Raw genomic sequence first — 283,332 nt, forward strand, 5'->3', positions numbered from 1 at the left:
AATACATAGATAAATAAATAAACTTTAATGGTCTATATGATTAAATCTTCTCCAAAGTTCAGCTTTAACAGCTGTGTACTATCCCACCAAAGAGAGACATTGTTATTTATTCAACCACTATCCTATTGTCATATATTTAGATTGTTTCCATTTTTATTATTATAATGCATCACAGTTAACTAAACATCTTGTCATAAATCTTTATTTATAATTCTGATTATTTCCTAAGGGTGAATTCCTATGAGGAGGCACTTTGGATCAACAGAAATAACGTTTTAAACACTTTTGGTTGGTATTGCAAAATTGTCCTCTAGTGGCTCCAATGTACATTTTCATCTCTCAGATCTCAACAACAATGAGATCATCAGACACAAGGCCCCAAGTGGAGACCTGATTGAATTATCCAGTTTGGGTGACTGCACTAACCAGATAAAGAAAACAGCTGCCAAATATTCACTACACTGGAGACAGCACTCAAGTGGGAAAAGTTGAACAATAATTGCTTACTGTATGAGCTCAGTTATATTTATGATCTTATTTAATCTTTCCAACAACCCCTTGAGAAATAAGTTAACATTTACTACCTCTCACAGCCTCTGTGCTTGATTCTGTGTGTACATATGACCTTGAATCTCCACAACAGCCCATTTTACAGATATGAACAATTAAGTAACTTGCCTAAGATCCCCAATAACTAATTGGTGGTACTAATTCCTAACCCTGAAGTTTTTCCAGTATGACATTTCCTATAACTGTTTCATGAGGTATAGGCTACTTAGTGGGGTAAGAAAAGTATATTTAGAAGATGCTTGAATTTTGTTAAGCTATTAAAGAATCTCTTCTGGGCTTCTGAATGACTGATTTTTTTAAGGGCATCCAAGTTCATTCAAAAAGCTAAGGTAATTCACAAACTGTAATTGATAGAAAAGTCCAAGGAGTGTATACCATAAGAGCATGCAGCTCTGAGGTAGGAGTTAAGATTAAAGGCTAGATACTAAAATTCATAGTATTAATAGTAATTCGTAAACTGGCTTTTGTATACATTCCTATTCTCAAAGCTAATGTTTGGATTAACACTTTTTATCTTGATCAGAGGTGTCAGAAATGAAATATTGGATCCAACTTCCTACTTTCAAATTCTAGCTGTTGAATGTATAAAGTCTTTATTTATTAAGGGAATGTCCCCAAACATTTTGAAAATAAATACAAAAACTCATTAGTTTATTACTAGGAAAATTAGCCCTCATTTGCTCGTTAGTGGGCCATTTACCTTCCTCTCCATGCTGAATATCACAAGGGCTGCCAAAGAAGAAGTGTGCACAGTTGCTCCAAAATATTTGATGACTGAATGATGAATGCAAGTATAAGATTGACCTCTGCAACAATTAGTAAACAATGCAAGACAGCATGTAATTAAACTCTAAATTGCATGGTTCAGGCAGAATTACAGGTGAGCCTGGTACAGTGCCATCTACTCCCCATACAAGTTGAGCTGGCTGGGACTGACTTCTCTAGTCCAGTGCTGCCAAACTTAGGCATTCCTACTCACCAGTGTTCTCCTGACTTTAAGGAATCAGTCTTCAGATTCCCTTGAGGCTGCCTATGGATGAGGGTACCCTAGAGGGAGGATGACATTTAACAAACTGAAATTCTGCAATCAAGACAAATGTAGGTTTGGATCTGGTCTTTAAACAAGCTTGTGAGCTTAGACACTCTGAATCCCAGTTCTTTCATCTGTGAAGATTAGAAATACATATGAAGTATCTCTCCCGGTATATGATTGTTAGTGGGTTATCTGACACAACTATACTGGTTGCTTATGGCTAGCATTTGTTCTGATTGGTCATGCAATGTCCAATATTGCATATATATATATATATATATATATATATATATATATACACACACACATATATATATACATATACAAACACACACACACACACATATATAACATATGTTGTATATATACATACGTAACCTTTAGTGGGCACTCCATAAACGGCAGTTATATTAGTAAAAGTTTGAGTCAGAGGTGAAACTAGGACAGAGAAATGGAAAACAGGATAATCCAAGGCCATTTTTGTGACCCGTGCTGCATGCTTGATTTTGCACACTCCTTAAGTCTCAGAAAAATATAATCTGTTGACACTGAGCTCTAAGAGATTCCATTTTTCTAAGCTATCAGATTCTCTGAAGCAAGCACAGGACCCATTTAGTCCCACATGATACCTCTACCTTCTACAACTCTGTCTGTTCTCCTACCCTCCCCCCCTCCCCCACACATAACGTGTTAGGCTGAGAAACTTGGATCCTGGAGCTACCCAGACTCCAGCTGTTTGATATTGTGCGGGCTGATGGCAGCCGAGGGCAGGGGGCTAGAGACTCCAGATGAAAGCAAAAACTCAAAGAGAACTGGACCTCAGAGCTTTGATACCAAACTCAGTGGGTAACAGCCTCCGTTAAATTTGTTCAGTCAGCCATTTAAGAGGGAAGGAGTTTCTCACACATCCTGTAAGGGTGTTTAGTGATGGGATGCTTCCACGGAGAGGAATCAATGTTCCGGGGATTGAGCAGGGCAGAATCAAATGCCAAAGCTGCTGTTGCAAGCTTAGAGATAGGTAGTGTTCTGCCTTGTTTTGCTCCCACTATATTTTCTTTCTCCTTCATGAGGTACCAGGGATTCACTAAGACTTTTGGCCATAGCAACAGAAAACCAGCTATGACCCAGCCTGCTTCACCCCATGCCACTTCTTTAGGTTTTGGGGAGCAGCCCTTACGGTGGAGGCCACAGTGTAGGAAGAGGAGTTGAAAGACAGAGATACTGAGGCTCCCTACTCCCTACTACCTGTTCCACTCAGATTCAGGAACCAATTTCATCATCGTTGCCTTCTGTTGGTTCATTGATGAGGAAATGGAATCATTTGAGGCTTGGTGGACCCAATTTGACAAGTGCCTTACCTATGGACCTCGCCTAGGATAAGGAAGGACTAATTCCACTGATTTCCTCATTCCTTTAAAAGAAAAAATAAGAACAAAACACCAAATCAAACAAAAAACCCATGAACCTTGTTTTTATTTATCCAGGACAGATGAAGATCAGATCACATCATATCACATCACATCACTCACTACCTTAAAGTTCCTAGTGGCTCCCAGTTCCTTTAATATAAGGGAAATGAGCTCCCTGCTCTGGTCTAGACCACCTCTCCAGCCTGGCCCCCCAATGGCCTACCTACCTGTGTCTTGTGTTCCAGCATCTCTTTTCTCTTCCTCAAAAGATCATACTTTCTCATGCTTCCCAACCTGCCCCATTTCTGTCCCTCTGACTCAAATGCTTCCTTTTGCAGTCATCTACTTCCTATTTACTCTTTAAGACTTCCTCCTAGCATCACCTCCTCTAGGAACACTTGCCTGAACCTTCCCTCCCCAACTCCAGTTGTCTGCCCATGGAACCCTCTTCTCTCCTTTATGACAGCATCCATCATGAACATTGTAGTTGGGACCGTGGGTCCATCTGACTTCCCTCAGCCAGAATATCTCCAACTGAAAAGGCAATTCCCAATTCATCTTTCCACCCCCAGTGCTTAGCATGATACCTAGCACATACTTGGTGACCAACATATAAAATATATCAAATGGATGAATGAAGAGTTAATGAAATCAAGTATCTGTCATAGTAGTTGGAGCTTAATTGGATCCATGTGGGCTGGAATGCTGAAAGGATACCATAACCAATACTGAACCTGGGGTAGAATCATAGTTTTAAAACCAAAACCAGATCTGTGCCTGAAGCAAGTGATGACTGATATGTCTTAGATACAAAGTTGGATGGCTATCATACAGTATTCTGCATGTAGATGCTAATGGTATATTTGAAATGACAGCATATGACTGACTTTCAGCTCTATTTCTTTTTTACTTTTTATTTTGAGATAATTATAGATTCACATGAGTTATAGGAAATAATACTGACAGTTCCCATATACCTAGTTTCTCCCTAAATACAACACAATACCTAGCCTAATTATAGCATAGTATCTTAATCAAAGATGTCTTAATATCTTAATCGAGTTTGATACAGTTATCAACCTTATTCAGATTTTGCCTGTTTTACTTGCACATTCATTTGTGTTCCATACGACATAGTTGTACGTTTTGGAAATGATTTGTAGCTTATTGTATCTGTGCAGCCTAGCCCCTGAATGTCTGGACACAATCAGTAAGAGTCAGGATCATGCCCAGCTGGCCCCATAAAGAAAGGGCTTGAGTGTCTCCCAAAAAGCTTATAGTAACAGGATTCATCCCTGATCAAGTCTCTGCTTTGCACTCTCTGAAACCCCACTGTAGAATGTCTTATTCCTCCTCTGACAGGACAAGAAAGGAGCCAGTTTTCCTGGAGGATCCATGAAGAGTTGGAACAATTCCATCCACCCTTCTCTGCCATCAGCCAACATACCCAGGGTAGGCTACATATTTTGCAGAGTCCAGTGCAAAATAAAAATGCAGAGTCCCAGTCAGGAGTGGGAAAGTCAATATCCCTTTTTTATACCCACAGCAGATGGCTAAACCCCAAGGGATTGTAATGTCCATACTAAGATACTCTAGGAGACGGGCTAGAGGCCCCTGCCCAGATGCCTACCAAAAGCACTGTGAAACTGCCAGCCATGGTGGGGGGAGAGCCACTGCCTCACCCTTCCCTGAGATGCAATGGGGTACATGCCCTAGTTCAACCCTCTCCACACTTATGCCCCCATCATCATGGGCAGAGGGTGACTGAAGCCAAGGAGCAAGCATATGGTGGGAAAGGCTGGGGAAGGTCAGGGTACCAGGGGTCAAGGGAGTGGATAGCTGAGCGCCTATCCCAAAGAGGCAGTGGGAGGTAGGACCACATGCAAGCTGAGACTCCAAAACTCCAGTGCATGCTCCACCATTCAGTTGAACTTCCCTTACAAAATACAAATTCAAAGAGAAAAATATCAAGATAGCAGCAGAGATTTAAAACCAAGTGTGAGACCTTTCTGAGTGCAAGGCTCTGTGCAGCTGCACTGGCCATACACCCATGAAGTTGCCTGAATACACCAAACCCAAACCTACCTGAAAGTGAAAACTTCTAGTCTCTCTGGGACTAGGTCCTCTCTTTTATTCTCCAGTAAAATCTAGCAATGATGTCTCGGAGCAGCGAGACTCTCTTATATCTGATCCCTCCTCAGTGAAAATGAGTAAATTAGCAAAGCCCCATTTATTTATCAGAAAAACACAGTCTACTTACTTCTTTCTTTACATCTGATGTAAAATTTAAAAAGTCTTAAATCAAACTGCCTCAGTGAGTAACACCACGATCTACCTAGCTGTCTGAGAAAGAAACTTGGAAAACATCCTTGATGCCTTTTTTCTTCACTCTTTTTATTCAGTGGTCACTAACTCCTATAGTGTCATATCCAAAGTCTCTCCAAAATTCACTAATGCATTCATTACTCTTCAATTGCCCTAGTCTAGACCTTCATCATGTTTTTGTGTGTGGAATATTGCAAAACCCTCTTTATTAATCGCCCTACCTCCCATCTGGTCCATTTTCCACATTCCTGATGGAGACATCTTTAGAAATGTCAAGTTTGATGAGGCCATATCTCTCCCTCCAGCTGAAATTGTTCAATGACCTCATCACTTTTGGATGAAATCAAACTCTTAAGCAAAGAACGTGAAACTTTTCACACCAGTCCCAAACAAGTATCTCCTGAATGTGGTCTCCCATCATTCCCCAACCCTGACCCTGTCCCCTCCATTACTTTACAGAACTTCTTCAGAAAGTCCCAGGATCATTCATGTCTCTGGACCTTTGTGTATATGGTAACCTTGCTGGAGCAAGGTTAACCTTGTTTAATCTTTACTGCCTGCCGCACCAAGCTCCTACTTGTCCTGCAAAAAATGAGCTCACTTGTTAGCTTCTCTGACCTTCCTTGCCCACCATACATTCCCAACATGATACGGGCTTATTATCCAAGGGCTCACATATCACGTGGTGTTTACCCTTATTATAGCACCTACTGCATTGTTTTGCAATAAAGTATTTTAAGCGGTCATGTTTCCGACCGCAGGGGATGCCATTCACACTGTAGTGTATTTTCAAATTTCCCCTACTGTGATCCCCTTGAAACCCCTGATCACCACTGTAGTCCTAATGCCTTGCACAACTTCTGGAATAAGGTAGGCAGCAGGCAGTTGTTTGCCAAAGAAAGGAAAGAAAGGAGAGAGAAAAACAGGAAGAAACGTAGCTGCCAAAGTATAGTATTTCTTTCTCTCCCAGCCCTGGTCCCACTTAGTCTCCCCCTCCTTCAGCTGTTTGATGTCTTAGGAGTTAATATAGATCGACAGCACAGCCAATCTGATTGTGCAGGCACAGGTGGCTCAGGTGATAGAAAATAATGATTTGACCAAATTTGAAGCAGTGGCTGTGTACAGGCAGTTAACTCGCCCCTCAATTTGGGGTCTTTTGATATCAAACATGGAGATACTGATACTTATCTTCCTCAAGAATGACTAATTCATAAAGTTGTCATGCAGCATTTTGAAAAATAGAAATTGTTGAAATATCCAAGGCGAGAAAGAAATGTTTTATGGACAAAGAAAAATAACTTAAAAATGCATAACACGCAATTGTCAAAAGTTATAAAACTATACTCCACAAAGAGAATGTTACTATATTCAATTTTTTTTACAAATTCACCAGGATGAGGGGGATCCAAAATATAACACAAACTGTAACAACTGAACATAACTATATAATACAAATTAATAACCCAGTGATAATGTAGAGGGGGGAAGAAAAGAACTAACCCAAGTTTCTTTGGAAACAGTGTTTGATTAGATATCATAAGGCTAAAAGCAAAAAAGATAAAAACAAAAAACAAAAACAACCCTCCAAAAAACAAAAAAAGCTACAACCCACAAAAACCACTGTACACAAAAATGGTATTCTAGTTAGAAATTTATTTCTCACACTGATATGGATTAGGAATTCTGAAACTATTGTGTGCATATGCTAGGGTTGAACAAATAAATACAGTGGATAAATGTAAAATTTCATTGTAGAAATGAAAGCCAAGCGTTTCACTGTCAGAGAAAGACATTACAAATAAGGAAAAGGGGAAGATTAGAATGAATGCTGTGATGTTAAGTAAGAGTCAGAGGTATCAGTATGAACTTGTGATTTATGAAGTGTATATATAGGGAGACATGTACAGAAATAATCATAGATGTGTGCATGCACCTAGTATGCTCCTAGTATTCATATATACATTTCCTAGCTTTATCTGCTTAGAGGGCCTAGCAGCAATGACATCCCAGTAACTGAAAACACCCAGCACTCAAATCTTGGTTTCTATATACCATTCTCCAATAAAAGGAATTAGAGGGGCGCCTGGGTGGCGCAGTCGGTTAAGCGTCCGACTTCAGCCAGGTCACGATCTCGCGGTCCGTGAGTTCGAGCCCCGCATCAGGCTCTGGGCTGATGGCTCAGAGCCTGGAGCCTGCTTCCGATTCTGTGTCTCCCTCTCTCTCTGACCCTCCCCCGTTCATGCTCTGTCTCTCTCTGTCCCAAAAATAAATAAACGTTGAAAAAAAAAATTAAAAAAAAAAAAGGAATTAGAGATTCTTGGAAAAAAAGTGTTTGATTCTAGGGCTAGGACAGGAAAAATACAAGATGATCCAGTAACATCTCATGTTGCCAAAAAGAAAGGAAATACTAGAAAAAGGGTGAGAGGATTGGCAAGGGCAAAGGAGCCAACCTGCAGCTAAAGCTGGATACAGTTTCAGTAACAAAATAACTAGCACTTGTATTGGATTATAACCCATAGAACAAAACAAGTATCCCTGAATCCAAACTAATATATATAATTGAATGAGTGAATGAACAGAATAGAGTACAAGGGGAATCTCTTTATTACAGAATAATTCCAAATAATAAATGAGGAGTTAGGAAAATAGAAAATATTTATTAGAACACCACATCAACAGTATTGTGATGCTTAACTTTAGTGGGCAAAAGATATTTGCATAGTCTCAAAATATCACCTCAAGATATTTATGAATCACAAAGGTTTTTTAACTGCCTTTACTGTGAAGAAACAGAGTAGACACCTCCTCAACCAAATGACTCATGTTGACATCACTAATAATAAGATATATTGATGTTACGTACCCCCAGTATGATACATTGAGAAAGACATCTCGCTTCTGTGGTATTCTTGCCCTAAATTGGAAAACATCAGACAAATTGAAATTAAGGGGCATTCCACAAAATAACTAATACTCTTCAAATGCATCAAGGTCAAGAAAAGACTAAGGAACTATTAAGACCAATAAGCCAATGAGATATGACAACTGAATGCAACCTGAAATACTGGATTGAATTCTACAACAGAAAAAAGGCAGCAGTGGAAAAACTGGTGAAATCTAAATAAGTTCATAGTTTAGTTAATAGAACTGTAATGACATTAGTTTCTTAGTTTTGATTATTGGCCCGGGTTATTAATGATGATAACAATAGGAGAAACTAGGGGAAGGGTATATGAGAATTCATTGTACTATCTTTGCAACTTTTCTGTAAAGTTACTTAAAATATAAAATTAAAAAAAAACAAGTGGAGATCATGCAGGTAAAATGGGAGAGGGGGACAAGAGAGGAAAAGGGGGGGAAGGCATGTTTGAAATCCTCTGAGAGAGGACAACATGCACTTTGGGAATGAAGGAGAATTCAGAATGGCTCAGTGGAGCAGGGAGACAGAAATACTTTTATTTTTGTTTCTTGTTTTTCTTTTTTTCAAAAAATGTTTGGGGTGCCTGAGTGGCTCAGTAGGTTAAGCGTCTGACTTAGGCTCAGGTCATGAACTTGTAGTTTGGGAGTTCAAGTGTTGTGTCGGGCTCTGTGCTGACAACTCAGAGCCTGGAGCCTGCTTCAGATTCTGTGTCTTCCCCTCTCTCTCTCTCTCTCTCTCTCTCTCTCTCTCTCTCTCTGACCCTTCCCCACTCGTGCACTCTCTCTCTCTCTCAAAAATAAATAAGCATTAAAAAAATTTTTTTTAAGTGTTATTCGTTTTTGAGGGAACGCAAATGGGGGGACAATGAACATGGAAATAACACAACAGGGTTAAGGTCCAACGTTGACTGGAGTCTATTACTATAGTGAATACGTCCACGCCACTAGGCCTACATGGGTCAAATCATTAGGCCATAATATCTCCTCAGCTAACAAGAGCTCAAGTGGGTCCTGAAACATTTGTTTCTGGGATGTCCAATTCCCCCTTCTGTCTGCCATATTATTTTTTAGACACATTAAGATATCCATTCAGATAATCACATTTCACAGGTCTGGAAGCTAGTCTACCTCTCAAGTGACCTGGAATACCTTTTGTTAATGTTAATCTTTTGTTAACTATTAGAGTTAACGTTATAGTTTCATTCTCCTAGTTAATCTTGTTTCCAATCTAGTCAACCACCAACATAGACATGGTGCACATGATCTTATCCACCTCTCTCACTGTCGAGGACACCTGGAATGAACAAAATGTTGAGGCATCTGCTATGAAGCTGAGCTGTGGCCCAGTGTTGAGGTGTGAAGGGGATAACTGATGTATCTGCATTCCCACTGATTGCCAGGGTTCCCTCAGCCACCTTAAAATCACGGATGTTGGGGTCAGAAGACCTCAGGTTGGCCCCTTGGAACCACGTGTTTTCGAGCTGTATGGCTTTTTACAAATCACTAACATTTACAGCTTGTCTTCTGATCTGCAAAATGGGATAGTGACAATTACCTATCTCACATGATTATTTTGAGAATCAATGGAGATATTACACGAGAAAGTACTTTTCAAAGGGTAAAACACTTTACAAATGTTAATTTTAATTTCACTGTCCCAACACAATGACACATATGGCATTTCTTAAATGTAAAAAAAAAAAAAAATACCCACAAGGCACAAATTTTTAGAAACAAATAATTTCAGTAAAACAATCCATTTTTTTAACCTAAAACATATTTTTCAGCACTTAGCTATGTAGCAAGATGTGAGACGTAACAATTCTTTTCTGTAGCTTCTTTAGCAGTGAGCCAGTCTGGCTGCCAGGACCATAAAAACAGAAGGCTGTTGATCATTAGTCTGTGTAAAACAGAGCACTTGGGCATCTCGCTTGGAACTCGCTTTTTAACTTGTTTCAAGAGGTGGCGCTTAGAACTGAAAAGAGTATTGTATGGCTGAATGAGTGCACCAAAACACCAGGCCAGACTGGGGTGTGGGCACCCACTTATGTGTGCAACTGCCTTTTTACCTAATTAATCCTCTCCTTGCAAGCCTGAACGGGGCCTGTGAACTTCACATTCCACTGGTAACTGGAACTCTGGGTGCTACAAAACCTGGAGGCTTTAATGGAACATTATTTGTTCAGGGCCCTTGAAGCAATGATATCTAATGGAGCAGAAGCAAAGAGAAAATGCCCTGAGCGTTAGTAAGAACAGTTGATTTCCATCACAGACCTGGCCCTGTCACTCCCCTGCTTAGAAACCCTGGAGGGCTCCCCTTCTGGATAGAGTCCAAACTCTTCTCAACCAACCCTGGTCTCATCTTTCCACACAGTCATGCCACTCCCACTTTCTCCCCACCCCTCCCAAATCTCTGGGCCTGTGCTTCTCAAAGTGCACCTTGCAGACTACTAAGAAAATAAACTGACGGTATCTGTTCAAGGTGCAGCTATCCTTGCTGGACCTCGGGGCTACTGAAACAGAAATTCTGGGTGTAGAGACCTCAGGACTCTGCATGTCAAAACTAGCTCCTCCAGCAATTATTATAAACACAAAAGGTTTGGAGACACTGATCGAGCCATACTCAGCAAACTGTTCCTTGAATTCAACATGCATTTTACTTCTCAGTCCCCCTGCCTTACTCTTCTTTTCATCTGCATGAACTTACTGAGTTTCCTTTATTGAGTACCTTCTGTATGCTAAATGCAGCCTGTACATTAAGGTTTCAAGGCCCAGCTCATATTTATGGATTCTCTGATGCTTTCCCTGAATCCTTTGAAACAATCAACAAAATTAAGTGAGTACCTACTAAGTATCAGGTTCAATGGGCAAAGAGGAAATAGAAACGAACTAGGTTCAGTCTGTCTTCAAGACACTCACTCAGAGTGACAGAGATCTCATGTCTTTGTGTCTCAGAACCATAGCACCGGAAGAGATTGAAGTGTCAGTGGGTCCAGATGGGAAGGCTCTTTGTGACATTAAGATGCACAGGCACTGTAAAAACTGGAGTTCATTGTGTGCCAAGCCAGCCGTCCTTTTCCTTCTAGAATGACTATTACAAAGGGGATGCTGAGGTGCTTTTCTGACAGGTTTGATTTAGGTATAAGCTTTACACAGGGAAAACTGAGGCTCTGATGTATTAAACTTCCTTCTCTACATTACAGAGTAAGCTTATGGCAGAACTGAGTACATGAGAACTCCCAAGTATGTGCTAGCATGGGGCCCACACATAATAGACTCTCACTAAATGTGCACTAAGGGAAAGAATGAATCTGTGAATGATCGATCTGCTTTATAACCTTCTAAAAATAATAAACCACTTATGACAGCACTAGCCTTGCAGCTTGAGTCTCTCTGCTCCAATACTGAATGTCGCTCACATTCTGGGACTTAGAGTTTACCCCCCCCCCCTTTTTTTCATTCCTTTGTTCTCTTTTCAGACCTTTGCCTTTAATTTGTCAAAACTGTATTTCCCTCTGTTTTTGTAAATTAATTTTGCTTTTCTTCCTAGGTCTGTCACTTGGTACTTACAAAGTTTCTTTTTCACCTTTCACTTTATTTCCCTCCCCTCCCCACCCCCTGCTTCTCTGTCCCACATCCTGAGTATGAAGGCAGGCGGGATTAATCCAGCGAGGAACATGATGTTTGCGAGCCATGACAGACGCAATAAAGCGTGCAGTGGTGAGAAAAGGCAGCTCTGATGGGCTCTTCCAGGAATCCCTCAGGAACACGGAGGGCAGTATTTGCTAACTAACCCCTCTCCTGGCTCCAGCCCCCAGGCCCCACAACAGAATCATACCTAGTAAAGCCAAGGGAGAAAAGTGGTGAGACAAGAAAGTCTCCTTCCCCTCCTGGCACCCCACTCAAGAGACTTTTCCCAGAGCCCAGATTCTCCTGCTCTTCATCTGGAAGGGCCTGGCTTAAAAACTATGAGTGGCCACAAATGCTGGTTTAAACGCTGGGTTGTTCAAAGAATACAGTAAGGCATTGGGACAGAAGACTGTATGACCTACTTCTGGCTTGCAAGGAGAAAGATGAGTGATGTGAAAAAGATCCCTTTAGTGCTGTGTCTAATCCAATATCCCTGATTGTGTGGGTGTGTCGCAGGCACAAACGTGTATAAACATACAAGCATAGCTATGCATTTAGCTTCTATTTCTCCCTCAAGTCCACCCAAGTAATAATTTCTGAATTATTATTATATGCCAACCACTCTGTTTGGTCACAGAAAAATGGGATCAGTAAGGCAGGTCTTTGACCTCAGGAAGCACATACATGTCTTTGGTAACAGATGCTCAGAAAGAGCCTTAGCCAGTGTTCTGGGAGAGCCCAGAGTTTGGGGGAATGAGGAAGAGCCATGGGGAGGAAGTAAAAAAATTAATGAAGTCTTCCAGAAGGCAGTAGCATCTTGGGTAGGTAACCTAGGGAAGTGAGCTACGGTGTGAATAAAGGGGACAGAAAAAAACAAACAAACAAAGACTTCCAGCTACAGAGATGGGAAGTAGGAACATTCTAGGAGGAAAAAGCAATCTGATAAATGAGATAGAGACAGGTTTACTCAGGGAACAGATTGTTAGGAACTTTCAATGCTTAGCAAATTTTAGGTTTCCTTTTGCAGTCAATAGAGAGCATTAAAGATTTTTGAGCAGGAAAGTGACATGATTTATGTTTTATGGAAAATCAAGTTAGAGTGACTAGTTAAGTAGCTATTGTAACAGCCTCGGTGGGATACAGTGAGTCAGAACTGGATAGCAGAAATGGGAATTAAAAGAATAGGCAAATATGAGAGATATTAATTTCTAACTGATGTGTACTATAGACAGTAGTAAAATCATAATTGAGGTTTAGAGAGTAATGATATTAAGACAGAAAACTTTGGTTCAAGATGGTTGATTGGTCATGCACATTTATGTATTTTCTTCCAACAATATATTAAATGATACTGAGGAATAATAAAAAATTATCAATCCTCTTTCACTGAGATGGAAAGTAGGGGCAATAAGGCACAAAAGATTTCAATATATTTATGCAAGACTAAAAGTAGATGAAAGAGTAGTGATTGGTGAAGCAGTGTGGAGGAAGCAGACCTGAGAACATACACATAGACACGGCTGCAACCAAGGAGGAAGTTGGTCTGTCCTGCAGAACCCTGGAGAAGCTCAAGAGCTCAAGAGGCCAGGGCCAAAGTAAAGGAAGAAAAAGCAAGAGTCTATAGATACGACAGTCAACTTTCAACACATCCCCACCGTGTGCAAACATGCCAGGCAGTCAGGTGCCAACAAATAGAAGAAAGGATAAATTTACTCTAAAGAAACAGAATAAACTATTTGGGAAAAGTTAAGGGAACTATTATGGAAATTGGCACCTCTGCTATTTAGGGATCTCAAAGCATGAGGTCCTATTTACTGTCCCCTCACTACTAGAGTGAACACCCTCTTTTGATCTGCTCTACCTGCATATAAAGAGCTCACAACCTGCTTACCTGTTGCCTTATATTTAAATGTAAACGAAGAACCCAAGATCTTAAAATATGAAGAAGAAACATAGAGATAAGCTAAAAGGAAAAGACTAAAAGTAGAAAAAAATTCAGAGAATGAAAACAGAATTGTAAAAAGAATGTATGAGTCTTGCATTCTGAATGCCATAGTTTTCAAATTACTCTGAGGATATAATAATTTATAATAGCTTGAGGTAAGACAAGAATAGTGTGCTATTTAACATCACTTAAAACTATGGATGACTGAAAAATCAACAATGATAATAAATTTCTCTTCTGGGTTGGAAAGTAAAATATAGAGGAAATTTCATAGAAAGTAGAATTTAAAAAACAAAAATATCTAAAAATGAGAAAAAATTTTCTTATAAACGATTAATAGAAATACCAAAATCAAAACCAGAAAAATGGGAAAAATTATAAAAGAAATAAAGGAAAAAATTTCAAAGAGCAGTAGGACACAAGTCCTCGTATTTAAAAGTCCCATTAAGGACCAAGCACAGTGAACGAAAAAGGTGCTCACCTAGACATCCAGAAGCTTCCAAGAAATGGAAATTGAACACTTACCAAAAACTAGGATCATACATGGGGCAGAAAACTTACTTGAAGAAATAAAAGCTGAGAACCTCCCTAACCTAGGAAGGACAGAGATATTCAGGTTCAGGAAGCACAGAGTTCCAAACAAGGTAAACCCAATGAGGTCTACACAGTAACACATAATAATTAAAATGTCGAAGTTTAAAGATAAAGAGAGCATTTTAAAAGCAGCAAGAGACTAGGAAAGGCTACATATAAGGGAAACCACATAAGGCTATCAGCTGACTTTTCAGCAGAAACTGTAGGCCAAAGGGAGTGGCATGATATATTCAAAATGCTGAAAGGTAAAAACTTACAAACAAGAATCCTCCACCTGGCAAGATTATCATTCAGAATAGAAAGAGAGATAAAGAGTTTCCCAGACAAAACAAAATTAAAGGAATTTACCACCACTAAGCTGACCTTATAAGAAATATGAAAGTAACTTCTTTTTCTTTATTTTTTTATTAAAATTTTTTTTAATGTTTATTTATTTTTGAGAGACAGACAGAGAAAGAATGTGAGTGAGGGAGGGGCAGAGAGAGAGGAAGACACAGAATCTGAGGCAGGCTCCAGGCTCTGAGCTGTCAGCACAGAGCCCGATGTGGGGCTCGAACTCACAAACTGCGAGATCATGACCTGGGCTGAAGTCAGAAGCTTAACCAACTGAGCCACCCAGGAGCCCCTTAAAGTGACTTCTTTAAGTGAAAAAAAAAAAGGCCATAATTACATGTAAAAAAATTATGAAAAAAATAATGTAAAATATGGCAACATATACCTAAAATGTGGAAATGGAGAGTAAAAATTAAAGTTCTTTTGGAATGTGTTTGAATTTAAGTGACCATCAACTTAATATAGACTGCTATATACTTAAGATGTTATATATAAAGTTCATGGTAACCACAAACCCAAAACCTATAATAGTTTCACAAAAATAAAGAGAAAGAAAGACAAACATAACACCACAGAAACTTTATCAGTTAAAAGACAGCAAGAAGAAGAAGCAAGGAACAGAGAAGAACTACAAAAACAACCAGAAAACAAAGTGGCAATAAGTACACACTTATCAATAATTAATTTAAATGTAAATGGTCTTAATGTGTCAATCAGAAGACATAGTGTGAAGGAATGGATTAAAAAACAAGACTGATTTTTATGCTGCCTACCAGGGTCTCACTTCAGACCTAAAGACACATACAGACTGAAAGTGAAGGGATGGAAAAAGATAGTTCATGTAAATGGAAGTGAAAAAAAAAAAAAGGTGGGGAGGCAATACTTATATCAGAAAAAATAGACTCTAAAACAAAGACTGCAACAAGAAACCAAAAAAAAAGGCATTACATAATGATAAAGGGACTAATCCAACAACAGGATGTAACAATTATAAATATCTAGGTACCCAACATTGAAGCACCAAAATGCATAAAGGAAATATTAACAGGCAGAAAGGGGGAAATTGACAATAATACAATAATACTTCAACACCTCACTTACAACAATGGAGAAAGATCATCCAGGTAGAAAATCAGTAAGGAAACAGTGATTTTGAATGACACATAAGACCAGATGTAGTTGACAGATATATACAAAACATTCCATCCAAAAACAACAGAAAACATTTCTTTTCAAGTGTACATGGAACATTCTCCAGGATAGATCACATGTTAGTCCACAAAATAAGTCTTAATAAATTTAAGAAGACTAAAAGCACATCACGTGTAGTTCTTGACCACAACAGTATGAAACTAAAAACCTGTCACAAGAAAAAAATTGGAAAAAAACATAAACATGTGGAGGCTAAATAACATGTTACTGAACAACCAATAGGTAAATAAAGAAATCAAAGAAGAAAGTTTTTAAAAAAAATATTTTTAATGTTTATTCATTTTTGAAAGAGAGAGACAGACCATGAGTGGGGGAGGGGCAGAGAGCAGGAGACACAGAATCCAAAGCAGGGTCCAGGCTCTGAGCTGTCATTAGAGAGTCCCATGCAGGGCTCAAACTCACCAACCTGCGAGATCACGACCTGAGCCAAAGTCAGATGCTTAACCGACTTAGCCACTCAGGCCCCCCACAAAGAAGAAATTAAAAAAAAAAAACATGGAGACAAATGAAAATGAAAACACAATACAGGGTGCCTGGGTGGCTCAGTTGGTTAAACATCTGACTTCAGCTCAGGCCATGATCTCACGGTTCATATGTTTGAGCCCCACATCAGGCTCTGCGCTGACAGCTCAGAGACTGGAGCTGTTTTGGATTCTGTGTCTCCCTCTCTCTCTCTCTGAAAAATGAATATATATTACCAAAAAAATTTTAATAAAAAAGAGAGACAGAGAGAGAGAGAGAGAGAAAGAAAGAAAGAAAGAAAGAAAGAAAGAAAGAAAGAAAGAAAACACAATGGTCCAAAATCTTTTGGATGCAGTAAGTGAAGAGAGAGAAATATACAGTGATACAGGCTTACCTCAAGAAACAAGAGAAAGCTTGAATAAAAAATTTAACCTTACACTTAAAGAACTAGAAAAATAAGGACAAACAAAGGCCAAGGTGAGTAGAAGGAAAAAACAATAATATAGATCAGAACAGAAATAAGTGACATGGAGACAAAAAAAAAGAAAAACATATCAATGAAACCAAGAGCTGGTTCTTTGAAAAGATAAACAAAACTGATAAATCTTTGTCCAATTCATCAAGAAAAAAAAGAGTAAGGACCCAAATAAATAATGTCAGAAATGAAAGAAAAGTAGCAACTGACACATCAGAAATACAAAGGCTTATAAGAGAATACTATGAAAAATACCAACAAACTGGACAAGCTAGAAAAATGTCTACATTCCTAGAAACATACAATCTTCCAAAACTGAATCAGGAAGAAATAGGAACTATGAACAGACCAATTACTAGTAACAAAATTGAATCAGTAATAATAATAAAAAAAATTATCAAAAAATGAAAGTCCAGGACTGGATGGTTTCATGGGTGAATACTATCAAACATTTAAAAAAGAGTTAATACAAAATAAAATAAAATAAAATAAAAAAAAAAAAGGGGGGCGCCTGGGTGGCGCAGTCGGTTAAGCGTCCGACTTCAGCCAGGTCACAATCTCGAGGCCCGTGGGTTCGAGCCCCGCATCAGGCTCTGGGCTGATGGCTCAGAGCCTGGAGCCTGTTTCCGATTCTGTGTCTCCCTCTCTCTCTGCCCCTCCCCCGTTCATGCTCTGTCTCTCTCTGTCCCAAAAATAAATAAACGTTGAAAAAAAAAAATTTAAAAAAGAGTTAATACATATTATCCTCAAATTATTCCAAAAAATAGAAGGAGAGGAAAACTTCCAAATACCTTCTATGAGACCAGCACTATCCTGATATGAAAACCATACAAAAATACCAAGGAACTACAGGGCAATAATACTACAGGCCAACATCCCTGATGAAAACAGATGCAAAAATCCTCAACAAAAAATTAGCAAACCACATTCAACAATATGTTAAAAGGATTATTTGTGGGGCACCTGGGTGGCGCAGTCGGTTAAGCATCCGACTTCAGCCAGGTCACGATCTCGCGGTCCGTGAGTTCGAGCCCCGCGTCAGGCTCTGGGCTGATGGCTCAGAGCCTGGAGCCTGTTTCCGATTCTGTGTCTCCCTCTCTCTCTGCCCCTCGCCCATTCATGCTCTGTCTCTCTCTGTCCCAAAAATAAATAAACGTTGAAAAAAAAAAATTTAAAAAAAGGATTATTTGTGATCCAGTGAAATTTATTCTAGGTATGCAAGGATGGTTCAATATTTGCAAATCAACCAATGTGATATACCACGTCAATAAAACAAAGGATACAAATCATATGATAATCTCAAAAGATGAAGAAAATGTATTTGACAAAATTCAACATCTATTCATGATAAAAAATCTCAACAAAGTAGGTTTAGAGGGAATATACCCCCAACATAATAAAAACCATATATGAAAAACCAATAGCTAATGTCATCCTCAATGTTGAAAAACTGAGAGCTTTTCCTCTAAGGTCAGGAAAAAGACAGGGATATCCACTCACCATTTTTATTCAACATAGTACTGGAAGTCCAACCACAGCTATCAGGGAGGAAAAAGAAATAAAAGGAGTAAGTTTAACTGTCTCTCTTTGCAGATGACATGATATTATACATAGAAAACCCTAAAGACTCCATCAAAAAACTATTAGTAGTAATAAACAAATTCAGTTAAGTTGCAGGATACAAACTTAATATCCAGAAATAGTTTGAAGTAGCATAAAGAGAAATTAAGAAAACAATATTATGAACAATTGCACCAACAATAATAAAATACCAAGGAATAAACTTAACCAAGGATGCCAGAGACCTGTATTCTGAAAACTATAAACCACTGACAAAAGAAAAAAAAAAAAAAAAACACTGATGAAAGAAACCAAAGACAACACAAATAAAAAGGTATTCAATGCTTATGGACTGGAAGAATTAATATTGTTAAAATGTCCATATTACCCAAAACAATGTACAGATTTAATGCAATTCCTATCAAAATACCAACAGCATTTTACACAGAATTAGAAAAAAACAATACTAAAATTTGCATGGAACCACAAAAGACTCTGAATAGCCAAAGCAACCTTGAGGAAGAAGAATAAAGCTGTAAGTATCACAGTCTCAGATTTCAAAATATACTACAAAGCTGTAGTAATCAAAACAGTGTGGTACTGGCACAAAAATAGACATAAAGATCAATAGAATAGAGGCCCCCCAAATAAACCCACACTTATATGGTTAAGTAATATATGGCAAAGAGGCAAGGATATACAATGGGGATAAAATAGTCTGTTCAACAAATGGTGCTGGGAAAAAGGGAAGCTACATGCCAAAGAATGAAATTGGCCACATCATCCACAAAAATAAACTGAAAATGGATTAAAGACCCAAATGTGATATCTGAAGCCATAAAACTCCTAGAAAAAAACATTGGAGGTAATTTCTTTGACATTGACCTTTTTTCTAGATATGTCTGCTAAGGCAAGAGAAACAAAAGCAAAAATAAACTATTGGGACTATACTAAAATAAAAGGCTTTTGCATGGTGAAGGAAACTATCAATAAAACAGAAAGGGCACCTTCTGGATGGAAGAAGATATTTGCAAATGATATATCAGATAATGGGTTAATATCCAATATATATAAAGAACTTATGCAACTCAACACCAAAACAACAAACACTATGATTAAAATGGCCAGAGGACCTGACAAAGAAGACATACAAATGGCCAACAGACATGGGAAAAGATGTTCAACATCACTCATCATCAAAACTGCAAATTAGATATCACCTTACATTTGTCAGAATGGCTAGAATCAAAAAGACAAAAATTAAAAGTGTTGGTGAGGATGTGGAGAGAAAGTAACCCTCTTGCATTGTTGGTGCAGCCACTGTGGAAAACAGTATGGGCATTCCTAAAAAATTAAAAATAGAACTATCATATGATCCAGTAATTCCACTACAGGGTATTTACCCAAAGAAAACAAAAACAATAATTTGAAAAGATATTTATACCTCCATGTTTATTGTAGCGTTATTTATAATAGCCAATATATGGAAGCAACCCAAGTGTCCATCAATAGATGAATAAAGATGTGGTATATTTACACAATGGAATATTAGCCATAAAAAAGAATGAGATTTTGGCATTTCCAACAATATGGATGGACCTAGAGAATATTATTATGTTAAGTGAAATAAGACAGAAAAGGGCAAATACCATTTGATTTCATGTACATGTGGAATCTAAAAAACAAAACAAACAAACAAAAAGCAGAATCAGATCTATAACTACAAAGAACAAAATGGTGGCTTCCCAAGAGGAAAGGCGTGAGGGGATGGGCAAAATGGATGAAGGGGAGTGAGAGATACAGGCTTCCAGTTATGGAATGAGTAAGCCATGGGAATAAAAGGTACAGCATAGGGAATACAGCCAATGGTGTTGTATTAGTGTTGTATGGTGATAGATGGTGGTTACACTTTTGGTGAGCATAACATATAAAATTGTTGAATCACTATGTTGTATACATGAAACTAATATAACATTGTATGTCAACTATGCAAAAAAAATGAGAATCAGACTAGAATCGGCATCAGATCTCTTAAAAGAAATCACTGAATATATAGAATACAGCAATGCCTTCAGATTATGAATAGAAAAATGGTTTTTAACTTGTTGTATACCCTGCCAAACTATCAACTAAGTATGAAGGTTGAAAAGACATTTTCCGATATAAGAAACCAAAAAGTTTAACTCCTGTAACTCCCATCTTTTCCATAAGATGTTATTTGATGAGAGAGAAAGGAATATAAAGTGCCCCGAAAACAATGGATCCAAACCAGATCAGTGGAGTGCCGTACAACAGCTATGTAAGCAGCCTGCCTAAATCAGAGCAGGAGGGCATATCTAGATGAAATATCTTCCAGAAAAACAAAGTAAGTGGTATCAAAGAAGTAATGCTATAATGAAGAGGTTTTGTTAAATGCAACTCTAACAAAGGCAAATAAAAAAAAGAGGGGAACCCCCATGCCAGCAATTAGAAAGTCCAGAAAAAAAATCAAACAACTAAAAAAGTAAGGATTGTAATTACTGCGAGGCACTTAGTACTGCAGTAAATAATTATTACATAGCCATAATACAGTTAATATAGTTTACTCATTTTAAACTTTCAGGGTCAGTCTACATATAAAGGAAGACAATTTTGGCTGAAGACAGAATATAAATGTTACCAATTTTGACAATGTAAAAGTAAAAGGACAGATGACAAAAGCTGAGAGATGGAAAATGGAAAAAGGTAAGCATGCTAATATCCTTATTTTCAAAGCAAGAAGTCAGAAAGGCAGTCTGCAGGTGACAGAACTATACTTACAGGTGTTATTTATAATGGAAACAAGGGCATCTGGGTGGTTCAGTCTGTTGAGCTCCCGACTTCGGCTCAGGTCATGATCTTCTGGTTTATGAGTTCGAGTCCCGTGTCAGGCTCTGTGCGGACAGCTCAAAGCCTGGAGCCTGTTTCGGATTCTGTGTCTCCGTCTCTCTCTCTCTCTTTTTGTCCCCTCCCACCCCCGTTTGTGCTCTGTCTCTCTAGCTCTCTCTCAGAAATTAAATAAACATTAAAAAAAATTTTTTTATAATGGAAATAAGCAGGAGAACTAAAAATAGAAGTGGTGGATGACATAAGTGATCTAACTTCTTATTTGCCATAACAGGAAGTTTTCCCACCACCAACACTGTAAAGTCTTCTGGATCATATGGCAAAGAGGCTGCTTGCCCTACAGCATGGACCTGCTGCAAAGCCCTTTTTCTGCTCTGAGTTTTACGCAGACCCCAGAGAGGCCCATTAGGCATTTGGCAAGATTTTCCAATGAGGGGGGCCCTTTATGCTAGGGGATGTAGGTGCAGCAATTAGTCTTTTACTCTGGAAGGCTTTTCCCAACACATACTTCATCACTGCAATCCTAAAAACTTTCCAGAAATAGTAGGTCCCTGAATCTTTATAAGATTGATCTTCCATTTTCTAGAGCACAATTTACCAAGACTTCCTGTGAACTAACTACATTGTTCTTTCTGCTCAGTCAGCATGGTCATCCATGGAAGGGATGATATTCTTTGAGATGGTCTAGTAGCATAGACCTCTTTGACTATGTTATGATAGAAGCAGGAGAGTTAACATAGCCCTAAGGCAAACTGTAAATGAATATTGCTGTTTATTTCACATGAATGCAAATAGTTCCTGATTGTCTTTTCTCGTTGGGATTGGAAAGAATGCATTTGCCAGGTCAATGGCCACATGCCATGTACTTATGTTGTGCCCATGTTAATCTATTCTAGGAAAGATACCAGGCCTAGCAAAACAGTTGCAGTTGGGGCTACAACTTGGTTGCCCTTTCAGTAGTCCATAGTCATTCTTCAGGATCCACCAGTTTCTGCAGGGGTCAGAATGGTGAATTAAATGGAGATACAATGAGGGCTACCACTTCTGTGTCCTTTGATCTTTAAAACTGGCAGTAATCTCTGCCACTCTCCTTGGGATGCAATATTGGTATTGATTTACTATCTTGGCTTGGCATTGGAGGTGGTTGGGGGAAGTTTCAGAGGTTTGCATTTGGCTTTCTCTACTATAATAACTCTAACTCAACAGGCTAAGGACTCCATGAGGGGGTGACTCCAAATGCAAGCATATCATTTACAACTGTACATTTGGACATGAGGAAATGACTCCATGGTGTATCCAGAGACCCACTGGGTATACCCTGAGCCAGACTTTAGCCAAGACTCCTTTATTACTTGTTTTCCATAGTCCACCATTCTAATGGGGGTAGGAGGCATGATAACGCTTTGGGTCTCCAGGTATCAATGTCTACTCAGATGCTGTATCCATTAGTCCTCAAAATATCTGGGTATCCTCCTTTCCACAGTATACAATCACCAGAGTAAATGGCCACAGATCCCTTTGGAGAAGGATAAAGGAAATGTTCACAGTACATACTTTCAATATCACATCTTATGACTCAGTGGGTTCTAGATCTTAAAACTTGCTCAGTTCAGGAACTGAGCAAGAGATCATGACTTTTTATTAGGGCGAATGCCCCAGCCTCCTTTTCCTCCATTCTTGACTTTTTTTTTTTTTAATTTTAATTATAGGCATTAAGCAACATCCTTACTGGCTGCTGATATACTTTGTCACTATGTTAATTTAGGTCTTCTGAGGAAAGATAGGGTTAGATGTGCAAGAGATTTATTAGGGGACATCTGTGAGCTATGTGGGGGGAGACACAGGAGGCTGGCAGATATGATGCAGGTCTGTGAAGGAAGGAAGGTTGAGCAGGAAAAGTCTTAGATAAGGAAGTTTCAGCAAAGCTGATGGGCAGTTCTTGGATGAGAGCTGCCTTTTGGAGAATTCCCACTCCTCCCAAGAGCAGGCCTGTCTTCGTATCCCTCCTATGCTTAAGTTGTGGCCTCTTCCATGCTTATGGGTTTCAGAGCATGGCACCTAGGACCCTTGGTCAATAAATCAGACATCTGAAAAATATGTTTTCATGAAAGCCACAGATGGTTATTTTTTCACTTTGGGATTTTTTTTTTTTACCATGTGCACATTTTATTTAAAAAAAGAAGATAAAGGTGATATAAGCATATTATCATTGATATGGGAATAACCACCAGAAGAAAACATTCAATAGTTACTTCTGTAGAGCAAGGTTAGGTTTGGGAAGGGTGGAAGGAGTGATTGGTGCTTTTTATGATCTCTCTTTAGCACCATTTGTTTTTTCAACCATGTGCATTTACTACTTTGGTAATTTTCTTTTATTATTAAGAAACAGAAAGAGGGACATAAAGAGAAGTCAGGAAAAATAGGATTGGGGAGATAAGCTTAATTCTGAAAATAATAAGACTTATACATTTTATTATCACTAATCCTTGAAACATCTCCAAGAGGTAGAAAATATCCCCATTTTATAGATAATGACACTGAGATTTAGAATCAAGTTTTAGGCACAGATTTTGCTAAAGACCACACAGCTAGGAAGTGGCATCAGGATTTGAACCCAGGTCTGGGGTCATGCTCTTTCCACAAGTAAATGAGGATGAGCCGGCTGATGGATGGAGGCCACCTGGGGGTGAGCCATCTGATCACTGGCCCATAGACCAGCCTAAACAATGCCTTGGCCCAACAGAGTTCCCAGGGAGCAGAGGGGCCAGTGTTAGTCATTGTTTAACTATACTATACATATTTAGCCTTTTAAATCTTTTCTGAGAAATCATTTCATTCTATCCCCTTAATCATCCTTGAATATCATCTTATAATAAAACAATGTGGAAGAACATGCCTGTGGCTGAGAGTCTGACCCTCTCTGGAGCAGGACTGGAAGCTGGATGAAGTCAGCAGCCTGTTTTCTCCAGAGGTGGACAGAGCACACACTACCAGCTCCGTGCAGACGCCCTGTGCAGGGACCAGCCCAGAGGGCAGCCAGCGACTCCCTCTGTTTATCCTACAGTCTGAAAGAGACTCTTTGCAGACAAGTGTAATCTTTCTTGATAAACATATTAGTTTTCTGTCTCAGCTCAGTGGAGACAATCCCTAGGTCTGGGATACAAACTCTAATAATATTTTCTTTTTCTATGGTGACTTCTCCTGGATTGGCTTAGACCATAGAGGAGAAAGTCAGAGGGGACCAGTGACCAAAAAACAGCAGCCTTTGGCCTCGGGGCAAGTGAGATCACAATGTGCTATTCCACTGCTACTGCTGGGCAGGTGACTGCCAAGCCGGCCAGGCTTATGTACAAAGAAGCTTTGCAAAGATAGAGTGAGGGGCAGAGGAGCGGAGTCTGGGGGTCTGTAAATGTCCTAGCTAAGCTGACTGGTATTTGACTGACCCACCACCTCATTCAGCTCAACTGACTGCTAGTGACTCCAGTACCTCTGAGCCAGTGTGGACAGTAAGAATATCCGCCTTGCAGCACTAAATGATAAAAGGCAAATTAAGTACTTAGCCAGTGCCTGGCAAACACTTACTGTATGTGAACTGTTTCTGTTAAGAAACCTCCTAGTGCACCTATTTTATGCTCAGAGGATGAACTTAATGTTGATGGAACTTTTAAAATAGAAGAGTTTTGAATCTGTATGCAGTTCGATCCACTAATTTTTTCCTTTCTGTTTTCTTTCTTGGTTTTTTTGCTTTTCCTCTTCTATTATATAAATATGTACTGTATTTTCTTAGAGTCTTTTTATGGTTTATCTTTTTTATGTGTGCCTCTTTAATCCACCTGGAATGTATTTCACTATATGGGATGAGGTAAGGAGATCATTTTGTTTCCTAATAAACAATTTCCCCAACGCCATGTATTGATTTAACACTTCTATACTGAATTTACATATTTTGAAGCCACTTCTATCCTAACATTTCTCAATAATTTAAAGTTAAAAACAGAGGATTTCTATTTAATAATTAACATTTTGGGGCACCTGGGTGGCTCAGCTTGTTGGGCATCCAGCTCTTGGTTGTGGCTCAGGTCATGATCTCACAGTGCATGGGTTCGACCCCTGCATCAGACTCTGCACTAACAGTGCAGGGCCTGCTTGGGATTGATTTCTCTCTCTCTCTCTCTCTCTCTCTCTCTCTCACAAAATAAATAAATAAACAAAAAATTGTAATAGTTAACATTTTGAAATCCCGCTCAAATAATTACTGCCTCTGGAACGGACTCCATATGATGAAAGAGTAATATAGGCCAACTTTCTAGAGAGAAATTTCGTTTGGAAATGTTCATCCACCAAATGCTTTTTCCACTCCTGGCAATTTCTCCTAAAGACAAGTAAAAAGTTCAGGCAAATATTTATGTATGTATGTATATTTATGTATCTATGTATAAAGCTGCCTAGTCTACCATTATTTATAAAAGCAAAAACATGGAGACATTATTTTTTGAAGGGTATAGTCATGCATATTATAGTTATAGAATGGAATATTATAAGCCATTAAAACTATGTTTTTGACAAAAAACACAGGAAATGTGTTTTTATATTAAGTGAAAATACAGTAAACAAAATCTTTTATGTAATATTATCTCATTGTTTTGGAAAACAAGCTTTTAGTCACAGGGTCTTCCACTTCCTTGAACAAACTCTTTCAGGCCTCGGGAACTTTTCACATTCTGATTTCTCTTCTGGAAAGAATTTCTACCTGGTCTCTCTAAGGCTGGCTCTTTTTTATTCTTTACATCTTTGCTTACATGTATCATTTCAGAGAAGCTTTCTCTACTAGCATGCCAAAAGATCATATCCCCTCCCCAACTAGTCCCCATGTTGAAGTATCTAATTATCCTTTCCATATGGGTGAATTCTGTCTTTTCATTTGGAAGGTCTGCACCCCAACATCCAAGATTATATTTTTCTGTTCTGTCTCTAAGTTGCCCATTCCTGTGATCTGAACACAATGATTACTCACTGAATATTGTCCATCCACTTTTCCATTTCCTAAGGATTTTAAATCACTTTTATACCCTTAAAATAACCCACATAAAAAAGAATGAAACTGGACCCTTATTTTACACCACTCACAAAAATTAACTTGAAATGGATTAAAGACTTAAATGTAAGACCTGAAACCAAAAAACTCCTAGAACACAGGGAAAAAGTTCCTTGACATTGATCTTGGCAATGAGTTTTTGGATATGACACTAAAAGCACAAGTACCAAAAACAAAAATAAGTAGGACCACATCAGTCAAAAGAGCTTCTGCACAGGAAAGAAAACTGTCAACAAAAGGAAGAAAATATTTACGAATCACATATCTGATAATGGGTTAACGTACAAAATACATAAGTCATACAATTCAATAACTGAAAAACCAAAAATCAAAAACCACACAAATAATCTGATTGTTAAAATGGGCAAAGAACCTGAACATTTTTCTAAAGAAGACATACAAATGACCAATAGGTCCATGAAAAGATACTCAACATCACTGATCATCAGGGAAATACAAACCAAAACCACAATGAGAAATCACCTCACATCTGTCAGAATGGCTAAAGTGAAAAACACAAGAGAAAACGTGTTGGTGAGGATGTGGAGAAAAAGGAACCTTTTTGGTGGGAATATAAATTGGTGCAGCTACTCTGGAAACGAGTATGGAAGTTCCTTAAAAAATTAAAAATAAAGCTACCAAATGATCCAGCAATTCTATTTCTGGGTATATATCTGAAGGAAGTGAAATCATTATCTGGAAGAGATATTTGCACCCCTGTTTTGTGCACAACAGCCAAGACACGAAACAACCTAAGTGTCTGTCGAAAGATGAATGGAGAAAAGGTGATACACACACATGCACGCTGGAATATTATCCAGCCATAAAAAGAAGGAAATCCTGCCACGTAAGACAACATGGATGTTGAAACTTGAAGGCATTATGCTTAATGAAATGTCAGAGAAAGACAAATAGTGTATAATTTCACTGACATGGAAATCTAAAGAAACTGAACTCACAGAAACAGAGTAGATTGATGGTTGTCTGGGCGTGAGGGTGAGGGTCACGGAGGGGGAATGTGGGAATATGGTCAAAGGGTCCACACTTCCATTATAGGATGATTTAGTCCTGGGGATCTAATGTACAGCATGGTGACTACAGTTAATGATGTTCTAACAAAAACAAAACAAAAACAAAAACAAAAAACAATGTTGTAACATATACTTGAAAATTGCTAAGAGAGTAAGTCTTACAAGTTCTCACAATACACACAAACACACGCAAATGTAACTATGTGAGGTGATGAACGCCTTAACTAACCTCACCATGGTAACTATTTCACAATATATACATATATCAAACTACTACATTGTATACTTTAAACTTACGCAACGTTATATGTCAATTATATCTCAGTAAAGTTGGGGGAAAATTAGCAGCTTGTGTGGACATTGTTACCAGGATGAACTGTACAGAGAAGTAAGTTGCTGGTGATCAAACTTAAGGCAGATGTAAAATACAAAACAGTGATAGGTTTCTAGAAGGGGTAGATCAATAGCCAGGGCCTCCTCTGCCACCTGTATTCCTTTAAATTCATGTCAGAAAGAGGATGAGTGTCTGGAAAGAGTGAAGTCAGGCTGGGAATCGGAGCCAGATGCGGTTCCTCTTCTAGGTAGATGGGCCCATAGATAATTGGATGCAGGTGCCTGGGAGAGGGGCCCCAGAGCTTTCAAGGTGTAATCAAGTCTACTTAACGAGCGATTATAAACAGCATGTGTCCTTCACTTGTCAGAGTTCTCTGGGCCTCAAATCTGACAAGAGTCTCCAGTCCCTCCAGTCAAACTAATTCCTCCTATCCCCCTGCTGCTTGCCACAACCCAGTTCCCATGGCTTTTGTCTTCCTGCTGCTGACAGGGTACTGCTTCAACTCCTTTTCCCAGCCCCAGAATCAACCAGGTCAATCTCCAGCCCATGAAACCTAGTAGCAAGGATTCCTGAAGTACGGCTCCAAATAGACATAGAGGCAGGACCCAGGCCTGCTACACAGATGGGGTTTCCCCATGGCAGTCAGTCCCAGTACAACACAAAATCATGGTGACTTCCCCCCGCCCCCCGGCAGACTTCACAGTGACTGCTAAGCTCCTAGCACAACTCCAGGCCTACTGTAGTTCATCAAAATCGTACCAAGGACTTATCACAGCCAACGCTGGATGTTCACAAGTTAAACACTTGCAGTTTTTACAGTTCTGGTATTGGAACCTTTGGAACCTATGGAACCTATGAAATGTGTCTCATTTTCCTGAGGCCCAAATTTGAATTTCTTATGTGTGTGGCTAATCCATGGGATCTAACGATGGAGCTAAGTCAACGGCTCAGCATTCAGATTTCAAAGCAACTTTGTGTATTTTCTTGTATCACATTTGCAGTGATAGAAATTCTCTGTAGGGGACAGAGGGACTCTACCATTTTCAGTTATACTCTTATAATGTGTGGGGCAAGTTGTGCTTTAGAGGTATGTACAAAAGTACCGATCCATGAGGTGATCCTTCTGATTTTCACAAGGCTGTTATGGGCCTTGTTTTCTAACTCTTCCCTAGGTTCTAAGGTAAAGCAAGATAAACTCCATGTCCTTACACAGAGAAGGTTAATTAGTGTCTTCAGGCTGTCAGAAGACCAGTGAAGGGGCTTGGAAGAGTGTCCATTTCACAGACTTTGGCCCCAGAGGTGGGCAAACCAGTGACATGCCCTCAAACTGTGTCCGCGGGGTCACCATTCCTACCCCAAAGCAAAGGAAGCTCCTGTTGTAGCCTGCTCAAGGGTCAGCTGCAGGCAACACAGGGCTGGCCTCGAAGGCCCCTGCCCCCCTCATGTGGGGGTGATTAATGCAGGGCCTCCCCTGTGGGGAGTTAATTAGAAATGTTACACTTCAAGAGGAAAAACAAGAGTAATGGAAAAGGCATCTGTGTGTGACCAAAGCTTAACTGAAAACAGGCTTTCTCTTCTCTCAGTCTGGGAAACCAGGGAGCTTCAGCCAGGAAGAGATGGGGATGGAATGACACGGGCGGCTGTGTGTGTGTGTGTGTGTGTGTGTGTGTGTGTGCCCGCGTGTGAAGAGGGGGAGGCATGTGAGGGGAGGAGCTGGGGGGGTGGTGAGAGGAAAGGCTGGTGTGAAGAATATGGAATGAAACAAGGCTGTGGTGGGTGGCTGAATAGAGGAGGGGGTTTCAAGAAGGGGGAATACCCTTTCTACTTTCTTTTGGAGTTGGGTCATGAGGGGAGTGATGGAGGTCAGATAAACTAGAGTTGCACCTGGTGGCACTGGGGCTTTTGGGACACCTGTGTGGCTCAGTTGGTTGAGTGCTCAACTCTTGGTTTCAGCTCAGGTCATGATCCCAGGGTCATGGGATTGAGCCTTGCATCAGGCTCTGTGCAGAGCATGGAGCCTGCTTAAGATATTCTCTCTCTCTCATTCTCTCCCCCCCTTCTCTCTCTCTCCCTCTGCCCTTGTCCCCTATGCTCTCTCTCTCTCTCAAATTAAAAAAAAAGAAAGACAACTGGGACCTTTGGTTAATTAACTACTTAAGTAATTCAACAGATAGATACTTGGTATTGCTCTACTTTTATCTCCTACTGTCTTTTCAATGCTTTCCTATCCAGATAAGCCCACCCCTTCCCAGGCCCCCTCCCCATTGCTTCTCTTGGCTGCCCTTCTGTTAGCCTCTGCCACACTGATCTTATATTATAGTCATTTTTTTCTCAAACCAAGCTTATGGGGGCTTTAAGTCCAAATGTTGGAAATGGAGACTCCTGGCTTGGTATGGCTCTGGGCCCAGTCTATTGTTTTCAAACACATTAGTTTCATAAACTTTTACTGAGCCCATTCTGGACCACAAATGGTGCCAGGCATAGGAAATAGGAAAGACATAGTCATCTTCCTATATACTAATGAGAGACAGGTAAATGAGCAATTGGAATACAAGGTAGTAGAAAGATTCATGAAATCTCAGAAGGGCCCATGGCTCAGTCTTAACAGATGACATCTGAACTGAGCCTTGAATGGTGCGTGGGAGTTGCAGGCACAGAAGACTCACTTCAAATCCCAGCATTTCATGGTGCGCCTGGATGGCTCAGTGGGTTAAGCACCTAACTTCAGCTCAGATCATGATCTCACAGCATGTGAGTTTGAGCCTTGTGTTGGGCTCTGTGCTGACAGCTCAGAGCCTGAAGCCTGCTTTGGATTCTGTGTCTCTGTCTCTCTCTGCACTGCCCCCCCCCCCCCATCCCTGCTTGTTCTCTGTCTCTCTATTGAAAATAAATAAACATTAGAAAAGAATTTTTAAAAATAAAAATAAAAAAATCCCAGCATTTCTTCCCAGTTAGAGGAGCCTCAGGTTGGTCATCAGTGTTATGTCTCTAGTAACATCTACTCCATTGGTGGTTATGAAGATTATAAAATAACATAAGCTAATCAGTGCTATGTAGAGCCCAACCTTCTGGTTTCTCAGTCCCAGTGGCCTTCATCTACATTCTCTTCTCTGTCAGCACCCATCTACATTCTCTTCTCTGGCTACACTACAAACTTCTTAGCACTCAGCTCCCCAATCTCTAAGATCCCAAACCAGGAAAGTCCCTGTGCCCAAAGCTCTCACCTTCCAATCTCGCCCCATCATGCCAATGCTGAACTGGCTCTGTCTCCCTTTGTGAACTTCAGTCCCTTGATTTCCCCACCACCCCCGCTTTTTCAGTTTAATCTGCCCCCATGACCTTATTGGTTTTTTTCCCCACAAGGTCCTCACATTAGCCAAGAAGTGATTCTCTTTGGCTTCATCCACCCTATTGCCTTTTGGCTTCCACCCTGTATATCTGCAACCCTTGCTCAACTGCACTGTCTTCAGATTCTTGCTCCTGGCATTTCAGCATACTGGAGAAAATCCAGACTGTGTAGTTCCATTACATTTGGAAGCTTTCTAATCTCCACTGAGTCCTTGCTACTTCTTAGCTATCTTTTTATTTCTTTTTTTTAATTAGAAAAAGAAATTATGTTTATTTTTGAGAGAGAGAAAGAGAGAGACATACAAAAAGCAGGGCAGGGGCAGAGAGAGAGGGAGACACAGAATCCAAAGCAAGCTCCAGGCTCTGAGCTGTCAGCACAGAGCCCGATGTGGGGCTTGAACTCACAAACCATGAAATTATGACCTGAGCCTAAGTCAGAAGCTTAACTGACTAAGGCACCCAGGCACCCTTTTTAATTTTTTTTAATGTTTATTTATTTTTGAGAGAGACAGAGACAGAGACAGAGCATGAGGAGGGGAAGGGCAGAGAGCGAGGGAGACACAGAATCTGAAGCAGGCTCCAGGCTCTGAGCTATCAGCACAGAGCCCGACACAGGGCTCAAACACACAAACCATGCAATTATGACCTGAGCTGATGTTGGATGCTTAATCGACTGAGCCACTCAGGTGCCCCTTTATTTATTTCTCTGAAGTCAATGCATGTAGAGGGTCTAGCACTTAGGCTGAAACACAGGAGTCCCATATGTTCACTTCTCTTTCCTCTTCCCATTACCACTGGTGCCGAGTCCAAGCTTCTTCCACTCTTCTTACACCTCCGATTTCCTTCAGCCCTAAGCGTTTGCCATCTCACATAAGCTTGTCCCACTTTCCTAATTCTCAGCTTGTGTATAATAATTCAGAGCACAGTATTTCTCTCTACCACCCACCCACACTCACCCATAAATCTCTTAAAATCTGGCATCCACCCTCAGCAGTCAATGAAGCCACAAATAGCTTTCTTAAAGATCACTGACCTTTTCTTTACCTTTAGCCTTCTCATCTCTGCAGCATCCTTTGATGCTGGCTACCCAGTCTTTAAGGAACTCTTCTCTTTTGGAGTGCTTGACTCTCTTCTTTCCCAGTTGTGATCTGCTCCCTCCCCTCTGACCACCCATTTCTGTTTCCTTGTCTGGCTCCTCTTCCTCCTGTACATACTTGAACGTATATGCTTCTAAGAATAGGGCATCAATCCTCCTTTTTTTTTTTCTTGCTTTACATTATCTCCCTGGACAAACTCATTTGCTTCTATGACTAACAGTTGCCCTGATGATACCTCTCAAATCTTCATCTCATTAATACAACAACTTTGAAAATCGCTTAGGCATTATCTTGAAGAGTTGAACATTTGTATGCTGTATGACGCAGCAATTCTACTCCTAGTTTAGGCCCAAGAGTAACTCTTACATATATGCACCAGGAGACACAAGGAAAAGGAAATGTTCATAGTTCACTGTTCAGAAGAGCAAAAACACTGGAAACCACTCATATGCCCAATGACAATAGATACATAAACTGAATTTTCACACAACAGAATGTTATATAGTAATGAAACCCAATGATATTCAGCTATACATATATAAATCTTAGTGACATGAGGTTGAGAGACAAAAGCAAGTTCCAACAGACCTTATAGTATTGCCTCTTTATAAAGTACAAAAACAAGCAAAACCAACTTATTTTGTAGACAAGAATGTATATGTAATAATACAGAAAACAATGCAAGGGAATTATAGACAAGGATTCAGGATCACGGTTTCCTGTGAGATGGAAGAATGGGACGTGGATTCGCGCCTCAGCAGCTGTGGGTTATTGGTGACGGTTAGTTGGGTTAAAGGCCCCTAGCGTTCATCATGTCGTTAAAGGCAAAATATAATAAGGTAGGGTCATGCATGGATCAATGATGAAAAAATCTAGTTCTAACCTCTCTCCTAAACTGCATTTCATTTTTTCATCCTGCCTATTTGGCATTTTCATTTGATTATTTCATTGGCTCTTGGAACTCAAAATGTGAAAAACTGACTTGATATTCATCTTTAAATTTGCTGCCTCCTTAATCTCAATTTTTTAAAAAAAAATTTTAATCTTTATTTTTGAGGAGAGAGAAAGAGAGAGAGAGAGCATGAGCAGGGGAGGGGCAGAGAGAGAGGGAGACACAGAATCCAAAGCAGGCTCTGGGCTCTGTGCAGCACAGAGCCCGATGTGGAGCTCAAACCTGCCGACCACGAGATAGTGACCCGAGCCAAAGTCGGACACTTAACCGACTGAAACACCCAGGCACCCCAATCTCAAATTTTTATAAACGACCATCACCTCCTCCAAGGCAGTTTGGCCTATGCCTAGACTTCTAAAAGGCTCTTTGTGTCCCCTTATTCAGCTACTTGCCAAGTCTTACTTTAATCCCCAGTAACACGCATCTAAGAAGAGGCAGAGCCAGAATTTTGACCCATATTATCTGTTGTCACAGCCTGCACTTTTAACTACCTCTGTATAGGTGATACTGGATCAAAGTGCCCTGGGGCAATGACCTCTGGCATTGAGGCCTGACGATTCATGTGCCCTTTCCAGCAAGGAAGCTGAGGCACCAATCTGCTCTTTTCATAGCCGCTACCTTCTGTTGAGCTCTTGCCTCTCCAGATTCAGGCTGCTGAGCACCCAGACCCACCCCCTGAAGTCCTGCCCAGTGTTCTGGCTTTGACAAAATTTGCCAGGCCTGCTGGACAGCTCTTAAGGCCACCCTGTAGGGAGGAGGGCTACACTAGGCTCAGTGTTGGTCGGAATAAACAGCTCTTGTGAGCAGCTGGGATCAAGGTGGACCCAGCCAGATGGAATCTCTGGCTTTTTCTTTTCTCAGGCCCTGCCATGCAGCAATCTCCAAGAGCAACCATAGAGGACAGCCTCAATGGGTTCTTACAGGAGTGATAGTGAGGCTATGCTGGGGCCTGGAGAGAGGAAGGAGGTCACGAGGACAGCGTCAACAGCCACTTCTCTGCCTGGAGAAGTGATTATTCCTAATAAGGACATAGCGGTTCCTGTTTACAGCTGTTCCAAACATCCCTCACACCACAACCCATTGCAAAATACATGCCAAGGCCCAACAACCTTTTCTGTTTAAAGGCTCCTCTGACTTTACAGCTGGTTAGGTCTGTGACATTGCTGGATTCTGGCTCTGCTCCCTTATAGAATAGAATAGGCACATTTTCTCCATGCCATGCCTCTTAGCCCAAATTCTCTGCCTTCTATTCCTTCTTTTGTGTCTACCAGCATGACTCCCATTGTGGGCTTAAGCTCATGAGCAATGAACACCTACAGATGTCTGGAGAGCTCATTAGCATTTCTTCAGATGTCTGGTCATCAAACACAAGAATTTTTCAAAATGCAAAGTAGACGATTCCTAAGAGATTACCTATAGAAAGAAATTATGTAATTCAAATCCTACGGCTTCATGTTCTGTGAGAGAGGTTTTCTGGCTGCCTCTGCTGTGCGTGAGGGGGTAGATTCAGCATAAAAGATGAGGGGTTGCAGGATATAGAAAGAAGAAACCTTCTCTGAGAAAGTTTTCCTTCTATAGGCAGTTTGGAGAAACCCTGTTTCTTAGTGAAACACTCAACACACACTTATTAAGAGTCTACAGTATAAAATAGTGCTGTTTCCAGTACTGTTGTCTTCTTGAGGTTTTTAAAGAACTAGATTCTTGGTTGCTAACTTATTCCCTTCTTCTTACCTCCCCTTTACTTTCTTCATCAAAGGGACCCAGATTACACTCTAAGGACTGGACCATTTAAAAGTACTTTTGATGGCAGGAGTGCCTGGCTTGCTCAGTCGGAAGAGTATGCGACTCGGGGTTATGAGTTCAAGCCCCACACTGGGTGTACAGATTGCTTAAGAATAATCTTTTTAAAAAATGTACTCTCAATGGCAATGAAGGAATAGAAAGCTGCTACAGTATCCTCTGTGATAGGAGCTTGGGCTCTGGAGTCAGCCAGGTCTTGTGACCAGGTCTTGTGTCAGCTCTGCAGATAAATTAGTTCTGGCACCTTGGACAAGGGGTGAAATTCTCAATGTCCAGTGTAGTGACCAAAATAGTTACCTCATAGAGTAGTGGTGAGAATTAAACGAGATAATGTATGTAAAATGCTTAGCATAGTTACCATTCTAATGATTAATAAGTGATGGCTATTATTATTAATATCATGACCTCATTCATCTGGAACTCAGCCCCAAACCAGAAAGTCAAAAGAAAAAGGTTTCTGAACAGCTAAAATTAATGTCTTTGGGCTGAAACAAAAATATGTTATTCACAGATGAGATTCTCATGTTGAGCCTGTTTAATACTGTATATAGAACTATATCGAGGTCACAACATATAAGGAGCAGCAAACTAAAGAGGGAAGCATGCGGAGAGCGGTGAAGTGTGAGAGCTGAATTCTGATGATTAGTAACCAGAGCTACAGAAACAAGACAGAAGAATTAGAATCACACATTTTTGTTAATGTCATTTATTTATTTCTGAGAAAGAGTGCAAACACACATACAAGTGGGGGAGAGGCAAAGAGGGTGAGAGAGAATCCCAAGCAGGTTCCACACTGTGCGAGGAGCCCAATGCAGGGCTTGATCTCACAACCATGAGATCATGACCTGAGCCGAAATCAAGTCAGATGCTTAACCGACTGACCCACCCAGGTGCCCCAACCACTCGTTATTAAGGGGTATTTAGAATAGGGTAATTTATTGAGAACCCACTGGGTGATGAATAATCTATTGGGTGTATTGGAAATACTTTTTAATTTAATCCTCACAGCAATCTTCTGCAGCATGTATTTTTATCCCTAATATTACAAAGGTAAACATGGAGGTTCCCAGTTTAAGAAATCTGTCACAAAGTTAGGAAGGAGGTATGACCTCAGAGCCTGCCTGCCTTTAAAGCTTCCACATTTCTTATACTCCCCACTCTCTCCCATACAGCTGTTTAGATCTCTAAAGGTCCTGAATCCCTCTGTCTTTCTTTCCTTCCTTCTTCTTTCCCTTCTGCCTTCCTTTTTTCCTTCTTCTATCCATCCACTTGATAACTGAAACAGAATCCCTCATCTCAGGGTACTTAAAAAAAAAACCCAAAAACTTATTTTGAATGATTTTAGACTCACAAAAAGCTGCCAAAATAGTTCCCAGGTATCCTTCTCCAAGCTTCCCCAACAGTATCATCTCACATAAGTAGAATCCATTATCAAAGTGAGGAAATTAACATCAGTAACAATATCATTAAATAGACTACAGACCTTTGGATGTCACCAGTTTTTGCATGCACTTCTCAAGAAATGTGTAGTCTAGCACATCTCTTATTATAGCCTAGTTTGTGAATGGCCTTCTTTAAGTGAAATTAAGTTCCCATGTAAGAAGAAAATGTCTATGCCTTAGGGAAAGATTTCACTCAAGATCACTGAAATAAAGTTTCGGCACTTAAAGTTTTGGCACTTTGCTCTCTGGAACATTAAGCTCTTCAAAACGATGAATTTGCCAAAGCATTCTAGATAGCCAGAGGTGATAGTCCATGATTACTCTTCAGAAAATGATGGAATCGGTCAAGTCCTTAGTGATGTAAAAATCTTGTAAAGAATGTAGTCCTTGTTCAGGGCATCCATATTTAACTGTGAAGAGGTTTTCCCACCATGTCATGTTGCAATTCGGTTTCCAAAATGCATCAGGACGCCATATTGCACAGTGTGGGTGGAATATTTGTGAATTTGGCTATCTCCTCAATTCCTTCCATGTGTGCCATGGAATTTAAGTGCTGGAGTCAGGCATTTCTGAATATAATTTTCCACATGTAGATTCACCACTACCCACTGAAAGCACACACATCTGATCCATTTAATGGGGTGTGAGATTACTCTTCTTTCATCCTGAGAACACTTAGAACACTTTCATGCTGAGACAGACTGGTGTGTTAATTCTGATCTAGGCATGCCCAGGCCAAGAGAACCAACTGTTTCTACTGGTCTTTAGGTGGCAGAACAGTCAAGAATGGAGTCCCTTCGACAACGGCTTTCATGTTCATTCTCCTCTCCTTTTTGGTGCTGGTGTATGAACCTTCTAGGCAGCCATTTTTTTTCTTCCAAAATGAAGAAAGAAAGGCCTCCCTAGTGTCATTTTAGAGAGATGTCTCACTAGACTTAGCCAGTAGGTTTCAAACTGACCCTGGTCTCTTCACTCTCAACTGCTTTTCCCCTCTACAGTCTCCGTTTTTGCTAGAATCACCACTACCCTCTGAGAGACTGAGACCTGAAACTCTAGTGATGTCCTTAACGCGGCCTTTTCCTTTGCCCCTTACATCTGTTCAGGCTATAGCGCTGTCAGTTCCATCTCTTGCTCATCTCTCCCTCTGACCTGCTGTTTCCATTCACACTCACTTGAATTTTGGGCAGGCAGGAAGAAGCTGGCAGCTCGCCTTTGCTAGACTGTGCACTCTGAGTGGGGGGATTGCATCTTAGCCACCATTGTGGCTCTGAGATGGCTATGCCACGCCTGACAGATGGCAGGCCCTTCCGTGATATCTGCTGAGGGGTTAACTCAGATACTGAGTATCATTCCTGGGAGACTCATTCTCCAGGCAGGGCTCTGCTTCTTTTAGGCTGAGCTCCAAGGCTTCAGAGGAGGGAGGATAATGAGGAGGTAGGCCACGTGGCCTGGGGAACATGGGCCTCCCTCTGCCTTTGCCACTTGCATAGGCGACTGCTACCTGCCTAGCAGTGGTTTCCTGTTCTCCTGTCACCCCAAACTTCCATGACCCTGCACTGGAACAGATGAGAAGATTATTTGAGTTGGCAGCCGTGAACACAGATTTCCCCTTATGTGTTCTCAGCAATATGCAGTCACTCCTCATTCAGTAACTATTCATTGAGTTTCTTCTTGGTGTTACACACACTGCAATTTTTCTTCCACCAGAATCTCTTCTATTTTCTATTCCTCACTCATTATGTTTCTACATTACATACAAACACTGTGTGTGTGTGTGTGTGTGTGTGTGTGTGTGTGTGTGTGTTTGTACTTCAGCATCACTTTGAAACTAACCCACCCCATCCATTTCACCTATAAGCGAACCAGAACTCAGAAACCAAAGTTGTAGCTCTCAGTTTTTAGGGCTGATTTTGGACAGGGCCTTAACAGACCACATGGAGCATCCTACATTTCCTGCCTCATGTCCCACCCAGAGATCAGTCAGATCATTGAAAATCCACCCCACAGAATCACATCTTTGAGCTGCATTCTGGTGGATTTCCTTGCCAAATACTTTCAAACTTCAAAAGTTGTCTCTAACACCCTGAGATTTATGCCTTATCTGCTTAAGAAGATAATCAAGCCACAGCCAGGAGTTTTGCAGGAATACACATTGAACATGCATCTAGGGTACTGATTGTAAAAAAATGCTTGGAAGTCTCCAGACAGATTAAGCTTTGTCACCGTTGGGTATTGGAAGGGTCACAAACTCCAGTCAAGTGTGGCAGCCTGTCTCTGCCAAGCCTGGGACTTCCAGCTATGCTTTGATTCACTGAAGAGACAGGGATGTGAGCTAGGGCTCTACTGGCTCTAAACCCCTCAAGCCCTGCAAAATTAGGATTCTGGAAAAGCCTTCAAGCCTTTTTGTGTTAAAGGCAATGTGTTTTCGGAAAAACACAACTTCCTGTTTTTTACCCTAGAAGCAAGCTTTTTAAACTTCCAAATAATGCTCATAAAGCTTCTTAGACATCAAACAGGTCTTTCATAACAATATTTTGATGATCGGAGTGTAAATAAATAAAAAACACATGCATTAAATGTCCCTTAAAATACACACATTTTAAGATTATGAGGGGAAAGTACTTGACAAAGACATACTGGGTGTCATGAAGCCCTGAATGTTTGAAAAATAGTTAGGACATTCGATGAATTCTGAACAAAATCAGATTTTCCTATCTATGGCAGAATGCTACATTTTCTACATTTCCCAGATAAATGGTCTGCCTAATCCTAGAAAAGAACAGCCCTCACCCCTGTAAGTAAAGCCTTGCAATGTGAGCCATCGTTTTCAGTGGAGAAAAGAGGAGTGAGGTAATGGCCACAGCTGTGCAGTCAACCCTCTGGAGTGGCTTGATTTATAACTGCTTTGGGAGCCTTACAATATTACATCTCTTGATTTTGTGTACACATAATGTCTCAGCCTTCCCACCCCATGAATGTGTTGGGTAGTATTAAAGGTTTTTCCACTGGGGCATGTAAAACCTTGGCTTCGGGCCCAGCCAAAATTCAGCCACCCCTTGGGCATTATAATTGAGGTCTAAATAGAACTTGGCATCATCCTAGGGTCTCTCAATCAACTAACATTAAATGCCTACTAGAGAAAGCCAGTACTAAGATGGGGTGGGAGTGGGGGGATGGAGGAGGAAGGGCATTAAAAAAGTTCAGAAACTGAGAAGGCAAAGTTTCAGCTTCAAGCAGCTGAGGGGCTAAAACACATGGGAAATTGCCAAATGCCACCGGGCAGATACAGATAAGGAATGCTGATCTAGGAAGGCCCTTTGAAAGAAGAGAGCCCTTGGTGGACCTTGAGGACTGAGCTGGTTCGTTCACTTGTGAAATGTTTACTGAACACCTACTATATGCAACACGCTGAGCTAGTACAGGGGATGCAGAGGTGAGCCAGACCGGCCTGGTCCCTTCCCCTGCGCAGCTAGCATTTGAATTGGGAAGATGGGCATCCAACGGCTAATTACATCACTTATCGTTAATTATCATTGTGAATCCTAAAAAGGAGCAGCACAATACTGGGAGGGGCCTCTAGCAAAGGCTTTTGACCAAAGCTACAAGAGCTGAACTGTCCTAGACCCTTCGTTAAAGTGTGGTTTACCCACCCGTTTGTTGTAAAGGGAGAGTCTCAGGGCCCTCCCCAGTCCTAGCGCATCAGAATCTGCATTTTTAACTCAATGCCAGGTGATTCTTATAGCACATTAGATCTCCAGCAGGACCAAGATACCAGTGTGAAGATGGTATCTTCAGAAAACTCCTGGTTTAAACATCTGGATTAAATGGAATAGGTACCCCTTTTACCCAGGTGACAGATGTATACCTGAGTCGAGGTGGAGCAGTCTGTATCTCTTGCATAGATGCTGAAGGATCCCCAAGGTCAGTTAACGGGCCACTCATCTTTGTTTCTCATGAGGGCCTCTTTGTCTCTCTGTAGCTTATTTCCAGTTATACTTCTACTGGGTCAGGATGCTTTCCTGCTCCCAAATAGGAGATCTATTCTGTTTGGCATCAATAGTTCCCTCCTTCCACTCTCAGTGCTGGCTAATGCTTTCCAGATGAGGTGTGAGCAGCTGCTAATTGTACCCGGATCAGTCTTGATTTGCGTTTCAGTCAGCAAGGCACCTCACTAATGGGTCTGAAACTTGGCAGTGGGCCTGGGACCAGTGTCAAAGGAAACAGATCCGAAAGACACACCGAGAAAGGCAAAGAGACAGGGAGTGGATAGAAAAAGTTTGGAGGATGAAAGGAGGGGAGGAAATCAAAGGGGCAGGAGAGAACTAGAGAGCCTTTGGGGGAAGTCGGCAGAAAAACAGACCTGGGAAAGCAGGGGAATGTGGAAGAGGGGAGAGAGGCAACCCCAGGGAAAAAGTGGGGAGGCAGAGGGGAAAGGGACAGTGGCATCTGTATCTCTGAGAGGTGGCAAGATAATCACACTGCTTTTTGTGATGAGATCCCAAACACTGATGATGCCTGTGGTTGCTCACACTGACACTGTACATGGGGAGTGTCACATGGGGTAGCCCCCGCATTTCTGTAGGCAGTAATCCGATGCCTGGCTCTTCTCTGCAGCCCCCAGCTTTCCGAGGGCTTGGCAGGGAGCACTGAACTCTGACAGCAGCCAGCAAGTGAAGGCTCAAGTTCCAAGTCTGACAGAGTCGAGGGGCCCAGACACACCTTGGCTTTATGAGCTGAGGCCTGAGGAAAGGGCCTCTCCTGGCTTGAGTTCTTGGAGCCTGCTTTCCTGGAATTGAGTTGGAAAGGGGCCTTGTTAGGGGAAGCTGAGAACTGAGGCTGAAGGCCTTTCTGAATTAGACATATTCATTGTACTTATTTAAACAAAAATCGCCTCTATAAGAGGGAGGGAATCCACTTGCCAATAGGAATGCCAAATTGTTTGAGTGGGGTATCACCCAGATACAAATGCAAATTCGTGCAGGGAAGAGAGAGGATGGGAGACAGGGAAACAGATTATCAAGAGGCACAAGAACAGGGAACAGCCAGTGGATAGGCTGAGCTTTGCTTAGGGCATCAGAAAAAGAGTGGCACACCCATCCCTGCCCACAGCAAGAAACAAATAAACAAGCCAGTGTTTGGAGAAAATAATTAATACTTCAAAAAAAAAAAAAAAAAAAAAAAAAGAAAGAAAAAAAGGAACATTTGTATTCAAATGTTCAAGTTCAAAAACCTGTAGTACACAAATGTTCACAGCAGCACTATTCACAATTGCTAAAAGATGGAAACAACCCAAATATCCATCAACTGATGAACGGATAAACAAAATGTGATATATTCATATAGCAGGATATTAAACAGTCACGTACAGAAATGCATGCATGCCGAATGAATGCATCAAAAGTGCTGATGCATGCTACAACTTTAACAAAACATGCTTGAAAACATGCAGAATTAAAGAAGCTAGACACAAAAGGCCACATATTATACTTTATTTACATGAAATATCCGGAAATGGCAAACCCATAGTGACAGGACGCAATTCAGTTATTGCCAGAGGCTGGGAGAGGGGAGAACTGGTGTGACTTCTTAATGGGCATAGGGTTTCCATCTGGGGTGATGCAAAAGTTCTAGTTCTGGAACTAGAGAATGGTGACAATTGCACAATATTGTGAATATACTTAATGTCACGGAATTATGCACTTTAAAATGGTAAATTTAATGTTGTATGTGCTTTACAATAAAAATGCAAAAAAAAAAAAAAAAAAGAAGCACTAAAATAATCATCACTGTGCAAATCTGAAACAAAACAAAACAAAACAAAACAATTTGTTTTTCCACAAACTTGTTTTATAGTTAGGAACTGCTTTTGAGTCCCATTTGGAGGGGCATTACTATAATGTCTATTTTACTACGACTATGAAAGAGAAAGAGAATAAGAAGTTGGTTTTAAAAAATGCTTATTTCTTTATTTTGAGAGAGACAGAGAGAGAGAGAGCAGGGGAGGGGCAGAGAGAGAGAGAGCGGGAGGGAGAGCAGGGGAGGGGCAGAGAGAGAGAGAGCGGGAGGGAGGGAGGGAGGGAGGGAGGGAGGGAGGGAGGGAAGGAGGGAGAGAGGGAGGGAGAGAGAGAATCCCAAGTGGGTCTTGATCTCAAGAACTGCGAGATCATGACCTGAGCTGAAATGAAGACTCTGATGCTTAACCAACTGAGCCACTCAGGTAGCCAGAGAGAATAAGAAATTTTAATGAAGAAAGGAAAAAGGGTGATGAAAATAGAATAGGGTGTGTCAAAGAAAGCCAGTTACATACAGGGTAGGAAATAAAAGCACAGGGATGGCTGAAGAAAAGTGGCCAGGATGAAGTGGGGAGAAATAGGCTGATGATGTTTCACCTAAGAGAGAAAGAAACCACAGACATGAAAAGGGAGAAACAGAGAAGCAGGCAAATCTTTGAGTGGTGCCAGACAGCATGGAAGAGAAACTAAGATGAACAAAAAGAGATTCTTAAAACAACAGAAAAAGTGACATGAACTTCTATTCTTTATCTCACATCCCCTTTTATTTCCCATGAGCACTTAAAGCTGTGGAGTACCATAGATCTGGGGGCTAGAATCTGAAGGTAGGAGTTTTGGGGGTTAGATCCTTCCTGTCTATAGGGTGGACCTCCTTTAATGAAGGCCATTGTCCACCATTCCTGCCCCGTGGCCCCCATCCCAGACGTGACCAAGCGGAGACTGGATGAATCCCAGTCAGGGACGCAACAGAGAGAGTCATGCACTGAGAGGGCAATCAGGCAAGATCATTTCTAAAATCTTTCCTGGTTCTGTGCTCTTGTGTATGCATGATTCTAAGCCACATGCAGGTGCCTAACAAAAGGAGGTTGGTCAGTGGGTCAGAGGATCAGTCCATGAATGTTTGCTACACACATGTGCTCTATTTAAAAAGGATTTGCTGGCAGGCCTCAGAAGGCCCTGCCTTCTGGAGAGCTGTTAGATGAAAAAAGGTTGAGACTGTGACTTTCTGACATTATTTCCAGGTAGTTGGCACGTACAAATTTTTAAAAAAATATTTATTTTAATTTGAAAATGGACATGAAAAAGATAGAAATAAAAATCAGTCACAATGCCACCAACCACTTTGGTGGACATATTTATGCATGTTTAGCTCTACTTAGAACACACACACGACTACACTGAACATACTGTTTTGTGTATGTATCTCTCTTAGGTCATTAAATAACCTTTGACAATATTTTAATGACGTGTGTGTGTTCAAGAACTTTCTGATAAAAACAAAACAGGGGGATGGGAGCAAGATGGTGATTTGAGGCAGGCAGTATGGGTTTATTCTGCAAAAGAAAGCACAGGGTTCCATCCTGTTTTGCAAAAACCATCAGTGGGAAGTAATTCTGATGAGGAGGAGAAGTATGTTGCACACAGGGATTATGCCTTCCAGCCTCAGTCCTGGAATGAATACAGCATGGACCTACAACCATCCGCAATGGACATGTAGCATGAGCAAGAAATAAATCTTTATTTTGTAAGACACACACACACACACACACACACACACACACACACACACACGGAAACATACAAATGGCAAGACTGCCTACATTTCCTAAGGCTACAAGGAAGGGCACCTGTGAAAGAAATAAGCTTCTGGAATCTGGGCTCCTTTGTTGTGTATATCTGCTAATATATTTGAATCATATGTGGGGTGCAGAGTTTTCCCAAATGAGCCTATAAACTCTGCAGACAAAGCTTATTCTTTAAGTGTGTGGGGAATTAAGGGGATGCCTCACTTCCTACATAAGGAAGAAGCCTGGGAAGGCCTACTGTACCTTGCTTCGGGCAGAAGAAAATGGACATAGCAGGTGTCCAAGGCTCTGTTAAGCAGAGGGCTGGTCTATGGAGAAGTTAGGAGGAAGAATTCAGGGATGAGGAAGCAGAAACTGTGTTCTGAACACTGGAGTGCCGGCCACTTCCTTGTGCAAGATGCAACTCAAGTAGGAGGTCAAGGCAACCCCCATCCACAAGGCCGCACCTGTAGCTACCACCATCCAGATAGGAAGGCTTTGCCCAAGCAGCCTGAGATTTGCAGCCTTTATGTCTTTCCCCCTCTTTAGGCCCTACTGAGGCCCAGAAGTACACAATTGGTGGCTAAAGGGCACAACCATTTTCCCCAAAATTGGGGTTTGGGAGACACAATCTTTCACAGGTAAGTACAGCACTGGGCAATCATGATGGCAGAGTGCCATTCAGGCCGTCCGGAACTTGAGGAATATATGCTCTTTCAGTGGCATCTCACTGCACTCAAAATAAATTCCTAAATCTTTATCATGCTCTTCAAGGCCCTATGTAGCCTGCACCACGACGCTTCTTCCAGCCTGTGATCTACTCCTTGATGATGCCACACTCACTCCCTTGTTTCCAGCCCCCCCGCATATTCCTGCCTGTCCCTGGGCTCACTATGCCCTTTACCTTGGACACCTTTCCCTCTGTGTTTACCTGGCCCCCTCCCTCACTTCATTCTAGTTCTGCTCAAATGTCACACCAGAACCACTGATGCATTCTGTGGCCACCCTACCCAGAATAGCATCCTCCCTCCGTTACTCATCTATTGGCAGTAGGGGTAAGTACTAACAGAGCCAGCAACAGAGACAGATAGGGATGGAGGGAGGGAACATAGAAATATAGAAATATGTATTTAAAAAATACATATAGATCTTATTTATCATCTGTCACCATCACTAGAATATGGGACAGGTACCATGAGAGCAGGGACTTTGTTATTTTCACTACTATATATCCCTGTCACCTAAATAGTATCGGGCACCCAGGGTGCAGGGAACAATGGTTGAATGAACGAATGGCCACTCTTTTCCTTTCATATTGATTACCTTTACCCTTGAGTCTACAACTTAGAGCCACTTCTTTTCAGACGCTTGATCTCTTCTGCATTTAAGTCTCAAGTCACTGCCATAATTTCAGATAAAAAATATCCTCAAACCACTTAAATCCCAATTCATGGAACAATGGAAGGAACTGTCTTTGGAATTCCTTTGGATATAGCTGCTTGCTTCTCCATTTGGGCTCAGCATTGTCCTCATCAATCCTGAGTCCCTGACTCAAATGAATCCTCTCTTGTCCCTACCCAAATTTAAGAGAGGTGGGACTCTCTTAAAACCAGTAAGGCTAGCCATGTCTCATCTGTGTGGTAACTTTTGCCCCAAATGTTTGGGTTTTTTTGGGGGGGTTACATATTTTATTTTATTTATTTTTTATTTATTTTGAGAGAGAGACAGAGAGAGAGGGAAGGAGAGGGGCAGAGAGAGAGAGAGGGAGAGAGAGAATCCCAAGCAGGCTCCATGCTGTCAGTACTGAGCCCAAAGGTAGGGCTTGGTCTCACAAATCATGAGATTGTGACCTGAGCCGAAACCAAGAGTCAGACGCTTAACTGACTGAGCCACCCAGGTGTCCCTACATATTTTATTTGTAAGTAATTTCTCCATCCAGCGTGGATGTAGAATTCACAACCCAACATCAAGGGTTGCATGCTCCACCAACTGAGCCAGCCAGATGCCCCACCCCAAGTACTAAAGGACTTTATCACATATCCAACTGGTGACAGTTCAGAGCAGCAGATGGGCACCTCTAGGCCTGTACCCATCTTGGCTCTTACACAGAATTGTCACTAAGAGTATAATAAACCTACTCTACCCCTCAGCCCTCACTTCTAACTCTGCCCCAAGATTCTATGTCTATGACACAGATACAGTCTGTGACACTGACTTGAATTGATGTGGCCTCCTGGCACCCAAATCTCCTAGTTCTGATTTCTGTGGCTTCCCATCACTCTGCTCTTTTGGACCCAGGTAGCGCCATCATTCATGTTCCTCCAGCCCAAGTCCCAGGAGCACCTGATGGCCGAGGCTAATATCCTTAGAGTGGCCTACTGTGTATGACCCAATGGCAGCAGAGCTTCTGGCCACTACTCTCAGTTTAGAACCTTGTGCAGCAAGGGCATTGTTTCAGAATGCACTTAAAACAAGATCAAAGATAAATCTTAAAAGCCTGAGTGGTGCTCCCTGCAAGTAAGTCAAGATACTTTGGCTCATATGTGAAGTTTAGGTTCATATGTGGCCAGCCTCTCTGCTCTTCTGGTGCTGTAAAGACACTGAGAAAGGGGCTGTTGCTTCTAAAAATTTGGATGCTGCCATCTAGAGAACTGCCCTGCCTGGCTGGTGGAGGTTTTCCAATCCTGCAGGAGGGTGGCTTTTCCTACTTCAGGTGCCTGTCTGGGACTGTGGCCTCATCTGAAGGAAGGAGCTGGGGCCCTTAAGGCTGGGAGGCTGTGCCTGGGGAAGATGGGGGATGGAAGAGGCAGGATGGCCCAACTTGTTAATAGAGGCCTCATTACACACATGCCTGAGTTTGGCTCTCTCTCAGGCGCCGCTCAATCAAGAAGTGCACATACTGACTGACTCTGTTCCTTCTGCACTTTCAATGATACATTTTTTAAAGCTGTAATGAGGTTTGCTGTACTTCCCATGCCAGAATCTTCTTCTCTGAGGACAAAGAATAACATTAACATATGCAGACACCCAGCATATAGATGTCCGGCAAGATATGACACTGTGATATGCTGAGATGAAGAAATTCACATGTTTATGCACACATGTCACGAAAACATTTTAACACCCTCCTTTCACATACACTTAGCCTGCAGAGCTGTGGGCACGTTCACTCGCCCACAGCAGATTAAGTAGGTGGGGTGGATGTCAGAGTCAGTCCAAGCCCTCATGCCTAGCAATACAACCAGAAGTAGAGAAAATATGAATTCCGGTTCTCACTCACTTCCTCCCACCAATGCTTTGATTCCTGATCACTAACTTGTACCAGTGACATAAGAAACAACTCACTGACATTCAATATAATGTATGATTAAGAAGGTAATAAAAAAAAACCTCCCCTGTTATCAGAAGGCCTTTCTAAATACGAAACAAAACCTAAAACCCAGAAATGAAAAGATTAACATGTTTGACTACATATAAACTAAACAACCTCCCAAGGTAAAAATACTTGATAAGCAGAATCAAAAGACACAAGACAATACTGGGGGAAAATGTGCATCTTTTATCACAGATGAATGTTTAATTTCTCTAACAAATAAATAACTTAGAAAATATCAATTAAAAAAACTACCAACCTAACAGAAGAAACAATAAAGGACTGGGGCACCTGGGTAGTTCAGTTGGTTAAGCGTCTGACTCTTGATCTCAGCTCAGGTCTTGATCTCAGGGTCATGAGTTCAAAGCCCCATATGGGATCCATGCTGGGTGTGAAGCGTACATAAAAAATAAAAAAATAAAAAAAAGTATATCAATAGATATTTAACAGAAAGGAATCGACAAATAGCTCTGAAATGTGTAAAAGATGAAAAATCTTATTCATAAGAGGAACTAATTAAAAATATACTGATAGGCCATTTTTCACTGATCAAATTGACGAAGTCCAAAAAGTTTGATAAACTGAGTTGGTGAGGGTTTAGAGAAATAGGCATGGCCATACGCTGTAGGTGGGAGGGGAAACAGTATCTTTTATGAAGAGGAATTCGGCAATACTCATCATAATCACAAATGGTTCCACCATTTGGCTCCCTTCTATGAATTTATCTTAAAATACACTCTTCTTCTGTGAATGATTCATATACAATGCTATTTATCACACTACTATTTAAAATAATAAAGGTCAGACACAAATTGTCCATTAATAGAGGGTTAAATATGATACATTTTTGCAAAGGAACATTTTTCAGCTTTAAAAAGAATGAGAATGCTTTTTCATGTGCTGATATGAAAGATTTTTAAAACATATTAAGTGAAAAAAATAGAGGTACAAAAAAGTATGACCATCATTTAGCGGAGTGAAGCGGGGAAACAGGTGTGGGTATTTACTTGTGTATAAAATAGCTCTGCAAGGATACAGAAAAAGCTGGTAATGTTGGTTGCCCTGAGCAAAGGAGCTAGGTGGCAGATGTGAGGGAGATACTTCATGTATGTTCTTTCAATCCTCCCAATTTTTTTTTTTTTACCGGGTTCATGTATTCTCTCTTCAACAAAAAATTTAAAGCAAGTTATTTTGTTTTTTGTAAGATATCAATTAATTCAATCATCACCTTCAAGAATTAAAATCCTTGATAAAAATCCTCTCGATAATTGCAGCAAATAACCTTTTAAAAATTCATTACTCTTAATGTATGATTGGATAAAGGAGAGAGAGATGGCATGTGAGGCAGTGGGAGAATAGATGCCATCCAGGAGACTCGCGAGGTGTGATGGGGAGTAGGGCAGGACGAGCGAACAAGGAGGCTGCAGAGGGAGAGAGAATCACAAAGCAAGGAGACAGAGACAGCATTTGCTGAAGCGGGGGCAGGGGTGTGGTGGTAAAATTTAGCTACTGTACTTTGGCCATTCACCTCGCAATGTGCTTCAGACCAGACTGCCCTTTGTTACTACTGCTCTTTGAGACGGAGTTTATTTTTCCATGGACTTCTTGGGGTTTCTCCTGTGTATAAGGAATTGACAAAGGTTTGAAAAATTTACTTAGGAAACATGGAGGTCCTCTGACCCCACCAGAGAAAATAAACAAGTGTAAAGTGGTACTTAAGGGAGGGTAAAATAGCTGTGACTTCATGATTTGGCAGATTCTATCAATAATATGAATGGTGGATATTCAGTGGGTATCAGATTTACCTATAACTGCACATGTATATATAGTATGAGAATAATTTAGAATTCCACACAATTTATCCCAGTACATTTTGCTTGTTAGTGTCGATGACGTTGTTCCCATAATACTGTAAACAAACCTCCATTTTCGAAAACATTGACTACGCTCTAATGGTTTGCCTATGTATCATCACTCATGCACTAGTTTGTGAACTTTTTGAAGGAAGGGGGTTTCTCATCTTTGTACTCCCACACCTAGCACGTAATAAGTAATCACTGCTGAATTGAACTGAATTCATATTGCCATCAGTTAGGGGTTATGTTTGGCTGCAAGTAACAAAGACCCAACACACAGGAGCTTAAACAAGATATGACTCACATAATACAAAGCACACAGGTAGCAGGCCAGGGTTGCCGCAGTGTTTGCTGGGAATCACCAAGGATCTGGGAAGCTTGGGTACCTCTGCTTGCACGCCTGACGTTCAGTGATGCTTCTCATGGAGAAGGTTGGTGGACGAACGTGTGCTCTAGTGTCTGGAAGGGAAGGGGAAGAGCAAAAGGCAAGAGGCCAGAGCGGTGCAATTGCCCCAAGCCCGACCCAACTGGTTCCTCTCCCATCTCATTGGCCAGAAGTGGAAGCTGAGTGGTTTAACCTGAGAGCACCGCTGCATCCCGTAATAAAATTAAGGTTCTCTTAGTAAGGAAGCAAGGGAAAGGAGTAGCAGTATCGGTCACAAGTGTGTAAAAGCCAAAGACGCAAACACATTTCCAACTCTGAAACTTCTCTCTCATTCCTGTATTTGTCCCGTCTGTAGAGTGGCCGTGGTGAACGTCCATTCTCTTGCAAATCCCACCTGGTTCAATTAGATGATAGACCACCAGAGACCACGCATTACCTTCCTCCTACCACCCTGCTCCTTCCGGGGTGATGTTCTTGGCATATTCTAAGACTCTAACTAAAATAACATAATTACCCGAGGCGCGGTACAGTCCCTAGATTCCACAGGCGGTCTTCAGGGTTGGGATATTCCCCAGGGGCAGAATTGGATGCAAATTCCTTCTCCCTCTTGCTCTGCTGCATTTCTAGCCTCTCCCTACAACCCAGAAGTCCTCTGTGGATTGTATCATAGGATTGTCTGTATCAGTGGATTTCTTACAAACATCTGGCGGCAGAGCCTCGCCTGTTCCAATCCTCTGAGTCCTCTCAGACCACAGGCGTTCTGCTGGATAGTCAAATGATCTTTCCCCTGAGTCTGAGGAGGAAATTTGTGCTGGTCTCCTGTACTTCTCTCCAAGCAGGGAAAGGTTGTTTGTTCCTCATAATTAATGGACAGAGAAACTGGGCCTAATTTATTTTCCTCATAGGAATGCAAGTGCGTTCTTTCTAGAGAAGAATGTGTGTCTTTGCCTCACCCAATCTGACTCACAATTTCCCGTAAGGAGTAGACACACTTAAGCCAAAGGTGAGGGCAAGGAACAGTTATCAAAAACTCTGAAAGAGAGACTAAACACATTTTTAAAAGAAATCATGTTTCTGCTTTGGTCATATAATCTTAAGTATTTTGTATGATCATGTAAAATTATTAAGAGGCATTTAAGAAAGGCATTTAATGGGAGCTATGCATTATTACAGACTGGATTTCTGTGGTATTTAAGAATTTTCTAGCTCTTCAGAGTCACTGGCCTTTAATTTATCTTGAACCAAGATTATTGAATTTTGCTTGCACATCCGAAGCTAAATAGAGAACGGCACATTTCAAATGCCTGCCTGCTGTATACAGCACGCTAGGGACAGTGATAAATTGCAAAGGCTGCGGCTCTGAGACCCCATCAAACTGCATTTGCAAAATTCTTTGCAGATGAGTTTTATGAATTCTTTAGAATAGATCCGCAGAACCGACATTTTTCTCATTAATTCCCCACCAGTGATAGTCACGTGTCTATGTAGAGGTAAAGGGAGAAAATGGAATGGAAAAAGCATGGCTTTCAGATTTGGGCCTGTGTTTGGATTCCGGCTCTGCTGTTCATACTGGGGAAGTGATCCCTAGCAAGTCACATCAGCCCTCTTTGCCCAGTTTCTTCGTCTGTAATCTTGCCTTGCAAGATTGTTGTTACCGAATGCAAAGCTCTTGACTCATGACGGATGGTAGTTATAATCAATATACAAAGCATTTTGCAGTGTTTAACCTCCCTGAAACCAAGGTGGACATTGGCCTTAGCACTATCTCCCATGACATGAATTGTGTTGTCATTGACTTGGTGCGTACCTGACCTACCCCACATCCTCCCATTTACTCTTGCTAGAAAAATTTCTCCCAGCCAGACATCATCTCAGTGCAACTTCCATTGAGTGTCAGGATGGGGTTAGGCACCTGACTGCTCGCACAGCCCCCTGGGCTCACCTCTACTGACAGTGTTCTCAATGTTTGCCTGTTCCGGGAACCAGGTTTTGCTTTGTTTTGACAGTGCAAGGGTCATGGTAGCCACTCTTTTTTAAAACACTCAATTGAGGTATAATTTAAAAACTGTAAAATTAACTCATAATCAGTATACAATTCAATGGGTTTTCAGTAATTTTACAGAGTTGTGCGATTATCACCACAATCTAGTATTAGAACAATTCCATCACCCCAAAGAGATCCCTTGTGCCCATTTGTAGTCGCCCATTCCCCAACCCCAGGCAACCACTGTCTGTGTGGTTAGATTTGTCTTTGCTGGACATTTCATATAAATGGAATCATACAACATGTATTTTTTTGCACCTCCCTTTCACTTAGCATGAAGCCTTTGAGGCATGTGTGCATTGCAGTTTGTTGCTTTTTCTTGAGGTATAGTATTCTAACACGTAGATACACAGAGACGGTGTTCTGTGCACTAGTTCAGTGCCTGCACATTACAGTGAAAGTTGAGAAAATGTTGCTTGAATTAAGTTCACACTGTGATAATATTACAGTCTGACGGGGTGCCTGGGTGGCGCAGTCGGTTAAGCGTCCGACTTCAGCCAGGTCACGATCTCGCGGTCCGTGAGTTCGAGCCCCGCGTCAGGCTCTGGGCTGATGGCTCAGACCCTGGAGCCTGTTTCTGATTCTGTGTCTCCCTCTCTCTCTGCCCCTCCCCCGTTCATGCTCTGTCTCTCTCTGTCCCAAAAAAAATAAATAAACTTTAAAAAAAAAAATATTACAGTCTGACAATATTACTGCACGCAGTAACAACAGACAAGAACATGCAAATACCCGTGACGTGTTTTGGCAATGTCAAGTCCTTACCTGAGGAGACTCCTCAGTAGCTTCTTACCTTGCCACTTTATGTGGCTGTTTAAAATTCTGAAGTGAGAAACACCCCTCCCTTCTACCCCCAGCTGTTTTGACCTTACTTTCATCTCCTTCATGTCAAAACTGAATGCTCATATTTGTCCCAACACAAGGAGGCACCTCATACATATTAAGTGATGATTTATTCACTCATTCAGTTCACTCAACAGTATTGAGCACCTACTGTTTGCCTGGCATCATTTTAGGTGCTTAAAATACTTGAGTGAACAAAAAAGACAAAAATCTCCACCTTCCTTCCTGATGACGAATGTATTCACATTTGGGAATCCACTATATCAGTGGTGTGTTAAGAATTTGGTCCACAAAAGCCTTAATATGTTTTTCAAAAATCATTAGACTTGAGGTCAAAAGACATGAATAAACTATCCACAAAGGAGGAAATATGGAATACACAGCACATAAACAGATCAGTCTCAATAAAAAATGGAAGAAATGAAAATATAAACAACTTCACTGAAGTTACTAGAAACATTATACAGTTTTTAAGTCATCAAAAAGGAAAAAAATTATTATATGCAAGGTAGATGGGTTAAGGAAAACAGAAATGCCCATCAACTGCTGGTGCCATTATGAACTTATTGGGTCTTTTAGAATCTGATTTAGAATCACTTTCAGAATTACTGATTTAGTGGGGCTCAGTCAATTAAGCATCTGACCCTTGATTTTGGCTCAGGTCATGATCTCACAGTTCGTCAGCTCAATCCCCTTGTTGGGCTTTGCACTATCAGCATGAAGCCTGCTTGGAATTCTCTCTCTCTCTCTCTCTCTGCTCCTACCCCATTCATGCTCTCTCTCTCTCTCTCTCTCTCTCTCTCTCTCAAAATAAACAAATCAATTTTAAAAAATTATTAAAAAATCACTGATCTAGAAATTACTTATTTTATGAATGTCCAAAGGAATTCATTAGGGAAAATATTATACCAGAGCTATTAATAAAAGGAAAAAGAGTGGACATACTCCAATATTCCACTATTTGAAAGTAAATGAGTAGATAAAAAAATAAATTTAGCATAATAAGATGGAGTGCTCTTACCCACTAAAAGAATTAGAAGACTATACACTTTGTGATATACAGAATGTATACATCAAACAGCATTAGTTAAAGAACGAAAAATATTATGGATGAACTGATTATAGCTATGTAAACTATCAGAAAAGAGCATAAAGTGATACATATATTTGTATTTGACCATTTTTTTGTGACATGTATAATGATTCTTTAAAATCAGTAGCCACTCCTCCACCCACACTACCCATCCACCAAAAAGTCTTGTTTCCTTGCAAAACACAGTCTTCACCCCTGCCTCTGCCTTTTCCAGTTCTTTGTGTCAGTAAAATGAAAGGGATACTATTCTTAGGTGCTGCACCCATGACTAGTCCATCAGTACAGATTCCCATGAGCTGTAGAGCAGCAGGGTTAGAAAGGATCTAGGGGCATCTGGGTGGCTGTCAGTTAAGCGTCTGACTTCAGCTCAGGTCATGATCTCACAGCTAATGGGTTTGAGCCCTGCTTGGGGCTCTGTGCTGACAGCTCAGAGCCTGGAGCCTGCTTCGAATTCTGTGTGTGTGTCTCTCTCTGCCCCTCCCTGGCTCACACTCTGTGTCTCTTTCTCTCTCAAAAGTAAATAAACATAGAAAGAAAGAAAGAAAGAAAGAAAGAAAGAAAGAAAGAAAGAAAGAAAGAAAGAAGAAAAAGGAAGGAAGGAAGGAAGGAAGGAAGGAAGGAAGGAAGGAAGGAAGGACGGACCTGGAAGTTAATTATCCATCCTCTCACTTTAGAGAGGCAAGAATTGACAGCCATAAAGGGGGAATGTTTTGCTCAAGTTCCCCCAGCTGTTTAGTGCAAGGATGGCATAAAATGTAAGTCTCAATCACTTTCACCAACTGACATAGTCTCCATTATATAGTAGGAATTTAAGAATATTTGTTGAATGAAATAAGAGTTTCTTCTTCTTCTTCTTCTTCTTCTTCTTCTTCTTCTTCTTCTTCTTCTTCTTCTTCTTCTTCCTCCTCCTCCTCCTCCTCCTCTTCCTCCTTCTTTTTCTTTTCTTCTTCTTCTTCTTCTTCTTCTTCTTCTTCTTCTTCTTCTTCTTCTTCTTCTCCTCCTCCTCCTCCTCCTCCCCCTCCTCCTCCTCTTCCTCCTTCTTCTTCTCCTTCTTCCTCCTCCTTCTTCTTTTTCTTCTTCTTCTTTTTCCTCCTCCTCCTCCTCCTCCTCTTCTTCTTCTTCTTCTTCTTCTTCTTCTTCTTCTTCTTCTTCTTCTTCTTCTTCTTCAGTAGGCTCCACACACAATGTGGGGCTTGAACTCACAAACCTGAGATCTAGAGTTGCATGCTCTACCAACTGAGCCCACCAGGCTCCCCTTACTAGTTTCTTTTATAATAGAAAACTGACATGCCCACATCCCGGGGTGTTTCTTCTGGGTTCCCAGCTGAGAGTCAACATCTGAGTACGAAAAATTTGGACTCATAGAGCAGGACCAAAAAACAAAACAAAATGAAACAAAACAAGAAAACAAAACCAAAAACCAAACAAAAAAAAGAAAAAAGAAAAAGAAAGGAAACCTAAAGCAGTGTTCTGCGTTGGTGGAAGGCTGCTGTTCAACCTAAAATACTTGGAACAGCCCTAATTTTCATGGGTGTGCCTGCTGTTTTGCAGATCTAGGTCCTGGACCAATTTAAAGCTCTGAGTTTATTTTGGTTTATTTTAGGCAGCCCGCTGTGGCATCTTCCTGTTGTGGTTGATGACATTGTGTGGTTGGGTAAATGCTTGGACTCCAATTTTTTTTAAAACGTTTATTTATTTTTGAGACAGAGAGAGACAGAGCATGAACGGGGGAGGGGCAGAGAGAGAGGGAGACACAGAATCAGAAACAGGGTCCAGGCTCTGAGCCATCAGCACAGAGCCCAACGTGGCGCTCGAACTCACGGACCGTGAGATGGTGACCTGAGCTGAAGTCGGACGCTTAACCGACTGAGCCACCCAGGTGCCTCTACTTGGACTCCAATTTGAACTAGAGCACAATGCTCATTATTTTATTTCAAAAGGAAGCAGAGCTAGTATAGGAAGTCTATAGAGAGTTCTGGAGAAAGGTGGTATCTCTCACTGCAGAACTGGGGCAATACAGAAAAAACTAAGATGGCAAAGAGTATCTGGCCGCTTGTGTTTACTTTGGAGGCAGTCCAGGCAAGGGGGAAAGATCTCTGTTCTAAGAGGTGATCATGGGCAAGCCACTCTGGCCTCAGTTTCTCCAAGGGTAAATGACAATTCTGATTAAGAGGTTCAGAGAGGGTAACAAAGAAAGGATTTTGAAACATAAAGTGTATACAAACTAGCAGTCATGATGATGGTGGTTGAGATTGAATTCAGCATGAGCAAGAATTTAAAAACAAAAGCAGTTGGCGTGATGTAATTTCTTTTGAAATGACAGCAAGTAGGAGTGAGTGATCAGAGGAGGCCATGCTCCTAGGGAATGATGGAGGTGACTACATGGCAGGTTTTATATGACAGAGAGAGTGAGAAACATTTGGGACCAATTTCCTCTTGTCCCCTCATCTCCCTTCCAGCCACCACTAAACACCAAACAGTTGTGGACACTGACCAAGGTTTATCCGCCCTCTTTCAGCACCCTTTCCTTGTCAGCACACTTCTTATCTGGGACCCCGGCAAACAGCTGAGGCTGAACAGAAAGGATAACAGATTCCAGAACTTGAGTGTGGACCTGAGTTATCCCACATGTTAGCTGTGTGACCTGGAGAAGGTTTTCTCGTGCTCTCGTTCCCACTCTCATCTGTAATATAGGAAGGACACCTGTTCAACCTACATATAGGGTGTGCCCAGATGAAATAACATTCTCGAAAACTGCAAATTTGCACAAACTGCAAATTCCTTAGTCTCTTTTTGCCTCAGTTTCCACATTTGTAAAATAGTTGCCATGTCTCACCAGGCTACTGTGGCTCTCTGTGAGGGCCCTCTGCATGTAAATCTTATATTACAGCTTACCCCAGATTTATAGACTCCTGTTTCTCTACCACATACTGGAATATCTATTTCCAACCTGACATTCTTTCTATGTCTGTGTCCAAGTTCACCCTCAGAGAGCCTGCAGTTTACTTGGGAAGCTAAGACCCTCCCATGGTTGACCTGACCACCCTCTCTTTTTACAGGAGCCTGCCACTATGGGAAGCTGGGACCCACATTTGACACAAGAGGACACTCCGGCCACGCTGAGGAGAGGGAGACCCGGGATGAAATAGCTGGAAGAAACCGTGCCACTCAAAGTCCCATGGACACCATGTGACAGGAGGGGCTGTGTCCATCGGGCCACTGCCTTGTCTCACAAACAGCCCCTTCCATTCACGTCCACATGTGTCTGTTTTCTGCCTCTTGAGTGGGTCCGAAACTGGAAAACATCTGCACTAGTTTCATCTGGGTGTGATTTATAAGGACTCCCCATGGTCCCCTCTCTCCCTTCTCCTCCTCCTCACCTCTGGTGCTTGGGGGTTTCGTGGTTTTTTGTTTTGTTTTGTTTTGTTTTAAACAGGCTAGTGTTTCTTGAGACTGGGTCACCTTGATTTATTATGCCCTGGACTCATTAACAAAAGACTCTGGGACAGGTCATTTATTTTCTGAGTGGTGATTTCCTGTCCTACCCCAGCCCTGCTCAGCAGGGGCCTGGTGGAGCACAGACTTATATTAGCTGCACTGTCACCATGGGAGAACGGAATCAAGCAAGGAAGGTACAGAGGGCAGAAAACGTCTCTTTCCTTAAGAGCTTTCTCCTTACTTTAATGATTTTCTTCAGAGTCCCTTTTGGTAGTTCCTTCTCTCCTCCCTCAGCAAATGAGACAAGTTTAACAAATAAGTTGTGGGGTTGCTTCTTAAAGGAACAGACACGGATCTGTTTTCTCTATTTCACATTTGAATAGCCTAACATTTATATGTGTATTTATGAAGGGTTATTAGTGGACACCCAAGCTGAGCATGAAGTAGGCAAACTCAACGTTATGTGCACTACGGTCAACTATTTTGTCAGGTCCTTATTAAAATAATACACTCGTGTTTGGGCACTAAAACCTGAGATGCTAATAATTTAGAGGGAGGTCACAAGGCAAAAGTGAAATTATTCAAGATTTTCAGATAGGCTCTCTGGAGTTAGATTAAAGAAATTGGCATGGTTTAGCCTGAGGTTCAAAGGCTGAAGAATGATTTATTAACTGTTTTCAGGTCTCTGGGAGGTAGTTTTATGTAGGAATGATGGTGACTAACTGTTTTCTGACTGCACTAAAGATAGAATCAGAGGAAGTAGAATTAAATTGTAGCAAAATTACAGAATAGTCATAAGGTGAGTAGCTATGGCTAAAGTCTATTGAGAAAAAGATGAGATATATCTGTAAAGTTGTAACGCTGTTACCCCATTTTAAAGAATAACAAACAGAGGCTCAGAGAGGTTAAGTAATTGCTGAAGGTCACAAAGTGAGGCAGTGACAGAACTGCGTCTAACTAATTCCACAGTGTATAGAGTGTATAAAAAAGTCAAAGAAATAGCAAATATATGTATATTTTTTTAAATAAAAATAAATAAAAAAATAAAATCATATTATAAAGTTCCCAATAGTCTAGATTGATTTATGTTCAGAGAACAGGGGATTCAATTCTGTGGACTTAAGACCTTGGGATTCTGTGCTCCACTTGGTTCTGAGCTGGGAAGGCAGTCTTCTTCCCTCACCTTCAGCCTAAGAGACAGGCAGAGTGGGCAGACCCAGCACCAGCACCCTCTGAAGCAGTCTGAAGACTGGGCTCTGGGCTGGTCATTTTTGTCACTTGTCATGGGCCATACTCCCAGGCAAAGGCTTTGGTCTCAGGAAGGCTATGGAGTTGGTGGGTGTGGATGGTTGAGGCTCAAGAAAGGCACCCCTCCTGCCCACTGTGCATGTCTCCTCAAAGTCCCTCCCACCATGGAAAGGCCAGTTAAGGAGTGTCTGGAGTGTGTTTCACTGTGAGGATTGGGATTGATCCAGAACCACCAAAGTGGCTGGACTCCTGAGAAGCATGCAGAAGTGGGAGAAGCAAAGCCCGGCTGGATTATTGCCCTGCACATGGGTCAGTTTGGAAATGGCCACGAAGGAGGAGCAAGGCTGTAAGAAAGATTTCGTGGGTGGGAAGGAGAGCGAACATCTACTGCACACTTACTCTGCCAGCCACTGGTGAAGGGTGACGGACTACGTGAGGTCGTTTGATCTCTGCAACAACACTGTGACGTCAGTACTCTTACTATCGTCATTTACAGAAGGGGAACCAGCACAGAGAAGTAAAACACTGGTCAACGCTCCACAGCGAGGAGGAGTTAGAACTCGAATCCAGACCTAAAAGACCGTCTGACCCCGGAGGCTGCATTCTTAACTGCCATGACTCGGATGAGGTACTTGCAGGAACTTCTGCTCTTGGGTCACTGACTCAACAATGACATAGCTTCGTGCTGCCTGGTTTATCAAAAGTACTAACAATTGTAAACATTGTTCTAATTGAGGGATTTTACATTCATTCTTTCTCTGCTTCTTTATCTTAAGGAGAAAACATTCATCGAGAAGCAAACATTTTACACTCCCCAACTCAGACCTCAGATATTTAAGGGTTAATTCTTCTCTAATTGCTCAGTTAATTACTTGGAAGGTGTAGGAGGCAGTAGAGGAGGAGGGCAGGATTTTCCACAGGGGAACATACTGGAAGGGGCAAGAGGAGAGAACCAGTACCTGCTGAGTGCAGACTTGAGCTAAATGTTTTCCCATTAGTTACTTACTTCATTTCACCCTCCTAGCAGTCCTTTGAAGTAGGTGTTATCAGCACGACTTTACAAATGAGAAAGGTTATGTAACTTGCCTGAAGTCACGTTGCCTGTGCACAAAGAGGCTGGCATCTTAACCCCAGAATGCTGCTCTCCAGGGCTGTACCCAAGACACCATATAGCAGCCAGTGATAAGCACAAGGTAACCTTGACAGAGGGCTCAAGGGGCTCAGCCAGGAGCGCAATTGAGAGCACAGAGATGGGGTGACCCTGGCAGCATCCTCTAGTTCAGGCTAAGCCCAACCTTTCTGCTCTTCTGGGAGGATTCCCACCTTCGGTGTGTGGAGCAGCAAACTAGACAAACAAGAAGCCATCATTTCTAGGTTCTGCTCTGCCAGAGGCCTGGGGCATGACAAGATGGTTAATGCAAAGCTTGGCATGCCTTCCCTACTTAATTTAGGCCTCCTCCCAGGAGGGAGCCCAGAAGTGGGGAATATGAGAAAGGGAAAGGAAAAATTATTAGAGATAAGTGAAAAAAAGAGAATATTTATAGGGCTTGGAACATCTAATGGAAACCAGCTGCTAGATTGAGGGTGGGGGTCTCTAATCTTGCCTGCAAGGGATTATTAGGCCTTTTCTTACACATACCTGTGTGTGGAGAGATGTCTGGGCAGAGAGAAGGGAGGGTAGGTTGGGAGGGAGATTGGGAGCATGAGGGCCAGCCTGGAGGCTTGGGGGAGGACTGTGCACTCAGTACATTGGACAGGAGCGAGCTGATATCCTCTCCTGGCCTTGCTCCACCCCCACCCCTTTCCTTCAATTTAAACTGGAACTGATTCAAACCTGCTGCTCTTGGAAAGAGGCCATCAGTACAGGCTCCAACAGAAAGATGATACACCAGGGGATATGAGTGTGAGAGAGTGGGGCAATCAGAAAGAATGAGAAAATGAGACAAGGGAATGGAAAAGGTGAATAAACAGGCGACGATGAAGGAGGGAGAGAGATGGAAAGATTAAAATGCTGGCCCACATGGGGAGCCCAGAGAGAAGGGTGTGACTGTAAGTTTGGAGCTGGAGCAAATTCAGAGCTGATCCTTGTGGGCCCCGTTTTCTTTCCCACAGATCTGGAGGGTTCCAATAAAGATGTATGTGTCTGTTTGAAATTTTCCAGGTCCCTCTCCCATAAATCTGTGTTTCTTCTTAACCAAGGTCTTCTGGACCAAAAGTGCCATCCAAGAATTGTGTGAAGCACACTTAAAGATAGGAGGATGTATCATCAATGCGAAAAAGTATGATAATCAAGGCCCAGACTCTGGGGCACACATTGTGAGAGACAGCAGTCAACAACAAGGCACTTTCCAGAAGGCAATTTGTCCTGAAGCTAAAGCCTTAAGCCTCGGACTCTACCTTTTATTTCTAGCTCTCACTTAGGTTCTTACGTGAGAATATGTCCAGGAGTCGAGCCCTAGTATATATTTTTTAAGTTTATTTTGAAAGAAAGAGTAAGAGAGAGCACGAGTGAGGGAGGGGGGCAGAGGATCTGAAGTGGGCTCTGTGCTGACAGCAGAGAGCCTGATGCAGGACTTGAATTCATGAACCATGAGATCATGATCTGAGCCAAAGTCAGAGGCTTAACCGGCTGAGCCACCCAGGTACCCTGAGCCCCAGTATATTTAGTTGACATGAATTCAATGATATGTGTCAGGAAAAGGGGAAAAGGGAAAGAAAGAAAGAAAGAAAGAAAGAAAGAAAGAAAGAAAGAAAGAAAGAAAGAAAGAAAGAAAGAACGAACAGGGAGCCATTTAACTAGTGAGGATAATCTGTCTATCTTTCAACTAAATGAGCAGTATTAGATAAGCTGAGGTGAGAGATGTGAATCTATTCTTCCATTGGTCCCTTTTGGTCTTGGTCCCAGACAGATCTCATGATATAAGCTGAATTGCATGTAAAGAAACAGGAGTTTATATGAAATGATCCTTTAAATAAAAGTCTAGTACTTTATCTATTAACCAACTGAAGGAAAATACCCAATACACTATGTTGTTTGTTGAAAGATGGTGTAAGAGTGAAAGATGGTGAAACAGGCAATTTAAGGGCTTTCAAAAGTCATTTTAATTGGACTATTTTTAATTTTAAAATGCAGCCTTGAGACTTCATTGTCCGTTGAGGTTGGTGTGTGTGTGAAAATGTTGAGTATTTGGACTTATGATTCATGAATTGACTGCTCTCTCCTGAGTATCCAGGAAGTCCACAGGCATATAATAAGTTCAGAAAGGTTCATAGACCCTTAAACTCCAGCAGAGCCACAAGAGGGTGCGAGTATGACTGATGTGGTAGAAATTCCCTCCTTCAACTGTGTCCTTTCCTCTTGTTTTATTGTATTCACTCATTCCTCTCAATTTAAAACAAGTGGTTGCCTCACTATTCTCCGGAACCATCTTATATGTTATAGTGGGTCCTGTGCACCATAAGCAACATCTCACTGACAAAGACAAGTCTCTCATCCCCTAATTATCTCAAGGCCGTTTACTCTTAAGCTTTTCTATCTCATTCAAATATTGACCTTCTTCATTAACTCAGAAACAAGTCTCTGTGTCAGAAGGATTAGAGAGAAAGTCAGTTCAAAGATCATGCTAACAAAAATGTCAACTGTCTTTTAGGAAATCATTATTACTACTGCTTCAAGAACTTCAGGGGAAAAAAACAGACCCTCTGCCACCCCCCCCCCCCAAAAAAAAAGGCAAGGATGTTGTCCCCTTTGGGAAGAAACTCTTGATCAAATTGTCAGATGGGTTCTGTCACAGATAATCTCATCAGACTGACAGGTTACAGCTCTGTGGCAGCCTCATCTTGCCCCTGGAAACATCCCTCTTTTAAGGGAATGAAGACTTTTCCTTGTGCATCAGCAGTCCACATGCTCCTGTGACTTGTGAAAACTTCTATCCCATTAACTCAACCAGAAATCCCAAGACACTGGGCAGAGAAGGGATTTCAAGACATTTAAATTTCCCTACTTTGGCTTCTAGGTCAGACTACTGCTGGGTCCTTAGTCCTCAAGACCCATCAGGAAAGCAACTATTAAACTTTCAAAGTAATGCCAGAGAAAAGATGCTTCAGCACATTACAGTTTCATGCCCTGGACTCTGCTGCTGGTTTGGTACTTTTTTGATCCATGAGGTTCCACATTTCCAGGTCATTCTTTAGATTATGTATTCTTGTTTGTTTGTTTGTTTGTTTGTTTTAGATTATATATTCTTTTCAATTTTTATTTATTTCTCTATGGATCCACTGCCTTAAAACAAAACCAAAAACAATGAGCCATCTCTATTTTGTTCTGATGAATTATAAAAGACAGTCTCCCAGCACTCCTACCATCCTACAACCAGTACTCTGCTCTCTTTCTACTGTTGTCTTCTCATTTGCATGTATTTTACAAAGAATGCTAGATGTGGGTCAATCACTATGATTGTGTTGATCAGTGAGTGTTAGTAGGAAAGTATAATACATATTTTTCAATGGCAAGAACATTATGTGGGGCACTGGCATTTGAACTTCTTATTCTTATCACATGAATTGGTCTCCATGGAAAAATGAATCTATTTAAATGGTCTAGCACACTCAAATGTCATTTTGAATAATACGTGTCACTACTCCATAACTAGAAAACATAAGTGTCTCACATCTATGTGAAATGTATAGGACCATGGTTTTTCATGGCCTACATTTAGGTCCTGTAGAAAATGGATTGCCTTTAAGGCCAACAAGTACCTCTAACTGTGACAACTCATACCATGGGAAACTCCAGGGGTACTTTGATTTTCGTATGTGACAATAAAAAAAAATTAAGTTTAGTTATTTATTTTAAGAGTGACTGGGGGAGGGAGTGGAGACTGAGACACACACACACACACACACACAGAGAGAGAGAGAGAGAGAGAGAGAGAGAGAGAGAGAGAGAGAGAGAGAATGAATCCCAGGTGATTCTCAATGCAGGGCTCATATCATGAACCATGAGATCATGACCAGAGCCAAAACCAAGAGTTCTATGTTTAATTGACTGAGCCATCCAGGCACCCTGGAATGAGGTGACTTTAAAAAAAAAGAATTCACTGCCACTTCTACTGGGTAAGTGACCAGCCATAGCAATGGGAGAAAACATTAGCAGTGGCAGATTTGGGGGTAAGAAATGAATATAGTTTTGGTCCAGTAATTGAACAGCTCTAAGTTTATTTAACTATACTTTTATCTAGACAAATTTTCTCCATTGAGTTTAACAATTTCATAGAGGTTTTTCCAGATTCTTTGCAGATTAATCTTTTACAAGCATCCCCTAGTCTACCAGCCTCAAACATGGAATGCTCACTCCTGTCTAGAGACTCCCAAACAATCATGAGTGGAGCTGAGATGGTGCATGAAAGCCAGAGGTTTGTGGGAACTGTTGCACTGAACGTTCAGTTTCCTTACGTTCAGATTCATCCAGTCTGACTCTTCCTCACTTCGGTTCCTAACATGCTCTCACATTCTCTTCTCCCTGGGTAGTCTCTTCATCTTGAAATTCTCTCACCTTCTCTTTGTGTAACTGAGATCTGTTCATTCTTTAAGACTCAAGTTCATTTCCTCTTCCTCTGTGAAGGCTTCCTTGACTATGAAGTTCACCATAATTTCCCCTCCAATAGCTTGTAGTACCTATCCTGTCTTCCTCCTTAGGTTTCCATACATAACTTTTGTTAGGTTTCTCTACTGTCCAGTACTTAAAAAACATTTTTTTTAATGTTTATGTTTGAGAGAAAGAGACAGAGAGACAAAGTGTGAGTAGAGGAGGGGTAAGTGAGAGCTAGGGTGACACAGAATCTGAAGCAGGCTCCAGGCTCTGAGCTGTCAGCACAGAGCCCGAGGTGGGGCTCAAACACATGAACTGCGAGATCATGACCTGAGCCAAAGTTGGACACTCAACTGACTGAGCCGCCCAGGTGCCCTTGTCCAGTACTTTTTTTTATTAGGTTTCTGGGTGTTTGAGAGCCACTGAGCTAGGATTCCTCGTGGATGGGTTCCAGAACTACCCTGACAGGGTAAAACTGTGGAGTAATGGTGTTAGACATGGAAGAGATAAATTGTAGGGCAGGGAAGGAGAGGACTAACAATGCAAATGGACAGCTGATATGCTCTTCTTTGGGGCAAGATATTTAGCACAGATAGCATCCTTCTTTCCCTTCTTCCTTCTTTCTCCCAGAGGGAGGAATAAGGATACCCAGACTTGAATTCAAGGAGACAAGACTGGCCTAGATAAGGAAGACTGGACTGATCTACAGTAAGGTGTTTGCCGTTTATAAACAAGTCCTGACATCCCAACTTGGGTGTTGGCAAACAATGTCATCAGCCTAGAGAAAATTCTCAGAGATACACCAAGGCCCCAGGCTAAACTGCAAAGTAGGCAAAACTCTTCCCTACCCCTCCTTCACACCCACAGTTCCCCGACACCCTGGCTACCCTCCGCCCTCATACTGCTTTCTTTGGGCCTTCCATTTCTGGTCTCTAATGGCCCTGATCATCATAAGGAACCTATATGATAAAGTTAGCCTTTCCTCCTTCTCAACAGGTACTGATCTCTTAAAACCAGATGTGGCTAATCAATTAGCTTTATCTTTCCCAGGGGTATTCTGGACTAAACTGGTGTAATTTGGTAAGGTAGATATTGAGGGGCTAATGGCTTTGTCTATCTCTATCAGCTGCCCTCCCCTTCCCCAAACTAGACTTTGAATAAACTACCTTGATCATGGATTCTCTGACTTAACATGTGGCTTCCTTTCTCCTGGACCTCCTCTGTCCCTTTCTCTTGCAATGGGCCAAAGAATCACTCTTGTGGGGAAGACTAAGAGTTGGCACAGAGACTACTGGGAAACACAGGTCATCCCAAAACAAAGTATCTCCTGAATGTCTTATTAATGCAAATTTCTTAAGGATTATCTTTCAGAGGTTCCTGGAATCTTTGAAAGGGACCTTCACTCTCTAATCTTATACCCAGCACAGGATAGCCTTCTACAATGTCTACAGTTGGCAGCAGCCAGCTTTAGATTAAATACTTCGTCTGACAGGAAGTTTAGTTTTTTCTAAGGCACTGTCCCATTGCCCAATTATACTTGTTGGAAAGCTCTTTTTATATAAAGCATAAATTTCCAGTTTCACCTTTTAAGGGATGTGGAATACAGCTCCTCTTCCCCATGCCAACTCTTCAAATTACTGAAAGGAATTTGTGGTTCTTACTACCCCCTTCCCTCCTTCTCTATTCACCCCCCCACACACACACACACATGCACACACACGCACCTCTTACTCTAGACTGGACATTTACATTCCCTAATGCTCCCCATATGATATGGTTTCAAGCCCCTACTATGCTTGATTCCCTTTTCTTCTCTGGACATTTGACTTTGTTGATATCTCTTTTAAAGTTGCTCCTCAGAATTGGGTATGTTCCACTTCACAAATGGTTTGGAGTTGAGATTCTTACTTCCTATGATCTTCATTTGACTGAAGTATTTATTAAGCACTAATATGTGTCAGGCCCATATATTAACAAGGAGCCTGTCCTCAAGGAATTTTTCACACACTGGGTAACAGTAGTTCAAACTTAGACTGTTAGCCATTAACAACCCAGATCTTCATCTTTCTCTGAATGACTTATTTCACTTAGTATAATAGTCTCTGGCTCCATCCACATCATTGCAAATGGCAAGATTTCATTCTCGCACCCTCTTCATTCTCATTGTGTTCTCACATGGTGAAGAGAGAAAGAGAAAAAGAGAGAGTGAGAGAGAGAACACAAGAGTTCTCTGGTATTTTTTTTTTTTCTTATGTTTTTTTTAAAGTTTATTTATTAATTTTTGAGAGAGAGAGAGAGAGAGAGAGAGAATGAGCATGGGAAGGGCAGATAGAGAAGGAGAGAGAGAGAAGGATCCATGCTCTCAGAGCAGAGCCTGATGTGGGGCTCAAACTCACAAACTGTGAGATCATCTGGTATTTCTTCTTACAAGGATATTAATCCTGTTGAATCAGGGCTCCCAACACTTCTGACTTCAGTTAACCTGAATTACTTTGTTAGAGGCCCCATGTCCCAATACAGCCACATTGGGGGTTAGGGATTCGGATTCAACACATGAATTTTTAGAGGATAAAAATATTCAGTCCACAACAGGCATGCAAAATGGAAAGAAGGAGATAAAATTATCATTATTGAGTCATGATATTATTGTGTATCCCCCAAACCTAAGTGACTCTATCACAAATAATATGAGAATTCAGTAAGGTGGTGAGATACAAACTGGGCACAGAAATCCAAGCATTCATATGTATGTATATATAAGAGCAACCACTTAGAAGAGATAGAAGGAAAGATCTGCTGACAAAAGCAGCAATGATTATACAGATGTTAAGGTATAAACTTAAGAAGAGATGTGTGAACTCTGTATGAAGAAAATATCCAATTGCTCTTAAGAAATGAACCCTTTATCAACTGAAAAGCATCTGTAAAGAGATCCAACATCATAAAGATAGATATCTATTCTCCCTAAATTAATCTATTTATTTAATGCAATTCCAATAAAAATTCCTAAAGATTTTTTGGGGGGGGGAAAACTGACTCTAAAGCTCATAAGGAACAGAAAACAAGAATTGTCAGAAGACTTCTGAAAAATAGAACAATGAAAAGGGCTGCCTGGTGAGGGTGCAGAGAGACAGACACTCTCATACCTCTGGGGTATGACTTCTAAAGACAGTTTTACAACATTTATTAAACTTACAAATGGGGTGCCTAAGTGGCTCAGTCCATTCAGCATCCGACTTCAGCTCAGGTCATGATCTCACAGGCTGCATCAGGCTCTGTGCTGACAGCTCGGAGCCTGGACTCTGCTTCGGATTCTGTGATTTGCTCTCTCTCTGCCTCTTCCCTGCCTGTGCTCTTTCTTTCTCAAATATTAATAAACATTTAAAAAAAAACTTACAAAGGCACCTGGGTGGCTCAGTTGGTTAAGCATCCAACTTCGGCTCAGATCATGATCTCATGGTTCATGGGTTCAAGCACCGCATCAGGCTCTGTGCTGACAACTCAGAGCCTGGAGCCTGCTTCAGATTCTGTGTCTCCCTCTCTGTCTCCCTCCCCTGCTCACGCTCTGTCTCTCTCTCAAAAATAAATAAATATTCAAAAAACTTACAAATGCACATGCCTTTTAATCCAGAAATTCTTGAAATTTATCCTTCAGACATACACCCATATGTACAAAATAACATACGAACAAAATAATTTGTGGCAGAATTTTTTGTAAATAGCATGCAACTGGAAACATCCTCACTATAATGGTTTGGATAAATAAATGATGGACCCTCCATACAACATAATACTCTAAGTCTGTGAAAAAGAAAGACAAAGTTCTTTCCGGATTTATATAGAATGATCATCAAGATATATAGCTAACTTAAAAAAAAGAAAGCAGGGTGCTTTTGTATAAAGTATGCTATGATTTGTGTAAGAATAAGGAAAAATAAAGAAAGTATACATATATATATACACACACACACATATATACACACATATATATGTACATTCATATACCTCTGCATACACACACATATAAATATATATGTTTACGTATATATGCATATAATATCTCTGGAAGTATTTATCAGAAAATAGTAGCATCAGTTGTTTCCAGGGAGAGCTGTGTAGGAGAAAGGGTAAGAAGAACATTTTTACTCTTTTGCATCTTTGGAATTTTGATTCACATGAATGTATTTATCTTAAAAAGTAAGTTAAATAATTAAAAAAGCAATTTATTTCTGATTTTTAGCAATATCATGGAATTGAATAAGCTTTTTTTTTTTTAAGTTTATTTATTTGAGAGAGAGAGAGCATGAGCAGGGGAGGGACAGAGAGAGAGAGGAAAGATAATCCCAAGCAGGCTCCATGCTGTCAGCAGAGAGCCTAAAGCAAGGCTTGATCTCACAAACCTCGAGATCATGACTGGAGCGGAATCCGAGAGTGGGAAGCTTAACCGATTGAGTCACCTAGGCACCCCTTGAATGAACCTTTAAATTGAAGACCATGAAAGAGCAATAGTAATTTGAATTGTTCTAAATTAATGTATTCCAAATTCCCTTTCATTTAGGAGAGATTGTGGGAAACAGAAGGGAGAACAGGGAGCCCATGGGGATGAGACTGAGAGTCAGGAGTCTGGGAGCCATCAGAGGGGGAGAGAGCCAGAGAATCAGGGAAAGTGGCGAAGCAGGGAGGTGAATGGGCAATCTGTAAGTTTTAGGATGAGGACAAAGACTTTGAGGACAAAGTCAAGTGAGACTTTCTTGCAATACTTTGTGACCCACTGAGGACATGAGTTTGGGAGCAAATTTCCCTGTTCCACTGGCCTTTGAAATTATTGTGTGTAAACAAAAAGTTTATTTTCCCATTGATATCTATGGGTTTTCTCCCCTGTGGATGGAATTAACAAAGGAGTGTCCCTTTGACATTCAAAAGCAGTCTAATTGCTTTATCTTTGTTGTTTGACAGTTAGGGTAAGACTCATTTAATACTGCCAGGAGGTTATATTTGAATGTAGCATTTACTTCACTGTTTTGTGCCTCCCATCACCACAAATAAATCTAATTTATGGGACTATAAATGATTTTGCCACTATATCCATTTTTTTTTTTTCAACTAAAACCATCAGACTCTTAGAGGACCCTCCCTTGGAAATCTGAACACAACAGCAGCTCAGTCAGGAAAAGGTTATGTGTCTCCCTAAAGCATCTAAGGCTTGAACAATTCCATCTCATAAAATGCTAGTGTAATGCAGTGGGAGCTGAAGCTGGGGCTCAATCAAGTTCTGATGGTTCCCAGCTCTGGTTTATAAAATAATACAAATTTAATCTTTTGGGATACACAATTACCTCTATTGCCACCTGCTGGTAAACTTATGTGTCATTTACTTCAGTGAATGGCTTTGCGACTGCTGATAAAACACATTTTGGAACACAGAGATAGATTTGTATCAAAAGAACTTCTGCTGCTTCAGGATTGGTCACTAGTTTACAGATGCAGCAGCTGATGCAAGGGGAGGGTGAATCACACTGAGTCATGTCCCCTCAGCATGCAGGACAGTGAATGACAAGGCTGAACCAATAGAGGAGATGGATGGTTTCCTCTGGCTGTGCCACGCACCCTACCAAGTTTTTAAGTTTGTCTACTTTTTTGTTTTTTTTTAATATTTGTTTTCATTTTTGAGAGAGAGAGAGAGAGACAGAGACAGAGCACAAGTAGGGGAGGGGCAGAGAGAGAGGGAGACACAGAATCTGAAACTGGCTCCAGGCTCTGAGCTGTCAGCACAGAGCCTGATGTGGGGCTTGAACTCATGAACCACGAGATCATGACGTAAGCTGAAGTTGGACGCTGAACCGACTGAGCTACCCAGGCGCCCCAAGTTTGTCTACTCTCTTGAGCTAATGAAAATATAGGGTTCTCTACCTCTCACACAAAAAAGATCATTTTTTTTAAAACTCAGTGATTTTGAGTATTAATTTTTTAAAAGTTTAATCAAACATGTACACATACACGCAGGCAGTTGCCTCTCTTGGTTCTGGAGTTGAAGCCAACACTGACAGAGACTTTCGTTTATTCTTTTTTTTTTTTTAATTTTTTTTTAACATTTATTTATTTTTGAGACAGGGAGAGACAGCATGAATGGGGGAGGGTCAGAGAGAGAGGGAGACACAGAATTTGAAACAGGCTCCAGGCTCTGAGCTGCCAGCACAGAGCCTGATGCGGGGCTTGAACTCACGGACCGCGAGATCATGACCTGAGCCGAAGTCAGATGCTTAACCAACTGAGACACCCAGGTGCCCCAACTTTCATTTATTCTACATGCAGACTGTCTCTTACTTCTCTCGCGCACATACTTGACCCCCTGCTCCGTCAAAACCTAGACTTCATACTCAGAGCTTACACACTTAGATCTAACATACTCATACACACACTGTATAGCTAATACAAGCATCAATGAACAATCGACACATTTTCTTCATGTTTGTAGTAGCATCAAATCCTTACACTATCTGGAATCTTAATAAGTAGAAGAAAACATATGGCAATTTTCCTTCTTTGATCCCACCTCATGATACTAATTGATTGGAAAGTTCCCCCAAAGTATTGTCAGATTCTGAAGTAGCTTCTGTGCACCCATTTACCTGGTGAAGGATGTTTCTGGTGTTTCAAGTTTTTGGTAATTATAACTAGAGTCACTATAAACATGCATGTACAGGTTTTTATGTGAATATATGTTTTCATTTCTCTATGATAAATATCCAGGGTTAGGATTTCTGGGTCACATGGCTTGTACATGTTTAAAAGAAACTGGCAAACCCTTGTCCACAGTAGCTTGGCCATTTTGCATTCACACCTGTGATGCATGAGAGTTCCAGTTCCTCTGCATCCTTGTCAGCACTTGACACTGTCAGTACTTTTACTTTTAGCCATTCTAAGTGCACGACAGGGGAGTGGGTGCCTGGGTGGCTCACGCCATTAAGGGTCCAACTCTTGATCTCAGCTCAGGTCTTAATCTCAGGGTCGTGACTTCAAGCCTTGCATTGGGCTCCATGCTGGACATGAAGCCTATGTTAAAAAAAAACTGTGTACAATGGTTATCTGTCTGGTTTTAATTGTCATTCCTCAATAACTAATGTTGTTGAACAACTTTTTATGTGCTCACTTGTCAGCCAGATACCTTCTTGGATGAAGTGCCTGTTCAATTATTTTACCCACCCCTTATTTTGTTTTGCATTAGGTTGTTTGTTTTCTGTGATGTTTTGAGAGTTCTAATATATTCTAGATGTGTCTTTTGGTGAAATAATTTTTTGAATCATCAAGTGTAAACATTTAGGGTCTTTCAGTGCAAATTTATTCTATTTACTTTTTAGTGATTCACATATGCAATAGAGTTGAGTCTATAAACTACAAACATTTTTATAATTACAACTGTGGGTATTTTGAATGATGAGCTCTCTAAGGAGGCCCAGAGAGAAAGCTGGTGAGCTGCCCTGATCAGATTCTAGACAGGTTCATTCTCCTTGGTGGATTCACCAAAATCGAGAGTGTAGCCTTAGGCTTTGAAGGTTTAGAAATGTGATTTGGCCAGTGTCCCACCGGAGAACACTTATTCATGCCAGTAAGCTCTAAAGAGACCAATGTGCAAGGCCAAGGGGGCAGCCAGTGCAGCAATGTAGCCTCAGGTGCCTTCTTCTCCTATAGATTCATATGATAGGAGCTTCCTTAGTGAGTTTGGACTTGGACTAAGGGACTTGGGCACATCAATGGTGGTGATTAACTTTTCACTGGGCCACGATGAAAAAAATGAGCATAATTTAATTAATTTTTCTTATTTGGCACAATTTAAAGGACTATCTTTTATTCAGAAGTTATCTTCTTTCTACGACTTTGACAAATTCTGCATTAATGTTTTTCTCTAGGGAATAGCTATGGCTTGTTGGCCTAGCAGATGTTCTGAAAGTGTTCTCTGCTCTAATGTTACCCTCATCTCCTACATTTCTGAGACCCTAGGAGGTACCTCCCTGCCCCTGCCCCATCTGTATGTGCCTAAGTCAACTGAATCTGACATTAAAGATTCTGTACAATCTGACCCCTAGCTTTCAGCTTCATTTCAATACGCCTTCCTATGTGATTCTTCTCCAGGGTAAACCAGTCTCCTGGTTTGTCATGCCTCTTTTTGCCCTCTGGATACTCGCTGTTCCATTCCTAGCCCATGTCTTCCCTTACACCTATCTTCCTCAGTGTCTTCTGGGCCAGAAGTGAACATTGACTTTTCTGAATTCCTACACTACCTATCTTCAGTATCACTCCTAAAGCATATTTCCTACAGTATCTTTCAGTGTGGGTGACTTGTGTATGCTTTAATGGACGATCAGAGGGACTTCCATCAGACAGGAAGCTTTCGAAGGGGAGGAGTAATGGCCTGTTTTAAAAGAAATCTCAGGGTCTCACAGCAAAGAGCACAGTACTTTTTACGCTAGGTGCTCAATTAAGGTTTGCCAAATGAAAGAAGAAAGAATTGAATGTATGAGAAATAGTATATTTAAATTCTTGCAACAGGAGTCCTCTTCTTACCCACAGTTATCTGTGCATTTTGGTACTTGAGGGCCCTCATGTACACACCTCCTACATAAATACACAGTTCGAGGGCTCCCTTGGGCGATATCCTCAGATGCATGAGTCTGTGAGTGTGGCCTGCACATCAGCATGCCCAGGCAGAAGGAAAAACAAGCAGACACTCCCCACTGGGGAAGTCATTTGCAGCTCCTCCCATTATTACTGGCTGAATCTTCTTATTTAAAACAAACAAAGAGCTAGAAGCAGCAATTCAAGTGGCTGGCTATTAGCAAGTTCAGTTATCAAAACACAGACCTAGTATTTAAACATATAAAATAATCAAGCCCCAAAGTCCAGTTCTGACCTTTAGCATCTCTGCAGCCAGAGCCTCCCCTAGCATCTCCCTTTTGGACCGTTAGGGGTCGTGTATTCTTACCACATGGAGGCTATTTTTAGATTTCACTTGACTGAGAGGACTTGCATTAATCTCAAAGAGACGTTTGTCTCCTTCCCTTTTCTTCTTATCCCACAGGACATGGACCGTCCGCATAGCAAACCAGCTACCATTTTGCACTCGGTCTGTGGCTGGTCTTGGGGCTGCAGAGAGGGCAGTCCTGAAGTCCAGATCCCAGGGACAAGAGGGCTACTGCAGAGCTGGCGAAAATGACCAAAGGAGGAAATCAGAACACGGTCCAGGTCACAGTGGGGAGATGTGGCTCATTTCTTGTCTCTGTCGTCTGCTAAGTGGTCCCATAATCCGGGCTACTCACACACTGGCCTATGCAGACACAAGCCAAGGGATGGAAGTGTAGTTAACTCCCTTCATCTGTGATGCTTGTGAATCATCACTGTGGTCATCATCATGGACACCAGTCCTCACTGTCCAAGCACATGGAAAGGGTGGAAAACAGAAGAGAATTCATGGTGACCACAGGCTACAGCCTGGCAGTGTTTTGTTTGGGTTTTTAAAATAGATCAGATCTATCAGCATATTTGTTGTCTTTTATTTCTTTCTCTTAAAAAAATGGAGTGCATTAAAATACTGGTTGCATAAATATTCTCATTATTTGATTAGGAAATGCCTACTTTAGATAGATAAAGAAAGAGACAGTTTAATTAAAACCATTTGGGGGGTGCCTGGGTGGCTCAGTCAGTTAAACATCCGACTGTGGCTCAGGTCATGATCTCATGGTTCATGGGTTCAAGCCCTGTGTCAGGGTCTGTGCTAACAGCTCGGAGGCTGAAGCCTACTTCGGATTCTGTGTCTCCTTCTCTCTCTGCCCTTCCCCCACTCATTCTCTCTCTCTCTCTCTCTCTCTCTCTCTCTCTCTCTCTCTTTAAGTAAATAAACATTAAAAATTTTTTTAAAGTATTTTGCACTGTGCCAAGCATATAGAAATAGTAAATAGATGGCAGCTATTATTATCAACTCCTGAATTCTTATAACCAAAGACTTTTGTTATATTAGAAATGCCCACTGAATTCATTCTTGGTCTTCTAAAATGTAGCATTAGATACTGTTTAGTATGATATTAACTCCATAATGAAAAAGAAAGAAAAAAGACCTGAAGGAAATATACTAAAGGACTTAATATGATTGACTCTGGGTGGCAGAATTATGGATGATTTTTCCTGCTTTTTTATACTTTGCATTACTTTCCAACCTTTCCACAATGAACATTTACTATTTCGAAGACCTGGGGCTGTACTACATTTTAGAAATAAGATTACTAGATGTTCAGTATGTAAAGGTTGTTTTCAACCGAATTTATTTCTCAGAGGCTTTGCCACTTTCCACCTGCATGACCCTGGGTACATTACTTCACTAACCCTTTGGATCTTAGTCTCCTCCTAAACAGTTGGTGAAAAGAAGCACTTCCTTCAAAAGTCTGTCTAAAGATCAGGCAAGAAAACATAGGGCAGTCACCTCACACACAGCCTGATGACCTACAGGTCCCTAATAGTAGGGCATCAAGACCTGTGAAGCAGTACCTCCCCTCCATAGAGTCAAACAACATTAGGGTCCTATTTGGATCAGTATTGAAAATGGAATGAGTCCACTTACTTACTGCCACCGTCACAGTCTGCCCTCTGCATGATTTCTGGCTATTCTCCAGCTATGCCTGAGAACGGCCTAACCCAAATTTCAGAAGAGTAATGCAGTCCTAAGGGTAATTGCATGAGTGTAAATAATGGAACGATGTGGTAACACACAGGCACATGTGCTTTGGATTTGAAAAGACCAGAGTTTAAATTTTACTAATTACTAACTGTGTGATCTCGGGCGAGGGACTTAAGTTTTTGGAGTCTTGATTCTAAATAACATCCATTGAACCCTTATTACATACCAAACAGTGGGCTAAGCATTTTACATATATCATCTCATCTAATTAACCCACCAACCGTGTGACATGTAACTATCATTCCCATTTTACAGATGAACAAGTGGTAAAGTAAGTTGCCTGAGGTCAGATAGCTGATTATTGCTAGAGTTCAAACATTTTAATTTTATTTATTTATTTGGGGGGAGGGGGAAGGGGACAGAGAGAGGAGAGAGAGAACCTGAAGCAGGCTCCATGCTGTCAGCACAGAGCCTGATATGGGGTTCAAACCCACGAACTGTGAGACCATGACTTGAGCTGAAATGAAGACTCAGATGCTTAACCAACTGAGCCACCCAGGTGCTACACGAGAGTTAAAATTTTAATCCAGGCAGTCTGACACCAGAGCCTATGCTCTTACCCACTCTGCTGTAAAGTCTCCCATGCATTAAATGGGCATGCAAATATGAGCTGATGGGCTCATCACAACGATTAAATGGAATATTACATGTGAGGTGTCTGGGCATAGTAGGCATTCAATCAAGGTCTGGGATTAGAGAAGGCATTCTAATCCTAAAAGGTATTTAGGAGTGCATGTAGAGGAATTTCATACATAGCATGTATCATACCACTGGCTTCTCTTGTGTGCATCATTGTTGCTACTCACGCATATCTCTCTCCTACATTCTTTTTCTTGACAGGTAGTAGAGCATCTCAAGGAAAGGTAACTTTAAAGTATCCTTCGGATTTGCTACATGATTTCTCTCAGACATTGCAGTGATAATTTACTTATTATTCCAATCCTAACACCAAAAATAATGGTGACTACTTATTGAATACTAAGGGATTTACATGATTTACCTCAGTGTATCCCAACAATAAAATTCTGAGTCTCTTTTACAGGTGAGGAAACTGTGAATTAGAAAAGTTAAGAAACTTGCCTGAGTTGACATGGATAGTAAATGGCGAACCCAGGACTCAAATCCCAATTTGTCTGGTTTTGAAGCCTCTTTATCTAATGGTCTCATGACTGGAGCCCCACCGCCACCTTTATCTCCATGTTTTTGGGATGTCTATCTATATGGCTGGAGAATGGCATGAAGTGTAACCCTGGGATCAGACCATTCTGGAAACTTAGCAGTAGTTGCGATTTTCCTATTTTTCTTTGAGGCTGAGGAAACAGAATTCGCTATAGTGAGGCTGAAATTGCCCAGTGGCCTAGCATCTTAGGGCTTGGATAAGCATCGATCAAATCCACTACTCACTATTCTGGTGGTCACTAGTGCTATTTGACAAATATTCCATTTTCCTCAGGGTTGAATCTCCTGGCTCCTTTGGAATTGGATGGAGCTTTGTAACTAGGTGCAGCCTTTAAATTTTGTGTGGGAGTGACATGTGACACTTCCAGGCTAGAGCATGGGGCCTGTTTTTGAGATTTTCCAGAGCCTTCTTTCCCTTTTGGTATAATAACCAGCAACATTCAAGATGGTAGCTACTCCATCAGTTGTGTCTCTAAGTAAATACAAAAAAGCAAAGGACCCTGCCAATTTATGATGACTATATTTCTTGAGTGGAAAATAAATCTTTCTTGTTTTAAGCCACTAAGCCACTAAGATTTCAGAGTTGTTTGTTACTACAGCAGAACCTAGTTTATCCTGACTGATACAGCCATGTAGCAAATTATGGATCATACAAAGCAGTGCCTGGCTGTCAGTGTCATAGCTGCTAACACACTCTGCCATGACTAACACCAGTGTGAGGAGAGAAAGAAAGTGGGGGTGAGGGGCGCCTGGGTGGCTCAGTCGATTGAGAGTCCAACTCTTAGTTTTGGCTCAGGTCATGATCTCATGGGGTGTGAGTTTGAGCCCCGCATTGGGTTCCATCCTGACAGCTGGAGCCTGCTTGGGATTCTCTCTCTCCCTCTCTCTCTGCCCCTCCCGCACTCACTCTCTCTGTCTCTCTCTCAAAAATAAATAAATAAAACTTAAAAAAAGAAAGGGGGGGTAAAGGTTAGAAAAACAGGAGGGGGGAACACACACACACACACACACACACACACACACACACACACACATGCACACAGAATGAGAGAGAGAGGGAGAGAAAGAGCATTTTAATTCTGGCGGAACCTCCAGGAAGCTATATTTTTTACTTTGAAGAAACATCCTCAAGGAACCATGAGGGTTGAGACTGTGTCTTGTGCACTATTTCCAGGGCTCAGTAAGATGGCTAACACCAAATATTTGTCAAATGCATAATATGTTGGATTATCATTTTATAAACAATAGAGTAGGTAGGGATGACTGCTCATGGAGCACTTCACTTGGTTTTGGAATTTTCTTTAACTAAAACGAATGCAACTCTCCTGGCTAGCATTTTAAACCAGGCTAGTTTACTTGCTTTTTCTCACTCACTAGTCCAAGGTCTCTAACCAAAGTCCTGTAGGATGGGGGTAGATGTATTTTTAAAAATTAGCAATATCCTTGTGCTTTAAAAAAGAGTGTCGAAGCTCATTCATATTCAAATAAAAGTTTTCATTCCTTAACCTCTTTAAAATAAAGAAATCAATCAGTCCAAACTTCAACTTGATCTAAAGATCCCCGTTCCTTTCACGGAGGGGGCCCTGCTGTGTGTGGGGTGGTGGGTGGGAATGACTCAGCCTGTAAAGCAGTGGCCACAGCCCTCAGACGGGCCAACAGCCAGACTCCACAGGCCAAGAGGAAAGAGTGGGAGGGCAAGGAGGAGGACGAAGAAGGGGAGCAGTGCTGCTGGCACTGAAAAACAGCCTTGTGCTGGCTGGAAGAACTGCAAGGTTGAATGCGTCTCCAGGTAATTCCAAAGGTTCCTTCTCCTTCTTGCCAGTCATTATCCCATAACTTATTCCAGGAGCCACTTGCCAGTAAGCCAGTGTTCTGCCATCACTAGACTGTGAGTTCCTGAGTGCATGCACTGTGTCTCACGCATCCTTTACTCATCCTATGCCCATACTGCCTGCCTGGCACTTTGAAGGCTACCAGCAGGTGTTTGCTGAGCAAGTGATTCTTCAGGACCTGGGACTGTTCTGAAAGCTACAACTAATAGCTTGACTCAGAGAGAGGAGACATGCTGCCTCGGCCCTATTCTGGGGCATGGGTTGCTAACTTTTCAGTTTGTATGAGCATTCATTGGCAGCTGCTGCTTTTATCTCTTGCTTGCTTCCTCTGCTGTTCACGAAGTTGCTGTTAGGGGACTCAGCCAAATATCATTCCAGCTCTCTATGTGCAGTGTGGGAAGGATGTCTAGAGCTGGCTTCACTGAAGAGCTGGAGGCTGCTCCTGAATTCAGAGGAGGGATAATAAACAGGATACACCAATTCATTGTCTATCTCTGCCACCTATAAGCTATGATTTGGGGACAGTTTGCTCCTACCAACCAATCACAGGCTTAGGAGACACAGTAGGGCCTAGAGGCCACAATGAGATGTATTCTAAGACTTTGGAAATACAGTTCACTATAAGAGTTAAATTACCAAAATCCATACACAGTGGATGTGATTAGCCACCTGTGGAAGTATGCCAGGAAATCATTTTAAATGTGTGAGTCAAAGGCTTGGGAATGAATACATAATGTCCAGTGAAGATGAACTAGGAGAAATCTCAGGGAAGCAGGAGGGACAGTGCAGAGAACCCAACCAGTGGAAGCACACTGTTTGAAGAATGCAAACACTGGTACACCCACTCAGGTACTCTCCCGGACAGAAGTTATCTGGGACCCTGAATGATGAGAGAGCACCAAAGCTTTTTCACCAGAGAGGAATTTCTGAAACTCCACTCCCGCCCTCCATTCTGAGACAGTGTCCTGAGCAGGCCAAAGTGAACCACCAGCACTCTTATCTTACTTCCTGGCAAGACTATACTTTTCTCCAGTGCTCTGAAAGTTTTTTAATTGGCCAAAGGCACTATGGCTCATTTACTCCATCTTCTATTGTAAGAAGATCCCTCCTCCACACAGACATTTTAATCCTTTCAAGGATTCACAAGGCAGGTCCTCATAGCCCACTGTGAGCCTTAGACCACCCTCTGAAGAATGCCATCCCAGATGCAGGCCAAGCTCTAGAGGAATTTTTCAGCAGAAGGATGCCATCCCTTTCTTGGCAATCTGTTCAACTCTGCCCCCATGTATACTGTGCCCACTGTGTGCCAGTGGTGCAAAACACCTCCAGCCCCTTCTCATGAAAGATGCCACCAAGGCAGGAAGTAACTTTGGAAACGGGGGGGAATCAGCTTGAGGGACTGGCCGGTCTGCAGAGGCTGCGTTTTCACTTGGGAAAAGCATTGAGCAGGAAGGCCAGACGTGTGTTGAAGAAGGGGCCTGGAGGTTTCTGGATAATTGCATGCACACCACTGAGAGTGGAAGGGGAACTATTAGGAAACAACAGGGCTGCCAGAAGGTCTTTCTCCACAAAAAAACCTTCAGAATACTTTACAACTGCAGCAGCTTCCTCTGCTTTGCTCACAACCAAGAGCTCTGGTCCCCTCTGTGATGTGGAGAATGGAGGTCTTAAGATGCCAGACTCAATTCATGATCAGACCCTTCATGAGGAGTTTGAGAGGACTGCTGTGTGAAGGCTCTTTGACCCCCAAAGTTCTCTGTTCTGGAGACAATACCTGAAATTATCCAATTATCAGGAAGTCATATCTGGACTAGAAAATCAGGACCTTGAGCTGGAAAATAATGATGAAGGCAGGGAAATGGGTTTGGTCCTAAGTCAGGGACACTGCTTAGGGGAAATATCAAAGGGTAGAGCTATACAAGAACATCCTGATGTAATGACAAGGGTCCCCTAATTCATAGGTAAGAACAAATCACTAGCAGGGAGAGACGCACAGAGCAGAAAAGTAGCTGAACCCAAGAGAAAGATACACCTTTTCCATAGTTTTTCCTACCCTGTTGTGGCCACAGCTATCATATTTTAAAGAAGAAACCATGCCCATCATCCACTGGTCGTGGCCACTCAAGAGTGATTTTTAACCCCACGTCTCTTACCCTTTCCTTATGGAGAATAACTGAACATAATAAACTGTATTCTTTGCTTGCAAACTTCTTCTGTTCATTTGAATGTTAGACTTTTCAGCCAAAAATATTTGCCCTAAAGCTATTTAGTAAACATCTTTGTTGAAGACCCACAAAACACTGCTGACAGTGTCAGCAAGCTTTCAAAGACAATGCCCATTCACTACTAATACATACTCATGTATGCAAACTTCCTCAGACTTGCCTTCAGAAAGATGCAATTTATGATAGTACAGGGCAGCAGAAGGTCCAAAAACAAACAAGCATGTGCATACAAAACAAAACAAAAACAAGTAATTAATTAATTCTGTGAGTCATCCTAATCAGATGATCTCCCAGATACTTTCAGCGTCTGACAATGCTGAGCGTGGCATTGAGACGAGTGTGGAGGGGAGTAGCATCACGCCTCTATTTCCAGGGGAGTTACTGGTTGCTGCGTGTGTGGTATCCTGACTGCCCGTCCTCATTCTGGCACTGGCACTTACCTTCCGAAGGGCAAGGACAGTCTGCTCATTTGTACCGCCGTCAGCTCAGGGACAATGATCACGCCTGTTGATGAAGGTGGCCCAGGTGATTACAGCAGCATACCATAGACATAATAGCAGCCATAAGAAACACAACCTCAGTTTTCCCACTTATAAAATGGGGCTGTGCATAATCTCAACCTACTTTACTAGAAGGATGACAGAATATTAAAAAAAAAAAAAAAAAAAAAAAGCCTAGCTAGATAGTCTATGGAAAGGTATGGTACAAAGCATCACAACTGCTATAATATGGTAGAAGCTTAACTCCAGAACCCTAAAAGGTTTCACACGGAAGTCCATGCAAGAGTTTCATTTAAACCTCATTGAAGTGTTCCTTGATTATTATGTGTAAAAAGAATCTTAATTTTTTTTTTAATTTAAACTCTTAGCATTCCTAGAGCACGGTCTAAAACGTAGTATTAAAATGAGGCTCTTGTTCAATCATAGCAGCTATCACCTAATTCCTCAGGTGTTTTGCTTCTTTGTTCTCCCCTTCCTTCTGGAGCCCTGTAACCCCTCAGTTTATTTGGTGTGTGTGTGTGTGTGTGTGTGTGTGTGTGTGTGTGTAGGCCTGCGTGCCTTGCTGGAGCCAGGGGGCTCAGGTATCAGGAAGATTGCAGAAGCTATGTCTCGATTGCCAAGTAAAGCTTTGATTTCTTTTGTTCCTACTGCTGGAGCCTCCTTGGCTGATTAAGTCGGAGGCTTCTCCCAGGTTTTGTTGGCCCATGAATGGAGCCTCTTCAGTGCTCACTGGAGTGCAATATCATTGATACTTCCTCTCCCAGCCTGGCTAGGCTGATGGATTAATCCTGCTGTGTACTTGGAGGGCTCACTGGCAGAAATGCAAGGTAAGGTGGAAAAAGAGGGCTGGGATTGGAAGGGACCACAGAGACCTTCTTCCTAGCATCAAACCCCCTAATTTTGCTTAACTGAGGCCCAGTGTGGAGCAGTTAGGGCCTGGCCCAAGCCTAGCAGCAGCAGGTCAGGTGAGCCTTAACTTCCGGGGCCATCTACTCTTCCCACCACAGACACTTCTGAGAGGGCTCTGCGGCTCTCGCTGTGGAACAGTAACCCCACATCTAGACACATCTTTCCCCAGCCAACAGCCAGGTGAAGGAACTGGTTACTAAGATCATGAATCTTTATTAGGAGAAAGAAAGGGGTTCAGAGTACTTCCTAGTAAGAGTCAGAAAGCTGCCTTGTTTGCTAGTGATTTACCTGTGATTTTTATTTTCCTGCCATCTCCCTCAGTCTCACACACATGCCCCAAACCCTTGGGACTATACATCAACTATTCCCAGCCCAAAAAAAGACTCTGGCTCCTGACAAATCTCCTCATTAGAGACAACACTTCATAGCATTTATTACTTTCTGATATCATGTTACACATTTATTTGTTTGACTGTCTCCTGTGACTGTTTTGTTCAGTGATGTACCCCTCTCCAGCGCCAATAATGTTGTCTACATCATAGTAAGCGCTCGAAAAAATCATTTTGTAGTATGAATGAATGAATCAATGAAAATTACATCCCCAGGCACCAGCACTGAAGAAGAAAAACGGATGGGGAGGGAAAGGACATGCATCTTCTTTCTTCTTGGCTTGTAGTCCCTCCCCACCCTTCCCATCCCCAACTCCAATCACTGTCTCCTGCCTCCCTCTCCTTCTCCTCCTCAAAATAATGTGGTTCCTCATCTTCACAACAGAATAAAAATAGCTGATAGCCATTTAAAAGTAACACCTTTCAAGGTCATTTAGAAAAACTCTAAGACTTAAGCCAAAAGGATGCATCCTTAGTGGTAGAATTATAGATATTGGCCAATAGGTGGGAAAGGGGTAAGACGTAATGGACCTTCGTGAGGCTCCTTATAACCCAGCACACTCACAGCCTGCCATGCTTCTAGCCAGTGAAATGAAATTCCAGAAAATCTTTAACACTGAACATGGAATAGTAGCCAGAGTGCAACCAAATCTCATCAGCAAATTCACTCTGTTGGAAAGAATCTGAGAAAAGTAGGGCATTTGTATGGTGACGTCTCTGCGTAAATTAGCAAAACTTTTAAAAATGTAATTTGGTAATACAGAGTGAGAGTGAGAACAAAAAATATTTAAACCATTTGATGCAGACATCTTACTTGTGAATTTATTTTAGGAACATAATCAAAAATAAGAGATAGGTGTCTGGGTAGCTCAGTCGGTTGAGCGTCCCACTTTGGCTTCGGTCATGATCTCACCGTCAGTGAGTTCGACCCCGCGCTGGGCTCTATGCTGACAGCTCAGAGCTTGGAGCCTGCTTCGGATTCTACGTTTCCCTCTCTCTGCCCTTCACCTGCTCACACTCTGTCTGCCTGTCTCTCTTTCTCTAAAATAAATAAAACATTAAAATTTTTTTAAAAAAGAGAAAAGCTTTATGCACAAAACGTACATTGTCAAATTATTTCCAGTAGTTAAAATTTGGAAGCAAAACAAAAACAAAAACAAAAACCCTAAGTGATGAATAACAATGAGGAAGAAACCATAATGTAAATTACACCACAGTAACAGATCTGACTTAACACTGCATCTGAGCAATGTACTACTCATAAGAACTTGGGTATATTATGTAACATCTCTAAGGTCCAGTCTCCTTGTCTGTAAAATTCCTTCTTTGTATTAACAATACCTAGTTCATTGAGCCCTGAGGATTAAAGGAGATCATTGTTGTCAATTACTTCTATTATTATTATTTCAATAGGTGGCATTATATCTTCATGGAAAGAATCAGTGGACCTGAATCTCCCAACACTGTAGTTAAATAAATATTACAGGAAAACACACTGAGGCCCCAGGTCCCCTTACGAGTACACATCTTCTTATTAGTATGGGTTTGGGATTTGATTCCAAACAGGCAGGACTTGAAGGTATCTTTGCCCAGGGGTTGCCTCACATTTTTACCCCCAATTAACCAAAAATAACTTGGCTTTGGAGAATAGGGCAGATAATCCCTTTTCTTTCAACTGTTCTGCCTGGGTACATTCTGTGGAGGGATAACTGGGCAGAATGGAAAGGACAGAGGTGAAAGGGTCTAATTAATGAGATAGCTTCTTCTAAGGCTTTTCAGCTGAACTTGCATTTAACCATGGAGCCACTCACAAAGCTTTGACCTGCTCCCCTCCTCTCAACCCCCGACTTCGTTCTCAAATCTGATGTTATTGCTGGGTTGTGTAGATCTGGAACCCCTCAAAGAGCAGGGGATGCTTAATTGAGGAAGCCCTGAGAGCCATCATTAATGAGCACTCTGGTCTTGGACCTTGAAAAAAAAAAAAAAAACCAATGCATTGACTCAATTTGCACAGCTTTATCCTTCTTCCCACCCCTTCTTGCCCCTTTATTTACCTACCGCAGATTGGCTCCAAATCTGGGATTTTCCTCTTTTTAGCTGTTCATGGGATGGTAATTAGATCTTCTTGGCTCTTTGTCTATTTGTCTTATTGTTGAAGTGTGTGTGTGTGTGTGTGTGTGTGTGTGTGTGCGTGCACATGTGTGTGTGTGTGTGTGTGTGTGTGTGTGTGTGTGTGTGTTGGTGAATATGTGTACTGTGAAGTTCCTAGGGCTGCCCTGGTGGTTGTGAATTTACACCCAGGGACAAGTAGGGGTACACAGTTCTTGGATATAGCTTGTGTATCTGGAGTTTAAGTATCTGTTCACATTTGTATATCAGAGTATTAGGACATATTTGTATCAACTTTTATGTCAGCCAAAGAGAACAGCCTGCCAAGAGAAGCATATGTTTCCTACTTAAGGATTTCTAGAATGATATAACTCTCCAAATGAATGAGACAGGAGGCGATGCTATGCAAGGATCGCAATTATACACCCTAAGCTTTCCAGATTATTTAAGAAAGCCGGCAGGGCCACATGTAATTTTCATGGGCCCCAGGTACTTTTGCCTACATGTGCCCCTTCTTCCATATGAAATTATCACAAGTTACCCTTTATAACCCCATTAGTATACATTATGTTCATTTTTTTCTTGTGGTTTTAAAATACATTAAAACATTTTCACAGATTTCACATTTCACAGGGTTGCGGGTTCCTGGCTCTGGGCCTGCCCTACCTAGGGGGTGTTGGCATGAGTCTGGGACATGGCTAAAGGAGGGACTGCAGCAAAGGGGACCCAAGGTCCTTCCCACAAAAGCTCCATTGCTGTCGCCTCCCATAAAAATATCTGAGGGGTGGGGCTCCTGGTGGCTCAGTCAGTTAAGCTTCTGACTCTTGGTTTCTCCTCAGGTCATGATCTCATGGTTTATAAGTTTGAGCCCTGCATAGGGCTCTGTGCTGATGACATAGAGCCTGCTTGGAAGTCTCTCTCTCTCACTCTCTCTGCCCCTCCCCTGCTGGTACTCACACTGTGTCTCTCAAAATAAATAAATAAACTTAAAAAATATATCCAAGGGATTAAGGATTTCTCATACAAAAGATATGACTGACAATTTTCGTTACCAGCAGGAAGTAAGATATTGTAGTGGCTCTTGCATTCAGTCAGACTTGGAAGTGAATTCCAGTTCCACCACTTACTAGCTCTGTGAACTTGGGCAATCATTTATCCCCTCTGGGCCTCAGTGTCCCCATTTTAGTATATGGAAAATAATACTGCCCTCACAGCATTGTGAGCATTTAAGGAAGTGACGGAGGTAAGATGCCCCAGCCCGGAGCCTGGCACTCTGAGTAAGCAGGCACCACGTAACGGCTGTTGTAATTTCTCAGTTCTCTTGGGGGGAATTTAGTTACTTGGCTTCAAGTGAAATTAAATCATGGGATGGACACGTATGCAGGTGAGTGATAGTCTGGTGTTCTTAGTGGGAAAACTCACTTGATGCTTGAGACATCCTGATACCCAATAAACAGTATCCCCAGGCTGGTTCGCAACTTTTCTGGCTGAACCTTGTACCATCCTTTAGCTCCAGAGAGCAAGCTTCTTGCTATAGCTCAAGACAACTGCTTTAGACGCTCCAGCCTTCCCTGGGACCTTGAAAAATCACAGCCTACCATCAAGAGTCCATCTTTCACACTCTTCTTTTTCTCACTACTTCCCGCTCCCAGGGTAAGGCTTTCCACTCTAGCTCTATGCCCTCCCCAAATCTAAGTTTCTTGTTTCTCCCAATATTTCATGTTTCCACTTCATCCCTACATGTCTCCACATATCCTTTTCTTGCCTTTCTACTTCTCCTGTGCCAGCCAGGTGCTACACATGCCATGTCTCATTTAATCTTCCAGATAAAGCTGCAAGGTAGTCATGGTAATCTTCATTTTTACAGATGAGGAGACTGAACCTTAGAGCAGTTAGGCAACTCCCCCAAATCAGCCTGATGGGATTTGAATCTATAGCCTTCTGGTGCCAAAGGCCTAGTATGTTTTGTTTTGTTTTTTTCATGAATTAAGTCCACAATCTCTCATATGCCATTTTTTGCATCTAAAAAAAAGAGCTCTAAACATCATAAATTGTTTTTTTCTTAAAACTCTTCTGGTTAAGAAAAAAAAAAAAACCTGGGATGGACTGCTGTGAGGCTGGTTATAATATTCATTTATGTCAGTTGGTGTGATCAACAATAGCACTGCTTTTTCTGCTAACCATGTTATCACTTACCGTTTAAAGGAGAAGCAGTAAGCCCCAGACCAGAGTATTCCCCTACCAGCCTGAGTGGCGCAGGGCCCCTTGTGTCCCAGCAGTGACCCTGTGGAGTAAGTGAAGACAAGAGTGTTGGAACTCTGAACCATAATCCTGCAGCTAAGCCAAAGCAATATTCCATGTGGGCTGATACTAGATTTCCCATCCAGGTCCCAGCAGAGCTGAGGCAAATGGCTAAGCAGCTCTTCCCAATAAGCAAACTTGGGCCATAGCATAGCAAAATAAATCTCCCAACTTGGCTATCCAGGGGAGAAGATTGAATCCTGCTGCTTGCAAAGGGGCCCACGGGACAGCTCATGCAAAAGGCAAGGGCAAAACAGCCAGTTGAGCGTCCTTTGTTTAGGAGAACAAGATGTTCAAATTACATGAGACGGCACATGCGTGAATGCCTAGTTGAGCAGCCCTCAGTAAACAATTCCTACCTTGCCCTTTAAAGCACAGGGATACATGGGTATACTGGGTGTTCAAAGTGGAGCTGTTTGGGCAAAAGAGGACACACAGAAGAGATACCAGCTCTGAGGACTTGAGCCTAGGACCTGAGATACTTGGTCCCCGGAACTTCCCTCTGCAGTAAGTGGTGTCCTTCATCTCTTGATAAGAGGGAGCTGGAACTCAACCAAAAATATAGTCTCTCCAAGGTCTCTAAGATTGGGAAACCTGACACGGATGTGACATGGGAAGAAGCGGATAGGTGTCAATGTGGAGACTGCTGGTGGAAACCTACTGCCAAACTGTCATCTGTGAGGCCCAAGAAGGGCTGGTCTTCCTTAGGGAGCTGTCAGAAGTGAATCCCTGTGAGGCTGCTATAGATGGACATGCACTAATGACCCTTTCAGACAGTGGCTGTAAGCCAGCACGTCTGCAGAAGCTCATCCAGTGGAGAGAAAAATAAGTGGGGAGTGAGCATTTAGCCATAAAAGCTCTCAGAGCAACTCCCAACTTCATCTCACACTTCTCCAGCCTTATTCAAGAAATGGCTGAGGAGAGACCTTTGGCTTCTCCCTGTTGGAGTGATGTCATTTCTGTGAATTGACTTCACCTTGATGAAGATGAAGATATATCCCTCATCAGAACAGGGAAGATAACAGTTTTCAGGCTGGAACAGAACTTAACCTATCACACTCTTGGGCTTTGCAAAAGTATACTGAGTACCCTATCTCTTATTTCTGGGCATTGTCTCATGTGAGGGTGGGAGGAGACTGGGAGAGGTGGTTCGTATGAAAGAAGACAACATTGAGTGTGGTTCCTTGGTTATTCATTAGGTTCTCTGGTCACTGAGATGAAAAGGTACAAAGAATAGCCCATTTCCAGCATCTTGGCATTTAGATGCCATCAGGGGCAATTGCTAATGATAAGTATTCACAGTTGGAGAATTATAGCTTTGGAAAGAGCCCTGGACATCATCAAATACTACTCACATTAAGGAACGAGAACACAGATGCCAAGAGAGGCTAAGGAACATTCTTAAATGATGGAAGAAATACAGATTAAGAATTCACATGGTTCACCTATGGTGTCTCGGCATGGTCCAGGCATTGGTGCCACTAACTACATCTATGCCCTGCTGATAAAAGGGAAGAGAATCCACACATACAAACTTCTCTTTTCTCATATGTAAAATGAGGAAGCTGGATAATGCCAAGTGTTGGCAGAGACGTGGGCACGGAATACCTTCATACGCTGCTGGGGGAATGTGGACAATGCAGCCATTTTGGAGAGCAATCTAGAACTACTGAGTCAAATTAACATTTAGAAACTTAGGAGCCAGCGATTTTACTCCTAGAGGTATTGTTCCATGTGAAACACTTACAATATTCCATAGGGGACATACACAGGAAGTTTATTCCAGTGCTGTCTGTGGTGTCAGGGAGTTGGGGCCAACCTGGCAGTCTTTGGGGGAGCATTGATAAAGTATGACAGAGGCCCACACTGGAGTGCCAGGCTGCAACTAGAAGTGTCGGTTGACAGGAGTACATGACAAAATGCATGCTCTTAAACTGACACCCTGGCAGGGGGAGGGGAGGGAGGAAATAGGATGCGATATATACCACGTCTCTCTCAAATCTAACTACCATTTATTGTACTTTGCACCAATATTTTATGCTTTGACTAAGAGAGTACAATCTCTGCCAATTAAGCTGTGAGAGACCATTGATTGCAAGGTGCATCCTGGTGTCAGAGATTAAAATGTGGAAAAACATGTTGTTTTAGAATCCATTTATGTAAATAAAAACACGTGCACAGGTTAATCTCTTTTGCGAAAATATCTTGTTTTAAGTTTTATTTATTTTGAGAGAGGAGACAGAGGCAGAGAGAGAGCAAGTGGGGGAAGAACAGAAAGAGAGAGAGAGACAGAGAGACAGGATCCTGAGCAGGCTCCCCACTGTCAACGCAGAACAAGATATGAGGCTTGAACCCATGAACCGTGAGATCATGACCTCAGCCTAAACTAAGAGTTGGACCCAAGCACCCCTGCAAAAATATCTTCAAAAACATATTGAACATGTTGCCTACGGGCTGTGGCAGTGACATGCGAGCAGCTCTGGGGATAGAGGGAATCAACAAATGAACGGGGGAGCTTGGCACAGACTACAGATGATAAAGTGGTTAACTCAGAGCAGCTGTGGATAACAAAGTGTGAATGTGTGTACTAACATCAGCTTCAGGGGGTTGTGGTGAGAATCCCTGATAGGCACAGGCACAGGCACAGGGCACAGCCTGTCACAGGAGCACAGGGCTCACGAGTCACTTCCACTCGCCCTTCATCTTTGTGTTTACAGATGCTGCCCAGGATAGGAGTTGAAGGGAAAGGTTCAATGTCCTGAGTGTCATTTACTTCCTTAAAGTCCAAGTACGGTAAGCTTGGGTTTGCTCCAGGACACTGTCAATAAACGTGGAAAACAGCAAGCCGTCTTGCTGCTGTAATACTGGAAGTCTATTTGATTATTTGTTTATAAAGAGATATAAATGATAAGGGCAATGATGATAATGAATAAAAACCAGTGTTTCAGCAATGCTTAATTTCCAGAAATTCTTTGGATGGTTTCCCAATTTCTCTGGAAGAACAGTACAGAATCAAAGCAATAAGCAAATAATATACAAAGCCTCTGCTGGGGGCTGCTGGGAAACAGGTTAACTTCCCAGAAAGTCTCACACACTCGTGTATTAGGAACATGCTCAACCTGAAACATGAAGCATTTTCTAGAAGGAGCATTAAGGAAAGGAAGTACAATGCTTAAGATGCCCTGGGAAGTAAGAGAGAGGCCTAGGGAGGCTCAATGAAAACGATACAAACTGTGGCTGCCAGAAATGTCTTCCCCTGAGATTCCGAAGAGGAGAATAAATTCTCTGAGTGAATCCATTAGATCACTTATGAATATGCTGAAGAACTATCTACCCCCTCCCCACAAATGAGGAAACGCTCCTAGATTTGAGGTAAAAAAAAAAATGTATCTTGGTCTTTAAAAATTAGACAGTGGCAAAGTAAACATTTTAGTAAAACTGGACAAGGGGAGCCACTCAGCAAGCTTGCTGAGAGACTGGAGACGGTCTCTGCGACCCTGCTGGCCACAGTGAGAAGGGCCATTTTCTCACAGCAAAGGGCACTGCTCCAGATTTTGCGCTAATGGAGGTTGAACAATAAAGGTTTGCCACTCGCAGTGGTAAACATTAAGAGATAGGAGGGGAGGGTGGCTGGGAGCTGGGTGTCTGCCCCCTTACAAGAGGACAGGGACTGGAGAAAGAAGCTATAGAATCTCCAGGTTTCTGGGTGTCTTCTTTCTTCCCCTTCCTTTCCCTATCTCTTCAATTTTAGCTCTTCCTACCCTTTGTTGAAGAGGCTCCACTGCACAGAGTGTCCATCTTTACCTTAGGGAGCAAAGCCTTCAGGGTTACAGCCTGCAGGGTTACTGTGTAAGGAGACTCTAGAGTCCCTCTGAGTTCATGTGTGTGTGTGTGTGTGTGTGTGTGTTTTAATGCTTACTAATTTTTGAAGGAGAGTGTGTGAGCAGGAGAGGGCAGAGAGGGAGACAGAATCTGAAGCAGGCTCCAGACTCTGAGCTGTCAGCACAGAGCCCGACGCAGGGTTCAAACTCACAACTGTCAGATCACGACCTGAGCCAAGATCATGACCTGTGTCAAAATCCGACACTTAACTGACTGAGCTACCCAGGCGTCCCGGTTCATGTGTTTTTTGATTTAATATCTTGTGCACAGTAGATAACAATCTTTCTCTCCATCTCCTATATTCACAAAGTCTTGTTGGAAAAGTCAGGAAAAACTGTTTCCCTTAAATTTCTAGACCAAAAACATTGGGTGCAAGTTAACAACCAGGATTTAAATCCAAATAATGACCATTTCTTCGGTTTTGCGTTGTTTCCCCCAACTCTGAGGCCAGGAATAGCTGGTCCTAAGTGGGCAGTCCAGCCAGCGACAACTCTGCTTTTCAGGGAGAATATTCGGGGGGGGGGGGGGCTGAAAGGAGGGGCAAATCCAAGTAATTCAGGACTTACTCATTCACCCTCAATTTTCTAGACTTGGAGAATTTTGACGCTGGGAAGGGTCTCATGCATCATCTGGTCTCCAGCTCCCAAATTGTGGAGATGGGGATACTCAAAGGTAAAAATGTGACTCAAAAAGCTTTTCTCCAATGACTTTAAAAGCTTAAAAGGAATCATACATAACTTCCAACAAACTCTCCAACTGATTATGCACCAAGCAATTCAGTTGTTAGCACTGATAGCACAAGAAGATTTCGGGCTCTGGTTGGCTGATGATGACATCATTGCAAGAATATAGGAATGGGCACCTTAGTGGTGACAAAACTGGGAACCAAGGGTCAAGATTAAATTTTGTTTGGTAGGTTTGGTAACGGAGATTCTCAGTGAGTATGACAAGTTATTACAGAAGGACTGGGTTGGGGGAGCTTTTCAGAAACTGCAAAGGGCAATGAACTTTCTGCCTCTCAATTCAAGGAAAGCCTCTGAATGAATGAAGCTTTTAATGCTTGTTTAGTTCAAGATTAGGGTTGAATAAGTAACATTTTACTTTTTCACATTTTTATTCTGCTCAGGATAGGATGCTGGAGAAGGAACTTGAAACAATATAACCTGCTTTCCCAGTTTTTCTTGGAGACCCGCATTTGACCCAAACCTTAGGGCAGAATGCAGAAATGGATCGACTGCATTCTCTCTTGTTTTTTTAGGAACAGAGTAGACACCAGCCCCCACACCTGAAATCCTATTTGTTTAAGCAGTCTGTTACTGAGGTATTAAATGGTAGCTTAAGATTTAGCAGTTTCCTTCACCAATACTAAACAAGCTACTAAACTAAGAGCCACATGAAATCCTTAACCACGCAATCTCACGAGACGGAAGTGTCCACAGAAAACAATACTGTCGAACACTAAGAAGTTTTCTATGTGCATCTAGGAATGTGTGGGGAATGTGTGGGGAAGTAGGTTCTCAGTGGACACAGAAGTTGGAAAAGAAGGAGAATCTACTGCTAGATTTTGTCTTTCTCCTTTGTCCCATCTGAAAAACTATTTCTGCTCATTTGAATGCCCTTGACTGTCAGGGAAAAGAAGGTGTGCCATAAGAGCACTTCAAGACTAGCAGAACTCAAAATCAGGTAATACTGCCATCAGTTTCCTAGAATTTCTCTGATGCTTGATAATCTGGTGGCTGGGATCATGTGAGGAGGTTCACTAGGGAAGTGATTCTCTTCCTCAGGACATTCAAGCATGAAAAGTTTTCACAGCTCCTAGAGAAATGTTCAAGAGGAATCTGAGCCCTTCCTACTTGGCTGCCTCATTTCTGAGATCTGACCATTGTTGGTCTGACTTAGACTTCAAGAGAATGTGAAAATCCAAGAAAGACTTGATAAAGGCTTTTTAAGGTAATTGTTTTGTCCTTATGTTCTGAGAAGGAGCAAAGAGATGGGAAGAGGACCTGCCATTAAGTACATTGGAAGGGAAGTGCTCGTCATAACGGTTTGCTTCTCCAAGGCGAGAGCTTATGTTTTCTATTTATTTGATGGAGATATGACAAAATTCACCATTTTAATGTGTACAATTCAGCAGGTTTCAGTATGTACACAAGGTTGTACAACTCTCACCACTATTCCAATTCCAGAACATGCCATTGCCGCTAGAAAGAAACCCTGTAGACTTTGGCATCTTACAGGCTTGCTTGTATGTAGGTCTGCCTTAACTACACAACATTACTCCTTCACTCAACAAACACTTGTTGACCCCTTACCTAGCTCTGGGCACGGGATAACGTAAGCCCACCTTTTGTCACAGAGGCTCCACAGCACAAAGTGTCAAACTTTACCTTAGGGAGCAAAAGTCTTCAGGGTTACAATAGAGTGCACAGGCGTGAGAGCATGGCAGGTAGGGGTGGGTCATCCGCCAGCGACTTGTCAATCACAGTCAGGAACTGTGGTTGACAGCTAGGATGCAGAGGAGTTCTATGTTCTGCAGAAAGCTCTACTCTGCTGCTTAGGTCCTTCAAATACCCACAGGCTCATGGCTTTTGGGAGTCATCACCTCCCAAAAGGAGGTCTGGTCGCCAAACCAACCCCACACATTTCCAGACTCCTACCCCTCACATCCACATTTCCCATTCAGTCTATGTCCAGCAGCAAAACCTGTTTCCATCTTTAGCAATTTCCATTTTCTTTTCTTTCACTTAGTTTTCTTTTGCATGTCTTTTGTCGGTTTTTGCCCCCAGAAACCTCTTTTGATTGTATCATCTTTTTTCTTTCACGTTTCCTTTTTCCTAGCCTTTCCCCTCACACTCCACATACCCAGCAGGCTTGGGCCGGTGAGTTACCATGGAGGGGACTGTTCAGAGCTAAGAAAGAAAGTAGGTCTCTTCTCCATACACACTGACATTTAAGAACATAAGAACTCGACTCGGTGGCCTCTCCCTTCCTGCAATGCTGTTATTTGTAATTATAGTAATATAAAATAACAGCACTTACTGTGAACTGGACACTGTACTAAACTCTTTACAGGCGTTACCTTATTTAATCCACACAGCAATCCAATAAGGTAGGTGCTGCTATTATCCCCAGTTTACGGAGGGGAACCCCCAGCCTTAGAGTAGTTAAATCACTTGTTTAATATCATAAGCTAGTAAATAACGGAAAGTCACCCACAGCCAGCTCTGTTTGACTGCAGAGCCTGGGTTGTGACTTTACAATGCCTGACTTACTTTCTGGGCTTCTATCTTTCCTCCGACCCACCTCCCACTGGAGCTGGCTCCCTCTCTTTCTGAAGTGAACTTTGCAGGAGACTTGGCCTCTCTCCAGCTTCAGCAGGCTGGAGGATCCTTGGCCTGAGCTTAGCTCTGAGCTCCATGGAGCATTATAACTGCTGGTACTGGGGTAATAAAATCTTAACGGTCTCCAGAAAAGACGGCCGTAAATTCTTCTGAAGTCCCACTTTGGGTGTAAAGGTTCACGCCTCCCTTCCCCCTCCTCCTCTTCTTCCTCCACCCCCACCTCCATGAACTCTCCCGGGTTTCATGAAAGGGGCCATGCATTAAAACAAGGCACAGAAATCCCAGCAGTCTCCAGCTGCAGCCAGGGTTGTGTTTTGTCTAAAGAATGTTCTTTTAAAAAAAAAAGTTTGGAATTAACTTTGTTCAGGATCATAGACACATAGTTTATGCTTTGGGGAGCAGTACAGAGAGAAAAGAAGAGGCAGAGGAAAATGGCCAAGAAGGATAAGAGAAAGGAAACAAGAATAACCCTGAGCATGTAAGGATGCCCAGAAAAAAATCTTTGTGAAAACAACACTCGAGGGCTTCTGGGATTGTTCCTCTCTTGATTATTTTTAATATTGTTACCTGGGCCCTGACAAGCCAGCTGTGGTCTTTCTGAAAAATTCATTAGGCTGTTTGGAGCTCAGCTGGGAAATAAGTATCAGAGGAAGCCTGAGAGGGACTCAGAGCTCATTTCTTCCTTCAGGGGGCAAAGTGAGCAGATTCAGAGCACCTGGGGGGACGAAGGAGCTGATGTAGGAAGAGTAACAAAAGGGCCCCTTTTAGAGTTCCCTTGCCTTCACCTAATAACTGACACACTCACATTTAGAGAAAGTTTGAAAGTTGGACAATGACCTGAGAAAGTCACCACTGGGACAGATATCTTGGGAGCCATGTGACCTAAGTCCCAGCCGTCAAACATCACAACAAGGTTGCTTTGACTTCTCTCCCCCAGGGAAGAGGCAGTCCCAAGTGGGGGCATGGAGGGCCGAGCTCAGACTGAGAATGTATGTGCATGTCAAGGATGGGTGAACCCAGGGGGCCCTGGCTCTTGATAAACACCACAAAAAGGTTTTATGTGTCCTGTGTGATAAAACCCAAATGTACTTGTCCAAATCCTGCTTCCCTCTTACTTTCTAAACCCTAGTGCATTTCACAGGAAATGAAATCTGTGTTTGTCAGATTCCTATACCCCTACCTCATTGAAAGGAGGGTAGGTTGAAGTTGGCTTCTGTACCAGACACTCTCAGATTTGTTTCTTTAATTAACTTCTAATTCTTTTCTGATCAAGATCAGAATACAGAGGCAAGGCCAGCAGCAGCTAGGTCTGTCCTTTGTTAGCCAGCTGGCCAAGGACATGATTGCTGCTGAAGAGTGTGTGTGTGTGTGTGTGTGTGTCGGTGGGTATGCACATGCACATGTGCGTGTGCATGTAAAGGAGGGGGTTGAGAGTGGATAATTTGCATTACCACTGTTTGCTGAACCCCACATCTCAAATTTGAGTCAAGTATTTAAAGAAACTTTGGGAGTTGTTTTCTTCTTTTTGTTTCTTCAGATGTCACTTTAGGAGGAATGCGCAAAATTCTTCCATTTCTCCTGTATTTCTTTCAAGTCTCCTTGAGGGCAGGGATTTCCTCTTCTGCATTTCTCTCTAACAGAGTAGCTGGCACCTGGTATTTGCTCAATTCTTGTTTGTGGAAAGGAGTAGAAATCTTTAAGGGAGCATTTCAGCCACTCTCTTGAGCTCCTCCTTGTGTGTCCTTTTCCTTCTGTGGCCCTCTTGTAGATCTGAATATGTTGTTTCTCTCCGAAGCCCCCAGACTTTGCTTTCTCTCTGCTTGTATTTTTAATACTTAAAAAAGTGCCTTTATATAGATGACTTCCAAATCCCTCTGCTCTCACCGCTCCAAACCACCATCCCCATTGCCTATTTCTGGCTCTCTGGGAACCTTATTTTGGGAGAAGGAGAGCACTAGGGAGAAGACACCCTTCTGGCATCTCAAAGCAGCTGAGTGCTCTTCTGTGAACCTTTTCCTGGCAGCGCCTCCCTCTTTGCACAAGCCTAGAGTCTTAGACATCTCTGCTGCTCTCACCTGGCGCCCCAGTGGGGTGGTGCAATCTGCTGGCATCCCAGAGTGAGATGGGGCTGGAGGTCCTGGGCCCTGGAGCCTGGGGAGGGGTGGGGGTGTGGGGGAGAGAAGGCAGTCTGTGCTTGTGAGGTCTGAGATGCTGTCCCTGCTCCAGGCCTCAGGGCTCCTGGTGAGATTCTCATCCTTTGGTTAGACACTCTGACTGCAGTCCCTCTAAATTGCCTTTCCTCCCAAACTCACAATAGTGTGAAATATCTTTGTCTCAGTTTCCTCTATAGACAAGGAAGTCCTATTTCTTCCTTTACCACAAAAGTAAGACCCTAAAAAGCTTGACCCTAAAAAAACTTCTGTTTGCTAGGCCTCCAGCCTGCCTACCCACCCTGTGGTTCTCCAATTTAAGCATGGTTCAGAATCACCTGGAAGGCTTATTAAGACACGGGGTGCTGAGTCCTACACTCCGAGTTTCTGTTCAGTAGTTCTTCAGTGGGTCCTGCGATTTTGACTTTCTAACAAGTTCCCAGGAGATGCTGATGCCACTGGGGAGACCCCATCATTCCACCAGGCCCACTGACACTCTTCAGAAGCCACTCAGCCAGTTTCCCTCAGTCACAGTAAGTGCTACCAATTACTGAGCTTGCTTTCTGCTTAGCTTTTTAGATGCTTTTATGTCCTTTAGCCCTCACAACAACCCTCTGAGGTAGCTACTGTTGATATTCCCATTTTAAAGAAGTAACTGAAGCACAGAGAGGTTACACATCTTGCCTAATGTAAGTGGTGAAGCCGAGTTTCAGAGCTGAGCAGTATTGACTGAAGCTTGTGTATTTAATCACTCTGCCATACTGCTTTAATGGTCTTAGGATATTTTTTCCTAATGGATGTCTTCTACCTTAGAAACATGGGGCTTTGCAAACAAGGTGCTCTTTCATTCTGAATCTCCCCTCCCCAAATTTCTCTTTACTGCTGGCTAAGTACAGCAGGAGAAAGCACACATTTAATCTCCATTAAGACCTTCAGACTTTTGGGAGAGGAAGTCTGACTTGGGAAAGAAGGCTGAAATTTTTAAAGAAAGGCAGTTTTATTGCCTTCAATAACACATGGTAATACAAATGAATGACTAAAGGAGGATTTCCAAGAATTCCTCTTAGCCTTTTAAAATAAATAAATATGGCTCATTTGCATACAAACAACTGTGTTAAAGACCAGGGGCTTATTATTTGAGTTCTGTTTAAAATGGCTTAAGAATTTTGCCACTGATTTTTTTAGAGGTTCAACCTGAATTAACAATCCATGTTTTGGAACATGCAACCTTTAAGATCATGTCCTCAAATAATTCCTTTCCTTTTGCTTCTAGATTTGGGTTTTGGTGTCTCAGGAAATCTCTCTGGCAAAATCCACAAACAGGCAACTATTAGGTCAAGGCAAAATATGATGCATAACAGGCAGGCTAGGCTTTGATTTTAAATCAAGACAGTTCAAACATCTTGGTGCTTTGCCTCAGTTGGGGTTCCTACACTTACTGAGAGTTTGTGTAAGTTATATATATATTTTTTCAGTGATTCTATTGTACAATATGTCTAGAGGAGAGCAGAGAATCTGCAACATGTATAATTTCAAATACTACTTTGTTCTTTTTTCTTATCAGTGTTTCTTTCTCCTGCCTATGCAATTCTAATGCACCAGACTTTGAGAAACACTGTCAGGGTGTGGCCGGAAGCCAGGACTGGGGAGTTCTAGACACTTTGGTGGTTCCAATGCTAACTTCACATTGGACTCACCTGCAGCTCTGCTAAAAAACACCAATTCCTGGAGCTCTCCTCGAGCCAAAGGAAGCGGAAGTTTTAGAAGTGGACCCGGACAGTGGCATTAACAAAAAGCAAAATAAAAAAGTCCCTGGGTGAATCTAACGTGGGGGCTGGCATTGAAATCCACTAAATCTGATTTGGAGCAACACAACTAGTGGTATATTCAGCTGAGGGTAAAAAGTGGAAAAGTAGAAGACAGGATATGCTGAATGTATGGGTGTGTGTCTTTTCCAAACTAGAATGAATTCCTGTGATCGACGACCCCAACTTAGGAAACAAGGTGTTGCCCAGTTAAGAAGCTTCTGTCAATCCTTCCTCCACCATGATTCATCCCATCCCTACCCTGAGCATGGTGCAGGGCCATCAAGGGAGCTCATTGGCCTAAGGTGCCTTGGGCAGGGACCTCATGCTCACTCCTGCTGGGCCCTGCAGACACTCCCCTGTGTCCTGGGCTGCTCTCTGCTGCTCAGATCTGGCGGCCACACAAACCACTCGGTGGTTTCTGAATGATATCCCTTCAGCTGCAGCCCAGGGACTCTGGCTGGCTTTTCTGTTTGTTTTCTTTTTTCTTTCTTATTTAAGAAGCTCAAGAGAACTTAAAAGCAGACCCTTGAAAGCTAAGCATTTCTAATCACATAAAGGTGTCTCTGCAGGGCCTGGGCTGAAGAGGGTTTGTTTGGGGGCTTTCATCTTTCTGTGTATCCCCTTCCTTCTTCAAACACTCTGCGCTCTTATCCACCCAGCTTCTTTGCTGGACGCCCACCCCCATCATCTCCGTGTTTGGGGCCCAGAGGGTAAAGGAGGGGAGGGGGTGGTCGAGGGCCTGAGGGGGAAGGGAGGAAGCAGTCGGCCCCCATGCTGGGTCCAAGGAGACTCTGTGAGAAAGGCCCTCTCCATCTGCAGCCCAGCCCGGTGGGAGTCAATTAATTCTGAATAACCTAAACCGACAGAGGTATTTGCATTCACAACCTGACTGATGACCGTATAAAATTGATTTATGAATTAAAGTGCTTCCCCTCCCTTTATCCCAATTCAGGCTGTAATTGATTATACGTGCTGCAGCGAAATTAAAGAAAAGAAAATTAAAAAGAAAAGAAAAAGGAAAGTGCAAAAAAGAGAGGCCCTTGCTTGGCAGTCTGGCCTTCTCAGGGCTCCTCAGGATTAGCCATTCTATTCATCACTTATCATTTTTTATTTAAAAAAGTTACTTCCCCCTTTGTCTCCACCCTACCGCATCCCCCCACCCCCATCTCTGCTATTGCCACATTCTCTCTGGCCTCCTCTCACTCCCTGATCCTTTGGGGGATAAGGAGCCAGTTACCCTCCCTGTTTCCTGGACAGGGAGAAGAGGGGAAGGGCTTCTCCCAGGTCACACCCTGCCCACAAAAAATGAGGAGCAAGCAAGGGTGTCTTCTATCTTCCTTTGTGTTAATCTCTCACCTTGTCCCTTTTCTGACTGCCCCATGCTCCTCATGCACATAGTGAAAATTTCCTTGTTGGGAATTTTCTCCTAAATATGTTTTCAGTAAGGAATGCATTAATGACAACCCTTATAATGGCTCATTCCTCTCAGTTGCCAAAGAATAAAGTGTTGGATAAAGAAATACATCTCTAATTGAACATTTTCAAGCTCCTTCTGCCTGGGGGAGGACCATTTCTTGGTGGGAGGAAGGTCTGGAGTAGGGGACTAGGAGAGCTGGACTTTAAACCTCCCATGCAGCATGAGAACAGGCTTCGGAAACAGTTGGATGAAGACTGAAAATTATGAATCATGTGTCCTTATGCAAGTCACTTAACCTTTCTTGCTTTCATGGACTCTGCTTTAACATAGAGATAACAGCCTAAACTGAGGTAATGTATGTAAATCCCCTTGAAGGGGGTTCAGAAAACATGGCGGGTACTGCACAAATATTAGAGCCTACTTCCTTGCTCAGGCCCCTTATGAAACAGGGAAGCGCTGACTCAAAGAGTTCTCTGGTAGTAGGATAATCAATGGCTTTCTCTCACCTCATACCCAGTGTTGCTATTTGAACGACAAATAGAGAATTGTTTTTCATTGCCAAGCCAGTCTTGGGAGCAGACTGCTTTATTTCTGTATCCTCAGAGATCCCAGTGCACAAAATACGTCATAATTAAACCCTCCCACTCAATCCACCTCACTGCTTCTTCACCCTTTCTCTTCCTCCTTCCACCTCAGGACTGCCAACATTGGATCCCCAGTTCCTGCTCCCTTTCCTGCCATAATTGCTGTCTCAAAAACCCACATCGTACTGTCCTCCCCTTCTTGTCAAAAGGCACGGTGTCGTCCCCTCTCCTCTAACGGGTTAATGTGCGGTGTTGTGGGTGCTCTCCTGTGAAGTGCAGCTGGCCACATTTCACATACAGTTAAACAAAGTGGGGAGAGGTTGCATGGGCCCGGTCAGAAGCAGCCCACTTTGCTGACAACCAGCATGATGATTGGGTTCTCCAACTAGAAGCTCTTCCACAAACAGATCTCTGAAGATGAGTGTGGAGTGTGAACTCCCCCAAAGAGTCACCAAGAGAAAACTGAAAAGTGGATCCTCTTCGGCGAATGTTCAAAAGGTGAGCCATGCGATGAGAACGTTTCTGAGAAATATTCAGGCAGCTCAAAGTGAGGTGCTAACCTGAGAGGAGGTTTTCAGTGGCCGGGAAGCCCCTTCTCAACATCTCAGGAGAGCCCAACCGCTGCGCCTTGAGGTGGGATTAGGTGTCTTGAAACTTCACGTGACCACTCGGCTGCTGGCGGACCTGCAAATTCCCTTCTTGAAATGCAATAAGGGAGGCAAGGTGCTTCTGCTATTTTCAGCCTTTCACCATTGAGCATGAAAAGAGGAGAGGGCAGTCTGCAGAGACAGACCACCTCTGTGACTTTTTGCCACTTCCACAGAAAATCCCAATGCGTTTTAATGTATGTGGGAGTCAAGAGGACAGGAACTTAACACAAAGAAGAACCCAATGGAAGAAATCTAAAGTGGAGAGTTCTAATTAATCAGAACCTCTCTTTTTAAGGGAACAGAGAACTTTCCCTGAGGCTAAAGCAGGGAACAGGTGGAAAAGCGTTAGGGTGGGGTATGAGGAGAGTATCCAGCCAGCTGGGGATTGGCTTCAGAAGATGAAAGCTTTCTGTCTGTGACATGTGACCAGAAATGGCATCTCCTAGTGACTTCTAGGACACAAGTCTAAGTGTCACGGGCCAGAAGCCCTGGTGGTAACGGGCTCCTCCGGCTCAGTCGAGATTGTCTCTTCTCCACAATGGTGACAACTTAGGGCTCATTTCTCCCTGGTCTGGGATCAGACGTTAGGCAATTTGGACGTAACTATGCCCTTAACTCTGCCATGGTAGGCTTGGAGGAGGACCGGGAGCAGTTGTGAGGAATCAGGAAGTCACGAGGGACCAGTCAGTCGACGAGGCAGATAGGGAAAGTGTGGAGATACAGAATTCTGGGAGGCTTGCCTCTGTCCCTCAGCTTCCAAATGAGAAGAAGCTACACACGGATGTTGACAGCAGCTTTACTGACAACTGCTAAAACTTGGAAGCAACCAAGATGTCCTTCAGAAGGTGAATGGATAACCAAACTGGTATTTCATGTGGTAGAATATTATTCAGTGATAAGAAGAAATGAGCTATCAAGCTACAAAAAGATACAGAGGCACCTTGAATGCTTATTACTAAGTGAAAGAAGTCAATATCAGGCAGTGTGGATGGTTCCAAGTACATATATGAAATTTTGGAGAAGGCAAAAACATGGAGACACTAAAAATATCAGTGAATGGCAGGGGGGAGAGGGGAGAAAAGAAGGGATGGATAGGTGGAGCACAGGAGGTTTTAGGGCAGTGAAACTACTCTGTTTTGACACTGTAGTTGTGGATATGTTTCATTAGACATTTGTCAAAACCCATAGAATGTACAACACAAAGAGAGACCTCTAATGTAAACTATGGAGTTTAGTTAATAATAATGTATCAACATTGGCTTATAGGTTGTAAGAAATATACCAATACCAATGCAGGATGTTAGTAATAGGGAAACTATGGAGGAAGGAGGTAAGGGAATGGAAAGGAAGAGAGGCTATATGAGAACTCTCTGTACTTTCTGTTCAATTTTTCTGGAAACTTAAAACTGCTTTAAAAATAAAATCTATTATTTAAAAATAGAGAGAGAGCACAACCCTTTTTTCAGTATTGACTTTTAGCAGCTTGTTGGGAAGGTCCTACATAAATGCTAATTTATACTATCATTCTTAATGAAAGGCAGAAATGACTTCTGAAGACATAAAATCAGCTTGCTAATAATATGTAGAAAAAGATACAGGTTGAAAGAGTAAGACTGAGGCGCATCACTGCCATGGTGCCATGTCCCAAGCTCAGCCTCCTCCACATGGTGATTTCCCAAGCAGAATCTGATTGCCTTTAAACAATGCTCCCCTCTGACCTTCCAAAGACAAAGCGAATGAAAGGTCAAAATTCCCACTCATGAAAAGAAGGGCAATCTGCAGAGAACGGATGAACAGTTGTTGAAATCACAAAAGTGAGATCCTGGAATCAGTTTTGTCATAATGGCCCAGTTGAAGACTCCTGCCAAATCACGCAGCCACATCGATGCTTTTCTCTGAACATCTTCACCTCTGGTGTCACCTCTGATTTGCTTGCCATTCGCAGGGCAGATGCTTCTCATGAACTCTTGCCCACAAATGGTACAGTGGATGTCCTTTCTTTTGTTTAGAGAAAATCCAATCTTACTTCTAAAACCGCTCCATCTTCCAAAAATCCAATCTTCTAAAATCACTGCATCTTCCAAAATTCTGGACAGTCTTCCTGGACTCCTGTCCTAAACTAGGATTATCTTCCGACATGCCAGACTCTAGCCCATGCCACACCAACTTTTCTCCTATTCTTGCTGTAAGATTTTGTCTACTTGGCCTAGTTTCCCAATCAATTCAGTACTCTTATCCTCAGCAATCAGACTTCAGGGAAATATGTCATTTATATATAGCACTCTCTTGAATTCAGCTCAACAAATCTGTCTGACCTACAAAATAAGACAGCAGAATCTGCAAAGAAAAAGAATAGTTCTTTTCCTGGGAACCTGGTTCTGAGGCTAAGATATATGTAAATTAAATGACTAGAGATGGGTTCCAAGCCAAGATAATAAACAAAGGCTTGGCGGTGAGGCACTATCTGTATATGAAAGTGCCAAGAGGATTCAAAGACAGGAATAGATACCTGTGGGAAAGCTTTGTCAGTGAAAACTTTTGGGGAAAACTGCTATGTAAGATCTAAAAGGAATCTTGTTTGTTCTAATGTACACATTTTTGTTGGCCCAGCAAAGTGATTAAAAACAATTGTGGTTTGGGTATTTGGGAAAAGATATAATAAAATAGTAAAACCAACCTGGGAGAACAGAGGAAACAAGGAAAAAGTAAAAAATTTCACCGACCATCTATTTTTTCAGTTGACTTATTCAGTATACTTTCTCTACTTTATATGATTACGAAGCCTTAAACCCAGGTGATTTCAGAACACTTCTATATTATATCCTTTTTCTTCTCCTTTTATCTTGATTTAACTTCTGGTGGTGTTGGAATAGGAAATTCATAGGATAAAAATGAAAACTTTACCAAAAGTTAAGTTGCCAAACATAACTCAGGGAGTCTCAAATAAGAAGTTGTAAGTAGTGTCAAGTTTGGGGCAGACCTGGAGAAGCTGAGGGGAGGGAAAAGGAAGAGGAAGAGCCATATTGACTGTGTTGTAAAAGACAAGTCACTTGCAACTCTGCAAATGAACAGGCCGTCAGAAAACCTGATGTGTGGCCATCACCTCTGAAGGCTGAAAACAACCATGTACTTGGAACACTGTTTATGTCATTAATATTCTCCCTTTGGAAAAGAAAGATAATAGTACCTCAGAGTATTGTAATAATTAAAACACAGATGCATATAAAGCATTTAGAACAGTGCCTGGCACATAGTAAGTACTATAGTATTAAATTTTATTATTCATATGTGATAAATAAACACAAAGGGTAAAAAAAAAAAAAAAGCAAACAAAAACCCAGTCACTCTTAACATTTGGTTGGTATATTATTTTTAAGTAACCACATATTTGCTCTTTCCAAAATAAATGATATCTAGGACGGAAGTGAGACAGTTTAAATGAATGTTGGTCTGGGTTTAATAACAGATTCATGTTATTGTTCGGATGAGGAAATAAACCTTAATCATTACATTAAAATGACCTTTGAATGCCTGATGTTAAGACGTCCAAGACAGGCAAATGTTCAGACTATTTAAAAAAATATATATATTTTTTTCTGATTAAAAACTGGTGTAAGAGGATAAGCCAATATCGCTAGAAATAGAGAGGTCTGTTACATCAAAAGAATCTTCTTTTGACCTTGGAGCCAATGCTCCAAGCCTGCTGGGAGAGTGAGTTGTCCAGTTCCTTGGGTTTCTCTGGTGGCCCCCACGAGTCCTGGTGCCACACCTAAACTCTGCTCCATCTGGATGGATGTCCTCACCATATAATGACCCCTACTGATCTAGCTACGTGCTGGAAGATAGGCCCCTGACGTGTTCCTGCAAAGCTGTGCATTTGGTGGAGGAAAAGACCAGCTGGCTGGAGAATTCAGACATCCTGGCTATCTGGAAAGGAACATCTCTAAAACTGCCTCATTGAATTCTTCCTTTCTTCCATGAAACTGAAAAGTGGGAGTACACAATATCTTAGCTCTCTGGATGATGTCTCTTCCATTTCTTCCAGCTGTCAACATCTATGAGTCTAATAGATTGTCCTAGTCCTCACCTCCTCATGGTCACTTTGGTGAGGGAGACCCTTCACATCACATGTCAACCCCCAATCTTCTTTTAAAAAGACACATTTCGGTGCCCCCAAATTACTTTTTCTCAAAGAACAAGAATTTTGCTTATCTAATCCCTAGAGATATTCCACAGGAATATTCCGGAGGCAAATCTTCCATCAAAAGATGCGGGACAACACAGCAGCAAGCTGGGTAGGAAAGAATCCACACTACTGCATGGACATAACTCATCTCTGTAGAAGGTCATGGACGATTTGAGGTGAAGTGCAATTTCAGAGAAAAGCAGTCTGCTAAGAAAAATGTGCAGAAAATTTATCCCTAATGTAAAAGGCCAACATTAGTCTTAAAAGTTTCTTTGCATGTAAAAATATTATTTTTGAAATGAACAAGTGCAGGAAGGCAAGGCCAATAATAAAGGAAAAGAACTCAAGGTCAAAATCATCAGTTCATAGATACCTGATAAACAATTCTGGTTTGGAAAACAACGTGGAATTCTTAAAGGTTAGTTCAATGTATACAACTTCTTCTGATGTTTATAGCAGAGGTAACTGATTTCGTTTTTATCTTGAATATCCTTACTATTGAAGACTATGTTCTTTATGGTATGAATTTTTAGATTATAAAAGTCCTTGGGAGATAATTTACTGTGGGTCTGTAAGTCATTCTACAAGGTGTGATAATGGTGTATCTTTCCAATTTTCTATTTGGGCTAAGCAATTTCCGCATGTAAACATCATTGTTCATGGAAAAAAAAAAATAAACGTCCCCTCTAAAAACATGAGACTGCTCAATAAATGAAATCTGTTGTAAGATTAGAAATTTGATTTCAACTCTGAGGATGGAGTTGTAAAAAGTTGGCCACTTTTGATTCTGAAGTGGGCCTTTGTAGCTGTTTTCTGAACCCCTGGAATAAAGAGGGTTGATTTGCGATGGAATCTCCAAAGCCTGCAGTCATATATTACAATATGTTGTAAATCCAGAGGGTACAATATAGATTTCACAGGGGGCCCTGGGGTTAATTGAAATTCCATCTGTTTCTTCTCTGTGGCAAACTTAGGATCCTGGGATATTAACTCAGGATAAGATATGACATTTACAACTTTTTAATTTTTAGGCTAAAGTAGAAGTCTGTCTAAATCTGCTCCTCTCTACTTTCTACCTCCTACCTTCAATTAAAAAAACAAGTTTACAAGACAGCCTTTATTTTCCCCACAGCTGCCCCCGAGGGAGCCCCCCTTCTTTCCAGTGCATGCCGGGCAATGCCATGTATTCTTAGACTCCCAATGGCCCCCATTACTGTCAATTAGTTACGGAATGCTACAGGGATTCATGCCTGACAGCTCGAGTAAAGGCAGGAGAAATGGGCCCAGTAGGGAGCAAGGGGCCTGATTCTTTTTTGTGCACAAGAAATACCTTTCTCAGCAAAGCTTTTAATGGCCTTCCCTTCATTCTTTCCCTATGCTCTAGCGCCGCGCCCCCCATGATCCCAACACATCATATACACATGCGCTCCTATATTCACACACTGATGTGTTTGTGTGAATATCACCCAGGACTGTGAGAACTCTCTGAGCAGGAGGCTCTGAAATGTCCTTATAGCCTCTGAAAATCACGGAGGTTTGAAATTCCAATATATATCTTTGCTACAGTTTTATTCCTAACTTCTTCAGAAGGCTTCTTGTTACCAAGTGCCTCTTTCGCCTCTGGCTTTTTAGTGTATTTTTCTTCTGCAGCTATCCTCCTCCCAAACAAGAAATGCACTCCCTCTGGCCACCGACTCTGGGTCTGGAGCCCACTGCACCATTCATGCGGTCACTGAGTTGGGCGGCGGATTGTGCTTGGCATCTCCTGCCACTCCCGGGTCTTTCTGACTTCTTTCTCCACCTCGTGCCTTCCTCTCCTCTACTTTCCCACAATATCCCCCTTTCCCCCCTCCTATCTGTGCCTAGATCATTCTGTTTACCCTGGAGACTTGAGGCCAGGGGTTTTGTTTTACTCATTTTTGTTCTCTCTCTTCCCTACCTTACCCACCCCAAATATTTATCACAGCAAGATAAAAGACTTTGTTTTGTTCACCAATAGAGCTGTACTCCATAGAATAGCACCTACCACAAGCAGGAGCTTGGTATCATGGGCTTAAAACGAAAGATGCATAAAAAGGCATTTATTTAATGCCATTGGTGTTACTCAGGGTTAAGGAGACCCCAGCATCACATCAAAACTGGTCTGCCTGTTGCTGATCTGCTGGCTTTGCTCTTTTGTAGGAGTACCAGGTTTTTCTTACCATTCAAAACAAAGATAGATATGATTAGGAAAAGCCTACGAGGAGAAAAACAGGTCCCCATTGGAAATAAATACAATGCCTAAGGTCACACTTCTCTGATGGGTTTGAAAAGATGACAGAGTTAAGGTAGGAGACAACAACACACTAGAGAAAAACATTCTCTGGGGCATTTCCTGCATGGGTTGTACATTGTTCCAGGCCCTTCCTCTCCTGAAGACTGGCCTAGTGCAGGGTGTCAAGGAGTCACCCAAGGGCAGTGGCAGGAAGACACTTCCAGCCTGTTGAATCCAGACATCTATAGAAGGGCAGAGGAAAAATCCAGAAGAGGGCAATGTGATGGAGATAAGTGAGGAAAGCAAACATTGGAGGGATTTCCTAAGCCCAAGAGTAAGGCTGCAGGCATCTCTTTCAGGGCTCCTACAGTCTCGGGCATTACTGGGTAGGCACTGCCCAGAGCAGGACTCTAGTTTGCAAAATGCAGCTATTTTATAAGGCCAACCCATCACGACCCACATATTGCTTTAAGATTCCTGCAGATTCTTCAAGCTTCATATTTATGCCATCTGAGATGTATTTCCAATGCTGTTTATCAAGTCTGCTTTCCTTCAGTGCTTTTCAAATGTGAATGTGAATGTGAATCACCTGGCAATCACATGAAAATGCCCATTCTGAGGAGTGTCCTGGGATTCTGCATTGCTAATAAGCCTCCAGGTGAGGCTTTATTGCTGGTTCACTCATGCACTGAATAGCAAGACTTGACTCCATCATCTTGGCAAGAACTAGAGAGGGCTTTGTAAAGATAGAGTGACTCTAGCCTGAATTAAAGAAGCCAAAGTCTCATTAATAAAGATTTTGATTCCTCAGATAAGAGAGAGAGAGAGAAAAAAAAGATGTGTTTGTGATTCTCATATCTTTCCTTTTTGGTAAATGAGTGTATGGGGTGCTTGGAAATAGTCAATGAACTCATGAGCTAGATATGCTAACGCTGTTTTTCCAGTGTAAATTTCATTTTTTTTTCTATGCACTTGAATAAGATTCTATTACAAAGTCTCGATTTTGTTTGTTTTTGTTTTAAACAGTGGAGTTACTTCATCATGAAGGAAAAGATGAGTCATTGTATGATACTTGGAAGAGAGTACGATTAGCTGTCTACCTTGCTTCTTTCCTACATGCTAAAGAAGAGGCAAAAAGAAAAGACAAGGTAACTGTACATACATACAGTTCCATGGGTAGCCAATAAATACGATTTTGATTGGAAAGAAGTACAAGAGAATATCCACGCCTGCATATAGTTAATCCTGCCCAAAGTATCTGCTCTCATAAACACACAGGCTTGAGACTCAATATACAAGGTCAACTTGTATTTATAAATCTACAGTAATTCAGGAGAAAACAGCTATGTGTACTAAATCTGGGCTAGGTGCAGTTAGGGGTCCAGATCCAAAAGGAGCGGACAGTCTAATTAGGACTATAACATAATGAAAATGAAGCAATAATTTAAAACGTAAACTGTAATTTTACATTATTCCATAATGTAAATAAATTTACATAAATTTACATTATTCCATAAACTTCCAGGCATATATGGGAGTTAAAGGGAGTATATGGGAAGAAGAGATTTACTGAGATTGAGATGGTCAGGGAAGGTCTTCTGAAAGGTAAGATATGAATTGGAATTTGAAGGAAGGTTAGGCCAGGACAGATGGCAACAGAGTGAAGAATGCATCGGGAAAGACAGACAACTTTGTGGAGACAAGAGAATATAAAGTGTGTGGAAGCTTATGGGCAGAGCAGTCTGCTGGAGTGATTGATCTATTTAAAGGAAATATGGTAGAGAGAGAAATGTGGGAACAACAAAGTTGTGATCAAATTAAGAAAGGTCTTGATGGGAATGCAAGCTGGTGCAGCCACTCTGGAAAACAGTATGGAGGCTCCTTAAAAAAACTAAAAATAGAACTACCCTATGACCCAGCAATTGTACTACTAGGCATTTATCCACGGGATACAGGTGTGCTGTTTCGAAGGGACACATGCACCCCAATGTTTATAGCAGCATTATAAACAATAGCCAAAGTATGGAAGGAGCCCAAATGTCCATGTATGGATGAATGGATAAAGAAGATGTGGTATATATATACAATGGACTACTACTCAGCAATCAAAAAGAATGAAATCTTGCCATTTGCAACTATGTGGATGGAACTGGAGGGTATTATGCTAAGTGAAATTAGTCAGAGAAAGACAATTATCACATGACTTCACTCATATGAGGACTTTAAGAGACAAAACAGATGAACATAAGGGAAGGGAAACAAAAATAACATAAAAACAGGGAGGGGGACAAAGCATAAGAGACTCATAAATATGGAGAACAAACAGAGGGTTACTGGAGGGAGTGTGGGAGGGGGGATGGGCTGAATAGGTAAGGGGAACTAAGGAATCTACTCCTGAAATCATTGTTGCACTATACGCTAATTTGGATGTAAATTTAAAAAAAAAAATTAAAAAAAAAAGAAAGGTTTTGAATGTTAGCCTAAGAAGGTTGGACTTGATTCTGTTAATAATAATAACAATAATAGTAGTAGTAAACCATTGGATGTTTTGAGTAGAAGAGTACATTTTAACCAAAGCATATTAATAAACTGATTTCAATAGCCCAAGTGTAAAGCATAAGGGACAGAATTAGGATTGTGACAAAGGAAATTGAATATGTGAGGTAGAAGGGTTGATCTGAAGGAATCGTAGACTTTAATGACTGATTATAGTTAATGGACGGTCAGTGACCTTGAGGCTTGAAGTTAGTAGAATAGAAAATAAACAGTGTGGGGTCGAGGGCATTCAATTTGAGATATTTTAAGTTTTAAGTAGTAGGACAGATGAGTGGGAAAATCCAATAGATAACTGGAAGTATGTCAGTGTGACCCTGCTGAGACATGGTGATAACTGAAGCCTTGGTAGTGAAAGGCATCCCCAAGGAAAAACATGCAGAGACTGAATCTTGGGAAATGCCCACATGTGTGGCCTGGATGGAGAAATGGCAGTGGGAGGAGAAGCAGAGGCACACAGAGGGTGAAAGAAGAGAGGGAAAAAGACAGGCTGTCAGGCCAGAAGCAGGGGCCACAGCATCGAATGTTGCAGAGGAGCCCAGCATGACCAGATCAAGGGAAGGTCGTTCGAGGCTGCTGGTACCTTTCCCAGTGAACGAAGTGTAGGGTGGAAACCAGATGACAGGAGATTAAGGGTGAGTAAGTCATAACAAAGTTAGAATTTACGGACTTCCCTTTAGATAAAAGGGAAAATAGAATGGGAACTGAGGGGGAAATTAAGACAAGTGCTTTTGTTGCTTTTTCATTTATTATCATGGTGACACAGGTTTCTCTGCTTATTGATTAAGAAAAAAGGAAACAATGGGAGGGGGTTAAATCGTATCTTAAAAATTGCAGAGGGACAGGAATTTGAGGTGGTAAAATCCTGAAGGAGATAGGCCTCCTGGTAAAAGGGTGAACCCTATAAATGGCAACAAGACAAAACAACACAAAACCAACCCCAACCCAAAAACTTTCCCAAACAACCGTGCCTCAGTATATTTGAAAGGAAAGCAGTGCAGGCTCCTGGGGGTCCTATCACCTCAATAATGTGAGACTGTTTTCAAGTTCCAGGTATGGAGGTAAAGTGGAAGAATGGGAGAATGTTTGGAAGGGCCATTGTATTAGGAAATACGCAAAAGGTGAATAGAATGCATTGTTTTTTGTTTTGTTTTGTTTTGTTTTTTAACATTTATTCATTTTTTGAGAGACAGAGACAGAGAGTGAGCAGAGGAGGGGCAGAGAGAGAGGGAGACACAAAATCCAAAGCAAGCTCCAGGCTCTGAACCGATAGCACAGAGCCCGACGTGGGGCTCAAACTCACAAACTGGGATCATGACCTGAGCTGAAGTTGGACGCTTAACCGACTGAGCCACCCAGGTGCCCCTAAAAAGCAGTGTTAAACAACAGTTGAAGTGAACATTGATTTGCCAAATAAGCACAAATATGCACCCAAAGACAGTAAACAGTGGGCATGACTCAGGGATGTGGGAACAACACAACAGACTGGGGACAACGAAGCACCAGAACACAAGATGTTGTTGTAGACAACATCAAAGTGGCTGGTCTTTGAGTCTCCATGGGGTTAATAACCCAAGCTGACATGATCCAGAATCTATAGCATATCAACAAGAGGTAGATGATGAAGAGTCCTGGACAAGAGCAACTATTTAAAAAAAGGCTATTTCAAAAGCACTTGTTGGGAATCAAACAAAAGACAGTAAGTTACTGAGCAACGTACACTCAGCCCTGGGCTTGGGCACATTGAGGATACAGAAGAATCACCAGTGTTCCTGCCCTCAGGAGCTTCAGCATAGGTGGACAGCGGGGATGAGCATAATTGACCCCCATGAGCACATCCACGTTGTGCAGTGGAGATAGGCCTTTAATACCAGGAAGAAGAGTTGGTTGGAGCAGAGCCGGTTGAGAAATAGCTAGGGTGGCAGAATGGGAGTCGTCCCCTATCCTACGTTCTTCACATCCTCACCAATAGTTACAGCCAAGCCATGCAGCTGTACCTTCAAGAGATTGGAAATGGAGCCAAGGAAAGGGTAACTGTGATTTTCTTATCATGTGAAGGAGACCTGAAAGCTATATTCTCCCTGCTCAGAGAAAGATCTCAAAGCAATGCTCATCTCCATTCTGTGCCTAGTGTGGGGCACTCTGCTCAGCAGAGCAAGCTGTGTGAAGAGGAAAAAATGAGATTTGGGAGTGGTGAGAAGTCTGGAGTCCTTTTTTACAAAGTTTTTAAATTAATCACCCCCCAGTTTTATTGAGATATAGTTGACACAGAACATTATTTATGCTTAAGTGTACAACACAATGATTTGATATATGTATATGTTGCAAAATCATGACCACAATAAGATTAGTTGACACCCATTACCTCGTATAGTTACATTTTTCCCCCTTGTGATGAGCAATTTCAAGATGTATTCTGTTTGCAACTTTCAAACACACAATGCAATATTGTTCAGTATAGTCATCATGGAGTCTTTGATGAGAAGGCAGCTGCCAGAAGCCATTCCACAGCTCAAAGCTGCCAAGTGCATGCACAGCCCTTAGGAACATTCCTATGGGCTGTGGTGGACACTGCTTCCCAATGCTCCCCATTCCCCCACTTCGCTCCCTCCACTTCACAGAATGCTCTTCAGATCCTGCAAGCCTAGGGGGGAATTCTGGCCCTGCCACTTAGCCGCTGTGTGGCCTGGGGCAAGTGGCTTGAGACAACTGAATCCCTCCAATGGGGTAATAATTCTTGTAGGAAAAGTGTGTGGCACTATGCAATTGCTTGATTGTCCCTTTCAATTACTCTCTCCTTCCCTTATCTTTATTGTTTGGTAATGAAAATGGTAGTTTCTTCCTTCCTATTCCTTTCATTCAGCCACACTGCTTGGTAGCTGAGAGTCTTTCCCTGGTTGGATGGATCCAGCTCGAGCAGCAGACCATTTGCCTGGCACCAGACCAGTGCCTGTTATTTGACTAATACCCCTCTGACCTGACACACACACACACACACACACACACACACACACACACACTCACGAGGTGAGGCCAGGAATTCATATTTTTAAAAGCTTCTACTCCTGATTAAGAATGATATACCTATTGGGGCACCTGGGTGGCTCAGTCGGTTAAGCGTCCAACTGCGGCTCAAGTCATGATCTCACGGTCCGTGAGTTCGAGCCCTGTGTCAGGCTCTGTGCTCACAGCTCAGAGCCTGGAGCCTGCTTCAGATTCTGTGTCTCCCTCTCTCTCTGCCCCATCCCCCGCTCATGCTCTGTCTCTCTGTGTCTTAAAAGTAAATAAAACATTTAAAAAAAAAGAATGATATACCTATTCAGACTTGGGTACCTCATGAGAATACATAACAATATTGTTGGAAAAATAGATGAATTATTTTCTATCAAGCTGAGTAAGTTCAGAGGCAGCATCTGCCTCAATCACAGACTTAGGAATAAATTGAAAAGGACTTGTCTAATTGGGGACTTAACATTTCAGAGGAGTCTACCATCAAAAACAACTTTTTGTTGTTTGCTGCTTTCTAAAACAGTCTGCTGTTCAAGCTTAGGTTTGCTCCAATATTTTATTTTTACATTTTTGGGTTGAAAATTACCATCACTCCACCGTGGATGTTTGCTTTACTTGTGATCATGTGACTCACGTCTTTATAAGGAGTCAAAGACAGAGGCATCCGCCTGAGGAGGAGAGAAGTGCACAACAGAGGATGGAGGGAGCAGAGGCTGAGTGTGGGGTGGTGGGAGAAGACAGGCAGAGTAGTGGAGGGCACTGGCTGTGAACTGAACAGCCCATGTGTACTGTTCTGGCAGGTGGATGTAAAGTTCAGCAAAACTGACCCAAGGAAAAAACATTTTCAGATGTTTCTAAAGTCTTGCCCAGCGTCCCACACTTTTAGGTGTGTGTGTGTGTGTGTGTGTGTGTGTGTGTGTGTGTGTGTGTGTGATGGGGGTGGGGTGGTTGTATACTGAGAGTTGAAAATAAAAAAGCTCTCTCTATTGACTCCTGAATGGCTGAGATAAAGAGAACCACATGGGACTCATTGTCAGAAATGAGAGCTCAGAAGCTGGCCTCCTTTTTCCCATTATGGTGCCATTCTCCTCCTTCCCCCAACCCTCCCACCTCAAAATGTTTCCCCAGCCCCCACCCAAACCCCCCACTCCCCCCTCCCCAATAGCCCAAAGACCCTCTTTTCAAGCTCCCACTGTCGAGGCCCCTCCACGGAGCCCAAGACCTCCATTCAGAGTCACTGGTTTGGGTAAAATCCCTTATTCACCCCCTACCCACCCCCTGCCCCATCAGCTGAGCCTCAGTTCAGACCTCACAAAACAAAACAAAACCAGCCCAGAGAATTGATGGTTGCTGCTGGAGGACCCCCCTCCACTCGGTCCCCCAGGGGCTCCTGCCCAGGCAGCTTCTATTCTCCATGGTTCCCTCCCTCCCTGCCCCCAGTCCTGCTGGATTTTTGTAGTTAACAAGCACACACTGTTATTATTGTGCCCCCTATCATATTTATTCCCTTTCAGAGCGGATCTGCACTTTTGTCAGAGGCAACTGAGGCATCTTTTGACATTTTAGCCTTTCTGTCTGCCGGGGAGTGATGGCAGTGGTGGCAGCAGGGGTGACCCATGCTTCTAAGATGGAGCAAGCAACGCAGAAATGAGGAAGAAGAGAACAAAACCCCAAAACAACAGGGACTGGAGAGGAAAAAGAAAAACATTGTAACTTGTTAGTGACCCAATGCGAAAGAGGTAAGGGGAGGAGGATGTTAATGAGTTTGATGACAGTTGTATTTTAAAGAGTTTTATTTCCCAGCAAGGCTGTGAGGTGGCTAACTTTGTGATAACTCTCAACTGAACTTTCGTGTTCACAAGTTACCCAAACTTGAGCGAAATAAGACAAGGAAAAGGAAAGAGTGAGAAAGAGTGAAACCCAGAGAGATTCAGAGAGAGGTATCATCATCAACAACAAAGACAACAAAAAGAAGAAGGAACGGGAGAAAGAAATAAAAATTTCTTTTTGGTGTTCTTAAATACACAATTGAAAGTGGCTAATAGATTTGGCAAAAGTCCCTTGTGCCTTTTGTAAATGGAAAGTTAGGAAATGTCACCAGAATCTCAAAACTTTGATGATTAGTTAAATTCCCAGATTCATTCGTATTCATTTTCAGTAAGAATTTTGTGGCCAGGGAGCCTGGGTGGCTCAGTTGGTTAAGTGCCTGACTTCTGCTTAGGTCATGATCTCGTGGTTTGTGAGTTCGAGCCCTGCATCGGGCTCTCTGCTGTCAGCACAGAGCCTGCTTCGGACCCTCTGTCCCCTTCTCTCTGCCCCTCTCCCTCCTCTCAAACACAAATAAACATTAAAAAAAAAAAAAAGAATTTTGTGGCCATGGGATAGAAGTAATGTCTAAAAGTGTTGTTCCAATTAATGACTGCAGAGAGTACTGAAATGTCAGTGGAGAGAAACTTCAAGAAAACACAGCTAATTAGTTTTCACTTGACCTCACAGAGAGGGGCATTTTTATTCCAATGGTACATATGTGGAAAGGAAGTGGAACAGCACTGTGATTTGCACAAGCCCAAGGTAAAGCAAGGGATAGAGAACATCTGACTGCCGGGTCGCAGCCAGCTCCTTGCAAAACCACAGTCTTCATTTTTCACTATTATATTTCTAGGAAAGAATGCATTTGTACTGATGAGGAAATCTGAATGACAAAATTCCAACATACTCCTATAGGAGAAGAGTGCGTGTCCAGAGAACATTAATGGGGAAGAGATTAGTTTGTGATGTTAGTCATCTCCCAACTAGATTTTCTTTCCTTATAAGACAAGGAAGGAGGAATCTCATGAAAAGACTACATAGAGGGAGATGTTCCGAGTGCTCTCTGATCATGTTCTTTCACTTTTCTAAATAATCCATTGTATTCTTAAAGACCTTGTCCTTCCAAATTGCTCAAAGCATTTAAAACATTAATCAGTCTCAGGACAGTTGTAGGTGAAACTCTGCTTTCAGACAGAGAAACAGGTTTAGAGAAATGAAACTTCTAGTGCAAGATCACTCAGAAAACTCCACAGTAGAACGAGATCTAGAATTCATCATTCCTAGGCTGAAATCCACCCATCTTGCTGTGAGATGAATGTCATCCAACGTGTCCCCCAGCAAAATCTCCAATACCATTTTCTTATTTTTATGCCCAAGATTTCCCCTTCTCTCCTCCTTCTGCAAACTTTAAATGGTACCCATAACAGTTTTATAATCTCTCCTGAGATAGGAAATCAAAAATTCTCACATGTTTTGCTTCAGAACAAACCGTTCAACTTTTATTTTATTCTCCCATTGTACAATTTCTACTCACCCTAGGCTTGACTCACTTGTATTTGGAGGAAGAGGCAGGATACCTACCCCAGTTTCGCTTTCTCAGGAGTACAGGTAACCCAACTGGTATTAGCACTAAAATAACTGCTCCATGATATTTGTACAGTGCTTCACAGTTCATAAGAAGGTTTCATTTAACCTTTCAGTTGAACTTTGCTACAGTCCTAAGAGTTTTACAGACAAGGAAACTGAGTCAGGCTTAAAGAGGTTATATGTCCAAAGTCACACAGCTAGGAATTTTGTGTGGGCGGTTGGCAGGCTGTGGGAAGACAAGAACCCAGGTCTTCTAGGACTCAGGTACAGAATATTTTATGTTAATATTGGAGAGAGTGACTGGATAATGAATTTTCTGTTTATACTGAAGAAGTCAACAAGGACAATATAGTCTCTGAAAAATAATTCAGCCCAAAGACAATTTGCAGGTTTAACTGAGTAGAGTATTCCTCAAGTGTTACTGAGGAACCTAGAACCACTACTTGAAAACCTGAAACACTACAACGAACGTAAGGTAAACTGTAATCTATTTGGATGCAGGGACCTGAGATTTGGTTGACATTGAAACGTTCTACATTGTGGGGATAATGCATTCAGGTAACCTCTCAAGTTTTGGGGTCAGAGTTATCAGCCATTTTAGGAAAGAATATATGTTCTGTAGATGCATGAAATGTTTTAAAATATTAATTAGGTCAAGGTGGTCAATAGTGTTGTTCAAGTCACTTATGTCTTCACTAATTCTTGTCTAGTTCTATCCATTGTTGAGAAAGTGTGTTAAAATCCATCACCATGACTATGGACTGTCTATTTCTACCTTTAATTCTGTACATTTTTGCTTTGTATATTTTGAAGCTCTGTTATAAGGTACATGCTCATTTATTATTTTATGCCTTCCTGATGAATGGACTCCTTTATCATTATGAAATGTCCCTTTTTATCTCTGGAAATACTCTGTCTTGAAGTCCATTTTATCTGATATTAATAGAACATTCCACCCTTCTTATGCTTATTGCTTGCATGGTTTATGTTTTCTACCCAGTTGCTTTCAACCTGTATCATCTACTCAAGATCAAACACATCTAAATTCCTGTTTATATAAGAGCTTTTGTGAATTTTATTAGTTTGATTAAGGTACTGAGACTATGATCATCTCTGGATAAATCAATAAGAAGAAATTTATGAACTTAGCTAAAAGTTTATAATCAGGTGCATGTGGCCCAGTGGACAGAAGTGGCCAGCTCCCATGACCCATGTTCAAAAATCATCATTTGAACTCTCCATGTATTTTCCTCTCTCTTTTCAATCAGACTTCCCCCAAGTCTTCTCCCACTTCAGACTGGCATCTTTTCCCCTTTCTCTCCAGAAGGTAAATTCTCATCCATAACCTTGTCAATTCGTCCATGGTCATTCAGGTTTCCTTAACTTGGACATCCCTGCCTCTCATCTCTTCAACCAAAAGATGCAAGCAGGTTGTCTCATTGAACATCTTCCTCTCCTGAGACTCTCTCCTCAGTGCTCCTTCTGTTTCCTTTTTAACCCCATTGGTTTGGTAACCTTTCTTGCGTGCCCCTTGAAATAGTTCACCTTTTTTTTATGCTCCTTTATCGCTTTTCACATCCCTCCATAAAACTTACTCCTTTTTTTCCATCTCAGTTTTTTCCTCCTTCCCAGCCACATCAACTCAACCAGTTGTCTCCCTGTTTATTCAGTGTTTTGTTTAAGCCTAAATCAGACAGTCAACGCCTTAAGGCTGAGGTTTCATTCTCAGAATTCTGTGCTTTGCAAAATGCCATCTGCACTTACCACACTCCACAAATAATAAATAATCAGACCAAAGAATCAGAAAACTGCTGCCAGATCACTGATTAGCATAAGTACTCAATACATAGAAAGAGCTGCTGCTGCTGCCACAGAAACTTTTCCTCCAAGACAAAGAGAGCAGTGAACAAGAACCTTGGAAGAGATACTTGGTCACAATTCAATTTGGATGAGGTAGACAACAAACTGACTGTGGAGGGGAAGGCTCCCGGGGCTCCTTCTCACCCTCTCTGTGTCTTAAGGAACTATGGCCTGAGAACTCTCTCTAGGTCTTATTCTTCTTCTGTACCCAGCCTCTGGCACAGTGCCCATCATGAAGGAGCCACAGAATAAACATATTCTTGAATTGTTGACTTGAACTTAAAGAATTAGGGGGACATTTAGCTCATTCCAATGCCTGGCTATAGAGTTATTCTTTCCGACAGAGCCTCACTCTTGATTAATTTGTAGACATCCAGTTGCTATAGGAACTGGATTACTACATTAAACCATATTTTATATTCATAATTTGATGTTCAGGCAGAAAATTATGTGCAATAGGCTCTGGTTAAGAAGGCAGATCTCACATATATAACATTTTTATTTGCTATATACAAGTATATATAGTAAATGAAAAATATATAAAGTGTACATAAAAATGAATATATCTATATTCATAATTTCAAAATAGTTCAATGAAAATATTTGATCCTTAAAGGGATGCATCCTCAGCTATATAGAAAACTCACATTAGAAAAGACTTGTAATGAAACTGATATTTCAGTTTATTGTCATTATATATCCTAGCTGTATACCAAGGCATATACCTTTCTATCTTGCTCTAGAAACATATGTACTATATGTTCTCATATGAGGAACAGAGTTGGGGTTCTCTAACTACTATGTTGTAGCGTTCAGGTGCTCTGGGAACTGATAACCTCAACACTCACATGCAACAGGGTTGAGAATGAACATTTATCCATTCATTCAGGACACGTTTCCTGAGCTCCTTCAATGAACCAACTCCTTCATGAGTAAGATGAAGTGCCAGCCCTTTAGGAAGACTATGGCAAGGCCTTCAAGTCCTGCAAAAGTTGGAAGGTTCTTATGATGTAGCTTTACTTTGGGATGGGAAGTGAAGTTGAGGCTGATAAAGATTTAACACTGATGCTCTAGGTACCTTGCCTGTATCTTCTCAATTCCAAATATAAAAGACTCCTCTTTCATCTGGGACAAACTTGCCACTGACTGGGCTAACAGACAAAAACTTAAGGGAAAAGACAAGGCAGAAGCAAAAGAGAGACTGAGAAAACTGACAGATGTGGAGGAGAGGAGGCAGAGACAAAGTAAGATACGCTGTTTCTTGAGACATGCAGCAGAAGTGTTTCATAACTACTTCTCATTTCATTACACAGAATGTTAAAAAGATGTGCATTCAAAGAATAAAACCTAGTACAATTAATATTATTACTGCTTCATCCAAGGATATCCTTTAGTGCAATTAATATGTTCCTTTATATTATGAGTGTGTGGCAGTGAAGATTATAATGATGACTGGTATAGTTTGGTGATCCTGCTGGATTCTTGCTGACACACTAGCAGCTTTACCCATATTTGGTTTTGCACCATCATTGGAACTATCAACATAGTGAGAAATGGAAATAACATCTTAGTATCATGAAAATAGTTTTGGTCTTACAGACTCTGTGAAAGGGTGCTGGAGACCCCCAGGGCTCAGTGGACTACCCTGTAAGAACTGCTTTACAGGGTATCAAGGAAGTTCTGGCATTTTCTTTCTTTTAAAAAAATTTTTTTAAATGTTTATTTATTTCTGAGAGAGACAGAGACAGAATGTGAGTGGGTTAGGGGCAGAGAGAGAGGGAGACACGGAATCTGAAGCAGGCTCCAGGCTCCGAGCTGTCAGCACTGAGCCCAACACGGGGTTCAAATTCACGAGCTGTGAGATCATGACCTGAGCCGAAGTCGGACGCTCAACTGACTGAACCACCCAGGCGCCCCAGTTCTGGCATTTTCTTTAGGATAGGCCTCCTTTGCATCCAGAATTCAATCAACCAACCCATGTTGGAGCCACTCCTAGCTGCTTTTGGCTCTAGAGCTAGTACTTTGAATCCAGAATCTCTGGTTAGTGCACCCAATATCAATGAATTTGGCTATGTCCAACATTATATTCCTTCCAACCTGACCTATCACCTTTAGGATCTATGTAGGATTCCCATACATTTCCCCCATGGTTCTGTCAGTGAAAATGGACAAGACTGTGCAATTTTTTGTGTGTGTATGTTGCACCTTCTCATGGATCATCAGTTCTGTACATTACCCTTTGGGCCTGCTGGGAGTTGAGTCTGGCTGTAGGTCTAGAAGCAATGAGAATGCATGAGGGAAGGTCTAGAAAAAGATCATCAGTCTCCTGCAAGGCCACTACCTCAGGATTCACCATTTCAGGTTTTTCAGGTGAGGGGAGACTAACCCCCACAGACAGGAGAGGAAGGAATGCTACTTTCTGCAAAGAAGGATCGGCTGAATTTAGGGGGTTAAGGCCAGTATTTGCCCATTTGTCTTCATTAAAATATGAGTTGGGAATTTGAAGACCTGAACTCAACATTTTCTTTCTCTCAAGTTCTCCATCATACTAAGGAGCATCTAACTAGCTCCTTTATACTCCTTATCTTTACAAAAATATTTTATGACAATATCTGCTTTGTCACAAAAAGCCTTGACTTCTGTTGACAGTTGATTATGTATGTTTGCAGGTAATAGGTGATAATGTAAGTTTTGCATCGGCATGACATAGACTACCAGTATTCCATTTATCACTGGCAGTAAGGTAATTAATACCTATAAATCTAATCAGATCAAAGGAACAATTCCAGAAAACCCAAAACTAATTCAGAGAACCCAACCTTAAGGCTCTGTTTCTATAAAATCACTTACAGTACTAATTTCTGTTATCAGTAAGGATTTGCAGAGAAGCAAAGCCATGAGTGACATAGAGTAAGGGGCATTTAATAGGGATTAGGCCTTGCACAGCAATGGTTAATCAGTCTACTTAAGGCCCATGCATGCACCACATCTCATGTGGTATCCAAAGTCACCAGGACCAATAGTCAGGAAAGGAAATTAGACATAAATTGGGGAGAGAAGATATTCATTAAGTGCTTACTATTATGTGCCCTCTGCTCTTCTGGGCCCCACAGTGGTGTCCTTTGTTCACCTCATCACTACTGACCTTGCTGGCACTCATGGCTAATGTCAGCAGCTGGTGTAATACTTACTTAGGTCCCTTTTGGTTCAGCTGGGAATAGTAATCATCACTGGCAGTCTTGCCTCATATGAAGACCCCTCTGGAATTGAGCTAAGACTTACATTTGGCCTTGGTCCAAGTGGTCTCCTCTGCTGAGTATAACCCCATGCTGGGTTGGCAGGCCATCTTTGGCAAGTTCTACAGATAGATACTCAGACTAATTTGAGTTCTGCATGCCTTGGGTAACTGAAGGTGGCTTGGACAAGCTAAATTTATATGTCTTTCTCTGCTCCACTGCACTATAGCCCTAGGTTTGCATTAAAGGAACACACCCCATGTTGATCAATGGCAGCAAAGGAAGTAATCTTCCCGAGCCCCAAGTGATGAGTCAGAATAAGGATTCTTCTCAGAATTCACTTGATTTATTTAATTGGGTGCTTCTAAAACACCCTGCCATTTCAGCTCATGGTCTGTGTACATTCGTGTATGAATGGGGGTGGGAGGAGACAGAGAGAGAATGAATTCTATGGATCTAATAGTGTGTTGGTCATCTGGATCTTTGAGGGGGAAAAACCCTGGTTTGTAGTGTTTGCTGATTTCTGTGGTATAAATATTCCCATCATGGGAATATTTCAAGGTACCAATGATTTCAAGGTACCAATGATTTAGCAACCTGCTCAGAAAATTTTTGAATATTTAAAAAGTGACCTTACTAGCCAGTATAAATTGACTCTAGCATTCGGCTGCCTGGAACCTTCCCTTATCTGCCTTTGTTTCCTTCTTATTTATCTATTGTCTCTTCTTACAACTCCACAGACAGAAAAAGTGGGCTTTGTTTTATTCCCATTATCCTTCTATTATGGGGTGGTATGCCTCTTGGCTGGGAGAATCATATAATTTATCATTCGAATCAGGACTTTTTTGAGTGAAAGGGAGCACTCTTAATTATTCATAAGAATAACAGGAATAAACCAAGACTGTCCCAGAAAACTGGTATATATGGTCTCCTCACTCATGACCTAGTCCTCGTAATCAGAAATTATATCTTTCATAAAATATGGGGATCCTCTATGATCTGAGTTCCCTATGCTTCCTTCCCAAAGAAATTTAAGAAATCTTTTATATCCAAAGCCTGGTTTTTAAGCCTGTTGTCTTGTTAAATAGGCCTCCAATGTGAAGGGCTACAGGGTAACATCCATCATTTTAATATTTTCACCCTTTCTCTGTCAATAAATATAAATCTCCTTACAGATCATTGAAAGGGAAGTCCTGTCTTTGACATCAGACTGGGATACAAATTCAGGTTCTGCCATCATACAGTTTATGATCTTCAGCAAATTTCTCAATTACTTATAGCATCAGTTTTGTAGAGAGTTTTGGGAGATGGTAGAACTGGAGTTTGATGGTTACAAGCTCTTCCTGGTTCCCCTGAGACTATCCTGATTTTAAAACTAAAATTCTGTATCTCAGGAACCCTCCCAGTCCTGGGCAGACTGGGATGGCTGGTCACCCTGCAACCCAGAACAATTGTTATGAAGCTCACATATCATGTAATAGTGCATCTGATCTGGATGGAGCTGTTATCCTCAGGGGAGGGTAAGTGAGTAGTCAGAGGACAACTACCTAGCAAATGTTTTCAGTTTTCCTTTATTCTGTGTCCTACAGTTCTACTTTATTGCCAACTATTGGGGGGGGGGTGTTATTGTCCATTTGGTGGACATATCTATGGATGATGGGTTTGTCTTTTAAATTTTTTTTAATGTTTATTTTTGAGAAAGAGTATGAGCAGGGGAGGGAGAGAGAGAGGGAGGGAGACACAGAATCTGAAACAGGCTCCAGGCTCTAAGCTGTCACACAGAGCCCAACGTAGGGCTCGAACCCACGAACTGTGAGATCATGACCTGAGCCGAAGTCAGAAGCTTAACTGACTGAGCCACCCAGACACCCCTGATGGATTTGTCTTTTAAGTCATCTCAGTAATACAAGTAATTATTAGGCACAAAATAAGCATTTTGAAGACTGATCTGAATAATCCTTTCCCCAGACTAGCCCCTAAGTAACTCTTTAAAGAAAACCTCTGTATTCCTCTTGCCAAGGCAAGTCTATGTTGCCAATGGTGGACTTTATTCTCCTGTTACTTCTTTTGGAATGATCACTGCAATCAGAGAGGCAGAGGATCAATCAAGCCATACATTCCATCCACCCCTCTGGGGACCAGCATGGAACTGTTCTCTCACAGAAACTATTTAGACTGGCTTAATAAGAGCCTTTCTTTTAAAAAATATAATGTTAGTTTAATACTGATGACAGGGGCTGGACGGCAAGTGCAGAACCAAGTCTTCTATTCCCTGAGAAGGTTCAGCTGGTGTAGCTACAGCACAAGTTTCTCTCCCCAAGTCGGAGAGCTACAACACTCTCAGGTAGGAAGTAGCTCTAGAGGGGCCTGTTTGGTCTCAGGGACTCATTCCAACTGTAACACCTTGGCCTCAACTGCCCCATTATGCCGAGCAGAATAAATGACTCTCGCAGATGCAAGGCTTGGGATGACATCAACCTTTTTCCATCTGGAAAGAACTGAAATCATCAGTTCACTTTTGGTAGTTTCCTATGGAGCAAGGGTTGTGATTTAAGGAATTATGACTAGGAACTCAATTTGGGACAAAAGATGCTTTTTTCCACTTACACTAGATGGTATATGCACAGCATCTTCATTATCATCTCTTCAAACACACCCCTTTTCTAATTTGGTAGGGCCTTCACGGTTGGTGTTAATAAACCCAATTCTTCTTGAAATAATACATATTGCATGAGCTGGCTGGGAGGGAAGGATTAGCAAGGTTCTGTTCCTTTAATTCCAGTCTTACTCCCCTTCCTGTGAGGAAGTCATACTGGAGGCAGCAGTAGGAAGAGCAAGAATTAGGAAACATCACAGTGGTTGGCACAGAGTAGGGATAATGGATGAGACCTGGTTGCTGGCCCTGCCTATGGCATCAACTAGTTGTATGACTTACGAGTTATTCCATCACTTTGGCTCTATTTCCACAACTTTAAGGGAGGGGTTGGGTTAGGTCATCCTCAAGCCCCCTCTCATCTCTAAAACCCAATGAATTGTATGCTTCAGCAGCTTTTCTAATTTCTCCTTCTTTTACTAGTTTGTTTCCCTCCCCACCTCTCCTTAGAAACTGAGTAGACTGATGAGATGGCCCTTGTCAGGGATGAGGAGGGGGTGGTGGTTTCCTAGATTGGCTAGGAAAAAAAAAGGATATTTCTTTTATATACCATACTAAAGTCATGCTTTCAACAGGAGTCTCCCCAAGGAACCAGATGGCTCTGCCCTCCTCTGGACACTGGCTTCATAGAAGGCATATTGTCCCATATTGTCCTCTCTCATGTCAGTCTTCATATTCCTGCTAACTCTACAATCTCCAACTTTGGGGAGTGTCCCTGTATGATACTGGCAGTATGTGCTGGTAAGCTGACTCTCTGAAAACAAAGTCCGAATTTATAGTATTTGTCCATTTTCATGGTGTAAGTGGCTTATTTCAAGCTAACAATGGTTTAACAAACTGCTTGAGAATTTCCTGAATATTTAACACTGTTCTCACGAGCTTATATGAGCCAATTCCAGTACACCACTTGGCCTGGTGTAGACTGTAAAGAGAAACCAGACCTTCTACTTTTTTCATTAGTCTATGGTGTCAACACAATCCAGTGCACATAGTAGGAACACAAGTGAAGCCATTGGTTGACAGAGCCTCTTCATGTCTTGATAAGTACAATCATCCTTACCTTCTGCTGTAGACTAAAGGTTTATATCCTCCCAAAATTCATATGTTGAAACCTAATCCTCAGTGTGATGGTATTAGGAGGTGGAGATTTTGGGATGTGGTTAGGTTATAAGGGTGGAGCCCTCATGAATAGGGATTAGTACCCTTTGAAAGAGACCTCAGAGAGCTCTCTCATCCCTTTCCACCATATGAGGACACAGTGAGAAGATGGCTGTCTATGAACCAGGAAGAAGACCCTCACCAGAGACCAAATCAACTGGTGCCCTGATCTTGGACTTCTTGGCCTCCAGAATTATAAGAAATGAATTCCTGTTGTGTATAAACCACCCAGTCTATGGTGTTCTGTTATAGCAGCCCAAACAGACTAAGGTACCTTCATAATCTTTCTTATGGAAAGTACCTGTAATAATTTTCCAAGCTAGTTTTGGCCCCAGACCCTAATTCATTTTATTTATCATGGTTATCTTTTCAGGTCACAAATTAGTCTGGCTTGCTTTTATTTCTTTTTCTTTCCTCTTCTGGTACTTTGATATTTAATGCACACATACACATTCGTGAAAACAAAATCACCTTTAAGCTTCCCTGTTTGTATCTTGGGAAAAGAACGTGCTCCTAGAGCTACATGTTAAGCCAAGTTGACTTTATCTCACACTGGAGTTTTCTTGGGGTCCATGGAAGTCTGTGAGTTACTCAAGGATTCCTTCTTGAAATCATGGTGATCTCTGGAATGGATCATCAGGTCAGAGGAAAATTTTAGAGACTAACCTATTATTAGCAAATCAGATACTGACTACACAAAAGCTTTAATAAATTAAAGAACTGCCTCTGTTAGGTTCTTTCTCCTTTTAGTTCTTTCCTTGTTTAACTTTTGCCCTAACTTTGTTGTGAAAGCTTACTTTGTAGGACTGTGCCAGTTGTGGCTCTGGGACAAAGTGTTCCTTTTTTCAGGCAGTGATGTTTCATCTGGAGCCAGCCTTGACTTTTCTTTCAGCCATAATGTAAGCATGAAAATATGAAAATGAACAGCACAAATAAGGTTTTATGGCTTTCTCCAACAATGTAGGAAGCCAGGAAAGGCAATAACAGAATTCAATCCTTCCTCCTCCTTTCCTATTAATTTGATTTCAATTTCTCTTCCAGAATAAATATTCAACAAATTTCTTCATTAGTGTGGAGCTGGAGGAAGTGCAGTAATTTTGGCTCAGGCATGTCAATACTGTTCTTCTCTGGCAGTTCTGCTTTGTGGAGTTTAGTATTGGGTTTATGATTTCTACCAGGCTACATGGAAAAGACTAAATAAAGAAGGTGATGAGGTTGTTGAGGAGGGGTCCAAGGCTGGATCAGCCAAGAGCAGATATCATAGGTCAAGGGTGAGGTGTGTTGGCAGAGATGTGCTCAAGACTAAATTGTGCATGCACTAACTATACTCATGCCCAGGAGTGCAATCCATTCTCCAAAGTGGAAAAATACAAGAAAAGTACCAGAAATAGAGTAAAGCCTTCAGCAAATTAAAAGCAATTATGTTCTTCACAGACTTCAGGAATCAAAGCATTAGGAGGTCAATTGCAAATTAGATTAGGGAGCAGTAACACATCTGTACATTCCAAAAGGGGTACATGAGATAATTTTGAGAAGGCATATTCAGGGCCAGCCTATAGCAAAATTATGATTTCTCTTGGCATCCCCTACTTCTGCTGTCCTATCATCTTATCTTGCTTCTAAAGTCTCAAGACTCCCCACCCTTTCCAGGGGCTTTCCAACTCCTACCCATTCAGTGAGACAGTGAATTCTAGCTAAAAAAAAAAAAAAAAAAAAGGATGCTTCCAGGAGAATGCCATATGGGGGGGGGGGGTTGATAATTTGGGACTCAGGTTTAGATGTAAATATCATCTTCCTATCCCAATGATGTGCATATCTGCATGCAAACTTAGAATAGTTTGGGAAGCCTTTCAAAATATCAATCCGTTCTGTTCCCTTCTCATTTTCATCCAAAGAAGAAGGGCAGTAAGGGAATAGTGGTATTATGATGATGTGGTGGGAAGCAGCCTGATGGTTGAGGAACAAAGTAAGATGTAGAGGTGACAAATGGAGAAGGAAGCTGGAAGGCTGGGTATTGGTTACCTTTAGCAAATAAGTTAAAATAAGTTAATTGCCTGAGCAAATAGGTAAATATATTGAGGATAGTCAATCCATATTCCTCACCATCTGACACAAGATTTTAAAACATAGAAATAGAGGAGGCTAGAAAGATCTTGAGGTATTGGATTGAAGTTTGAAGTATTGGTATGAATTCATGAATTTGTAGATAGATAGATAGATAGATAGATAGATAGATAGATAGATAGATAGGAAAATAATTTGAATATACCATGTCCCCAGGTCTTGGGTTTTATATACTTTTTCCACTAAAAGGAGCCAGGGATCCTTGGAGGAATTACTGATTGTAAGGCTAGGGCAAGGAAAGAACAAGAAGAACCTGAATCATCCTGTTGTAACAGAAAGTAAAGAAATGCTCTAAGAATGATGGGGACATATCAATAAGACATATAAGTCAGCTTGAAGAGCTCCCACTGGCCAAATCTAGGACAACAAAAGCATCAAGATAAATAAAAACATTGGGAAGCCAAGATGACGGAACAGCATGGAAGTTTTTTTGTGTCTCATGTCCATGAAATACAGCCAGATCAACACTAAACCATCCTGCACACCTAGAAAACTGATTTGAAGATTAACACAACAATCTGCACAACCTGAACCAAGAACTCAGCAGGTACATGGTGTGGAGAGGTGAACTGGGGGAGAGGGAAGCCGTGGAGGGCAGGGAGTTGTTTTTGCTTATGGAGAGAAGACAGAGATGGGGGGGAGAGTACAGGAAAAGCACTCCCCCCCACAAAGCAGCTGGAGAGAAAGTGTTAAAGTGGAAACAGTTGCAAGGACTGAACAAAAAAGGAAGAAAGGAGAAAGGAGAAGGTTTAAATTCCATTAAGACTTTATTAACAGGGGGGGCACAGAGTCTGCAACTCCACAGCTCGCTACCTGGTGGTGCTCTGGTGAGAAAGGTGAATCCCCAGGAGGAGAGTGAAGTCCAGGAATCTTAGGGCCACATGGGGAGAAGTGGTTCCCCTGCTGAGAGGACATTTTGTAGGGGCTGTGAGACCTCCCCAAAGGCAAAGGCCCCAGTGAACACTGGAGAACAACCACATTTGCTGGTGCTGGAACAAGGTCGTTAAGGGTGAAGCCTGGTGCCAAACGTGTATTGTGATTTTCCATAATCCCTGAAATGCTGCTGCTACACGATCACGTGAACTTTTCCTAGGGTGGGCTGGCACCCAGCCACAGTCTCTGGGCATCAGCAGCAGCACAGTCCCGTGAACATTCATAGGTGCAGCTGGCACCCAGCCATTGCTCAGTGAGACCCTCCCTCAGAGGGGCAGAATGGGTCAAAGCCACAGTCCCTCACAGGTAAGGGGTCTGGAGAAACGGCCTCATCTGAGATAAAACTCAGGAGGGAGGTGCTGCCTGAGGCTTGGTCACAGACAGTGTAAAAGTGGGAGTGTACAGAAGCCAGAGACAAAGGATGGGTGTGCAACTGCTGGTTGGGGAAAACAGAGTTCCAATACTAGAGACTGAGTAGCTGGGTAACACCATTTTCACCCCTCCCACGCATGTGCATACACACCTACAAGCACCACAATACACCACCGTAAGCAAAGCAATGCCATCTAGTGGAGAACGGAGCTGTTACACTAAGCCCTGCCCAATTGGGCCAATCTCGCTCTTCAGGAACACCACAAGGCTCTCTGCCTGCTAAGTTTACAGACTATAAAGTGCTTTATAGTTTGACTTCTAGGGGGAAAATGATGTAATTTCAATTGTACTGCAGTCTGTTTGCTGGTCCATCTATTCAATTTTCTTTGTTTTTTCTTTTTCGTTTCTTTTCTTTTTCTTGAATACAGAAAGGGAAAAAATTATTTTTATTTTCAATTTTTATTAAAAATATTTTTCTTTAATTTTTTTCTACCATATTTTTTTTTTAATTTTTTTTTTCAACGTTTATTTATTTTTGGGACAGAGAGAGACAGAGCATGAATGGGGGAGGGGCAGAGAGAGAGGGAGACACAGAATCGGAAACAGGCTCCAGGCTCTGAGCCATCAGCCCAGAGCCTGACGCGGGGCTCGAACTCATGGACCGCGAGATCGTGACCTGGCTGAAGTCGGACGCTTAACCGACTGCGCCACCCAGGCACCCCTCTACCATATTTTTTACTTTTGTGTAAACTTCAAATTCTATTTTACTTCCATCATTCATTTTATTCTATTTCATTGTACTTATTTTTTCAAATTTTCAAATGTTTTCCTTTTTTCTTCTTTTCTTTTTCACCCTTTATCCCTAATCAATCAAAACCTTTCAACACCCAGACCAAAACACACCTAGGATCTAGCATCATTTATTTGATTTTGTGTGTGTGTGTGTGTGTGTGTGTGTGTGTTGTTTTTAATTTTTTAATTTCAATTTTTTTAATTTTAATGTTTTTTACCTCATTAATTCCTTTTCTTCCTTCAAAATGATGAAATGAAGGAATTCACCCCAAAAGAAACAGCAGGAAAAAACAACAGCCAGGGACTTAACCAACACAGATACAAGCAAGATGTCTAAACTGAAATTTAGAATCACGATAATAAGAATACTAGCTGGAGTTGAAAATAGATTAGAATCCTTTTGTGTGGAGATAAAAGAAGTAAAAGCTAGTTAGGATGAAATAAAAAATGTTATAACTGAGCTGCAATCTTGAATGGATGCCATGGCCGCAAGGATGGATGAGGCAGAACAGCAAATCAGCAATATAGAGGACAAATTTATGGAGAATAATGAAGCAGATAAAAAGAGGGAGACTAAGGCAAAAGAGCACGATTTAAGAATTAGAGAAATCAGTGACTCATTAAAAAGGAACAACATCAGAATCATAGGAGTCCCAGAAGATGAAAAGAGAGAAAAAGGGTAGAAGTGTTATGTAAGCAAATCATAGCGGAAAACTTTTCTAACCTGGGGAAAGACACAGACATCAAAATCCAGGACCTCTATTAGATTCAATAAAAACTGACCATCAACAAGGCATATCATAGTCAAATTTACAAAATACTCAGGCAAGGAAAGAATGATGAAAGCAGCAAGGAAAAAAAAGTCCTTAACCTACAAGGGAAGACAGATCAGGTTTGCAGCAGACCTATCCACAGAAACTTGGCAGACCAGAAAGGAGTGGCAGGATATATTCAATGTGCTGAATCAGAAAAATATTCAGCCAAGAATTCTTTATCTAGGAAGGCTGTCTTTCAATATAGAAGGAGAGATTAAAAGTTTCCCAGACAAACAAAAATTACAGGAATTCCTGCCCACTAAACCAGCCCTGCATGAAATTTTAAGAGGGATTCTCTGAGGGAAGAAAAGACAATACATACATACATACATACATACATACATAGCAACAAAGACAAGAAAGGACCAGAGAATACCACCAGACCCCCCAACTCTAGAAGAAACATAATGGCAATAAATTCATATCTTTCAGTACTCTACACATCAATGGACTAAATGCTCCAATCAAAAGACATACAGTAACAGAATGGATAATAAAATAAGATCCATTTATATGATGTTTACATGAGACCCACTTTAGACTTAAAGACACCTTCAGATTGAGAGCAAGGGGATGGAGAACCATCTATCATGTTAATTGTCGACAAAAGAAAGCTGGAGTAGCCATACTTACATCAAACAATCTAGACTTTAAAATAAAGACTGTAACAACACATGAAGAAGGGCATTATATCATAATTAAGGGGACTATCCATGAAGAAGACCTAGCAATTGTAAACATTTATGCTCCAAATGTGAGAGCACCCAAATACGTAAACCAATTAATCACAAACATAGAGAAACTCATTGATAATAATACAATAATAGTAGGGGACTTCGACATCCCACTTACAGCAAAGGACAGATCATCTAATAAGAAAATCAACAAGAAAACAATGGCTTTGAATGACACACTGGACCAGATGGAATTAACAGATATATTCAGAACCTTTCATCCTAAAGCAGCAAAATATACATTCTTCTCTAGTGCACATGGAATGTTCTCCAGAATAGATCACATACTGGGACACAAATCAGCCCTCAACAAGTACTAAAAGATCGAATACCATGCATATTTTCAGGCCACATGTTATGAAACTCGAAATCAACCACAAGAAAAAATTTGGAAAGGTAACAAATACTTGGAGACTAAAGAACATCCTACTAAAGAATGAATGGGCTAAACAAGAAATTAAAGAGGAAATTAAAAAGTACATGGAAGCCAATGAAAATGATAACACCACAGCCCAAAACCTCTGGGACGCAGCAAAGGAGGTCATAAGGGGAAAGTATATAGCAATCCAGTTCTTCCAAAAGAAGGAAGAAAGGTCTCAGATACACAACCTAACCTTACACTTTAAAGAGCTGGAAACAGAATAGCAAATAAAACTGCAAACCAGCAGAAGGCAGGAAATGATAAAGATTAGAGCAGAAATCAATACTATCAAAACCAAACCAAACCAAACCAAACCAAACAAGAACAAAAAACACCAAAAGCAAAAACAAAACAAAACAACAACAAAAAAACAGTAGAACAGATCAATGAAACCAGAAGCTGGTTCTTTGAAAGAATTAAGAAAACTGATAAACCACTAGCCAGTTCAATCAAAAAGAAAAAGGAAAGGACCCAAATAAATAAAATCAAGAATGAAAGAGAAGAGATCACAACCAACACAGCAGAAATAAAAACAATAATAAGAGAATATTATGAGCAATTATATGTCAATAAAATGGGCAATCTGGAAGATATGGACAAATTCCTAGAAACACACAAACTACCAAAACTGAAACAGGAAGAAATAGAACATTTGAACAGACCCATAACCAGTAAAGAAATCGAATTAGTAATCAAAAATCTCCCAAAAAACAAGAGTCCAGGGCCAGATGGCTTTCCAGGGGAATTCTTCCAAACATTTAAGGAACACTTGAAGTTGTTCCAAAAAATAGAAATTGAAGGAAAACTTCCAAACTCTTTCTATGAAGCCAGAATTACCTTGATTCCAAAACCAGAGACCCCACTAAAAAGGAGAACTATAGACCAATTTCTCTGATGAACATGGATGCAAAAATCCTCAACAAGATATTAGCCAACCGGACCCAACAATACATTAAAAAAATTATTCACCACGACCAAGTGGGATTTATACCTGGGATGAAGGGCTGGTTCAATATCCGCAGAACAATCAATGTGATTCATCACATCACGAAAAGAAAGGACAAGAACCACATGATCCTCTCAATAGATGCAGAGAAAGCATTTGACAAAATACAGCATCCTTTCTTGATAAAAACTCTCAAGAAAGTAGGGATAGTAGGATCATACCTCGAGATCATAAAAGCCATATATGTAAGACCCAAAGCTAATATCATCCTCAATGGGGAAAAACTGAGAGTTTTCCCCCTAAGGTCAGGAACAAGACAGGGATGTCCACTCTCACCACTGTTATTCAACATAGTATTGGAAGTCTTAGCCTCAGCAATCAGACAACACAAAGAAATAAAAGGCATCCAAATCAGCCAGGAGGAGGTCAAACTTTCACTCTTCGCAGATGACATGATACTCTATACGGAAAACCCAAAAGAATTGGGTTCTAGAACTGATCCATGAATTCAGCAAAGTAGCAGGATATAAAATCAATGCACAGAAATTGGTTGCATTCCTATATACCAACAATGAAGCAAGAGAAAGAGAAATCAAGGACTTGATCCCATTTATATTTGCATCAAAAACCGTGAAATACCTGGGAATAAATCTAACCAAAGAGGTGAAAAATCTATACATTGAAAACTATAGAAAGCTTATGAAAGAAATTGAAGAAGACACCAAAAAATGGAAAAATATCCCATGCTCCTGGATGGAAAGAATATTGTTAAAATGTCAATACTACCCAAAGCAATTTACATGTTCAATGCAATACCTATAAAAATAACACCAGCATTCTTCACAGAGCTAGAACAAACAAATTTGTATGGAACCAGAAAAGACCCTAAATAGCCAAAGCAATCTTGAAAAAGAAAACCAAAGCAGGAGGCATCACAATCCTGGACTTCAAGCTGTATTACAAAGCTGTAATCATCTAGACAGTATGGTACTGGCACAAAACCGACACTCAGATCAATGGAACAGAATAGAACCCAGAAATGGACCCATAAACATATGGCCAACTAATCTTTGACAAAGCAGGAAAGAATATCCAATGAAATAAAGACAGTCTTTTTAGCAAGTGGTGCTGGGAAACCTGGACAGCAACATGCAGGAAAATAAACCTGGACCACTTTCTTACACCATACATAAAAATAAACTCAAAATGGATGAGAGACCTAAATATAAGACTGGAAACCATTAAAATCCTTGAGAAGAGAGCAGGCAAAAACGTCTCTGACCTTGGCCACAGCAACTTCTTACTCAACACGTCTCTGGAGGCAAGGGAAACAAAAGCAAAAAATGAACTATTGGGACCTCATCAAAATAAAAAGCTTCTGCACAGCAAAGGAAACAATCAGCAAAACTAAAAGGCAACTGATGGAAAGGGAGAAGATATTTGCAAATGACCTATCAGATAAAGGGTTAGTATCCAAAATCTATAAAGAACTTATCAAACTCAACACCCAAAAAATAAAGAATCCAGTGAAGAAATGGGCAAAAGACATGAATAGACACTTCTCCAAAGAAGACATCCGGATGGCCAGATGACACTTGAAAAAATGCTCAACATCACTTATCAGCAGGGAAATACAAATCAAAACCACAATGAGATACCACCTCACACCTGTCAGAATGGCTAACATTAAGAACTCAGGCAACAACAGATATTGGCTCAGATGCGAAGAAAGAGGATCTCTTTGGCAGTGCTGGTGGGAATGCAAACTGGTGCAGCCACACTGGAAAACAGTATGGAGCTTCCTTGAAAAATTAAAAATAGAATTATCCTACAACCCAGCAATTGCACTACTAGATATTTATCCAAGGGATACAGGTAAGCTGTTTCGAAGGGGCACATGCACCCCAGTGTTTATAGCAGCATTATAAACAATAGCCAAAGTATGGAAGGAGCCCAAATGTCCATGTATGGATGAATGGATAAAGAAGATGTGGTGTATATATATATATATATATATATATATATATATATATATATACATATACACACAATGGAGTATAACTTGGCAATCAAAAAGAATGAAATCTTGCCATTTGCAACTATGGATGGAACTACAGGGTATTATGCTAAGCAAAATTAGTCAGTCAGACAAAGACAAATATCATATGACTTCACTCATATGAGGACTTTAAGACACAGAACAGATGAACACAAGGAAAGGGAAGCAAAAATAATATTAAAACAGGGAGGGGGACAAAACAGAAGAAACTCTTAAATATGGAGAACAAACAGAGGGTTACTGGAGGGTTTGTGGGAGGGGGGGTGTGCTAAATGGGTAAGCAGTACTAAGGAATCTATTCCTGAAATCATTGCTGCACTGTATGTTAACTAACTTGGATGTAAATTAAAAAAATAAAAATTTAAAAAAAGATAAAAACACTGGACTGAAATTCAATGAATAAAATAAGAATCCATAAGTTCATGCTGATATAAATAAATATATAAATAAGCAAATGAAGGAAAAGAACTAGCTCTTCCTCACAGTACAGTGCCAACTATTATAAGTGCAAGTTTGATGAACAGCATATTGGTGTAATATTGGACTATCTCTCCACAAAATACTAATCGAATACAATGAATAGTGGTGATTTTGCAGTGGAGAACTTGACAGACATAAATTTGGCCAGATGATCAAGGTTAACATCACCAATGTGGGACAGGCTACAGTGTAGCTTCCTAATATATGCATTGAGAAGAGCATAGCATCTCTTCTCCAATTTTTCTGCCAAGAATGCATGGCTTGAGTGTAAGGAAACATCTGACTGATCGAAGTTGAGGGTCATCCTAGTGAATGAGAAGTCTGTCTCTTTAAGACTATCGAGGACACAGAATCCGTTCCAGAATGAAGGAGAACAATAAGCCAATGGGTGTTCTTGGAGAGGAATGTGAAAAAAAGAGACATTCAGACAGCTGGAGAAGTTTGAATGCGGTCAGTGGATTGAAGGTTGGTGTTGTGTTAATGTTGATTTTCAGATTGGGACAGTGGTCTGATGGTTCCAAAAAAAAGTGTTCTTGTTTTGTGGAAGTAGACATGGAGTCTTTAGGAGTCATGAGTCATAATATTGGAAAAAAGACAGACTTATTCTCCCCCTCTGTGTACACACACACACACACACACATCTATATAAACAGATAAGCAAATAAAAAGGATGCATCTCTTATTAATAAATTTATAAATATACCTTACATATATATGTGTATGTGTGTGTGTTAGAGTTACTAAAATTAGCAGAAATACATAGAGCCCTAGGAGAATAATGGAGAAAAAAAATGGTAACCTCTAATATTTTCCCTACCTTTACTTGTCATCATTTGGATCAAATGCACACAAGACATCATGGGCCCATCTGACCTCCTCAGAGTTCATGAAATACCCCTTTGTAGTCATCATGTTAGAATAAAGGTCTATGATACTACACTAGTCATTAATTTATGCCAATTTTTAAAAAAAACTTTTTAAGTTTAGGGGCACCTGGGTGGCTCAGTAGGTTAAGCATCCAACTTCAGCTCAAGTCATGATCTTGCGGTTTGTGACTTCGAGCTCCACGTCAGGCTGTGCTGACAGCTCAGAGCCTGGAGCCTGCTTCAGATTCTGTGTCTCCCTCTCTCTCTGCCCCTCCCCTGCTCATGCTCTATCTCCCTCTCTCTCAAAAATAAACATTAAAAAATTTAAAAATATTTCTAAGTTTATTGTGAGAGACAGAGACAGCATGAGTGAGTGGGGGAGGGGCAGCAAGAGAGGGAGAGAGGGAATCCCAAGCAGGCTCTGCGCTGCTAGCACAGAGCCCAATGTGGGGCTTGAACACATGAAGCTGTGAGATCATGACCTGAGCCAAAACCAAGAGTCAGATCCTTAATCATCTGAGTCATCCAAGCACCCCTATGCCAATATTTTACTAATCCTTCAAAGCCACAAGTAGCATTCATTCACACAGCAAGTATTTAATGAGCACTTACTATGCCCCAGGCCCTGTTCAGGTGCTTGAACTCATCGTGAACAAGAAGGAAGAACCCCCTGCCTTTGTGGCGCTTCTACATTACATGGTGATTCGTGTGTGTCGTCCATAACCCAAGGACAGGGGTCATCTGGTGGGTACCATCTCACCAAGTTGTGACCACATCATAGCAGTATTAGGACATGCCGTTTATTCTGACTGAAAATGGAAACCGTTCAGACTGCCTACTGGCAAAACCTTTCCACAATACCGGGAAACTGAGAAAAGCTCTTTTAGGACATAACCAGGTTTCCTTGGTGATCTGTGTGCACCGTACCTCTTCTCCCCTGGGGCTGGGGGGCACACATGTGACCTTCAATACAGTCAAATGCTTCTCAGCACCAGCTCTCTCATGTGTCTGAGGAAAATATATGTTTTCTGGAAATCAGAGAGCTACGTCTTCATTACTTTAAATTCCAAATGTGTGGGCATGGAAGAGGTGAATACAAACCTTCTGTCTTAACCCGAGCGCAGCTCTGACAGGCTCTGCTGACTGGGGTTAATGTGTCACCAACTTAGGAGAAGCAGATATCTATGCCTCGGACCCCAGAGGGAGACTGGCAATGCCAAAATGCTTTCTCTTCTCTGGGTCAGCTTTGGTGGAAGCCCCAGCCTTGGCCTTGAGCCTGGCTTCCCCCTGGCTGCCCTGGCAATGACCCCAGCCTGACCTGGCTGAGCTAGCCTCCCTCTGCTAAGAAAAGCATGTCAGGGAGGCTGGGGCAGGGCAGAGGGGCGTTAGGAGAGAGACTCTGCTAAAGGTTTCTTTTACCACAGTGTAGACATTGTGGTTTTGTCAAAATCACATTTAGGTTTATGTGCATTTGGTTTCATGAAATGCCCAGGGCCATTTGCCCAGGAGTGAAATGAGTTGACCCAGCTCAGCCACAAATGACATTTTGGCTGGAGATAAGCTCCCATAGGGAAGGGGGAAACCTTCCTTCTCTAATGTTAAAGGTTCTCCAGGGGACAGTGTGGTGAGGGCAAAAGAATAGGGGGATGTGGGTTCTGCTGCTGCTCTCCAGCAATCAGCTGTGCGACTGAAGGCAGGCCATTTCTCCTCTCTGTGCCTCAGTTTCCTCATCTTTAAAATGCATGGAGGTGGAACTCATGACCTCTCAAATCCCTTCCAGCCCAAACATTCTATGATTCTGTTCAGGGCTGCCTACATCATTTGCAGGGTCCAGAACAAAAGTGAAAATGCAGGCCCCCTTGTTAAAAAAAAAAAGTATTAGGAATTTCACGGCAGCAACAGCAGACCATGAAGGGAAGCACGGGGCCGTCCGAGGGCAGGGCCCTGTGCACTTTGCTGAACACTGTGCCCGTGAAGCTTTGATTCTCCGCATGTCCCCATCACTACCCTTTACTGACTACATCTGATGGAGCATGTGCTTAACACAGTGGAAAGAATAGGAGCTTTGTGGTCAGAAGGACTTGGTCTTCCATGTTGGTCCTGTGCGCTAGCGCCTGATCTTGGGTTACCACCTAACTGCTCCTTGCGAGAGAAACAGACGGAGCACCCCGCCTAGCAGGAACATTGTGAGGGATCAAGACAACCACGCTGAGCACGCGGTAAGGGTTCAGGAAGCAGCGGCGCCAGTGCACCACGTATTCACCTTGAATGGAATCCCAGCTGAAAGATGGTTTCAGGGAGAGACTGCTTTTTAAAGCAAGGTGATGTGCTGCTAGAAAGATAGATTCAAAACAGACTTTATTTTTGACCAAAAAAAAAAAAAAAAAAAGAGTCACGAGTGGTTTTTTACAGTAAGTGCATCCGCGCTGCCCTGCTTTCAGGACCACACACTCTATTATTTAGGAAGTCATACCATTCCCGATTGTAAATTATCTCCTGGGCCTGTTACTTTTTCCACTCAGTTTGCCATCCTCCCACTCTTTCCCCTGCTCTTCAGGACTGCATATGGCTTTTGAGAAAACCATTTGAGTTTCACATTTATTTCATGGCTATTATTCTTGTTTGCTTTACTTCATGTGCATCCACATGTGCCCTTTTCCACTGTTCTTGTGTAGCCAGAGACAACTAGCCTCTCCCCAGGTCTTTCTCTGCTCTGCTTAGTACACCGAGCACAGGTCAGCTTCCATCAGTGAGGGAATTTCATTCATTCATTCCTATGTTCCTTCCTTCCTTCCGTCCTTTCCTCCTTCCTTCCTCCCGTCCTTCCTTCCTTCCTTCTTTCCTTCCTTCCTTCCCCCTTTCCTTCTTTTCTTCCCTCCTCATTTTTTGAGCACTTAATATGTGCTGGCCATGGTGCCAGGTGCTGGGAATATAGAGATGAATTATGACCTTTAAGAAGCTCCAGAACTAACTGGAGAGACAAATGACTAAACATAAAACCTGAGCTACAACAAGGCAAATACCTTCATAAGGATTGTGGGTGGGGTTGGGGAGGGAATGACTCCGTGAGTTCAGCTTCCACCTGGCTGAGTCAGAGAAGGGGCCATTTTGAGCTGGGTCTTGAGGTAGAGGTAGGAGTTTTCCAGGAAAAGATGTATCCATCTGAAAGGAACCCTGAAACCTCACTACTGCTTTGCCATCCTTTAAATCATCTCTTGTCATTTCCCTGAAACCTCTGTCTGAGGATTATCCTTGTGGAACCGCAGGTCTGCACACTGGGCAGGCCTTGGCACACGCTCTACCATCTTGCCCTAGCAGAGGAGAATGTCTGGAGGTGAGGTCCCTCCACTCTCCTCTCTACCTCAGTGATGTAAGTGCTTCACTCCTCCCCGTTTCTTTCCTTCGCTCTCAGAGGAAGAGGTCCTTTCTCCTCCCAGAGACAGCTGTTCCTAAAGGACTCGAAGCCAATTTTGACAGAGAGAAATGAGAATAGAGCTTTCCAGGTGAGGGAAAACAATCTCAACAACTGTGTAAAGATGGGAAAGTACCATGCATGTTTGGAAAATAGTGAATAATCCAGATTTGCTAAAGCTATCTAGTCTAATTTAATCTACTTGGTGAGTATGAAAATCTACATATTCCTTTAGGAAGTAGAGAGTAAACGGCATAACTTAGGACTTTGGCTGGTGCTTCAACAAAAACATTTCTTTGAGTGCTTTATATTTTTGTTAGTGCACGCATGTGTGTACACACACAAACACACACATGTAAGACCATGCTGGGTAGTGTAGATACGCAGACCTTGCTCTTGAGGAACTCACAGTCTCTTAGGGAGGAGGGAATAACATCTTCATATGGTAAATACTGTAAGTACTGGCAAAGATGTGTGCAGTGTCTCTGGCAGCCAGAGGAGGGAAAGGAAATTAAGTTGGCATGGATTGTAAAGGAAAACAATATACATATTTACATTTTGATTTAGGCCTTCAAGAATAAGTTTGTCAATGAAAAAGGGAAAAGTAGGGTGTTTCAGGCGAAAGGAATAGGAAGAAAGGTATGTGTGAGTGTATATATGGTGGGGGACAGTGTGTGAAAACATGTTCATAAAAGGGCATGTTGTCTCATGGGCTAGAGCTGTGGGTTCTCAATGGAGGCGAGGTGGTGATCCCTGGTGGTTCTCAACGGTAGTGATTTTATGCCCCAGGAAACATTTGGCAATGTCTTTGGATATTTTTTGATCATCATGACCTTGTGGTGGACTGCTACTGGCATCTAGTACGTAAAAGCCAGGATTGATGCTAAATGTTCTATAATGCACAAGACAGCCCTTTATAACCAAGAATTATCCCATTCAAAATGTCAACAGTGCTGTCTCAGAAACCCTGGGGTAGAGTATGGCAGTCACAGAAAGAAGTGGCAAGAGATGAGGTTGGGAAGATAGAATAGTGTTAATTTGTGAAAGTTCTTAAATGCCATATAATATAATATAATGGAGGTTTCTAGAAAAGCAAGAGTTTTATTTTTATTCATTTGGTTGGTTTCATTTTACTCAATTTATAGTAGAGTTCAATTAAAGGTGGTAATGTTTACAACTGATAAAAGAGCATTTTCTGGATAAAATTCTAAAAGCTTTGAGATCATTTGAACAAAGATTTTCTTATGGAAAAGTGTTCATTTGTGTCCCCTCCCTCACTACTAGCTAGATTCCTTTGCCCCATGCCACTTCCTGCCACTATCTCCCCACCCCCACCTAAGGTGTCCAGGGTTATCTTCTGAACCTTCCTGTTAAGCTGACCCATTAAGTACAAGGGCTGAGCTCAGGGTAAAGGTGGACCTGGTCCCTTTGAGACTGTGAGTGAACTACTCACTTGTTTAGAATTACAGTTAGGTATGGGTTTTCAAGAATGATGGGCTCTGAACCAGGACTAATACTGGATGTTTGTGAACAGAAGTCTGAGGGTCACTTTTTCTAAGCCTTATTTATATCAGAAAAGCTGAGTTCATGTTATCCTCACTTAATTCAATACTTTCCCCCACATTCTTGCATTATGAATTCCTGCCCCACCCCCAGAATTGGGTGTTAGATCCACTCCATTATTAGGAAGTTGACAATTAGCTGGAAATCCCTTAGGAAACAGAACTTCCTAGGCCTAGTTTCAACCTTCTAAAATAAGGTATCTACCCAGAAAGTATTTCCCAAAGTATGGGAGATCAAGAAGGTTACGGGGTAGACCCTTCATTCAGATCAAAGAAGAATGATTAAGGCTGTGTACAAGTGGTTCTCCAAACTCTGAGGCCAGAGGAAATTTTTAAGCACTGCAATTTTCGATGACACACTTAAGGGGATTAAATGGAATCTACTGTTAGCACCATACGATGATAGCATTCATACATTGAAGTTAAAACGATGCAACCTATGTGCCCAGAAAGGAAGAAAGATCACAAATTTTAAAAGTCAGACAATTCCCTCACCCTTCTGCTCCAAAAGTATATGCTCCAGAGTAGGAGTGCCAGGTAAAATATAGGATGCCCAGTTAATTTTGAATTTCAGATAAATAATGACTATTATTATAGTATAAATATGTCTCATGATAAATTCATTTATCTGAAATTCAAATTTAGCTGAGCACTCTGTGTTTTTATTTGCTAAATCTGGCAATCCTACCCCAGAGAGAGAATGAGATGGGAATCTTCTATTTACTCAGTCCACATGTGTGCCCACATGCTTCTCTGGGGTGAGCAGCTTGCCTCTCTGAATATTAATGAGAGACACCACATGGGCCCTTGACCCAAGACAACTACTTCTACCTAGTGTTCAAGTGAAGAAATCATAGTCTGCTTTAATGCTCGAGGTGGAGAAAAGGCTGTCTGGAGAGGGCTTACTCAGAGATATTGGTCTCTGATGTGGTACATTTCTTAAGTATTTTCTTCATTTGACAAATATTAATTGAGCATACTTAAGAAAGTATGTTCTTGTGATACCTATCTGCTTATGGGGGAAGAGTTTTAATACTAATCTTAATATCCTTAATTTATATCCTACAATTGACCTGAATTAGACAAGACTCCATGTACTGGCTTTATCACACTTTGGTTCCTTGTCACTATTTGAGTACATCTGTTTATGGCCCTGTTCATGTTTTCTTATATACTTCTGGGACAAAATTCCTGCTCAGTGACATCTGTCACAGTAGATTTTATGAGAATAAACAGTGATATATACTGATGTGAAAAAGAAAGCTTTTAGGGAATGACTATCCTGAGAACTTCTTGTTTCTTGAAGGTGTATATGTGTGTATGTGTGTTTGTGAGTATATCTGGGTGAACAGATTGGGGGCAGGTCTCTTGAAAATGCTGGGTGTATAAAGACTATCTCCTTTCTGAGTGAACCTTAGTTTTTAAAAAACATTTTCTTGACTAGTTTAGTTGCAAAAGCAAACACTTGGAAGATTCCAGTAACAACTTCTTGGGCAGGAAAGATGGCCTCTGCTCAGAGCTTGGTTGAGTAGCAGACACTGAAATGTGGCTTGGCTCTGTCCCCTGGCATAGAAGGAGGGTGTTATGTTCCACTAGAGGCCCTGCTACCTTCTCAGAAACCTGCCAAATCAGGCACAGACTTGCTAGCCGCCACAACGGAGGGATCCTACTAATCTATGCCCAGCTCTCAGGAGGTAACTGGCAAGAGAGAAGAAAGCAAAACAAGCAATCAAATCCCTACACACCTTATAAATTTGCCTTGGAAATTTTGCCCCAAGGCTGTCAAAAAGTAGAAATAATGATTCCCAGGCCAGATCTTGGGCATTTAGTCTTTAATGTAGAAATAAACCCCAAAATATCCAATTATCTGATTATCAACTTGTTTTTTAGCCATTCCCAGGATCAGATGACTCTGGTCCTTGGAAATAAACCTAGGTTATGCTACCCCTGGCCAAAGCAAGGGGCTAAGCCTTGAAATCATGTGCATCTACTTTGCCTGTGAGATGTTTCCTTGATTATCTGAATCTCTCTGCCAGGGAGGGATAAGATGATTTGTCTCCATTCTGTCTGAGGTTGCAGAGCTAGGATTCCCTTGGAGGAATGGAATGTAGATTAAATTCCCCTGCTTGGCTTTTGACCCAAAGCCAGAATGAACAATTTAGAGACAGCAATCTGGGTACAGCCTTTTGCTGCCCTCTGATGGAAAACATGGGTATTGAACTAGCCATAAAGCCTCAATGCCTGAGCAAACGCTATTAAGGTTGTCCATGCCAAGGTCCAAAGGGATGGATTATACCTAAAGCTATTAAGTAACACTAGAATGTGAATCTACATGTCACAATAGAAAGATACATTAAATAAATGGAGTTTGAAAGGCTTCTCTATAAGAATCTGATTTCTCAATAATGGGAGCTTTAGTACCATCCCCTTTTCCTGTTTGCTAGGAACTTGTTTCTCATTTTTCTCTCTAAATTCTTTTTTTTTCTTCAACCATTATTTCATGTATCTTGAGATAGTTACAACAAGTTACAAGTTATATATATGTATAATATAATTTATTATAATATATATTATATATGTATATATATAATATAAGTTATAATAACTCCTTACTCTTGTAAGGAGTTACCTTTAAACATTTTTAGAAAGTGAAAACCAGCATTTGATTGAGAAAAATTGTAATTCTTACACACTCCAAATCTTAAACTGGGGTTTATACCTGTATACTCAGATCAAAATCCAAATGAAAATTCACCTTGAGAATTCAAGTGAATCATGTTAGTCTTACACCGAGAATCCCTCAATGCAAGTGTCAGACTATCTCTTTAAAGACTTTTGCATGCAAATTACATTTTAAAGGAAAACATACTTTCTTTTTAAGCCCTAAAAATGCCAAAATTCTCAAAAACTATAGACAGGTAGAAGCATGCAATTTAAATTGAAATCTATGACAGAATACATTTTGAATCAGGAAATTTTTTGGAGACTAGTGTATGGGATATTAACACATTATGCATAATAGTGAGTATATGGCTGACTTTTCAAATATGTTCTAGTGACTTCCAGAGCTATTATGTTTTTTGTTTTTTGAATTAAGAAATGCTTCATGGAGTGCCTGGGTGGCTCAGTCAGTTAGCATCGGACCCTTGATGTCGGCTCAAGTCATGATCTCATGGTTGGTTGTGAGATTGAGCCCCATGTTGGGCTCTGTGCTGAGTGTGGTGCTTGCTTGGGATTCTTGCCCTCCCTGTCTCTGCTCCCCCACACACACATACACTCGGACACATGCAGTCTCCCTCCCTCTCTCTCAAATAAACTTAAAAAAAAAAAGACTCAACACCCCCAAAAACCAAATAATCCAGTGAAGAAATGGACAAAAGATATGAACAGACAATTTTCCAAAGAAGACATCCAGATGGCTAACAGACACATGAAAAGATGCTAACAGGGATGCCTGGGTGGCTCAGTCAGCTGGGCGTCTGACTTCAGCTCAGGTCATGATCTCATTGCTTGTGAGTTCAAGCCTTGCATTGGACTCTGCTGTCAGTGCAGAGCCTGCTTAGGTTCCTATCTCCCTCTCTCTCTACCCCTCCACAGCTCATGCTTTCTCTCTGTCTTAAAAATAAATAAAAACATCAACAAAATAAAAAAGAAAAGAAAAGAAAAATGCTAACATCACCCATCATCAGGGAAATACAAATCAAAGCCATAATGAGATAATACCTCACACCTGCTGGAATGACTAACATTAACAACTCAGGAAACAACAGATGTTAGTGAGGATGTGGAGAAAGGGGAACCCTTTTGCACTACTGGGGGAATGCAAACTGGTGCAGCCACTCTGGAAAACCATATGGAGGTTCCTCAAAAAATTAAAAGTAGAGGTACCCTACAACCCAGCAATTGCACTACTAGGTATTTATCCAAAGGATACAAAAAATGCTTATTTGAAGTGGCACATGAACCCCAATGTTTATAGCAGCATTATCAACAATAGCCAAATTATGGAAAGAGCCCAAATGTCCATCGACTGATGAATGGATAAAGAAGATGCGGTATATAAATACAATGGAATATTACTTGGCAATCAAAAAGAATGAAATCTTGCCATTTGCAACAACGTGGTTGGAACTACAGTGTATTATGCTACGCAAAATGTCAGCCAGAGAAAGACAAATATCATATGATTTCACTCATATGTGGAATTTAAGAAACAAAACTGATGAATATAGGGGAAGGGAAGGAAAACTAAGATAAAAACAGAGAGGGAGGCAAACCATAAGAGACTCTTAACTATAGAGAACAAACTGAGGGTTGCTGGAGGGAAGATGGGTGGGAGATGGGCTAAATTGGTGATGGGCTTTAAGGAGGGCACTTGTTGGGATGAGCCTGGGTGTCATATGTCTACTGATGAATCACTAATATTAGCACTAAATTCTACTCCTGAAACTATTATTACACTATATGTTAACTACCTTGGGCTTAAATAAAATTAAACAGTAAATAAGTAAATAAATAAATAAATAAATTAATTAATTAATTAATTAAATGCTTCATGCCAGGCTAGCACTTGGTTCTTATGGGAAGGCTTATTTATGTAAGAATTAATTCAGTGTTGGTTCAGCAGGCATTTACTGAGCATCTACATGCCAGGAGGTTGGAGGATAGACACCCTCTACCTGGAGGTGCTTACAGAACTGAGCACAAGTGTCTCAAGAACAAGGCCAACTGTGGTCAGTACCATAAGAGAGGTAGAGATGAAGTGAGATGGAAGACCAGAGTCAGAAGAGATGAGTGCCAGCCTGTGGGGTAGGTGAAACAAGGTTCATCTGGACTAGGAATTAAGGAATGAATAGGATTTGGAATAAAATTATTCTACATGGCAGAAATTTGGAAATTTCTTCTAAAGGAATAATTTTCCTTAGGAAAATAAATTATTGGCAATGAGTTCCATAGCAATAAACTTTCACCCATTCAGGTGACTTTTGAAATGTCAGAATTAATAAGAAGTCATATACTGTCAGTTCTTGATAGACTTCCATCCCCTACATTTGAGATTTCTGCTTTCCTCCTCAAAATATTCCTCTCTCTCCTGACTAAAAGCAGTAAAACAAGAGAGGAGGAATCACCGTTTTATTCCTTCTCTCTGTACCTATCTTTTCCTTAAGTCACCCATGCTACTCATTTGATATTTGGTGTGCACTTACATGTCAGATATTCTGCTAACTACTGGAAGGCAAAAATTAACAAGCACACATGATCCTTTTTCTGAAAAAATTTTTGCCGGATGGAGACAGCCAAATAAGCCATAGAATAAGAACTCTTAATGTACAATAAGAAAAGCAGTACATACCAGAATTCAATAACCTGTCTTCTGGTATAAGGCAGTCTGGATTCCAACGTGGGCTCGATTGAAATACTCAATCATGTGACCTTGGGCTATTTACTCAACTTTTTTTTTCACTTCAATTTTTAATAGAAATATATCCCTAGCACCTAAAAAGTCCAAGCAGGTGTTCCTGGTGTAAAATGACTTTCCACCAGGCTATGATTCCACTTTGTGACTCTGCCATCCTCTAGGGCTTCGCTGTAACTAGTGAACAGGAAAGAGAGAGTGTGGAAGAGGCATAGTTACTTCTTAAATGCACTGGTCTGGGATGGCATCCAATGGCTAGAACTCTGTGACGTGGTCACCCTGAATTCAAGAGATGCTTGGAAGAGTAGCCCAACTGTGCATCCAGGAATAAGAAGAGAACATTGATCTTGTCAAACAGCTAGCAATCTTTGACACACACTTTGTATGTCATGTTAACACATTCAGGCTTTATCATGGACTTAATATGCCATTGATAGCAAAGGAGTAACATGATCATATTTTTAATTTTATAAAAGTCATTCTATCAGCAGCAAAGAGAATGGCATGGCTGATTGACCCAATGACCCAATGGAGAGAAATGTTATTCAGTGAAACACAAGAAGAAGTGCAGGTTTTCAGGGAAGGTGTGTTCAGTTTGGGACATATTGAATATGAAGTGCTTTGGCATCATCAGGGAGAAAATACAAATACATGCTCTAGTGACCTGCTTGAAGTCTAAAAGTCAAGAAAGAAATCTGAGCTGCAGATGGGGATTTGTGTTTTCAACTTGTGAATGTAGCAATGGGACCATGTGGAGAACACCATATATAAGGAATGGACAGAGGGAGAGGGACTAGCAAAGGATACTTGAGTGGCAGCATCCCAAGCAAAAAGGGAAAATGGCAGAATATGATGTCAGGGATGCCACAGGAAGAGATTATTTCAAGTAGGCAGTAGTTTACAGTGTTGAAGCAAGACACTGGATATTTTGAAAAAGAGGCTGTGTGAATGTGTGGGCTATTCTGTTTACCCATCCTTCTCTCCCCTTCTCTGAGGGGAGAGGCTGGGCCTGTAGACTTTATCACTTGAACTCCTTTGCCCCTCTGGCTTCCAGTTGGGTTTGTCCAATGGCAGGTCAGAAAGCAGAAGAGGACAAGGTATTTCCCCCCATTCCCTCCCTGTTTTGGTGTCTGGTCTCAGAAAGTAGGTACACCCCATGTTAACTTCAGTTCCCACCAGGTGTCCTGTTCTCCCTGGTTCTAGTTCTCACTATTACAGTTCCTTTCCCCGTTTCTTCAGCCCCAGGAATGATAATGGCTTACCACTCTCCCTACTCCCCAAGTGCATCAGCATCACGTTTGCTGCCTACATCTCTGTAAGTAACCCCTTCCTGCTGGCACACTGACTGATAAAGTAATTTTAGTAGGAAGTCAGAAACCAAATTGCCATGGGTTGAAGGTTGAGTAGGTGGTAAAAAAGGAGTTAGACTTTCAAGGAGTTTGACCATAGAATTAATTTCTCTCTCCTTTCATTGTGAAAGGGAAGGAGAGAGAGGATAACCAGTATTAACACCCTGAAATGGAGGGAGGAGTTTGTTCTTTCCAAGATGGAAGAGGCTCATTTATGTTTAAATGCTGATGGGAAAGAGCCAATAGAGAAGGGTATATTGTTGATATTCAAGAGTAGGGGGTTCATCTATTGCCTAAAGTGTCTGAGAAGGCAGAAATATTTGGGACATGAAACACAGATGGGGACTTGCCTTAAGTGAGGGGAGGATTGCTTTATCCATTGTAACTGGAGGGATGGAAGACAGGATGGGTAGGAAGGACAAGTATGTTTGTATGAAGTTGACAGAATTCTTGTCTGAGGACTTGTTATTTTTCTGCAATCACAGAAACTTCAGAGAGTAGACTTAATGTAGGGTTAGGCATTTGCCAGGCGGGTATCATAGAAGTATAATGAGGTGAGGGAATTGAGAACATTGATGAGTGATGGCTGGAAGAATCTAAGCTGTGTACAAATCAGAGTGCAGGTGAAAGGGTACCTGTGGGGAAGGAGAAAGAGTTAAGGACTGGCACTTCAATTAGGTCTAAGATCAGATTCATAAGGAGTGACCTGAGTAAGAAAATTGAAAAGATACGCAGCTGATGTGAGAAAGGAAAATGTCTGAATTTATGACTTCAGAGATGGAACAATTATGGAGGACAAGATTTAGGAAATGACCCATAGGAATACCCATAACGTATTCAAGATCACTACTTCAATGAAGGAAAAGTGAATGGAAAAGCATCTCTTCCCCATTCTCTGAGTCCCTAGCATTTTCCTCATCATCTCAATCTGTCTCTCCCTCAGAATCCTGGGTCTCATATGATGATGCCACATGGTAACCCCTGCCCCAGGCCTAGGACCCAGCTTTCCCCTCCACCTCCTGTCTCCCACCACATCAGGGGCTCACTGCTGAGAGTGCTGCCTCCTACTTTCCATATGGTGGATAAACTGGTTCTGGGGATACCACAGGGTACAAGCTCCAACTCTGGCTGCTGGAACTTGGAGGGGGTGAGGGGTGACACAAGTTGAGTAAAGATGTGCTCCTGCTATTTTAATCTCTGTCATGGAAAGAGCTTTTCTGTAACAATTCTGGGATCCATAGTTGGCCTCTATAGAAACAATGGCAGGGATATCATGTATGTTGAAGTAAAGTACCTTTGTAGAGCTGGTTCTGGATGATAATCATTATTTTTTTTAAGTTTATTTATTTATGTTGAGAGAGCAAGAATGGGGGAGGGGCAGAAAGAGAGAATCCCAAGCAGGCTCTGCACTGTCAGCACAGAGCCCAATGTAGGGCTCGATCTCACGAACTGTAAGATCATGACTTGAGCCAAAACCAAGAGTCAGGACACTTAACCCACTGAGCCAGCCAGGCACCCCACTCACTAATCATTATTCTTTTGTTTTTATTATTTACATCCAAATTAGTTGGCATATAGTGCAACAATGATTTCAGGAGTAGATTCCTTAATGCCCTTTACCCATTTAGCCCATCCCTCCTCCCACAACCCCTCCAGTAACCTCTGTTGGTTCTCCATATTTAAGAGTCTCTTCTGTTTTGTCCCCCTCCCTGTTTTCATATTATTTTTGCTTCCCTTTCCTTGTGTTCATCTGTTCTGTGTCTTAAAGTCCTCATGTGAGTGAAGTCATATGATATTTGTCTTTGTCTGACTAATTTTGCTTAGCATAACACCCTCTAGTTCCATCCACATAGTTGCAAATGGCAAGATTTCATTCTTTTTGATTGCCGAGTTATACTTTATCCATTTTTTCCATTCATCCATCGATGGACATTTGGGCTCTTTCTATACTTTGGCTATTGTTGATAGTGCTGCTATAAACATTGGGGTGCCTGTGCCCCTTTGAAACAGCATACCTGTATCCCTTGGATAAATACCTAGTAGTGCAATTGCTGGGTCATAGAATAATTCTATTTTTAATTTTTTGAGGAACCTCCATATTGTTTTCCAGAGTGGCTGCACCAGCTTGCATTCCCACCAGCAATGCAAAAGAGATCCTCTTTCTCTGCATCCTTGCCAACATCTGTTGTTGCCTGAATTGTTAATGTTAGCCATTCTGATGGGTGTAGGTGATATCTCATTGTGGTTTTGATTTGTAGTTCCCTGATGAGTGATGTTGAGCATTTTTTCATGTGTCGGCTGACCATCTGGATGTCTTGTTTGGAGAAGTGTCTATTCATGCCTTTTGCCCATTTCTTCACTGGGTTCTTTGTGTTTTGGGTGTTGAGTTTGATAAGTTCTTTATAGATTTTGGATACTATGTCATTTGCAAATATCTTGCATTTGCAAATATGTCATTTGCAAATATCTTCTCCCATTCTGTTGGTTGCCTTTTAGTTTTGCTGATTGTTTCCTTTGCTGTGCAGAAGCTTTTTATTTTGATGAGGTCCCAATAGTTCATTTTTGCTTCTGTTTCCCTTGCCTCAGGAGACGTGTTGAGTAAGAAGTTGCTGTGGCCAAGGTCAAAGAGGTTTTTTCCTGCTTTCTCCTTGAGGATTTTGATGGCTTCCAGTCTTACATTTAAGTCTTTCATCCATTTTTAAGTTTACTTTTGTGTATGGTGTAAGAAAGTGGTCCAGGTTTATTTTTCTGCATGTTGCTGTCCAGTTTTCCCAGCACCACTTGCTGAAGAGACCATCAGTTTTTTTTCTGTATTGATTGGTCTGATTCAGCTTTTTGTTCATTTATTCATTTGTTTTTTTAGATTCCACACATGAATGAAATCGTACAGTATTTGTCTTTCTCAGTCTGCCTTATCTCACTTAGCATAATTCCCACTAGATCCATCCATATTGTTGCAAATGTCACAGTCTCATCCTTTTTAAAGGCTGTGTAATATTCCATTGTGTACGTGTATTTTTAAAAGTTTATTTATTTATTTATTTTATTTGTTTGTTTATTTTGAGAGGGGGATGCGGGGGTGGGGCAGAGAGGCAGAGAGAATCCCAAGCAGTTTCCATGCCATCAGTGCAAAGCCCAACATAGAGCTGGAACTCATGAACTGTGAGATCATGGCCTGAGCCAAAATTAAGAGTCAGACACATTGAATGAGCCACCCACGTGACCCTATGTATGGGTCTTTACCACATCTTCATTATCCTATCCTTTCACCTATCAAAAGACACTTGGGTTGCTTCCATAAATTGGCTACTGTAAATAATCTTGCAATAAACATAGGGGTGCATATCTTTTGAATTATGTGTTTATTTTCTTTGGGTAAATACCCAAAAGTGGAATTTTTGGATCATATGATATTTCTATTTTTAATTTTTTGAGGAACCTCTATACTGTTTCCCATAGTGGCTACACCATTTTACATTCCCATCAACAGTGTACATCCTTTCTTCACATCCTCACCAATGTTTTGGTTATGTTATGTTTTGTCTTTTTTAATTTAAGTCATTCTGACAAGTGTATGGTAATATCTCATTGTGGTTTTTCATTTGCATTTCCCTGATGATAAGTGATGTTGAGCATCGTTTCATGTGTCTGTTGGCCATCTGTATGTCTCCTTTTGAAAACGTCTATTCAGGTCCTCCACCAATTTTTTAATTCAACTGTTGTGTTTTTTTGTTTGTTTGTTTGTTTGTTTGTTTGGTGTTGAGTTGTGTAAGTTCTATATATTTTTTGGAATATTAACCCCTTATCAGATACATCATTTGCAAATATCTTCTCCCATTCAGTAGGTTGTCTTTTTGTTTTGTTGATCGTTCCTTTTGCTGTGCAAAAGCATTTTATTTTGATGCAGTCCCAATAGTTTGTTTTTGCTTTTGTTTCTCTTACCTTAGGAGACATATCTAGAAAAATGTTGCTATGGCTGCTGTCAGAGAAATTATGGCCTGTGTTCTCTACTAGCACTTTTATGGTTTCAGGTCTCAAATTTAGATCTTTAGTCTACTTTATTTTTGTATACGGTGCCAGAAAGTGGTCCAGATTTCATTCTTTGACGTGTAGATGTCCAAATTTCCCAGCACCATTTACTGAAGAGACTGCTTTTTCCCCACTGTGTATTTTTGCCTTCTCTGTCATAGATTAATTGGCCATATAACCATGGGTCTTTCTGGGCTCCCTATTCTGTTCTATTGATCTATATGTCTATTTTTGTGTCAGTACCATACTGTTTTGATTACCACAACTTTGCAAATCTGGAATTGATACCTACATCTTTGTTTTCCTTTCTCAAGATTGTTTAGGCTCTTTGGGGCCTTTTGTGATTCCATACAAATATTAGTATTATTTGTCCTAGTTCTGTGAAAAATGCTGTTAGTATTTTGAATCTTTGAAATGCTTTGGGTGGTATGGGCATTTTAACCATATTAGTTCTTCCAATCCATGAGCATGGAATATCTTTCCATTTGTTTGTGTTGTCTTCAAGCACTTCCATCAATGATTTATAGTCTTCAGAGTACAGTTCTTTTACTTCCTTCGTGAAGTTTATTCCTAGGTATTTTATTCCTGTTGGTGTGATTGTGAATGGGATTTCTTTCTTAATTTCTCTTTCTGGTACTTTGTTACTAGTGCTTAAAAATACTACCAATTTCTGGGTATTGATTTTTGTACCCTGCAAATTTATTGAATTCATTTATTACTTACAGTAGTTTTGTGGTGGAGTCCTTAGGTTTTCTTTGTATAGTATCAAGTCATCTGCAAATAGTGGCAGTTTAACTTTTTCTTTACCAATATGGATGCTTCATTTCCTTATCTAATTGCTGTGGCTAGGACTTCCAGAACTATGTTGAACAAAAGTGGTAGGAGTGGACATCCTTATATTGTTCCTGATCTTAGAGGAAAACTTCTCAGTTTTACACCATTGAGTCAGATGTTAACCATTCATTTTTTATATACAGCCTTTATTATGTTGAGATATGTTCCTCTAAACCCACTTTGCTGAGAGTTTTTTAAAATCATGAACGAGTATTGAATTTTGTCAAAAGTTTTTTCTGCATCTATTGAAATGATTGTATGACTTTTATCCTTTGTTCTGTTGATGTGTAACATGTTGATTGATTTGTGAATGTTGAACCACTATGCATCCCTGGATTAAATCCCACTCGATCATGGTGAATGATCTTTTAAATGTATTGTTGAATGCAGTTTGTTAATATTTTGTTGAGGATCTTTGTATCTATGTTCATCAGGAACACTGGCCTGTAGGTTTCTTTGTGTGTGTGTGTGTGTGTGTGTGTGGTGTCTTTACCTGGTTTTATTTTTTTTTTATATTTTTTTTTTTCCAACGTTTATTTATTTTTGGGACAGAGAGAGACAGAGCATGAACGGGGGACGGGCAGAGAGAGAGGGAGACACAGAATCGGAAACAGGCTCCAGGCCCCGAGCCATCAGCCCAGAGCCCGACGCGGGGCTCGAACTCACGGACCGCGAGATCGTGACCTGGCTGAAGTCGGACACTTAACCGACTGCGCCACCCAGGCGCCCCTTTACCTGGTTTTAGAATCAGGGTAATGTGGACCTTGCAGAAAGTATTTGGAAGTTTTCCTTTCTCTTCTTTTTTTTTTTTTTTTGGAATAATTTGAGAATAGGTAGAATAGGTAGTAACTCTTCTGTAAATGTTTGTTATCAATCACCTGTGAATACATTTGGTTCTGGACTTCTGTTTTTGATAGTTTTTTTTGTTTGTTTTTGTGTTTTGTTTTTTTTTAACCTATTCAGTTTTGTTACTAGTAGTTGGTCTGTTTAGATTTTCTGTTTCTTCCTGGTGCCGTTTTAGAAGATTGTGTTTCTAGGAATTCATCCATTTGGATTTTGGATTGTTGTATTTTAATTATCATTTATCTCCAGGTATTTTTAAATTTCTTCTTTGATTACTTTGTTGACTCATAGGTTGTTTAGTCTCGACATGTTTCTGTTCTTTCTAGTTTTTTTCTTCTTGTGATTGATTTCTAGTTTCCTGCCATCATAGTTGGAAAATATGCATGGTATGATTTCAATCTTAAATTTATTGAGGTTTGTTTTGTGGTTTAACATGTGATCTGTTCTGGAGAATGTTCCATATGCACTTGAAAACAACGTGTTTTCTGTTGTTTTGGGTGGAATGTTTTGTATATCTGTTATATACATTTGGTCTAATGCATTAATCAAAAATACTGTTTTCTTGTTAATTTTCTGCCTGGATGAACTATCCATTGATATTTGCGGAGTGTTAAAGTCTCCTACTATTATTGTATTACCATCAGTTTATCTCTTTATGTCTGTTAATATGTGCTTCATGTATTTAGGTGCTTCAGTGTTGGGTTTGTTGATATTTACAACTGTTATGTCCTCTTGGTAGATCGATCCCTTTATCAGTATGTAATGCCCTTCTTTGTTTCTTGTTACAGTCCTTATTTTAAAGTTTGTTTTGTCTGATAAAAATTGGCTACTCCAGCTTTGTTTGTTTTTGTTTTTTGGGGTTTTTTTTGTTTGCTTCCATCAGATGGTAAATATTTTTTCATCCCTTCACTTGTAGCCTGTGTGTGTCTTTAGGTCTGAGGTGAGTCTCTTGTAGGCAGCATTTGGATGGTCTTCTTTTTCTATCCATTCCATCACCCTGTGTCTTTCTATTGGAACATCTAGGCTATTTCAATTTAAAGTAATTATTGAGTGGCACCTGGGTGGCTCCATCTGTTAAGCATCTAACTTTGGCACAGGTCATGATTTCATGGTTCATGGGTTCGAGCCCTATGTCAGGTTCTGTGCTGACAGCTCAGAGCCTGGAGCCTGCTTAGGATTCTGTGTCTCCCTCTCTCTCTGCCCTTCCCCCACTCACACACACTCTCTCTCTCTTTCTCTCTCAAAAATAAATATTCAAAAAAATAAAGTAATTATTGATAGAAATATACTTTTTGCCATTTTGTTGTTCGTTTTCTAATTGTTTTTGTAGTTTTTCTGTTCCTTTCTTCTTCTCTTGCTCTCATTTGTGATTAATGAGTTTCTATAGTGTTATGTGTGGCTTTCTTTCACTTCATTTTTTGTGTATCAATGATAGGTTTTGAGTTTGCAGTTACCATGATGTTCATATATAGTATCCTAATATACAGCAGTCTATATTGAGTTGATGATCATTTAAGTTCAAACACATTTTTAAAAATTCTTTTTTTACTCCCTCTTCCATGTTTTATGCATATGCTGTCATATCTTATATCGTTTTATTCATAATTTTCTTTCATCTAATTATGGCCATTTCTTTTTCACTTAAAGAAATCTCTTTAACATTTCTTATAAGGCTTATTTAGTGGTGATGAACTCCTTTAACTTTTGTTTGTCTAGGTAACCCTATCTCTCCTTCAAATATGATGATAATCTTGACTGGTAGAGTATTCTTGGCTATAGGTTTTTCCCTTTCAGCACTTTGAATATATCATGCCACTCCCTTCTGGCCTGTAAAGTTTCTGCTAAAAAAATCAGCTTATAGGGGCACCTGGGTGGCTCAGTCGGTTGGGCATCCGATTTCAGCTCAGGTCATGATCTCACAGCTCGTGAGTTCGAGCCCCGTGTCAGGCTCTGTGCTGACAGCTCAGAGCCTGGAGCCTGCTTCAGTTTCTGTGTCTCCCTCTCTCTCTGCCCCTCCCCTGCTCATGCTCTGTCTCTCTCTGTCTCAAAAATAAATAAAAACATTAAAAAGTTTTTAAAAAATCAGCTTATAGAGTTTCTCTTATGGGAAATTTTTTGCTTCTCTTTTGCTGCTTTAAAATTTTTCTCTTGGGGAGCCTGGCTGGCTGAGTGGTTGAGCATCTGGCTCTCAATTTCAGCTCAGGTCATGAATCCAGGGTCATAGGATCTAGCCCCATACTGGGCTCCGTGCATGAGCTAGCCCCACACTGGGCTCCGTGCTGAGCATGGGGTCTGCTTAAGATTCTTCCTCTCTCTCTCTCTCTCTCTCTCTCTCTCTCTGCCCCTCTCCCCCTCTCTTGTGCACACACTCTCTCTAAAATAAAATAAAGATTAAAAAATAAAAAAATAAATAAAAATTCTCTCTTCAACATTTGATATCTTAGTTATTATGTGTCATGGCATGGGCCTCCTTGGATTCATCTTGTTTGGAACTCTGTGCTTGTTGAACCAATGTCTATTTGCTTCCCTAGGCTAAAGATGTTTTCAGTTCTTATTTCTTCAAATAAGTTTTCTGTCCCATTCTCTCTCTCTTCTTCTTGGACCCCCTATAACGTGAATGTTTATTCACTTGATATTGTCCAAGAGATCCCTTAATTTAAAAAATTATTTTTTGGGGTGCCTGGGTGGCTCAGTTGGTTAAGGGACCGACTTTGGCCCAGTTCATGATCTCACAGTTTGTGAGTTCGAGCCCTGCGTTGGGCTCTGTGCTGCCAGCTCAGAGCCTGGAGCCCACTTCAGATTCTGTGTCTCCCCCTCTCTCTACCCCTCCCCTGCTCATGCTCTGTGTCTCTCTGCCTCTCAATAATAAATAAACGTTAAAAAAATATTTTTTATTTTTGTTGTTCAGTTTGGGTGAGTTCCATTACCCTCTCTTCTAGATTGCTGATAAGTTCTGCATCCACTAATCTACTATTCATTCCCTCTAGGGTATTTTTTTTATTTCAGTGATTATATTAACTCTGATTACTTCTTTTTTATATTTTCTATTTCTTTATAGATGGTCTCACTTAGTTCTTCCACTCTTCTCTCCAGCCTGGTGAGCACCTTCATGATTATTACTTTAAATTCTTTATCAGGCATTTTGCTTATCTGTTTCATTTAGTTCTTTTTCTGAGGTTTTCTTTTATTCTTTCCTTTGGTACATATTCCTCTATCTCCCCATTTTGCTTGAATTTCTGTGTTTCTATGAATTAGGTGGAAGAGCAACTTCTAAGTTTGAAGGAATGGACTTGTGTTCAGTCATCTCCTATGTAGATTATGGGCTCTTTGTGACACCTGCTGACTGGCTGGAGCTGTGGCTGGTGTGGACTGGGAGCCTCATGGCTCTCCATGAAGAGGGTGCCCTGTCAGGGCAGCTAAAGCCGAAGTGGGTGCAGACTGGTGTGGTCTCTGAGGTCTCCACCAAGCAGGTGCCTGGACAAGGCAGCTAAGGCTAAAGTGGGTGTAAACTGGGTGTCCTGAGGCCCCTAGCATGCAGAAGACACCTTGGCAGGATAGCTAAACCTGAAATGGGTGCAAGCCAGGGTGCCCTGGCAGGGCAACTGGAGCTGAGGTGGTATGTGGACCAGGAGGTCCCTAGGCTCTCTGTGCAGAGGGTGCCCTGGCAGGAGAGCTGAAACTAAAGTGGGTGCAAGCTAGGGGGACCTGGGGCTCTAAGCACAGAGGGCACCTTGGCAGGATAGTTGAAGTTAAAGTGGGTATTAGCCTGAGTGTTCCAGCACTCTCCACACAATGCTCCTTGCAGAGACAACTGGAGCCTAGGCAGAGTACAGGTCAGGGTGTCTTGGGGGCATCCCACGCAGGGAGAGGGGTGCTCTGGCAGGACAGCTAAAGCTAGAGTGGGCATAGGCCAGTGTGATCTCTGGGGCTCTCCATGAAAAATGTGTCCTAGCAGGACAGCTGAAGTTGAAGTAGCTGCAAGCTGGGTTGTCCCAAGCTCTCCACACTGAGGTCAACCTGCCAGAGCAGCTGAAGCTGAACTCCATGCAAGCTGGGATGTCTCAGGGTGCTTAGCACAGGAAGTGCCCTGGCTAGGTGACTGGAGCTGAGGCTGGTGTGGGTGGAGGTGTTTTGGGGTGCTCCAAGCAGAAGGTGCCCTGTTGGAGTGGCTGAAACCAAAGCAAACATGGACCTGGTGTTGCTGGGGTGCTCTGCACAGGGGACTCCCTGGCAGGGCAACTGGATTGGAAACAGATGACAGCCAGGAGGTTCCAAAGTGCTGTGTGCCCGATGTGCCCTAGCAAAGTGTCTGAGGCTGAAGTGGTGTGGGCCTGGAGTGTTCCAGGGTGCTTTGTGGCTGTATCACCTTGGTGTGAAAACTGGAGCTGTAGTGAATGCTAATCAGGCATGTCCTGGTGTGCATCACTCTGTGGCTGCTTTGGTGGGATTGCTGGGGCTGCTGTGGGCTAGAGGCTTGGGGTAAGCTGGTTACGGCACCCAGACTACGCACTGGTCTGTGCTTTCATGGTGGAGGTGGAGTGTAGACCCCATCCACTAGCTCCTCCTACCTGGAGAGAGTTCAGCAACTCCCTTGACTTTTGGTGGAATTCTAGGGCTTGTTCTTTTATATGTTAACTGTTCTATTAAACCTCGACTTCTCTGTGACTTAGGGTGCCTAGAACTGGTATAGGGTAGGGACCTGTGCTCACTGAGGTGGCAGACCTGCAAGGGCTCCCAGGCTCTGCTCCCATTTACATTATTAAGATGGAGAGGAGTGCAGACTGTGCCCACCAGTCCCTCCCATCCAGAGAGTGTTCCAATAGCTCCCCTCCCACTGCCACCACCATTAGGTAGAGTTCTGAGCTTGGGCCTTTTTTATGCTAGTTGCTCTTTTAAACCACAAGTTCTTTCCGTGCCCAGTATGACTGGGGCTGGTGTGCATTAAAGGACCTGGGGTTTGCTGAAGCTGAAAGTTGGCATAGTGACTAGCCCCTGCTCCAGTCTGTGCTTTCAAGGTGGAGGGACATAAACCTTGTCATTCTCCAGTCTCTGATTCAATTCCTGCAGCTTCCTCCACCATTTGGTGGAACTCTAGGGCTCAGTTTTATATGCTAGTTGCTCTTTTAAACCAAGATTTTATTTATTTATTTATCTGTGCCCAAGGCCAGAGGAATCTGTTCCTAGTACCTCAGTACTTTCCCTCTCCACTGTGGTTTGCAGTATTTGGGGTTGGGGTTTCCCTTTGTTACCAATGTCTGTCTCTCTTGCTGTTCAGTTTTGCTATTATCTCTATCTTTTGTTGTGCAAAAGCTGTTCTTCTTCAGGAGGAATTGCTCTTAGGTGTAATTTGGTAATTCTGGAGAGAAGGGGAGTTCAGGGTCTTCCTACATTGCCATCTTGGAGGAGAACTTTACCACAATTTTCAAAAGAAATGTTTATTAGACTGTAGTACATTGTTAAAAATAGCCCCCATAGGATGAATCACTTCTGTGTCCATGCCTCTTTGCAATGTGTCTTTATTGCTTCTTCCAGTAAGAGCTGGAGTGTGTTTTCCCATTCCTTGAATCTGGCTGCCCTTCCGACTTGTTTTGGCCAATAGAATGTGATAAAAGTGGCATTCAGGGACTTCTGGCCCAGAAAAAACAAAGCCTTGTGGCATTTGCTTTTGCTCATGGTGGATCCAGCTGCCATATAAAGAAGTCCAGGTTATCTTACTGGAGAGAGTCTATTTGGAGAGATAGGTCCTAGAGGATGAAATGTCACATGGAGAGAAAAGCCATATGGAAGAGAACCAAGGTCCCAGACAATATGTGTGAGCCCAGCTAATACATGAAAGCAGAGAGACCCAGCCATCCCAATTCACCTTCAGCTATTTGAGCTATCCTAGGGAGAGTGCAAAAATTGTGAGTGAGACCATCTTGGGTCTTCTAGATCCAGTCCAACAACTTAAGCCACTAAGTTGTTGATTGTTAACCAGTAATAGGTAACTGACACATGGATATTTAAATGTTTTCCAAACTTTTGTGACTGTAAGTAACAGCAATGAGCATCTTTTTACTGGCTTCCTTGTCTACCAAGGGAATCTGTTGTTGAATTTGCCTGAGTCTATAAACTGAGTAAGAAGTCATGTCTCTCCATTTTGGCGTTCAAATTAGTCTTTCCTTACAGACTGTAAATTTTCTAAGCACGACGCTAAAACCTTACTTCCTGTCTAATATACAGAACCGAGGCCTCTTCCACACCCTCCAGTTCAAGAAAGTTCTGATTTCAAATATCCACTGCTTACCTGCAACTCCATTTCCCTGCTGCCCTCTATTCTTGGTAATGATCGGAAATCTACAGACAACATGGATGCTCTTGTTCTGGGGTCCCTCATCTTCCTAGTACCCCATCCTAAACATCTTCATATCTAAAGCTATTTTTATTTTTCTTCCAGGCTCAGAAAATAAAGGCTTTTTTGATCTTTAAGGCAAATTCTCTACCTGAATACTTGATCCCATCCTTGTTTGTCTCCTCTGGGACTTAGTATGGTGCCTGGCAAAGAAGTGATGCTCAAAAATTTTATTGAATGAATAATGGGTCTTGTTCTGTTCATTCTCTCCCCTCTTTATCCATAGTATGGCCAGCTTCTCTAACTCTTTTGGCCTCTTTCCTTTAGCATGTATGTGAGCAAGTAATTTCCTGTCCATGATGGTCAGTTTTGTGTATCAATTGGGCTAGGCTCTAGTATCCAGTTACTCAGTCAAACACTAGTCTAGGTCTTTCTATCAAGGTATTCTGTAGATGAGATTGTCAGCTACAAAGCAGCTGACTTTATGTAAAGGATTGTCCTGGGTAATCTGGGTAAACCCAATCCAATCAGTTGAAGAGGCCTTGAAAATTTAGTAGGTTTCCCTGAAAATAGGAAGGAGGAAAAAATCCCCTCTATAGGCTGCAGCTTCAGCTCTGCTTGAGTTTCCAGACTGTTCTTTTTTATTTTTTTTAATGTTTATTAATTTTTGAGAGACAGAGACAGCATGAGTGGGGAAGGAGCAGAAAGAGAGGGAGACACAGAATCTGAAGCAGGTTCCAGGCTCTGAGCTATCACCAGAGCCTACAGAGCCTGACACAGGGCTCAAACTTATGAACTGTGAGACCATGACCTGAGCCAAAGTCGGGCGCTTAACTGACTGAGTCACCCAAGCACCCCCAGCCTGTTCTTATTGGCTGGCCTTATGGACTTCAAACTTGATTATCCAACCCCACAATTGTGCAGGCCAATTCCTTTCAATAAATCCCTTAAAAATATATATGTAATACATATATATGTGTGATATATATACATTCTATTGATTCTATGTGAATGGTGGAACCCTGACTGACACACTACCTTAAAATAAGAAACAAAACAATACTCTGATGGATCCTGCATATCTATTATAAATTAAACTGTCCCCCTTTCTCTAAGCTTCTAAAAATACTATCCTAGATTCACCAATTCTACTTCCTCCCTTTGCAGTCACCCTTTGAGCTACAGTCTCATTTATTCCATTGGTGAATTGGTCATATTCTTGTGGCCGTGGGTGACCTCAAACTCAGTGTATCAAAAGTTATCTCATTATCCTTGCCACCCACCTAACTCTATTCTACCTTTTAATGCTATTGCAAACTCAAAACAACAATCTGGAAGTCATGCTAGACATCTAAATATCTAAATACCAGACATTTAAATAAGTTCTACTATCCATATTCAGTGTTAAAGTTTGAATTCAGGCCACCATCATGTCTTGCCTCAGTGTTTGCAATAGATTCCTTTACCTCCTCATGACCAGCCTCGTCTCCTTTAAATCTGCTTTTAGGGTGCTCTTTGATGCAAAGTAACCAAAATTGTCCTGCCTAAGACTCAGAGACTCCTTATCACCTACAGGAAGGGCTCCCTAATCCTAACTACCATCACAAGGAACTTTTAAGAAACAAAAATTAGAGTCCTACTCAGACCTAATAAGAATTTCCAAAGTGGGACCAGATAATTTCTATTTTTTAAGAGCTACTCAGGTAATTATGATCATCCAGGGTGGGGAACCACCAGCCTTCAATGTAAAATCCAAGTTCTGCCCAGAATCTGACACCACCACTCCAAGCTTCATCCCTCAGCACACACCAACTCCAGCAATACTGACCCAAGACCACTGATTCTTCCAACCCATGTTGTTTAACACCTTTCTGTTAGGGATGTCCTTCTTCCCTTATCTGCTTGAGAAATTCCTAATCATCTTTTCAAAACTCTATTCAAGCATTTTCTAGTCTCTTATTCAATGGGCAAATATTGAAAACCTGTGAAATTGTATACATTACATATATGTGGTTCTTTGGATAGCAATTATATTTCAATAAAAATATTAAAATTTATTGAGATCCTACTATATGCCATGCACTGAGCTGAGAATTAAGATATAAAGAAAGATCAGTGAACTTTACTGGTAGTGCTGCCTTCAGTAAGCTCATAGACCACTGAAGACATACGAATACACTAATAGACACTGGGAAGTAAATTCATGAGAGTCTGTGATAGCTGTAACAGCTCCCCAAAGATGTCCACATGTTAATCCTCAGAATCTGTGACTATGTTACCTTACACTGCAAAACAAATTTTGTAGATGTGATTAAGTTAGAGATTCTGAAATGGTAAGATTATATGGGGCTATTTTGGCAGGCCCAAAGTAATCACCAGGGTCTTTCTAAGAAGGCAGGAAGATGAGAGAGAGTAGGAGAGGGAGGTGGGAGATTGGAAGATGCTATGTTACTGACTTGGAAAATGGGAGGATGGAGACATGAGCTGAGGAATGCAAGTGGCCTTTAGAAACTGAAAAGAGTTGGGGCGCCTGGGTGGCGCAGTCGGTTAAGCGTCCGACTTCAGCCAGGTCACGATCTCGTGGTCCGTGAGTTCGAGCCCCGCGTCGGGCTCTGGGCTGATGGCTCAGAGCCTGGAGCCTGTTTCCGATTCTGTGTCTCCCTCTCTCTCTGCCCCTCCCCCGTTCATGCTCTGTCTCTCCCTGTCCCAAAAATAAATAAACATAGAAAAAAAAAAAAAAAAAGAAACTGAAAAGAGTAAATGAATTCTTCACTTAGAACCTCCAGAAGGATCCAGCCCTGCCAACTTTAGTCCAGTGGGATCCATTTTGCCCTTCTGACCTTCAGAAATAGAATGTCTTTTAAGCAACAAAGTTTGTAGTAATTTAATACTGTAGCAAAAGAAAGCTAATACAGTGGCCAATTCAAGGCACTATGGTAGTCTATGTCAAGTTATGGAGTGGGGATGGGATGTTCAGGAAGAACTACCCAGAGGTGATGACACCAGAGCTGAGGAAGGGAGACTGTGTTTCAGGGGATGACCCAAGTGGAGGAATTAGTATTTGCCAAGGCACACAGGAAGAGCATGGCAAGTGTTTCAATAGGGCAAGGTTACTTGCATTAAACAGTAGAAATAATAACAATATTAATTGTGATAGGAGTAAGTATCTGTATGCCAGACACTGTTCTAAAGCACCTTACAACACTGAGGTAGAGACTATTATTTTCATTTTACCCATAAGGACACTAAGGTTTGGAGAAGTTACGTAACTCTCCTGAGAACTAGAGCTAGAATTAGAACCTTGGTGGTCTGTCTCCAAAATCTACGAATTGCCTCTGTAATACACTACAGTGAAGGGCTTATTCAAGTAAGGTGACGTCATTGTGGCTGAAGATAAATAATCTATTAGAAAGTTATTAATAAGGAGAGGATCAGCAGAGCTTGCGATACCATCTTGTCTTAAACAATGATAGAGGACAGGGTTGATAGAGTCAGAGGGGCTCTAAGTTTCTTTGATGTGATGGCAGTTTTCCTGTTGGTGAAGACAGGACCTTCCAGACAAGGTAAATCCCGTCTTCTGTGTTTCAAATGTCACACTTTGCATTTCTTTTATTTCATTTCATTTCCTCCTCCCCCCAATGTCTGATATGCAGATAGGGGTCTATGGGTGGCCTCAGTTACTACAACTGTAAAACGCCTTGAAGTAATTCCAAACTTGGTTGTGCCGCAGAATCCCGTGGGAAGCCCAAACACAATGCAGATTCCTCTCCTCATTCGGAGATTCTTATTTAGTAATACTGGGATGGGGCTTCCACCCACCCCCAAACTCTTCCAAGTGAGAGATTCTGAAAAACCGCCAGGTTTTGGTGATTAGGGACTCTCCCAGTCCACTGTATTTGGTGCACGATTCGTGAAGGCCCCGCCCCCACCTCTAGGCCCCGCCCCAGCACCACCCCTTGCCCTCTTCCTCCCCCAGATCTCCTCTCACCTCCCCTCCCTCGGTGGCTCCGTTAGGCCTCGCCCAGCTCCGCCTTTCCCAGTACCTCCCCGCGTCCCAAGATGGCTACGGTGCCGCCGGGCCCGGAGCCGTGGAACCGCGTAAAGATCCCGAAGGCGGGGAGCCACAGCACAGTGACGGTACCGGACCCCGATGCGGCGCTGGGTGAGTGAGGGGGCCCGGCGAGCCACAGACGTTTCCGGAGGCGGTGTCTGACCGGGCCCAGCGCACGTGCGCAGGGGGCGGGACTTCCTGAACCCGCGGGACACTGGGAAGGGGCGCGGGGCAGGATCTGATTTGGGGTGCGTGGGCTACCGAGTTACCCGGAGAAGCCTGTGGTGCTTCTGACTTTGGCGTCCCCCATTTAATTCACTGTACCTACCTCACGGCCTGGCTGGAGCGATGAAGGTCCGAGGCCCAGCCCTGCGGCCAGTGGGCGGAGAGAGGTGGACGTGGCTAGCGTTAGGGAGAAGTATTGTCTGGAAACCCTGGGCTCCCCACAGGCCACCAGCGGCCCCGTTCACCCTGAAGTCTGTTGCCTGATATTCTAAGAGGGCGCTGGGGCACGCTGGATTTAGACTGCAGTCTTTCTGGGCCTCTAGTTCCTTATCTGTAAAACGGGGTTAGTCCTCCCTACCTTCCACCGGCTTTGGGAGCATCTAACGATATAATTAGGGGAGAGTGCTCTTAAACGAAGGTGTTTTACCAATAGTACTGCTGTTTTTAGGCAGTAGGGCCCAATAGTTAGGAGCCAGATTGGGTTTGAAAATCCAGGCACTTCGCTTTGCTGGAGCTGGGCAGGTTGGGAAGTGTCGTTATTTAATCTTTCTGTGCCTCCTGTCATTTTTAAGTGTGGATAAAGAATAGCACCTGCCTCAAAGGGATATTTTGAAGAAGCATTACTGTTATAAAACATTTGGAACAGGGCCTAATGCGGTAAATAAACACTCAAATGATAGTTAATATTAAATACAACCTATCTAATCATGACATCCTCTTCCCCATCCATCCCCAGGCAGTTTATAGATCAATCTTCCCTCTTCTATTGAAAAGTTCCTTAATTTTTTCAATGTTTATTTATTTTTGAGAGAGAGAGAGAGCACGCGAGCATGCGTGGGGTAGGGGCAGAGAGGGAGAGACACAGAATCTGAAGCAGGCTGCAGGCTCTGAGCTGTCAGCACAGAGACGGATGCGGGCTGGAACCCACTAACGGTGAGATCAGAGACCATGACCTGAGCTGAAGTCTGACACTTAATGCACTGAGCCATCCAGGCACCCCTATTCAAAAATTCCTTAACAGGATTCCTATCAGGCATGGAAATTCAGTAACTCATTCTCCATCCTCATGGTAGTCCATTCTGGCTTCATATAGTTCGGACAAAACAAAATTAGGTTCTCCCTGTTGTGTAGGAATCTGCCTTTGTGTTATTTCCATCTAGGATGATAGTGCTACCCTTAGAGCCACAGAGAAACACATGAACTCCATCTTCTACTTCACAGCTTTTTGGACTAGGAAGCTGTTATTTTGTTTTGCTGAGCATCCTGTGTCCAGTCAGGCATGCATCAAATCATGTAACTTCCAGTTGCCATAGTGGTTTCTCTTTTCTGAATATATTCTTACCTTAAAGTACCACTGCTTTTAGGAGTATGAGTTTATTCATTCTGCCTTGCTTATGTACATAACTGGGGATTTAGAGAGGTGTATAACAGGTACCCACCATCAAGGTAAGTAGGTGTAAGAGTCCACCACATGATGGCAAAGTCTTCATATGAAAGATTATTAAAAATCATAAAAAATGTGTTACAAAAATATACTTTCTTGTTTAACAGTTGTTCTCTTAAATGACTTTGGACTTTGTATCTGTCACCATTTCCATCATCTCACATACTTAGAATCCTTAATTATGTTCTTATAGCTAAAGCTGGTTATATTAATTTGTTCTTAATCCCCTTAATAAGGAAAGATGTTCCTTCACAGTGTTTTTATATAATATACTTAATGTAGAAATACATATTAAGTTTTTTTTTTAATTTTTTTAACTTTTATTTACTTCTTGAGAGACAGAGCATGAGCGGGGGAGGGGCAGAGAGAGAGGGAGACACAGAATCCTAAACAGGCTCCAGGCTCTGAGCTGCCAGCACAGAGCCTGATACGGGGCTCGAATTCACCAACTGTGAGATCATGTCCTGAGCCGAGGTTGATGGTTAACTGACTGAGTCACCCAGGCACCCCCAAATTAAGTTTTATTAAATGTCTCTGGTTTAGACCTTTGTGTTGCAGCTGTAATTAGAGAATGTGGTCTTGTTACACTGTCACTGAAGAGCCAAACCCTGGATGCAGAAACAGATGTGCTATGTGCAGTCCTTTACAGCAATCACTACAGGATGGGCCACCACAAGCCCCATTTAGCCCTCAAACAGGTAAGGAGGAAGCCCTGTGTTTATGACTCAATGTGTTTACTTGGTGAAAATGAGATCATACTGCCACTTAATATTTTGTTATGTATGGAAACTTAGTAAATTACTTGTGACTTAATAGATCTTCAGTCCAAAGCTACATGTGGACTTTCATCCCCGCCCCCACCCTGAAAGCATTTCAAAACGCAACTTCTTTAGAAAGGAACTATGTTTAATTCTTCCCCAGTCTTGTTTCTAGTGGGTAATTGTTATGAAAAGTTTTCTTCATTATATATAATCTATATTGAGAATGCTTTTGCCTAGTTCACAGATAACAGTGATTTAAGCAAGACAAAGTGCCGGATTAAAGAACAACTTCCTGAGCATAATCAAAATCCTAATATCATAAAAAGAACAAAGTCATGGTTTATATATTGTGGGACATATAATCTAATCAGTAATGTATTAGAGTAAATGGCTATATAACAAGTTATGGAAAGTGGTTTCCTATAATTTTTAGATTGGGCCCTCTACACTACAGGGCTGAGTCTCCTAAGCTGGGTTCTTTATAATCTCATTCATTCATTCACTTTATTAATTCTGCAGGTATTTTGTGTAGCCCCCCCCCTTTTTTTTAGAGAGGGTGAGGAGGGCCAGAGAGAGAGTGGGAGAGAGAGATCTTAAACAGGCTCCATGCTCAGCACAGAGCCTGACACGGGGCTCCATCTCACCACCCTGACATCATGACATGAGCTGAAATCAAGAGTCTGACACTTCACTGACTGAGCCACCCAGGCGCCCTTTTTTGTAACTTTCTATATGCCAGGTACTGTGCTTGGTGCTCAGTATACAGGGTGAAGAACACAGACGTGTTCTCTAACCTTACAGATTCGTGCTTTCTGGTTAATTTTCTGCTCCCATTACTTAAGGCAAAAAAAGATGGGAGATTTCTTCTTCAAAGAAAGATCTGGGAGCATCTTTTCCTAAGTTTTCTTCTCTGGGGCAACTTTTTATCTCATGAGTCTTTTACTCCAAAACCAAACTTGAGTATATTTCAACTTGAAAGTGTCAGATTGAACCTGCTTTTCCTTCTGGCTTTCCAAGCTGTGAATAATTATCCAGTCAGAAAAATCTGGTGTTCCATTTTTTCTGCTTCTTCCTCTTATGTAGCTCTCCCATAAGTCAGTTGGTTAGTCAAAAATTTTCTATGCTTCTATACCCTTATTCTAGTTCTGGCTGCATCTTTTTTTTTTTAGACCATGTCAACTTTTAATTGTCTTGCTATCCTAATTGATCTTTCCTCAACTCCAGTCTTTCCTATACTCTGACATATTCTATATGCCAAAGCCGAGTTAATCATCATGAAGCACAGCTTTGATTTTTATTAATGGTTCTCTACTGGCTCCTGAGTAAAGATGAAACCTCTTAGCTTAGCTTGTAAGATCCTCCGTGATCTGGCCTTTTCAGTTTTCTGTAGCTCAGGCTTCTCTCTCACCTTCACATATTTTATATTCCAGACAACCTGAACTCTTCACAAGTCTCGTGCTCACCACATTTGTTCTCTCACCTGAACATTTGCTTATCTGGCTCTGTATATTTAGCATGCCCAGACCCTCCATCTCTGCCTGGTAAAAGCCTTGCCATCCTGTAAGTCCCATTTCAAGCTGTCCAGCAGTGATAAACTTCTTCCTAAAGAGTAACATGAGGGCATATTGTGGTAATCTCATTTTAAGTTGCATGTTTCGATTATTAGTGTGGTTGACCTCTTCTTTTTATGACTGTGGGCTATTTGGGCTTCCCCTTTGTGGTTCTCTTATGGTATTGAGTACAGTCTGCATGTGGCAGTCATTTGTGTATGGTTTATTTTTCCTGCCGTCCCTTAGAGTAGGGAACATGTCTCATGCTCCTGCAACTACCAGCTCCATTACTACTGCTGCCTTAGACCTGCTTAACATTTCCTTATTTACTCAGTACTGTCATCTACGTTATTTTTTCTCCCTTCGAAGAAAGCAGAGTAGTAGAATTACCCTATCTCTAATATTCCCATAAATGAAGCACAAAAAATAGTCAATTCCTCTTTCTGTGTGACAAGAGAGTATATGAAGACTGTTATGTTCCTCCTTGTTCTGCCTTGCTTAAATTCTCAAAATGATTTTCCAGTTTTTATTTTTGAACCATAGCTCACTTACTGTATTTCCCAAGTGCTTTCCCATCTTGGTTTGTCAGTACTTCTCTCAAAGTATAGGATCCGGAATTAAAAACTGAAAAGATAGGAGCTAACCCCAGAGAATTTGAGGATCGTTGCCTTCACTATTCTGAAAGCTATGCTGTTATAACAGAATCAATACTTAAATTTTTAGCATATATATAGCGTTAGCAAGATATTATCTTTGCCAGTGTCAGTGCCCATCCAGATTTTTACACTCTTCAAAGTCTGGATGCCATCCCATGCATGCCTTTTGTGTGGTATTTCCTGGAGATCATAGAATTCTTACCACATTTTGTAAAATGGATAGCTTTTTGTTGTTTTGTTATTAAGCAAAAATGCTACTGAGTGCCTTCTTAACACTGTGCTAAGTACTGAGTTACAGTGGTGGATAAGATAGATGAACTATACTGCCCTCATGGAGTTTACACTGTAGTTGAGAGGAGAAAGGCCATCAGTCAATCCGTCCATCAAAAGTGTCATGGAGAAAAATAAAGCAGGAAAGGGTAGAGTGCTGAGGGGACTGCAATTTTAAATAAGGCACATCTTTTATTTCAGCATTTAAATATTTTGTATGTCTTCTTATTTTTACTACTAGGTTTTTAGCAACTAGAGATGGGGGAGTGTCATATACTATTTTATTTCCCAGCATGCCTTGCATAAAGTGTCCCGTATATACTTGTAAAATGAGTAAATCACTTTGTTCATCTCTGAGGCCATTTACAAGTTGTTGAAATCAAGTAGTTAATTAATCTACTATCTTTTTTTAATGGTCTCACTGTGAGAAATCATGTTGCTTCAGAAAAATGATAATCTTGAGAATAATCTCATACTTACTTGAGTGCCCTTTATAGCATCAATCACATCCTGGAATATAGTAAATTCTTAGTTATAACTGGGTTTGAGAAATGTGTTCAGGTGGGTTAATTTCCAATTTTTGAGCAGGAGCAATTGCTTTGGGCTACAGATTATTTTGCCTAAAATGAAAGTATTCTGTAGTGTTCAGTGTATTTCCATACTTTGAATTTTTAAAAAAATTTTTTTACATGTATTCATTTTTGAGAGACAGAGAGAGACAGAGTACAAGTGGGGGAGGGGTAGAGAGAGAGGGAGACACAGAATCTGAAGCAGGCTCCAGGCTCCGAGCTGTCAGCACAGAGCCCAACGCAGGGCTCAAACTCACAAGCTGTGAGGTCATGACCTGAGCTAAAGTCCGCCACTTAACTGACTGAGCCACCCAGGCGCCCCTTCCATAATTTGAACTTTTGCGTATCTTTGCTTTCCTCGTCCCATCAGTGGCCATGTCCGTATTCTATGAATTTGAGCTACTCTTCCCCTTCCAGGTTGAACAATGTTTAAAACGTTTGAAAAACATGGATTTGGAGGGTTCAATTCAACATCTGTCTGAGTTGTTTTCTTCCAAGTAAGTGGTCCAGCTGCTTTGTGATGGGCTTTGTGGTGGGCTGGGAACTCTGTCTTTAGTGCGGTCTCTCTTTGGACTTTGCTTGGTGTTGGGATATAATCAATTGTACTTCAGTTGTGCAAATTTTGTTTTAGTAACGGGCACCTGGTATTTGTGAGAATGTCTCTGTTGGCTTGTGGAGGGATGGCAGGATACTGACATCTGGGTCACAATAGATGACATTGAAATATCAGTGTCCATCAACTTGAGTAAGTCACTGTTGAGCAGAACTATTTCAAATTGAGCTTCAAGCTCACCTGCACTTGAAAACTGCTATGTAAGAGCTTTATAATTAATGAACTTTAAGAATAAAAAGAACATACTTTTCCATTTTTTGTGAAGTGAAAATCATCGTGTAACTACCGAAGCATATGTCATCCCTAGCCAACCAGTGGTTGAATTGGTGCTCATGAAGATTTTGGGAGCCTGCAAGTTGTTACTTCGCCTCTTGGACTGTTGCTGCAAGACATTTCTGTATCCTTGAATCAACTGAAATGCCTTCCCCTGAACTGGAATTGTTTGGATAAATTTAATAGTATTTGTTTGAAAGCTAGGAGGTTTGTGGAAGTTATAACCTATTCTTAACATTTTGCTTCTTGGCCTCCTTTTTCTAGGAATTGCTTGATACAGCAATTGCCAGAGACTGCCAGTCTCTTTCTAACATGTGTTATCATAAGGGCACTGATAGAAATTCTTAATCTTAGAAGTAAAATAATGAGTGTTCTTGCAGAGTACATGTTACTTTTAAGTTTCCATGCCTGAAACAGAACGTGTTTGTTTGTTTTTTAATTTGTTTTTAATGTTCATTTATTTTTTGAGAGAGAGACAGAGTGTGAGTGGGGGAGGGGCAGAGAGAGGGAGGGAGACATAGAATCTGAAGTAGACTCCAGGCTCTGAGCTGACAGCATAGAGCCCGACACAGGACTTGAACCTGCAAATCCTGAGATCCTGATCTGAGCGAAAGTCGGAGGCTTCACTTACTGAGCCACGTAGGCGCACCCAGAACATGTTTTAAAGCTTTAATTTCTTCAAGAAAATTCTATTTCCATTCTGTTTCTTTCATAAATGTAACTTACAAAACCCAATTACTTTGGTTTTGTTTTCCAACTTTAACTTGATTCTCCAGCTTGACTGTGAAACATCTAGGTTTACAAGAATTCATTATTTTAAACCTTGTGATGGTTGGGCTGGTGAGCAGGTTATGGTATGTATGCACCCACCTCTGAAATCCTTCATTTGTTTTTCATCTAACTCCACCTAGGTTTCTCTTTAGTGGTTTTCATATTTGTTTTCCTGTGGGATGCTGATGGTGCAGGGGTTCCATTTCTTCACTTGGTCAGAGTTTATTTGGGATGGATTAGGAACTAGAGTGTTGATGGTTATGTCCTTGATGTCTTAACCTGGGTATCTCAAGTACTATTTCATCTTGTTTATTCTGCTTATTCTTAGGGGTAACAACATTAGAACTACTAATAACTAACATATTATTTTAAAATGTCAAACCTTCCATTCTTTTCTATAATGAAAATAGCTTTAATTTTTGCTGATTATAGTAATAATACATGCTTATTTTAAGACATTCCAAAAAAAAAAAAGAGTGAAGAACCTGAAATTTACCTAAAATCTCACCACAGTTTACATTTTGTTGCGTATCCTTTGAGACATCATTCCATGTAGTACTTAAAGTAAATTTTGTACTTGGATTTTTCTGTTTGGGCTGGACAAATCTGGCTCTATGCAAATATGTCCCAGAGCGTTTTTTATCTGTAGTGGCAGATTGATCGACATTTATTTTCAGCTTTGAATCTGTTGTGGTTATTAAATAATCTGCAAATTATAATTACTGGCTAATTCATGACCTCCTCTTTCTCTAGGGTTCTCTATAAAGGTGTTTTAAAAAGGCTGACTTCTTTATATGAGCCATTGTTTGGATTGCTTCATGAAGTCTCTAGGATTCAACCACTGCCTTACTTCAAAGATTTTACCTTTCCTTCTGATATTGCCGAATTTTTAGGACAGCCCTATTTTGAGGTCTTTAAGAAAAAAATGCCCACAGCTTTTGCAACTACTAAAGGAGTAACTAAATTGTTAAATAAACTGTTTTTAACAAAAAATCAATCACCAAGGTCTAGCAAAGAAACTGTACACAGAATTTCCAAAAAAGCTAAGCAAATGAAGATCAATATACAGAATAATGTGGATCTTGGACAGCCAGTAAAGAGTAAGAAAATCTTCAAAGGTAATTTTTCTTAGCACATATTCATCTAATTCCCTTTATTTCTTTTGTAGTAATTTGGCAAGAAATATTATATACTTGAGAATTCATTGATTTGAAAATTGTTTGCTTAAGTTTTTGTATCTGTGGTCTCTCCACCTCTACAGAGAAGTCATCAGAATTTGATTTGAGAGCTTTCTGCAAACAGCTGAAGCACAAGGCTATTCAGGTTTGTCTGGCTTCTATTACTATGGCTTATGATTCTGCTACTTTATAAAGTAGATACCACTTACCAAGGGCAGAGATTGAATCCTCTGTTTTTGTCACCAGCTCTCGGCTTAGTGCCATCTTAGTTCTCAGCCTGTTTCTGAATGAATACAGGCACTCCCAAAGGACTGAGTGTATCCAGGAAATTCAGTTTATAGAATGCCTCCAGAAACATTTTACTAAGCATTTCACTAGAATTTTAAATTGCCCTTAGGATCCACTGCAGGTGTGGATTATATTAAGAGTATGCACTTTGTAGTCAGACAGAAATGGTTTGAGTCCTGGCTTCAGTTGGTACTAGCTGTATGACCTTATATAAGTTTCTTGACCTGTCCAAACCTCTGTTTTCTAATAACAGTATGCACCTCATGGGATTATGCAGTTTTAATTCATGTAAAGTATTCAAAGCACTTAACTGTTGTTAGATGTCATTAGCTACTTTTTTCATTGTTACTGTCATCCTTGTCTTTTGTCATGAGGCTTCTCTTTCTTTCCCTGTCAGGGTTCAAGTTTTAACATGATTCCTCTTAGTATCTGTAAATTCTGTTCTGGACCTAGCAACAGATAAGGACATCAGTGTCACCCTCTTTCATGTGGTAACTACTTGACTTCTATTACCATCTGTTTTTCTCAAATTGTTTTCTCCTGGTTTCTCGCATGGATTATTTCTTCGTTCTATTTAAGAATTCTTAATCATTTCTAGTAAGTCAGAGTACTTTCTTGAATGTTTATAAGGATTCTAGCTTGGATCTATATTCTGTCCAATTTATGAGTTCCAGAGGGAGGAATCATCATCATCATCTTCATCAGTGTCTTCATCATCATCGTAATAACAGCTAACACATATACTGCACTTACTCTATGCCAGGCAGTGTTCGAAATGCTTTACATGTATTAACTCCTATAAACCTTGCAAAAGCCCTGTGAGGCTGGTGATATTATTACTGTTTCCATATTTCAGCTGAGAAAATTGAAGTATAGAAGGGATAAGAAATTGCTCAGGCGACACAGCAAATACGGGGCAGAGCTGGGATTTGAACACAGGCAGTTTGGTTTCACAGTCTTTGTTCTTTACCATTATATCAGTCCCCCAAATAGTTTTGTCAGCTGTCTCAGGAACTGTAGCTCTCTGCAGTCCATCCTGCTGTTCCTAGGTGAGCTGGTTTTGAAGCTGGCTGGTTGGTCAGCTTAGTCATGACTCATCACTACCACATTTCTAGCAATTAGCACTAACATGCTCAGTTTGTTTTCAAGGTCAAATTTCTTTTATTGATCACCAACACAAAGTATTGCTATGTCTCTACTTTTACATTTTCTATTACTTTTTTAATGTTCTTCTTGAGTGAGAAATTTGGAAGAAGGCAAGTTTTGAATGAAGGATGAAAGCAAATCTAGTAAGTGGCATATTTTCATAAACAATAAAAGTTGGTACAATTCAAACTCCACTTGATATAGAAAGATGGGGTTGAAGAGACAAAGGTGCCACATCAAAAGATGGTTGAATTGGAAATGATGCTCGGTTTAAGCATTTTTAACATATTTTCAGCAGCCATCCGTATCTCCATGCATTTCCAGTGACGTTTGTGACCCAGTGTTGAGGGTAACTTAGGGTATAGAAATAAGTGAAAAACAAATCTGTGGTAATCCAGTAGTATCTACGAAAAGGTCTCTTCACTGATTTTTTTTTTCCTAGATAGACTTTGACCAATATTTATTCATTTTTATGTATAGGTTAAGTAGGTTATCTGTCAGAATATTTATAGTATACTTCCCATCTATGTTTCCCACCTGAATTCAGTTAGAGATGAGATCTATTGTTGCACAGAGGGGAAAAACATCTTGTGTTAGGAGCAGTTGATAAAAAATTAAGTTTTTTGAGACAAAGAAAAGCACAGTGAGCTTAAAAAAAGTTTTCCTTCTTAAGACATTTTCTAATTCTCATGGTGAGTTAACTTTTCTTTGTTGTTATATATTTGTAAGTAACAAATCCAATATATTTTTTTCACCTTTCCATATTTCAGGAGACCAGCGTTAAATGTTCTCAGTCCAAACTAAAGGCAACCAAACATTCTTCTCAGAGAGCATCAGGAACTCCCTGTGCCAAAAGTTTTGTGCAAAGATTTCGAGGGGCTAAGACTTTCACTCAACTTTCTGAAGAAATCCAAATGGCAATTTTGTGGTGCAGGAGCAAAAAACTCAAGGCTCAGGCCTCCTTCCTGGGTAACAAACTTCTTAAAAGTAACCGGCTTAAACATGTGGAAGCTCAAGGCCATGGGTAGGTATATAATAAAAATTATATCCTTAACTTTTGCTGTTGTCATTTAGGCAAACCTATATATATTCAAGTCAGCTTTTTTAAAAAAATGGTACGTCCAGTAGCTCTAGGGGGGCTAAAAGAGGGATCTATTCCAAATGCAGTTTTGTTTGCTTTTGTTGGGCACAGCTTTATTATTGAGAGGAAGAAAGTTAACTTGGTTAATTGGATTTATTCACTTATACTCTTCCCCATTCCATCTGTTAATTCAGAGAGCCTTAGGAGTGTCTGTGGTATGTTAAGCCTGGGGATACTCCTGTGTAAGACAGACTTAATTCTCATGGAGCACTAGCTCTAGCCCTTGCTCTCATAGGAGAGACAGCCAGTCTGCCCGCAGCTTCAGCATAGCAGGATGAGGATGTGAGAGCAGAAGCAGTCTGCCTCTTACAAGGGCACACACCAGACTCTGGGGTTAGGGTCAGGTCATGTTCGTTCATGGGTGCCAGATTCTCCGGGTATTGATTTCCTCTTCTTGTGGTCCTTAGGGTCACAGAACCACTTAAGGATGATTATCTTTTATTGTGACCAGTATTACTTGAAACACTACAATGAAGTTAGACACTTTAGGATTTTATATATATTTTATATATATATTTTATATATTATGTATATATATATATACATACATATTTTATACATTTTATATATATTATGTGTGTGTGTGTATATGTGTGTGTGTATATATATATATATATATATATATATAGTTTATTTAGAGAAAAACAGAGTGCAAGCAGGGGAGGGGCAGAGAGAGAGGGAGACACAGAATCCGAAGCAGGCTCCAGGCTCCATGCTGTCAGCACAGAGCCCAACGTGGAGCTTGAACTCACGAACAGCGAGATCATGACCTGAGCCGAAGTCAGATGCTCAACTGACTGAGCCACCCAGGCACCCCTAGGGTTTTATATTTTTATTGAAAAATAATAGATGCCCATGGTAACAATTTCAGAACACTGGCTGCAAAGATCAACAAAAACAAGTTTTGATTAAGAGCTATGAGAGAAGTTGTTAAGTATTCCTAAGGGATGAAATTGTTGGAAAGGTATCTACATTAGCGTCCCTTAAAGACCTGTAGCCATCTAAAAAGGATCTATTCTAGAGTGGAAAACTCAGCCTGAGACAGAGATGATAATAAATAAAAGTTAATGAGAATGGTAACAAACTAGTGTTTATTTGGTTCAACCATTATTCCATACCCCACAAAGATAGCGCTCTTTCAAACTGCCATGTTTTGCTGTTTCAATAATATATTTATAGTCCAATTTATAATTTATTTAATGTACACGATAACTCTCTGAGATAGGCAGTATTACTCTCATTTTGTAGATGAGGAAATAGGGGATTTTGATTAGGTTGTTACAGTTGGGAGATCTAGAACTCCATTCAGATCCTCTGATTCTTTTTTCATTTTTTCTATTCCCATTTTAATTAGGAGGTACACTTAAAAATTACCACTTATAGTAAGGCAAGTAAAAGGGTTTGGAAACTGATCATGATTCACTACATTATAATGGGCTTTCTCAAAGTTATGTATTTATTTAAAAAGCAAAAGAGGGGGCACCTAGGTGGCTCAGTTGGTTAAGCGTCTGACTTCGGCTCAGGTCAGGTCATGATCTCACAGTTTGTGGGTTCAAACCCCGTGTCGGGCTTCATGCTGCCAGTGCGGAGCCTGCTTGGTATTCTTGCTCTCTCCTCTTCCTGCCCCTCCCCTACTCACGCTTTCTCTCTCTCAAAATAAATAAATAAAATTTAAAAAAAAAGAAAAGAAAAGGGAAGGGTGATGGGGTAGAAATTACAGACCCATGCTAATCTTTTGAAATTTATCACAAGTGGTGAGGGAGTTAGCAAGGTACTAATACACCTTGTGGCAGTATACCTTATTCAGAAGCAAAACACCTAAAATGATCAGCTATTTGAGTTCTGAATTCCCAAGCTTGAAGATGGTACATGAATCACAATTAGGGTAGCCCAATTGGTCTATGCCAGAAGCTCTATCTTTTCATTCTTAAACTCTCTCTTCACATTTACTCCTTTTCCCTTATTTCCTTCTACAACATGAAGTTGTTTATCCAGATATGAAAAATCCAGATATTCCTAATTGTGATATATCCTTTCCTCAGCTCCACCCCTATTACATTATGAACAGTAGTTATCAGGGAAAAGCTCTGACACTAAAGTATGGAGGTATCTCAGCATTCAGCTACCTTGCTAGGCAGTTGTAGGAGCTACTTTACTTTGGGAACATAATGGGCACATATTCGTCTACAACCTGAGTCAGAGGAAACCTTTGCTCTGAAAACACAGATTTGGGTTCAAGCTTCTATTTCTTTATTTTTTCCGATGATTCTGGGGTTGTACACGGGCACAAGACTTAGAGATAAATTGTGTACTTTTCTGTTAGGTGTTGGTAAAAGGAAGACAAAAGTTTTTGGAAATGTTTTCTGTGTCTTAATCCCAGATTTTTCCTTTCTCTTATCCTTTAAAGTTTACCAAAGAAACTAAAGTGCATAAAAGCATCTATTTGCAACTGCCTTCTTCGTGGCTCAGGAATCAAGACTTCAAAGCATCATTTGAGACAAAGAAGATCTCAGAGTAGATTTTTACTGGGACAGAAGAGACTGCAGAGAAAGTTGCAGTTGACTCTTTCAAAGGAAATTCAACAGTCCCCTCAAGGGATGCAGAATGCTACAGATAGCAGAAAATGGAAACGCTCACACTGTTCAGTTCATAGAACTGATCTCTACCCCAACAATAAGCAACTCTTGAGGAGCAGAGTTTCAAATCCTGTCATACAAACTAAAGAGAAACAAATTCATGAAAACCTTACAGGAAACAATGAAAATGAAGTGAATTCATGGACAGTGATGCAAATGAACAAACATAATACATCAGGAACCATTAAGGAGACAGATGACATTGATGATATTTTTGCCTTAATGGGTGTTTAAATGCTCATATATGAGACATTTAAGTGCTTAACAAACTGGTCCAGTGTTCTGTTTTACGTGGAACTTGCTGAGTTCTGGAAAGATTTGGAAATACTACTTGGACTCAGGAGCTTATTTAGTGTAACGCTGTACAGCAGTAATGTCAATTCAATAAATATTTATAGTAGCTCTGTGTCATTTAATTGACAAGTACTTGACTACTAAATAGTCAAATTTTGACTTTGTACCAGGGACTAAGATGAAAAAATTTACCATATCCCGTCCTTGAGAAGCAGATGTAATTCCTTAATTAAAGCTGGCGGGTCCCTGGGGCACCTGGGTGGCTTAGTCGGTTAAGTTAAGTATCCCAGCATCAGCTCAGGTCATAATCTTACAGGTTCATGAGTTTGAAGCTCACGTCACGCTCTGTGCTGACAGCTCAGAGCCTGGAGCCTGCTTTGGATTCTGTGTCTCCCTTTCTCTCTGCCCCTACCCCACTCGTGCTCTGTCTCTCAAAAATAAACATTAAGAAAAAAAAAAAGCTGGTGGGTCCCTTAAAAACTGAATAATTTTATGATTTACCAGGGAATTAAGAACTGAGTAATTAGGTTGATAAAAACCTACTCTGTGCCTTAGATATATGGGGATGGGCTGGGATGGAAAGCAAAGTATCAAGGAGTACTTAAAAGGTCACTTTGGTCTTATGGCTCCATTTTAGGTAAGTTCCCCTCTGAACACCAAGGTTTGTAGCTTCTAATGGTTGTGCATATAATTCTTGATTATATGTTAGAATTAATCATCAAAAAGGACTAAAAAATTTTGCCACTAAGTGTATTATCAGGGACTGGTCACAACCATTATTTCACTTCATCTTTTCACCATACCTCACAGAAAGGCATATTAAAATGCTTTTGAAGATCTCCAAAAGTTTCTGGGATTTTTTTTTTTTTTTGGTTTATTTATTTGGGTGCCAGTGATTAATTCCAAATAGACTTTTCTCCAAAAAGGACGTACAGTGGCGTATGGTTATACATGAAGTACAAGATAACAAAATAGAAGTAGATGAGGAAGTCAAATGAAAAATAAAGCTTATTGGGTGCCTGGGTGGCTCAGTTGGTTAAGCACCGCATTCTTGATTTTGGTTCAGGTCATGATCTCACAGTTTGTGGGTTTGAGCTCTTTGTGGGTCTCCATGCTGATGGTGCAAAGCCTGCTTGGGATTCTGTCTCCCTCTCTCTCTGCCCTCCCCTGTTCTCTCTCTCTCTCAAATAAGTTAAAAAAAAAAGAAAAGAAGAAGAAAAAGAAAGCTTAGTTTACACAAAATAGACCCAGTGGTGAGGGCACACATAAATTTATAATTTGGTGCTGATGCTGTCATCTGATAGTTGTATACTGTTTGTACCATTACTCAGGATAAATCTTATGTGTTTTCAATGATACAAGGTTTGATGTATTTCTCAAGTGTTCTAGTTTACTAAAATTAGGTCAGTACTATTCTATTTGTTAAGTAGGTTGTAGCCTTAAGTTTTATGTTATATATGGATGTAGAGAAAAATAAAACAGTGTCCTAGTATATACCGCATCCTTCTTTTCCTTGGCCATCTTCATTTTATTTCCTTTCCACTCCTTATCTAGCCCTATTGTTTTTTTGCACATTTTCCCACTTGTCTACACTAGTGGTTCTCCTACTTGAGGCTGTTTTGAGAATCACTTGGTGGGTGGTTTAAAAATGGGGATTCCCTTCTGAAAGACTGATAAACACAGCCAGGGGCTGGGGACAGAAGCCTGCATTTTTAGCAAGGAGCTCAGGTGATTTTGATGCACACAGCCTGCAAAGCAGTTAAGCACTGCGTTAGCTTCTTTCCTGGAGCCTTGCTAAATATCCTGATTTAATTCAAAGTTCTTAATAAATTTCTAGTCCCTTTTCATTGTATATATTTTTCCTGGATTCCTACAGAGTAGGTAGTAGCTACTTAGTACCTTAAAACATGGATAATACTCATTCAGGACAAGTCTAAAAATAGCCATCAGCTTCTATGATTCTAAGATTTAAGGGCCAGTCTTGCTTCTGCTTTTATTCGTTTATGACTCCAATGAGTTAGTTTCCCTGGGCTTGGATTGCTTCATCTGAAGTGGCATTATTGTTCAAGAATCATAAACTTTTACAGTTGAAAGAGACTTTGGAGATTATCCCTTATTGGAAAAACCAGTGTTCAGTGAGTTAAGGAGATAACGCTATAAAGCCTGAATTGGACTATAGGCCTAACACTTTTTTGTACTTCATTAATGTTTCTTTGGAGTAAGATTCTTCATCTCCTCCCTTTCCCCCTCTCTTGCTCCTTAGAATTCTGGGGGAAATAGTAAAAAAGCCTCACATGTGTCTACAATGTGATAATTTATACATATTTGTAAGAAATGCAGTATTCTAGATGTTAATCTTTCCAAACAATTTAAAATTCTAATGAAAATGAAATCTAATATATATAATAATATAATTAAATCTAAAATATACAAACTACAACTTTCTAGTAAACTAGGTTAGAAACTACTGTTAGTATCATCAGAGTGAATATCAATTTTACTGTTCTGGTAGCATTACAATAGGTTGTCCCTGATAGCACTGTGCTGAGATCTCCCATGCCAAATCCTCTTGGCCTTCTTCCTTCAGCCACTGCTGTGGCAACAGTTTACAGTAGGAGTGGATAACCACACTTCGCCTCCTCTCTGCTCCTTCTGACAAGCTGAAGGAACTTCTTGGCACTGGGCACCCACAAGTTGGAAGAGGCATGGAGCCACCTTCTCCCACTTCAAAGACAACTCAGAGGCACATTTCATAAGGCTCCAAAGAAGGTCCATCAAGATCAAGCACTAGTACTTATGTGATGTCCAACTCCTGCATCTTTGATTGATTTTCCTTTCTTCTGTTTGCTCTCTCTATTGCTCCCGTTCCCTGGGATCACTTCCCAAATAAATGACTGCATGCAAACTTTTGTCTTGGGCTCTGCTTTTAGGAGAACAAAGGCTAAGAAAAAGCAGTACAGTGACACTGGCAAGCAAAATGTTGACTTCTAAGATCGTTCTATTGTCACCATATGTTTTGCTTTGTGAATGCTTGCATAAAATTATTTTTGTTTTTGTTTTTAGCTTAAAACACCGCTTTTAGAATAAACCAGTGCTATCAACCGTAAAACTGAAAATACTGAATTTCCTAAAAAAGTCACAAAGTTGTTTATAGCCTTAAGTTTTTATCTAGTGCTACTGCTGTAATCTTTTAATACTCAGCCTCACTTTGAGAAGCTAAGCCATTTACATGAATAGGTCCATAGCATCTTCATAAAAACCTTTTCTGTTCACGCTTTATCTTTCCATTCTGAATCTTACTGTACCAATTCTAAACTGTCTCATTAACTTTTTTCTCTTGCCTTTTGTAAATATCAGTTTTCTCACTTAAAACTGGTTTTGTTTTTTGCCTTTTACTAGAGAAAATGTTATCTCCTCAATGACAACAGGTTTTCTGTGATAAATCTGAATTTTGCTGCATTCTTGGGTTGGTTTACTTTACAAATACACAAAACATAAAGATATCCTTTATACATATAATACCATTGTAATCTTTATAGCTTTGTGAATTATAAATAAAGTGCAGAGAAATCAAGTAACATGACCAAAGCCCAATGTAATAAATATTAGAACTGAAACTTGAATTCTGGTCTTCTGATTCTGAATACCGTGTTCACCTGAAGGTGAATGATCCCAGCCTGAAATGACTGGTGTTTGAGCATGGACTGAGATTTTATCAAGCATACATACAAAGTCTAAGAAAAAAGATAACTTACAAGCATAGAGAGGAGCGATGGTCTTCCATCTACCAATAGTGCTTAATAGAAAAGTAGCCCCTTTTAACCTAGTCCATTTTATTATTTAAATGTAGGTAATAGACATTGTCTTTAAAAGACAAAAGCCCAATAAAAACACGGCAAACCATTCTCTACACAGTAGTAAATAGGTTTCCATATTATGGACTTCTATGTGCTCTTGTCAGTCTGTTAAAACAGGAGCCCTGTTAAAATAGGAACTGTTAAAATAGAACACTATTTGTTCTAATGAACAGCATAATTAAATTATTTATAAACATTTTCCCCCAGGCACAAATTCATACTTGCTTTGGGAAGATGCAAGTTTTACAGCTGAAATGATCCTTCTGCAAATTACAGACGCACAGCATTTAAAATAATGTTGAAGGGCACCTGGGTGGCTCAGTCGTTTAAGCATCCAACTTCAGCTCAGGTCATAATCATGCGGTTCAAGAGTTTGAGCCCCACGTCAGGCTCTGTGCTGACAACTCAGAGCCTGGAGCCTGCTTCAAATTCTGTGTCTCCCTCTCTCTCTGCCCTTTCCCTGCTCACACTCTGTCTCTCTGTCTCTGCCTCAAAAACAAAACATTAAAAAAAATGTTGAAAAATTAAAAATAGATCTACCCTATGACCCAGCAATAGCACTGCTAGGAATTTACCCGAGGGATACAGGAGTGCTGATGCACAGGGGCACTTGTACCCCAATGTTCATAGCAGCACTTTAAACAGCCAAATTATGGAAAGAGCCTAAATGTCCATCAACGAACGAATGGATAAAGATGTGGTTTATATATACAATGGAATACTACTTGGCAATGAGAAAGAATGAAATCTGGCCATTTGTAGCAACGTGGATGGAATTGGAGAGTATTATGCTAAGTGAAATAAGTCAGGCAGAGAAAGACAGATACCATGTTTTCACTCATATGTGGATCCTGAGAAACTTAACAGAAGACCATGGGGGAGGGGAAGGGGGAAAAAAGTTACAGAGTGGGAAGGAGGCAAACCATAAGAGACTCTTGAATACTGAGAACAAAACTGAGGGTTGATGGGGGGTGGGGGAGGGGGGAAAGTGGGTGATGGGCATTGAGGAGGGCACCTGTTGGCATGAGCACTGGGTGTTGTATGGAAACCAATTTGACAATAAATTATATTTAATATAAAAAAAATGTTGAAATTTTTGATGTTCAAAACTCCAGTTGGCATAGAGAATTTTGAATCTTCAGCTAAACTACAGGCCATCAGTCTTAAGATTTCCTGTTATATTTGCTATAAAGCATCTCAACAGATGGATTCCAGAATAGGTCACAGAACTGTGAAAAAAAAAGAAAAATCATTTTCTTATTTACTTCAGATATAGTAACAGATTTGACTTCATCCAACTTAAGAACTGTTTAAAAACTCTTGAGTTCCATGTATGAAACAGAATGTCTTAGTTTGTCCTGCATTTCCTCTCTCCCACCAGTCTGTTGTATTCTGATGATCCATAGTATCAGATCGATTTCCTTCAGGATTCTAAAAATTTCAATGTATTACTACTTTGCCTTTTACTTCACAAAGTGCTTTTTTTTTTTAAAATCGAGGTATAACTGACACGTAACATTGGCTTCAGGTGTATAACATAATGATTAAATACTTGTATATATCGTGAAGTAATCACAGTAAGTCTAGTTAACATCTGTCACCACCTGTCACATCATTATAATTTTTCTTGTGATGAGGACTTTTAAGATCTGCTGTCTTATCAACTTTCAAATATGCAATTCAGTATTAATAACTGTGGTCACCATGCTGCACATTACATCTTGATAACTTATTTTATAACTGGAAATTTGAACCTTTTGATCCCCTTCACCCATATCTCCCATCCTCCATCCTTTACCTCTGACAACCACTAATCTCTGTATCTATGATCTTGTTTTGTTATTTCTCAAATTCTACATATTAGTGAGATCTTATGGTAACTTGTCTTTCTCTGCCTGATGTATTTCATATAGCATAATGCCCCAAATATCCACCCATGTTGTCACAAATGGCAAGATTTCATTCTTTTTATGGTTGAATTGTATCCAGTGTGTGTGTGTGTGTGTTTTCCCATTCTTTGTCCATTCATCTATAGGTGGACACTTAGGTTTTTTTCCATTTTTTAACTATTGTAAATAATGTTGCAGTGAACATGGGGGTGCAGGTATCTTTTCAAATTAGTGTTTTTGTATCCTTCAAGTAAATACCTGTAAGTGGTATTGTTGGATTATATGGCAGTTCTATTTTTAATTTTTTGAGGAACCTCATACTGTTTTCCATAGTGGCTGTACCAATTTCATCAACAGTGCAAAGGGTTCCCTTTTCTCCACATTCTCACCAAAGGCTGTTATTTCTTGCCTTATTTGGGGGCAGGGGGGCTTTTTGATAATAGCCATTCTAACAGGTATGAGGTGGTATCTCATTGTGGTTTTGATTTGCATTTCCCTGATGATTACTGATGCTAAACATCTTTTCATGTTTTCACCTTTTTCTTTTGGCCATGTGTGTGTCTTTTTTGGAAAAAATGTCTATTAAGATCCTCTGCCCATTTTTATCAGATTTTTTTTTGTCTCTGCTATTGAGTTGTACGAGTTTTGTATTTTAGATGTTAACCCCTTATCAGATATATGATTTGCAAATACTTTCTTTCATTCAGTAGGTTGCCTTTTCATTTTGAAGATGGTTTCCTTCGCTGTGCAAAAGCTTTTTATAGTTCAGTGTAGTCCCACTTGTGTATTTTTGCTTTTGTTGCCTTTGCCTTTGGTGTCACATCCAAAATATCATTGCCAAGTCTGACGTTAAGGGCCTATGTTTTCTTCTAGGAGTTTTATCGTTTCACACCTTACATTCAAGTCCTTAATCCATGTTGAATTAATTTTTGTGTATGATGTAAGATTTCATTCTTTTTTATGGCTGAATTGTATTCATTACCGCATTCATTATTTTGTGTATGTCTGTCCTGTTTTGCCAACACCATTTATTGAAGACAATGCCCAGTTATTACTGTATATTCTTGGCTCCTTTGTCATAGTGGCCATATGTGTGTGGGTTTATTTCTGGGCTCCCTATTCTGTTCCATTGATCTATGTGCCTTTTTTTATGCCAGTACCATACTGTTTTGATTACTATAGATTTATTACATCGTTTGAAATCAGGGACTATGATACCTTCAGCTTTGTTCTTCCTTTGTAAGACTGATTTGGCTATTTGGGATTCCATACAAATGTTAAGACTGTTCTATTTCTGTGAAAAATGCCACTGGAACATCTTCTATTTTGGTTTTTATTTCCCAGATTAAAAGTTTCGATCTCTTTAGTTTGTCCTTTTTGTGACAAAGATTCAATAACCTTGATAACTTAGACCATTTTTTCATTATTTTTAAAAATCATCATCACCATTACTATGTCTGTTATTATCTACCTGTCTTACTATATCCATCCATATGCATCCATCCATTTGTCAGCATGGAAGTGAGCACACGGTTTCTCAGGATACATGGACTTTATGGATAACTATGACTTTTATGGGTACAGGAGTGGTATATACCTATACATAAAACAGGGAGAGTATTTTCTACTGCACTGCTAATTCCGTTCTTGATAAAGTACAGCATTTTAGACTTTTTAACCAAAACTGCCTGCTTGAAAACAGCCCATAATGATTCCTGGGTCATAAATGAAGCTATATGGTTTAAAGGAGAGACACAAGCTGGGTAGTCCACACGCTAATTATGGCATCTTGAACTCATCTGCAACATTTCTGTCAACTACTGTAATTCTATTCTTGGAGTACGTTCTCTTTGCTTGGAATCGCACTACATAGAGAGCAATTGCACTCTACCTACTTACATATTTCTTCCATGCCAGTTATAAAAACAGACTGATCCCAGCAATAATCTTTAGGGGTCTTTCACCATTTATACATTTCTACTCAACTGGGGCAGAGTTCTGTCATGAAGTTTAGCATTTAGCTTTTGCCTACAGCCTTAAAGGCCAAAGCCTGCTGGACTATACTCCCACCTTTCTTTTATAAGGATGATATAAGAAAAGAAGGAAACAAAACCAGACTTTCTCATAATAATTATTTTGTGAACAGGCCAAACTTCTTTCTGGAGGGATGGACTAGGACTTGGTCATGCACATAAGACCAACAAATGTATACAACTCTACTTTCTGAATTGGGTTTTGAGAGGTACAGAATACAGTCTGACAAATTCCTGTATGTGGTCACTATGGTATAGTGAATGGTGAAGTTCTTGAAAGTCACCAGATCCCGCATCTCAAGTCTTAGCCTTTGAGTGTTGTATGGCTTCTGCAGAGCCTTGGTCACTTACGGTGAGTACTGTGGCAGCAGTGATTCCAAGGTCATGCAGCAGAGAATGCTGACACGTCTCAAGAAGAGAATGTTTCTAAAAAGTACTGGGAATCTGATAACCTGGGTTGTTGGCCTAACCCTGCCACTTACTGACTGACTTTTGGCAAGAAAAGAAACTAACATTTATTATGTGGCTGTGTGTATATCTGTCACAATACACTGTATTTAATCCTTCTAATAATCATATTTTCACTAGTGAGAAAACAGGCTCAAAAAATGAAATAAGTTACTTTAAAATCTATGGTCAAGAAATAAGAAGAATCATGCAAAATAAAGGCTCTCTGACCCCAAAGTCCATGCTCTATTTAAACAGATACCTCTCTGCAATTCACTTCACTTCTTTGACTTGCAACCTTAACTAGAAATAGAGATGTTTATTGTGAGGATCAGTTAAGTCTTATGAGTGATGTAGTGATGTAACCTTCCCCAAGACCATCTGTTTTCAGATAGTTCTAGTTTCTCTTAATGTCAAGTCACAACCTAACCTGACTCATCTGATGGCATATAGCTCACAGCAGTGTGGGACTACTGCTTGATCATTTCCTTGTTTGGGACACTATAATTCTATTAATATAGGTCAAGAAAACATTGTCAGTTTTTCCCCAGCCCCATTATACTGTCAATTCAAATTCAGCTTACAGTCAACTAAAACTTTTTTCCCAATAAATGTTGCTATTAAGCCATAATGTGCCCATCTTATGTTTTTGCTGCTTTTTTAGCTGAGGTCTCACTTCCTTCTTATTAAACAGAATAAACACCTGTCCTGCTATGACAATGCTCAGGGCTGTAAGAAGTAGGATTTCATTCCTGCCCCTAGGAGTCTCTATTATATAGATAGGATATAGACAAATAAACAGGTTAAACCCTTGAATGAAAGTCAAGAGAGAAGACCATTTCGTAGGAATGAATGAATGAAGGATTTTGACAGGCATGTTCACAACTACAAACAATTTAAATGTGATCTGGATTGGCAGGACTTTGAATGAATGATTACGGGACAGTTTTATATACAACCAAGTATTAGTTGGTCTTATTATTTCTCATAGCAAATACCATAGTGCCTTCCACAAAGAAGTTAAGAGAGAGAAAATCATACGGGAATGGCACTTTATCTGTGCTCTAGTACAAGTTACCTACTACATGCCAGGTATATGCTCAAAGTATAGACTCATGTTTCATCACTAAACGACATCAACTAGCTCAAAATCGCCAGCTAAAGAAATCATCATTTTGTCTGCTACCAGTGCTTAATTCTAACTTATATAAGCACTTCTTCTTTACATATGGTCCTTTTAAAGAAAAATGTTTATCCCTCACAGCCCGAATGAGCTTTGTACCATAAAGATAATTTACTTTTCTCTGAAACCGAGAAAAGCATGGTAGTATATTGTGGTTGCTATTTAGCTGATTTTAAGAAGTAAAAAGTTTTCACTTCTGTAGTCTAGGGTTGAGCTAGGCTGAGGCAGAAAGAAAATGAAGATACCTAGGGAAAATCTAGCAAGAGCCTGTAGAAGAAGACAAACTAGAGGGAAGGAAAAAACAAAAGTGCTGATGGGTTGAGCCAATAAATCATGGCTAAATGCATAGCTTTCCAAACTCCTCTTATGTTAAGTAATACCTCAATCTAAGAAACACTGTTTAATACTAAAGGTTGTTAGTACATAAAAGTAATAAAAACAATTCAACTCTTACCTTACAGGAAACAACTGAGGAAAACATCCTTGTGTCTCTCTGTCAACAAATTTCTGGATCTGAAGCACTTGTTTTAAAAGATGTCCCTTGGAAGATTTGTCAATTTTTGTTAATACCATCTGTAAGAAAACAAATATTTAAGCATTAGAAATAAAGTATCTTTTAATACACAGTTTTGCACATTTTTCACTACAAATTTTTTTTTTAATTTTTTTTTTTCAACTTTTTATTTATTTTTGGGACAGAGAGAGACAGAGCATGAACGGGGGAGGGGCAGAGAGAGAGGGAGACACAGAATCGGAACCAGGCTCCAGGCTCTGAGCCATCAGCCCAGAGCCTGACGCGGGGCTCGAACCCACGGACCGCGAGATCGTGACCTGGCTGAAGTCGGACGCTTAACCAACTGCGCCACCCAGGCGCCCCTTTCACTACAAATTTTTAGTAACTAGTAGATCCTTATCAGTTTCTTAATCTCTCTTGTTTCTTCATCTATAAAATAAAAGCAACACCCCCTAAAGGAGTTACCATGAATATTAAATAAGAATATATACAATATACTGGGGTGCCTGGGTGGCTCAGTCAGTTAACTGTCCAACTCTTGATTTCAGCTCCAGTCATGATCTCACAGTTTGTCAGATCGAGTCCTGCATCAGGCTCTGTGTTGACAGCACGGAGTCTGCTTGGGATTCTCTCTCAAAATAAGTAAATGAACATTAAAAAAAAACAAAACAAAAACATGTATACAATGGATAAAGCATATACTATGTATTTCTATTTAATAGTGCTTTAACTACACAGGGCCATAATATCATGGATTCAAGACCAGTGAAAAGGACCCTTGAGTCATATTTGCAATTGATGTATGACAAATGTTGCATATGATCACTATACATCTCATGTTAACTAAGATACACAGTGAGCATTATCAGGCTGATCTATATAAAAATGCCAACATCATCATTTTTGACCTACAAATGGTTCTGTCTTACATGTAATAATGTTAAGAAAAACCCCTAGAAATCAGGCTATTTGGGGCACCTGGGTGGCTCAGTTGGTTGTGTCCAATTTCGCTCAGGTCATCGTCTCACAGTTTGTGAGTTCGAGCCCTGCTTTGGGCTCTGTGCTGACAGCCTGGAGCCTGGAGCCTGCTTCAGATTCTGTGTCTCCCTCTCTCTCTGCCACTCCCCCACTCACATTCTGTCTCTCTCTCTCAAACATAAATAAACATTAAAAAAAAAAAAATCAGGCTCTTTGTATCTTGTATCTGATACAGTTGTAGGAATGATTATAAAATGAATTAAAACGACTTTGATCTATCATATTTTCCTGGGGAGTTTCTATAAAATTATATTTCCTGACTCATCATTTATGCTTTTCAGTTATAAAAAATGTTAAGGGTAAAAGAAGTGAGAAGCAGAAAGTGTGTGGTTTCTAACTACTTGTGAATCCCTCCAAATGGCAATCTTTCCTCATAAAAGCAAAAAAGCTGATATGTATTTATATATTTTGTTATTATTATCTTTAAATATGCTGATATTTAAAAGGAAACATAATTCCTCTATCACAAGCTCTTTTCCAAAGAAGAAAATAGTTATTTCCTTAAAGTTGAACTGAGAAAAATATACAATTTCACTAACTGGTACCTATGATACCAAATCAGGAATGCTGTATCACTTAATAAAACCAGTTTGGCACTATTTGGGTATTTTCTACTATGTGGACTATATCAGACCTTTGACTTCTCATAACTAACTAGTTATCACTAATGCTTCACAGAGCTTTTACAAACCCCAATTCCATAACCTCAAGAATACAAAAATGCTGCTGATTAGTAACATGGTTTGATTTGCATTCAACTCCACTGTTACATTTTAGTGGTTTCCTAACTTTTTTTGAAACCAAATTATAGTCAATGGACTCTTCACTCTTCCTTAGAAAGAAACTTTAGAGTGCTATCTTATCTGCAAAACTCACAAAGCAAAATAATGTGGATACCAACCTACTAACCTGTATTCTATTCTAGGACAAACAACAGAAAAAGCCTTGGTAAGACATTCCTGAAAGAAATTTTGTTTTCTTTAAGAATGTAAAAATCCTACTTGTGTGTGCTGGAGCCTATTTTCTTGCAATGGTTCTTAAATTGCAAATCACTTTAGCGAATTTTCAGTTGCAATTTCATTTACATTTTTGATAAGTACTATTTGCCAAACTGCTGTTAAAGAACTACTAACATGTTTTAGACAAATATTTATATTGCCACAGAAAAATGAAAGGAAAGAGCACAACTTGAAAATACTTTACTTTGACTATAATTTCGAAACCTTAAAGCTGAGGGAGAGAAAAGAGAATAAAAGTACCACACAACTTGTCTTAATGGCTGATAATCAAAAAGATTAGTCAAAAGGGACTCTTGCGGAGACAAGACCTGCTCTTTCACCAAACACACACACACGCATTTGCACATGCACACAAACTGGTATTTCTAACTGCAACCATGATTTGAAAGAAACACTTACCACATAAGGTAATGCAAATTCTTCACACATTTCTATGGCAATACTGTCGGTTTTTTGAATTCCAACAACACTATCCACTAACAAAAATGTTCTCATCAAACTGTAAGAATGCAGAAATAAAAATTAATGACAATATAAAATACACTCATTCATTTCTCCCCTGACCTTTACTATCCTAAGAAATTTTCCTTTGAATAATTTTGCATTCCAAAATTTAAAAATTTCTTTAGGCGAAAGGAATTCTCAGTTCACTAGGAAGTCCATTCTATAATCCAATAACTCTCAATGCTGTTACTTTCACTAACTAAATGTACTAAATATTAATTTATTTTAATACCATGTATTGAACCTAAGATCCTCTGCCTAAGACTAGATACAAAGATGAATGAGTCCTTTCCCTTAAAAGCTTGAACTCTAGTGGGAGAGACATGAAGCCAATTAACGATGTTGTCACAAAAATGTCTAAATTTTCAAATATTATTTTAAGACTAACAAATAATGGAAACCAGACACATTATGTTTTGTATTTTTTTGTGTGTAAATATTTCATCTTAGTTTCTATGTAAAGCTACAAGCAAGATACTTATACTTTTTTATAATTCAAAAGTTTAACATTAATTTCTCTATATGTTGTGCAATGCTTGAAACATAAAACTGCCATTTGACTACCTATGGAGACCAAAGAAAGTTACATTTACTGAGGATGTGGTGTCAGAAGTATTTTTAAAATGCACTGAAGTTTATCTAAATGTGGTAAATACCACAATAACCAATAATCTTTATTTTCAAAATTAGTCAGCTAAGAGTTTGATATAAAAACATTAGTGAACTCTGCTGAAAAACTAGTTATAGTCTCAATTTAGGAAAACACTGAAATTTAAAATTAAGCTAATCTACAAGAAAAAATTAAGCAAGCAGTATACACCTTGGCCCTACATGCTGTACTGTAGAATATTATGAGAATAAAATGGACCGTCTAAAAGAAGTCACTTGATAATGTAGGGTCATACGGTGCAGAATATTCCATTAATGAAAACGTGCTTTTGGATTAAACTTACAAGAAAATTTTTTCCTTACTTCCTTCGTTCTTTTAGATAGGTCTCTACCATGTCAACAAAATCTTCAGGAGCTCTATAGCCATAACCTGGCATGTCCACCAATGTAAAATATTTTCCAACTTTGAAAAAATTCATCTTCTTTGTGTGCCCCTGATAAAATAAATGGAAAAATAAAAGCTTTGTTAAAATATGTCCTTAACCACCAGAGAGTCTTAACAATAGAGAACTGACAGTTGATGGAGGGAGGTGGGTGGGAGATGGGCTAGATGGTTAAGGAGTATTAATGAGGGCACTTGTTGTGATGAGCACTGGGTGTTATATATAAGTGAAGAGCCACTGAATTCTACTCCTGAAACCAATACTGCACTGTATTTTAACTAAAATATACAAATAGATACAGGTATATATGTCCTTTATATATTTAATGACTCAAAATATTTTTATTCAATTTATTAAAAGCCTAAGTATTATGAATATAATCCTAGCTGGGATGATGATGATACAGACAAAGAAGATAAAAGAGAAGTGGCTGGAGATAAGCTTCGATGATACTACTTCTTCCCTCCAATTCATTTTTTTTTTTTTAATTTTTTTTTTCAATGTTTATTTATTTTTGGGACAGAGAGAGACAGAGCATGAACGGGGGAGGGGCAGAGAGAGAGGGAGACACAGAATCGGAAACAGGCTCCAGGCTCTGAGCCATCAGCCCAGAGCCTGACGCGGGGCTCGAACTCACGGAGCGCGAGATCGTGACCTGGCTGAAGTCGGACGCTTAACCGACTGCGCCACCCAGGCGCCCCCCTCCAATTCATTTTTAAGAGAATCTATATGATTTAAGAACTCTGGATTAAGAATATGTAGCCAAATTATGTTGGCGTCTTTTCATTAATTAGCTCTGTCTCAATAAAAAGTTACCCTGTAATGGTGTGACTGTATTAGTTAATATTCTCTGATGAATAACAGATCTCCACTTTAAAGAGAAATAAATTGGGGCACCTGGCTGGCTCAGTCAGTTAGATGTCTGACTTGGGCTCAGGTCATGATCTCATGGTTCATGAGTTCAAGTTCTACATTGGGCTCTCTGCTGTCAGTGGCACAGCCTGCTTGGGATTCTGTCTCATGGCATAGACTGGCTAAACTAAAAATACTTACTGTCAGTCATACAGTTTTTCATAAAACCTAGATGCAAAGCCTGATAGTTTATTACGCCGAGACTACTCCTTCCCTAGGATCAGATGTTTCGCACGTTTCATTAGATGGTTTTTGTGCTTTCATTAAACCATTTTTTAAAAGCATATATAACACTATAAAATATGTGTTAAACTAAAATGATGTAAAGATGATAAAAAGTCATGGTTTTGTGTCCAATGACACTATTAATCAGAAAACAAACAGTTAAGATATAAAATTTAAAAAGTCAATTGTTTGGAACTTGGAACAAATACTTCCAGGGGAAAGATTTTATAAAAGAGTGCTTAGGTTCCCATCAGCTGATGTGTCTATCCACAGGAAAATGACAAATCAGGAATGTCAAGAATACATTCCTTCCAGGGGCACCTGGGTGGCTCAGTCAGTTGAGCGTCCGACTTCGGCTCAGGTCATGATCTCGCGGTCTGGGAGTTCAGGCCCCACATTGGGCTCTGTGCTGACAGCTCAGAGCCTGGAGCCTGCTTCTGATTCTGTGTCTGCCTCTCTCTCTGCCCCTCCCCCGCTCATGCTCTGTCTCTCTCTCTCTCCGTCAAAAATAAATAAACATTAACAAAAATTTAAAAAAAAGAATACATTTCTTCCATTGTCCTCCAGTAGAGAGAAGGGAACCACACTACCTAGAAATGAGAATTTAGCTGGGTTATCTGGTAAGACAGAGTAGGCATAAGCATAGGAGGTTTCATGAATGACAACAATCATCGGCATCAGCGATGGAGCCAGGCAATCAACTATATGAAGAAATGGGGAGCAAGAGAAGACTAGTGAAGCTTCATGGAAGGGTTCCAATGCAAGGAAAGGGAGGCAGTGAGCACAAGGTTGGTGGGAATATATAACAAGGTGAAGGGAACTGGGGGTGAGTTTTAAGGAGAGGGTATCTGGGGCGCCTGGGTGGCTCAGTCGGTTAAGCGTCTGACTTCGGCTCAGGTCATGATCTCGCGGTCCGTGAGTACGAGCACCGCGTCGGGCCCCGCGTCGGGCTCATGCTGACCGCTCAGAGCCTGGAGACTGTTTCAGATTCTGTGTCTCCATCTCTCTCTGACCCTCCCCCATTCATGCTCTGTCTCTGTCTCAAAAATAAATAAACGTTAAAAAAAAAAAATGAGAGGGTATCTTAGATATTGGTATGGTCTGCATCACTGAGAAAGAAGTAGAGAAAATTAAAAACTGACAGAAAGTTACTACAGCAGACTAGCTGACATAATCACATAATTCGGCCCTGGGTAAACCTGGGTCTGTCTAATTGTATATGTGTATGTATGTATATATATTTATATCCATGTATAAAGAGAGAGGGAATAGGGGAAGAAAGGGAAAAAGGAATTTGCAAGATATAAAAGCTTATAGGAGGAAAAAAATAATTCAAAACAGTTTCCTCTAAAATCAGCGTAAAACTAAATGATCACTCTTAAAGAAGTAAATATAGAATGGCAAAAGAACACTTTATATGGCAACTCTTTGGAAAAGATCTGGACAAAAGGATTTCCTCAAGAAACTTGCAAGACTACTAAAATAAATACAGACATACTTTCTTTTTCTTCAGGGAAATATACAGGCATTAATGAAACGTCTTACTTTACTACTTATTTGAAAGAAATCACCTTTCTAGGGGCACCCTGGTGGCTCAGTTAGTTAAGCGTCTGACTCTTGATTTCAGCTCAGGTCATGATCTCATAGTTCGTGAGTGTGAGCCCTGCGCTGGGCTCTGTGCTGACAGTGTGGAGCCTGCTTGGGATTCTCTCTCTCCCTCACTCTCTGCCCCTCCCCAGCTTGTGCTCTCTCAAAATAAATAAATAAGCATTTAAAAAAAAAAAAAAGAAGAAGAAGACCTGTTCTAGGAACTTAGCAAGTATGGTTTCTTGTACCTCTCAACATTTATTAGTTATTTTAGTCAATTTCAGAGATAGTTCAGACAATTTTACATTTCAATATACTGTTTCTTTTAAATTCCACCTCCCCATCCCTTTCCTTCAACATACCGGTTTTTTGGAGACTCTGACTTCAACCTCTGGCGCCAGTGAAAAAAGGGCTTTTATTAGAGAGGATTTTCCAACATTGCTTCTGCCTATAAAACACACCTTATACAAGGAAAAAAAGAAGCTAACTGAATACTAGGTTTATATATACATTTTTATTATATGTTGTATTAGCTGCAAAAATCTGTCAAACTACTGTCTTGCCTAGCCATGTAAAAAGGTGGCCTATGGGGCACCTGTGTGGCTCAGTTGGTTGAGCATCTGATTTTGACTCAGGTCATGATCTTGCAGTTCGTGAGTTTGAGCCCCGCATTGGGCTCACTGCTGTCACTGCAGAGCCCACTTCAGATCCACCGTCCCTGTCTCTCTCTGCCCCTCCTCTGCTTGTGCTCTCTCTCTCAAAAATAAATACACATTCAAAACAAAACAAAACAAAACGAGGTGGCTTACATTTAGTCAAACCTCAAATTCTAACATACAGCTACCACGTATTGAATGATTTCCAATGCCAGGTACTGTTCAAAGCACATAACGTGAATTTTCTGATTTACTTTTTACAACATCCCTATAAGGGAGGTAATAGTATTATCCCCATTTTACAAATGATTAAAACTTGAGGCAGAGAGAAGCTAAATAATTGGCTCAAAATTATACAGCTAGAAAGTGAAGAAGCTGGAACTGAACTCAGGACATCTATCTCCAGAACCTGTGCCTTTAATGACAGTACACTACTCAAGAATGTCTGTGTAGTATGTGACAATCATTAAGCATTCCATATTTACAAATTTTTAAGTTAAAAACTAGATGCATTTCAACAAAACTTACTCTACAGTACAACTACATGCCTGAAACTGCATTTCCCCACTGCAATTCCCAGAGTAGACTGCAATACCATTGTAATTATGAGGTTATTCCTTCCTCTTGACCTCTCTTGCTCCAAATAAGCTTTTCTCCTTTAGATCTCTATAGTGTAGAAAGAAACAAAATGTTCCTGATACTAACCATTAATATACATGACTCTGCTTCTTAACATGGTATGAAGGGGGTACAATACCAATCAGGGTTCTAAGTGAAGGCAGTATGACCCGCCCCCCTCCCCGGGGGGGGGGGGTTTGGAAATCTGTAAGGGCATTTCTGCTTATCAATATGAGTGGGTGGTACTTAGTGCACAGGGGACAGGGGCACTATATATTTCACAAGACTGGGGTCAGTCCTTCAACATGAATTGATCTGAGTCCTGCATATATTTCAAAAACTTTGCCAGATTAAATCCAATGATAATGTCTAAATAAAACTGAATATTAAAAAACAAATTACACAAAAAGTCCAGTAATTAACAGCCTAAGTGGAAACACGATGCTGTCTTGTAATTATTAAATGATTTACCTACGTCCTTAGTTCTGACTACATAAACTACCACAACCATTCTGATTAGAAGGAAAGTTTCCACTGAAGTGGTGCAGTTACTGCAAATAGATAATGAGATCTGCAAGACACGCCTAAAATGCACACTCGTGCAACTTCACTAAAGTTGTTTTTAAAAAAAACCTACATCATTGCCATGCATATATAATTCTTATTTTTGCACGGCCGGAACTTTGGCTTGAGTGAAAATTACATATTGGTAAGGACCACCACATTTTTGAAACTATTATACTTTTCATATTCCTCACTTTGTCTCATTTGTCTCGGCATGCTTTCCCCACTTTAATTAAAAAGGAAAACGATAATGAAAGTCCAGTTAATTTTTTTTTGTACGCTTGGTTTGGGTTTTTACAATCTTTTAAAATCTTCTATATTCATTACCAAAATAACTATTAACTATATATGCTTTTTTGGCTAAAATAATTATATGTGTCCACACGAAGCTAGACATTTCTCTCCCGTTCGGTGACAAGAACAGGTGAGGGCAATATGCCTGTCCAAGTCTTCACGACCAGAGGGCGCAGTGGCTCTCACCTCAGGGCTGGGGAGGTCTGGGGCGTGGTCGAGACGCACCGCGGAGCTGAGGTAGCTGATGCGGTTCCGGGACGTGGCCGTGAAGACGGCCTCCGCCTTGGAGATGTCCTCCAGGCTCGGGTCGAAGATCTTCACGTGAAGGTCCAACCTCGAGTCTGGTGTGAGCTGCCGCTCGAGTTCCTGCAGTGGGAACACGAGCTTCGTCATTTGTCTCTTAGGCAGCCTGAGCACGTCGGTGAAGGCGTGGAACGTGCTGCAAGCTCGGCTCAAGCGCCGCAGCGCCGCTGGCACCTCAAATAGCGTCCTCACGGCGTGCCGCGGCCTCGGTATTGCCATTTTCTTCTCCAAGAAGCCCCGCGGCTGGGCAACAGGCCAGGGTCTGGTCTGCGCGTGCGTGATCCCGCTCCCGCTACGCCTGATGGGAATTGTAGTCTCATCTGGACTCACCCGTTTCCTTCTGAGTTTTGATTCCAGGGAGAAGGGGGCTGGGGTTTCCTGGCGCAGGGCAGGCAGGTGGGGGCGGGGGATTGGAGGCTGGTGGTTGACTTTCACACGCAGGCCCGCTGACTACTGTGCCTTTGACTTGTGTATCACTGTGGGGAGGCCGTTTAACGGTTTACAGAGGTGAAAAGATACCTGGGCTGTGTGGCCCTTGAGTGTCAAACGAAGGAGCAAACGTGTGAAGCTCTGGTGGATTCGGGCCCATTTACTCCTCGCGGTATCTGGTAGTCTCACGGATCATTGGCGTTGATGTTGATGTACACATCACCAGGCAAAACTAATTCCCTTGTAGAGCTGTAATGGAAATTATATATAGAGTCCAAGAGGGAACTGTGAAAGTCCAGGAAAATCCGCCAAATCAGTACTAAAGGGGATTCAGTCCGGTGGATGGGATGTTGCAATAGTACTTTCTGTGTTCTTGTAATATTCGGACTGACATCATGTTTCCAGGTGATCTGGGTGAAGTAGCATCCTCTCCAAAGGATCTAGCTTCCTGCTAGGCAGGGTGTCAGGGTTTAGATTCAGAATAGGATTTAAATCCCAGTGGGGAAAAGGAATGTGGATTGGGGAACCAAGCAGCTACTTAGTCTTGCAGATTGCGCAAACAGAACATGGAAGTGAGACAGGACTTGAATTGATCCAAGGGCATCGCTCCTCCCAGAGAACTGTGGAAATCCCACCCTTGGTCTAGTTGCACAGCAAGGAGGTTAGGATGTATTTTGCTAAACTGTAGAAGCCAGGGGAGGCCGATAAATGAGGACTGTATTCATATACTGTACTATTATCTACCCTCCTGTATAATACTGTAGTGTATGTTATCCAATAGATGATAAGGCATCCCTGCTAGATTCCATCATTTGTTAATTCATCAAATACGTAATGAGCACCTATTATATGCCAGGCACTGCACTAGGTGCTGGAGATATGATCAGTGAGTAAATAAAAAGAGTTTCTGTCCTCATGTTATTGTCTCGATAATAATATGATAAATACTAATTAATTTACAATAAATAAGTAAAAGACTATATTAGATAACAAATACTTAGGAAATAGCTAAAGCTGAGTCACATGGGTGTGTGTGTGTGTGTGTGTGTGTGTGTGTAGAGTTGTCAGGGTGTTGCATTTTAGTGTGATCCTCACTGAACAGGTAATATTTGAGTGCAGACTGATGGAGATGAAAGAAACATTCCAGATGTAAATGCAAAGGCTCAGAGGCAAGAGTGTGTATGGCTTATTTGAAGAACAGCAAGGAGGCCAATGCGGCCAGAATGGAGTAAACGAGGATGGATGTTGGCAGTGACTCTAGCTATCCCTATCAAATTAGTCTGTATATAAACATTTGAAGTGAATTATGTTGTTTTTCACTGTTCGGCATCCCTTGCACATAGAGGAACCATCTGCTCCCACTCTATGTAGTTCTGTTGGGACTATTGATAATAGAACTCCTCCTGATTACAGGAGATCGGGTTTGGCCATATATTGTATGTATTATGAGAATAATGACTATGTGAGTAATGTGCAAGTGACCCCAACCAAACCAGTCATTATGTTGAAGTTGGATGGGCAGCTGGCTCTGCTATTGAGTCAGAGCTGAAATGTGAGTCCAGCACTCATGATGGCCATTCTCCCTAGCTATGTGGAGGACACCCACAGTGCTTTAAGAGACAATGACACAAACATACAAAGAAAAACAATATTGAGAGACAGCGTGACTCCTGATGATGTTGAATATCATGTTCTGTCCCTCAGCTCTTCAATCACACAAGTCAATATGTTCCTCTCCTTGCTTTTACTGGACCTGATTTGACATGGATTTGACTGCAACCAAGACTCCTGATGAATACAGTATTATAAAATGCTGTGTGGTTCCTCATGTAAATCCACAGCCATCAGACTACAATGTGGGATAGTTGGATGGTCCTATGTAAATTTCAACCCTATTAAAGAGGAGACATGGTAAAGCTTTAGGGCTGCTGGTTCGGCAGGCCAAAGTGTTATTTTCCTGGGGTTGGGTCAGTTGGTTAAGCATCCGACTCTTGATCTCCTCTGGGGTCATGATCTCATGGTTCTTGGGATCGGGCCCTGAGTCAGGTGCTGTGCTAACAGTGCAGAGTCTGCTTGGGATTCTTTCTCTGCTCCCCCCCTCCTCTTTCTCAAAATAAACAAATAAACTTAAAAACAAATGTTAACTCTCCCTAATGTAATGGCTGGACTTCAGGGAGTTCAAGTCTCCCTTCCACTTAGGATATTTCCTCATTCAGTGGGTATTTATGATCTTCGGTAAACATCAGTAATCAAGTACACTGTAAAAATTAACTGAGTTATCCTCCTGAGAAAAACTACCTTCTGTTTGACAGCTCAGGAGATAGTTACCGCAAAGTTAACAAGATTTTACTATTTAGTATGACTTGAAGAGGTATTACATACTTTGCATACATTCCTTAGCATCAGCTTTTATTGCTACAGTCCATCCGGCCTAAATGCCATACTGTTACTCTGCCATGTTCATCTAATGAGGATGAGAGGAACAGAAGTAGAACAGTGGCAAGATCTTATCATTAGGACAGGGTTATCTCAAGTGTTCCATCAGTGACATCTGTCTCTATAATGATTGGCCATTAGTTCCAGAGTGATCTCAATTTATGTTCAAATTCTATAGGTGTCAAGTTTAGGGAATTCATCTAAGATGCCAAGAAGGCAAACAATGTATGCCTAAATAGAATCAACGACATCAGAGAGTCAGCAAGTCATACACATAGATTAACTCTTATCTTGGACTAAAAATGATTTGGGTGCTCTGACAGAAGCCAAGGCAGGGATTCTAGGAAAACTGACTTCTAGATGCAATATTCTAGGTAATAGATACAGTTAATCTAGGTAATAGATTAGGTCTCAGTGTCTGGTTTACACAATACATTTTCCTACCATACTCTCCCCTTGCTTTAACAACAGTAATTAACATGTATTAAGTGCCTGCTATGCATTTACCCAGAATACCCAGAATTGATCTAGGTGCCAGGAATAAAATATAAGAACAACATGGGCACAACCTAATTGGGACTCAAACTCTTGTATTAGGAGGAAAATACTGGGGGGAAGGAAGAAAGAAGAGGCATTAAATGAATGAGAGTAACATGAAAGAACTTATCACCTGTATCTTAAGTTGCTTAAATTGTAATAACTACCATCTGAATGAATGCTATAAATTAAAAAAAAAATTTTTAACATTTTTTTTTTATTTTTGAGGGACAAAGAGACAAAGCATGAGCAGGAAAGGGGCAGAGAAAGAGGAAGACACAGAGGAAAGAGGAAGACAAAGCAGGTTCCAGGCTTCGAGTTGTCAACACAGAGCCCAATGCAGGGCTTGAACCCATGAACCATAAGATCATGACCTGAGCTGAAGTTGAACACTCGACCGACTGAGCCACCCAGGCACCCTGAATGCCATAAATTTAAAATGCATTTAATTATGTTTTTCTCAAGTTTTCTGTGCAACAGCTCATTTCATTTAAAAAAAAAAATGTACATTAGATATCCCTTAACATGTTGACCAAAATTCATGGTGCACACATGCAACATGATGTATGACTTATTTCTCTAATTTTCTGACTGGATTATAAATTATTATTCTTGAAATTTATTATTTTGCCATTACTCAAAAAACAGCAGAGATGTATTTCCTGTGATCCTCTTCTTTGGGAACTCAACAAATAATTTAGTTTCACTTTATATTTCATTAATGTATCTTTAGAGAATATCTCTAACTTCAGAAAGGGTATTTCCTTCAGAGAAGCCTTTTGAGCTTTCTTTTAAGGTTGTGCCTGCTGTACCACCAGATTTCTTTAAAGCGATGTGGAGATTAAATAGCAGACAGTGCTCATGTGTAGGAGGTGAGTTCTTAGAATGATTTGGGTTTGGAGGAAGGGTAGTGTAGAGCTTCACTTCCTTCAGGGTTGTTTTTCTCAATAGAAAAAAATTGTTTTAGGTAGTCAATTTTTCTCATTGGTAATTGTGTGTTTGATCTTCCTGCCATATTACTGCTATTAAAATATTTTTGAACACTCTTCAACTTGTGTTTTTATATTATTCAGGGTGTTTTTTTTTTTTTTTTTTTTTTTTTTTTGCCAGAAAAAAAAAAAAAACACATGGATTTTCCTGTTCTCACGGATAACTTCCTTAACATTTAAATTTTTATTGCCTAAGAGACAAGGTTATTTTAATGGGTAAATTTCCCTTATAGTATATCTCTAATCTATATCTTCATTGCTTTATTGTGAATGAATGGTTTGTCCTCTGGCACCCTGGGTAGATGAGATGGCTTTCCAGAGGCAGAGATGTTGACATGCATTCAGACTGTTTAATCCACTTACAGATAGATTTTGTTAGGGGTCCTCAAGACTACTACTCCCCAGATTTGGTGATTCACTAGGAGGACTCCCAGGACTCAGCATGTGATTGTACTTGTGGCTATGACTCGTCATAGTGAAAGTATACAAAGCAAAACTGTTAAAGGGAAAGGTGCTCAAGGTAAAGTCTGGAAGAAATGAGCCACAAACTTCTATGAGTCCTCTCCCAGTGAGTTGCATAGGATCCACCTGGTTCTTCCAGTATTGTGTGAAATGTCTACCAGGAATGCTTGCTTGAGCCTAGACTCCAGCATTTGTATCACAGGCTGGTCATGTAGGCACACAGTGCCTGTGAAACTGACTGTACTCACTGAAATTCCAGATTCTCAGAAGGAAAGCCGGTGCACGGCATAAACCTTATTGTTTGTACAAACAACAGAGGTACAGTGAGCCACTGTTATCACTTAGGGAAAGTTTTCTAATCATGTTCCCAGACACCGGCCAAGCACCAATCTGTAAACAAGCCTTTCTGGGGACTACAGTCACAAGCCTGCTATGTTAACTCTTTTCTGTACGTAGATTAAAAGGTAAACAATTTAAAAACGAGAAGTTTCTCATCTATACTTACGATGAGACTGTTTACTCGCAGGGTAAGTTATATTCCGGGTTCTGCTCTAAATACAAATGATTTCTCTGGAAATTTTCGAGAGAAGTGAGACAAACCTGCTCTAGTCTTTTTAGTGGAACATGGAAAAACTAGAGCTTTGTGGGAGGTAGTTGCATCAGCTCCCTGTAATGAAGTATGGGACCTCTAAACAGCAGTTTGCACTAAACATTGGTGGTTGACTTGGTAGGAACAGCAGATCCTAGGTTGACTAGGTATTTCCTGGTGTATTTAGCTGGAGTTGAGTGCACCTAGGTCTTTGAACATTCCCTCCAATCTGCTTACTCACCCCCTTCATGGGTTGGATAATACATTATAAAAGATTTTTTATGATTACTTTTAGAAAACAGTAACACCTAGGGTAGAGATACCACGCAGTTAGTTACCTGATAGGCAGGGTCTCATGGGTGGAGGGCAAAGAAGGAGTGGTTAAGCATAGAATGTAATGCTAGATAGTCTTCATGCTGTGATGTACCCTTCTATTGCCTAAACCAGTACAAACCATGGCCCAGACTTTTACTCTTCTCCCCAGATATTTGTTATTTGCTAGGGTATCTAACTGATTTTACCACTATCATGTGAACTCACAGACTCACTTTATGAACGCAGAAGGAAAAAAAAAATCATTCTAGAAGTAGTAGAGTGCACAGAACTGGTGCACAAAGAATTTAAAATAAAAACAGTAAATATCCTCTGAGAGATATGGGAGAATATAGGAAATATGAAACAGAAAACTTCAAAGAAGAACCAATTAGAGATACTGGATATCAATATATTATTGTTGAAGTAAAGATATCAGTGGATGGGTTTAATTATTGGATAGCAGAGTGAATACAGCTAAAGAGCAAAATTGGTGGACAATCACATTGGAGAATCTTTTAAGGAAGAGATAAAATTAGGAAGCAGTAATAAGATAAAAAATAAAAAAGCTAAGAACTGCTGGGGATAGGAGAGGAAATGTTAATATTGCTATGATTGGAGTCACTGTAAAATAAATGGAGGGATGTTAGTATTTGAAAAATAATTATTGAAAATTTCTGGAATGGAAGATGTAAGAACTTTGGTTTGAAATGGTTCATACAGGGGCCCCTAGGTGGCTGGCTCTGTACAGGGGCCCCTGGATGGCTGGCTCAATCGGTTAAGCATCTGACTCGGTTTCGGCTCAGGCCATGACCTCATGGTTTTGTAAGTTTGAGTCCCTCATTGGGCTCCATGCTGACAGTGCGGAGCCTGCTTGGATTCTGTCTCCCTCTCTCTCTCTGCCCCTCTCCCACTCACACTGTCTCTGTGTCTCTCTCAAAATAAATAAATAAACTTAAGAAATAAGAGCTCATACAACAGAATAGATGAGAAAACTTTATACCTAGATATATTAAAATTGACACTTCAGAGCACCAAAGTCAAAAAGCAACTTAAAAGTTTCTAGAGGATAAATACAGGTCAACTACTAAGCAACAAAAGTCAGCCTGAACTTTCTGAGTAGCAACACTGGATGCAAGAAAAGACTAGCATTTTTAAAGTGTTGAAGAAAACGAAAATCAAACTTAGTAAATTTCATTGACTAAGCAGTGACATCCAAAAACATATTCTAAAATCCAGAACTAAAACTCTAGTCTAGACCAAAGCTACTTAAAGGGTCAATCCAAGAATAGTTTGTTATCCATCTGGATGAGATAAGGGGCTTAGGCAGGAATGTAAATCAATATGCTGTTTCTTTTATTGAGAAAATCTTGCTGAGAAAAAAACAAAAGTCAGCAAGACTAAATTGTATGCTTGGTAATACAGTTGATTTACATCACTCAAAGCTTTTTTTTTTTTTTTTTTTTTTTTTTTTTTTTTATCACAAACTGATATCAGTTTGTGGACCAGTGCTGGTTCATGGACCACATTTTCAGTATCACTGCTCTGGATGATATTAGCATAGGATGAGTGTGGATGGTTGTATACAAAACCATAAGGACAATAGAGTGAGCTTAGAGATTTGCCTTGGTTTTGTGGTGGAGAGATTTAGATACTGATAAACTCTAAAACTTCATAGGGAAAAAAATAATAAATATGAACTTATTAAGTTGGACTACCCACCATAAGACTATAAACAGGAAGTATTAGGAAAAGATAAGTAAATAAACTTAAAAAGTATGAGAGGGGCGCCTGGGTGGCGCAGTCGGTTAAGCGTCCGACTTCAGCCAGGTCACGATCTCGCGGTCCGTGAGTTCGAGCCCCGCGTCAGGCTCTGGGCTGATGGCTCGGAGCCTGGAGCCTGTTTCTGATTCTGTGTCTCCCTCTCTCTCTGCCCCTCCCCCGTTCATGCTCTGTCTCTCTCTGTCCCCAAAAATAAATAAAAAACGTTGAAAAAAAAATTAAAAAAAAAAGTATGACAAATAGATAATTAGACATATCATGGCTGAAATAAGACCTAATATCACAGCAATATAATAAATATAGTCTAAACCAATAAAATGATGATTTTTATATTGATAAAAAAATACAACAGGGGCGCCTGGGTGGCGCAGTCGGTTAAGCCTCCGACTTCAGCCAGGTCACGATCTCGCGGTCCGTGAGTTCGAGCCCCGCATCAGGCTCTGGGCTGATGGCTCAGAGCCTGGAGCCTGCTTCCGATTCTGTGTCTCCCTCTCTCTCTGCCCCTCCCCCGTTCATGCTCTGTTTCTCTCTGTCCCAAAAATAAAAAAAATAAAAAAAATAAAAAACGTTGAAAAAAAAAATACAACAGCAAAATACCAGTTTCAAATCTACCGGACATATCCATATGTTGTCTTGGAGTCAAAGTTTAAAATAAAAATATGTAGACTTTTATCTTCTTTTAAACTATTTAATAAACAGAAATAGGAAGCAACTGAGGTGATTAATATCTAGAATAAAAGGAAATTTACTATTATATATATATGTGTGTATATATATATATATATATATATATATATATATAGTTAACCCAAATAGAGAAAAAGCTAGGCAAAGCATATGAATGGTCAGTTCACTAAGGGGGAAACTAAATTGTGTAGAAATAAGAAAAGGATTTATGACATAATTATATAATGGCTTCTGAGTTATATATGTTTTATGACTTCCAAACATAGATAGACCATTAAGAGAACACCCAGCCTTACATAATAGTAATTAAATTTGTCTTTGATTTCTTGCCAGCATATGTTCTTATACAAACCACAGGTTTACATTAGAAAAATTTTTGTTTCAAAGGTATATTTATTAAGGTAGGAGGATAGAACATATTTTATTTAACAGTTTTTTACCTTGACTTATAACTTTAAAATACTCGGATATACATATGTGGGCCTATACCTGCACTCTCACCTGACTCCACAAATATTAGGGGTGGGGCTGATAAAGGAAGTAGAATTGTAAAAGAAAATCATAGCAGGCTTTTATAGACACTGTGGAGGCTATACAATTACCACAGTGTTAAATGATGTATTAATTTCCTATTGCTGCTGCAACAAAGTATCACAAACTTAGCGACTTACAACAACACAGATTTATTGTCTTACAGTTCTGGAAGTCAGAAGTCTGAAACGGCTTTAACTGGGTTACAATCAAGGTGCCAGCAAGGCTGTGTTCCTTCTGGAAGCTCTAGAGGAGAATCGGCTTCCTTGCCTTTACCGGCTTCTAGAGCAGCCTGAAGTCCCTGGCTCATGATTCCTTCTTCCATCTTCCTCCATGATGCCTACAGCATCTTCCATCTCTCTTTTTGACGCTGCCTTTCTGCCCTCCCCCTTTCCCTTATGAGGAACTTTATGGTTATATCGGACCCACCCAGATAAGACAAAATAATCTCCCCCTTTCAAACTCCTTAATTTAATCACATTTGCAAAATCCCTTTTGCCATGTCAGGTAACACATGCATGTGTTCTAGGGAATAGGACCTGTATGTCTTTCGTGAAGACATTACTATGTTCGCCACAAATGGAGCACAGAATGGGAAGGCAAGTGGAAATTGGAGACCTTAGAGGAATATTTTCACTTTTTACTTTAAAAAAAAAATTTTTTTTTAACGTTTATTTATTTTTTGAGACAGAGAGAGACAGAACATGAACGGGGGAGGGTCAGAGAGAGGGAGACACAGAATCTGAAACAGGCTCCAGGCTCTGAGCTGTCAGCACAGAGCCTGACGCAGGGCTCGAACTCACGGACCGCGAGATCATGACCTGAGCCACCCAGGCGCCCCTTCACTTTTTACTTTATATCATTTTATACTACAGTTTAAATTGTTTTTGCCAAGAAGATGTTACTTTTATAATAATAACTATTTAAAAATATTTGCTCCCTCAGTCATTTTTGTTTCTTTTTATAGAAAGTAAATTTTATATCATGCATCTCTTTGCTTTGTAGAAACATTATTTCTATGGACTCTTGAAGTCATCGGGCTGGAATAATCCCACTTAAGAGACACCCAAATTGGTGTATATAGAGCATAATTGAATTACTTAATATTTGTACTTCCAGGGAATATCTTTTGGAAGAAGAAAAATAGTAAGACATTAAAAAATGAAAAAGATGTTTAGGAAATATTTGAGCATGTCGCTTTCCCCAAACTAGTTCCAATGTGTGTATTGAGTCTTATTCATTAATACTGATATCTCAGGAGACAAGGAGTTGTTATTTGCTTCCAAATAGGCCTAAAACAAGTATTAAGTTTTGTACTCAATGACATATTCCTAACGCCATCTTGGACAATTCTGCCTTGATGACTGCTCGGTGACCTGAAGCCTTCTTGGGTACAGGACTTCCACTCCCACATTCTTTCCTTTTGTTCAGCCACAACCTTAAGTATACCCTCCAGGCATAACACTGTGATCTGCTCTTAGCCGTCATTATAGTGTATTTTCCTCTTTTCCTGATCTTTTCTTATCATCAGCCAGACTTAAAAGTAATAAAACACATTATCTTGAAACAGAAAATTTTTAAAACATGTACAATGAACAAAGATAAGCAAAGCAGCCAGCTCTTCAGGTCATTACCTACTTCCTTTCTCGCAAAAGTAGCTCCCCAAAGTCAGGGGGTCCTCCGTCTGGATGGAGGTGTCTTGAGATAGATATTGGGATAGTGATTGGCCTTTGAAGATAGAGGGATGACGGCTTGTGTTTCCGGTGCTGTTGTTTCTGGGGTTCTCATTTTGAAGAATTAGAGTTTATAGATCAGCTTGTGGTGTAAGCTCATCTTTGGTTCATTCTCACCAGGGTTGCTGAAACCAGTAGGGGCTCAGTCACAACTGGTTTGACTCACTTTTTGGACAAATATGTTAGAAGCAGGGCCTGCTTCTCATTGGTCTGATTGCTTTATCACTGTCAGCCAACTAAAATATAGAAACACTAAATAATAATAATAAAAAAAGATCTTATCTACCTTTTCTCAGTACGGCAAATTCAACATGTGAACATTAAAAAAATTTTTTTTTTTACATTTATTTATTTTTGAGAGACAGAGAGAGACAGAGCACAAGTGGGGGAGGGGCAGAAAGAGAGAGGGAGACACAGAATCTGAAACAGGCTCCAGGCTCTGAGCTGTCAGCACAGAGCCTGATGCAGGGCTCGAACTCACAAACCTTGAGATCATGACCTGAGCTGAAGCTGGACGCTTAACCACCCAAGCACCCCAACATCTAAACCTTTTTAAGTCTCATAACCTGTTTCTTTCCCCCCAAAGGTAAGATAATCTTAAGAGTATTCTTTAGAAAATTCCCCTAGACACACTTTCAAATCACATTAAACCACTCCAAAACTATTGGCAACATATTAAATAAAAATAATTTAAGAAGAAGAAATGAAGCATACAAGAAAGATCGCTAGTAGGAAAGCAGTCAATGAAAAATAATTTAGAGAGATGTTAATGCAGCAAAAGCTATTCAAGGAAAAACTTAATGTAGGACTTCTGACTTTAAATTTTTTTTACATTTGTTGAACGGAATAGCTGAGCTTTTACATTTCATTGACATAATCAATGCAACAGGTGACCAAAATAAACACAGATTTGAATAGAGCAGACTGAGGGAAGTTGTATGAAATGCAGCTGATGCCAAACACAGGGTTCTTCAGCTCCTGTTGTCTATCTTTTCGCTGCTGTCCAAAAGTTAAGTGACATAGTGACTGATTTTTAAAAGCCATGCTTTTGAATTCATAATTTTATCCTCTTTTCCTTTCTTCTTTCTTTCTTTCTTTCTTTCTTTCTTTCTTTCTTTCTTTCTTTCTTTCTTTTCTTCTTTCTTTCTTTCTTTTCTTCTTTCTTTCTTTCTTTCTTTCTTTCTTTCTTTCTTTCTTTCTTTCTTTCTTTTCTTTCTAATCCAATATAGTGGAGACTGGTAAAGTGTTCAAGTTCAGGAAATATTTAGATGCATAATCAAAAAGAGTTGTTGAGGGGCTTTGAGAGATGAGGAATAGTAAAGAAGCAAGGGATGAGACTTCTATATCTGGAAATGGCAGACAGAAATTTAGACCAACTTTCCCAGTGAAGAAAGGTAGAAAATAATAATAATTATTATGAGTATAATTCCACTGGAATTTATCTGGGAACCTGCAAGCTAACAAAGAATTACCTGGCCAGGATCGAGAAAAAAAAATATGGATTGGGGCAGATGGCATTTGGAACTGCTTTTACTTTGGGATATTTCTTGATATAGACAAACTGACTAAAAGATTAAGGAGTGTTTTGACAGCTTCTTGGGGCAAGAGAGAGGAGGGAAGAAGGGGGAGAAAATAAAACCATTCCTCACATAGACTGCAATCTAGCTTTGAGACATCTGGTGGTTTATAAAATCCGTCTTTAAAATTGGATTAAGACAGGGACGCCTGTGTGGCTCAGTCAGTTGAGAGTCCAACTTTGGCTCAGGTCATGATCTCGCAGTCTGTGAGTTCGAGCCCTGCCTTGGGCTCTGTGCTGACAGTTCAGAGCCTGGAGCCTGCTTCAGATTCTGTGTCTCCCTCTCTCTCTGCCCCTCTCCTGCTCGTGCTCTGTCTCTGTCAAAAATAAATAAACATTAAAAAAATTTTTTTAAATAAAAAAAATTGGATTAAGATGATCCCAGGTTGCTAAATTCACAGATAACTGGCAGAAATAAATGAAATTTGTCTCTGAAGGAAGATAAAATCATTATGGGGCCTCAAATTATTTCCACGGTTTGAAAAACAAAACTCATTAACTGGCACACGAGGAGACCAACTTCACAGAAGGAACCAGAAGAAACAATGGATAATATTTATCCACAGCCACTCTCAATATTGGAATTATCAGCAACTTTAAAATATCCTTTTAGTGTTCAAAGAGACAAAAAGTAAAATTAAAAGTTTTAGTGGAGAACTAGAAATTATAACAATGACAGCAGATTTGAAAAAAAAAAATCAAATAAACAGATAGAACAGGAAAAAAAAAGTGATAGTAACCAAAAACTAAGTGGCAAAACTGAAGCGTGAATTGGAGTTCAACTTCAGGGGCCATATCTTAACAGCTACTTTCAAAACTAGGAAAAAATTTCTAACATTTTTTAAACTTCCAAATTTAACTCCTTAAAGTTCAACCGACTTAGACTGCTTTCTAGTTATTCATTGAAAACATGACATCATCTTATAAAAGATAGGCAGCATGGTGAAAATGTAATTTGGAAAAAAAATTTTAGGTTGCTGATATAGTAAAAACATGACAGTTCAACAAAACATTTGTTATTCTCCTGAAAAAGGTCCATTATAAATTAAGTGAAATCACAGACAGGTATCAGCTTTTCATGGTTCACATTATTTTACTAGAAAGACAAAAATCATTTATTATTAACTTAACACTGTCTGAGATATTTAAGGTGATCCCATTTGACTCATTCTGGAGTATTTCTTTTTCAAATTTCCTGTCCCTTCTTGACTCTAGTAATTGGGGCATTTTAGAGATCAGATGATACCTGTCTTTTTTTAGAATAATTTGCCTGAATGTTAGTTTTTAGCTAAAGTATATGACTTAGCTTTTCATTCTTTTCAGTTCATTTTTGTATTCTTCTGGACTTCCCCTTCCCAGTTGTCACTCATAGATGAAAATAACATAACTGCCTCTAAAGTCCACCCTCATCCCCCACTGTGAGAATGGCCATCTGTTCCTGAAGTTGCCAAAATTATCACTGAAGATTCACCCAAGGGTGCCCAAAGGGAATGAAGAGTCTCAAACACTTGATTGAGGGGCTGGCTGGGAATGTTTAGAAAGGGGTAATGGTGGAGGGACTCCCAGCTATCCTTCCTTCTAATGCCATGGGAAAGTCCTCCTCTGGCCAACTCCCCTCCCCATCCCACATGTCTAGTTTCTCTTCGGGGAGGTGGAATGTGGAGACATGGGAAGAAGGTGTAGTGTGAGTAGCCCCTGGGAGGGGGAGGGTCCTGGGATCAGGGTGGGATCACTTTTTCCTCTGCATCTTTTTTTTTTTTTTTTTTAATTTTTTTTTCAACATTTATTTATTTTTGGGACAGAGAGAGACAGAGCATGAACGGGGGAGGGGCAGAGAGAGAGGGAGACACAGAATCGGAAACAGGCTCCAGGCTCTGAGCCATCAGCCCAGAGCCCGACGCGGGGCTGGAACTCCCGGACCGCGAGATCGTGACCTGGCTGAAGTCGGACGCTTAACCGACTGCGCCACCCAGGCGCCCCCCTCTGCATCTTAATGCAGAGCTCTCCAAGCTTACATTTTCAAGATTTCTATTCAGTAATTTGGTTTCTTGGGAATGAAAGACAATTTGTTGAGTGGCATACTACTGTACTTGAGACCAGAGTTAGATTACATTATTTTCCAACATTTATCCACATGGCAGATGTTGTGAGGTACCACCCGATTCCTTCAGTGAAGGATTTTTTGCTCCAGTGTTGGTAGTATTGTTAGTTAAAGTCAGCCCCTTCATGGATTGCCTCAGCCAAGGCCATGCTCTTTCTTAGAGCTATATCTAATGACTGATTAATGTGGTAGTATAAAAATAGGTCCATTTTAGCATAACAGAGGGCAACTCTAAAGGGCAGTTCAAGCTCCAAAGCTCCCCATGGGGTTAGCTGAACTTGTTGTGGGCCTACCTTATAGTTTTATTTCTGGCTCTGCCCACCCCAATTTCTATTCCTTCATTTTCACAAGTGATGAGTTTAAGGTTATTCCTTAATAAACATCTTTAACACTAAACTCTGTTTTAGAGCTTGTTTTCCAGGATACTCGACCTATGACAATTTTACTTCGAATTTTCGTGGAATGAGGCATGGAATCTATATTCCATCCACCCATCCATCCATGCATCCATCCACCTAACCATCCATCTATTCACCAATCCATCCATTTCTTTACACTACTGTTTTTATTAAGCCATCCTGACATCTCAGAAGATTATTATTCTTTTCAATAATATTTCTTTAGGTCATAATATCTATACTACTCATCAAATAGTCATTTGTTATGTTTAACTAGCTTCCAAAATATGTAAATAAATATGCAGTGTGAGGTATGCAATCAAAATCACATCAAAACATTACCAAAATCTCAAAGTGCTGCTGTTACTCAATTTATGAAGTTTATGAAAACATCAGCACCAAATTATCTCCAGGGGGCAGCAGAGTAATCTATATGCAAATAAAGGATTATAGACTGAGCAGTTTCTTTTTTCTCTTTTCTTCCTCCCTTCCTTGCTTCTTCTTTTCCTCCTTCTGTCTCCCCATTTTTGCCACTCTTCTCTTTCTCTCTCTCTCTCTCCCTCTCTTTCTCTCTCTCTTCAAAATAGACAACTATGAAGTTATAAGAGTGCCCAACTGGGAAAAGGAATGAGTGAATAGATGAATAGATTTAGGAGAGGTGAGAAGTGTAGGAGATGTATTGGAGACAAGGCAGAGAGTTAAAAGAAAAAAAAAAAAAGGTAGTAAATAAATTAGTTACATACCTAAGGGGTAGACTTTGTGGCGAAATTTCCTGGGCTGAATCCTGTCTCCATCACTCATTAGCTGTGTGACTGGACAATTTACTTAACCCCTCTGGGTTCAGTTTCCTCAACTGTAAAATGGGGATAATAAGGGGATAATAGTATGTACTTCACAAGGTTGTAAGAGGATTAAGTGAGGACATATTTATGAAGTGTTTAGAACTAGGGCTTAGATGCTAAGCCAGAGGTTGCACATATGTTGTTTACTATGGATATAATAAGTGAAGTCTAGAGTTAATATTTAGAAAAATATAAAATGTGGTTACTGATTTCTCTGGTCTGGTTTTATTTGCTGATGTTGCATACATTTTATTTTTGAACATTTCCAAATTTTGCTTTTTATATAATCTGTGAATTTGTATTAAAAAATAATGATTTTTTTTGAGAGAGAAAGAAAGCACAAGTGAGTGAGGGACAGAGAGAGAGGGAATACCATGAGGGGCAAAGAGAGAGAGAAAGAGAGAGAAGCAGGGGTCCCCTGAAGCGGGGCTTGAGCTCACCCAAAATGGGGCTTGAATGTACCAACTTTGAGATCATGACCTGAGCTGAAGTCAGATCCTTAACTGACTAAGCCACCCAGGGGCCCTCAAAAAATAATGATTAACTCTCATGTGATATATTTTATGTCAAACTCTTTAAGAAGAATTATAGAAGTGACATAGCATTGGATGTCAAATTGGAAGTGAAAATTTTCAAGGTAAATATCAATGTAATAGTAGAATGTAAAAAAAAATACAAATAACATTTTGTAAGACTCTTTTAAGTTTCTCAGCAGTACATTAAATGACTGTGCATGGAAGAAGATCCAGGATTTCAGATGAGTTTGAATCCTTAGAGTTTGAATCAACGGAAACTGCAGAGAGATGAATTGAAGAATGTGAAATAGGGTACGGCCAAGAGAGCAGCCATTTCATGCAATCATATATTGAATCATCAAGCCTCAATGATAGTGGTAATTCATTAGCTTCAAATCTCTAACCTTTGTGCCATGAGGGCAGGGTGAATGTAAAATAAACACTGGAATGTTGTGGAGTTTGAGTTCCTTGAAATTCTTTACACTTCTAGGCATTCTGAAATGTCTTTCACCTCTGTGAAATCATTACATTGGTACTTGGGGGGTAATAGTAGGACAGGGTAGATTGAGGGATTTGGGACTAAGTGTTTAGTAGTGTGTTTATGTGAAGGTGTGTGTGTGTGTGTGTGTGTGTGTGTGTGTGCGCGTGCGCGCGTGCATGTGTATATGGAAGGGTAAGTTAAGCCGTGTGTAGAAGCCAGAGAGCTCACAGAAAGTAAAAATGATAAGGCAAGTACATATTGGTCCATTTTTGCAAGAATGCACATCCAGAAAATTCAGCTAAGAAAGGAGAAGCAGGTAGGTACTTGAGTTCTAGGCAGTCAAGACTCAAATCCAGGAGGTGAAAGGACAGACAATGGAGAAAGGGGTCAGGGGTAAAAGACCATTAGAGTCTGTGCAGTAAGTATTCAAGATCCATGCAAACTTCTACATAATGGACAAGGGAGCAACATCTTCCTGACTTCAGTTGTTGCTAAGTATGAATCTGACATTGGAGACAACTGACTGGAAAACGTTTACTTCAAAAGCATTTATAGGCAGGTAAACGAATTTTTGAGTAAATCAACAGAGCAAATTTGAGGGCATTATATCTTAAAGCTGCTCCAACTTACTGAAACTTACTAAACCTTTTTGTTTTGGCTACCACAACATTAACCAGTATAATGTTGTTTTCTTTGTCTCTCATGTGCTTGATTCTTTTTCTTAAAATTTTAGTTCCAGTATAGTTAATACAATGTTACATTAGTTTCAGTGTACAATATAGTGAGTGACCCAACATTTCTATATATTTCTCAGTGCTCATCATGGTAAGTGCACTTTTTAATCCCCATCATCTCTTTTACCCTCCCCTCCCCACTCCCAGTTAGTAACCATCAGTTTGTTCTCTGTAGTTAAGAGTCTGTTTCTTGGTTTGTCTCTCTCTCTCTTTTTTCCCTTTGCTCATTTGTTTTGTTTCTTAAATTCCACATAAGAGTGAGATCATATGGTATTTGTCTTTTTGTGACTGACTTATTTCATTTAGTGTTATACTCTTTAGCTCTATCCATGTTGTGAATGTCAAGATATCATTCTTTTTTATAAGTGACTAATATTCTATTATATATATGGACACTTGGGCTGCTTCCACATGTTGGCTATTGTAAATAATGCTGCAGTACACATAGGGGTGCATATATCCCTTTAAATTAGTGGGTTTTATTATTTTGGGAGTTAATATTTATTATTTATTATTTTGGGGGTAAATACCCAGTAGTGCAATTACTGGATCATACTGGATCATAGGGTAGTTCCATTTTTAACTTTTTTTTTTTTTTTTAATTTTTTTTTTTTTTTTCCAACGTTTATTTATTTTTGGGACAGAGAGAGACAGAGCATGAACGGGGGAGGGGCAGAGAGAGAGGGAGACACAGAATCGGAAACAGGCTCCAGGCTCTGAGCCATCAGCCCAGAGCCCGACGCGGGGCTCGAACTCACGAACCGGGAGATCGTGACCTGGCTGAAGTCGGATGCTTAACCGACTGCGCCACCCAGGCGCCCCGGCCATTTTTAACTTTTTGAGGAACCTCCATACTGTTTTCCACAGTGGCTGCACCAGCTGGCATTCCCACCAACAGTGCATGGAGTTCCCATTTCTTCACATTTTCTCTAACACTTTTGCTTATTGTGTTGTTGATTTTAGCCATTCTGAGAGTTGTGAGGTGCTATTTCATTGTAGTTTTTTTTTTTTTTGTAGTTTTGACTTGCATTTCCCTGATGATGTTGAACATTTTTTCATGTGTCTGTTGGCCATGTGTATGTCTTCTTTTGAGAAACATCTGTTCATGTCTTCTGCCTATTTTTAAATTGGTTTATTTGGGTTTTTTTGGCATTGAGTTCTATAAGTTCTTTATATATTTTGTATACTAACCCTTTCTTGCTTATGTCATTTGTAAATATCTTCTCCCATTCAGTAGGTTGCCTTTTAGTTTTGTTGATTGTTTCTTTTAAAAAATTTTTTTAAACGTTTATTTATTTTTGAGAAACAGAGAGACAGTGTGAGTGGGGAAGGGCAGAGAGAGAGAGGGAGACACAGATTCCAAAGCAGGCTCCAGGCTCTGAGCTGTCAGCACAGGGCCCAATGTGGGGCTCAAACCCACAAACTATGAAATGACCTGAGCTGAAGTTGGAAGCTCAACTGACTGAGCCACCCAGGTGTGCTCCAACTTTGTTGATTGTTTCTTTAGCTGTGCTTTTTGTTTTGATGTAGTTCTCATGTGCACTGATTCTTTTTTTTTTTAATTTTTTTTACATTTATTTATAAACAGAGTGAGACAAAGCGTGAGCAGAGGAGGAGCAGAGAGAGAAGGAGATACAGAATCTGAAGCAGGCTCCACGCAAGCAGTCAGCACAGAGCCTGATGTGGGGCTCGAACCCACAAACTGTGAGATCATGACCTGAGCCGAAGTTGGATGCTCAACCGACGGAGCCACCCAGGTGCCCCCATGTGCACCGATTCTTAGATGGCAGTATTGAAGAGGCATTAGAAGGCTGAGGGGGTAAAAGGTTTGGGTTTCTGGTTTGAGCAACACCTTTCTCTTGATTCTGTCTTGCTCTTCTGCCCTGCTTTTGTGTTCCTGTGCCAAGGGGCACAGCTAAGGAGAATCTGGGGACTTGAGATTTTTTTTCAAAGAGGTGTATTTACTAGACAAGCACATTTTTCTCTTATTATACTGATTTTCACGGCATATCTTTGGTGGATGATTATGCTAGCAATCTCTTGGTCCCTTCATTGTTTTTCCAAGCACTTGCCCTCATTGAGAGGTAAGGGTGAGAGTTGGCAGGTTAGGGAGTGGGGTTTGGGGTGAAGGAGGTAAAGGAATGGGGAAGAAAGTCTCATCTTCCCTATCTGCTTTGAGAATTCTGTTTTTTGACACCATTATCTTGACTCTTAAACTGCTAATTTATAGATGTGGTCTGACTGAGATGAGAATGTGAGACTTGTCTATGAAAGTTGTTGCCCTGGAAGTGAAACCAAAGGAGTTGAGTGGAGGGAACACAGGGCTAAGCCAACATGAAACTCGAGTTTTACTCCTCACTATGTCACCGGGTCACTTCGAGATCTTAGGCAGGCCAGTTAGCCCTTCTGTGCTTTAGTTTGGACTGTTGGCATTGAATTGGCATTAAAATATATGATCATCACACTTTTTTGATGATATGAGAAAATGCGCATGTGAACGTAATATTAAGTGGAAAGAATAGGTTACAGAATTGAGTAAGAAACTTGCCTAGTGTCATTGGACTAGTAATTGCCCGGCAGAGGTTCAGCCCTCGATCTGTTATCAAAACCCATGATCTTAACCTCTGAACCTGAGCCACTATGTGGTAGAAACCAGAATGCTTTATTTTAAATGACATTTCATCACTGATTTTCCAACACCTGGTGAAATATTAGACAGCAGGGAAGTTGTTTTTGCTATAGTCCACCATTGTTAGACAGCACATATGTTCAAATACTCCATGCCCTCAGTGCCTGATTTCACTGTCTCAGTCACATTGGTTCACGGGAAGGAAAGGTTGAGAAAGGGAAGGGAAAGGGAAGTGTATATATATATATATATATATATATACTTTAATGTTTGGCAAGAGGGAATATGAAACTGCTAACCTAAAAGAAAAAAGTGCATGTTGTTTAATCTTTTTCCTGTTTGCAACATTTTCTTCCCCTTCCTGGGGAATTTTGCCTTGGGGTAGAAAATTCTTAGCATGTAGAGGATTTCTTTCCTCCCAAACATAATCTAAATGAATATGAACTGACCACATTAAAGCAGGTTTTTTTTGATAAGTCTGAATTCCAGATATGTGATAGCTAACAGTGGGTGTTTATTTGTAATTTGGTTCAAATGATCAGTCTGGCTCTTCAAAGGTGAAAGTAAATGGGAGTAAGTACACAATTGTGAGTGGCAGAGTAATGGCCCCCCAAGGTGTCCATGTCCTAAACTCTGAAACTTGTAAATAGGTAAGCTTACAGGGGACAAGGGACTTTGCAGAAGTGATTAAGTTGAGGATTTTGAGATGGGGAGATTATCCTGGATTATCTGGGTAGTCAGTCCAATGTACTCACAAGGGTCTTTATAAGAAGGAGACAGGAGGGTTACCAACCGAGGAGATGTGACAAGGGAACAGAGGTGGGGATGATGTAACCACAAGCCAAGGAATGTTGGTGACCCCTGGAAGTGGGAAAAGGCAATGAACTGGTTCTCTCCATGTGTCCAGAAAGAACAGAGCCCTGCTGACACCTTACTTTTAGCCCCATAAAATCCATTTTGGACTTCTGACCTTTGCAACTGTATGATAAATTCATGTTGTCTTAAGCCACCAGGTTTGTGGGAATTAGTTACAGTACCAGTAGGAAACTAAGACAATTCCGATTCTTCTAGAGTTGTTGACATTATAGACAGTGATTTCACCCAAGAATGTTCAAGGGAGGGTGTTTTATTCCAAACTTTATTACTGAGGCCGTACCCCTCTTCATTTGGAGAAAGTTACTGTGACTAGGAAATTTAAAGGGATGGGTCAGAACAGATAAATAATCCTGTGTTGCTTTGCAATCCAGGCTTAGACAAATCTGTTTATCTTGGGCGCATGCAGTGCCTTGCTGTAAAGTTGATCTGTGTAGAGCAGAAGTAAGAGAGGGACCAATGAGCTGACAGAGTCAATCAATCTGCTTCCTCCGTCTCTGCTTCAGTGCTTCATACAGGAAATCTATTGCTGTGTCAAGTTCCAGAGAAGAGTTTCTTTCATTCCAAGTTGCCAACCAGCCTCAGACACAGAGTTGAAGCAAGAGGCCAGAAGAAAAGGAGTGTCCTGCTGCAGATGGGCTAAGACGATCCAGCACAAAGCAGCTGACCAGAGAGAGCCTCGCCATGTCTGCAGTTCCTCTTATACCTGTGTGGAGGCAAAGTACCAAGTAAAGGGCAGAAAGCAAGACATCAGAAATGCCCTGCACTTTGGGGACTTTTGGCCTATGGCTTCTACTGATTTTGACTGTCTCCTTAGTGGCTGGTAAGTCTGAATTCTGTTTGAAGAGCGACAGGAGAACGACTGGTGAGAAACCTGGCTCAGCTTTTGCTGAGTTTGCTTTGCCTTTCTTGTGGAGCAATGCAAGATACTGCAATGACAAGAGATGGGAGAGGGTGTTACTTTTGGATTTATTTCACTTTGTTGTCCTTACTTTGCTCTTTGTCTTACTTATTTTACTTCGTATCCTATTGCCTTTTAAGTATCTCTATAATTTGCCTCACTGTCCACTTCCTTATTTCCCCATGCTCCCTCCCCCCCTTTTCTGAACGAGGGAGAATAGATGAAATGTATTCTAGTAGCAACCCAGGTCATCTAGGTTCTTTTGACCCTCTTCTTTCTCTCTCTCTCTCAAAAAAAAAAAAAAAAATGAATAATTATCCCACCCCCACTTGGGTCAATGTTGTTAACAGTATAAATTAGGAAAGTTTATTGCTTTTGGTAACCGTCTATGGCCAGGTGCCTTTTAAAAATATAACACAGTTTAGTGGTGCATCTGGGATGGGTGTCTGTATTTATCTTTAAGATGTGTAGGCTGTAAAAGACACTTTCTGGATGAAAGGACACACTCTTCAACATCTAGGTTCCTGTAGGAGTTTGTAAAACACTTGGGGGCAATTGTGGGGGTGTCCGGGTTTCATTACAGAGGGTTGGTAGGAGTTGATGTGGGAGGGAGTTTTCAGGTTTCACTTTTAGTAAATGGGAGCAGCTGCAAGGGAGCAGTGTAGTTGGCTTTAAATTTTATAATTTTATAATCGAAAAAAGAAAAGACTGAAGTATTGCCTACGTTCCAGCAAAAGAAAAAGAGTCTGTTTTCCACATGATAACTTAGTGACGAACACAAGAAAAATAACCATATAGTATTCCTGTACTTTTCTACATTTGATCTTAGCTAAAAGGCCGAGAAGCAATTATTCCTCTACTTTTCTAGGCAACATGTTCACATACTTTTTGTCCTTTGATCTGTAAAGCAAACCAGTGAAGTAGGCATGGAAGACACTTTTCCATTTTATAAAGGTGAATTGATTTATCCAACACTATTAGTTTGTGGCAGAGTCACACCCGGTCAGGTCTGGAAGCATCGCTAGACATTTGAAGAAGCATTATGCTTTTCACTAAAAAGTACCACTATTTATAACACCACTGAAAACAGTTATGCCTCGACTTAGTTATAAGCTTAATAGACTACTCACTTAAAAACACATCTGGTGTTCTAAATCTTTCACTAGTTGAGATCTAATAGTAGAAAGCTCTTAGGGAAACCATGCAGGACCCAACTTGGCAAGGAAGGCAGCTAGGCAAGGAGCTATTTATCACTCATGTCAAATTGCGTTATGGCTCTTGGGTAAAAGAAAAAAAAAACAGGATGAAAACGTAATTGATCATTTTGAATTCTAATGGTTTAAAGGTGTGAATTTTAAAACTATTTCCGAATACAACTAGAAGATTTACTGCATAAATCAAATCTCTGAAAGCTGTGCTCGTATAATTATAAAGTTATCCAAATATTTGGAATCAAGATACCAAAGACCAAATTATATTAGATGCAGAAATGTGCATGATAAATTCACCGTGAAATAATTTAGTATAATGAGAAGCAAACTACTCGGCGCATGACTTTATGTCTTTATTACTAATACTGTATTGTTATTAATACTGCTGAACGGTATTTTGGCAAACATTGCACTTTATTGTGCAAGATAAATTCACAAAGGTGCGTAAGAGCAGACTCAATGTAAAACATGGCATTTAAAAAATCTATTTATTTTTCTGTTGACTTATTTGTTTATAAATTCAAGCAACGTGGTTGTTGGTAGACAAAGTTTATTAAGAAAGCTCCTGAGGGCAGGGAACGAATACAATCTAAATCATCCACTGTACAGCAAGGCTTTCCAACTGGTCTTCTGGTCTTCTTCCCTCATCTGTATTCTACATTTTTTTCTTGCTTTAAAATTATATTTTGCTATTCTAATCAATGTGATTCTCCCTTTTATAAATCACTGTTATTAAGGAGGTGGTTACTAAAAAGGACTCCCTCTCCACCTTTTTCTCTTCGTTGGGCTAATTTTGATCATTTATCATTATCTTCCACGAGGGGGCAGGCAGTAACAAGAAAAGGAAATAAAAATCAAAACAGGACTGTTGGTAGATTCGATGGCTTGCAGATGAAAGAAAAAAAGATTAAAAGTAATTGCAAAAAAAGAAGGGGTTTGTCTTCATAAATTTCAGTCCTCTATTCCTTTTCTATCTTGTGATAGTTGTGAATTTACATAATGTTTTCCCCTAACCCTCCATGCTTAATTAAAAAAGTAATAAAAAGTCTTTATTAAGAACACTGAATTATTTATGGAGGGTGTGTGTGCGAGCGTGTGAAGAGTGCCTAAAAGTTATTCGCAATATAAACTAGGGAGATGAAGCTGAGATGAAATAATTGGAGAACGTTTTAAATCCGTCAGTCTTGAAATTAACTATGAATCTAGTAAAAACCCAAAGATGGGAGAAATTACAGTAGGTTGGAGATGTTAAAGTTTTAATGGAGGAAATGGGTCTTGAATGATAGGCTTGGATAGTTGGGGGAAGGCAGATATACACACTGGGAGGAAGAGATGTGTGGCATGAACAAAGGCAAGGTGCTTCAGGGACAGAAAGAACTCTACCTTGATGGAACAGAGATTGTGTGCTACATGATAGTGGGAAATAAGACCGAATTCCAGGGGTACTTGATAGCTCGGCAGAGGAACTTGGATACTGTGCAGTAAGCATTGAGGACCATCTGTTGTTTTGTGAAGCAGGCTCCAGGCTCTAAGCTGTCAGCACAGAGCTCGACGCAGGGTTCGAACTCACAAACCCTGAGATCATGACCTCAGCCGAAGTCAGAAGCTTAAATGACTGAGCCATCAGGCGCCCCAGATATATTATATTATTAAATGCTCTTTGCTTCCAAATTTGATTAAAGAATTGAATATTTTGGTGCTTTTCATTTTCTCAATAAGATCTCAATCTCCTTTCCCCAAATTTCTAAATTCTTACATATCTCTCTGTGTTGGGTTTAAAGGTTCATCATAAGGTATAATTTTATCCACCAGCTATGTCATATTTAAGAAATTGCTTACTCTCTTTAGACAATAATTTCCTCATTTGTGAAATGAAGGAGATGTATGACAGCTTTTGAGAAGTGTTTTTAGACGGGAAGGACTTTAGAAACCTTCAAATTAAATTCTTACAGTTTATACAGGGGCAAATCAAGTCCAGCATCGCTCAAGGAATTATTAAAGATATCAGCCAACTTTTCTGTAAATGAACTATGCTTGAAACTCATCTGTAGTACCAAAAATATAGGGTAAAAGAGATGTGGCAAGTGTGTGGGGGAAAATCTATGATTTTTAGATGTGATGCACTTGAAATGACAGGAGGCATTTGCGTGGGGAGAGATAGCATCTAAAGGGTTGAGATTCTTGTTCAGGAAAAATAAGTCAAGACTAAAATGTGGGTCAGTTATTCTGTCAGTTAATAAGTAAGGGTGTGTCTGACATGTGTCAGACACTGTGCTTAATGCTGGGGATACCTGAACAAGATAGAAAATCATGCTCTCACAAAGCTTAGAGTCTCCTAGGAAATGTAGGCATGAAATAAATCAGTGCCCAAGATTAAATAATGCATAGGTGCATAAGAAGAAAGAGAAGGTGGAATTGGTAAATCTAGTCTGGTCTGTGAGGGGCAGGGAGGACTTCCCTTTGGAAGGTGATGTGCAAGATGAAGATGAGCAGAAAAGAGCTAGGCGGGAAGAGTTGAGGGATGAGCATTCTAGGCAAGTCAAATAGCTTGTAGGAAGGGCAGAGGGAGCTGAACTATGACTGCAGAGCTAAAACAAGGAGAAGTCAACTGTCTAGAGGCCTAGTTGGGGCTCTGGGGATGATAAGAAAAGGTGCAGAGAGAAAGATGGGCTGATGAGACTTTGGGCAATGCCCGCATTAACGTAGCTAAAGAGAAAGACAGGCTTGCAGAGAAGACAGGGAGGGAGACGCAGACAGGCAAAACACAGGAGTAGTGGTACAGGCTAAGAAGAGGGTTTTACAAGGAAAGGAAAGTGGTTAATAGCATCAAAATCTTCCAAATAACCCAGGAGCATGAGCACTGAAGAAAGGCCACAAGTCTGACTGTAAGGTAGCTGGTGACCTTCAAAATTGTGTTCTGAATAGAAAGGTGTAGGAACCACAAGGTTGCTGGTATTGAGGAGAGAGTGGGTGTGGAGGAAATTGAGCCTGTGGTCACAGACCACTCAATTCTAGACACTTGGCAGTAACAAAAGGAGAAAGGATCATAGCTAGAAGGAGAAAGCAGCATCATTTTTTTTTCTTTCAATCAACATGGGGGAAACCTGTGTGTGTTCAAAGGGTATCATTTGAGAATATTCAGTGATTCAGTAAAGGCACTTCTCCAAACTGGGTGTGTGCACATGTGAGCTGTAAGTTGTTTAATGATTTATTTTCTTTTTCCTTGCCATTTTGTTAGTTTGCCCTGAAATACTACCCTTTCCCAAAGGTTTAACTATTGTATGAGAATATCTGGCTATAGAATCCATTTTATGGTATTGATAATTTTTTGGAAACAATGCCCAGGTCAACATAATGAAACCTAGTGACTTTTCTTCTCCAAAAAAATCACTCAGTCTATCGTTCATTGGCTCCCTCCTAGATGTTCCCCAAGGATTATCCTGAACCAGTACATAAACTGGTTGACAGAATCACCTGTATAGCCTAAATTATTAAAGATGCTGTGATGCCATCTCAGACCTACTTAATTGGAATTATTAGGGTACAGAGTCTGAGATCTTGGCTTTCACAAATCTTTGCAAGTAGTTCTGCTGGGAGCCTGGATTTAAACACTGTCTTAGGTAATTTTCACCCAAACTCTTCCCGTTGTCTCTCATATTCAGCAGATGGCTGCTCACTTCTGACTTACCTATCATCCAATGTGGACTTCTTTAACTTCCCCAAATGATGACCCTTCTGAGAGTGGAGACCTTACCCTTTGCATTGCCAGAGCTCTGCACAGCTACCTGATGCTAAGTAGTTATTCTCTGAAAACGTTTGTCAACATGAGCTTCTTCAAAATGTCTCTCGTGTCTGTAACTTCTTTTGCCCTTTCTGCTTCTGTCTTAGAGACTAAGTGTCAGTCTTTTCAAAAGCACTGCCCCCCACCCCCCGACCCCTCTTTGGCCTCATGTCCTGCCGGTACTTCTAGGATCCTGCTTTACTGTCTGCCTTGTAAGTTCTAGCTCTCCCTCTTTCTATCTTCAAGTATGCTATGCTCTTCTCTTTCAGATAGCTTCTTGGTTCTCAGTTCCAAATATCATCCCGCGCTCTCTCTCAGGTTTGACACGAAAAGAGAAAGCCACTTGTCATTCTCCCATACTTCCAAGGCTGAAATTCTTGAAAGAATAAGTCTACCTTTGTTGAGAGTTTCTTTTGCTTGGCTCCTTTCAATCTTGCGTTCATCCCTCTGTACTAACACTACTCTCTTACAGCTCCTAAAGGTCTCTGACCACCTTCTTGTTAGAAAATCACACTCCTAGTCCTTACTTTAAGATGTTTCCTGAATGATTTGATTTTGATGATTCCTTTCTTGAAATCTCCTCCCTGGTGTAAGGCATTGCATTTCTTTTCTCTTCATTGTTTTTGCTACCTTTGCTTCCTCCAACAGCTTCCTCATTATGAATGTTTCCCACTCTGGCTTAGGCCTCTTCTCTAATTTCCACCTCAGAGACTGCAATTTGGCAGCTCATGGGCGAGACCTGGCTTGCAGGCACGTTCAGTTGGTTCATGTAACATTTTAAAAAATCTGAATTAGTTGCCAATACTTTAAAATTGGGAGATTTTACCCAACACCCCTGACCTAGTGTCTAGGGTTGTTGTGAGGATTAAGTTAAATTTTGTATATAAAGCACTTAAACCTGGGTCTGAATTTTACATTCAATAGATGGTATCTCAATTATAATTTTGCAGTTTTCAAGTATCTTTCATAGATACTATTTTTGAAACTTATTTAATCAGGCCTTACAGATCAACAACTTTCTTGTTGTTTTCAGGTTTTTTTTTTTTGGAATTAAGAACTATGCTGGAATTAATATCCTAGTAAATATATCTCTGTATATCAATATGCACGGATATTCACTATCCACTCAGCACATTGTCCCTTGTGATCACTAATACACATTTGTACATCTGCCCTGGGTCAGGGACCAAATCTGTTTCTATTAACTGGTTTAAGGCTATGTGATGGTAACTGCTGGAAAAAAATTACCCCAACAATATGCGATTTATTAGCATGGTGTCCTAACCCACTGATACAGGCTTTGTGATGATATCATTGTGGAAACTAGGGTCAAATTTATTATTTACCACAATTCTTTTTTCTTTCTAAATTTTATTTATCCATTGAATTCATTATTGAATTCTTATGTTTTAGAGCTTGTTACTTAAATTTTTCTCACTCTTCCTTTTTGTAAACCATCTGGGTGTTGTATTTCTCTCTCTCTCTATTGTATCTGAAGAGCATAATTATAGTTACCAGCTAAGCCAATTTTCAACATATGACTTAACTTTATCTTTTGTTGTCCTGTTCATATCTTTTGCCCATTTTTCATTTGGGATGCCCATCTCTTTTTTTATTGGTTTATGTGTTTTCTGTATATTTTTTTGAGGATATTAGCCTTTTTTAACATCAATGTTCACAATATTCCATAGGTGTTTGTTAATGTTAGCTTACACATTGTTTTTCTTTTTTGCCATATAGAAGTTTTAAATTATTTCTATAGTCATCTTTCTCAATATTTTCTTTTATAGTTTCTATTTTGTACCAGGGTTAAAAAAGGTTTCTTTACTTACAGCGACAACTGTCCCAGTCTGCCTGGAACTTTCCTGGTTTTAGCACTGAATGTCCTTTGTCCCAGGAAACCCCTCATTCCCTGGCAAACTGAGATGTTACTCACTCCATGTCCCATTTAAGATAAAAAAATATATATATATATTATCTGTGTTTTCTTCTAGTCTGTCTATCTATCTATCTATCTATCTATCTATCTATCTATCTATCTGTGTATCTATCTTCTATCTATTATCTATTATTTAAATCTTTGGTTCATTGTATTTATATTTGTGTGAGAAGTGAGATAGGAATCTGTTTTTTTTCTAAGTGAAAAGCTAGTTTTCCTAATACCATTTATCAATGATATAAATAATTATCCTTTCCTTTATGAATTGAATGACTACTGTTATCAGATACTACATTCTTATATGTATAGATGTGCAAGACTGCAGAGGTAATAAATGGAAGAACCAAAATATTAGTTGATTTTCTTACTCTAATTTTGGTGCTTTTCTGAATTTGTCTTTGTTAGAACTTTGGGTTTCCACTCATTATTTTGTTTATTGAACACCTAATTAGGTGTTGTCTGCTACCACATTAATACCTTTGAAAATGTAAATCACTTTCATAAATTAAAGCATAAGAACACAGCATCCTTGACGCTATGATACAAGGATCAATTGCTCACATTGTTATGTCAAAAAAAATGTAAGTACTAATTATACTTTTTGTGTTTTTTGAACTTACTATTTTAATTTTCTTTTATATTAATGTATATATTGCAGAGTGCATTACATACGTGCATTTCAAAGAACAGTTGTACGGTGAATGTTAACGTAAGTTAAGAAATAGACTATTGCCCATTCTTTCCCAATTATACCCCTCAACCTTTGCTGTAAGGGTAGCCATATTTTTTGGAATGATCATTCCCTGCCTTTCTTTATATTTTGCCATATATATATATCTGGCCCCAAACAATGACATCTATTTTGCTTTTTTTTTGTATTGTCATAGATGATATCATACTGTGTATATTATTTTATAGCTGCTTTCATTTGCTGAATATTATGTTTGAGATTTACTCATGTTTAAGTTTGTAGTTATAGCACATTAACATAAATAATTTTTATCCTAAAATTTCTTTTTTTTTTTAACATTTATTTATTTTTGAGACAGAGAGAGACAGAGCATGAACAGGGGAGGGTCAGAGAGAGAGGGAGACACAGATTCTGAAACAGGCTCCAGGCTCTGAGCTGTCAGCACAGAGCCCAACATGGGGCTCGAACTCACAGACCGCGAGATCATGACTTGAGCTGAAGTCCGTCGCTTAACTGACTGAGCCACCCAGGTGCCCCTATCCTAAAATTTCAAATGCTTTCAAAATAGTTTTTTTCCTTGGAAAAACTCCAAGTGCAGAAATAACAAATATGACTTTAAAATAAGAAATCTCTTATTTTGCATTTCAGTTTCTTTCTTTTTCAGAAGGAAGATTCATGATCATTGAAATATTAAGCTTTAATACAAATGAAGAAGAAAGTTTTCATTTTAAAAACATGTTACATTTCACATTGCTAAAATGGCAAACTTCTGTTTTTCTTTTCTGTTCTCTTTCCGCAGGAAGATACATTTGTCCCAGGAAAAAAAGTTCAGAAATCATGATATGAAATAGCATAATAGCAAAAGATGAGATTCCCTTTTTTTGATCTGGTCTTTCTTCAGATCCTAGTTGTCTATAGGCCGTCCAGGCACATGTTGTCTGCACATAATAGTACTTTTATTTAGGGTATTCTTCTCTCTCTGTCTCTGTCTCTTTCTCTCTTTCAATCGGCTTCTTGTCTATTGGATCTTGTATTAATTACCTATTGTTCCATTATAAATTATCCCCAAACAAATATTTATTTTCTCACAGAAACCCAATAATGTGTGAGGGGGGCGGGGGAGAGAGAGAGAGAGAGAGAGAGAGAAAGAGAGAGAAAGAGCACATCAGGACAGAAACCACAGTCTTTTTATAAGTAACTCTCAACAGTGACATCTATCACTTTGCTATATTCTATTTGTTAAGTGAATGAGTGAGTCTAATCCACAGTCAAGAACTTTCTTGTTTTCAAGGAGAAAGTTTTACAGACATGAACACTAAGAAGAGAGAACACTGGGAACCATCTTGGGCGCCGCCCACCACCTCAATACTAGGATAAGTTGCTCATGATACATTTTTCACACTTCATTTATCGCTATTGCAATTTCACATAATTATTTATTTGGTTGATGTCTATTGTCCCCAGCAGATTGAAATTCCATGATAAATAGGGATTTATTAAGTGCCTAACCATTGTAATTGAATAAATAATTAAGGAATATTATTGTAGCTTCCAATTTCCCTCTACCAGTCCAAAAGCTCTAATATAGGGGTTCACTCAGGTGCCATTTGAACGAAAACTACTGTGATCATAATCTGATCCTTATCTTAGTAGGCAGAAAAGAAAACATTTCCTTTATTTCCAAAATTTATCATAACATTAACACATTTGTCTTCAGGTACTATTAGTAGAGAAAAGGTTCACATGAGCTTTTATTCCAAGCGTTCCTTGTTTGCTATTTATAAATAACAGAATTTTGGGGAAAATTGGTGATGCTTGCAATTATTCCTACAGGATGATACTGCTTTTCAATTATATATCGGAAATAAAATTATAATTTAGGCTCCCTTCTCCAAAAGTTATGAAGTTCATGGATTTTTTTGTTTAATATCATGGACTTTCCCTAGTTCCTACATCACAATGTGAAAACCACTTCATCAGAGCAGAAATACAGTTAGCCTATTTGGGTGACAATTCATTCTCAAGACCTCTGAGAAAGGACACAATTTAATTCCACAACTTCTCATTGAATCCATTTGTAACTGTTGGGAAATAATACTTTTAGGTCTAACCTCCATCCACAATATGCATTTTTATAAAATACAACACAAATATTTACTAACTAAAATGTTAAGGTTGGTATTTAAAGCTTTCTGGAGCCAGAAGATTGAAAGTTAAGGTTTCTGTATTGTACTGACTTTACTGTACTGCTGATTAGAAAAAGTTATGTGCTTAGTGTAGCTAAATAAAGGTTGTTCTGGCAATGTAATTTGAATTTCTGAGTCTTTGTATGATTAAGGTCTCAGCCTCAAAGTTGCATTTATTTTAGTTTATCTTATTTTATTTTTCAGGCTCAGTAATGAAAATAGTTATTTATTTATTTATGTATTTATTTATTTATTTTTCCCTTGAAAACTCCTGTAATGTTTAATTTTTTCTCTTTTTAAAATTTTTTAAATTTTATTTAGATCCAAGTTAGCTAACATATAGTGATTTCGGGAATAGAATTTAGTGATTCATCACTTACATATAACACCCAGTGCTTCTCCCAGCAGGTGCCCTCCTTAATGCCCATCACCCGTTTAGCCCATCCCCCCACCCAATACCCCTCCAGCAACCCTCAGTTTGTTCTCTGTATTTAAGAGTCTCTTATGGTTTACCTCCCAGTCTCTTTTTATCTTATTTTTTCAAAGTTGCATTTATTTTAAATGAAACCTTGAATCTTTGGTGAAGTATACTCAGGGTTTAATACCCTGAGGATTTAATACCTGTTTGCAATGTGCTTTGAATCCCTTTCATCAGTTATTCTTTACTTATTAATTAAGAATGATAGTCTGTTTTGTGGAGGGGAAAACTAGAGCATATGCATTTATTCAATTACCTAAAATGATTCAGGAAAGCAGAGTAAGAAGTAAAACTCATGTCCTTCCTGTTTTGCAGCCAATGCTTGACCCACGATGGTCCAGCACTGTATTTGTTATAACTTGCAGAGTTTTGAAGTTTGAAAGCTTGAAACATCAAATGAAGAATGAAGTAACTCTATTATTTGGTTTTCCTTGAGTAAGATATCAGAATATTCCCACAGATTTCATTGTATTGAAATATATTTCAATGTATTCTGTGTTATATTTTTTAAAGTAGTAAATTAATTAAATATTAATATCAATAAAATTTACAAAGACCATAATAAGCAATAAGACTGACTTCTAATTAGTTAGTACTGGCTTTGAGGCCCCAAGTCCTAGAAAGAAATGTCAAAAGAAATGTAAAAATAAAACTATACCACACGATTCTTTTTTGCACAGATATGAGTATCTTATTAGAGCATAGCCAAATATTTTAGGCGCCAGTTTTGCCCTCATTAAAGCATTCTTTTAGCTTAAAACTCATTGTATTAGCCTCCTCACTGCTTTGTTTGCATTCTCCCTGAAAAACCTCCAAATGAATGAAAAGGCAAGAAATCTTTAACTTTTTTTGTTTCCCATTTCCACACCTTAGAGATAATACACGAATCTTAGCAACTGTAGAAACTTTTTGAGTATCACACAGTCCACGTTCTATTTAGGTTACTAACAGTTACTCACACAGGAGTTTTTATTGGGAGTGGAGATTTATCAACAATGCCTATCTCTCACTTTTTTAGTCAGGAGAACACAGCCAACCACAGGATTTTAGAATAGTTAAAAACTGTTTAACCTCACACACAAAAAAAACCTATGCTCTTTCTGAGAGCTTTTTTCTTTTTCCCCCTGAGAGCCTTCCCCCCCCCCCCCCCCCCCACTGGAGGAAGCCTTTAGAGTATGGCTTTGCACAGTCATGCCCATACAATGTCTGCTATGTGGGTGGATGGTGTATGCTTTCTCAGGCATATGACAATGACGATTTGGGAAAGGAAACTTCTGGTGCTCAAAGTGAGTAAGAGGTTTCATTTGTACTAAAATCACAAAACAATCTTATTTCTACTGATGCTTTTGACTTAGATGGAAAAGTTTTGTTTTTTTTTTAAACATTGTTTTCAGTGTCAAGGGTTTTTCCACCTGCATTTTGTTTTGTGTTTGTTTGTGTGGATGCATCTTCTAATGTTACATGTGTTAAAATCTCATGTTTCTGATACTGTATTTAATTAAACTGAGGGGCAATTTGTGTACAATTAAGTGCATCTATTCAAAAGTTACAGTTTGTGAGTCATCACAAACAAGATACAGAACATTTTCATTGTTCCCCAGATATTCTTCCATGTATGTTTGCAGTCCATCCTTGCCTTTGTCTTCATCTGCAGGCAACCACTGATGTGTTGTTTGGCACCACAGATGAGTTAGCATTTTATGTTAGTAGCATTCTTTCGTGTGGTGTATACTGTATTCTCTTTGTGTCTGCTTGTTTCATTCAACAGAATGAGTTTCAGAATCATCAATGTTGTGTGTTCCTTTTGTTACTGAGTACTATTCCAGTGTATGGACAATTTCTCCGTATACATGTTGATTGGTATTTAGGTCGTGTCCAGGTTTGGCTATTATGATTGAAGGTGCTATGAACATTCATGCACAAGTCTGTGGGGACATATATTTTCGTTTCTTTTGAGTAAATATCTAGGATTGAAATGGTCAGGTTATATGGTGGCCACGTGTTTGACTTTTTAAAAAACTGCCAGATATTTTCCAGTGTAGTTTCTACTATCACCAACAATATGATTATTGGAGATAATTAAAGATTTTTTTTTTTGCAATTTATCCTTAAGTTAAAATCTACTAGAGGCACACAGTCAAATTGCTGTGTTTTGAAAGTCAGTTGGAATAGCTGCTCTCTATGTGGTCATGCAACCAATTCTAACAAATGCAGTTGGGTACATTTGTTTCACTTTGCTTTATAATCTTAGTGCTTACAAATAGCTTGGTTATGCTTTCTTTAAAAAAGTTTTTTTAATGTTGATTTATTTTTGAAAGAGAGAGAGAAAGAGAGAGACAGAGCGTGAATAGGAGAGGGTCAGAGAGAGAGGGAGACACAGAATCTAAAGTAGGCTCCAGGCTCTGAGCTGTCAGCACAAAGCCCAATGCAGGGCTCAAAGCCATGAACTGGGAGATCATGACCTGAGCCAAAGTCAGATTCTTAACTGACTGAGCCACCCAGATGCCCCAAATATTTGGTTATGCTTTCTAATTATGTAAAATGGCTACCTGATTCCAAAGTCAAATCTATTAAACCAGGTATATTCAGAGACATATTATTTCTATTCCTGTTCCCATTTTATCCATTTAGTTTTGAAATTATAAGCAAGGAAAGAAAGAACACACATGTATCCCTCCCATGGGATTAATGGTAGTGTAATATACACAATTTTATGTATCCTGCTTTTCTCACTTAACAATACTTCTTGGAGATCACGCCATGATAGTTTATAGAGCTTTCTTTTGTTCTTTTTTTTTTAAACTTAAGAAAAAGTTTATTTGTTTATTTTTGAGAGAGAGAGGGTGTGTGAGTGGGGAAGGTGCAGAGAAACAGGGAAAGAGAGAATCCCAAGCAGGCTCTACATTGATCAGCATGGAGCCCGATGCTCTATGAGCATCAGAATGGAGCCCAATTAACCATGAGATCATGACCTGAGCTGAAATCAAGAGTCAGATGCCTAACTGACTGAGCCATCCACGAGCCCCTAGCTACCCCTCATTCTTTTTAAAAGTTTCATTATGCTTCATTTTCTGGATGTACCATAGTTTAGAACACTAATCCCCAATGAATAGCCATTGAGTTACTTCTAAAAATCTTCCAATTACAATGTTGTAATGAAGAGTCTTGTACATATATTCTTTTCATACGTTTGCCTGTGTATCTTTAGGATAGATCCTGACAATTGGTATTGCTGGGTTAAAAGAAAAATTCATATGTAATTTTGCTATATTTTTCCAAATTTTCCTCTGTTGAAGTTGTAACATTTTACATTCCCATGAGCCTATCGACATGCCTATCTCACTATAGCTCCAAAGTATTGTCAAATTTTTAGAATTTGGCAGCATAATAGGTGAGAAATGGTATTTCTGTATAGTTTTAATTTGCATTTCTTTTGCTATGAATAATGTTTAGTATCTTTCTATATGACTAAGAGACTTTTGTACTTCTTTCTGCAAACTAACTGTCCATATCTTGTTACAGTTTGCTATAGAGTTGTGTTGACTTTTATCTTTTTAATGCAGCTTGAGCTAGCTACATGCCAGGTAGCTGTGCAAAGCACTCATCTAAGCATGTGGAAAGAAAAACATAGATGAAACTCCCTACCTTCATGGAGCTTACAGTCTACTGAGGGAGTGATGGCCCACGAATTTCGACCCTCCTGAATGATTTCCATTCAGATCCAGAATTCATAATGGTTGTGTTCATAGGCCATTATAATCTTAATTCCATGGACTTGTCATTTGATGTGCTCTTTCTGATCTTTGTCTCTCAGTGTTTCCCCCACAACATGATTTGGGCTTGCTTCTTCAACTCTCTTAATTTGGATTGATTTGGGTAGTGTATTTATCCTAGTGTATTTCTTAGGATCCAGCCTTTGCTTTCTATACACTGAGGTAGGACCTGGTTGCATAAGAATAATTGGGCAATTAGAGCAGCTGACAAGCTGGGTGGGTGGCCTTGGCCAAACTGCTTCATTACTGTTGAGTCTGCATTTCTTTATCTGTAAAATGAGGTTAAAAATACCTGTCAGCATGGAGAGGCTGTAATAAATAACATCTGCTAGTTATCCCAAGTTTCTTCCTAGTGTAAGTGTTCAAAAATTGTTATTTTAAAACAATGTTTTATTGAAGCAAATGGTCGTTAATGGGAGCCGTGGATTCAAAATTTCTCCAGAAAAACACTGTGCATTAAATTTTACTCTAAAATGTGTCTCTTTGCCGATCAGGTACATTTACTGTAGATGTACTAGAAGTGTATCATTTCCTTGTGAACACTTTCTAGGCATTTTGTGCCTTCCACAGTGAGAACCTGCCACTATCTCACCTCAACTCTAATTATACATCTGTTTTTTTCTCACTTAATGGCAATTCTGAACTATTTGTAATTCCTTGAAAATACGATGTGGCTTCATATCTTCTTCTAAATGACTTTCTTTCTGTGTGCAAAAAGATTTCCTTTTATCTTCCTGCAGAACTCTTCATCTACTGAGATGCAGTTCAAATATCATCTGTTGTAGGGAGTCTTCCCTAATCTCCTACCCTTGCTCTCTTAAACATTTCTTCTTTTTAACTCCTTGATGTTATGTATACTTCTGTCACCACTCTGAAAACTTTACCTTATAATTATGTACATAGCTGCTTCCTCATCTGGATCTTAAGCTCTTGGAGAGTAGAGGGCATCGTTTACTATGATGTCTCTATGCCTGGTGAATACTTTGCCAGGAGTTGCCGCTCAAAAAAATGTTTATTGGCAATTCCCACTTAGAGCTTGCCTTGCAAAATTTGAACTTAACAGTCAGTTGTCTTTACAATGTAATTTCAACAATGCTTAGAAATATCCTTTTTTGTTCCATACTAGAACCCAATGAATATATCACTACTAAACTTTCTTGAACTACTCAATGGTGCCTAAACAGTCTGTAATACATAGTACCCTCCCCCACCCCTTTTCTTCACAATTGGAGGTAGACTAAATGCATATAAGCCAGAATGAAGAAATACTTTGACTTGAGGGGTGCCTGGGTGGCTCAGTCGGTTAAGTGACTGACTTCGGCTCAGATCATTATCTCACAGTTCATGAGTTAGAGCCCCACATCAGGCTCTGTGCTGACAGCTCGGAGCCTGGAGCCTGTTTCAGATTCTGTGTCTCCCTCTCTCTCTGCCCCTCCCCTGTTCTCTCTCTGTCTCTCTCAGAAAGTAAAATAAACTTTAAACAAAATAAAAAAAAAAAAAAGAAATACTTTGACATGAGTGTAAAGACAGGAGGGTGCAGACACTCTGGATCTAAAGTAGGGGTATGCCAAACAGGTAGGAAGTTCAGGTCAAAAATTCATCCTGGGGCAAATTGTTCTGAGACTGGCTTGCCTGTCATAATTTATGTTTTTATTGGTAACTGCAATCCAAACATGGCCTGAAGAACGTGAAAAAAGTGTGATTTTAAGTAGGAGTCAGAAATACTAATGTGTATTCCTCTGATTACCCCACTTGTCTTTTTGGAATGTGTAAATGCAGAAATGAGAACTCTGGTTACACCAAACAACGGATTAAGGCCAAAAATGAGCAAGGACAATGACAGTGCAGGTAATGATCATCTTTTAATGACAATTCTACTAGACATGAGCTTGATGCTGGCATAATTTTCATGTTTTAGGATCTTGAATTCTTATACGTATTTATAGACCGTATTGTCTAAAACTGTCTAAATAAAATATTTATTTTATTATTTAAGAGTGCTCCTAAATTTTTCATTCTAAAATTATTTCTGTGCTTCATTAATACAGAATATACTTTATTAGTCAAGAATGTGATCCCTAAACGGACCAATGGCATATCAAAAATTTTTTCATTTAATTTTTAAAACATAAGTTATTATGTTTCAAACATGGATTTAAAAAATTAGGTCTTAGCAGATATTAGTAATTTATTTTCTGTGTTCCTCACCCAGGTCTACTGTCTCCCAAAGTTGCCATTACAGTTAGTTTTTTAATTTTTACTTTAAAATTTTATTTTTGTTGTATATCTTACTTCATTGAAAAATAATTCCAGCTTTTCCTGGAAATGCATTCCTGGACTTAAAAATATACTTTCTAATTTCCTTCAATTACTCATTATCTAGAAAATTTCAGTTTCAGGTCAACTACAGAGTAAAATATATTTTAAAAAGTATAAGTAAAATAATTATATAAACTATAAATCTAAGGGTTGGGGACAATGCATAGATGGTGCCCCCTCCCCAAAATGGTAGGTTGAATGGCATCCCTCTTCCCCCAAAGATATATCCAGTTAGCACCTGTGAGTATGGCCGTATTTGGAAAAAGGGTCTTTGAAGATGTTATTAAGCTAAAGCTCTTGAGATGAGATCACCCTGCATGAGAGTTGGGCCCTAAAGCCATGACAAGGGTCCTCAGAAGGGAAGAGAAAAGACATAGGAAGAAGGCAGTGTGAAGAAGGAGGCAGAGATTGAAATGATTCATCTACAAGCCAACAAACACCAAGGATTGCTAGCAGCCACCGAAAGCTGGAAGAAGCAAGAAAGGATTCTTCCCTAGAGCTGTTGGAAGAAACACAGCTCTGCTGACCCCTTGAATCAGACTTCTGGCTTCAAGAAATATAAGGGGGAACATTTCTATTGTATTATGTGACCACGTTGGTTATTATATGTTAAGGCAGCCTGAAGGGACTAACATAATGAATAATTAAGTTACTTTTGTACTATAGATATATTTAAAAGAACACAATTCACATCTCTCTCTCTCTCTCTCTTCACACACACACACACACACACACACACACACACAGACCACATTGTGAAAGAGTTAAATTGGACTTCTGACATTAACAATGTGAATTTATAATCTTTTTTTAATGTATATTTATTTTTGAGAGATAGAGAGACAGAGCATGAGGAGGGGGAGGGGCAGAGAGAGAGGCAGACGCATCATCCGAAGCAAGTTCCAGTCTCTGAGCTGTCAGCACAGAGCCTGATGTGGGGCTCGAACTCATGAACTGTGAGATCATGACCTGAGCCGAAGTTGGACACTTAACCAATTGAGCCACCCGGGTGCCCCGAAAACTATAACCTTTCTGAACTTCCAGGAAAATTTGGTTTCAGATAAAGAAATTAAAGAAAGAAATCACAGGACTATTCATTGATCAGAAGTTTGACACATTTATTTTGCTACTTTGATGTATACAGAGCTTCAAGGAAGACTGCGTAAGAATGGTTTCTATTTTCAGTGAAGATGTGATACTTGATATGAAATCAGCCTTCTATGGCAACTAGCTGCCAGTCGAGATAATAAAACTAAAGGATTCATATATCAACAATTAATGAAACTTAAAAAGTATTTCCAACATCATAAAAATAATCAGGAATATTTGTGAAAACAAGTATTTTTTTCCCCTCTTCTGAAAATAATTATTTTGCACACTTAAGAGTACCTTAGAACATGTGGGTTTTATCTTTGCTATGAGAAGCTTCAGGGGTAATTGACTGGTATTTCTTCTCAGGGCATTCTTTGGGAGGAGGCATATTTTGCTCAATTGTAGGAGGATTTGGTATCTGATTCTAGAGGCAGATTTCTCCACGCACCTCCACTCACTGGAATACCTTTATTAACCAGAAGGTCTCTTTCTTTCTTGTTTTTCTTTTAATTTACTTTAAGTTTTTTATTTATTTTGAGAGAAAGAGGCAGAGAGAGAGATGCAAGGAGGGACAGAGAGAGAGGGAGAAAGAGAATGCCAAGCAGCCTCCACACTGTCAGTGCAGAGCCAGCTGTGGGGCTCAAACTCATGAACCGTGAGATCATGACCTGAGCTGAAATGGAGAGTCAGATGCTCAACTGACTGAGCCACCCAGGTGCCCCAGCAGAGGTCTCTTTCACACTCCAGCCTACTGGGAGATCATTCAACACAATGCTTGAAAACTTCTCTCAAATCACTTATGAAAACATCACTTAATGCAAGACCAGGCTCTTCTAACAGAATCCCATACGATCCAGACATGGATTTAGTTATATCTGCTAAGAACTAACTTGCTAATATTCCCATACAAGATGGCTAAAATGAGAAGCCACTGAAATGGTAAAAAGTTAACAGTTTATAGCATGAACATTATGCACTTTATCACTAAAAGTAACAATGTCTACAGGGCATATGAAGTAAAATCCAAAGAATAGAAGAAAACCCTTTAAAGGTATCGATCACGACTAAATTCTTTGAACTTTCCATAGACAACAGCCTGTATCTTTAAAATAGGAGCAGTTCTCAGGGCTGTAGAGGCCAAAATGCCCATGAGAGAAATCCCTCATATACTGAACTAACCTTGGCTGGTCATGGTGGCCTCCCTTAATCCCAGACAGTTCCCTTAGCTAGGGATGGAGGCGGGGGGGGGGGGCGCTCTTTGCAGTTTTCTTATTCCTATTTCTTATTTCTTATTCTTATCAGTCCTATTAGTTGCCCTCAATACTTGTCACACTTCACTTAAGGCAAGGAAAAAGGAAGGAAAGAAGGAAAGGATGAGAAGGAAGGAAAGAAGGAATGATGGGAAGGAAGGAAGGCAAGAGGGAAAGAAGGAAAGAGATACCATTTATGGTAAAAATAAAATGGGAAATTTATTTCATTGAGGGAGAACTTGGAGTTGTCAGTGGAGATTTGGTTTATTTTTTACACATAATGATGGGAAAACTTCTAATTTCTTCTTTGTAAAGCTTTTTGTGGAATTAGGTTACAGTTAACTAATTTTCTGTCATGTTGTATGTATGATGTGGATAAACAGTGGCTTGCACTCCATTTAAGTCTCTAAAATTGCTTTCATGTACTTTTCTCTCAACATTTTCTAGCTTCAACAAACAGTTCACTTATGGACAGACAACAGAGAAGTTTCATACTTCCTGTGGAAGGTAATATGTTTTTTAATTTTTTTCTAGAGGCCAGAACTAAAAGGAAAAAGTGTTGAACTTCCTTAGAAACAGGGTTGATGAGCTGGTAAGAGGGCCATCCTGAGCCTGGTTGAAGAGTATGATGGTCTGAGTGCTGAGGTGTGAGGGACCCTGAATGACCCTGGGCCTCCTCCCCCCAGGCAGTGCACATTCCGTCTCAGGATTATGGAGCCCTCCCTGTCAGGCACTGTGCTAGGCCATGTGGGGAACACGGGGACAAACAAGAGTAGCTAGAGCACCAGAGCGCCCTAAGGGGCTCATTTCGAGGGGGAGCCCAGATGTCAACACAGATGGCATTTGACGAGGAGATGAGCAATCACATCAAGTGTGCTGGGAGTGTAGAGGAGAAGGCGAAGCAGCAAGGCTCTGAGAAGGCTTCACGGCAGGGGCAGCGTGTGAAATGGCTCTTAGGGGAAGAGGAGCGTTTTCGTGGACAAAGAGTGGTCTGTAGGCCACCCCAGTCTGCAGGAACAATGTGAGGAAAGACCCAGATATGCAGTGGTGCTTGGTGTTTTCTTTGTGAAGTGTGCGGGCGGCTGAGGGGTGATAAGATGGCAAAGGTGAGTCCATCCGCAAAAGAGGGCTTTCAAAGGCAACACAAGGACATGTAAGTGCTGTCTTCAGTCAGGGAGAGGTCTCTGAGGGGTGTTAGATGGAGGGGATCACACCCGTGTCCCAGAATCCTGGACCTGCTGCAAGGTCAGGTGTGAACCGAAGAGGGGAGAGATTTGAGACGGACACAGACATCAGGAGACTTCTGCAGGAATCCAGGTGTGTGGTGATGGGGTCGTGATCTAAGATCTGGCAGCGAGAACAGAAAGGAAAAGCCCCAAATCTCATAGAGATTGGTCTGTGTGCAGAAGGGCTGGAGGAGCCTGGAGGAGAGTCATAGACACAGGATGCAGAGAAGCTGGAAGGTGACTGCTGGTTCTGGAGCCAATAGGAGAATCCACATGCTATCCCTCTGTGACCAGGAGGTGAAATCATGGTAGTTGATCACAGGGCTGTGAGGAGATTATATTTGTTAGACAGGTGCCAACCCCACTGAGTTTGGGGGAGTGACTGGTCACTGGTAAATTATCGCAACAGGTGTGAATAGAGAAAGAGGAGGACAAAGAAAGTGTGACTAACAGGAATCACAGAAGTCCCATCACAGGTGAAGGGGGATTGCTGGAGGGTCCTAGAGCAGAGGAAGCTGAAAGAACAGAGATTGTCCATGGTGCTTGGGATGCTCACCCTGGGAGCTACTTCTCTGGAGACAGCGCCCCTGTTAAAATGCGTATGATTATTTGATTATCTAGTAATTTCCTTTAAAAGAATACAGTCTGATCTTGAGGCTCAATAGCGGGCAAAATATTAAAACCTTAGACTGTTCACAAGCAGAAGTGCAAACCTCTGAGAACACAAAAGAAAATTCACAACGTGTTCTTCAGCCTTTTCCCTTTGTGGTTTCATCTTCGACATCCTGCCCTTGAGCACCTGAATGTTCACCCACACCCACCTCTAGCTGCTCTCCAAGCAGCCACCTTCGTGCTTATTTATAACCTTGGCGAAGGTGCATTTTCCCTGTGCATGCGGGTTGCCACTTAAGTCATGGATTTAACTGCTCTCTTAGATCTGCTTTCAAATCCTCCCCCTTGCTTCACATAGTTATGGGATTGCGATTTGTTTGTGAAATGCAAGGGCGTGAGTCCATCACGCAAGAAGCAAGAGACACCAGAAGAGGAGAGGAGAGATTTCAACTGCAGGGGTTAGCACTCACAAGCGCCATCTGGATAGCTTTGCCCTCTCACAGCTGGTTTTGCTCATGTGAGAGTGATGAGCTCCCTGCCACTCACCTGCGTCACTGGTGCGTCCCAAGGGATGCCCCCAATCTGCTCTCAGCAAACCCCTCCCAGCCATGGACACATTATGTCAGTTTTTGGGAGAGCCAGAGCATATATATTGCAGAATACTTGTAGGTTGCAGGGCTTAATTTTTACTTCAAAAGATGGGCAGAAGGAGAGTACTTCTCCATTTATTCCTCATAATTAGGTAGAAAGTCAGACACAGAATCTGTGAGCTAAGTTCACAGGCGAACTGTTTGGCAAGATACATGTGATTCAAAGGGAAGGAAGGATGGAAGATCTTGTTGATTTTATTACTGTGTGATTCTCCAAATAAAAACAACTCAAAAACTGTGCAGCTTGGTCAACTGGAATACCATGCTATTTATAATGAAAGTACCACATGCTTCTTATATTTATGTTTGTCTGAATTCCCACCTTTGCGGATGGGCATTTCATTCTGACATTGATTTATTGTCTCGTACTGAAACGTAGGAGAGAAAATTTTTCTCCTGGCTCAACTTTTCCACTTTTTATCCCGAGAAGCTTGAGTTATTAGAGAAACCTAATAGTCTCTATGGCCGAAATATTAGATATAATGATTTTGTCCACTAATTTTATATGGTGTTTTTTTGTTTGTTTCATACATATCAAAACTTCTGAATCAAATTTAAGCCCTTAGCCCTTATTTCTTTAATTTTTTTTACGTTTATTTATTTGGAGAGAGAGAGACCAGGGAAGGGGCAGAGAGAGAGGGAGAGAGAATCCCAAACAGGCTCTGTGCTGTGAGTGCAGAGCCTGATGTGGGGTGCAAACTCACAAACTGTGAGCTCTTGACCTGATCTGAAATAGAGTCACTCAGCTGACTGAGCCACCAGGGGCCCCAGGCCTTAAAATATTTCTAACACATATAATAAATATAGATTATCTAAAAACACTCAATATAGGAGAAAATGAGTTTATCTTTGGAATACTTTTAATATGTTATATACAATTTGTGCATAGAAAATCATGTTCTAGTACTTTATGGAATATGTTGTAGAAAATTTAACATGGATTTCTTTATCACCCTTTTCGTTCATCATTCGCTTTGTGTGTGTGTTCAGCTAACACTTCCCTGTCTAAGCCTGTGGATACAAAGGTTGTGCTCTCTTGCCCTCCGATCACCCAGAAAGCTGTGCTGGTAACAATAAGATGGGAAATAATCCTCAGAGACAAGCCTTCCTGCACCAGAGCCTACAGGAGAGATACAAATGAGACCAGGGCCATAAACTGTAGTGACGAGACAATATCCTGGGACTCCAGACCTGATCGGAATCCCGCCCTTCAGATCGATCCAGTGGCCATCACTCATGATGGATATTACAGGTGTGAAGTGGTCACAACTCATGGGCATTTCTATCATGGATATCACCTGACAGTGTTAGGTAAGGAGCATCGTATATTGTGGGATGTCAGATGACCAGATTTGGACTGAAACAGATGTCACTCTCTATTCCATATCCGTGTGTTAAGACTGAAGCATTTTCCCCTGCATCTCTGCAGTGCCCCCCGAGGTGACGCTGTTTCAACTTGAGAATGGAACTATCGTGTGTAGGGCAGCTGCAGGGAAGCCAGCGGCGCAGATCTCCTGGACCCCAGGGGGAGATTGTCACACTGTGGAAGAGCCACTGGGCAATGACACAGTGACCGTCCAGAGTTCGTGCCGCTGGGAGGACCACCGGGTATCTAACGTGTCCTGCTCTCTGTCCCATCTGACTGGCAACAGGAGTCTGTCCATTGAGAGGAATTCAGGTTAGTAATTCCAGCCCTTGTATGATGATTTCATTCCTTCAGAGAAGCTATGGAAGAATGAAAAAGGAGTGTATGGTCAATTTCACTCAAGGAAAATTTCTCCTGCCCCTCTTTTATGTCCTTCTTCTCCACCATTCAGAATTATGTCCAGAAGACTAATGCAGAAGTTTGTTGTATGAAGCCATATTTCAAATGATGTTTACTTTTTAATAATTATAATAAAATAATTTAATAATTTAAATTATTAAATGTAATTATTTCTGTTCTATGCAAGTAGTAACTTACCTTGAGTCATGAATGTACTATTAAAATAATACTTATGGTTTTAGGAGAAGAATAAAGTGTATTTTTAAATGAATATTTATGCTTTTTAAGAAGGATCCAGTCACTCATAAGTTTTCTTCACAATTTTTTTTGGTAGGATTTTATCTTCCAGGTTCTTCTATAATTTCTTAGCTATAGTATAATAACCTCAATGATCAATTTAAAGTTTACTCTAGGTACTTCTTAATTGTCACTAAACTCACTGAGAAAATTAGGAAACTCCTCATAATGCTATTTTCACATGGTCAAATGTATAGATAATCCAACTGTTCCTTTGTTTTTTTTTTTGAAGACATCCCTTCCTGAGTTTTTACACACTCTTGTTCCAGTCTGTCCTGCTGGGTCAGTCGACCTGCTGCAAAGATATTGTCCTGGACACTTTCCTTCCCTCGGTCTGTCCTCTGCTTGAGTCCATGTCTGTTTAATTGAGTTTCTCCTGCCTTCCTGACATTTGCTAGTTTTAATGTCTTTGTTTTAGGTATGAAGCTTTTCTTTACTCTGGTAATCCTTGGTTCTCCAATCATTTCAGAGTGAGCATTCAAAACTGAGCTGATTGGAAGCTGTGCTGTCTGTGGGTGGTCCTGCCAACCAGTTGGCATCAATAGGCAGAAAGAGGGGAAATGAACTTCTCTTTTCTAATGACGGATTCTTTAATTACCTGAAGGTCTTATCTCTGAGTCTGTTCGGGTTCTGCAGAAAATAAGTCTCCAGTCTATTGTCTTAGTGGTATAAGGCTGACTGTTAGTGTTATGGGAGCAGGGAAATAGAGGGAAGTGTGTGGGGGTGTGTGTGTGTGTGTGTGTGAGTGACACAGAGACAGAGAGACAGAGACAGAGACAGAGAGAGAGAGAGACTGTTCAGAACTCAGCCTTTTCTTTAGCATCTCTCTTTAGTCTGGCACTTCATCTCCACCCTCCACTGTCTGGATCCTTGACTCTGGATTCTCTCCAGTTCACTTTTTCTGGGTCACACTTCTGTTTCCTGCTGGTTGCGGAAGGTGCACAGGGTGCGAGTGGACTGGGCAGCCTACCTCTTCTCAATACAGACCTTCAAAGAAGCTTCCAACTGTTAGCTCACACTTCAACTCCCACATATCCCTTCTTATACATTTAGCCCTTCCTGTTCTGGAGTCTTCTAGATGTTCTGTGGGCACTAAGATCCTTCTGTTATTCCACCCTAAAGGACTTGCCTTCTTCTGTTCATATTTCACCTTAAAACAAGTTGAAATATTTCATCTGCTTGTCTTCCTCTTGGCGAGTCTATACTTAAAAAAATTACCTACTGATATTTTAGTAAGTTTTAAGAAGGAAGAAGAGAAGAACCCATGTCTTTAAACCACCACTTTCCAATATCCATTCGTAAAGTGATTTAAAAAAGGATTTTAGCAGCATTTCCTGAGAAGAGTAACTGCCCTGGTTGTGTATGAAATTCGACCACCTGGTGATACCATATGCTGTCCTACCTATAGAACCTCAGGGTTGAAGGACTGTCTGGTCCACTCCCAGCCAGTGCAGGGTCTCCTTCCTGTCTCACTTGGAGGGCAGATCTTCAGCCTCTGAGGTTACACTTCTAATGAAAGACGGTGCATTAGTTTTCAAGAGGGGGTTTCAAAATGGTGTTGTTGATTTTAACTGCAAAGAGATGTTTATTTTCAAATAAAATACAGAGAAATGCAATGTGTCAAAACAAACTGTTGAAGGAAGGCAGAGGGACTGGATGGCAGGCTGCTTAGTCTCCACTCACCTCCCTCTGCTGGGGGACCCATTCAGGGAACAGCAGGAGCCAGGTCTTAAAATCACTGCCTCTCAGAGCTGGCAATTCCTTTGGTGACTTCTTCTGTTGTCAGACTGAGTTTTATATGGCTGACAGCGTTTAATACATGATGGAAATTTGCCTCCATGCCTTCAATCAGTTTCAAGGCCCTGGAAGAACAGTGACCTCAGAATTAGGTTATTTTTCCAACTACCGCCATTACAAGTCCCCATTTATTTCTGAATTGTGGAGATGAGAAACACCCTGCTATTACTATTGCCAAGAAATCTACTTTCCATATCTGTCCTGTATGAATTCACCAGTCATGAATCCTTAAAGCCACAAAATCCTGACTTAGGATGATGTCTTGCCAGAAACCTTAGGATCAGAACAGATAAAGCAACTTTATTATAACCATTATTTGGACTCTTAATGGCTCAGAAATGTTTACAATAAAATCACAGAATTGAATTTCATGAACTATGAGACATCCTTGAAATATTATACACACACACACACACACACACACGTGTGTGTGTGTATGTGTGTATATTTATACATATATATTATAATTTTATGAGTATATATTTATTTTCAATAAACTTTAGTTTTTAGAGAAGTTTTAGGTTCACAGCAAAATTGAGTGGAAATCACAGAGTTCCCATATAACCTCTGCCCCACTACATTCACACCCTCCTCCCCTGCCTCCATCACTTATGCCACCCGGGTACATTTAGAATAGTCAATGAGCCAACGTTAACACAACATTATCACTCAAAGTACATAGTTTAATTAAGGGTCACCCTAGGTGTACCTTCTGTGAGTTTTAGCAACTGTGCAGAATGCAGGGATCCCCCCATTGTAGTTTCACACAGAGTAGTTTCATTGTCCTAAAAGTCCTCCAGGCTTCACCTATTCCTCTCTCTCTCCACCCTAACCTCTAACAACCCCTGATCTTTTCACTGTCTCCATAGTTTTGCCTTTTCCAGAATGTCACGTACATGGAATCATACAGAACGTAGTATTCTCAGACTGGCTTCTTTCACTTAGTAAGATGCATTTAATTTCTTCTGTGTCTTTTCATGTCTTGGCCGCTCATTTCTTGGTAGTGCTAAATAATATTCCTTTGTCCGGATGCACCACAGTTAAACCATATATTTTTTGTGTCTATTTTTACAGGAGTCCAGTCAGCAGTATACGTCAAAACTGTATATATCATCTTGCCTGTTTTGATTATCTTGGTCATTGTGGGATCCATTTGCCTTTGGAAAATCGGTGTCTGCAGGTATTGACTGATGTTTTTTCTTCCTCAGCTTTATTGGGCTAGAAGGGGTGAGAAATTGGGAACTGATAGGTGAGATTAATATGCTAACACCAACCTCCCATAATCAAGAAGCACATCCTAAATATGTTAGATTTGGACTACTCTAAATGACAGGGGGGATTTTGCTTGGTCACTTAGGCATGCAAGCACAGTGAATTAGACCCTTTAGGACAGGATCTTGGGAGAGATAGCATATGCTAAATTTTTACATCAGTAAAGGATTATAATAATATATGTAATAAAATGGAGGTATCACATTTATTCCAGTATATCAAGCTCTGCTGCATAATTTCATCCTCATCCCAGCATCCAGAATTATCTTGTCTACATGTATTAACTAAAAGCAGCATTCTTATTTCTGGTAGTTCAGTTCTGATTTATTTTGAATTCTATCAAAAAATGAATCACACTTGTCAATAGTATACTTTTTTGTTTTCCCATTTTCAATCTAAATAATGATGTTTCCTTCATTGACTCCAGGTTGTTATTTTTTTATAGAAAATGCAAATTAAAAAAAAGAGAAGCTAATTCAGTTGCTGAGGAGGTAAGATAATATTAAAAGAATATTTTCAAACTTGTACATCACATGGTCTGAAAATATAGCCACATAGTTTGTAATTTGCATCGTTAGTATTTTAATTGGAAAGTAAAAATTCTAAGTTTATGATGCTAATAGTCAGGCATACTTATTTCGTTAATTATCTACCATGTTACTATTTATATGCACCCTAAACCATTTTTTCATTTCAAGAACTATATCTTATAAAACACAGAATGTTTTCCTCATTTAGCCTGTAATCCTAGAAAAACTGAATCGTTCTTTCCTCCCCCATGAAACCATCTCTAATCCTTGACTTCCCTTTCTCAATACCATCTTCATTTTCCTCTTACCTGGTCTTAAATCCTATCTTGCTCCAGATTTCACAACTAGTAGCTTACCAAGTCTTTGACCTTCGCCTTTGAAATATCTCTTGTATTACTTCAATTTTTCTCCATTCCTACTTTCACGCAATCTTTTTCATCTGACACTGAGACCTACATAATCAACACAGTTTTTGATAAAATAATAGAAAAAAGTCTTTCTCTTATGTCCATGTAAGCCCAGAGATACAAATACAAGCACTATTGGTAGAAACTAAAGCTGTGGGGAGCAGTTAGGAAATGATTCTGGCTTTTTTGAATTGATTTTGACTTTGAGTTCTTTCTTAGGATGAAATGCAGCCCTATGCCAGCTACACAGAGAAGAACAATCCACTTTATGATACTGTGAGCCAGGTGAAGAGGTCTGAGGTGTTACAAAATGAAGCTGATGGGCTGTGTCTCCATACTTCATACATTACTGGAATCTAGCACTAGGTCAAATGAAGAAAGATACAGTACAGCTACCATGTTTATTTTCTTGGTGTTCTACAATGCAAAACCTATTTTGAGATTAGCTTTTCAAAGATTCTGAGAAGATAGAGACTTTTAAAGTGTGTGCTTCCACATCCTTACTTATACAATTGATATTTTAGAATGTGAGCTGCTATTAACTAGTCCTTTCAAGAACTGATATCATTACAAAGAAAGCAAATGCTCATGATAAAATATTCTAATTGCTTAGTACAGTAGATAATGAAAACTGAGTTTCCTCAAGAAAGAACTCTGCAGAAGGAACAACCATCAGCAGCTTTTATGTGTCCTCCAGAAAATTTTGTGTACATACATATGCTGAAGGTATGTATGTGTGTACATTTATAAGACTTTACATATATACCCATATCCTTGTCAAGATACATATGGGAACATACCGTGATGCTCTTCTGTACTGATAGAAAGCTATAATATAATAGGTCTTGGAGATCTTTTCCATGAATACAAGCAGAGCTACCTCATTATTTTTAATAGCTATAAAACATTCCATTGTATGGTTATGTCATAATTTAAATAGCCACAGCCCTAGTGATAGACATTTAGATTGCTTTAAGCTTTGTTTGTATGTTTTGCTGTTATAACCAATACCACATAGAATGTTTCTTATGGATATATCTCTTTATATTTGTTTCAGTATATTTATAGAGTAATTTCTCTCAGTGGAATTACCAGGTCAAAAGGGTTTGTGCTATAAACATTGGGGTGCATGTGCCCCTTCGAAATAGCATACCTGTATCCCATGGATAAATACCTAGTAGTGCAATTGCTGGGTCGTAGGGTAGTTTTGTTTTCAATTTTTTGAGGAACCTCCCTACTGTTTTCCAGAGTGGCTGCACCAGCCTGCATTCCCACCAGCAGTACAAAAGAGATCCTCTTTCTCTGCATCCTCGCCAACATCTGTTGTTGCCTGAGTTGTTAACGTTAGCCATTCTGACAGGTGTGAGGTGGTATCTCATTGTGGTTTTGATTTGTATTTCCCTGATGATGAGTGATGTTAAGCATTTTTTCATGTGTCGGTTGGCCATCTAGCCAAGGTATGGAAAGAGCCCAAATGTCCATCGATGGATGAATGGATAAAGAAGACGTGGTGTATGTATATATACAATGGAGTATTACTCAGCAGTCAAAAAGAATGAAATCTTGCCATTTGCAACTACGTGGATGGAACGGGAGGGTATTATGCTAAGTGAAGTTAGTCAGAGAAAGACAAATATCATGTGACTTCACTCATGAGGACTTTAAGATACAAAACAGATGCACATAAGGGAAAGAAGGCAAAATAATATAAAAACAGGGAGGAGGACGAAAACATAAGAGACTCGTAAATATGGAGAACAAACAGAGGGTTACTGGAGGGGTTGTGGGAGGGGGGATGGGCTAAATGGGTAAGGGGCATTAAGGAATCTATTCCTGAAATCGTTGTTGCACTATATGCTAACTAACTTGGATGTAAATTAAAAAATAAATTAAATACAAAACAAAACAAAACAAAACAAAACAAAAAAAGGGTTTGTGCATTTTTTATTGACTGATATGTCAAATTGTATCAATTTACTTTCCCCTCAACCGTGTTTGAATGTGTCTTTCCATATACTGTCATTTCCAAGTATGCAAGGTTACCACTTCTTGTTTTCAATCAACCAGTTAACTAATGTGATGTAAGATTATAATAAAAATTACACTATTTAACAAAACTGGATTTATGTTTTTCTGTCATGTTTATGAGAAAGAGCATGAATGAGAGCGAACACATGATGAATTTCTGAACTCATTTGACGTCAATAGAGATTTTGATAGCTAATGCCTAATAGTTTTGCAGATGTAGTAAATCTAAATTGACTAGTTTAATGAAGTACATTTTACTGTGAAGTATTTAGCAAATAACGGATGTTCATTGATTATATAAGCAGCTAAATTTACATTTTGAAGAACTTGGGTATCCATAATATTGGTTCATATGCTAAGAGAATACCTAATGGATGACATGACCCTTCCCCTCAATTTTTCTGTGGAACATAGTATTAAGAATGTATATATTTATTGGGGCGCCTGGGTGGCGCAGTCGGTTAAGCGTCCGACTTCAGCCAGGGCACGATCTCGCGGTCCGTGGGTTCGAGCCCCGCGTCAGGCTCTGGGCTGATGGCTCGGAGCCTGGAGCCTGTTTCCGATTCTGTGTCTCCCTCTCTCTCTGCCCCTCCCCCGTTCATGCTGTCTCTCTCTGTCCCAAAAATAAATTAAAAACGTTGAAAAAAAAGATTAAAAAAAAAGAAGAATGTATATATTTATTGTTTTTAATATTACGAAAAACATTTTTTACTTATGAAAATTTATGAAAAAATCAGTCTGCTTCTCCATAGTAGGAAAAACATTAAAAATTTTCATCATGGTAAAAACTGAAACAAAATTCATCCATTCTTCAGTTATGCTATTTGAAACACTTATAACAGCTCTTCTGTCACTGTTTTTCTCCCTCCAGACATTTTGGCTACACTAGGCTTTATACTTAAAAAGATTTTTACTTTATTTTGGAGGTAAAACTAATGTAACAACATTTGTCACATGATTTTGACCAAACCATTTTGACACCATTTGACTATGCCAAAAACAAAAACAAAAACAAAACCAGTCCATTAAGTTTCCCCATATAAGTATTACCAAGTAGTGTACACAACAGACACCATGACCCTGTCCTTGACCTTTTCTTAATTCTTCATCCATCCCTGGTTGGGAGGAGACTCACAGTTAAATGGGTTCAAAAATATCTGTTTTAATATTACTAAAAAACAAAGCAAAGCAAAATTGCATTTACATCTTAACTTGCTAATGTCAAAACAGCCATGTAAATGACACTTAAAAGACTTCAAGATAGTTTATAATGATAAATTACATTGTACAGGAAATAAATGTATTAAAATCTTCCACTACAGGGGTGCTAAATGCGGTTGAACATCAGAATCATGTGAGGAAATACAAAATTATATAGATCACCCAAATGCAGTTTAGATATGCTGAATCAGAAAAACATGGAAACTAAAACAGGCTCTCCAGGAAGCAGAGGCTGAGATGGAGTTAGGAGCAGTAAAGGTTAATTGGGAGAGAGGGCTTATACCTGTGAAAGATGAAAGGGGCAGGAAGTAGGAGAGGGGAGGCAAAGCCTTCAGCCCCTGCTGCTGATCTGAATCAAACCTGTGAAAGGAACGGAGAGGGAGCAGGATACAAGGGCCTCAGATCACATACAGAACTGCCAAATTCTTCGCCAAACCCATGAGAAGCCCTGGAGCAAAGATGACTTGTATGAAGTATCTTAAAAGAGCAGGAATGGCCAAACCCTAATGTGCCTTCATGCATAGTCATTGTCTGGGAAGAATATGGCCTCAACTCAAAAGTTGAAATGGAGGAGCGCCTGGGTGGCTCAGTCCAGTTGAGCATCGGACTTCAGCTCAGGTCATCATCTCCTAGTTCACGAGTTCCAGACCTGCATCAGGCTCTGTGCTGATGGCTCAGAGGCTGGAGCCTGCTTCGGATTCTATGTCTCCCTCTCTATCTGACCCTCCCCCACTCATACTCTGTCTCTCTCTTTCTCAAAAATAAATTAAACATTAAAAAAAAAAAAAAGGTGAAATGGACCCTGAAGCCATTAACCGCTAGAGACCATCAGCACATTGCATTCCTTGTGTTTGAATGGTGAGTTCTCTATTGATGGGAAATGTGAACCACTTACCTCCCTGGCTGCCCAGTCCATCTTTTCCAGCTTTCACTGGTTAGTATTTGCCTGGTATGCCATTGACTCTGTATCTTCAACTTCTCTGTGACATTTTATTTTAGGTATACCTGTTACAAAGAGCTACAGCTTTTTAATAAAGCAGATATGGCTGCTTTTTATTAACTCTTTGAAAATTTTAACTTTTAAGACAAGACTTTAAACCATACACATTTGTTGTAGTTACTTACATATTTGGTCATATTTCTACAGTCTTATATGTCTTATTTAGTATGTTTTTCCCCCTGCCTTGTTTTATTTTTTTCTCTTACTCTGCCTTGCTGGATTGGCTAATATTTTTCCTCCTTCCATTCTTTTCCCTTGGTAGTTTAAAAGATATCCATTGTAGTATATGTATTAGTGTTTTTGCTTTATTTCAGAACATCTAAAAACAACTTTATTGTGGTATAATTGATATAGCAATTTGTTAAATTCTGCACATCTTTCAAGGGTACAGTTTGTTAAAATTTGACATAGTTTTACATTTGTGAGCCATCAGCACAATCAAGATAACTTATCCATCACCCCTGAGTTTTCTTATTCTTTGTAATCCTACCCATACTATTTCCCTCTTTCCTCCCCAAACAACCACAGACCTGCTTTCTATAACTATATATTAGTTTGAATTTTATATAAATGTGATCATACAATGTGTACTCCTTTTTGGGGGGACAGTCCTGGCTTCTTTCACTTATCATAATTATTTGAGAGAAGTTCACACATTAATAATTCTTTTTTTATTACTAAAAATTATGTTTATTACTATTTCATTGTCTGGACATACCACAGTTTATCCATTTACCTGTTGATGGGCATTTGAGTTTTTTCCAGTTTTAGGCTATTACAAATAAAGCTGCAAACATTTTTGTGCAAGTATTTTTGTGGACCTGTACTTCTATTTTCCTGGGTAAAAAGCTGTGAAGGGTTTAGTTTTATCATACAGTATGCAGATGTTTCACTTTTAAGGAAATTACCAAATTGGGGCACCTGGATGGCTCAGTTGGTTAAGCATCCGACTCTTAGTTTCAGCATAGGTCATGATCTCATTGTTTGTGAGTATGAGCCCCTCATTAGGCTCTGTGCTGACAGTGCAGAGCCCTCTTGGTCTTCCTCCCCCCTCTGCCCTTCCCCTGCTCATGCATTCTTTCTCTCTCTCAAAGTAAATAAACTAACCAAATAAATAAATAAATAAATAACCAAACTGTTTTCAAAGTGATCATACGATTTTACAATCCATGCACCAATGTCCGAGATTTCTAGTTCTTGCATATTTTATCAATACATGATATGGTCAGTCATTTTAACTTTAGACATGACAGTACATGTGTATTTCTCTCTCATGACTTTAAAAATGTTTTATTAATGGGGTGCCTGCATGGCTCAGTTGGTTAAGTGTCTGAATCTTGATTTCGGCTCATGTCATGATCTCACTGTTGTGAGATCGAACCCTTGTTGGGCTCATGTTGAGTGTGAAGCCTGCTTAAGATTGTCTCTCCCTCTGCCCCCTCCCCTACTCATGCTCTCTCTCAAAAAAAAAAAAATGGGGCGCCTGGGCAACTCAATCAGTTAAGCATTTGACTTCGGCTCAGGTCATGCTCTTGCAGTTCATGAGTTCAAGCCCCACGTCGAGCTCTATGCTGACAGCTCAGAGCCTGGAGTCTGCTTCAGATTCTGTGTCTCCCTCTCTCTCCACCCCTTCCCTGCTCTTGTTCTGTCTCTCTTTCTCGCAAAAATAAATAACCATTAAAAAAACTTAAAAATTAAAAAAAGAAAGAAAGAAAAGATTTATTATCAAAGTATAGTTGACATGCAATGTTATTTTAATCTGTGGTTTTAATGTATATATCCCTAAACACTAATGATGACTGTCTTACCATATACCTATGTATCACTCATATATTTTATTTTGTAAGTGCTGAAATGTTTTTCTCATTTAAAAAAACAGAGTAGTTTGTTTATTGATATTTCTTTGTATTTTCTGAGTAAAAGTCCTTTCATTCTCTTTGCAGTGTTCACTGTCTTTTGAAGAGATGTTTTTGTTGTTGTTTATTTGTTTTGTTTTTAAGAGAAGACTTTTTGCTGAATAATTTATTGAGTTTTTCCTTTATGGAATATAGTTTTGGTATTGCACTTAAGAAATTTTTTTTTCTAATTCATAGGTTAAAAGTATTCTAGAAGTTTTGCAGTCTTACATTATACATTTAGGTCTATAATCCATTTTAATGGAATTTTTATATATGGTGTGAGATACAGGCTGGAGTTTTTGTTTTGTTTTGTTTTGTTTTTTTTGCATAGTGATATTCATGTGCATATTCCAGCACCACCAAATTACCTTTTATCTTTGTCAAAATCATTTGTGCCCATAAATATGTCTCTATTTATGGACTTTTTATTCTGTTTTGTTGAATAGTGTGTTTATTGTTGTGCCAACATCACACTGTCTTCTAGCTTTGTAGGTCTTAAAATCAGATAGTGTTAGCTCTCTGACTTTGTTCTTTTGCAAAACTGTTTTGGCTATACTAGGTACTTTTGTTTGTAAATTTCTGCAGAAAAAGACTTTTTGGATTTTCACTGGATTATGTTGAAGTAAACGTCATTTTGAGGAGAATTGATGTGTTCGCAATAATGAGTCTTCCAATCTGCAAACATTGTAGAACTCCCATTTCTTTAGACCTTCTTTCATTTCTCTCTGCAATGTTTTATACTTCAGAGCTTTTATACATCTTGGTCAGACTTATCCCTAAAGACTGTATTTCATACCCTTGGATGCTACTGTAAAGGGTACTAGTTTTTAAATGACAATTTCTGATTGTTCCTCGATATTATATAAAAATACAATTGAGTTTTGTATATTGGCCTTATATATTCTACAACCTAGATAAATATACTTAGTGGTTCCAATAGTTTTTGAAGGTTCTATCAGATTTACTGCAGAGATGATCATGATCACGACTTATGCAAATGCAGACAGTTTCATTTCTTCCTTTCTCATCGGGATGACTTTTGTTTTCACTTACTGAATAAGAACTGTTTCTTTACTCATGACATTTCTGATACAAAATATGTGGATTTTCTATACCAATTAATTCTCCAGTTCTCTGTGGACACCAAATAGGTGATCTACAATTCCATTCAATTTTGACACTAATTGTCTAGAATTAGCCCAGACCCCATAGATACAGGCTCAGTACCAAAAGACATTCCCCTACTTCAGATACCAATTGCAAGTGGTGGGTCTCCAGGTTACTCACACTTCTCTCCAACATGGCTACAAATTGAGGGTTCCCATGAGGCCCCTTCCTCCAAGTTTGATAATTTGCTATAATGGCTCACAGAACTCAAGGCAACACTTTATAATTATTGCTGGTTTATTATAAAGAATATTAAAAAGGATACAAAGGAAAGGCCAGATGAAGATGTATACAGTCTGGATCTGAAAAGTTCCCAAGCATAGGGACTCTTGTCCCACGATGTCTGGGGTGCTTTGACCAAAGCAGAAGCCTTCTGAACCCTTTTGTTTAGGATTTTTATACAGGTTCTATTGTGTAGGCATGGTGATTAAATCATTGGTTCTGGAGGTCATGGGATAGGCCTGATGTTGCCAACCCAGTAATCATGTGGTTGCTTCCCCTGGCAAGCAGCCACCATCCTGAAGCTATTCAGAGGCATGTCAAAGTCACTTCAGTAGCATAAACTCAGGTATGTTTGAAAGGGACTTGTTATGAATAATGAAAGGCACTCCTCTCACCTCCATCATTCAGGAAGTTGCAAGGATTTTAGGAGCTCTGTGCAAGCAACCAATTGTATATTTCTTATTATCACCCAAGATAGTGCTTACCTATTGCACTGGCTAAACCCTTTAGTGGAAGGTTGGTTAGGAGTAGTGAAAGTGGACATCCTTTTCTTATTCATGGTCTTAGGGGAAATCATGCAGACTTTCACCATGAAATACAATGTTAGCTGCTGGATTTTGTTTTGTAGATGCCCTTTATTGGGTAGAAGAGTGTTTCTTCTATTCCTAGTTTCTCAGAGGTTTAAATAGGAATAGATGTTTGATTTTGTAAAAAAGCTTTTTTGTGTGTGTGCCAATTGAGATGATAAATTTTTTTTTAGCTTTTAATATGGTAATATTGATTTTTTTGAACATTAAATTCAGCTGGCATTTTTGAATAAACCCCACTTGGATATATGTATCATCCTTGATTTATATATTGTTAGATTCTATGTACTACAATTTTCTCTAGTATTTTTGCATCTATGTTCATGAGAGATACTAATTTGTAGTTTTCTAGTAATATTTTCCCTTGTTTTATCTGGCCCCAGGGTCATGCTGGTGGTATTGAATGAGTTGGCATAGGGATATGGGCTGATGTTTGTGTCCTTTTGAAATTCAATTCAACCCCCCAATGTAATGTATAGGAAGTTAGGGTTTGGGGTTGTAATTAAATTTAGATGAGATTCTGAGGGTTCCATGATGGGAAAATTGTCCTTATAAAAAAAGGAGGAGAGAGATGAGCACTCTCTCTACCACTAAGGACACAGTAAAAAGGTAGCTGTCTACAAGCCAGGAGGAGAGATCTTACCAGGAACCAAATTGGCCAGCATCTTGATATACGACCTTCCAGCCTCTATAATTGTGAGAAATAAATAACTGTTGCCTAAGCCATCCAGTATATGGTATTTTGTTATAGTAGCCTGAGCTGATTATTATCAGAAGTAATACATGTATTTTAATTATTTTAGAAGAATTTGTGGATAATTGGGAATATTTTTTGAAATATTGGTTTTGGGGGGGGTCATTGTACTTTACTGATAGTATTGTTGAAGTTGACTGTAGGGAATCCTTTGGAAGTAAGTCTTTTGTTCTATATGTGGTAACTTTTTTTGTTTTTTTTTTTAATTTAATTTTTAATTTTTTTTAAAATTTACATCCAAATTAGTTAGTGTATAGCGCAACAATGATTTCAGGAGTAGATTCCTTAATGCCCTTTACCCATTTAGCCCATCCCCCCTCCCACAATCCCTCCAGTAACCCTCAGTTTGTTCTCCATATTTATGAGTCTCTTCTGTTTTGTCCCCCTCCCTGTTTTTGTATTATTTTTGTTTCCCTTCCCTTATGTTCATCTGTTTTGTCTCTTAAAGTCCTCATATGAGTGATGTCATGTGATTTTTGTCTTTCTCTGACTAATTTCACTTAGCATAATTTCCTCCAGTTCCATCCACGTAGTTGCAAATGGCAAGATTTCATTCTTTTTGATTCCCGAGTAATACTCCACTATATATATATATATATATATATATATATATATATATATATACCACATCTTCTTTATCTATTCATCCATCGAGAGACATTTGGGCTCTTTCCATACTTTGGCTATGGTTGATAGTGCTGCTATAAACATGGGGGTACATGTGTCCCTTTGAAACAGCACACCTGTGTCCCTTGGATAAATGCCTAGTAGTGCAATTGCTGGGTCATAGGGTAGTTCTATTTTTAGTTTTTTGAGGACCCTTCATACTGTTTTCCAGAGTGGCTGCACCAGCTTGCATTCTCACCAACAATGCAAAAGAGATCCTCTTTCTCCACATCCTTGCCAACATCTGTTGTTGCCTGAGTTCTTAATGTTAGCCATTCTGACAGGTATAAGGTGGTATCTCATTGTGGCTTTGATTTGTATTTCCCTGATGATGAGCGATGTTGAGAATTTTTCATGTGTTGGTTGGCCATCTGGATGTCTTCTTTGGAGAAGTGTCTATTCATGTCTTTTGCCCATTTCTTCACTGGATTATTTGTTTTTTGGGTGTTGAGCTTGATAACTTCTTTACAGATTTTGGATACTAACCCTTTATCTGATGTGCCATTTGCAAATATCTTCTCCCATTCTGTCGGTTGCCTTTTAGTTTTGCTGATTGTTTCCTTTGCTGTGCAGAAGCTTTTTATTTTGATGATGTCTCAGTAGTTCATTTTTGCTTTTGTTTCCCTTGCCTCCGGAGTCGTATTGAGTAAGAAGTTGCTATGGGCAAGATCAAAGAGGTTTTTGCCTGCTTTCTCCTTGAGGACTTTGATGGCTTCCTGTCTTATATTGAGGTCTTTCATCCATTTTGAGTTTATTTTTGGGTATGGTGTAAGAAAGTGGTCCAGGTTCATTCTTCTGCATGTTGCTGTCCAGTTTCCCAGCAGCATTTGTTGAAGAGAGTGTCTTTATTCCATTGGATATTCTTTCCTGTTTGTCAAAGATTAGTTGGTCCTAAGTTTGTGGGTCCATTTCTGGGGTCTCTATTCTATTCCATTGATCTGAGTGTCTGTTCTTATGCCAATACCATACTATCTTGATGATTACATCTTTGTAGTATGTCTTGAAGTCCAGGAGTGTGATGCCTCCAGCTTCGGTTTCATTTTTCAAGATTTCTTTGACTATTCGGGTTCTTTTCTGGTTCCATACAAATTTTAGGATTATTTGTTCTAGCTCTGTGAAGAATGCTGGTGTTACTTTGATAGGGATAGCATTGAATATGTAGATTGTTTTGGGTAGTATCGACACTTTAACAATATTTTTTCTTCCTATCCAGGAGCATGGAATCTTTTTCCATTTTTTTTTTTGTGTCTTCTTCAATTTCTTTCATAAGCTTTCTATAGTTTTCAGTGTATAGATTTTTTACCTCTTTGGTTAGATTTATTCCTAGGTATTTTATGGGTTTTGGTGCAAATGTAAATGGGATCAATTCCTTGATTTCTCTTTCTGTCGCTTCATTGTTGGTGGATAGAAATGCAACCTATTTCTGTGTGTTGATTTTATATCCTGCAAGTTTGCTGAATTCATGGATCAGTTCTAGCAGTTTTTGGTGGAATCTTTTGGGTTTTCCATATAGAGAATCATGTCATCTGCGAAGAGTGAAAGTTTGACCTCCTCCTGGCCAATTTGGATGCCTTTTATTTCTTTGTGTTGTGTGATTGCAGAGGCTGACTTCCAATACTATGAGCTTGAGATAATGCTCCTTCTATCCCTACTTTCTTGAGGGTTTTTACCAAGAAAGGATGCTGTATTTTGTCAAGTGCTTTCTCTGCATCTATTGGGGGGATCAGATAGTTCTTGTCCTTTCTTTTATTGATGTGATAAGTCACATTAATTGTTTTGCAGATATTGAACCAGCCCTTCATCCCAGGTATAAATCCCACTTGGTCGTGGTGAATAATTTTTTTAATGTATTGTTGGATCCGGTTGGCTAATATCTTGTTGAGGATTTTGCATCCATGTTCATCAGGGAAATTGGTCTATAGTTCTCCTTTTTAGTGGAGTCTCTATTTGGTTTTGGAATCAAGGTGATGCTGGTTTCATAGGATGAGTTTGGAAGTTTTCCTTCCAGTTCTATTTTTTGGAACAGCTTCAAGAGAATAGGTGTTAACTCTTCCTTAAATGTTTGTTAGAATTCCCCTGGAAAGCCATCTGGCCCTTGACTCTTGTGTTTTGGCAGATTTTTGATTACTAATTTGATTTCTTTACTGGTTATGGGTCTGTTCAAATTTTCTATCTCTTCCTGTTTCAGTTTGGTAGTGTATATGTTTCTAGGAATTTGTTCATGTCTTCCCGATTGCCCATTTTATTGGCATATAATTACTCATAATATTCTCTTATTATTGTTTTTGTTTCTGCTGTGTTGGTTGTGATCTCCCCTCTTTCATTCTTGATTTGATTTATTTGGGTCCTTTCCTTTCTCTTTTTGATTGAACTGGCTAGTGGTTTATCAATTTTATTAATTCTTTCAAAGAACCAGCTTCTGGTTTCATTGATCTGTTCTACTGTTTTTTGTTTCTTGTTTTTTTTTTTTTTTTTTTTTTTTTTTGGTTTTGATAGCATTAATTTCTGCTCTAACCTTTATTATTTCCTTTCTTCTTCTGGTTTTGGGTTTTATTTGCTGTTCTTTTTCCAGCTCCTTAAGGCATAAGTGTAGGTTGTGTATCTGAGATCTTTCTTCCTTCTTTAGGAAGGCCTGGATTGCTATATACTTTCCTCTTATGACTGCCTTTGCTGCATCCCAGAGGTTTTGGGTTGTGGTACTATCATTTTCATTGACTTCCGTATACTTTTTAATTTCCCCTTTAACTGCTTGGTTAGCCCATTCATTCTTTAGTAGGATGTTCTTCAGTCTCCAAGTTATTTGTTACCTTTCCAAATTTTTTCCTGTGGTTGATTTCGAGTTTCATAGCATTGTGGTCTGAAAATATGCATGGTATGATCTTGAACTTTTTGTACTTACTTAGGGCTGATTTGTGTCCCAGTATATGATCTATCCTGGAGAACGTATCATGTGCACTGGAGAAGAATGTATATTCTGCTGCTTTAGGATGAAATGTTCTGAATATATCTGGTAAGTCCATCTGGTCCAGTGTGTCATTCAAGTCCATTGTTTCCTTGTTGATTTTTTGATTAGATGATATGTCCATTGCTGTAAGTGGGGTGTTGAAGTCTCCTACTATTATGGCATTACTTTTGATGAGTTTATGTTTGCAATTAATTGGTTTACATATGTGGTTGTTTCCACATTTGGAGCATAAATGTTTATAATTGTTATGTATTCTTGGTGGATAGACCCCTTGATTATGATATAATGCCCTTCTGCATCTTTTGATACAGTCTTTATTTTAAAGTATAGATTATCTGATGTAAGTATGGCTACTCCTGCTTTCTTTTGTTGACCATTAGCATGATAGATGGTTCTCCATCCCCTTATTTTCAATGTGATGGTGTCTTTAGGTCTAAAGTGGGTCTCTTATAAACAGCATATAGATGGATCTTGTTTTCTTATCCATTCTGTTACCCTATGTCTTTTGATTGGACCATTGATTCCATTGATGTTTAGAGTGAATACTGAAAGATATGAATTTATTGCCATTATGATGCTTGTAGAGTTGCAGTTTCTGGTGGTGTTCTCTGGTCTTTTCTAATCTTTTGTTGCTTTTGGTATTTATTTGTATACATATATATATATATACACATATGTATATATGCATGTATTTGTGTATATATATATTTGTATATATACATATACATTTGTATATATATACACAGATGTATATGTATTTGTATATATACATATTTGTATATATATACATTTGTATATATACATATGTATATGTAGTTGTGTGTATATATATATATATATATATTTTTTTTTTTTTCATTTCTTCTCCCCTCAGAGAGTCCCCCTTAAAATTTCTTGCAGGGCTGGTTTAGTGGTCACAAACTTCTTTAATTTTTGTTTGTCTGGGAAAATTTTTATCTCTCCTTCTATTTTGAATGACAACCTTGCTGGATAAAGAATTCTTGGCTTCATATTTTTCTGATTCAGCACACTGAATATATCCTGCCACTCCTTTCTGGCCTGCCAAGTTTCTGTGGATAGGTCTGCTGCAAACCTGATCTGTCTTCCCTTGTAGGTTAGGGACTTTTTTCCCTTGCTGCTTTCATGATTCTCTCCTTGCCTAAGTATTTTGTGAATTTGACTATGATATGCCTTGTTGATGGTCAGTTTTTGTTGAATCTAATGGGAGTCCTCTGTGCTTCCTGGATTTTGATGTCTGTGTCTTTCCCAGGTTAGGAAAGTTTTCTGCTATGATTTGTTCATGTAACCCTTCTACCGCTATTTCTCTCTCTTCCTCTTCTGGGACCCCTATGATTCTGATGTTGTTCCTTTTTAATGAGTCACTGATTTCTCTAATTCTTGAATCGTGCTCTTTTGCCTCCATCTCCCTCTTTTTTTCTGCTTCATTATTCTCTACAAGTTTGTCCTCTATATCGCTGATTCTCTGTTCTGCTTTATCCATCCTTGCTGCTGCGGCATCCATCCGTGATTGCAGCTCAGTTATAGCATTTTTAATTTCATTATGACTATTTTTTACTTCTTTTATCTCTGTAGAAAGGGATTCTAATCTATTTTTTACTCCAGCTAGTATTTTTATTATCATGATTCTAAATTCTGTTTCAGATGTCTTGCTTGTATCTGTGTTGGTTAAATCCCTGGCTGTCGTTTCTTCGTGCTCTTTCTTTTGAGGTGAATTCCTTCGTTTTATCATTTTGAAGGGAGAAAAGGCATTAATGAGGTAGAAAAATTAAAATTAAAAACTTAAAATTAAGAAAAATATTAAAATTAAAAACACACACACTCAAAAATAGAATAAATGATGCTAGTTCCCAGGTGTGTTTTGGTCTGGGTGTTGAAATTGGTTTGACAGATCAGAGAAATAAGCGGGGGGAAGGAAATCGTTCGAGATTTTGAGAAGATGAGTACACTGAAGTAGACTAAAATGAGATGATGGGAGTAAAATAGAATTTGAAAAAAATTTACACAAAAGTAAAGAATATAGTAGAAAAAAGTTAAAGAAAAATATTTTTAATAACAATTAAATATAAAAATGAATTTTTTTCTCTTTCTGTTCAAGAAAAAGAAAAGACAAAAAAAGAAAGAATAGAAAAAGAAAAGAAAAGGAAATCATTTGAAAATTTGATAAAGTGAATATACATAGTAGACTAAAATAAAATGATGGAAGTAAAATAGAATTTGAAAAAGTTTACATAAAAGCCAAAAATATAGTAAAAAAATTGAAGAAAAATATTTTTAATAGAAATTTAAGGTAAAAATGAAGTTTTTCTCTTTCTGCATTCAAGAAAAAATGAAAAAGAGAAAAAAGAAAAAGAAAAAGATCGTTTGAAAATTTGAAAAAGTGAATACACTGAAGTAGACTAGGATAAAATGATAGAAGTAAAATATAATTTGAAAAATTTACACAAAAGTAAAAAATATAGTAACAAAATTAAAGAAAAATATTTTTAATAAAAATTGAAAATAAAAATGAATTTTTTCTCTTTCTGTATTCAAGAAAAGAAAAGAAGTGAAAAAGAAAAGAAAAAAAAGAAAATTGAATAGATGGACCCTCTAACAGATTGAAATAGGACTGAAGTTACTTCGTTTTCCTGTAGAAGTCAGACTATGAAGCACTTTATAGTCCATAAACTAAATAGGCATTGAGACTTGTGTTCTTGAAGAGTGAGGTTGGCCCAGTTGGGCGGGGCTCAGTGTAACAGCTCTGTTCTACACCAGGTGGCGCTGCTAGCCTACTGGGGGTGGAGTGTTGTGGCGTTCGTAGGTGCGTATGAACATGCGCGGGAGTGGTGAACATGGCGTCACCCAGCTACCCAGTCTCCAGTATCGGAACTCTGTTCTCCCCGATCAGCAATTGTACACCCATCCTCTGCTTTCAGCTTTCATCCACTCCCCACTTTGTCACTGTCTGTGACCAGGCCCCAGGCAGTACCTCTCTGCCAAGTTTTGTCTGAGATGCGGCTGTTTTCCCCGGCCCCTTACTTCTGAAGGACTGCGGCTTTGACCTATTCCACCCCTCTGTGGGAGGGTCTTACCCAGCAATGGCCGAAGGAGCAATGGCCAAATGTCAGCTGTACCCAGGAACACTCGCTTGACCCTGCTGCTGCTGGTGCCTGGAGACTGCGGCCAGGTGCCAGTCCGCCCCAGAAAAAATTCATGAGATAGTGTAGCAGCAGCATTTTAGGGATTATGGAAAATGACAACACACATCTGGCACCAGGCTTCACCCTTAATGACCTTGTTCCAGCACCAGCAAAGGTGGCCGTTTTCTGGGGTCTGCCGGGACCAGGTAGCTTCAACAGTCTCTACCAAATGTCCTTCCAGCAGTGGAACCACTTTTCCCTGTGTGGCCCAAGAACCTCCCAGACTCCACTCTGTTCCTGGGGATTCACCCTTCCCACCAGAGCACCACCAGGTATCGAGCTGCAGAGTTGCAGACTTTGCGCTCCCCTTGTTTACGGTCTTAATGGAATTTAAACCCTCTCCTTTCTCTTTTCTCCCTTTTTAGTTTAGTCCCTGTGGCTGTTTCCAATTTTCCACTTTCTCTCCAGCTGCTTTTGGGGAGGGGTGCTTTTCCCTTGTTCTCCCCCCCCCATCTCCATCATCTCCCTGCCCACAAAAGCACCTCCCTTCCCACGGCTTCTTGCTCCCCAAGTTCACCGTTCTGTGTTGCGTACCTGCTGAATTCTATGGTTCAGGTCGTGCAGATTGTTGTGTTAATTCTCCAATCAGTTTTCTAGGTGTGCAGGATGGTTTAGTCTTGGTCTGGATGTATTTCATGGATGTGAGACACACAAAAAACTTCCATGCTGTTCTGCCATCTTGGCTCCTCCTCCTCCTCTTGAACATTTCTTATAGTGTGGTCATCAGGTGATAAATTATTTCAGAGTTCCTATGCCCCCTAAAGCTTTTTTTCCCCCCTGTTTTAAGTTATATTTGCTGCTCATAGCATCCTAGATATCAGGTTTTTTACTTTTTTTTTTTTGAGTTTATTTGTTTATTTTGAGAGAGAGAGTGTGAGCGTGTGTGCGAATTTGGAGGAGGGGCAGAGGGAGTGGGGGGGAGAATCCCAAGCAGGCTCTGTGCAGTCAGCAGGGAGCCAGATGTGGGGCTGAACTCAGGAACCACGAGATCATGACCTGAGTCAAAATCAAGAGTTGGATGCTTAGCCACTGAACCATCCAGGTGCCCCAGGTTTTTTAGGGGCACCTAAACAAAACCAGGTTTTGTTGCTCAATTTTCTCCTCACTTGCATTGCTTCCTACGAGAAATCTGTTTGTCAAAAATTGTTTTTGACATACTTCCTGTGTGTCTTTTTTCTCTGGCTGCTTTTTGGAATTTTTTGTGCCTCTGGTTTTAAGCAATTTGATTACAATGTGCTTTGGTGTAGTTTTCTTCATACTTCTTTGTGCCTGGGATTCTTTAAGCTTCTTGCATCTGTAAGTTTGTACTTTTTAACAAACTAGAAACATTTGTTTTGCTATTATTTCCCTAAAAATTTTCTGTCTCCTTTCCTCTCTTCGGTCCTTTGGTTATTCCAAATATATACATATATACATATAACTAAATGTAACTAAAGGTAACTAAATCTAAACAGTTATTTTCCCTCAGCACTTTGAAGATATTCTATTTATTTTGACCTTCATTATTGTTGTTAAGGATTCTACTCTTGATGCTTGGGTGGCTCATTCGGATGAGTGTCTGACTTTTGATTTTGGCTAGGGTCATGATCACAGCATTGTGGGATTGAGCCCCATGTTGGGCTCTGTGCTGTGCTTGAGGTTCTCTCTCTCCCTCTCTCCATCTGTTCCTCTCTCCATCTCTCTTTATTTCTAGGAAAGAAAGAGAAAGAAAGAAAGAAAGAAAGAAAGAAAGAAAGAAAGAAAGGAAGAAAGAAAGAAAGAGGGAGGGAGGGAGGGAGGAAGAATTCTATTGTTGGTACAAGTGTTATTCCCTGGTAAGTAATCTGTCTTGTCTTCCTAACAGTTCTTAAGACATCTCTTTGTCATCAGTGTGTTGTAGTTTCACTGTTGTGCATCTAAATATGGATTACTTTTTATTATTCTGGCTTAGGATCTGCTCTGTATTTGAGGATTCTGCTTTTTTTTTTTTAATTCAATACTGGAAAGCTCTTAGTTATTATTTCTTTCAACATTAAGTCTCATCATTTTTAGCTATTCTTTTCTTCTGGAAATCTAATGAAGTCTTTTCTATCTTCCATGACTCAACATATGTTTCATATTTTCTATATTTTTGTCTCTCCGTGTAGTATTTTATGTACTTTTTTTTTCATATGTCTCTTAGAGACCACAAATTTTTCCTCACTTCTGTCTAATCTACTATTTGGTCTGTTCATGGCATTTTAACGTTTATCAAAATTAAATTTCATTCTTTAAGTTCTATTCAGCTTCTTTAAATCTCTTTTTATGTTTGAATATCATTTTGAATTTGTATAAACATGTTAAAATAATTAGTCTGTAAATATGTTTCATATATTCTATAAATTTATTTGACTGTTATAATACATCTTTTTGTATGTCTTTTTACTTTCTTTCTTTTGTCATCTTCTACTTTGGCTATTTGTCTTAATTTTCTTTATGTTTTTATACTTTTGGATGTCAAACTCATATTTAACTAACCTATATCTGTGGGTATCATGTGGAATCTGGAATCTTGGGGGAGGGGTTTCTTCCAAAGAGGATTTGCTGTCTTGGGATTGCTATGAAGATGGGAATAGTGTATTGCAATTTCTAGATTACAGTTTCTTAGATAACGCAAGTTAGATAACACAAATTTAATCCCTAGACCCATGTGAAGGCAGTGTAGTAACACATTCATGGTGGAAAGCTTTCTATTGTCTTTGTAAGACATAAGAGTATGACAAGTAATTTCTTCTTTTTTTCAAATAATAACTTATTTAAACTTTATCCTGTCTTTATTTAGTGGAGGGAACTCTCAGTTTCTACTTACTTTTCATGGGCCCAGTGTTCTGCTCTCTAAATGGCTCTTAAAACCCTAGCCTCTAGGTTCCTAATACCACTCTTGACAGTTTTTGGGTTATCTCAATCTTTCCACTCCATATTTGCTGACTTTCAATGTTGATTTCAGAAGTTCTCCTTTATTACTTGTGAGCTTAGTTAAACATTAAAACTTATTCAAATTTCATCCCTCATTTTGGTGTTTTTAATTATAGATTTCTTTCAGAGTACATAATTAACAATATTTCCAGAAATAGAAGTCCTAAATAGAACTAAAATCAGATCCTTCTTTAAGTGTATTTCCTACATTAGATCTAATTTTTCAGCAATCAGTTGTAAGTAACATGAAGATATATAAAAGCATGAAATATACTGACAATGATAAACATATAGTCAAATTCAGACTATTCTAACACTGTTAATGCTGGTATGTAAATCATGTAACTCTAGTATAGAGACGAACAGACAAAAGCATTTAAAGTTACTTTAGCTATGATAATATGGTAATGGATACACAATATAAAGAGATGTAACTTGTGACATCAAATACTTAAAATGGGAAGCAGTAAAAGAGTAGAGATTTTATGTCAGTAAAGTTAAATTGTCATCAGCTTAAAATAGACTGCTATAAATATGTTTTATATAAACCACATGTAACCACAAAGGGAAAACCTCTAGTAGATACATGAAACATAAAGAGAAAGTAATGAAAGAATAACAATATGGATGCTCATCAAATCACAAAGCAAAACTGCAGAAAGGTACAAAGGATCCACAAAACAACTAGAAAACAATAAAAGTACAGTTTTAAGTCCTTACTTTTCAATAATTACTTTAAATGTAAATGGATCAAGTTCTTCAATCTAAAGACAGAGAGCGGCTGAATGGATTAAAAAAACAAAATCCAACTGCATGCTGCCTGTGAGACTCACTTCAGCTTTCAGGATACACATAGGCTGAATGTGATGAGATGGGAAAAGATATTCCACACAAATGGAAACCAAAGGAGGGCAGGGGTGACTATGCTTATATCAGATAAATAGATTTTAAGATAAAAATCTTAATAAGAGACAAAGAAGGTCATTATTTCATGATAAAGGGGTCAGTTCTTAAGAGGATATAACAATTATAAATATGTATGCCCCTAAATATATTAGGCCAATACTAACATATCTGAAATACAGCAATACAATAATTATAAGAGACCTCAATACCCAACTTAGGGTTTTGTAATACCCTTAGGAAATTAAAAGGAAACACTGAACCTGAACTACACTGTGGCCTAAATGGACCTTACAGACATATACAGAACATTACATCCAGCAGCAGCATACACATTCTTTTCAAATGTACACGGAGTATTATCCAGGATAGATCACAAGTTAAGGCAAAAAGAAGTCTTGTCAAATTTAAGAAGTTTGATCATATCAACTATCTTTTCCAACATGGTGGTATGAGACTAGAAATTGATAAATTGGAAAACTCACAAATATCTGGAAATTAAGTGCACACTCCAGAACCAATAATATGTAAAAGAAGAAATCAAAAGGGAAATAAAAAAGTATATTGAAGCAAGTGAAAATGGAAACACAATGTACCAAGACTCATAAGGAGCAGCAAAAGAAGTTCCAAAAGGAAGAGAGAAAACAATAACCATCGTATTCACTGGTGAAAAGCTGCAAACTTTCCCCTAAGATCAGGAGGAAGACAAGAATGCCCACTTTTGCTACTTCTATTTAACATCATACCAGAAGTTCTACCAGGACAATTAAGCAAAGAAAAGAAATAAAACATATCCAAATTGCAGAGGAAGACACAGAACTATCTGTTCACATAAGACATAATGTTATATATAGAAATTCCTAAGCATACTACCAAGCCCCACCCCCAATACAATTAGGGCTGATAAACAAATTCAGCTAAGTTGCAGAATACAAAATCAAAAGCAATATACAGAAATTAGTTGTATTTCTATACATTAGCAATGAACAACCTGAAAAGGAAATTAAGAAAACAGTTCCATTTACAATAGCATCAAAAAGAATAAGATATTGAGAAATAAATTTAGCCAAGGAGTTGTAAGACTTATACACTGAAAACTGTAAAACATTGCTGAAAGGAAGTAAAAAAAGATATAAATAAATGGAAAGATTTCTTATATTCATGGATTAGAGACAATATTGATAAAACAGCAATACTCCTCAAAGAGATTTACATATTTAATGCAATCACTATCAAAATCCCAATGGCCTTTCCTGGCAGAAATGGAAAATCCTCTAATTCATGTGGAATTTCAAGAGACCCCAAATAATAAAACCAATATTGAAATATGAGAATAACTGACATTCACAATTTTAAAACTTCCTACAAAGCAGGGGCACCTGGGTGGCTCAGACGGTTAAGGGTCCAACTTCAGTTCAGGTCATGATCTCAGTGTTCATGAATTTGAGCCTGGCATCAGGGTCTCTGCTGACAGCTCAGAGCCTGGAGCTTGCTTCCGATTGTGTCTCCCTCTCTCTCTGCCCCTCCCCCACTCACTGGGAGCTCTCTCTCTCGCAAAAATAAACAAACATTAAAAAAAAAAAACCTTCCTACAAAGCTTTAATGATCTAAACCATTTGGTATTGCCCACACTATAGGCATGCAGATCAATGGAAAATAATTTAGAGTCCACAGATAAAACCAACCTTTTATGGCTCATTAATTTTCAACAAAAGTGCCAAGATAAATGGGGGTAAGAATAATCTCTCCAACAAGTGAACAAACTGGATCACCACTTGCAAAAGAATGAAGATAAAGGGCCAGATAAAGATCCAGCCCCATATTCACAAAATAACCCCAAGTTAACCTCCTCCTCCTCCTCAGTGTGTTGTCATCAAAGTCATACATCATCAGTTCATTTAAGTTCTGCAAAATTTGACTAAACCATTCTAAAAGAATTCAAAGTTTATGTATTTTTTGAGACTGTATTATAAACTGTATCTCTACCATTTAAAGTTGTATATTGAAGAATAGTTCAGAATAATTTTTTGGCAATATTCTCATGTGCTGTGAAAAGATTAAGTATATTTGTTCCTTTAAGAAATAATGTTATTGAGGCACCTTGGTGGCTCAATTGGTTGAGTGTCCAATCGTTTATTTCAGCTCAGGTCAGGATCCCAGGGTCATGGGATCAAGCCCCACACTGGGCTCCGTGCTAAGCATGGAGCCTGCTTAATATTCTCTTTCTCCCTTAGCCGCTCACACACACACACACACACACACACACACTTTAAAAACATAAGATACATTTTTAAAAAGATAAAATTTTAAAACAAGGGAAGAATGCTATCAGAAAAGTTTTGAGCATCATAACGTCCATAAAAACAAATACTGCTCTAAAATGATGACATCCAATATCTTATTTGTCACCCAGGAGGGATGGTGTCTACTTGAAACGTGGCCAATCAGTTGAGATGTAAGATGTGACAAACTGTCTTGGGAGATGTGCTGAGGATGTGTACAACTGGCCTGCACATATTCCTGCAATGGTAGGAGTGAAAAATGGCACTATTAGTTGGGAAGAGTATTAGTTTTCTAGGGCTGCCTCAATAAAGGACCAGAATCTAAGTGGCTGAAACAACAGAAATGACTGTGTCACAGTTCTGAAGGCTAGAATTCCAAGATCATGGTGTCAGCAGGGTGGGTTCTTTCTGAGAGCTATTCGAGACAGATTTTTCCATGCTGTCTTTGTTCAGTTTTGAGGCCCTGGCTAGAGGCAGTTAGTTCCCCCTGTGGAGCACTTGATTAAGTCCCCATCCCAACCACTTCTTTATGAGGGATCCCACTCCAGAGTGCTATCCAACATGCACCTACCCTGATAGCCCCAGGACCCAAACCTAGACCACTAGGGAGAGTCCTTGTGCTCTGGATCCCATGAAATCATTCCAATTAGCCAATGCATGGGAACACAGGACACCAAGTGAACTCCACTCCATCTGCCATACAAAAGCTTCTCCCTACAGTTCTCACTATTACCAGAACAGAACCTGGTTCATCCCCTGTGTGGCCAAGCATGGCAGCCATCTTTCATTTGGAATTATAGACAGTTTGCCTTTCATCTATCTGAGTATCATTGTGTTGTGTCCACCATCAAAAAAAATCTTTTGATCTTATAAAACATTGACACTATGGGCAAGATTGCATAGCCACAACTGCTTACTCTTGCATAGCTTCTTGGGGGTCTGCTCTTGCCTTACTAATTTATTCCAAATCACCAGGAGAACAGCTTGGGAAGTGTTGCCTATTGGTAAGCTTGTGCTTTAACTTGCAGCCTGCTGCTGTGTCTGCTGGTGGTTTCCATGTGTCTCCTTACCCAAATCTTCTTGGTGTTGGAAGATTAAGAAAAAACAAACAACAGTCCTAAATGGCTAGACTCCACTTCCTGGATACAATTAGGACAATAGGAACAATAGGCCACATGGGTCACACTTTCCAGGTCCAACCTTAAGTTGTGTTTTCAGTCTGCTGTAGACTGTGTATTTGTGTCTCCCTCACCCCAATTTTTGTATTGAAGCCTGTTTTTCCAGTGTGATGGCATTTGGAGGCAGAGACTTTGGGAGCTGATTAGGTTATAAGGACATAGCCTTCATGAGTGGGAGGAACGTCCAGAGAAACTGCAGAGAGCTAGCTCGTCCTTTCTACCATATGAGGACATAATGAAAAATTGGTCTACGAACTAGCAAGCAGATTCTCAGCAGACACCAAATGTGTTTGGCGTCTTGTTCTTAGACTTCCCAACTCTAGAATTGCAAGAAATAAATTTCTATTGTTTATAAGTCACCCAGTCTATGGTGTTTTGTTGTAGTAGCCTGAAGAGACTAAAATAGGGGAATAGGGGCGCCTGGGTGGCGCAGTCGGTTAAGCGTCCGACTTCAGCCAGGTCACGATCTCGCGGTCCGTGAGTTCGAGCCCCGCGTCGGGCTCTGGGCTGATGGCTCAGAGCCTGGAGCCTGTTTCCGATTCTGTGTCTCCCTCTCTCTCTGCCCCTGCCCCGTTCATGCTCTGTCTCTCTCTGTCCCAAAAATAAATAAACGTTAAAAAAAAAAAAAAAAATTTAAAATAGGGGAATACACACTCTGATGCAATAAGCAATCAGTTTAAATTAATTAATTAATTAATTAATAAGTAAATAAATTAAGTATGTCACAAAGTAAGGTAGACAAAACAGGATGCTGTGGCCTTTAATTAAAATAGTTAATATGGCTCAATGTAGGTTAAAATAGGTCCTTTAATGATTGAAACATTCTATAAGACCTAATCAATAATTACGTGATTATTCCCACTGGGTCCCCATTTGACACCTCAATTGCACCTGTTCTAAAACATGCAAAGAATAAATGGTGCCTCAGGGTAGCTTATTGCAACCTTAGTGCCAGTGCTGCATCCATTAAAATCCACATGCCCCAAATACAACATTATTAAAATTAGTAATGACATCTGATACGTTTTATTCAGTGCGTATTTCAGCAGTCTTTGAGTTTGCCGTCATCCTTAAAGGGGCACAATACACCTCTACTGGACTGCCCTTGGATGATCTCAGCAGCCCTGCTGTCACACTCAGGCTTTGCAGGCAGGATTTTAACTGCATCCACCTTTCCCCACAAACACAAGTATGATATTACATTAATAACATCTTCATCCGAGGAGTTTTGCTTACCATACTCACTAAGGACATACAAGTCCAACAACTTTTAATCCCTTTTGGGTTCTGGAGGTAACAGATTCTCATTTACTAATTTTATTTAATCTCCCTGATGCTTCTAAAAACAAATGACCTTACATTAACACTCATCCCCAATAAAAGGCAACTGTTTAGGGCAACTTATGTACTCAAATACCCCAAATAATCAAGATTAAAACTGACGTAGAGATCAATGGGTCAATTTTAATACAGTTCTTAATTAAAAAAATATTGTCTAGACCCATTTTTAAGGCTCTGTCTAGAGGAGTCAGTTCCCCTTCTTGAGCAACTGATTAAATCATTTCCCACCCCAATTTCCCTTATCTGGGCTTTCCCACTTCAGGCCCCAGGACTAAGTACCAGACAACTAGGAACAGGCCCATATATAGTTATGCACAGGAACCTGGAAAAGTATGCAAGTTAGCCTTTATGGGAACCCTTCAAACCTAACTCCACCCCCACTTGCCATGCATTTGCTGCATTCTACAGCTCTAGCTCGGTGTTACACTGTCTATGAGGGCCCTGTGTGGTCCTCTGTGGCAGTCTTCTTTTTTTTGGAGCTGTAAGTAAGAAAGAGTTCTGCTTCTCATCTATTCAAATGTTTTTTTGTGTTGTGACTCACCATCAAATGAATTTTGAAATCTTCTAGAGCAAGAAGAAAGAATGTGTTCCTTGCTTCTCTCTTAGCTTCTGGTGGTGTGCTGGAAATCTTTGGAGTTCATTGGCTTGTGGAGGGTGTGCCTTGATCTCTGCCTTCATTTCTACATGGCATTCTCCATGTGTGTATGTGTCCAATTTCCCTCTTTTTGTAACGACACCAGTCATTGGATTAGGGTTTAACCTAATGCTGTGGCCTCGTCGTAACTAATTAGATCTGCAATGACCCTGATCAAAATAAGGTCACATTTGAGGAAATGAGGGTTAGAATTTCAACAGAACACAATTCAACATAATAGGAAGCCTTCATTAATCCACACATTATCTCTATCCTATCTGTGGCCATCAATTTTAATTTTTTGGTATGTACCCAAGAAAATAAAGGCCTAAGTAAAGCAAAAGATATGTACAAAACACATATGTTCATAGAAGCTTTAATTGTATTATTCCTGAAATGGAAAATCCAAGTACACAGCAAAATAGATGAATAAATTATGGCATGGTCAGACCAAAGAACAACTACGTGGCATTATAAAAATGAACTATGGAAAAAATTTCATTTTTATGGAGTTCAAAAACTGGCAAAATGGTGATAGAAGTCAGAGTAGAGTTTCTCTCTCGGGAAGGGATATTGACAGAGAAGGAACAGGAAGGAAACTTCTTGAAGAGTGGAAATGGTCTTACCTTGGTTTTGGAGGTGACTATCTAGGTGCATACACATGTAAAAATTCATGAAGCTATCCACTAAAAGATTTGTGCATTTTACCATGTGTAATTTATGCTTCCCAAAATGCTACTTTCTAAATGAATTGCTACATAATTCATTTTGTCACTTCAGTACTTTGCAAGAACCAATGAATTATAGGTGTTGGGTTTTTTTCTTTATCACTCAACAAAACTCAGCAACATTTCCCGTTCGTGGCTAGTCCGTGGCTAACCACTCCAAATGCATACTCTGGGGAGAATGTCAGCTTTGAGGGTACTGATCTCCATCAATATCATGGTGTCTGGTAAGTCTTATGCTGTGACCTTTTTTTGCAAAAAGTAAAGATATTTTCAGTAGTGACAAGGAGGCCCTTTATCCACTCATAAAATGGTTTGTAATTTGTCCTAGTGGCAGTGATAAATTTGTTTATTATCCAGCAAACCTTCTGATCTACCCTATGTCAGTGGTGCACTGACTAGTTGTCCGGCTGAGTCCAGTGTAATGTGGAGGCCCCTGAAATGGAGTGAAACTGAACTTGTGTGACTAGATAAAATGTAGCGTTTCCTCCAGTGTTTCGGTGTGCACTTTTATTGTCTCTTTGAATTCTCGTTTTTTGGACCTTATGTTTATTTGTGTGATTATTGTTTCTCCTTTGATATTTCTAGTATTTCCAGCTCACAGGCTAAGAAAGAAACCCTAACTTTCTATGGGGTTTTTAAATTTTAAAATAGAGGCAAAAAGTATATGGGGAAAATTTGATTCAGACAACAGGGATCAGAGAACATAAGAATATAGTAATGATTATCTATTCAAAGTCTCTGATTTCAACCTCACATCAGAACAAATGGAATGTTATCCCAAAGCATGAACAGTAGAACAAATGAGTGGAGGAGCTAAAATTAGAGCAGACTCAGGCAGGTGGAAACAAACTTTTGAATCAGTCCTGTCTTTCCTTCCAATCATCTGAAAGAAGTTCCAAAACATTCTGAGCAACACTGTCTTCCACATTTCCATATATGTCCAGTTAAGTGTGAGGAAAACCAGTTCTTTAGAGAAAGAAAGATGGGAATCTAGGGCCAGGAAAGATGAAAGAAATTGGGAGGGAAGGAGAAACATTTGGGAAGAACTCAGAAGACAGTGAATAGCAGATTTGACTCATGAAAAATCACTAGAGAAATACTTACATGTGGCAGGAAACAGATGGCAACAGAAAGATGTAATTGAAAAGAGTAATTAAACCTGTTCATGTAATTGACTCCATTACATATTTGGAGGGGAAAAACCGTAAAATCGAAACATGTATTTGATAAAATTAAACATCCATTTAGTATAAAAAGGTGTTTGTTTGTTTGTTTGTTTGTTTGTTTTTTGCTGTTTGTATTTTAAGACTTAATTTTTTTTCAGTGCAATTTTATGTTTACAGCAAAATTGAGAGGAAGGGGCAGAGATTTCTCATATACCTCACCTCCTAACCCCACCTAGGCACAGCTTCTTTTTCATTATCAACATCCCCTCCAGAGTGTTACATTTGTTACAAGTGATGAACCTACCCTGACACATAATCATCACCCCAAGGCCATAGTTTACGTAGGGTTCATTCTCAGTCTTGTGCATTCTGTAAGTTTGAACAAAGGTACAATGGCATGTATCCATTACTATAGTATCATACAGAGTAGTTTCACTGCCCTAAAAGTCCTCTGTGTCCCCTGTATTTATCCTCCCTCCCCTCTAAACCATGGCAACTGCTCATCTTTTTAGAGTCTCCACAGTTTCTGCCTTTTTCTGAATATTTTATAGTTGGAATTATATGGTATGTAGCCTTTTCATAGGCTTTTTTCACTTAGTAATAGGTATTTCAGTTTCCTCTTTGTCTTTTCGTGGCTCTGTAGGTCATTCTTTTTAGCCCTGAACAATATTCTGTCGTCTGCATAATCCTAATTTATTAAAGCCATTTACCTACTGAAGGGCATCTTGGTTGTTTCCAAGTGTTGGCAACTAAGAATAAAGTTGTTATTAACATCTGTGTGGGGGACTTTGTGGAGACATAATTTTCAACCTAACTGGGTAAATACCAAGGAGTGCTTTTGCTGGATCGTTTTGTAAGAGTGTGTTCAGTTTTTTAAGAACTTATCAAACTATATTCCAAAGTTGCTGTACATTTTGCATTCCCACCAGCAATCAGTGAGTCCATGTTGCTTCCTATACTTGCCAGCATTCGGTATTATTAGTGGTGTAGATTTTGGCCATTCCTTGTGTAATTACTGTCACTCATTTCACTTCTATATAAATATACTCTATCCAATTAAACATATATAAATATATTTATATAGTTACATATTAAATATCTATATACTATATACAACATAAATATATATTCAAAGAATACATTATTGCTCTTATTATTTTGAATAAAATGTTGTCTGTTGGATCAATTAAGAAAAAGAAAAAGAAAGCTTTTATTTTACATTCTCTTATTCATTCTCCAATTGTCTTTCTTCATTAATGTAGTTCTGAATTTCTGACTTATATTATTTCCTTCTCCTTGAAGGACTCTTAACATTTCTTACAAGGCAGGTCTACTGGAAGCAACTTCCCCAATTTTTGTTTGTTTGAGAAAGTCTTTTATTTCTCTTTCACTTTTGAAGGGTAACTTTGTAGGATACAGAATTCTAGGGTAGTGGGTTTTTTTTTATTAACATTTTTAATATTTTATTTCATTCTCTCTTTGCATGGTTTCTTAGGAGAAGTTGGATACAATTCTCCTCTTTATTTTTCTATGAGGTGTTTTATTTCTCTGGAGTTTTCTCAGATTTTTTTTATCTTTGATTTTCTATAGTTTGAATATGATATGCCAGGTCAAGTTTATTTCCCTCAGATTTTTTCTTGCTTTGTATTTTCCAAGCTTCCTGGAACTTTATTTGGTATCTTATAGTAACTTGGAGAAACTCTAAGTCATTGTTTCAAAAATTTCCTCTATTCTTTTCCTCTCATTCTTCTTTCTTTTGATTTTTCCATTACACATGTTTTACACATTTTGGTAGTTGTCCCACAGTCCTTGGATACCCGTTGTGTTTTTTTTAATTGTTTATTCTCTCTTTTTTCAGTTTTGGAGGTATATATTGATATATTCTCTAGCTTAGAGATTCCTTCCTCAGCCATATCCAGACTATTAATAAGGTCATCAAAGACATTCTTCATTTCTGGTAATGTTTCTGATTTAATTTTGCCAATTTTGCCTCATGTATTTTGAAGCTGTTACTAGGTATAGAGGCATATCTTGTTTCATTGTACCATTGTTTTACTTTATTGTATCTTGAAGGTATCATGGTTTTTACAAGTTGAAGGTATGCCAAACGTGCATTGAGTACATCTATCAGCACCATTTTTCCAACAGCATTTGCTCACTTTGTGTCTCTGTGTCACATTTTGGTAATTCTTGAAATATTTGAAACTTTGTCATTATATTTGTTGTGGTGATCTGTGATCAGTGATCTCTGATGTTATTATGCAATTGTTTTGTGGTGTCACTAACCATGTCCATATGAGATGGTGGATGTAAGTGATACGTGTGTGTGTGTGTGTGTGTGTGTGTGTGTGTGTGTGTGTGTTTTGGCTCTTCCCCCATCTCTGTCTCCCTCTCATCAAGCCTCCCTCACAAAACAATATTGATAGGTCTCCATAAGACACAATATTGATACTAGGCTAATTAATAACCTCCCAATGAACTCTAAGTACTCAAGTGAAAGGAGGAGTTGCATATTTCTCTCTTGAAATCAAAGTTAGAAATGATTCATAAACTTAATGAAGAAGGCATGTTGAAAGCTGAGACAGGTCAAAAGCTAGGCCTCTTGTGCCAGCAGTTAGCCAGGTTATGAATGTGAAGGAAAAGTTCCTGAAGGAAATGAAAGTGCTATTCTCATGAACGCACTAATGATAAGGAAGTGAAACAACCTTATTGCTGATAAGGAGAAAGTTTCAGTGATCTGGAAAGAAGACCCACACAGCTACAACATTTCCTGAAGCCAAAGCCTAATGCAGATAAGGCCCTAACTCTCCTTGATTCTATGGAGACTGAAGGAGGTGAGGAAGCTGTGAAAGAAAAGTTGGAAGCTAGCAGAGGTTGGTTCATGAGGTTTAAGGAAAGAAACTGTCTCCATAACACAAAAGAGCAAGGTGAAGCAGCAGGTGCTGTTGTAGAAGCTGCAGCAAGTTATCCAGAAGATGTAGCTGAGATAATGCATGAAGGTGACTACACTAGGGGCACCTGAGTTGCTCAGTGGGTTAAGCATCCGATGTTGGCTCAGATCATGATCTCATGGTTTGTGAGTTCGAGCCCCGTGTTGGGCATGTGCTGACAGCTCAGAGCCCGGAGCCTGCTTCAGATTCTGTGTCTCCCTCTCTGCCCACCTCTGTTTGTGCTCTGTCTCTCAAAAATGAATAAGTGTTAAAAAAAAGTGACTACACTAGAGAACAGATTTTTAAAGAGACGAAATGGTCTTATATTGTAAGGAGATGTCATGACTTTCTGAAATTCTCTCTTTCTCGTATCCTGTATGTTTGTTTTTTGCTATAGTTTTCCAGTTTCAATAAGCAGTGAATCAATGAGTAAATTGAACTCTTTTGTATTATCCTAATCTGCCTAGTTATTTTTGGAGGAGTGGGGTGTGGGGGAAGCATATATTTCTGTTTGTGTTTTAATTCTCCTTTTATTTATTTAAACATCCTCACCACATTTATTTTATGCCCGGTGTTTCATAATTCTACTATCTGAAGTTCTGAATCTTATTCTTCTCTCTAGGAATAACAGATGGCAGCTAATAAAAATAATATTATCTGACTTTATGGTTCCTTGTTTCTTCCTGTGTTTTGTAATTTTGAAATGTCAGCTCAAAATTGTGTGGCTTTGAGTCTGAAAACTGGTTTGAATATAGAAACCTGGTGAAGGACCATGATTTTCCATTATCACAGCTGACCCCAGTTCTTACTCACTGCTATGGACTGAATGTGTCCTCCAAAACTCTTATGTCAAAACCCAATCTCCAATGGGATGTCCTTTGGAGATGGAGCCTTTGGGAGGTAACTTTGTCATGAGGATAGAGCTCTCAGATTAGTACCTTTATAAGAAGAGACCCAAGAGAGCCTGCTTTTTCTCTTTCTCTCTCCCTCTGCCACTCCATGTGAGAAGACAGTGAGAAGACAGCTGTCTACAAGCCAGGGAGTGGGCTTTCATTGGACATCATGTCTGCTAGTACTTTGAGCTTAGACTTCCAGCTTCTAGAACTGTGAGATAAAGTGTTTGTTATTACGCCACTCTTTGGTATTTTTGTTGCAGGAAGCAAAACTGATGTAAGACACCCATTTATCCTTGATCTGGCCATATAAGGCAAACCATACCGTCTTTGGCTGCCCTTCTCTCTTACCCTTAAGAACACTAAGATTTATCTGGCTTTTGCCCCAGATCTTTCAGGTCAGAGCCTCTTGGTTGTCATTGTGGCCTCGCTACTGTTTATGATTATGTACTTTGCCCCTGCCTATTAAGTGCTGTCACCTTGTCTTGATATTGCAGAATCCTATCACCCTCTCTGTGGCCAGCCCCACACTTTCCCACAGATGATGGGAACCTCCCTAGATAGTGTGCATGGATATCAGCAGTCTGGTGATTTGGGAGAAGGCCCACAACCCTGAGCACTTCAGGGAATTTCCCTCGTGTAAATAAAAAGGAGGGTTTCAGAATTCTGTCTGCTTTTGTGGGATGGAGAGAAGACACAGAATCCTAAGACTTCCACCTCAAAAGGAACCTCGGGAATGAAGAAGGTACCTCCTTAGGTAAGGTCTGAGAGACCTCCCAGAATCTCCAGCTGGGCTGACAGGTGAATATCTTTTTCTGAAGAAGCCAGGCAGTAAAGACTGGTGGGGGGTGGGTGGGAGGGGTGGGTGGTGGTGACAGCTCCTTCAAGTGTGAAGACATGAGCGATGCAACGCTTCCAAAACATTCAAGGAAACATGACATCACTAAAAGAACATCAAGCCCCAGTGGCTGATCTCAAAGCAATGGAGCTCTGCATGCCTGACAAAGAATTCAAAAATAGTCTACTTAAGGAAGCTCAGTGAGCTACAGGAGAACACAGTTTGACCCCTAAATAAAATCTAGAAAACAATCTATGAGCAAAGGGAGTGTTCAAAAAAAGAGTGTTCAAAAAAAGAGGTAGAAATCATGTAAAGGACACAATGGCAAATTTTATGCAAAGACTACACTGAAAAATTCAATCAAGAGTTCCAACAACAGAGTCATCAAGCAGAAGAAATGATTAGTGAACACAAAGACATAATTTGAAATCATCCAGTCAGAGGTAAAAAGCAAACCAACAGAAAGAATGGAAGTGAGGGAAGAAAGTCTCGGGATGTTATGAAACACCAACAAACCAAGTAATATAGGCATTACTGGCCCCAGATAAGCATAAAAGAAAGGAGCAGAAAGCTTATGCAAAGTAATAATGAGAGGCAATCTCCTAAATCTGTGGGGAATGAACATCCAGATCCATGAAGACCAAAGAACTTGACTGACCGTAAAGAAATCTGCACTAAGACACATTACAATCAAATAGAAAAGAGAAACTTTTGAAAGCAGCAGAGGAAAAGTGAGTGGTCGTATATAAAGGATGCCCAGATTTCTCAGCACAGACCTTGCAGACCCAGAGAGTGGGATGATACCTTCAAAGTGCTGAAAGAAAAATCCAGCCATTGAAATCCTTCACTTGGAAAACCAGAAATAAAGGTGAGGTAAAGACTTTCCTAGAAAAAACAAGAAGCTGACAGACTTCATCAGTACTAAACCTAGCTTACAAGAAATTCTAAAGGGAGCCCTTCAAATTGAAATAAGAGGACGCTGGGCCACTTAGGTGGCTCAGTCGGTTAGGTGTATGACCCTTGCGTTTGTCTCGGGTCATGATCTCTTGGTCGTGGGGTCGAACCCAGATTGGACTCTGTGGTGACAGTGTGGAGCCAGGTTGGGATTCTCTCTCTATTCCTCTCACTCTGCACCACCCCAATCAAACTCTCCCAAAAACAAATAAAGTGAAAATAAATAAATAAATAAATAAATAAATAAATAAATAAAATGAAACGAGAGGGTGCTAACCAGCAACATGGTGACGTATGTAGAGTAAAACACATTGGTAAAGGCCAATATATAATTAAATTCAGAATAATGTAATTCCATAGTGGTGGTGTGTGAATTACTTTAACACTAGTACACATGCTTAAAAAAACTTCTAAAAATAATTATAGCTATAATAATCTGTTAATGAATACACAAGTTAAAACTATGTAAATTGTGACATCGGTAAAATAAAATGAGGGAGGAGATGTAAAAATATTCAGTATTGTATGCAATAAAATTACGCTGTAATCAGCTTAAAGTAAGTATAAGGTGTTGTACATATGCCTCATAGTTACCGCAAAGAAAAACATTTTGTAGATACAAAAAGATATAGAAAAAGAAATCAAATCATACTGCAAAAAAAAATCATCAAATCACAAAGGAAGCCAGCAAGAGAGGAAGAAAGGAATAACGGAACTTCAAAACAGTCAGAAAACAATGAACACAATAGCAATAGTATGTACATACTTTCCTATCAGTTGTCTTAATATAAATATAGGGGCACCTGGGTGGCTTAGTTGGTTGAGCATCTGACTGTAGCTCAGGCCATGATATTGTGGTTTGGGAGTTGGAACCCCATATTGGGAGCCTGTTTGGATCCTCTGTCCTCCTCTCTCTGCCCCTCCCCTGCTTGTTCTCCCTCTCTCTCTCTCTCTTTCAAAAATAAATAAACATTTAAAAAATTAAATGGACTCAATTCTCCAATCACATGGTATATAGCAGGCAAATGGATAAGAAACCAAGATTCAACAATATGCCACCTACAAGAGACTGACTTTAGCCAAGAATATACGCAGGCTGAAAGTGAATGGATGGAAAAAGGTGTTCCAGGGAAATAAAAACCAAAAGAAGGTAAGGATAGCTATATTTAATATTAGAGAAAATAGACTTTAAGTCAAAAACTGTAAACAAAGACAGAGATCTTCACTCTCTAAAGGTAAAGAAGTCATTTCATCAAAAGAATTTAACATTTGTAAATATTTATGCATCCAACATCAGAGCACTAAATATATAGAGCAGATATTAACAGACCTGAAGAAGAAATAGAAAACAATACAGCATTTACAGGGAACTGTAACAACCCACACTGAGAAATGAACAGATGATTCCAAATAAAACCAATAAGGAAACAATGGACTTGAACAACACTGTAGGCCAAATGGCCTAACAGACATGTATAGAACATTCTTTCCAACAATAGCAGAATACATTCTTCTCGAGCACACACAGAATATTCCACAGGATAAATCATAATTTAAAAAAATTGTTGTGTTTTACTTCATACAGATCTTTTCAGAACCCAGATTTGAAGTAGATTAGGACTAATCTGATTGTCAGAAAAGTCTTTGATTGTCAGAAAGTCTAAGGGAAGGAATGCATGCGGGTCTCAGGAAGGATGGAATTAGAAACTTTAGCTAGTTTCTTTCTCTCTCTCTCTCTCTCTCTCTCTCTCTGCTTCTGCTTCATTCTTCCCAGGATAGATGCATTAGTCAGCAGTCCTCAGGGAAACAGAATAATGGCGAGAGAAAGGAAAGACAGAAGGAGAGAGGAAGGGAGGGGAAAGAGAGAGACTTTTTAATGAATTGGTTCACATGATTGTAGAGGCTTGGCAAGTCCAGAATCAGCAGGCTGGGCAAGCGGCTGGGCAAGCGGCTGGACAGCCAGGAAGAGGAGCAGTTTGAGTCTGAAAGCAGACTGCTATAGAATTTCCCTTTCCTAGCAGGTCAGTCTTTTTTTAAATAAGACCTTCAACTGTTTGGACAAAGCCCACGCACATTATGGAAGGTAATTTCCTTTACTGAAAGCCTATCCATTTAAATGTTAGAATCTTATCTAAAAAAATACCTTCACAGAAACATCGAGAATTGTGTTTAACTAAATATGTCTAGGAACCATGGCCTCACCAAGTAGACACATAAATTTAGTGATCGCTGTAAGAAAAGGGGAGGAAAAGAAGAATGGACTATTCTCAATCTGGTTCCAAAATTCTCGTGAAAGTACTCTCATTTGCGCAGCTGGGTGAGGTGCCCACCAGTGGATCAAACAACTTTAATCAGGAGATGGATCTGGACAAAACACTATACTCAGTCCCCATCATGTGAGGTACCCATGATGGAACAATCCACTGTGGCTAGGAGAGGAGTGGAGGCAGGGTTACCCTGGAGAAAATTATTGTCAAGTACAGAGCAAGGTGTCTCATAAATGGAAAATCATTGATGAAGAGCTTATGGCATACTTTTTAAATGTTAACATGGTTTTCAACATAATGACGGAATAACTTCTAGTTCCTGTTTTGTAAATCTTTTTTTTGTGGAATTTAATTACAAATAACTGATTGTCTATCATAGTGTATGTAAGATGTGGATAAACAGTGCCTTGCACTCCATTTAAGTCTCTAAAATTGCTTTCATGTACTTTTCTGTCAACATTTTCTAGCTTTAACAAACAGTTCACTTATGGACAGACAACAGAGAAGTTTCATACTCCCTGTGGAAGGTAATATGATTTTTAATTTTTTTCTAGAGGTCAGTGCTAAAGGGCAAAGTGTTGAACTTCCTTAGAAACAGGTTGATGGGCTGGTCAGGGGGCCGTCCTGAGCCCGGTTGAGGAGTATGATGGTCTGAGTGCTGAGGTGTGAGGGACCCTGAATGACCCCGGGCCTCCTCCCCCCGGGCAGTGCACATTCCACCTGAGGATTATGGAGCTCTCCCTGTCAGGCACTGTGCTAGGCCATGTGGGGAACACGGGGACAAACAAGAGTAGCTAGAGCACCAGAGCGCCCTAAGGGGCTCATTTCGCGGGGGAGCCCAGATGTCAGCACGGATGGCATTTGACAGAGGAGATGAGCAATCACATCAAGTGTGCTGGGAGTGTAGAGGAGAAGGCGAAGCAGCAAGGCTCTGAGAAGGCTTCACAGCAGGTGCAGCGTGTGAAATGGCTCTTAGGGGAAAAGGAGCATTTTCGTGGACAAAGAGTGGTCTGTAGGCCACCCCAGTCTGCAGGAACAATGTGAGGAAAGACCCAGATATGCAGCGGTGCTTGGTGTTTTCTTTGCGAAGTGTGGGGGCGGCTGAGCAGTGATAAGATGGCAAAGGTGAGTCCATCTGCAAAAGAGGGCTTTTGAAGGCAACACAAGGACATGTAAGTGCTGTCTTCGGGCAGGGAGAGGTCTCTGAGGGGTGTTAGATGGAGGGGATCACACCCGTGTCCCAGAATCCTGGACCTGCTGCAAGGTCAGGTGTGAACCGAAGAGGGGAGAGATTTGAGACGGACACAGACGTCAGGAGACTTCTGCAGGAATCCAGGTGTGTGGTGATGGGGTGGTAATCTAATATCTGGCAGTGAGGACAGAAGGGAAAAGCCCCAAATCTCATAGGGATTGGTCTGTGTGCAGAAGGGCTGGAGGAGCCTGGAGGAGAGTCACAGACACAGGATGCAGAGAAGCTGGAAGGTGACTGCTGGTTCTGGAGCCAATAGGAGAATCCACCCGCTATTCCCCTGTGATGCAGGAGGTGAAATTGTGGTAGCTGATCACAGGGCTGTGAGGAGATTATATTTGTTAGACAGGTGCCAACCCCACTGAGTTTGGGGGACTGACTGGTCACTGGTAAATTATCGCAACAGGTGTGAATAGAGAAAGAGAAGGATTAAGAAAGGGTGACTGACAGGAATCACAGAAGTCCCATCACAGGTGAAGGGGGATTGCTGGAGGGTCCTAGAGCAGAGGAAGGTGAAAGAACAGAGATTGTCCATGGTGCTTGTGATCCTCACCCTGGGAGCCACTTCTCTGGAGACGGCGCCCCTGTTAAAAATGCATATGATTATTTAATTAGCTAGTAATTTCCTTTTAAACAAGAGAGTCAGATCTTGAGAATAAATAGCAGGCAACATATTAAAACCTTAGACTGTTCACAAGCAGAAGTGCAAACCCCTGAGAACACAAAAGAACATTCACAACATGTTCTTCACCACCCTCTTCCCTATTTGGTTTCATCTTCAGTATCTTGTTTTTGAGCACATGGATGTTCACCCACACCCCCTCTAGCTGTTCTCTAAGCAGCTAACTTTTTGCTTGTCTCCAACCTTGGCCAAGGCTCATTTTCACAGGGTGCCACTTGTAGTGGTGAATGGATCATGGATTTCACTGCCCTCTCAGATCTGCTTTAAAATCTGCCCACCACCCCCCATTGAGGTACATGGGTGGCTCAGTCAGTTATGCATCTGACTCTTGATTTAGGCTCAGGTCATGATTTTATGGTCGTGAGTCAAGCCCCGTCTGGGTTCCATGCTGGGCTGGGTGTGGAGCCTACTTAAGTTTCTCTCCCTTTCTTTCCCTCAGCCACTCTCTCAAAAATAAATAATAAGTAAATAAGTAAGTAAATAAATAAATAAATAAATACATAAATAAAATATGTAAGTAAGTAAATATCCTCTCTTGCTTCCTGTAGTTATGGGATCTTGATTGGTTCGTGAAATGCGAGGGCATGAGTCCATCATCACAGAAGAGGCAGGGTACACCAAAAAAGGAGAGGAGGGATCTCAAACGAGAGTTTAGCACCCACAAGCTCCATGCACAAAACAATTTTGCCCCATCACGCTAGTTCTGCTCAATGTAAAGGGATGAGCTCCTTGCCAGTCAGCTGGGTTACAGGTGCATAGACCCTGACTTCCTTAATCCTCTCTCAGCAAACCCCTCCCAGTCAGGGACCCATTATGCTGTATGTCGCAGGGCTTAATTTTGACTTTAAAGTTGGACAAAAGGAGTGAATTTATGTAATTCTTGTAATTCGAATATAGAGACGCAATCTGTGAGCAGAGTTCACAGTTGAACTGTTTGGCAGTGTACGTGTGACTCAATAGGAAGGAAGGAAGGAAGATCTGTTGATTTTACTGATTGTGATTCTCCAAAAATAAAATTAGCTTTGAAAATGTCCAGATTGGTCAACATGAATCCCATCTTATGTTTTTAATGAGTATGTTTGTCCAAATTGCCACTCTTAGGGGTAAGCATTTAGTTCTGATATTACAGATTTATTCTCTCTCATTAATACTTAGGAGGAGAGGGCTGGGTGGGTGGCTCACTTGGTTAAACATCTGACTTCAGGTCAGGTCATGATCTTGTGGTTCGTGAGTTCAAGCCCTGCGTCAGGCTCTGTGCTGACAGCTCAGAGCTTGTAGTCTGCTTCAGATTTTCTCCCTGCCCCTCCCCCCACTCACACTCTCTCTCAAAAATAAACATTAAAAATTTTTTTTTAAAAATTCTCGGTGGAGAAAACCAAATCATCAGTTTTTCTAGTTTCTATCCTAGTAAGCATGAGTTACAAGATAAATCTAATAGTCTCTATGACAAAAAGATTAGATTTAGATGATTTTGTCTTTTAATTCATATTGTGTTTTCTTGTTTGTTTCTTACATATCAAAGCCTGTGAATCAATGTACAAATGCTTAAAATATTACTCACACTGAAAATAGGTATAGTTTATCTAAGACCACAGTATAAAGGAGAAAAATGGGCTCATCTTTGGATTTGTTTAATGTGTTGTATGCGTTTTGCACGTTTAATTTTTTATGTAAGCCTAATATTTTTGGAATAAGGTTACCAGCAAAGTCATGTTCTAGTATACTTTAAATATTATGTCGTAGAAAATTTAACATGGATTTCTTTTTCAACTTTTTCTTCATCATTTGCTTTGTGTGTGTGTTCAGCTAACACTTCCCTGTCTAAGCCTGTGGATACAAAGGTTGTGCTCTCTTGCCCTCCGATCACCCAGAAAGCTGTGCTGGTAACAATAAGATGGGAAATAATCCTCAGAGACAAGCCTTCCTGCACCAGAGCCTACAGGAGAGATACAAATGAGACCAGGGCCATAAACTGTAGTGACGAGACAATATCCTGGGACTCCAGACCTGATCGGAATCCCGCCCTTCAGATCGATCCAGTGGCCATCACTCATGATGGATATTACAGGTGTGAAGTGGTCACAACTCATGGGCATTTCTATCATGGATATCACCTGACAGTGTTAGGTAAGGAGCATCGTATATTGTGGGATGTCAGATGACCAGATTTGGACTGAAACAGATGTCACTCTCTATTCCATATCCGTGTGTTAAGACTGAAGCATTTTCCCCTGCATCTCTGCAGTGCCCCCCGAGGTGACGCTGTTTCAACTTGAGAATGGAACTATCGTGTGTAGGGCAGCTGCAGGGAAGCCAGCGGCGCAGATCTCCTGGACCCCAGGGGGAGATTGTCACACTGTGGAAGAGCCACTGGGCAATGACACCGTGACCGTCCAGAGTTCGTGCCGCTGGGAGGACCACCGGGTATCTAACGTGTCCTGCTCTGTGTCCCATCTGACTGGCAACAGGAGTCTGTCCATTGAGAGGAATTCTGGTTAGTAATTCCAGCTTTTGTATGATGATTTCATTCCTTCAGAGAAGCTATGGAAGAATGAAAAAGGAGTGTATGGTCAATTTCACTCAAGGAAAATTTCTCCAGCCCCTCTTTTATGTCCTTCTTCTCCACCATTCAGAATTATGTCCAGAAGACTAATGCAGAATTTGGTTTAAGAAGCCATATTTTAAATGATGTTTACTTTTTAATAATTATAATAAAAATAATTTAATAATTTAAATTATTAAATGTAATTATTTCTGTTCTGTGCAAGTAAT

General features: G+C 40.2%; 4 protein-coding genes and 2 long non-coding RNA genes across 18 annotated transcripts in view; 4 read left to right on the top strand and 2 right to left on the bottom strand.

Annotated features, from left to right (window-relative positions):
• The first annotated feature begins 44,997 nt into the window (after nt 1-44,997).
• LOC147577449 (uncharacterized) lies at nt 44,998-73,462 on the top strand. Its single transcript, XR_015240309.1, has 3 exons — nt 44,998-45,062; nt 56,658-58,912; nt 72,951-73,462. It is a non-coding gene; the product is annotated as an uncharacterized LOC147577449 (long non-coding RNA).
• GTPBP8 (GTP binding protein 8) lies at nt 47,077-195,329 on the bottom strand. 5 transcript variants are annotated; one of them, XM_086675429.1, is made up of 9 exons: nt 194,944-195,329; nt 192,988-193,086; nt 189,822-189,952; nt 188,745-188,844; nt 186,229-186,347; nt 85,940-86,027; nt 80,277-80,340; nt 49,541-49,695; nt 47,077-47,765 (listed from the first exon to the last, which is right to left on the bottom strand). In XM_086675429.1, the coding sequence occupies exons 1-6, from the start codon at nt 195,277-195,279 to the stop codon at nt 85,982-85,984; spliced, it is 831 nt and encodes a 276-aa protein (XP_086531555.1). In that variant the 5' UTR covers nt 195,280-195,329; the 3' UTR covers nt 47,077-47,765; nt 49,541-49,695; nt 80,277-80,340; nt 85,940-85,981. The 5 variants fall into 5 exon arrangements, with proteins under 5 accessions (XP_086531555.1, XP_086531556.1, XP_086531554.1 ...); XM_086675430.1 differs by lacking the exons at nt 47,077-47,765; nt 49,541-49,695; nt 80,277-80,340; nt 85,940-86,027 and adding an exon at nt 157,587-157,912; XM_086675428.1 differs by lacking the exons at nt 47,077-47,765; nt 49,541-49,695; nt 80,277-80,340; nt 85,940-86,027 and adding an exon at nt 174,253-179,285.
• LOC147577450 (uncharacterized) lies at nt 150,183-154,507 on the bottom strand. Its single transcript, XR_015240310.1, has 2 exons — nt 152,061-154,507; nt 150,183-151,818 (listed from the first exon to the last, which is right to left on the bottom strand). It is a non-coding gene; the product is annotated as an uncharacterized LOC147577450 (long non-coding RNA).
• RMP64 (ribonuclease MRP subunit p64) lies at nt 162,428-176,471 on the top strand. 6 transcript variants are annotated; one of them, XM_086675425.1, is made up of 10 exons: nt 162,686-162,904; nt 163,348-163,432; nt 164,763-164,917; nt 168,443-168,522; nt 168,904-169,035; nt 169,688-169,765; nt 170,436-170,800; nt 170,944-171,005; nt 173,065-173,318; nt 175,843-176,471. In XM_086675425.1, exons 3-10 carry the CDS (start codon nt 164,882-164,884, stop codon nt 176,303-176,305), a joined length of 1,470 nt encoding a protein of 489 aa, XP_086531551.1. In that variant the 5' UTR covers nt 162,686-162,904; nt 163,348-163,432; nt 164,763-164,881; the 3' UTR covers nt 176,306-176,471. The 6 variants fall into 6 exon arrangements, with proteins under 6 accessions (XP_025769598.1, XP_086531551.1, XP_086531548.1 ...); XM_025913813.2 differs by lacking the exons at nt 162,686-162,904; nt 163,348-163,432 and adding an exon at nt 162,428-162,661; XM_086675422.1 differs by having other exon boundaries at nt 162,686-163,708.
• Nucleotides 195,330-216,123: 20,794 nt separating the features above from the next.
• The window catches only part of CD200R1 (CD200 receptor 1), a 150,341-nt gene continuing 83,132 nt past the window's right edge, over nt 216,124-283,332 (top strand). Inside the window, exons 1-9 of one of the 4 annotated variants that reach the window (XR_015240311.1) lie at nt 216,158-216,519; nt 232,436-232,504; nt 235,765-235,824; nt 238,796-239,116; nt 239,235-239,483; nt 242,739-242,844; nt 243,382-243,427; nt 244,093-244,599; nt 245,122-245,990. Coding sequence is in view for 3 of the 4 variants with exons in the window: in XM_086675432.1 (XP_086531558.1) it covers nt 216,453-216,519; nt 232,436-232,504; nt 235,765-235,824; nt 238,796-239,116; nt 239,235-239,483; nt 242,739-242,844; nt 243,382-243,427; nt 244,093-244,233 (1,059 nt within the window). In the remaining variant the exon portion in view is untranslated. Of the gene's footprint in view, nt 216,520-232,435; nt 232,505-235,764; nt 235,825-238,795; nt 239,117-239,234; nt 239,484-242,738; nt 242,845-243,381; nt 243,428-244,092; nt 245,991-283,332 lie in introns of those variants that run through there. The other 3 variants (XM_086675432.1, XM_086675435.1, XM_086675433.1) reach the window with 3 other exon arrangements.
• Nucleotides 269,712-283,332, top strand: part of LOC147577451 (cell surface glycoprotein CD200 receptor 1-like) — a 13,731-nt gene continuing 110 nt past the window's right edge. The window contains exons 1-4 of the mRNA XM_086675437.1: nt 269,712-269,805; nt 279,097-279,156; nt 282,367-282,687; nt 282,806-283,332. The exon at nt 282,806-283,332 is cut by the window's right edge and continues 110 nt beyond it. Of these exons, the coding sequence (XP_086531563.1) occupies nt 269,742-269,805; nt 279,097-279,156; nt 282,367-282,687; nt 282,806-283,059 (699 nt within the window). The 5' untranslated portion in view covers nt 269,712-269,741 and the 3' untranslated portion in view covers nt 283,060-283,332. The remainder of the gene's footprint in view (nt 269,806-279,096; nt 279,157-282,366; nt 282,688-282,805) is intronic.

This window comes from Puma concolor, chromosome C2 (assembly GCF_028749965.1).
Source record: "Puma concolor isolate L17-30 chromosome C2, mPumCon1.1.hap2, whole genome shotgun sequence".
Lineage (NCBI taxonomy): Eukaryota > Metazoa > Chordata > Mammalia > Carnivora > Felidae > Puma > Puma concolor.

What these genes read in the sequence shown, in the direction of transcription:
- RMP64 (XM_025913813.2), top strand. Translation starts at nt 162,559, where the DNA reads ATGGCTACGGTGCCGCCGGGCCCGGAGCCGTGGAACCGCGTAAAGATC. An exon ending in TGAAGCACAAGGCTATTCAG is followed by an intron (nt 171,006 to 173,064) that starts GTTTGTCTGGCT and finishes TCCATATTTCAG; the next exon opens with GAGACCAGCGTTAAATGTTC. An exon ending in GTGGAAGCTCAAGGCCATGG is followed by an intron (nt 173,319 to 175,842) that starts GTAGGTATATAA and finishes TATCCTTTAAAG; the next exon opens with TTTACCAAAGAAACTAAAGT.
- GTPBP8 (XM_025913958.2), bottom strand. Translation starts at nt 195,279, where the DNA reads ATGGCAATACCGAGGCCGCGGCACGCCGTGAGGACGCTATTTGAGGTG. An exon ending in CAGACCTCCCCAGCCCTGAG is followed by an intron (nt 193,087 to 194,943) that starts GTGAGAGCCACT and finishes TCCTTGTATAAG; the next exon opens with GTGTGTTTTATAGGCAGAAG. An exon ending in TATCTAAAAGAACGAAGGAA is followed by an intron (nt 188,845 to 189,821) that starts GTAAGGAAAAAA and finishes GCATTCTTACAG; the next exon opens with TTTGATGAGAACATTTTTGT.